This window comes from Melospiza georgiana, chromosome 6, assembly GCF_028018845.1.
Source record: "Melospiza georgiana isolate bMelGeo1 chromosome 6, bMelGeo1.pri, whole genome shotgun sequence".
Lineage (NCBI taxonomy): Eukaryota > Metazoa > Chordata > Aves > Passeriformes > Passerellidae > Melospiza > Melospiza georgiana.
This window is the reverse complement of record NC_080435.1, coordinates 41,086,968-41,366,751: the sequence shown is the minus strand read 5'-3', so window position 1 is coordinate 41,366,751 and position 279,784 is coordinate 41,086,968. Positions and strand designations below refer to the sequence as shown.

The 279,784-nt window shown below is 47.2% G+C and overlaps 14 protein-coding genes across 23 annotated transcripts; 8 read left to right on the top strand and 6 right to left on the bottom strand.

Moving 5' to 3' along the window:
* Positions 1-17,474: 17,474 nt before the first annotated feature.
* FOS (Fos proto-oncogene, AP-1 transcription factor subunit) lies at positions 17,475-20,136 on the bottom strand. Its single transcript, XM_058026323.1, has 4 exons — positions 19,858-20,136; positions 19,214-19,462; positions 19,002-19,109; positions 17,475-18,881 (listed from the first exon to the last, which is right to left on the bottom strand). The coding sequence occupies exons 1-4, from the start codon at positions 19,996-19,998 to the stop codon at positions 18,267-18,269; spliced, it is 1,113 nt and encodes a 370-aa protein (XP_057882306.1). The 5' UTR covers positions 19,999-20,136; the 3' UTR covers positions 17,475-18,266.
* Positions 20,137-43,819: 23,683 nt separating this feature from the next.
* TMED10 (transmembrane p24 trafficking protein 10) lies at positions 43,820-60,165 on the top strand. Its single transcript, XM_058026882.1, has 5 exons — positions 43,820-44,054; positions 48,668-48,788; positions 53,140-53,213; positions 57,372-57,498; positions 57,941-60,165. Exons 1-5 carry the CDS (start codon positions 43,827-43,829, stop codon positions 58,060-58,062), a joined length of 672 nt encoding a protein of 223 aa, XP_057882865.1. The 5' UTR covers positions 43,820-43,826; the 3' UTR covers positions 58,063-60,165.
* A 4,376-nt stretch (positions 60,166-64,541) lies between these two features.
* NEK9 (NIMA related kinase 9) lies at positions 64,542-91,437 on the top strand. 2 transcript variants are annotated; one of them, XM_058026278.1, is made up of 23 exons: positions 64,542-64,787; positions 65,199-65,228; positions 66,009-66,186; positions 69,038-69,093; positions 69,955-70,025; positions 73,741-73,846; positions 76,789-76,920; positions 77,882-77,992; positions 78,555-78,619; positions 79,594-79,644; positions 80,298-80,490; positions 81,692-81,836; positions 82,807-83,007; positions 83,391-83,437; positions 84,272-84,427; positions 84,846-84,954; positions 85,481-85,642; positions 86,019-86,189; positions 86,402-86,461; positions 87,042-87,232; positions 87,458-87,622; positions 88,298-88,510; positions 88,902-91,437. In XM_058026278.1, the coding sequence occupies exons 1-23, from the start codon at positions 64,599-64,601 to the stop codon at positions 89,022-89,024; spliced, it is 2,925 nt and encodes a 974-aa protein (XP_057882261.1). In that variant the 5' UTR covers positions 64,542-64,598; the 3' UTR covers positions 89,025-91,437. The 2 variants fall into 2 exon arrangements, with proteins under 2 accessions (XP_057882261.1, XP_057882262.1); XM_058026279.1 differs by lacking the exon at positions 65,199-65,228.
* Positions 91,438-93,160: 1,723 nt separating this feature from the next.
* On the bottom strand, positions 93,161-96,346 carry ZC2HC1C (zinc finger C2HC-type containing 1C). The gene is made up of 3 exons (XM_058026200.1): positions 96,291-96,346; positions 94,570-95,815; positions 93,161-93,922 (listed from the first exon to the last, which is right to left on the bottom strand). Exons 2-3 carry the CDS (start codon positions 95,806-95,808, stop codon positions 93,656-93,658), a joined length of 1,506 nt encoding a protein of 501 aa, XP_057882183.1. The 5' UTR covers positions 95,809-95,815; positions 96,291-96,346; the 3' UTR covers positions 93,161-93,655.
* A 331-nt stretch (positions 96,347-96,677) lies between these two features.
* ACYP1 (acylphosphatase 1) lies at positions 96,678-97,924 on the top strand. Its single transcript, XM_058026201.1, is given in 3 exon segments — positions 96,678-96,798; positions 96,801-96,910; positions 97,277-97,924. Coding segments are annotated over 3 exon segments (447 nt in total). The 3' UTR covers positions 97,493-97,924.
* A 269-nt stretch (positions 97,925-98,193) lies between these two features.
* On the top strand, positions 98,194-118,780 carry MLH3 (mutL homolog 3). 3 transcript variants are annotated; one of them, XM_058025596.1, is made up of 13 exons: positions 98,194-98,250; positions 99,028-102,363; positions 105,870-105,968; positions 106,627-106,697; positions 107,672-107,776; positions 109,766-109,838; positions 110,481-110,552; positions 111,523-111,631; positions 114,722-114,881; positions 115,542-115,565; positions 115,765-115,846; positions 117,130-117,281; positions 118,014-118,780. In XM_058025596.1, exons 2-13 carry the CDS (start codon positions 99,087-99,089, stop codon positions 118,101-118,103), a joined length of 4,314 nt encoding a protein of 1,437 aa, XP_057881579.1. In that variant the 5' UTR covers positions 98,194-98,250; positions 99,028-99,086; the 3' UTR covers positions 118,104-118,780. The 3 variants fall into 3 exon arrangements, with proteins under 3 accessions (XP_057881579.1, XP_057881581.1, XP_057881580.1); XM_058025597.1 differs by lacking the exon at positions 98,194-98,250 and adding an exon at positions 98,404-98,515; XM_058025598.1 differs by lacking the exon at positions 105,870-105,968.
* Positions 118,781-118,878: 98 nt separating this feature from the next.
* Positions 118,879-124,677, bottom strand: EIF2B2 (eukaryotic translation initiation factor 2B subunit beta). Its single transcript, XM_058025599.1, has 8 exons — positions 124,515-124,677; positions 123,846-123,966; positions 123,169-123,317; positions 122,289-122,452; positions 121,920-122,015; positions 120,950-121,087; positions 120,241-120,307; positions 118,879-119,361 (listed from the first exon to the last, which is right to left on the bottom strand). Exons 1-8 carry the CDS (start codon positions 124,675-124,677, stop codon positions 119,204-119,206), a joined length of 1,056 nt encoding a protein of 351 aa, XP_057881582.1. The 3' UTR covers positions 118,879-119,203.
* A 9,449-nt stretch (positions 124,678-134,126) lies between these two features.
* Positions 134,127-140,803, top strand: PGF (placental growth factor). 2 transcript variants are annotated; one of them, XM_058026551.1, is made up of 7 exons: positions 134,127-134,156; positions 134,647-134,686; positions 135,304-135,500; positions 136,608-136,684; positions 138,318-138,347; positions 138,438-138,500; positions 139,185-140,803. In XM_058026551.1, the coding sequence occupies exons 1-7, from the start codon at positions 134,136-134,138 to the stop codon at positions 139,204-139,206; spliced, it is 450 nt and encodes a 149-aa protein (XP_057882534.1). In that variant the 5' UTR covers positions 134,127-134,135; the 3' UTR covers positions 139,207-140,803. The 2 variants fall into 2 exon arrangements, with proteins under 2 accessions (XP_057882534.1, XP_057882533.1); XM_058026550.1 differs by lacking the exon at positions 134,127-134,156 and adding an exon at positions 134,430-134,495.
* Positions 140,804-144,623: 3,820 nt separating this feature from the next.
* On the top strand, positions 144,624-151,929 carry RPS6KL1 (ribosomal protein S6 kinase like 1). The gene is made up of 10 exons (XM_058027045.1): positions 144,624-144,861; positions 145,150-145,274; positions 146,117-146,209; positions 146,987-147,034; positions 147,746-147,878; positions 149,228-150,124; positions 150,931-151,020; positions 151,172-151,254; positions 151,533-151,628; positions 151,754-151,929. The coding sequence occupies exons 1-10, from the start codon at positions 144,624-144,626 to the stop codon at positions 151,862-151,864; spliced, it is 1,914 nt and encodes a 637-aa protein (XP_057883028.1). The 3' UTR covers positions 151,865-151,929.
* A 1,563-nt stretch (positions 151,930-153,492) lies between these two features.
* On the bottom strand, positions 153,493-170,659 carry DLST (dihydrolipoamide S-succinyltransferase). Its single transcript, XM_058026766.1, has 15 exons — positions 170,583-170,659; positions 166,166-166,199; positions 164,947-164,995; positions 163,840-163,895; positions 163,412-163,486; positions 162,965-163,020; positions 162,159-162,270; positions 161,522-161,677; positions 161,155-161,240; positions 160,397-160,494; positions 158,400-158,530; positions 157,761-157,834; positions 156,790-156,873; positions 156,099-156,266; positions 153,493-155,642 (listed from the first exon to the last, which is right to left on the bottom strand). Exons 1-15 carry the CDS (start codon positions 170,649-170,651, stop codon positions 155,508-155,510), a joined length of 1,383 nt encoding a protein of 460 aa, XP_057882749.1. The 5' UTR covers positions 170,652-170,659; the 3' UTR covers positions 153,493-155,507.
* A 4,680-nt stretch (positions 170,660-175,339) lies between these two features.
* Positions 175,340-178,720, top strand: PROX2 (prospero homeobox 2). Its single transcript, XM_058026714.1, has 5 exons — positions 175,340-175,354; positions 175,594-177,165; positions 177,680-177,784; positions 178,241-178,435; positions 178,535-178,720. Exons 1-5 carry the CDS (start codon positions 175,340-175,342, stop codon positions 178,718-178,720), a joined length of 2,073 nt encoding a protein of 690 aa, XP_057882697.1.
* Positions 178,721-184,932: 6,212 nt separating this feature from the next.
* Positions 184,933-230,343, bottom strand: YLPM1 (YLP motif containing 1). Of its 5 annotated transcripts, XM_058027340.1 has the most exons (22): positions 229,315-230,343; positions 223,967-224,203; positions 222,873-223,067; positions 220,948-221,690; positions 216,548-218,854; positions 214,083-214,188; positions 211,504-211,582; positions 211,339-211,392; positions 210,081-210,173; positions 209,547-209,721; positions 209,242-209,387; positions 208,670-208,857; positions 207,986-208,048; positions 207,582-207,701; positions 207,106-207,282; positions 206,808-206,891; positions 206,497-206,580; positions 204,973-205,059; positions 201,948-201,999; positions 197,033-197,163; positions 195,429-195,608; positions 184,933-195,077 (listed from the first exon to the last, which is right to left on the bottom strand). In XM_058027340.1, the coding sequence occupies exons 1-21, from the start codon at positions 230,341-230,343 to the stop codon at positions 195,462-195,464; spliced, it is 6,297 nt and encodes a 2,098-aa protein (XP_057883323.1). In that variant the 3' UTR covers positions 184,933-195,077; positions 195,429-195,461. The 5 variants fall into 5 exon arrangements, 4 of the variants coding, with proteins under 4 accessions (XP_057883323.1, XP_057883321.1, XP_057883322.1 ...); XM_058027338.1 differs by having other exon boundaries at positions 211,339-211,582; XM_058027339.1 differs by having other exon boundaries at positions 208,670-208,824; positions 211,339-211,582.
* A 2,663-nt stretch (positions 230,344-233,006) lies between these two features.
* Positions 233,007-239,746, bottom strand: FCF1 (FCF1 rRNA-processing protein). Its single transcript, XM_058027133.1, has 8 exons — positions 239,706-239,746; positions 239,556-239,623; positions 239,347-239,418; positions 238,938-239,086; positions 238,458-238,530; positions 238,026-238,113; positions 237,481-237,575; positions 233,007-235,370 (listed from the first exon to the last, which is right to left on the bottom strand). The coding sequence occupies exons 1-8, from the start codon at positions 239,706-239,708 to the stop codon at positions 235,322-235,324; spliced, it is 597 nt and encodes a 198-aa protein (XP_057883116.1). The 5' UTR covers positions 239,709-239,746; the 3' UTR covers positions 233,007-235,321.
* A 40-nt stretch (positions 239,747-239,786) lies between these two features.
* On the top strand, positions 239,787-262,619 carry AREL1 (apoptosis resistant E3 ubiquitin protein ligase 1). 2 transcript variants are annotated; one of them, XM_058026397.1, is made up of 20 exons: positions 239,787-239,856; positions 244,661-244,922; positions 246,063-246,122; positions 246,783-246,979; positions 248,591-248,828; positions 249,812-249,981; positions 250,060-250,240; positions 250,932-251,179; positions 252,875-252,952; positions 253,459-253,600; positions 254,007-254,128; positions 255,850-255,925; positions 256,334-256,443; positions 256,951-257,130; positions 257,286-257,411; positions 257,606-257,735; positions 257,812-257,870; positions 258,061-258,150; positions 259,119-259,294; positions 259,472-262,619. In XM_058026397.1, exons 2-20 carry the CDS (start codon positions 244,832-244,834, stop codon positions 259,572-259,574), a joined length of 2,577 nt encoding a protein of 858 aa, XP_057882380.1. In that variant the 5' UTR covers positions 239,787-239,856; positions 244,661-244,831; the 3' UTR covers positions 259,575-262,619. The 2 variants fall into 2 exon arrangements, with proteins under 2 accessions (XP_057882380.1, XP_057882379.1); XM_058026396.1 differs by having other exon boundaries at positions 246,783-247,009.
* The last annotated feature ends 17,165 nt before the right edge of the window (positions 262,620-279,784 follow it).

Here is a 279,784-nt window from a genome sequence, read left to right as displayed (position 1 = left end):
TGGGTAGTCCTGTTATGTATCAACAACAACCATTTGGGAAGTAAAAGCTCCACACAGCTATACTACAAGCAACCAGAGATCCTACATTGCATCCATGCAAAACTTGGGGAGCAGCAATTGTTGCTCTCATTACAAACATCACAAGAGCTGATCCACAATCTGGAAACAGCTGCCTATCTGCGGGCTTGGGGCTGCACTGCCTTGACCTGTGCCACTGCTCTGGCCAAATCACTCAACTCAACAGATTATCCGCAACAGCCACACAGCTGGCAAGTCTTACCAAGCGATGGCACAGCACCAGGGTGACAGGCTGCATGGGAGATGAAGCCAGGTAAATATGTAACAGCTCACACTGGGGATAACTTGGAAAAGAAAGTCTACCTCAGCACCACCATGATGAGAAGCTGCTGAAAATCTAGGAAAAAAACATCCTCCTGACTTGCCTAAAACCCCCTAAATCTTCCTTCTCTGCTGAAGCCTAAAATAAAGAAGAACAGGAAAGTGGGTTCCTTATAGCAGAAAGCAAGAGGCAAAATTCCCCTCAAAGAAGTGCAGAATTTTCCACACTGGTGACTGTCTTATCATGGAAAGACATCTGAGACACTTCATTAGTCACTGCCTGCAGTTTGCCTCCTTAAACCTGTCCCCAAACCAGTAGAGACCAAAAATAAAATTAGAAAAGAGGAATCTCTCTACCTCCTCAAAAATGTGGAATTAATTGGAGTGGCAGTTTAGATACCATGTAAAGCATTTTCTTTGTATATCTTACAAGATTTCCATCTGCTATTTTCATCTGCAAATAACTACTTTAGAACAGGAGCCAGGTCCAGAACTGCACTGCTAAAAAGGCCCAGAAGTCGTTTTCTTCAAATAGGTATCTTCACTAGTCCAAATCCTGAAGATAATTTAAAGCTGCCAGTTCTCACTGGAGCTTCTCTGACAAGTTTGGAGATGTTGGTCAAGAAGCACACATGCTGAAAGCTGTGTGCTGGATGTGAGTACTCAAGGTCCTACCAACTGTGCCCCTAAAGGGGACTGCAAGTCTTCACTGGTAGGGTCAACAGAGACCACTGGGAGGAGCCAGAAGAATGGAGAAAGGAGGGATGGAAGAAGGTACTGCAATGCCTAAAATATTTCTTTGCAAATCTGACGTGCATTTAATTAAAATGTTAAGAATCAATAAGGTACAGGACAGGTATTGCCCTTTTAAATCTCTCCTAGACCCTAGGCTGCACATGCAGCATCAACCCCTATATGAGATAAACAAAAATGCCAAGAGAAGTATGGAAAAAGACTCCGTATCTTTTCTGAGTTCTGACAAAGGGCCAAATCACGATGTGAGAGTCTTCTCACATGGCATTCTGGCATGTGGTTCTTATCACTAGCATTCTGTGGTTCTTATCTGTCACACTTTAAAATCAAGGAATAAAATTGGACCTGGCCTTCCAGCTCTGGCAAAAACTGCATGTGAGAATCAGAATTATTCAGGCTGGAAAAGATCCTTAAGATCATTGATTCCAACTATAAACCCAAGACTGCCAAGTCCACCACTAAGCCGTGTCTCTAAAAACTGCATCTACACATCTTATAAATACCTCCAGGGATGGTGACTAACATTTCCCTAAGCAGCCTGTTCCAATGCTTGACAACCTTTTCAGTGAAGAAATTTTCCCAATACTCAATGTAAATCTCCCATGGTGTAACTTGAGGTTGTTTCCTCTTGTCCTATTGCCTGTTACTTGGGAGAAGAGACTGACCCCCCAGCTCACTATGACCTCCCTTCAGGTTGTTGTAGAGAGTAAAAAGGTCTGCCTTGAGCCTCCTTTTCTCCAGGCTAAACAACCCCAGCTCCTTCAGGTGCTCCTCACAGGACTTGTGCTCCAGATCCTTCCCCAGCTCTGTTGTCTGTCCTTCTCTGGGTACAAGCACCTCGATGTCTTTCCTGTGGTGAGCGGTCCAAATCTGACACAGGACTCGAGGTGTGGCCTTACCAGTGCCAAGTACAGGGAGTCCATCCCTGCCCTGGTCCTGCTGGTCACACTATTGCTGACACAAGTCAGGGTGCCACTGGCCCTCTTGCCCACCTGGGCACACACTGGCTCATGTTCAGCTGCTGATGACCAGCACACCCAGGTCCTTCTCTGCTGGGCAGCTTTCCAGTCATTCTGCCCCCAGCCTGTAGCACTGCAGGGGTTGTGACACAAGAGCAGGATCTGGCACTTGACCTTGTCAAACCTCATACCACTGGCCTCAGCCCATCAATCCAGCCTGTTCAGATCCCCTTGCAGCACCTTCCTAACCTCCAGCAAACCAACACTCCCCCAGCCTGCTGCCATCTGCAAACAGAGGGAAGGGGTCTCCAAACCAGTCACACCTATCAGAGCGGCCACATCGTTTGGCAAGGGAGAGCAAGGTTGATTCACCTGTCCTGGCAATGACCCACGGCCAGCTCTTGCTCCAACATCCCTCCCTGCGACTGATGGAAGGAGAGCTCGAGCCAAGGCAGGCCGCAGAGCACGCTGGCGGAGCTGAGGCGGCTGCCCGCCCCTGGCTTCCCCGGCTGGCGGGAGCGCAGGGCCGGAGCGGCTGTCTGTCCGTGCCGGGGCCCGCAGGCCGTGCCCAGCAGCTGCAGCTCCCGGGACGCCCGCAGCAGCCCAGCCCGGGCCGGGCCGGCGCTCCCGGGCCTGACCAAGCCGGGCCGGCGCTCCCGGGCCGCCGCCTGCGCCCTCTGCCGGCCACGCTCGCCGGCAGCCCGTACCGCCCTCGCCGCCTCGTCCCGGGACGGCGCCGCGGCACTCAGACACCGGAACGGGATGGGACCGCCTCAGTTCAGGCGCCACGAGTGTACCCACGGCCTGGACGCGGCCCAGCAGTGACCTGCTAACGCCTCCCTGCCTCTTCTCACTTCTCCCTGGGCCAGGAGCACTCTGCCTGCAGACAAATCCCTCCCCTGCCAGAAGAGCAGCAGCCCCAGCTGTATCAGAGCAAAGGGCTCTGTTCTCGCAGCTGCTGCAGGTTCCCGGCTTTTGTCATGAAATCCTCATTGTGGGTACTCATCAAGCCCCAAACCAGTGTGATTTGCTAAACCGCAAGGCCCAGAGTTCACTTAAGAGCAAACATTCTTTCATCGCACCAAATGCATTCACTTTTGTGCGACAGCCTCCACCAGCACAAAGACTAAACCTCTGCTTAGGCACCTACAATGCCCTCAGTGCTCTGCAGCCTCAAAAGAGGATCTAAGGAGCGTCCAGAAAGGAAAGAGGGCAACAAACATTGCAAAGAGGGCAAGGGAAACAGTGATGAATCATTTTCATGGTAAGGGAGACCCATTAATTGATCAACTACAAATTTCTGGGTGGCAGGAACCTGTACAGGTGCACAGCACTCCCCACAGTTGGCAAGTCACGGTCTCTGCAGGACAGCAAGCTGTGAGACACATTATCAGCCTCAACACAAAAAGATTTGCTGTTTTCCTCACCACCCTTCTCTCACAGGGCAGCCTGTAATTCCCAGATGCAGCTAAAAGCAGTCAGTTAGCTGGAAATGACTAGTTGTGGTTTCAGGCTGTGAAAGATGGCACTCACTAGTAACCCTTCCCTCCCTCTCTCCGTTAATAATCCTCCTCCCTCCAGTTACCAGAAAATACAGCAGTGCCTGCCCCTCTCTCCTCCCTCCAGGCTACTCCTTTGGAGAATTGGCTCCACAGCTGGATTGTAAAATAATCCAGCTGTTCCTATGACAACATGCTGGCAATGGGCAGAGATGACGCCAGCACACAGTGTTGGCCCATTCACTACCAACACCCAACTCTGTTTTGGTTTGGGAAGCATTTGTTTTTCTATGTGGGCAGCTCTGCCAAGTACATTTCTGAAGGCTGGAGGGGCAGGAGGAGCCACAATCCCAGAGATGCCAAGAAAGTTGCTGGGTCTGTGATTTCCCCTTGTTTTGGTTTGGCTTTTTTTTTTTTTTTTTTTGCCCCAGCTCTATCTGATATGAGAATAAAAACCCCTCCAGCAATCTTGCAGCTGCACACAATCTTTGCAAGACTTGATCCAGAGCCTGATTTAAAAAGCCCAGTGCAAGACTTTGCATGTCAGGCTTGCACAGGAAAAAAAATTAAAAGCCTTGAGTAGAATCAATAAGGGCCACACAGTCTTTATTTTAATATCTTGCCTGTCAGCAGAAGGTTTGCAGGGTAGAGGGAAGCAAAGGAAAGGCTTGCTCCATATAAAGCATTATCCAAACACCTGGCTGGACTCACCCAGGCTCTCCAGCTCTGACAGGAGCTAGCTCATGTACGGAGGGATTTGGGCAGAGGCCATCAGCAGGAGCAGAAGGACCTTCCTGACAGGGCCAGCAAACAGAGGAGGCTCCTTAGGTACTGCAGCCATTGAACCTGCTCAGCAAAGCCAGCTCTTCCAGAGTCACTGGGGTAATTCTACTAATTCTTACATAGCTTGGCAACTCCAATGACAGGGCTCCCAAAGGGAAGGTCAGGAATATGCCTGACATTCCTCAGGAGAGGAAGGCAATTTCTCAAGGACTATTACCCTCACAAGAAAACTCAGCACAGCAAAATGCCCCTGCTGCCAGCATCAACAGAACAAGAGGCAGCATTTGTTACTGCCTGTACTTTCCACTGTGCCTCCATTTTTATTCTGAAGGACTTGAGAACAGAGCAGAGTGTAAGACAGGTGAGACTCTGTAGCTCAATAAGTGCTCGGGTATTTACTCACCACTACAAGTGCAACAGTGGCAATTTCTATTGCATGGCTACAACCACTGCAAAGGTTATCTTATTGCAATGACCAGAGCTCACACTGCTCTGCCATCAACAGGTGTCAGCAGGTAGGGGTGAAGAAAGATGGTCCTTGCAAGAAAATAAAATAATTAAAGTGGTTATGTTGTTTTGAAGAGGGACCTCCATGGGCCTCTCTGGAGACAGGACACAAATGGCCAATCAACCCAAACAAGTGCAACAAAGGGATTGTATCTCAAACTTCTCAGGGTTAGTGCTCTGATCTAGCATGGTGAGCAGCTGGACATGGCAGATTGTTAGGTACAAGGGAAGCTGAGAGATCAGATTAGCTTAAACCTATACATGTTTCCTAGATGAGAACAAGAAAAGAAAAACAACTAGAAGCATGACGATTTCTGGAACTGCCTTAGAAATTGCAGACCCAACAGCCTCCTGTGAATCCTTCAGCCTCAGTGCCACCTGAACATCCAGCACAATAATCGCAGCAAGACACCCCTTCCAGGATCTAGTCCCTGTCAGCTGTTCAGTATTGGGCTCTCTCACTGGCCCAAGACAGGCTTAACCCATAACCGAAGCTCTTCCTGCAGAACACAGCTCAAAGAGTCAAAAACACCAGTAAAATAAACAAAAGCAAGGCTCCTCCCCTGACTAGCACAGCCTGCACTGTCCAAGCCCCTTGTGTGGTGTGCTTTAATCTTCAGCACTTCCCACAAGATCCCAGCCCCACAGCCTGTGCCAGATCCCACTTTACAGTCCCTCTGACTTTTTACTATTTCCTAGGGCAAAACTCCGATAAGAGGTTGCCAGGCCCCTGGTCTGAATGGTGTTTACAGGAACAGACCACTCTATCCAAAGCTTCATTAGATAAACTGCACTCAGTAGCAGCACATGTACATATTTGAGAGGATTAAGAACAAGATTCATCAAAAGGCATTGCAATTATCCGACTGCACAGCAGATACACAGCAAGGCAAAGGATTCTGAGAGCAAGCCTGGCCATGTATCAACCACCTGTCCATCCTATGAAAAGTCTACCTGCCTACTTGTCCCGCCCCAGGTCCCTTGTGAGGCTTGGCAGTCATGGGAAAGCAGGTTGGTGAGAGAAGGAGGACAGCCTGAGAGCACTGTCAGTGCAGATGGGAGATGGGATCAGGTGAGTGACCAGGAAAGGGGTTTTGTGGAGAGGACTAGAGGGTCCTGGCAAAGCACACTGCTGCACTGGAGATGGAGCATCAGCTCTTCGCTTCTCATGGAGCCAAAACTGACTTTAGTTAAGCTTACAATGCCATCTACCCCTACAACTAAGCTTAGAGACAAATTAGCGAGGTACGTATTTGCCTCATGAACAATGAGGTGGGTTGGAAGCTGTCTGGATCACCACACTCAACATCAGTCAGCAGTATAAAGCCCAAGTGATAACCAGTGGACTCTAGTGGCATCTCTTGAGGATCAGTACTCTGTGATGCCCTTAATAACATCCTGAATGGTGTGACAAAGCTTACAAACAGCAAATTAGTGCACAACACCAAATCAGGGGCAGTATCTAACATGCTTAGAGAGCAGTGCTACCACTTGGAGGAGCCCAAATAGGCTGGAGGAATGGCTGATAACTGTTGTCATTATATCACAAAGGTTCCATATTATTGTCTCCTTAGTGCAAGAGTTTCATACCTCCTCGATGTTTCTCGTAGGCAGCTCCTCTAAGCACTGACTCCTCCTTCTTCTCACAGCAACCAACTGATACCAGCTTCCCTCAACCAACCAATCCAGTCTTTTATAGCACTCTTCTTATTGGCTACAGGTGTGGCCTGTTAAAGTCAGGCCTGCTCCTAATCTTTAATAATTAACCCAGCTGCAACTCTTTAGGGGGTAAGATTACTTTCTATACTACCTTTATTTACTTATATTCTATCCCCCTACAGATAACAATTTCATATCAAATAATCAAATGCAACTCCCTCACCTGGGAGAAAATAACTCCATAAAACAGTACTGAGTGCCACCTGGCTGAGGAACCACTTCACTGAAAAAGTGTTTGGCATTTGAAAAAAAGTTTGGGAAAGCAGCAAGGAAATACTAACTCTTCAATACAAGTTCCTAAGATCCTGACTATTTACCGTAAGACCGATCAAACACTAGACCAAGTCGCCCAGAAATGTTGTAGAAACCCCATTCCCAGGGATATCCGAAATCCAACTGGACAACACAGTGAGCAACACTCTCGTTGGACCTACTTCCAGCCGGTGGCTGCAGTAGAGACCTCCGGGGTCAGAGCACCCTGATTCAATACCCCCCAGCTGCCGCTGGCCGCCTCCGCTTTCCTCCCCCGGTGCTCAGCTTCCCGGAGACCAGCAGGGAGCAGTGAAAGGCGAGGAATGAAGACTTACCCACCGGACCAGCAGCATTCCTGCGAGGCTGCAGACACATGCCGGGACCGCCCAGCGCTGAAGAATGCCCAGCCCAGGGAAGCGGGAAAGGGCCCCGGGCAGCCACCGGCCAAGAAAGGGCATTGCGGGATGCGCCCCCCGGGCACGGGCACGGACAGGGCCGGGACACCGGCGGGGAGCGGGGACGGAGAGCCGGGCGGGTGGCGACTGTCCCGGGGACCTGGCCAGGGGACGCAGAGTCCGGGGGTGCTTCCTACAGCCGGGGGGTCGGGAGGAGGGGCTGCCCAGCCGGCTGCACCCACGGTGCCAGCCCACGAGCCTGAGCCCCAGAACTGCGGTGAGCTTCCCGATATTGCTGCTGTCAGCGTTGGACGGTGCTTGTTGCTTCAAGCGTCTGGGGCTACAAGGTTCGTATTGCCCAACTGTCCCCTTTGATCTCGAGATATAAACACATGCTTAACAAAAACCGAAATTTAAATTCTTACATAACCACATGACTCCAGGCACTGGGATGATGAAATCCCAAGAAGCATCCAGGCTCTTCCACTGACAACAGACATGCCAATACCCAGGAGACACTGGCCATTTTGCTGGTCAGCTTTGCTGCAGGTCGGGATAATGCTCTCACATTCATTGTGCAAATGAGCACCAAGGCCACAAAGACATTTGCATGCTGCTCTCAGTTCCAGGATAAATTTTAAATTACATTTAAATTATATATAATTTATATTACATTTAAATTATAAATTATAAGTTATAAATTACAGCATGTTGATTTAAACTATAGAACTTTATCCACAAATGACACCTACAGAAAATCAGACACAGGACAAAAAGAAGCCCCAGCAAATGGATGTCCTGGGACCCCAAAAATCTGGATTTAGTGGTGGCTGAGCTTAGAAGTGCTGCCTCAGGGGTTTAACTCTGGGGTGAATGATTATGACTGGGGTGGTTGCAGGCATTCCCATCTAAGTCTCTCCACCCTGCTCTCCTGTCCTGGGCTAACACACCTGTTCCAGGGGAGGCAAAAGAAGAATGGGAACATCAGTCCTTGTCACTGGGCATCAGGGAGCTCTGCACAAGCCCCTTTCCTCAGTCACTTGATAAGCTAATAGCTCTGGGCATGGGCAAGGGTACAGCACAGGCTGTCACCCAGGAGAGCTAGCAACACACTGTAGACAGCAAAGATAGTATTTTAAATTGCTAGTTAGATCTGTCAGAGCATGACATCCAGATCTTAGAGATTCTCATACATAAACATAGAGATATTTCATACATCTGGAGTAGTTCCTTGCCACAAACCTGAGTGTTACCACTCAGCTGCTTTCACACACACCACCAGGGCATTACTCGGCTCTCTGTGATACAACTGATCCAGCCATTCACACACTCAGTGCATCAACAGAAGTTGGAAGGGGTCTCTGAAGGCCACCCTTCCCCTCGAAGCAGGGTCAGTTACAGAGGGTGGCTCAGGGCCTCAGCCAGCCCAGTTTTGATCACCTCCAAGGCTGGAGGTTCTACAGCCTCTCCACACAACCTGCTCCAGTTTGGCCACTTTCATGGTAAAACATAAGGATTTTAGCACATGCTCTGAAGACTGAACACTCCAAACTGAGCTTAGGCAAATCACTTAGGTCCTGGATATGCAGTTTATACAGTTCTGTCAGCTACAGCACTTGACTGGTTCTGCAGTAACTTTGGTCAGGGATTCAGTGCAGCCTAACTCTCCCACATAAATACATTCATTGTGCCAGTGTAACTTCCTGGACCATTTAATTGAGAGGTCAGGCTAGTAACTGTGTACAAGCCAGGAATAAAACAGAATGAAATGAATTAAGGTCTCCTGAAACTGTAGCTTCTCTGCAGTAATGTAATATTGGCCTTTGAAAGGGACACAATTTTCCAAAATGTGGAGAATGAGTTCCCCAAGGACCAAGGACCCTTCAGTACCTGTCCATTCAGACTGCAAGCTCTGCTGCTTACACCTGTAGCACAAACACAATGCAACACAAAATCCGCTGCGGGGAGGAGAGGGGAACAAACCACACATCTGTGTATTAGTCACTTTTGAGGTTAATGGGAAAGTGTTGAGATGCTGCTTTGAATGGTTCATGGTAAGCTGCAAACTAGAACAGAACCCTTCAATCATCAGTGCCCATAAGGAGTTCCAAGATCCTCAGGTGGAAATCATTATATAATAAATACTTCATTCTCTTAAACACAGATGATTATTTCAGTGCATAATGTATCTTAAAAGGAAATACAAACCTTTGCTTAGAAGTCAGAGCCTGTCCTTACCACATTCTGTGCCTTCTCACCTGCAGGGCACAAGCTGTCATGCAATATCCAGTAATTAAGCTATATTTATTATAAGATTGGAAGCTGTGAAGTCATTCCCTGTGCTAGTACACGTGCCTTAAGCTAGCTATGATAATCATTTTCACATGCACCCAACCCATGTTTAGGCCTTCAGCCACAGTTACACTCTGATGATACAACAGCAAGTGACAAAGTGGCACAGAGTGGAAAAATATTGCCAACTTTGGTCATAGAGTGATTTGGAAAAGAGAGAATTTGCTCGGTTTGACTGCATGGAGTTACACTCTATTCCTTATATCCAGCAAATGGAATAGGTTGGCACTTTTACTGCAAACACAGAAGTATCACCATTCCAGAACCATCTCATTGGTTCTAGAATCATCCTTACCTAGTCTATAAGGAATAAGCAAATAAGCTGAATTTATTTTGGCATGAAAATACTTGCACAGTAAAATCCTTCTCAAATTATACATTCTAAAAGATATTAAAAGAACCCCCTCAATTCTGAAGTCCTAAAGCTTTCTTGGCAAATCTTGATTTATGTAAATGACATATAACTATATGGCAGGTTTATGAAGAAGCCATGTTAATACTATTCTGGTGTAATGAGCAAGAGTCTTGCATTCCTGTAGTGCCTTTCTGCAATAAGGAGTAAAACAACAACAAAAAGAATTTCATTAGGTCTTAACTAAATGTGTCAGGACTAAGATCCAGTGAAGCATTTGCCCTTGGAACCTAAAAGTTTGTAGAATATAGATAAAACTTTTCTCAAATAAATATTTCTCATCAGCATCATCCCTTCTGAGGGATGCAGCTCATGTGACTATTATTTCATGGTTCTTAAAGGGTGGAAACCATCCCATCAGCTTGCCATGCCCCTTGGCTTAGGTCCCAGACAGAAACAAAGATCTTGAAAATATGCATCCAGGTAGAATAATATGTTTCCATGTTGTGTTATTTCACCATGTTTCCCACCAGTTAGAGCTACGTGTCTGCCATTCAGTGAAAAACATCAGTTCATGTTTCCCTTTAATCCCACTCCATATTTACGATGATGTGGAGATAATTTATCAAACACTGCAGTCATCGGGATTCCTTCTGGAGCACTGAACATGTTACACAACTCCTACAACAAGGTAAATCCTCTAACCTGCCAGAGCTTGTTTATAGCCTGGCACAGGCAGCATCTACAGTGCCAAGTGAAGCTGGGCCAGGAACTGTTCTGTGCTGGAAGGGCTGGGCAGTCACTCACCCATCCACACCACACAGCACCTGGCTGGGGGTCACCTCCAAACTACACATGGTCTTAAATAGGTATTGTTTCAGGAGTGTTATTTCAAACAGGCAGATTTTAATAAAAGAGAGCTTGTGCCATAGCCCAGAGGGATGATTTACAACATGAAGCTAAAGGACTTGTCATGTGCCACAGCACAGAGGGGTGTTTGACAGTATGAAACCTGCTGGGATGTTGCTGATCACCCAGAAGAGTGGAGGGGGTCCAGTCTCAGAGTCTTGTTCAAGGCTCACTGGACACATGCTACCCTCTGAGCTACCCCCAACCATCATCTTGGAGATTGCTGCTTGACACATGCCAAGACTGTTTCAGAAACCAGAATCATTACTGTGTAGCAGAGCACAAGCAGGAGTCAAATGCCCAAGCTTGATTCCTCCCCTCTTTGATTCGGCAGCACAGGCATAGCCAAGGGAACCAGGCTGGTGGCACCTGGAAATTTCTGACAAATAGCAGCAAAAAACCACAGCCATGGGGGGAGGGGGGGGAGAATGAAGAGGATGGGAGGATCTGAGAGGCCCGTGCATAGTTAAAGCTTTGAAAAGCTGAATTCTTTGAAAGTCTTGGAGTGGAATCCTTATCTGTGCCGAAACCCCATTCTTGGCTTTGTACTCAGTTCTTATGTAATGACAGCAAATTACTTTGTTTTATCTCCCCTGGTGTCCTCGAGGTTAGTGACACATCACCATTAGGTTACATTGCTATTTTGATTCAACTGCCATACCACATGCCTAAGTGATGCAACAGAGCTTGTCCTTCTCCCTGTGCTACTGGCAACTGCTATTTTTCCTACAATTAGAATTCAAATGCTTCATATCAGGAATTTCATCACCCTCATGCTGAAGCACCCAATATACTTCAAAGCAGTGTCAAAATAATGTTTTATTTAAAAACTGAAATACCCTCACAATATCTGAATTCCATGTACCTTTCAGATTATATGCTTTAAGATTAACACTGCTACTGTACTTTATGGCCTTTGCAATACCATTACCTATTCAGGGAAAATATTTAATTTTGCAAAAAAAACCAGATAAATACTATATTATGAGTTGCTTTCTCTTCCCTTCTTCCCGAGCATGAGAAGATTCAAGACGGGCTATTTAAAAAGCACTCAATCCTTACCAAGTGGAAGATGCAATGCAATCAGAATTAAAATTACTCCTTTAATGCTGCAGCTGGTTGTCCATAGCCAACAGAGCAAGACACAAAACATTTGTATAAAAACAGAGCTCAAATCTAATCAGTGAAGAAGAGCTGAAAATCTGTTGTTGTGCAGACTAAAGATGCCAGGGGGTGGCAGGGGACAGGACAGCACTCCACAGAACAAGAGCTCCATAATTGGAAATGATAAAGCTACATTGTCCACATGCTAGTTCCAGCCTTCTTTTGTTTTCCCGTGATATCCTGTTGATATAATTCCAGGTCCCTTGTGAACATCCGCTGGTTCCAAATGAGAAGAATGGGTGGTGTTGGTTTCACTTCAGCACCTCACTGGGTCACCAGCCCACCTCTGCCTGGAAAGGCTCCCGGATGCAGCTCCAAAGAACAACCTTATCAGCAAAAGATCTGAACAGATAAGGCGCACGGATATATGAGATCACATCTTCTGGTAATTTAAACAATTCAAACGCCATTATCATATGGAAGCACAGGAAAAAGCAGGAGTTCAGCTAAATCCCTACAACTCCACATGGAAATAGTCATATTTGATGAAATCAAGCACAGCTTTTGCCCCTCTCTGTTATCAACCACAGTGTTTTGACACTACCTGGTAGCAACCACTTGAAGAAAGTAGTGAGGACAAAGTCAGTGGTCAGTGTGCAGTGCTGCCTCACCACTAAGGTCCCAGAAATTTCAAAATCAGGACTTGCACAGCCAAAGGGTATATTTGTGTATTTAATAGCCCTCACCAACTTTTATTTGTGTTCATTTTCTGGAGTTTCAATCTCAAAAAGAACCCCACAAAAAACAAAAAACCTTGTCGTATAACCAAACTCAGGCAAAAAGGTTTTCTACAAGTACCCACAGACTGAGCAACCTTGTCAAATCTGGCTTTATTCCACGTTTCCCCAGGTTTTGCTTGTTTACATCATTCTTACACTGAAAGAAACCTCCCCTAACTTGTGTCTGTGTAGCTGAAGAGCCCTAGTTACCTTACCTGCTTCTGACCTAGAAGCTGTCCCACACTTCCTAACACTTATCTGAACCTCTCAGAATGCTCTCTGTGCTTCTAAAGATCAGAACTGTACACAACATTCAAAGCACTGGCACACCATGGATTTATCCCGTGCCATAATGACACTCCCTGCTTTTATTCTCTTGCTCTAAGTCCTTATCTCCACATACTGGATTTGCTCATTTACCAAGCCTTGAACTGGGGTTTTCACAGAGCTATTATTTTGCCAAGAGCTTGTTCCCAAGTGATAAATCAGCTTCTAAACAGGCCGTTTCTGCATGATTGAAACGGACTGTTTATCTCCCATTTAAAACACTTTACATGTATGTACATCAAATTGTACCACCCACTCACTTTGTATTGTGATGTTTTACTACATTTGCTCTCAGTCCACAGGCTCCAAATCAGATCCTTGTGGAGCTTTGAATGTTGGCTCAATCCATGGAGAAATAGTTTTGTTCTGTCTTACAGAGACCTGTCTTTGATGCAGTGTCATCTATCCACATGAAAACTTCTCTTATTCTTCAGTTCCTTCAGAAGGTTTTGCTCACAGATTTTGTTGAATACCTTTTAGAAACCCAAGTAGGAAACACCAGCTGAATGTCTCTTGTCCACATGCTTTGCTGACTCCTCACAGGACTCCAAACAATCTGTGAGGCCAGGAGTTCTCATTAGAAAGGCTCTGCCATCTTTCACAGTACCTCATTTTCTCCCTGCATCCACTAGTTCAACTTTTAAAGTTTTCACTAACTTGGCTGGTACAGAGAACAGGCTCATTGCTCAGCAGCTCTACAGAACTTTTCAGGCTGCTGGGGTTTTTTTGTTCTGTTGGGGTTTTTTTTGGGTTTTTTTTTTTTTTTAATTGGGATATTAACTAACTTCCCTGTTTCTGTTATCAAATCCCTTCTAAATGCAATGTTACACAAAAACCATTAGCAAGCAGCTCAGCTATTTCAGTCTTGACTTCTCTTAAAACTCTTGGATGAATATAATGCAATCCAGTTGTTCAACGCTTTTTATTTTAGCCATTTGTTTCACTACCTTTCCTACAAACCTTCAGTTTTAAACAGATCCTCTGATAAATCTTTCATAAAATCAAGTATAAGTACGGGAATATTCTTAGGTTCCTCTACAATGAGCACAGAGCAAAATATTAATTTAATTTTTCTCCAGAACCTTATCTCCTCTGAATAATCTATTTTTATTTTGACTGTCCACTGGTTCTGATACCTCTTTTGGCAAACTTTCTGTTCTATTTTGACGGAAAGCAGTTGAGTCGGATTTTTGTAACAAAATAGTAACAAAAAGTAACAAAAAGACAAATGGCAGGAGGACTAGCGGAGCGAATGTTCAAGGATGTGGGTGTCCGGTCACCCGGTATACTGCAGCCGCGTTCATAGGGCAGCTCTTGTGCTGCAACTGTAGGTAAGAAAAAAAAAATTAAAAAAAAAAAGTAATAGGTAATTCTTTTCTTCCACCTACTGGAGATAAAAGCCAGTTGTCAGCTATGGGGGAGGTTGGGGTGGTTAGTTCCATTTTGTTTTCCCACCATCACGGATCAATTCTTGATGGCTGTGGAGGTTTCCGGGTGGGGGTGATGCCACGGAAGCCAAGTTAGGGACAGCGAGAGCGGCGAACCGCCGCGTGTGAGCTCGCCCGGGACTCAGCACCCAGCTCCTTGGAATGCCCACGGCTTCTCCTGACGCCTCACCCCGCAAGGGCAACGGGAGCGCCGGAGCCGGCGGAACGGAGACCGGGCTGCCTGCTCAGCCCACCCGGGGGCTCCACCTGCGAGGAGCCGAGTGGGGCAAGGCAGGGAGCGGTGTCGCGGGCCGCGGGAGCACGGCTGGGGAGCACGGCCGCCCGTCCCGGTGCCCGTGCCCCTGCGGGCTCCTTCCCGCCGCCCGGGAAGCGCGGCGCCGCCGCCCTGCCATATATGGGCACGGCCGGAAGCGCGCGCGTCACGGCGCTGGCTCGCGGCGTCCCCGCGGGGAGCGCGACGTCACGTCACGTCCCCGGCGCGCCCGCGCGCGGCGCCCCGGCAACCAAACAGTAAACACGGGGGCGCGCAGGCGCAGAGCGGCGCGGCGGGGCGGGCCCGGTGCGAGGCGGGAGCCCCGCGCTGAGGGCAGGGACCGGCCCCGGGGCGCGGGCCGCAGGCGGGGTGCGGGCCGTGCGCTCAGCAGCGGGTCGGGACTGCCGCTGCTGTCCGCACCGGAGCTGCCCTGGAGCCGCAGCACCCTCCTGCGGCCGGACAGGACGTGCTGCTGGGCTCGGCAGCCCTGCTGTGTTCTGCCGTAAACGCGTCTAAGGATCTTCCCGTTGTTTTACAGCTCTGCTTTCTGCTATTCGTAACAACAGTTCCACTCTGCCTTGCGTTGCGTTGCAGTTGCATTTCTAAGAATTAATTACACGACCGCCCTCAGAGGGATCAGGAGCACAGGAGGCGTCAGAAATAACACGAGAGTTCCCTACGTGTCTTATCTCGTTCCATTGTTGTGTTTCACAAAGCGTTGTGCTGGTATCTGAGTGATGGATCAGATACAGCTTGTAATTGAAGCACATGCTTATAACACATTGCAGGCAGAGATTGCTGCATTATTCCCCAGCTGAAGATAGTGGCAAGATTCTCCCTGTTTTAAGTGTGACTTCACTACATAATTCTCAAATGCTAGGAAACAGATAAATCACGTTCATAACACAGCATAAATTTTATGTAGCATATCCTGAATTCTGGATTGTTTATGGCTGAAGGCAAGGAATAAGGCTGGAGCCTGGGGTTAGACATAAAGTGTCTCATGTAGTGCCACTCCTGAATCTGACATCTTTGCGTAACAAATGCAAAAGCTGATGCTTAGACTTGGCACTTGCTATCATTTCTGTTAAAAAGAGAAGCCTTGGTTAGGCTGCAGAACTGATCTCTGAATTTAGCTCTAGATTTTGCTTTAGCCTGTCCGATGATCATGAGATGATGGGGCCAGGATCAGTCCACCTAATTTGAGGTAGAAGCCACTTTTGAACCATGTGGTATTTTTGGACTTTGTGGACCCATTCGCTTTCGGCCTCTGCTGAATATCTGGTGATTTCAGCAGCACGCATGGGCTCCCAGAGACCTGAATCCTGAATTGTTCAGCTCTGAACTTGATGGTGTTTCAGCAAGACAGCACATTGTCATTCCAGATTTGCTGACTTCACAGGGTTACCTGTCACATAAGTCTGACTGCCCTATAGCATCACCCACCACCTACATGACTGCTTCATGGTTCAGTGCCTCTGTGCATTTGCTGCAGCTGGGTGTTGCCCGTGTAAACTCAAGTGGCTATGTGAAAGTAGCTGCTGCTTAGTAGCAAATGGGATTAGTCTTCATCACTTGTCAGCTCTGCCTACAGATTAATGTTGAAAGATGGGGAACTGCACTTGTAATATTTGCTTTTACACAGGGCAGGCCTTGTTGAGCAAGTCATGGAGCTGCAATACTCCGTGCTGAGATGAGATAGATCCTGTGTGTGTTCTGATTAGGGAAGGGGTGGAAAAAGGCAGAGCCTGCTGCAGTGACCAGGAGATGTGGACTTATAGAAACCTGACCCTGAATGCCAGCCTACAGAGACTCCCTGAGACCATGGTGTCAGGATGGCCTTCAGCTGGACACACATGGATGCACAGGTGACATCTTTGCTTTCACCTTGAGAAAGGAGTTCTCAAACTGGAGTGGCAGGGCTGGAGGCTGTCAGAGAGGCCCTGCCACTCTCAGGGGACCCTTCATGTGCAGCCTTTAGGAAGGGAGCAGACCACTGCTCTGCAAGCAGGGATAACCTGGCCCAGCTGCTGTCCTGCCAGCAGAGCACATTTCAGTGCACAAGCAGCAGGACTTACAGAGGGTAGCAGCCTTTCTCAACTGACTCAGCAGGAGAGACCACATTTCCAGAGACTCCAAGGAGGCAGCACATTCCTAGAATGCGTGTGCCATTTGCTATAACTCGTTCATTCAAGGACTGGGGTGGCTTTAATAGAAACTGAAGAGCCAGTGGTTTGCCTTTATACCACTCACCCCAAAGTAAGGAGTGCACAAGCCTTTCTCATCCCCTTATGTCCAAAGAAGATAGGCCATAGCTGCTCCTAGAGGAACCAGACCACATCCAGGGACAAGGAAGTTGAGCTGTTAGGCACATGGAAATGATCATGTGGGGCCCAGCCTAGAGATGCCCTTTCAGCACTTTCCAGCAAGACCTTGAGCTAGCTGGTGAAAGGGCACAGCAGGTGACACACAGACACAGAAGGGGACCAGACCCAGACAGGTAAGCTGGGAAAGGCCATGGGGAGTGACCTTGGTGCCTGCTGGAATGGGTGTAACCACAGCCAGCCCTGACTAGCACCAGGACAAGGACAGGGCTGGCCTGAATGGTATTACCACCCTTATGCACCCTTAGTCTCAGGCAGATTGCAGGTGTCTGCAGTTTATAAAGCCCAGACAAAATTAGAGGCTAGAGAACCCCTTTGAGGTCATAAGGAAGCAAGTGCGAAAGGTAACACAAGGACAGCTCCAGCAGTCAACTTAAATGCTTTTATTGACAATGTCTCTGAACAATAATAAGCAAACAATGCTTAAGTTTCATCCAAATTCACTTTCCACATGTCAAAAAAGACCTCAAGGTAGAAAAAAATAAAATAAAAATATAAATATCTGAGAATCCGTCTTAATAAATAAATTAAAAACACAATAAAAACGTTTTCATGGAAAACTTATGTCAGAACATTCAGACCACCTCAACAATGCATGATCAGTAAAGTTACAATGAACATCAATGTAGAACTACAGTACATGGATATAGCTATTTATCTACCTACTAGAAAATAAAATAGAGTCTCTTTCCCCCCACATAAGATGGGTCATTGCTAAGTCATCAGAACACGATATTGCCAGGAACACAGTAGTTATTGTTAATCAGCTGCACTAGATACGAGTTGGAGATACCCAGCACCAGGTTAAATTCCAATCATTTAAAACCAAGAGATTAATTAGTTAATGCTAGTGATACTAAGGAGGGGAGGGAGTCACCTACCCAGCCATGTGGGACATGCTACAGACTACCAGCTCTCATGGATGGGCCACTGGGGACAAGACAAACTCCATGCGATTTGCTACATCTCTGGAAGAGGTAAGAGACCTCGGTGCATGACGCTCTGCCAGGCCCCGGGGCGCCAGGCCAGACAGGGGGTGGCGGTGGCAGGGCCCTCCCCAGGCCTGGGGAGCCCCATGGGGCACAGCTGCAAGTCCGTGGGGGTGCGTGGGCAGGGGAGGGGGCCCAGCAGGTCAGTCAGTGCTGGAGCCCTTCACAAAGCCAGCAGGGTGGGGGAGCTGAGGGAGTCGGACGAGGGCTCGTTGCTGCTGCTGCCCTTCCGGTGCGCGGCAGCGCAGCTGGGGAAGGCCTCTGCCTCGGGGTAGGTGAAGACGAAGGTGGAGGTGTAGGTGCTGGGGCACGGGGTGCAGGTCACCACAGGGGTGCAGAGGGGCTCCAGTTCACCGCTGGTCCCGGCAGTCAGCGACTCCCAGTCCGACGGGTAGAAGGAGGCCCCAGGCAGGTCCATGTCGGGCACAGAGCGGGAGGCCTCCCGCGGCCCCGTGGAGAAGAGCAGCTCGTCGAAGGGCTCAGCCTTGAGCTCCAGCCCGCTGCTGCCGGTCTCCTTGGGCGGCACCGCCGGCGGCGCTTCAGGCATCAGCGGCAGAGCAAAGGCAGCCTCCTCGGTCATGGGGGGGCTGGGGGTGCCCAGGTCCAGCGCGGTAGCGGCGCTGGCAGCTGCCAGCTCCTCGGAGAAGCACAACTCCTCGGGCATCTTGCATGCGGGCCGGTGAGCCGCCAGGATAAACTCCAGCTTCTCCTTCTCCTTCAGCAGGTTAGCAATCTCCGCCTGCAGCGCGGACTTCTCCTCCTCCAGCTGGTCGGTCTCCTGCAGAGAGCGCAGGCTGTCAGCCAGGGCCGGCATCACTCCCAGCTGGAGTCCCCTTCCTCCTGTCATCCCCGCCCCCGGTACTCCCTCTTCCCCCGCCACCTCCCGGGCAGCACTTACCGCCTGCAGCGTGTCGGTGAGCTCCCGCCGCCGGTTGCGGCACTTGGCCGCTGCCATCTTGTTCCGTTCCCGGCGGATCCTTCTCTTTTCCTCCTCCTCCGGGGACAGCTGCGGGCAGAGAGAGACAGCTCAGTCCCGGTGCCCCCCGGCCAGAGCAGCCCGCCGGCGGCGCGTATCCCCAGTCCCCCGCAACAACTCCGATCCGCACTCACCTGTTCGACTTTGCCCCGGCGGCCGATGCTCTGTCCGCGGCCGCCCGGCGCCTTCAGCAGTGCGGGGCGGGAGTAGGAGGTGGTGGGGGCGGCCGCCGAGACGCCGTAAGGGTGCCCGCGGCTCTGGGAGGGGGCCACTGAAGAGATGAGAGTGGGCTGCACCAGCCACTGTAGGTCGGGGCTGGTGGAGATAGCCGTCACCGTAGGCACAAAGCTGGCGCTGGAGGCGGCCAGGTCGGTGCAGAAGTCCTGTAGGTCAGAAGAAGGGGGGCTGCCGTCAGCGGAGCGCCCGGGCCGCTCCCCGCCGTCCCCGGGGCCGCGGCGCCGCGCTGCCAGCGCCGGCTCCACACGAGAGCGGCCTGTTATAAATATCTCTGACGTCCGCGCTGACGCAGACGCTGCTCCGGAGTCTCCTCAATGAACTCGCGTTTTATCAATGAAGCCGCTTTACACACCCGCCGCAGAGCGCGGCCCGGGCTACGGCACCCCCCAACCGCCCCACCTCGGCACCGGGGCCGCTCCCCATGCCAGTCCCCAGCCTGACCTCCTCCGCGGACACGGCCAGCCCCGCGCCACCCGCTCCCGTCCCGTCCCGTCCCCTCCTGCCCTGGCCAAGAGCGCAGCCGGCACGCTCGGCAACTCACCTGCGGGTTGACAGGCGAGCCCATGCTCGAGAAGGAGTCCGCCGGAGAGGGGTAGTAGGTGAGGCTGTCCCCGGCCGGGGAAGCGCTGCTGCAGCGGGAGGACGAAGCCTCGTACTCTCCGGCGAAGCCCTGATACATCATGTCGGCTCGGTGCGCGCAAGCCGAAAGTGAGAGGTGATGCGACGGTAGCGAAGCGTCCTTGGGGATGAAGCGAGGAGGGGTCGGCTGCGTGCGTCCCTGTGCCGGTCCGCGCCGCGCGTCTCTCCGCTCCACCGCCGGGGCTGCCTGAGCTGCTGGAGTACCGCGCCGTGCCTCCCTTTTATACCCCCTGCCGCCGACGTCACAGGGAACGCGCCACCCGCGCCTTTGGGGGGGGCCGCCCGCCCCGCGCTCGCCCCGCGCCTCCCCGGGGCCGCCCCGCGCGCCGTCTGCCCCCGCCCCCCCCGGGAGAGACCCAAGGCACGGGGCGGGGGGTGACAGCAGGGGCGGAGGGGCCCCAGGGCAGAACAGGAGGGAGCGGCCATGGAGCTTCCCCCCCGCGCGGAGTGGTACGGCCGGGCTCGGGAACCCACTGACGCAGATATCCTTATATGGGATACATCCTGTGCGAGGGGGCGTGACTGACGGGAAGCGCTCCAGGCTGCAGCCAAGTGCGGCGGGCGGGCGGGCGGCGCGCGGGACGGGACGGGACGGTTCGGGACGCGACGGCCCCTCCCCCTCCCCCCCCTCCCCCCCTCGCCTGGCGAGACCCTGTGGGGGCACTGCCGTGGGGGCACTGCCATGGGGGCACTGCCATGGGGGCACTGCCATGGGGGATGCCGTCCCGTAGCAGGTGACCCCCTCCCCGGGGGCGCCGTCCCGCCCTCAAGTGATCCCCTGCCTCAGCGGGGCCCCGCACAGCCTTGCAGCCTTGGAGCAAGGTGCTCCAAGGAAGGCGGCGAAAAAGGGGCGCGGCGGGCCGGGGGTGCGCTTTGCGCTGCAAGTCAAGCCCCATCGTCAGCACTGAGCGGGGTCTGCCCGTAGCTGGGCACAGGTACTCGGCGGGCCTCAGGCAGGGAAAGCTCAGCTTAACACCCGTCCCTGCAGCGAGGAGCGCGTTATGCTCATGTGTCACTATTGACTTCCCTATTATGTGTATTTGTAATTATCGAGAGTGAGGGTAATGGCACAGGGAAGCCCTGCCAGGGAAGCCTGAGGGGCCGCAGCCCTCCGAGAAGGTTGGGAGAGCTTGGGATGGCGGGGGGGGGGGGGGGGGGGACTGGGATAGCCGCCAAGAGCATGGGCAAAAGGCCACCGGGAAACCACCGACGAGGAGAGAAAGGGGCGAGGCTCGTCCTTTCCTCCAGTTTGGGTTTTGTTTTGATCCTTGTTGCAGCGAAGCCCGGAGACACCCACCCACGACGGGGATGTCGGCAGCCCTGGCTCAGGTCAGGCTAAGGTGGGAGCCAGACCGCAGACTCGCCTTGCACGGGAGCCAAGAGATCGCGGCTATAGATAGTAACAGGGAAGCTGCAGCAGGGAGCGTGTTTACAGCAACAAACAGAGCCTGCAGCGCAGTCTCCAGGCAGGAGCGTCACCCAGCCAGGCTGGGATCCTGCTGGCAGCCGCTCCCTCTGTTTGAGCTCATGGGCTAAATGCAGCGCTTGATGCTGCTGCTGTTGCTGTTGCTGCGCGAGCAACCTCCGTTCTTAGAGATCTGGGCCACGGGGGCGGGAGAACTGGGCCAGCTGCTATTTCTGAACTGCCCGTCAGAGCAGAGGGGACAGCCAAGGACTGCCGCAGCTCACGGCCCCTGCCGCTCCCTGGGAAAGGACCTGCGGGGGCCCGTGCTGCTCTCAGCAGCTCAGCGCTGGCCCGCGGGCCAGTCCGTCCCGGGGCAGGCATCTGCCACCCTAGGTTCCTGTACTGCCACCGGCTCCTTGCCCCGGCCAGCACTTCCCTCACGCCAGTTACTGAAATAATGGGGCAAACATGGTCTCTTTGGCAGCCCCAGGCTGCAGGTGAGGAGACCCTCAGCAATGCCCAGAGGAGGCATTGCCAGCAAATTAGCAAAGCCACAACCCTGCCATCTCTGCCAGCAGTGAGCAAAGGGCCAAACCTCTGCAGCCACAGGGCCTAGGTTGACACATCGGTGCCCAGCATGGGCAAGAGCCTCTGACACAGTTTCCAGTCTCAGACATTTGCCAGGCACATTTAGAAAAACACAGTTTAGCCCTTCTCTCTATAAACTGCCCCAGAGTTCTTCTACCCAAAATACTTTCCCCAAAAGAAGTGTCTGGAAATCAGGAGGGGAATCCACCTCACCAAAGCCCACAATATTTTTGTGGTGCCCATGCAAACCACCTGTTGCCATCTCCACTGGTGACCAAGCATGATCTGTTTGTACCAAACGGAAAGTGCACGGACGCCGCACAGCTCTAACACGTGGAGGCAACGAAACAGAGAAAGCGAAAACACATGACGTGGGTTTGTTGTTTGCTCCAAACACAGGGTGCACACGTTTTACCACAGTATGTGTGAGAACAAAAAAAGGAAGCAGGCGGTACCACAGCGACAAAACAGAGTCAGAGCATGAACCCTCCTGCCTGGGCGAGAGGGTTGCCCTCACCAGCATGCCAGGCAGATGGAGGTTCCTCACCTCCCCTGCCAGCTGGGAATGGGAAGAGGCATTAGACCCTCATAAACTACTGCGATCTGTGGAGTGGACCATGAGTTCGGTGAACACTACAATATTATTAAACCTGTACAACCAGGGCCAGCAGGGTTTTGCCAGACTCTGGTGGTGCTTGACAGGGTCTCATCTGCAGGGACATGAGGGACTATTCCCTTGCTTCAGACAAGTCCACTGCACCTCCGGGTCCCATGCTGGTGAGGTGGAAGTGGCTGCTGACTGTGACCAGCAGGGAGATGGCTCTTCCCAGATGCCTGGCCAGATAGAAGAGGCCATTCCCACTGCCCTTCTTGGGCATCACAATGGTGCCGGCAGGGCAGAAGGACAGCATCCATCCAATGAGGATCTTGTCCTGCATACCAACAGAACCCCTCCACTTTACTGGCCTTCACTTTTCCTCCTAATGAGCAGGGAGATGGGAAAGCTTGCAGCTCTGAGGCTTACAACAGAACAGTGAGGTCCTAAACCTCAGAGTGCAACACTGGAACTTGGCCCTACTTTCACAGCCCTCCTTCATCTACGCTTGCAACTCAGGTTGGCCTTGCAAAACCACCGCAGAAAAGCACCTGAAGTGTGGGGGCCAGTGCAACTGCACAGCCAAAACCCACTTCAGGGGCAAGAGATGGCTGTGCCTAAATCTGGCCATGCACCAGGGGAAAGTTCATGCCAGCAACATGGCCCTTTGGCAGTCACATGACTGCCTCAACCCACTCTCTTTCAGCAGCACTGACTGCAGCATGGTTCCATATTCCCTCTCTAGACACACAACGTGATGGACATCTGCTTCCAGCTAAACAGGGACTGTTGGGGTCATTGGGAAGGAGACCAGACAGCCAGAGTTCAGCAGCAGAACTGGCATGCATGGGGCACTGCTGTGACACCTTTAATAGCTCCCTGCACTGAGAAGTCATCACTGCTTGGCGAAGCATCCTGCCTAGACTAACAGAGGATCAATAACCTGAGCACCTGTTGCAGTACAGATTTTATGGGCAAGATCCAGAGGCATTTGTGAAATTCTCCCCACACACACCTGCACACCCACTGCTCCTGGTGTCCCACAATGCATTCACTCCCAGCACAAGGAATCCCATCCTTCCCCTTGGCCCCAGAGAGGCTTTTAAAGCCAGGCAAAGGCTGCAGGACTTAAAAGTAAACAGGACGGAAAAGCAGAAAAGGGTATTGAAAAACCAATGGTGGGAGCCTGGCCCCTCTGTTGATGTGGCTGGGGAGCAAAGGGTGGAGGAAGGGCTCATGGTATGTTATCCAAGTGTCCTGAACTCCCCCCAAGACTCACTGCACCTGTGACCCTCCCACCCAGCCTGGGAGCCTCCAGGAGGGCAGGGTTCCCACCTCTGCTGGTCTTAAAGGTACAGCGCATACCCAAAGCAAAGTATAAATAGTAATTAATAATCACAGCAGCTGGGTGTGTGACGGGGACATCCTAAAGAATAAACACCACGAGCAGAGACATCCCGGCATCTCGTGGTCGCACAGCCGCGTGCCATGGGCCACCAATTACTGTGAATGATGCTGTTGTGCCATCCCACTCATTGTCACCGCTCTTTGCCTGCACTGTGCTGGATACAAACTCACCAGGCACAGCTGGACCTTGCTGCCCACGCTGAGGAACCCATGCACTGCTCACAGCCAGCAGGTGTGAAAGAGCTTCGCCCATCGCAGCATTTCCTCTGCGCCCTCTTGCCCAAGGCCAGGCTGGCAGCCGTCACCCCACGAGCCAGGGTTCATAACCCTGAGTAATTTGAGCACAAAGTTCTCCAGATAAAACTCCAAAACTCCTGCTGCTGCCGCCACCAATGTGCCGTGTGTGTTATGGCAGTGCGACAAAGCCAGAACACCATGGCCAAGCTGGCCTCTTCCCAGCTGCAGCACCATAGGACCATCCCAGGGCATTGTGCATGCTCACAGGTACGGTTCCTGGGCACTGATCAGCTGGGAGGAGAGGAGAGGAGAGGAGAGGAGAGGAGAGGAGAGGAGAGGAGAGGAGAGGAGAGGAGAGGAGAGGAGAGGAGAGGAGAGGAGAGGAGAGGAGAGGAGAGGAGAGGAGAGGAGAGGAGAGGAGAGGAGAGGAGAGGAGAGGAGAGGAGAGGAGAGGAGAGGAGAGGAGAGGAGAGGAGAGGAGAGGAGAGGAGAGGAGAGGAGAGGAGAGGAGAGGAGAGGAGAGGAGAGGAGAGGAGAGGAGAGGAGAGGAGAGGAGAGGAGAGGAGAGGAGAGGAGAGGAGAATGCACTCAGTGAAAGGCAGCATGTTCAAACCCAGTGACAGACAGGATGATGCAGGACTTTTCTGATTATCAGACAAGATCCAAACAAGGCAAGCACAACTGTGATTTATTTCCTTGATGGAACCCCACGAGATGCCTGCAATAAAAACCCACACAATCAAGAGAAAGCTTGGGCTTCCTGTTGTGTCCAAGAGCCTTCTGGAGGTGGGAGCTGAATGGCCACATTACACAAGCTATCTCTTTCCTGTGTGGCTGGGCAGCAATACTGATGCTTGTGCTGGGGCCGGGGTGCAGGGGTCCTGCTCCTCTATTGGTCTAGTGGCTCTTGAGTAAAAATGGGTCAAAGGTAGCAAAGGAGGAAGTGCTGAGAAGAAGGAGGAAAATGCCACTGTGCTTAGCTAAGGAGATTTTGTTACAGATGGAGAACAAAGCAGCTGAAGTGAAGGGGCAGGATGTTGAAGATTGTTTAGCACAGGACCAAAAGAAACCTTTTAGTTGTTGTGACTGGGGAATGCTCTGGGGGAAAAAAAGGCTCAAGGCAACTCAGGATAGACAAAGGATCGCAAAGGATAGTCTGGGAGGAAGAAAGACACACTGAGCCTTTGTCACTGCCTGGAGAAACAACCCTGCTTCACTGGAGATAGTCCCCAGGTCACCTTTCTCCTGTGCCATTGAGTGTCAGACGCCAGCATGCCAGGTGGGCTGGCTGCCCTGGAGGACAGTCATGAACACAAGTAAGATCTCCCTCTTTGAGTCCTTAACTCTTGTAGTGACGGGGCTGTCACAGGGACTCACAGAGACTCAGCCTGCCCTGGCCCACCGGCAAGTCACATTCAGTTGCTGCTGCTGAAAGGAAATGGCAAGACTTGAAGCGAGGTGTTTGCACCCTTCTCCAACTGAGCCGTGCCTCTGGCTGAACAGGCAGAGCCAAAGGGAGCAGTCAGCTCAGTGCAAAGATGCTGTCACTGCAGGAACGGAGACCCCAGGAATGGAGAAAGAGAATAAATAATAAGGTATGGCTACGTGGTGAGTTGGCCTTCTCTGCCCTAGGAACAAACATTGGGAATACCCCAGGAAGCTGAGGTTCCTTAGATGGTATTTAAGAAATGTAACAAATACAAAATTCAGTATTATTAAATCGTCTGGGGTTAACAGTGCCATGAATACATAAACATGTAAACAGTGCAGAGCACTGCCAGCCCAGCCCCGAGGCTTTGATCTTCCCCATGCATTCAGATCTGCCAAGCAATTTGGTTTGGCAGGGGATAGCTGCTGGAAGAGGAAACATCTTTTGTGTTAACTCGTTCCTAAGTATCTGCACAGCCAGAATTAAGCATATGCCTGTGCAGAGAGACCTGGGCGTAGGGCATTGACAGATCATCTGTGTGCTCTGCTCCACCTCTGCACAGTGAACAGGGTCTGGAGGAGAGTCTCTTGTGCTCATTGCTAGCAGCTCACAGCTCGTCCCGAGCTGAGAAAAGCTCTTGCCATCATCCAGGCCCATACCAGACTCTGAAGAGATTGTCCATTTTCTTCGCTGTCAAGGTCACATATTAAACATGTAGACAATAATAAACATTCCAGAGAATCTAGGCCTGGAAACTCAAGGACCTTTCACAGAAGAGGCACAGCAGTCCAGTTTGGGACTGTTTGACTTGGTGATTGCACATGGAGAACCTGTCCTCTGTACTTTCCTGCCAGGAGCCTGGCTGCCAGGGGCACAACTGCCAAGCCAGTGGGGTCAGGTTAACTTGCTTTGTCACTGTTTGCTTTAGGATCTCAGTAGAGCTCAGCGGGCTGCAAAACTGGCACCTCTCGCCCATGTGAGATACCACTGGACAGTGCTGGCCTCCCTGGGCACCGAGTGCCAGTGCAGATGTGGGCAGGCACCAGCCTGGAGAGAAAGGCGCCCTGTGCTCCCCAGTAAGGTAGCCTGGAGGGGTCTCTGTCCCTGGTTCCTCTAGTCAGGGGCTCCCTCCTGCCTTCTCCAAGCAAACCCAGCATTTCCCAGGGAGCTGGAGATGGCCTGGTGCTGGAGAGGAACTGGAGTACGGAGCTGTGAGTTTGGGCTCTTGCGGCTGAAATGGGGCACCGTGGGCCCCACCCAGCACATAGCACCCCCACAGGGCCCAGTGTCTCCCTCCTGCCATGCACAGCTGTGCAGGACTCCTCCAGGCTGCCAGGCCCACCTGGACTAGACACTGGAGTTTTGGGGTGCTTGCTGAAGTCAACATCCCAGCCAGGCTCCCAGATCTCCCCACCCGGACAGCCGGCAGGTTCAGAATGGCAGCAGTGGGCGTGGGACTGTATGAGCAAGTACACAGGGCAGTGGACACACCAAATGCGTTTGCACCTTACCCCCAGACAAGTGCGGAATCCAGAAAAACCAGTAAAATATTGTAAAAAGCAGTGGTGCCAACCTGGCAACCCCAGAGAGACACAAAACACTGTTATGTGCTGGGGTCTGGCACTGGCCAGCGGGTGCTGAGCATTCATATTGTGTATCATTTGTTTGGTTTTACCTCCTTTCCCTTTTACTATCATTGTTTGGCATGATTATAGCATGTAACTTTGTTTTCAATTATTATACTGTTCTTATCTCAACCTACAAGTTTGCCTCCTCCCCCTTTCACATCCATAGGATGGCAGGGAGAGAGGGGAGCTGAGCGGGAGGCCGTGGTGCCTGATTTCCACCCCGGTTTGAGCCCCGGCAGTCCGCTCTCTGGCCGGGGGCCCCCCGCTCCCGGGCCCACCCCAGGCGCGGCCCGGTCCCAGGCGCGGCCCGGCGAGGGGGCGGTCTCGGCTCGCGCGGGCCCCGCCCCGCGTCCCTCCGGCCAATCGCGGCGCTGTTGCCGGGGCCGGGCCCGGCGCCTGACGTTGCCCGGGAGACGGCGGGACGTTGACAACACACAAACCCGTGACGTCGGCGCGTGGTTCCCGTGGAAACGGAATGGCGACGTCATCGCCTCCCCCTCCCACCCCCCCGCCGGAGCGCGCGTCAGCCGCGCGGGAGGGGCGGGGCCGGGCGGCGGGCGGGGCGCGGTCGCCACGGCAGCGGGAGCGGCTGTTGTTTGTTTGGGAGGCGGCGGCCCGGCCGGGCGGGGCCTGCGGCGGCCCCGGCCCCCCCGCCGGCTCCTGCCCACGCGGCTGCCGCCGGGGCACCTCGGCCCGGCCGGGCCCGGGCAGCCCCGCAGGCCGGGGTTCCCCGCGGGCAGGAGGCAGCGGTGTGGGCTGTGGGTTAGCACAGGTCCCTCCAGCCGGCAGCCCCACGGGCGGCTGGGCGCCCCTCCTCCGTGCGCCGGGAGGGAGCGGGCTGGTAACCTGAGCAGGGAGATGGGCCCGGGATTAAAAATAATGCCGCTGAGAAGGTGGGTTTATTTTTAACTGGGAACAGCGGTGCAGCCCTCTGCACTGAGGAGCCTGGCTGGCAATGCGAACAGCCCAGCTGCAGGAAGAGCCCGGAGCTGGGAGAGTCGGATGGATGGATGGATGGATGGATGGATGGATGGATGGATGGATGGATGGATGGATGGATGGATGGATGGATGGATGTGCACATGAGCTCCTGCCCTGCTGCAGGTACTGGCTGAGCACCCCCAGCACATGTGAACAGGTCTGCTGTGCCCATCATCCAGCTTGCTGAGTGCAGTGTGGATGTAAAGTGAATGTCCAGCAAACCTGAGAAATCTAGCCTTGGAACAAGTGGAAAGAAACTAAGAAGTGAATCACAGACGTTGCAGTGTTTTCTGGTCCATCTCTTGAAGAGTGGCCTGATCCCTCAGCATCCTTTGCCAGCAGCATCGTCTGAAAAGCCTGCTCTGCCAAAGTTGCTCAGCAGACTGCCCAGTGCCATCTACACTCTTGTCACCAGCAGCGGGGGTGCCCGGCAGAGGCGAAACAGAGCAAATGCTCTCCCTGCATTCCGGGGCAGCAGGGGCTGCTCCAGAGAGCCCTGTTCCCGGTGCATTGTTTCCTCCCCGGCAGCCGGCCTTTGGGTGCTCCTTTGGGCGTCTTTCTCTCTGACATCAGCTTCCTCCCTTACAACGCGTGGTGGCCAGAGCCCTGCTAGGTGAAACACCCCATGGAGAGGCCGCTGGCGGAGGGACCCACCCACCGGCATCCCCGGTTTCCCCTGCCAGGGCCGGCTGGGTTGCTCCTTGAAATCCCAAAAGCTGTCTTTGCGCTGGGGGTTGCGCAGGAGCTGCTGGCAGACGGGAGAGGCGGGAACCTCGGGGCCGCCCCGGCCTCGGCCGCTGAGCCGGGTGCCTGCGGGGTGGGAACTCCCAGCGACTGTTCCCGCCGCCGCCATCTGCTGAGGCCAGCAAACTGGAAACCAGCTGCTTGCCCAACCCTCGCCAGCAGCCAGGCTCTTGTCATTGCTCTTGGCTTTACATCAGCTCTGTTTAGTTTGGCAGGCTGAGGGCAGCAGGTTCAATCCGGGCGATTTTACGAGGGCTGGTTCCTGTCCCACACCCCTCGGTGGGGAACACGGCGTACGCTGAGGATACCCTCGCCCTGCAGCCCCGGGGCAGGAAAGGGCGCGGCTGAAATTAGTGTTTGCTTCTCAAGGGCAAGCCTGAAGTGCCGGTGTTTGGGAAGGTAATCAGCGGGCGTGAGAAAAGGCTTTCCGCACGGTCACGGCAGCGTTCCGCATTCCGGGGGGAGCCGGTCACCTGCTCCCGGAGACCGCTGGCCGTGTGGGAAAGTGTGGGTAGGTGGCCAAAGGCAGGGATCACGCCTGGGGTTCGGGGCCGCAGTGCAGAGCATGTCCAAAGTCACCGGTCGCCAGGGCTGGAGGGATGTCCCGCCAGGACACGTCCCACAGACTTTGCCGCGGGCGCTGCCTGCCACTGACACACAGGGGGGATGCGTCTGATGCATCCAGGCAGCTGGTGCCTATGGCATGAGGGCTTCTCCTCCGTGTTTCACGTTAACACGAGAAAGGAGAGATGCCACTAATTACACCAATTATTCTTGCTGCTCCCCTTGTCCCAAAACAGGCTGTCAGCCCTCTGGCCCCATCCCATCCCAGGGCACACGCAGCAGTGCTGCTAGCACAGGCACTCGCAGCTCCTGGGCTGCAGGGAGTCACAGACACCAATTAGCCCAGTGTTCTCCTCATTTGCACATGCCTCATCTCAATCAACTGGCCAACTGGGCTATTTTCAGTGTGCCCTGTCCTGCCAGCCAGGGCTGCTACTGGGTTGCCACCCTGTCTGCTATGGGGCCTCACCTGCAGAAAGGGAGGGAGCAGTGGGGCAGAGGACAGGGAAGGACCGGCAGTGCAGAGGACAGAGTTCAACATCCAGAAGTGCGTCTGCCCAACCCTGTTCCTGCTGCTCCATCCCAAATCTCTCCTGTCCTGTGTCACGCAGGCCCAGCTGAGTGATGCTGTGGGACAAGAGCAAGCAAACCAGAGATGGAAGGTAGGGGAGGGGGGTGGGCAATGTAGCCCTGCGGTGCTCCTAGTCCCCTCCTGCTCAAGTCACATGTTTCATTTCTTTGCAGTAGACATAGGAGCATGTAGACCTGTGGCAAGCCAGTTCAGAGAGCTGACCTGGATGGAAACAGAACACTTTATTTCAGCAGGTTGAAGGTCAGCTCACGCTGCTTGCTGCTCGGGCTTGCCATGGGCTGAACTCTCAGGGTACCTTCACCACTGGGGGACCTCATTCCCATTCCTTGCCAGGTCCAGTTCTCAGCTGTGGTGTGGTAAGTTGCCCTCTTTTGCTAGCCCAAGAGAAAACTCTTTGCTGTTTTTTGTCAATCTGTCCTCTGCCATTTTACCATGGTGAAGTGATTGAGAGCAGAGTCAAGAGTCAGCCAGTGCATGGAGAAGGCTCCCATGGTCCCATGCCAGGAAGAGTGGGAAAAGCCAGCCCACGACAGCTCGGTGTGCATTGCTGCAGAGCTGCAACTTGGGTGGATGGGCACTCGCCTGTGCTGGCACGACACAGGGTGTGGTGCTGGCAGCCACCCCACTCCCTCCATATCAGCTGATTCAAATCTGGGAGGCACAGCCAGCACCTTCCGACCCAAGCCGGGGTGCCCGGTGCTGCTCAGGAGCCTCACAGTGAGCTGTGCTGGAAGACAACTAACCCCAGAAAGACAAAAGATGATGGCTTCTCTGCCAGAACAGCTCCTGGGTCTGGTTTGCCAGGCAGTTGTGTATAGTGTTGTGCTGGCACAACAGGGAGGATCTGAGTGAGCTCTGTGGAATTGGTATTGCTTACACCACTTCAAACAGCCTCAGCGCCAAAAAAGGGTAAGCATGGACACAGAGGCAACTTCAAGCTAACAGGGCTCCAGCTCAGCAGAGTCTCTGAGTCCAAGCCTGAGACACATCTTTACTGAATTGCTGCACTAGGAAAGGAGAGATGGATCTGAGCTCCTGCAGGAGGACTTGTCCTTTCACACAATATTTGAATATATTTGCACTTCTCTGCAGAACTCATAGGAGTCTAGTTGGCTGCTCTCCCATTTCAGTATATTCCAAGTCTGCAATATTTTCACTCCCTGAAGTATTTTAGTTTCTTCGTGCATTTCTTGTTTGCTCTGGTGCCAGTTCTGGCAGGTTTAGTGACCTCTGCCCCCGGGCAGCATTCCACATCAGTATTGAGGGGGCTGCATTACTGCATTACTGTGCAACAGCATTACTCCTCTCCTGTGTCCGCACCCCGTGTGTAGGGGCTTACAGGGCTGCTGCTCTCTCCACACAAATACTCTCCCTCCACACACACTCACATAATCTTTGGGATGCTCCCCCGCATCCTACACTCCTCCTCTCGGCTCTGATTATCCTCTCCCTCCCTAGCAAGAAGGAGCACTCTGGAGTGAACTACTCACTGCGATCGTGACTGTTGTGAAACAGTTTATCTTCCTACGGGAGCGGCAGCCCTTGCCTGTCAGCCTGTGCCTGGCGCTCACAACGCCTCCAGCGCTCACAACCCCGCTTCCTTCTCCCTGACGTGCACAAATGCACGCTCCTGCACGCACACCCGGCCCTCCTCCGGCATGCCTTTTGCGCCCGCCGCTTTCCCCGGGGATCATGCCAGCACAGGGGATGCGGTGGTGTGCTGAGGGGGCTGGGGCTCCTGGCGCCAGTGGGGGATGCATGAGGAAGACAGATATGGGTCCTGTTGGGAACACCCCAAGGACGTAGTTCTCCCACCCCAGCCTGTTGCAGATTGGGCGGGTGGGTGGTGGTTGCACATGGACCACAGCCCCCTTGTCCTGCGGGTTATCCCTGGCCCAGCAGTGCCTCGGGAGCGGCCAGACAGAAGGTATGGGCATTCAGGCAGGCACATGCCCGGAGGGGGAGGGAGTCGGATGCCGTGGCTACCGCAGAGGCTCGGCGGTGTTCCCAGGAGGTGACTCTTTAGGAAGTGGGTGCGTCCTGCCGGTGCCACGGCGGGAGGCCCAGCGGGAACTGCGTGGGAGCGAGGAGAGCCACGGAGCAGGCTGGGTCCTAGCCTGACCCCTGGTCATTAGGGAGAAGGCGGCTTTGACATGAGTCAGCAGGAGAGCTGAGCACAGGGTAAGCAGCACCCAGGGACCGGAGAAGCAGGGAGGTGCCAATCAACATCGTGACACGTCCTAATTACTTTAGCTTGCGCTATTAAATTTGCTTGCTTGTACAAGAAACAAAAGCAAGAGACATTCCTCAAAACTCCCTCCAGGCAGTGGGCTCTAGCACCTTGCCCATATGTTGGCAGACTCTTCCAATGTCAGACGCAGAAAGGAGTCCTGGTCATGCCGCCTCTTGCCAAAAATTCCCAAGCCGGCAAGCCCAAAGCTTGCTGCCCTGCCTCACTAGCCTGGGACCAGGCACCGGAGCATCTCTGACGAATGCACCACCCGCGAGGGTCCGGCGTGAAGGAGCCACAGCCCACAGGGGCGAGCAGCCCTGCCTAAAGCCTCCGCTCGCTGCGGTTGGGGAATGGCCATCGCGCCGGGGCTGGGCGCTGTGCTCAGCTAGCACGGGGCCGCGTCCAGCGGCTGCTCACCGCGTAGTGCCTTACGTGCGGGAGGGCAGCCCCGGGAGCGGCCCCCGGGCGGCACAGCGCCTCGGCCAGAGTCAGACAGAGGTATCCCCGAGTACCAGGAACCACAGGTAGCTAGGGCAAGAGCCGCCCACATCTCCTGCATCCCATGGTAACAAGCTGCCCAGCTCCCAGTGCCAGTGCTTGCCTGGCTGTGCCAGGCACCTCTGCGGCCCCGTGGGCCTCCTGCACACCCGCACAGGTTCCACGGGGAGAGCAGCTTCCTCCTGCTGTGGCTGCTGCAGCTGCTGCCACCTAATGGAGCCGCTCCTCTTGCCCGGGAGAGATGAGAGCGGCGGTGCTCTGCGGCCAGAGCGTGCCCACCGCGGGCAGCCCGCAGCCGCTTGTGCCCGCTGCGCTGCCGGGGGAGCACGTGTGATGTGCTGGCGCTGGAACGGTGAAAGCCCTGGGTGTGTGCCACACCGCACGGCAAGGAGGAGAGCCAGGCTCTCCCTATAGATGGTCGCCCCTGAATCTCGTTGTCACTCTCTCCGTCTCCGTACGCACTCACACACGGCACACACGGCACACGCTCGGCACACCTGGCCCACGCAGCCGCACGCAGGTCTCGGCTGCCGGCAGCGAGCCTCCGAGCCTCGGGTTTGAAAGCAAAGCAGCTCCCAAGCGACGCGGGTCATGGCAAGATGCTTTATATAACCCACCGCCACAGAGAAAACCAAAATAGCTGCCTCCCTGCTGCTCAGTTCGTCTCTTCCATCAAACACGGATAAAATTAGAGCAGGCCGTGACGTGCACCTACGTCTGCGCAGGGACTCCAGGGAGACGGAGGGAGCCGGCTCAGGGCTCTGCCATTAGTGGCACAGCCTGCCAGAGCTTTCAAGTAAGATCTGTCAGCAAGGCTGGTGTATGGCCGCAGGGGATGGATGTGTGGAAGAGGAGGCGGCAGGGGGGAGCACGGCTGCCGAAGGCTCACGGGGACGGCTCCATGCCTCATCGCTGCCTTTGGGGAACGCAGGCTGAGCGCTCTCACGCAAGCTGGCCTTCAGCGCTGCGCTGACCCCCGCTTTTCCAGCGGGGACACCACCGGGGGCGGAGCAGGGCTTCTCTGGAGGCTCTGGATTCACCGTGTCTGAGGCCAAACTCCCGAGCAGAGGAGTACTGGAATAGGAATACTTCTGCCAGAACTTTCTAGCAAACTTGTTTCTGTGGGCTGGAACGTGGAGCTGCTGCTGTCCCCTGGGAGGTGACCTGCATAGCCGGCCAGGTCCCCTTGTCTGCTGACTTTGCAACCTGGTAGAGCCATAGGCTGTGTAGTACTGAAAGGAGGGGAAAAGCTGACTCTGAAAACACTGTGTGGAGACTCAGAACCTTTTAAGAAAGAAAAAAGAACAGGGAAATAAAGCCAGGGGAAAAGCCTAGAAAGAAGCTGGAAAACAGTCACTCACACTCCTGTACAGACACATAGATTAGGTCTGAGACTTTCCCTGCTGACATGAGAAATCTCAGTTGCTCAAAGCTCCTGATTACTAGGTAAAAGTAATAGTGTCATTGTCCAAAGCACACATAGATGAAGGTGTCTAATTTCTCTTTTGGATGTATTGGCTTTGATATTCTTTGCCTGGTTTACCAGTCTGAACAGAGGAATGTGGTAATCTGTTATTCTGTGACATTGCTCTTGTCTGTGACTTTGGGCACGACTTTACCTGATGTCTGTGTGTCTGTATGGGGGCTTTAGTGTCCCATCCTGAATTCTGGGGCTAATATTCTCCATCCTCATTTAACTGACATGTTGAAGACTTGTGAAGGGGAGCAAGTTAATGCAATGTCATACACTAAAGATGAGAAGAGCCCTGGAAAAAATGGCTGTGTTTTTCATTATTTATGGAAAAACAACAGCAACAACAAAAGACAAAAACTGTTCTCCTACCCTGAGGGGCATGTGCCTACTTGTGAAGGTAATATATGCTGTGTCCCCTGGACCCGTGCCACCTTCTCCCTCCACCTCTGTCATATGACAGTGCTGAATAAATCTCCTTTTGGAGAGATGGCTCGGATCCCAGACAGATCCTGGAGACAGGAATCACTGATATATATATATATATAGCAGCATAGCAAGAGGTGAGTAGGGCAGCCACAGGAGCAGTTCCTCATGCTGGGCTCAAAAAATCCCAAACCCCAAACCACTCAGAACAAATGAAGTCTGTTCATCTTCTCCATGAGTTCCTGGAGGTGAAAGCTCAACAGGAATGAAGTGGCTGGATAAGAGAAGGAATATCCGTGTCACATGGTGATGTCCCTGCTCACTCAGTCCTGCCCTCAGCCTGGCAAGGCCAGCTGGAAGTTGCTTGTGTATCCTTGGGGAAATTGTTTGCTGAGTGTCCACTGATGACTGTTATCTCTGGTTTCTGAGGAATTGCCTTGCTGCAATCCAAATGTCAACCATGAAGTGCAGAACACCTGGTGTGTCCCTCATGTCTTCTGTTATCTTTTTCTCCTTTGGCCCATGACAATGCAATGGGGTATGGAGTGGCTGGAGTGGCACAGACTGGTGTTGTGTATTCAGTGAGGCAGTTCAGAAAGTGTGTTTGGCAATCAAAGGGCTGTACAGCAAAATCCAGCTTCCCTGGGTTGGTACCAAGGTCTGGGTGACTCTCCCAGCCACAAACTCCTCAATGCACAACTCAGTGCAGCCTCACACCCCTGTGATGCTAATCCTACTGCCCATCCCACGTGCAGGCAGAGCTCCTGGTGCTTCCTGCCAGGGGCATGGGGCATTCATTCATCTTCTGGCTGCCCAGGTTGCCAGGTTCTTTGACTCCACTTAATTGTGGATTTGTAGCAGAAAGCCTCTGAGAGAGCAGAGTATACAGAAGTGGAAAGGATGGGACAGGCCAGAAGGGGCCACAAAACCTGTCCTTTCCCCACAAGCCACAAGTCAGCCCTGCTCAGGCCAGGCTGGCTGTTGCTGAAGAGTTATGAGACACCTAAGGCAGGTGAGGCAGCCAGGGACCAGCTGCTGGAAAAGGGAGAGAGGGTCACACATCTCCATGGCCCAGAATATTGTAAATCTTTTGTGCTTCCACTGCACTCACACCTTGCCTGTGCCTTCTCTTACAAAGCAGCTCTTGAGGATTGGAAGATGTAACACATGCACATGAAATATCAGGGTGTATTTGCTGCAGGAAAAGGCAGGAGAGCATTGTGATATGGTCTGGGATTTCCCCGAGGCTGTTGGAGGACTGGTTTTACTAGCGGGATCTCTGCTGGGATGAGATGAATGGGAAGCAGGATTCATTTGCAATCCCTCTTACGTCAACACTTGACAGAAGACTTAATGACTGGGATTTCCCTCTGATTATCCTGGGGGAAATGGAGATCATTCTACAGCTCTCGCCCAGTGTCAGGCAAAGAGCCATTCTCAGGCTGTTAAAGTCTCTTTAGATGTCAGGAATAAAAATTGTTTCCTGTGAGTAGCAGCGATGAGTATCCTGGCACAACTGTGGTCTGAAAAGGATACTTATAACAGGAGCATCTTTTTCCTCAAACTCTCAGCATATTCCTCTTTCATAACTGTTCTGTAGCTCAAAATAACCTGTCCTGGCAGCTGGTGTTACTTGCATAAAGAGGAAGCTGAGGCCCTCAATGAGGTCAAAGGGAAGAGCACTCTGTCTAGACCAACATCCCTGGGGATTTCAGCCCCTGCCTCCTGGAAAACCCCCTGCTCCAGAATTGCCCTGGTGAGTCAGAGCACAAAGCCAGCACTGAGACAAACTTCAGAGCTGTCCCAGCACTCTGACACCTCCGGGGAAGGCTTCTGCAGGGCAAAGGAAATTTCCACTTTGCTCTTACCAATTGATCCTCATCAGTCTTCATAGCCATGCTGCAGCATGGATGAGAACCTGTGATTACACATCCTATCCATCTTCACTGTGTGTTTTTCCATTCCCTCCAGCCAGAATGCCCTCCTTGTGCAGCTCTCCAAAGGGCCTGTCACCTGATACTGTCTGTATCAGACATTGCAATGGCCAGCCAGGGCTTTGGTGCTCGCTGAGACAGCCACGCTGGCAAGGCTCCCATGGCCCAGCGGCCTTGGGTACAGTGCTTAGGGGTGACTCAGTGCCTTGTTCAACAGTGAGCAAAGCACTATCTCCAAAGTACCTCTTCCCTGGGTTTTGGGGTGCCTCCTGCCCCCTCTCCCAGCCCAGCAGCTCACTCTGCCTTTGCAGAAGGAACTCCTCAATGCAGAAGTTGCCCATCTGCACCAAGTGGCCACGGAGGCTGTGGTTTGGGTGAGCCATCCTGCCCCCAGAAATCTTGCTCTAGAGGAGTTATTAATATTCCTATTGCCCATGTGCCATGCTGACTAGCTTCCAGAGATAGTGCTCTGCTCATGTGCCTCTGGAGAGAGGGGACTTCCCAGGCCTAATTCGATGCTTCCCATTCCTGCTTTCTTACACACCAATCTCTGTCGAGGCTATGAATATGTCCTGCTGAATCAGTGTTCATCCAGCCAACTTCCCTTTTTCACAAGGGGAAATATTTATAATCCAACAGTCAAGCCACCACGCAGTGCAGCTGGTGGAAGACATCCAATAAACATCCCATCTAACTGCTGCCTTTGCTGCCAAGCCTCCTCCCAAGAACTGGTGACTTGAGCAGCATTCAGCTGCACTGCTGTCGATATACAAGAACTCATATTCATCATGGCTTTTGCTAGGTGCTGGCCATTCTGATGAGCTGCAGGAAGGAATGTTCTTCATGCTAATCTTCAAATAATCAGCAAGGTTGTTCTGAGCTGAAAAAAATATGTGAGTCTGGAAGAATTCACTAAGCATTCTCTTCAGTGGGGAACATAGCTTGATACTCTCCATTAAATCTAGCATGAAGATATCTTTGAAATAGATATCATTACTGTGCATAGATGTCCTTTTTCTATTCTTATCAGGTGATATGAGGATAATATAATTCAGAAATCACGGCTCCATAGCTACAGCTGAGATTAGTCTTGTATTTCAAATTAGAAATTCCAACTCTCTATTGTCTTGGTATTTTCTCCCCAGTGTTCTTGCACTTACTCTCTATGTATAAGAAGGAAAGATCTAGGAAGAGACAGATAAAAATGTTAAATATCTGAAAAGTTAAAAAATAATTAAAATTAGGCCTTGAAGAAATACATCCTCCAGTAACAAAACGTTTCAACATTTAATCATTACTGTCATAGAATAATAAAAAGACTTCAGGCTTCCTACACAATAAAAGCTTCTTGGTATCATGTGCAAAGCCTACACAAGAGTATTTACTTTTTTAATTCCTGAATATTTTTCACATTACTTTTGACATGTGAAAGTCTCTCTGGATGGTTACATTAAGAATTCAGTTCAGAATTTTTCTTTTAAAAATACCACTGAAGTCACAGCTTGTCTTAGCTGGGAATCATTTGGAAGAGTTGCCCTTAGACACACTGATACTCAAGCCTTTCCTGGTAGCTAATCTGGTACTTTTCCTCATCTATTTCCCTCAGTTGCTGTCTCCTCGCAGCTTAGGCAGACACCTTTCTTGAGAGTGAAATCAACCATGTTCCCATCAGGTACAGCTGGAGGATAGGTTCTGTGACAGGATCGCAGTCATCAAAATCTGAAACTGATTCTAAGGAAATACCTTTACAGACATTGGCCAGCACCTCAGGAAAGCATCTGATTAAAGAGTTCAGCAATATTAAAAAGCATTGAAATTTATATGGCTGGCAGAAAGATCCAGATTTATAAAAATGAGTGTATGTTTTAAAAAGGATAGTAAGTCTTCTTCTGAGAGCCTAGGTCTAGCTCAGAGTTGTTTGATGCTGGAGCAAATATATCCTGTCCTTCTGCTGTGGACTTCTCCATTGCCCTATGCCATATCCACCTGCAGCCTTTATCAGAGAGAGGACAGTGGAGGAGCTGGTCTGAGTGGCCTGGGGATCCCCATCAGTTGGTAAGGAGGAGGTGAGTGAGGGCTGGAGCTGAACTGCATGGAGGTGGACCTGGCCAAGCAGCTGTTATTTAAGATGCTGTACACTGGGCAAGGACAGCTGTGTGCCTGACAGCACAGTCAGACTCATGCAGAGCATCACTACACAAGGTAACTGCTGATTAGACCTTGATTTCAGCATAAATTCAGTTTGAAGAAACCTGGAGTGTGATTTATCTAACCAGATTTAGATGTCTGGTTCAGGATGAGGAGACCTCTCTAGAATAACTTATTTCTCCCCATTGCTTGGAAAGGGAATGCAGCCCCCACCGCCCATGAGATGCAGAGATATGCATTTAATCAGATGGATCTCAGCTATGGTCTTTTAAGAAAAAGTAACTATAAAGTCACGCCTCAAACATAAAACGTAATCTCTTGTGCCTTGTTTTGAGCCTGCACTGTGATTCACAACTGAAAGAAAAATAATGGTATGACTTAACACTGGAGAATTTGCCTATTGAGACAAGACAATACCTCAAGCTTCTATTTTTTTACAGTTGTGGCTTAGGTAACAAAACCTCTTTTGTAGAGATTCTTGAAAGCCTGTGCAAACAGTAATTTGTTACCCTCCCTGAGCAGAGGCATGTTTATCACAAAGGTCAGAGGAGGACAGGGCTGGCACTTGAGAGGAGGTAACAAGCCAGCTGCTTCTTGCAGAGGTTGGGCGTTTCTAGGTGAACTCTGTATTGGTGTTTGCTGGAAAAGTTAATCCCAACAGTGTTGCTGGTGAGTAGGAAAGGCCAGCAGGCCTCTGCTGGACATGGTTCAAGCTGCTGGGGCTGTGGGAGAAGCAGGGCTTTGCCTGGAGCCATCCATTGGGAATGGAAGGGGATATGGGCCTCCCTTGAACTCCAGGAGGGCAGTAGGTGAAAGTTGCTGGGAAGTGAAGTGGGAGGTTTCCTCAAAAAGATGGGAGGGCTGTCAGGCTATTGCTTAAAAGTTGAAAACCTGTCTGGCAGCAGGAAATGCTCTGGGGAAAGATGAGAGAAGAATCATGAATGCTCACTTCCTCAAAGTGGTTTGTTTGTGATTGAATCTGGGCTGTCTTTGATGAAGGACATTTTGTTTCCCTAAATGAACTCATCATTTAGGTTGAGCCTCATACAGTTGATTTCAAGCAATTCACATCCATGAAGGATTTTGAAGTACTTTGTAGGAGTAACTTTAGTCACTTGGTGAAATGGAAGCAGATACATATAAATATACTGTAACAGTAGTTCATCTCCTCAAAGGATTCAACTCTGAATGATTCTGGCTATCTAAAGTTGTTTTGTTCCATGCCTCTTACCCAAATGCTATATATTTTAGCTATATGGCCAGCACACAGTACATGTCATCTCTGGACAGATTACAGGAGAGACAAAGCAGTGCAATGCTGTTCTATGGCTGTTTAGCCACTGATTTATTTTTAGTTGGTTGAATAGCATCTCTATCTGGATTTTGATCACAATGATGACTGTGAGAGTTATATCCCAGCAATGAGTTCAAATATAGACCCTTAAAAGGAATGGCCTTGCACTTTCTAGAAGTGGTGGATGGATAATTTTGCATGGTTAGTAAAAACACTGATTAGCATCGTAAAGCATTTGTAATTTTTATAGCATTTTCTCAGTAGCTTGTAGTGGATTGCCAGGTGCAAGGCAGAATGCTAAAGGATTTGAACATAAAAGTAAGTCTAGAATAGTTTTTAAGAGGAACATTGTTTCAACATTTTATTGTCCAAAAGAAGAAAATGCAAAAATGCCACAGCAGCTGACGCAAAAGCAGTAAAAAAAAGGTCTAATTACGTAATTCATACACATTCATACACATTGTTTCATGGAGAAAGCAAATTAGTGTTGCTTTCTGCCATTTACCATAGATAAAAGATACATTTTTGTGTGGCAGGAATTGACTTCTGCTAACACTCTGTGAACTTTGTCAGTTGGGAAAAAATTAGAAATTTGGTGAGAAAAGGCATATTTTCTTCAATGGCCTTTGCTGTCTCAGACTATTTAGAAATCCAAAGGTTTCTATTGCTCTTTTGCTGAAACAGATCTGAAAGCCGAATAATTCATTGCTCTTTTCATCACTTTCAAGACAGTGATAAAACTGCATTAGGGATATTTGGAAATATAGAAGATATCTTTTATCACATGAATAAAATGGTTTGAATTTTGTCAGTGTGTCACAATTGGCAGCTGATATTAATGTTTATTTTGGGGATACATCATTTGTCGATGGGTTGGTGGTAGAGAGAAGGAATACCTGCCTCCAGCTGATGCTGAGCTCCCACAGTGCTTAACACAGCAGATTAAGCTAAAATAGGTCATGGCTTCATCTGGAAAATTGTGTAACAAGTTATCAATCTCTCCTTCACCTCTGTTAAGGGTTTTTGAATTACAGGAAGCATTTAATTTTGTTAGCCTCCACTATGTGGAAATATTAAGGCATGTCCCTGCAAGACTGTTATTTCCTAACCTGCAGCTGAAAGGATCTCCAAATGCTTTCCCTCTGCTCTAAGTTTCTTTGCACACTCAAGGGAAATTGCCCCATTGCATGTTTAAGTGCTTTTAAAAAAAGCTGGGGATTGTGAAGATACTCACAGCAGCTCTGTACCATTTTATTTCATAACACACTGAAGCACTAAGGGATCTCTGAGGGGGTTTTATAATTAGATCTGAACTTGCCTGTGTGGCAGTTTCTAGAATAATGCATCCACAGGAGGAGACTACAACAGAAAGCAGGGGATAAATTTGTTGGTCATAAATGTAACTCATCTAAAAATGTACTGTGACAAAATGGCCACAGTAGAAAGGGATTGTAGTCAGTCATATATTTGCTTTTTGATGACTGAGTTCACACTTTGATTCTAGAAAATGAGGCTGCTTTAACATGGATGAGACACTTCCTCTGGAAAATAAGGCAATATTGAATGTTATAGACATGTTAGACGGCTGGATACATATCACTGGTTTGAGGGATGTCCTGCATGAAGAAATTTGTCATGCTGTGCCAGCTTTGTGAGGAATTTTATGGTAGAACATTTCATATCTTCATATCCTAGTAATCTGTGTTTCTTAAAGTTTGTGAAATAGTTCTTTCTGCCTTAAGTGCTGCAATGGAAAGAATGTTTTCATTTGCAAATATACTTTGACATATTGCAGAAAGAGCCAAATATTTATTTTATTATGGTTACATTTCCAAATAATTTAATTGTCCAAGTAAGGGAAGGTTTGTGAACTGATAAGAGATTTAAAAATGTATTGAAATGTCCATCAAATGACTGAAAATCTCACTTCAAACAATAAACTGGAGTTTAAAGTAAGGGCAAAGGTCTAATGCTAGGAGGTTTTTGTTGTTTAGGCGGCTTTTTAGTGAATTATTTTTTTGTGAAAGTTTTTTTATTTCCCTCCAAGTAATGAGGTCACTCCACCACTGTACATTTGGGCTTAGTGCCTGTTTCTTCAGGAGACCTTCACCATACTTTCTCAGTAAGTGTGAGCACAAGCAGGCAAAAAGCGCTGAACTGTTCTTTAAAATGCTCTGTAGGTGAACATCCAAGCATAAAATTTGCTGCTTAAAGCCTCTTTAGATTAAAGTTTGTACCAACTCCTTGTTATTGCTTGTCATTAAAGACATGTTTTGACCAGAGAGAGAACACAGCTGGTGAGGTTCAAGGAATAAAAGTGGAACAATGGTGTAATATTTTTTTACTCAAGCGAACAGAAATAAAAAAGATATTTTACTGTCTAGCAATATTACTATCCATTTATTTCTTCCTGCTTTTCCTTACACCTTAGCACACCCAAATATTTGCAGCTGATCTCAGGAGCTGACTGCAACCGATCATAAGCACACACCAGTGCAATTTTCCTCCTCGCTGTTCGCAGGTTATGCCACAGAGCAGTCACTGCTCCCAGCTGTGCCTGTTCTTCCTGGCAGCTGCACTGCGGGCCAGGAGGCTGGGAATGGAGGGGATGCGGTGCCAGGGGAAGCAGAGGCCCAAAGCTGGCCAGGGTCTTGGGGCACAAGCCATATGAAGAACGACTGAGGGAGCTGGGGTTGTTCAGCCTGGAGAAAGAGACTAAGGGGTGACCTCATCACTCTCTACAACTTCCTGAAGGGTGGCTGTGGTGAGCTGGGGGTCGGCCTCTTTCTCGGGGCGACAACAGATAGAACAAGAGGACACAGTCTCAAGCTGCATCAAGGGAGATGCAAGTTAGAATTAAGAAGGAAGTATTTTACAGAAAGAGTGGTCAGATACTGGAATCATCTACCCAGTGAGGTGGTGAAGTCATCATCCCTCGAAGAGTTCAAAAAAGACTGGATGTGGCACTTGCTGCCATGATCTAGTTGAATTGTTAGAACATGGGTTGGACTTGATGGTCTTACAGGTCTCTTCCAGCCTTGAATTTCTGTGATTCTGTCTTCTTAATGCTACCTGCCTAAAGAGTAAAATGTATCAAGAGGGGAAAAAAAAGAAAAACTAGATCTGAGTGTATGCTGGAAAAGGAGAGAAAAAAGTAATGCTCTGTCTTCCAAATTCATCATAATTTTATTTGCTTTTAAAAACACTGGGATACTCCTACTGAATGGTATTTACAAGGCATTGATACAAAGAAGAGAGATATCTGATAAAACCGAAATTTCTTGTGTGAAGAAGTCAAGAGGGAAGTTACTCTTCAAAAAATGAAAAAAAAACCCCACACAATAAACAGCAAGCGTCTCTCCCAGGGAAGGACCTCAGAGATGCGAGCCGCTGGTCCGTCCCCAGAATGCTCCTGCGCCTCAGAGCACGGCTCGGTTTTGCTCTAATTTTCCAATTCTCTAACGAGGGAGATAATTATTACTCGCTCCCCTCCGTTATTACTGGATGAAGTTCATTACTCATTTGTTTCATAACGAAACAGCCCCCTCAGAGGCTCACACCGCGGCCCGGGCCCCTCACCCCGCGCCCGTCAGGCGGCCCCGCCCTGGCCCCGCCCCGCGGTGACGCACGGCGGCGGCGGCGGCGCGGTCACGTGCGGCGGAGGCAGGCCCGGCCCGCCGCACTCGGAGCCGCCGCCATGCCGCTGCCGCCGCTGCCCGGCCGCCCCCGCCTCGGGCGGGCCCCGCTCCTGCCGCTGCTCCTGCTGCTCCTGCTGGTGGGCCCGGCGCGGCCCATCTCCTTCCAGCTGCCGGGCAAGGCGCGGAAGTGCCTGCGGGAGGAGATCCACCGCGACACGCTGGTCACGGGCGAGTACGAGATCAGCGCCCCGCCGGGCTCCTCCAGCGGACCCTCCGCCAACCTCAAGGTGCGGCCCCGGCCGGCCGGGGGCGCGGGGGTGGCCGGGGCGGGCGGCGCGGCCCCGCCTCCCCTCGCCGGCCGTGCGGGGCGGGGATGGATGGATGGATGGATGAAAGGAAGGAAGGAAGGGGTGACGTGTTCCACGCGTGACACCGGCCCACGCGTGAGCCGACAGCCGCCCGGCCCCGGCCTGCACCGCACCGTGCCGCGGGACTCGCCCGGTGCGAGGGGCCCCCAGCCCGCCCAGGAGCTCCGGGTGCTGGGCAGCGAGGGACCAGGGCGGCGTTTTAGCCTGAGCCAAACAGGAGCTTTTTCTCCCCAGAGATGGGGCTGCAGCGGCCCGTCCCGCAGCCTGCCATTTAATCCGCACAGATGCAGATTATCCGGCGCCTGGCGAGATGGGCCGCTGCGATAAAGCTGTAGCCAGGCTGCTGACACCGTGTGAGCAGGAAAGAGTTCTGGTGACGTGGCTTTCCCAGGGCTCCCTCCATGCGGAGGGCCTGGCACAGCCGGATCCTGGCACAGTGCAATGGGTGCTGGGAACATTTTGCTGTACCAGATTCTGGTACCCAAAATGGCTGTTCTCATCTTGCTGTGTCGTGACTTGCAAGGATTTTAGGTAGGCAGATATTTGCTGCAGGGAAGAAAATGATCCTGAAGGATCTTCAGGAGGTTCAGAATTGGCAGAGTATTCATGACACATGTGTGACATGCTGCTATAAAACTTCAACATCTTCACTTTGATTCAACAAATTCACTTAAATTCTGCCCACAATCTGCCTTTCCTAGGCTTTTTTCAAAATTCCAGCCTAGCTGAATAAGGTCTGTTGCTACATAGTCAGTTCATTACAAGCTTTCTGCCCCCTTTTTTATTTCTGTCTGCATTCCCAAAGGTTTCAATACTAAGCACACAAACAGAGACAGAATGGTCTGCTCAGGAGTTTCTGAACTTGATGTTCTTGAGTATTTCAGACCTCCTGGACCCATGTTGCTTTTCCAGCATCTGCCTACCAGTGTCTGAAGGCCCTGGCATTATGGACAGTTGTACTTGCTTATGGCTGGGGAAGGCTTCTTTTTTACTTTTTAAAAAATCATGTTTTTCTGTTCTTGCTTCATTTGTTAGAGGAAACTCATCTGTATATAGGCAGGGCCAAGCAGCATTAAGGCTTTAAAATATGGATGTGTCTGGTAAGGCACATGTATTTGAGACAGTGCCGTGTTCTCACCTGTCTCTTACTGCTTGGTGACCAACCCTCCTAGTTCTCAGGTTCCCCACTCTTAGGTCAGTTGACCCCAAGGTCTCTTCTAAAACTCAATTTTATGACGCAGAACTTATCTAGGAAGGTGATGGTGAACTAATGTATCCCATGTTTGAGTCTTAGTTGGCTTTGCTGATGAAGCTAGTATCTGGGTGGTGCTATTTAGAGAAGTTCTTTTTTGTTCAAACCATAAAATGAAATAGTTTGAAAAGCCGCAAAGGAGAAAAAATAATGAATGCAGTTCTTGCTTTCCTTCTTATTGTTCAGGTATGCTGTGTCGTCCCGGTATGCTGGGCTTGTTCTAAGTGCTGAAACCTCTCTGCTAGCGCCTGCTTTCTCTGTGGTCTGTGCGGGAAGGGTCAGTTGAGGGCATGATGCCTGCAGGTGCTCTCTGTTCTGCTCTGGATGGTCTGCTCTGGCCCCTTGGATTGGGCCAGCGAGCAGAGGAGGGTGGTGGTCAGCGGTGTCCCGGCTCAGTGGGATCCTGCCGGTGAGCGGGGGTCTGTGTGTGTGTGTGCTGGCCCGGCGCTGACAGTGCCCCTCTGTTGTGGGGGGCCCGCGGCGCTGCCAGCTGCGGGGGGCGTGGGGCGCTGCCTGGCAGCCGCCTGCCTCTGCCCCATTGTGCAGCCCGACCCTGTCGCGCTGTGTGTCAAGGGCGAACAATGCCCTGTCTGTAGGGGATTGCCTTACCGTAAATAACGTTAGAATAGCATGAAAAATTCCTTTCAGGTCGACTCCCCCACAAGCGTTCTGGCCGGGCTATTAGCAGCCTCTCCCGCCCTCGCACCCCGGCTGAATGGGCAGTGTGTGTGGCTGATTTGGGTCATGCTATTCAGTTTTGATGGAAGCGGATAGCAGAGCCTTTACTGTCCACAATGCTGTTCACGAGCTGCAAAGGGCAAAAGTGGATCAGGCTGTATAAAGATTAGCTCTGGTGCCTACAAAGGCATACGAAAATAGTGCTCAGAATAATAGGGGCATATGAGAGCTAAGTTGTTCTAACTCGTTTTTGTGATGGAGAACCTGGTGTACAGAATGTGTGATGTCATGCTGATGAGGCATCTTGGTTAATTATGACCCCTGCACTAAAACAGCACATGCCACGTTGTGAAACATACACAGTCCTTTACTGCAGAATGGCCTGCTCACTTGGGCCCAGTGCTTCCCAGTGCCTCCCAGTGCCTGGTGCCTTCCAGACAGGAGGTTGTGGGAACTCAGCACATCACCCTGGATGTCCAGAGTTACTGAGACAACCCTTGGGGGCTCGGAAATCCTGGAATGTTGCCAGAAGCACCTGGTGGTTGGATTTTGACCCTGCAAGAGATGTGCCACCTGTTTGAGGACAAGAGAGTCACTTGGGGATGAATGGTATAAGAATTAAGTATTTACAGGGTGGAAATACAGATTTTAGGATTTTGGTACAGGGAGGTTATGGAGACAAGATGGAGGGATCAGGGCGTGTCTTGTCCTTCTTCTTTCTTCGTCTTGTCATGCACTTTCTGTGGTGATGTTGGCACTTTGGGATTGGTTCTTGGTGAAGGTACACTTGCTAATATGGGTGAAAGGTATTGGGAAATAAAGGTAAATATGATGTACGTAGTTCGTAGTATAAAAATAGACGACCGCCCAGTGGGAGGTCAGAGTGCCCTTGGCTGCCTTGCTGGTCAGACCTCTGTCGGGCTGGAAGAAAATTTTGTAGATAAGAAATAATAAGCAATATCAAAGACTGAAAATCTGAAGAGTCCAGACTCGTCCTTTGAAGCGCGGGCTGTCCCAAGGCCATCCTACGCGTGACCGTGCAGAGACGAGCAGCCGGAGCGGTCCGGAGGTGGCTGCTGGCTTGTGGCAAGGGGATGGCAGCACAGCTGCCTGCACCTGGCTGTGCAGGCGTGCTTTCATCTGCTTGCCACTGGAAAACAGGTACAGCTCTGAGCTGCTGCATGGGGAACAGTGCTCCTCTTTGTTCTCAGACACTTGACAGCATATGGTGCAGGGGCAGCTACAACAAATCCCTTAACAGGCCATTGTGGGATAATCTGTATATAGAGGAAGCTTGTTCCTGAAGTCCTGCCTGCTATGGTTTATACCATAAAGTATGAGGGTTTATATAGTTGATTGTTTTTCCTGTCTAGTGCAGCAGCTCCCATCCATGAGTAGGGCCACACTTGTTTCAAATCCAGAGAGTGCCAGAGAGTTAATTAAGTGATCTAATAAGAATAAAGAGTGTTTCTGTAGAATAGTTCTGGGTATGTAGCCCTTTTGCATGGTGTTTGTACAGGGAAAAGGGCTGGAATAAAAGAGAATGTCTGACTTAGCTTTTCCTTGCCACAAATTATATTGTGTGCTTTGGTCTTATTATTAAAATTATTCCCAAGCTTTTTACTTTCTTTATCTCTTAAGAGTTTCAAAGACCCCTAGTAACTTTAGTGTCCATGCTGTTTCAGACATACCTGTTATAAATTAGCATTGAGGGAAAATGGGGAGCACTCCAGTGGATTGCACACTGTTCGTTTTCATGCAGTGTTGTAACACCTTCCGTTTTTTTCACCCCTCTCCCCAGTCAGAGTTTCGGCTGGATGGAGCCTTTAATTGAGCACAATTATTCTCAAGTTTGCGTCATGAAATTCGTGTCCTTTCTTTTTATACTCTTTGTTGAAGCATTTTTGTAGACCTTCCACAGTTTTTGCCTATTCTTAGTAGTTTTATGGACTTAGTGCAAAGCAGTCATTATTCTGTCTGTGTAGTCTGAATTGTCCTCTGAAGTGGCCACTTTTATGGATCTTGGCACCCAAACCTTGTGTAATTCAGGGCCACACTCATAGTTCCTTTCTAGAGCAACAGATGTACCCTTCTCCATTTCACCTTCTGGGGAATGTGACTCTTGTCCCATAAGTCTTCTCCCTATCTCTGTTGCCATGGGAATTCATGAATTTTGCTTGCAAAATAAAGGCAATGAATGACAGTTTGGTTCAGCTACAATTCTTACATGTAGTATATGGGATTCATAGGAGGAAGAGAAATTAGTGGGGTTCAGTTTGGGATTTTTTTGATTCTTTGGACAATAGATTTTTGTTGTTTTTTTGTTGGGGTTTTTTTTTTTGGGAGGGGGAGTGTTGTTTTTTGGTTGATTGGTGGTTTTTGGATCTAAGAGTCAATAATTACTTCTTAGTCACTCTTTGTCACCTCCTGGTGTGTGGATAAGGAGGGGAGGAATTGATGTAGTCACAAAGAAGGAGGGAAACTGTTGAAAGGAGAAAGCAGCAGATCCAAACGGGAGGCTAGGATTACTCTTGCTGCACAGGCAGCATGAGCTCACAGCAGCAAAGTACTCTGTTTCTTACCTGCATTTTCCCTTTCACAGATAACTGACTCAGCTGGGCACATCCTGTATGCCAAGGAGGATGCCAGCAAGGGCAAGTTTGCCTTCACCACTGAGGACTATGATATGTTTGAGGCCTGCTTTGAGAGCAAGCTTCCTGTGGGTAAGTGAAACGAAATGCTGGCTGTTTCTACCTTCTGATGAAGTTTGTGTAGCTGTGTGGATTAGGAATATGAGTAAAGTGGTCCACAGAGCACTTTTTGACTTTTAAAGCTGATTTTCAGGAGGTTGTGGCCAATCTCACTGCAGAACATCTGCTCTGGGTGTTGCATTTGAAGTAATCCCCTGTGGTTGTTGTGTAGAGCACTTGGGTTTCCTCTGAAAGGGGAATTGGGCAATTCTCCTGCAGAGGTCACCACAGTTGCAGTGAGTGGCAGTACCAGTGAGCAAACCACACTTCTTTTGCCAGTTCATGCTTCTCCCTGTCTTGCAGTTGAGCCAGGGCAGAGCTGGGTGCTATCATCTCCAGGACCTCTTTTTCACCCCAGCAGGCCATTTCTTCCCCTTTTGTTAGAATGTGATCTATGCACAATGTGTTCTTGGTAGCTATCCTGCTACCAGGTTGACAACTGTTTAATGAGTTTGGATTTGTGTGTGTAGGGAATGTGTCCTTGATTTGCACCCACAGCTGCTCTTGAAGAGGTCAGTAAAGGGAAGGGGAAATGAACAGGGACGTCAGCTTTGCATATGGTTGCCTAACGAGGGCTGAGGCTTGTTTCCTGTGAGTGTGACGCATGTATTGCCTGAGCTCAGCTTCAGGGCAAACGTGCTAAAAGTGGCCAACGTGTGGGCAAAAGTCTCATCAGTGGTGCTGTGAGTGCATGCAAGTTTGGAGGTGCTCCATATTTTCATGGCTACTGTCAGAGTTCTGCTCCTTGGGCCTGGTTTTTCTTAGGTCATATCCTAAAAGATCCCAGAGTGTTTCACAGAGCTTTCACTAGCAGCATTCCTCAACTCAGTTGAAAGGCAGCTGCTGTTTTGCTATTTCTGCTCCATATATAAGATGTAAATAGTTTGCAAGTTGAAGAGGACTTTATATAAAGAGAAGGCTATATTCTTTGCTGGGATTGGGAGGGATCTGGCTTGTAACACCTCTTCTATGGTATTTTACAGATAAAATAGTGATTCGAAATGCTCAGGATTATGTTTTTATTTTACTCCAAAGGTAGGACTTCCAAATGTTCCCTAACACATTGAGACATGCAGGCACTTGTGACTCATCTGGGAGTCACTCATGCTATTTACTTTCCAACACCTGGGTATTTGAGAAGTCTCCAGACAGTCCTGTAGACCTTTTCATAGCTTCCATGTGATCACACACTGAAGTGGGAAAGGTTTCTTTCTTTAGTTGTGTCTAGACTCTTAGTTCGATGCTTTTGAGTAGAGGTTTCTTGCCTAGACCAAGCCCCTTACAACTGTTTTGATTGTAGCAAATGTTTGATCCCTGACTGCCTTGTTGCAAGTTTGTTTTAAAGCTTTCAATATGGTTGAGGAGTAAGTATTTCTAAATGCAGTTTCTACCTTGATGACCTGTGGGGCACTGAGCTGCCAAAATATAGAGCTCATCAACTGAGCAACTGGATCCTCTTCTGGAGGCTTTGTTTTTGGACCCAGGTGCCCCAAATTCCACCTGGAATATCTCCAGACCTCCCATATCTGTGCTGGAAGTCAAGGAAGTATTAAAGTAAAGGACATGACACTGTGAGGCTTGGTCATCTGCAGGACTTGGTGAAGGTACTTGGAAAGAAGTGACCACGACACAAGGAAGTACCTTGTTTCCTCTGTAAGGTCAGCGTGGGAGTGGGGAAACTTAGCAAGTCTGTTTAATTCCCATGTTTCTCTTTAAAGATTAGGGTCTTTTTTCCCAGTCTCATCAAGTAAGTAATCAGGACTTAGGGCAGCAGCCAAGGAGGATGTTTGTGGAGTATTGAAAGAGACAAACTGTTGGTAGAGGAAACCTAGAGCAGTTGGATCTTAAGGGTCCAAGCAACTGAGATTTCTCAATCCCTAACCACAGAAATGAGGAAGAGGAAGTGAAAAAGAGATCCTATATCGAAGGTTCACCTTATCAGAGTGGAGGAGTTCTTAGGGTGCTTCTTGGAGCTGTGGGTATTTGCATGATGGGCTTTTTACCCTCTTCCAGGCAGTATAGTCCTGTCTTCCCGACCAGTGCTCTGCTCCCAGGCACATTTACTCTCCCATGACATGCTGATCTCAGGTGAACCACCTGGCCTCACTGCATTCTCCCTTTGGGGCTCTTCTGTGTGCTAATCTTTAGCTGTATGCTCCCTCTCTAATCCTTCTCTTCCCAAACTTTAAGAGTGTTAGGACTCATTTCTTCTGGAATTCCTGTGGGAAAACTTTTTGATATTCAGTTCAACCATCCTGCTTTTCCACTGACTTTGCAAATTAAGAGCTCCCCTAATTTCCCAGGAAACAGTTCAGTGCTCATGTGAGATGACCACTTGAAGACTTGAGGAGTGTAGGTATCAGGAATGTAGGCATCAGTTTAGTTCATGATCTCTGAATCTGGACTGTTTTCCTCTTTGCTGCTGATGCAGCTTGCTCTGGTGAGCCTTGGCTGCCACAGAAGCAAGGGGTTTCTGAGGATTTGATGACTGTGAAGGGAGCTGCCTTGAGCTTTGTAAACTTATAGGAGAGCAGCTTGAGTTTTTCCCTGCCAGTCCCTGACAATGTCAACTTCTTGCAAAATGTCTGCTCTCCATCCCTTTGCACCTGGCAGATTTAAGGTTTCTGGTTTCTTACTTCATCTTGGCAGCTCTCCCTTTCAGTCTAAGAAATTAATTCTTCTAGCTCTGTTCTTCTGCTCACTGGTCTTTTCATCTTTCTCATCTCGTCCTGCAAACTTGAGCTCTCAAGTCAAGTTGCTATAATTTGAGCGCCATTAAAAAAACCTCTCATTGAACTGTGTGCTGTGAGTTTTTTTCTACAGCTGCTGTTGTCTGTCCTACCTGCCTGTCTCCATGCATGCCAGTAACGTGTGTGGCATAAGCAGTCAAAACTTGTGGTTGGGGAAAAGAGTGCTGGGGGTTGTATACAGCCTGTCTGTTAAAGAACAGTGCTGGGACTTCAGGAGTTTCTTACAGTAACCAGTCTTTTATAAGGAAACAACAAAATCCCATCCTAATAATAATTTATCTGTTGGGCTCTTATTAGTGCATTCCCATAAAGAAACTTAGGAAGCGGTTTGGTAGCTGATAATCCATTTTATCGGTGGATTATTCATTGTCCTGCTAGGAGTAGAAGGTGATTCTGCTCTGGTGTTGAAGAGCTGTTCAGTGAATGGGTAGAAAAAAAATTTGGGGATGTTGTATCAAAGGTCTGGAATATCTTCCTAGCTCCAACTGGAGTGATCCAGCATAACCTGTACATTGAATTTGTTTGTGGACTGAGGGAATGCCCACCTGGCAGCCTTCTGAGACAACATGTGAGTATTGGACATGCTCCTGGATAGAGACTCTGAAATTCATAGTTTAAGTAAATTCAGACGTTGTGTTTTGCTGGCAGCCGGTTGAGGACAGCTGTATGTCCCAACATGCTGGGATTTGGAAATGTGTTACATACAGATGTATTTTCTTGGTGGGTGGCAGAGAATGATTCTCAGATAAGCTGATGTGCAGCATTTTTGAGAGTGTCTGATATGACTGTCTTATAATTTTTTTCCCTCTTGTGAATGTTCTCAGATGTGACAGTTTGTAGCAGTTGAAAGAAGCTATAAGCCACAGGTTTCCCTAGCCTGGGGATATCAGCCTTGAAAGATACCTGCTCTGCTGGTGACTGCAGCCTTATGTGCTGTTATTGTGGCTCCAGCTGGCAGCTCTCTGGGGCAGTGTTTTCCCAGCTTCAGAAGCCTCTTGCTCTCTCAGGGTTTGCATCAGCAGTGTGGTTCTTGGCTATCTGAGGTGGTTGGTGAAGGGATTGCCTTGGCTTCTGCAGATATTCCAGTATGTAAGGCCTCATAGGCCATGTTCCTCAGTTGGAGCAGTTTATCAGTTGCTCCTTTGAATGCCATTTACAGCCATTTCAAGCCATTTACAGCCCCAGTAACCTTGACAAGTTGCTTGTTCACTTCCTGTGAACGTGGGCCTCCCACTTGAATATTTGTCCCTCCGGTGACTTGTCTTTCACTAGGCTGTCTCATAGCAGCTGGTGCTCATGTTCTAATCCTCTGCAGTTTTTACAGTGATTTGCATCTTGTAGACACTCAGTGCTTTTGGTTACAGCTTGTTCTCATTATATTTGGGAGGCTCTCCTTCAGCCAGGATTTATTGTGAAGTCTCTGTATTTTTAGGCTGGACTGCGCTGCCTCCGCAGTTAGCTGCAGACATGGAGGGAGGGGAGGGATTTGAGTTCTTCCTCACTGGTGGGAAGAGCTGGTGATTTCCTGGCAGGCTGACTGTTTCACACAAGGAATCCTTTCATTATGCTTCCAGGAACAGGGAGGATGCCGGACCAGCTCGTGACTCTGGATATGAAGCATGGCGTTGAAGCAAAGAACTACGAGGAGGTATGTCCCCTGGCTGCCTGCACTGCAGGCTTCCCTTTCCCAGCACTCACGTGATGCTTTTGTAGATCTGGGCTCGTGATGGGAAGCTGTTTTCCCAGTGGTGATGAAAGCCTGTCTGCAAACTACAATTGCAGTGAAGCTTTGTCTGTTACAGGAGAAAAAGAAAAAAAAGACAAACATCAACTAGAATTAATTCTGTACTCTGGGAACTGAAGCCTAATGTGTGAATTTCTTCACTAGGACAGCATGAGCCAGCTTCTGGGCATAGGTATTTAGAGGCAACAAGACACTGAGAGGTGAAGTTTCCCCAGCCCCTGCAGCAGAGGTCATCTGAATTTAATATCAGACCCTCTCTTGAAGGTCAAGTTTCAGTGTTACTAATTCTTACCTTCCTGCCCGTAAGATGTACTGGCTCAGCAGGCCTGAAGTGGCTCTTGTGTGTTTCCAAGAACTGGCAGTGTATCAGTGTAAAGGTGCTTGGCAGAGTAGTAGCTGCTGTGAAATGGGTATTTGGTTTGAAGGCGTGACATTGGAAATAGGCATAAAAGCCTCAACATTTCCATCTTAGGAGGACATGGCTTGCTTAGGCCCAACAGCTGGCTGTAGGGTAGCAGTTATTTTGTGGCTGAGACAGTCCTGACTGGTTTGGATGCTGAATTTTTATGGCAGCTATCATGCTTTTGTCTCACTAGAATTTGGGATCAGTCATCCCCCAGTACAGAGTCTGTGCCTGAGAAAATGAGAATTATTGATGGAGAAAGAGTCCCACAGATGATTGCTGTGTCCACTCTGCATAAGGGCATGGGAGATGCCATAGAGGGGAGAGTGGGTAGCAGAGGAGGCTGTGCATGGTTCCAGATAGAAAATTAACAAAAATCTGAGATGGTAATGCAGGTGTTTTTATATCCTTTCAAACTTTGGGCTGTCTGGTCTTGTGTGGTTTAAGTTGGCTGGGAGCACTTCCTATGTGGACTGTAAGGAGGTGCTTGGGGTCAGGGAAGAGCAAAGCAATCATAGCTTAAGTCAGTCGGGAGTGCATCCTACATGGAGAGTAAAAAATGTGCTGAGGGTCAGGGAAGAATGGAGCACTCACAGGGCCAGCTGTTTGTCAACCTGCTGCTGAGGGATTGCAAGATGTTGAAATTTTATGGGGTGAATCCCTGAGAGCATAGCTGGGAGGATTATGTTTGCTGTATTTACAAAATCCCTTTAAATACCACCCCAAAGCATACTCTGGAGTTACTTTACTGTAGTGCTACCAGAAGCACAATTGCTGTGCAGAAAGGTTCTCTTATGGCTGTGTATCTACATACTCACTGGCTGTACTGATAAAACTGTCTGGGAATGCATCTCTTATGCTCATTGAGGGAAAAGGTCCATGGACAAATACAAGAAAAGAAGAATTTACACTTGCAGTCCCGCTTGATACCAAATGCGGATCTTGGCAGCCCTGGCAATCATCCTTGACTTGTGAGGACCTCTCAAAGTTGTAGACTGTATTGAGCCTTGTTGAACAGATGCCTACAAAGGACTCAAACTGACTTATTATTTGTACAACTGCTGTTTAACCACACTGCTTTGCAATGTGGTTTTTTTTTTCACTATCTCTCTTCTCAGTTTGCTGTAGTAGTTGTGAGTTTTGACTTGACAGGTTGCTGTAGGGTCTCAAAGGGCAGGAATGTTGCTTGGGTTTCTCTTGTGGAATTGCAGCTTTTTTGAGCCTTTTGCTTGTGATGTTCATGTGTTGTTGGGTAACAGTGACCTGTTGTACAGCCCTAGTCCTTGTTGAATTGCTGCAAGGACACTTGATTCAGGGAGTTTAATGAGGATCACTGATACTGTCCAAGTCTGGCTTCATAAACTTTCATAGATCCAGACATTCTTGGAGCAAAGCAGCTGGAATAGTGAGCCAGATTAGAGAATCTAACTGCAATGTCATATCTTAATTTTCTGGGTTTGGGAGGAATAACTTTATCCCTTCAATAAGTAGAAATGAAGATTTATAAAAGTGACAATATTTCTGGTGGCACTAAGCATGCTTGATGATCTAGGTTTTTTTCCACATTGACTACTTCTTATTAATTCTTGGCTATAGTGTATCTCTTTCTATGCTAGAAGAGAGTTAGGCTTTGACAAATCTTTTAGTGACCACTGGGAAGCTCATTGGGGTTGTTATCCTGGTGCTGGTACTCCAGATGTTCTTTCTAGGATGATGATGTTGCACCATTACAGATGGTTAGTGGGGTTTTTTACAAAATCTCTTGGAGCAGCTGTGCATATTGGGTTCATTAGGGGTAAAAGGTTCCAGAACTGCCTGGGAAAGTTGTGCTTAAGGAAAGACTGGACATGGTACTTAGTGCCATGGCCTAGTTGTCATGTGGTGTTAGGTCTTAGGTTGGACTTGATCTAACATGTCTTTTCCACTCTAATTGATTCCATGATGCAGGATACACATCTTAGAATAATGTAGGACTAAAAGTAGCTACTAGATTGTAGCTACAACTATTAAGAGCAGCTGAAGGGGTGCAGATGGAGCAGATAAACCTTGTTTTTTCCCAGTGGAACCCTTGTAGCCTTATGTGAAGGAGGAAATGAGGCCTCGAGGAAGATAAGGGAGCTAGTCAGTGCAAGGCAAGTGTAGCAGTGTCAGCAGAGTCTGGGCTGTAGGCATGCAAACTCTGGTGCTAGTTTTTCAGCAAAGGTCTCTGCTGGCAGATACTTGGCCAGGCTGCAGGATTTTGTCATTTCAATCTACTGGCTAGAAAGCAGGAGGGGGTTAACTTCTCCTTCCTACCCCTCCTCTCAAACACTCCAAACTGACACTGCTGTGCTGGCAGAGCTATAATATACAGCTTGCCTCAGCATAAACCCCTCAGATGATTGTTTGATGGCTTGCTGCTTGCCAGGATATGTGTCATGTGGAGACCCTTCAGTGGAAGGGCTGATTAGCTAGCACTGGCTTGGTCATGAGCATCTCTTCAGCTCTGGCTCTGATCCCCAGGCAGCTGCATCTGAAGTGGCAGTTTGGGGATACCTTCGTGCTGGGTGCCCTCCTGCCTGCCTGTCAGCATGGATCGCTGAGAGATGGCCATCATGCAGCTTGTATCTGAATAATCCTGTGAGGCTGAGGCTGGTGCTGAACTGCAGGTGCTTTGTGTGTTTTCTCTAACTCATTTTTCCTCTGCTGCATTACTTGAGGGCACAGCATCCGGCCTTCATGGCGGGGACCTGTCACTTCTTGGTAATCGTGACAAATTCTGTTCAAGAACCGCAGTTACCCAAACCCTGGAGAAGTGTCAGGAATTGCATTTAGCTTCCTTTGAGTGTCCTTGTGTCGCGCGTTTTAAGTAACACGTGTGTCAGGTTATAGCCGCAGCTGGGGCAGAGATACATGTCTACACGTTCAACTTGAACACTTGCTGTTGTGTGCTGTGCTTTCTAATTGAATTTGCGGCGGATTTTTGGTTTTGGATGCCGAGCGTGTGAGGCGCGGGCCGGGCGCTGTGCGCAGCAGCGCTGTCCCGCCTGGCCCGGCGCTCCGGGGCAAGCGCGTTGTTCCCGACGGGAGCCGGGCCCCGCAGCGGCCCCGCAGCGCCACCCGGCGGCTCGGCGTCCCTGCCAGGAGCCTAGAGGCTCTGTCAGGGATAAAACCCCGAGCTCTTGTGGGATAATGAGGCCGCTGCTGCTGGGACCGGGCTGCCTGGGCTCTCCGGGGCACTAGCGGTGGGAGTATCGGTGCTAATGGGTTGTGTGCCTACGGAACTGTATCGAATACATATATGTGAGTTAGTCACCTGTATCTCAGTGTGTGCCTTACACTCACTGGAGGTTTTGTCATGTGGCAAGAGCCTCTACCCACTCCTCAGAAGCCAACTGTGAATTAGCTAACATGAAGCCGAATAAGGAAGAAGTGTGCTTGCATGCATGCTGTGCTCCTCCATTGTGTAGGAGGAGTAGTAGGAAAGTGTGTTTCAGAAAACAGGTGGGAGAAGTGATAGTGTTTTATGCAATGGTAGTTTCTGGCTCGTAGAGGTATTTCCCGAGGGGAAGGATGCCCCAGATCTGTAGCGCGTGGGGAGGAGTGGCTCAAACTGGCAGTAAAAACCCATGTGGGAGCTTTTGGTTTTGGTTCAGTGATTTGACTCTCCTGTTTTCTAGATTGCTAAAGTGGAGAAGTTGAAACCCCTGGAAGTAGAATTGAGACGTTTGGAAGATCTTTCAGAGTCCATCGTTAACGACTTCGCCTATATGAAGAAACGAGAAGAGGAGATGAGGGACACAAATGGTGAGAGACTGTGTGCCCCTTCAGAGGGACGGAACTCTAAAACCCCTAATTTCTGTTAAATGTGTTATTAGGGCAGCATTTGGAGATCAAGCAATTATGGTGGTCTCTGCCTGTTCTGTTCCTAGTAAGGGAAACATGGAGCAGTCACTGAGTCTTGTTGTTCTGCCTCTAGAAATCATTTCTTTCTGTCTCCATTCCTAATGGGAATTACGCTGTTCCATTCAGTGCTGCCCATTAACCACAGCTTCACCTTGTTCCCTCTTTTTATCCTTCTTGTTGTTCCCTCTGCTTTTATTCTCAAGTGCTGCTGGTTCTCAGGTGCCCTTGCCTTCATGCTATCTTGCTTTTGCACGGGGGAGGAGAAAAAGTCCTGGGAATTTTACCGTCTTGGGTGCATCCTGTGATGCCAGACTCAGGTGCAATGGTTTGTTTTCTGTTTCAGAGTCGACAAACACACGGGTTCTGTACTTCAGCATCTTCTCCATGTGCTGTCTCATCGGCCTGGCCACCTGGCAAGTTTTCTACCTGCGTCGCTTCTTCAAGGCCAAGAAGCTGATTGAGTAAAGGAGCAAATCTTCTTCCCCCTCCTCTCAGACCCAGCTGGACACCGCTGGGACCTAGCCATGGCCTTCTGGAGCCATCTCACAGAGGATACCCACTGACTGGAGCTTTTCTGGAGGAACTTGGACCTTAAAGGGGGAGGGGAGCCTGAACATCCAAGGCAATGGGGGACTTGTGAAATCCTGGTGGATGTTGAGGGTGGGGGAGGTCATGCTGGGTTTGGGTATTCCTAGGGCAGCGATTAAATAAAAAAAGATGTTTCCATGACAGCTGCAGCAAGTTTTTGCGCTGTCTGTTCTCCTTCTATAATCATGGCTTGATGATGTCTCCCATCTGTCTGTGACTGCAGTGTTACTCAGAACCACCTGACCCCGCTGCGCTCTTTAGGTGGCATGCAAGTCACTCTGGGGCAGAGCAGGGCAATTCCCTGTCCTCACCAGCTGGGATCTAAGCCTCGAGCAAATGGAGATGAGTGCAAAGCAATAGGATTCATCATTCCAGCAGGGCCTGAGAATAGAGGGTCATCCAAGGTTTGGTCCCTGTCGTGGACCTCTGTGTTTCTCCCTGTGGGAGCTGGTGTCTTTGTGCTGACAGGTCAGGGCACTTGAGCATATGGTGATTCAGCCTGGAGGAAGGGGAGCCTTCTAAGGCAGGCTTGGAAGTGTATTTGAGCTTGGAAAGAAGCCTGCTTTGCTCAAATAACCTATCCAGCCTTAGTCCCACCCTTCCCCCACATGTTTGTCTTGGATTTGCCTCTCTTGTTTTGAAATGGTGCAGCAGCTTTCCTGAAAACCTTGGTCAGGAACAGGCTTTTGTGCTGGAGGCCTCGGTCAGATGTAGTCACAGAGCAGATGGGAGCAGGTCATGCTAGGAAGTTTGCTCTTACATTGAGCAGGAGACTTCTCATCTATCCAGGCAGCTGGCTGAATGTCATTTCATGAGACCTCAAAGCAGGGTAAGCTGATGGTAACATGAGGTATGAGGGTCTGTACCCTGCATTGAGGTCCGAGGGTACAGTAGTTCTGTGCAGGGTAGCAGAGGAGTTGGAAGAATGTGGATGAGCTGAAAAAAGGCAGTACAGGGTGGGAATAGGCTAATTCTACATCTGAGGGGGCAGTCTGTACTGTGCCCTCAACAGACCTGTTATTTTCCTGTGCAGTACTAAATAGTAAGAGCCAGCAGCTTCTCACCATTTCTCAGCTGTCCATTGGGCACTATGTTAAAAAAGCCAGGCTGGGAAAAAGCAGGCAGGTTAACTTCCTGGACCTAATGCAGTTTTTAGGCTGTGATTACAATTCTGTCATCGTCTCTGCATTCCTTCAGAGCAAGTGGTTCAGCAGCACAGCATTCTGGTGTCCTGTGTCTGGATTCTTCTGGGTAGGGATGGGGTTGTCATGGCCCTGGGCCCAGCTTAGCAGTTTCAAAAAAAGCATAGTTTTATAATTTCTCACCTGAGTCTGATCTATTGCTAGGAAGGAAACAGTTGTCCAGGGTGAGGCAGTGGAAAAGAGGATGTAAAGATGATCTCCTGTTGTCTAAATACATTAGTTCTTTGCCATTTCCCAGTTCCTGGAGTTGTTAATTCCACTGCAAGTACTTTGATTGCTTTTAATTTGTTTGGTTTTTGATAAGGCCATATTAGGATCCTAAGTCCATTCCTTTGCCCTTGTAACCATTTTATCCTTTATATTCTTGAAAGCTGTTACAGTGCAGAACAGCAGCAGTGCCACAGGACTGAATTACAGAAGTCATTTGAAGGTAGTTTTAGGTCCTACAGTTTGAAGCCTGTAGATCTGTTAAGGTTTTGCTTTTGTTTTTATATAACTTGAAAAGACAGTACAAAAAAGGGTCTTTTCTGGTCTTATCTGTTTTGATATCCTCTCCCCATCCTTATCTGAGTACAAAGTTACCTTAAAAATGATGGTGAGGCCTTAAGTTCCCCAGGTGACTTACACTCTAATTGTTCTGGTGTTAATGTTTTGATGTTCACTGTACTGGAGTAGTTACTGGGGAGCAGGTGTGGGGGACTGGTGTGGATTTACCTGTAATGACTGGTTGGGAGACTTTTGTCAGCTTTCTCAAATAAAAATTTTTGGGGAAAAACAACCCACCTCACCTTGTTGCCGTGAGTCTTGTCCTCTCTGTGCATGTTCCTACGGGCAGCTGTTCCCTGAAAGTTGACCTGTTGCAGGAAGTAGCAAGTAAACAGAGTCTCCACAAGCCTTAGGCTTCTCTAGTAACAATTAATTCTAGACTTGGGAATGGTGCACAGGCTTCTCTGTGGAGTGGGACCAGCGCAGCAAGTGAGGTGTCCCAATACAGATTACCATTTTTTGCCTTTCTCCCTCCCCCCTTCCTAATTATATTGCTCTGTGGGGAGAAATTTTAAGGCTGGTAGTGAAACAAGGGCTGGTGCTCTGGGGTACAAGATCCAATTTTTCACCAGCAGCTCTCACGTAAAATTTTGTTCATTAAGACAAACAGAAGTACTTTCAGTTTTGTACTTTAGAGGAGATTGAAAACTCTTGCAAAGATGAGTTGGTACTATGTGAGTGGCAGATACTGAAGAGGGTGGTTAGGCATTTACTGAAATGCTTCAGATCTCCTCTGCTGGCCCTGCAAGCCTTTTGCTATGCAGTAGACGAGTGAAATATGCCACATAACAAGACTGGGGACATAAAAATGCTAGATAACTAGTTAATACTATCAGGGAGGATTTCAGGAAGGGGAATTCCCAGATCCCTCGATAAGGATTAGCCTCTGCAAGTTCTTTCCCCGGATGAATATTTTCAGTATGTGAAATCATACAGCTGCTTGCATGCGGTAGGTTGGTAATGGGTCTGGGTGGTTTTACAGCACTGGGGGTACAGGGCTGGTGTCTTCGTTCCATTTCTCTTCTGGGAAATAGCCTCGAGTTGAGCTGCTGCAGATGCTTGGGTGTGAGCCCATCTTTGTGTGTGACAGATGCATCAGTGGTAAATCTGTGATTGCCTGTAGCAAACTGCATCAGACGTTTGCAGCCTCTTCCACCCACTTCTCAATGTGACTAACGATTTAATTATCACAGTACTTAACTCAGCACGTGAGCATTCCCAAGTAAGGTTTATCTTTGTGTGCTCTGCCAGCGTGGGCTGCACCCCGTACAGGGTGCCCACTGCAGCTGCTGTTTGCCTACATGTGGGAGGGGATGAGCATTTTACACACTTGCTCATTTTTTAGATGCTGCTCAGGTATGTGAGAAGTAACCCAAGTGTACAACATCTGTGTTATCTTCTGACTGGCAGATGAGAGACATTTGACTCAAACTGGTTTGGCAACTGGTTGTCAAGATCATGAGGGGATTCCTACCCATACATTTTGGCGGGTCCTGAGGCAGAGGTTTGGGAAAGTAGCTCGGCCTCTCTTTACCTCTGTCAATTCATGTGGTATATTTTTGCCTCCCATACCTTTAGTTGTGTCCTTGTGCTGTACTTGTCTTTCAGGTGCCTGAGATGGCCATGATTGTAGTGAAGAAAGTCTTTGGGAAATAAACTCTTTAAGTTGAAGGTGTCTTATTGGGAAAGAGAGACCACAAACGTGAAATGGATAAATCTTTCAGAGAAGAAAAAAAAAGGTTAGGTCTGTTGAAGACTACAGGAGTTCAGTGTTGATAGGTTTTTTCTGCTGCCCCTTATCCACCTAGAAAAATTGTCAGACTTGTGCTTGGTTTTTCTTTCCCCAAATCACTGCATGTGATGGTGTGGTAGCTCGGCAGACCAGAGCCAGGTAACCTTTCTCTGAGGAGGCTGGAAAGAGCAGAGGATTTAGAAAAACTGCGAGCTGGCTTTTCTTGGACCTTTTTGTTAACCTGAAACAACTGACCCCAAGCCTTTGCCATTGCACTAAAGCATTTGTATTTGCTTAGTAACGTTTGTAGAAATCCTATTTTGCTTTGCACTAGAAGGATTGTCAGGAGGTAGAAATTCCTCTGTTCAGCTGCAGCTGAAGTGCCTTGAACTTTCTGCAAAACTGTAGTAACAGATTCCTATTCTGTTCTCTTATTGCCAGAGGTCCATCACCTCAAACTCAATGCATTAGCATCTGTATTTCAGCTCACTGGCACAGCCTGCCAGAGGAGCAGTGATCTCTTGGTGTCCATCCCAGTGATCTTTGCTGTGAGGATCATTGGTTTAGCTCTTGGTTGGAGAAAGCTGCTATCTCCTAAAGGACTAATTTGTTTAGTACTTCAGTTTCTGCAATAAAATGCACATGTTGAATAACTTCCTTTGGGGGCACATAACCCCCAAAAAAGCAATGACATGACCATGTTCACATTGCTTTCTCTCACTTCCGTGGTTTCCTGTCACTTAAATTCCTTTCACAACTGGTATTCCTGAGGTAGCTTTCCCCTTAGCTTTTAAATTGATTGCATTATGTGATCTTTGCATAAACTGCACCAAGAGGTTCTGTTGGAACTGTACTGGTAAGAACTTGTTTTTCCTTGATTATTTGGTGGATGCTGTTCCTACAGCTGCCAATAGATGAGGCAAGCAGAGGAGACAAGGTGCTTGTGTTTTCCTGCTCTGTCCCATGGCAGCTCTGGTTTGACCTGCTGCAGAGTTTTACCCTCTTGCATTTTCTCACCCATACCAGCTGCTTGGGCTTTTCTTTGCCCCCACGTACTTTGTTTGGATAATCTTCCTTCACACATAAAGTATTTGCTATCTATATGCAACAGGATTTTCATGGTGTTGTCTCCTTAACTGTAATTAACTATGTAGATGCCTTGTCACTTCTTTCTCAGCATGGGCTGATTTTCCTTGTAATATGTGAGCTGTTATTTCCTTAGTAATATAACCAATGTACTGCCTTGACTCTGAAAACCATGAATGAGATCTTTGAAGTAAGGCAGAAGCTTGCTATGGTTTGGTTTAAATGACAGTTTTCCTACCCTTACCCAAATTCATCCTTCAATACTCATTTTGCAAGAGAGAAAATGACACATGGCCCCTTGATGGGGCTTGATGGTCTGATTTCTGTAAATGCTTGAGTGAAAAATGCAGTGTAAAGTCAGGTAGGCTTTCTTCAATCATATTCCAATAAACCTAAGAGCACAGTGACTGCTACTTACCTTAGGGGCATTTTGCTGTGAGAATTATTGCCTGCTTCTTAAAGGGCAGTAAAGGCAGTGCTGTGGGGTGGCTAAACCTGATTGTAGCTACTACTGTAAGCATTTTGTGGAAGAATTTGTAAGACACTGTAGATAATAATGGTCAAGATGGCTCTACTTTTCAAATAGGAAAAATGCAGATTGACTTTTTCAATTAGTCTTCTGATTTTCTACAACCGTTCAAAATTCCTTAATCCCATTTTCATGAGATTTTTGTCATGTAGATTAAAAAAAAATAAAAAATTACTATTTGCCAGGTGACATTTTCCCAAGTACTCTCCTTCCAAGGGAGGGAGCAAATGATCTTTAGCAAGGCGCATCTAAGCTTTTTCATCTATTACTGCAAGCTTCCTTATCTTAAAACTGACACGCTGTCTTTGCTGCTCCTGAGGACATCATCTTTGTATGGAAATAGTTTCAGTGCACAACAAATAGATGTTGATGTATAACTTACAAATAGGTGTATACAATGCCAACCAGCTCTTTAACCTTCAGCACCTTGCAAGGAGCATTGCTCATTCCTTCAAGCATCTTCCCAAGGTAGTGAAATAAGAGCTGACTGGGCTCTGTTGTGCTTGGGTTTAGGGCTTTGTGCTTCAGCTCCTGAGGTCTCTTGTAAGCACTGGATCACCTGTCTTGGAGTGAACGTTCTCCATCATTCAACTCCGCTTTCTCACCCGTAGTTGTGACTGCAGAACCTTGAAAATAAAACATTGAAATGATGATGGTGTGCATCATTTGTGAAGAAAATGAGTCAAGGCTAAGAGTAGGATTGCAAATACTTCTTCATGACAGAGAAGTCATTGCAGCTTCAGCTCTAAAGTTTATGAAGCTTTTAGTTTATTTGTTCGGTAGAGAAAGAATCCATGAACTGTGAGTGGCACTGAGAGGGAGAGGGCTATGCTTTATTAACAGTGTGAAATGTGTATCCACTGCAAGTGCTCTCACTACTCCGGCAGATCTTTGTGCTTGGGGTACAGTCGTGGTGTTTATTTATGTGTGTGTTCTCCCTTGTGTCAATTATTTTTCAATAATGCATATTATGTGTAGCACGGCTAAGCAAAAAGAAACAATAACATCGGTACAATAAGAAGAGTAATTACTTTTTTATATAAATCAGTTACTTCAGACAGTTTTTTATTTCCAAAAGCTTCCTAGGAAGCTAACGCTGGAGGTTTTCTCCTCGGGCAGTGAAGCGGCGCGCAGCGGCGGCTCGGCGCGCCCCGGGCCCGGCGGCGGGCGGGGCGGGGGCCGGGCCCGGCGGGGCGGGAGCGCGGAGGTCGCGGCGGCGGCAGCGGCGGGAAGCGGTTCCGGGTCGCCGTCGGGAGCCGACATGGAGCCCGCGGGGCCGCGCTGAGGGAGCGCCGGGCCGAGCGGGGCCGCCGTCGCCATGTCGCTGGGCGAGTACGAGCGGCACTGCGACTCCATCAGCTCCGACTTCGGCAACGAGTCCTCGGGCAGGGGCGGCTCCCGCGGCGGCGGCGGCGTGCCCGGCGAGCAGGAGGAGCTGCACTACATCCCCATCCGCACCCTGGGCCGCGGCGCCTTCGGCGAGGCCACCCTGTACCGCCGCACCGAGGTAGGTGGGCGGCCCCGGCGGCGGCAGAAGGGCTCCGTGCCGCCGCCCCCGCCCAGGGCCCCGGCGCCGCTCCCAGAGGGGCGGGGGCCGCTGCCGGGGCCGGAGGGGCGGTCGGCAGGGCCGGTGCTCCAAGGCGCCGGTGCCCGACGAGCCGCAGCTGGGCTCGGCCCCTGGGGTGACTGACAGCCCCCAGGATGACACTGACAGCCCCCAGGGTGACATCCCCCGGCCCCGCTCTGGGAACAGCCCTGATACCAAGTGACAGCTTCAGCCCTGTGTCCGGGGGTGCAGGGTCTGGGCTTTGTAGCGTTTGGGTACTGCCAGTCCCCTGGGTCCCCTGACGTTTGGCAGGGAGATGTGGAGGTTCTTCCCACGCTAGTAGACTACTCATTTTTCTGTGTTTTGTTCCAGTTACAGAGGACATGGGGTCATCTCATACAGGTAACTCTCTCACATGCTTAGCATTTCAGTGTAATCAGGGGAGACTGGATGAGAAGCCAGTCCTCCCGTTGCTCCCAACTCGTTTAATACCATACAGTTCAATTGTAGTTGTGGTTTTAGTGGCTGTCAAGGAAAAATGCTTTGATTTAGTTCCAAAGGAAAGTTCTTCAGTTTTTTTCTGGCCACCTTGAGGTGCCCTGGCTTGCACAAGTATAAGTGAACACTGTTCACTTAAGAGATCACTCTAGCATGCCTGACAACATGTGTGGGCCTAACAAGGGCAAACTAAATCTAAATTCATTCTGGTTTCCTTATTGGCTTGTTTTGGAGAGTTTTTTTTGGTTTGGGTTTTTTTCTGTTTTTTTTTTTTTTCTTTAGGCTTTTTCCTTTGAATATTTGTAACAGCTTATGCTCTTGTACAACATCCTACAGTTACAGCACTAAAAATACAATGTTCTCCCTTTACTGAACAGGAGTAAGTTTAGTCTTTATTGAAATAAAACAAACCCCGTGTCTTTCCCTTGGTTTGGTGTTTTGGTTTTGGTTTTTTTTCCCCCAGAGTGAGTGTTGGCCAGCTAGCAAGATGGCTTCAGGCCATGACTGTTTCTAATGACAAACTGCAAACCTCAAAACTTAAGTTGTGAGGAATATTTTTCTGAAATATCTAAGAGACAGGAAAGTCTTTTACTTTTCCTGGTATTTTAATTCCCTCCTACAAAGGCACATACTGTTCTCTTCATAAGAGTGTGTTTTTGATTGAAAGATGTTTTTGTGTCTCAGGATGACTCGCTTGTAGTGTGGAAGGAGGTGGACCTGACCCGGCTGTCAGAAAAGGAGCGTCGTGATGCTCTGAACGAAATCGTCATCCTGGCCCTGCTGCAGCATGAGAACATCATCGCATACTACAATCACTTCATGGATAACACCACGCTCCTGATTGAGCTGGAGTACTGCAATGGTGAGGTCCCTACTCCCATCTGTGAACAGGCAGCTGCCATGTGTGTGGGTCACCCTCCTGCAGAACCCGCAGCAAGTGTTTCTGGGGTCTGGAGAGCAAAGGAGTGGTGGTGAATGCTGCTGCATAGCTCCTGAAGAAGAGACTGAGAACCCTTCTGATTTGTGTCTCAGGTGCTAAAAAAGAAGCCCAGTAGTTAGTGGAGGCAGTCTATGCAGTTGATGATTTCTTGAGTTTTCTGAATGGCTGGTGCGCTGAAAGGAGTGGATTATTGGTGATAAACACTTCCAATGCATCTTGCTGTGTTCTTTTAGGAGGACAATGGGAAAAGACTGGGAGACTCTCTGGCCATCTCTAGCAGTGCAGAGCGGGGCTGTTTTTTCAGTGCTGTCACTTAAATAGGTTTATAATTTGGCATTTATAAATCACAGCTTAAAAATGTTGTGGAACGCTGCAGTCAGGTTTTTTTTCCCTGATTTCTGCTTTTGGCTTTTACATTTACTATTGAAAAACCCCAAACAACAAACCTGGTCCTTCTGGTGGTGGAGAAAGTTTTGAAATTCTGTCCAAGAGTAGTTCAGATGATGGTGTTTGGAGTTGGTAGGGAAGGCAGTCCTAGCTCGGATGGAGCGAGAGCAGGATTTGCAATGAGGCTGTGACCAGCAGCTGCTCTTAGATGGCAGGAAGAGCAGCCCATAGACAGTTTACACTGCTGGAACAGGATGCATGCCTAGAACTGCAGTGTGGCTTCTGTTTGGGTGAGTGGGACGGCTCCCCAGGCAGGGTATCTGGTGTTTGTATAGGGCTTGCATTAAGCCTTGGCTCAGTGGTAAAACATTTTTTGCTGGAAAAGGGTATAGTCGTGTTGTGATCACCTTATACAACAGATTGCTTTCACTGGAACAGGTTGGAGAGCACAACAGAGTTGTGCAACGTCCTTTAGAAGGGTGTCAGATACCATGGTTGGCAGCTTGGCCAAAGCTGGTTTTTCTTCTCTGCTTTTTGTTCTTATGGAGGATGGAGTCCAGTGCAAGCATAGGGGAGTGTTAGCTCTTTGAGGCACCTTTTATTTTAGGCATTCTCTCTCTGTGTCAGTCGCTTACTTGCCGTGGAAAGACTGCATGCTTGAGGCCATGATAAATTTGTTGGAGGACATAGAGAAAAGCTGTGTAGTCTTGATGCCTGTGCACATTTGTAAATGCCTCTGTTGGCTTTGGGATAATAACCAAGAGATGAGTGTATAGCTGGTGTTGCCTGAGTGTGTCTGAATGGCAGAGAACAAGGGACATGAGAAAGAGGAAATATTGTTTGGACTTCCACGTAGTGGTTGTGCCAAAGCATAAATATTTGTTTCTTTGGCTTTTTTTTTTACCGTGTACAAGCCCAAGGTAATTTGTGAGTAACTTTTAAAGTAAATCTGGACTAGTCACTTTCAGACTTCTTCTTCTCAGAATCCAAAGGTTTTACTGTTTAATTGGCTTGTCTCTTCTGAAGATCTAGAAAAGAATTTCAAATTTCAGTAAATGTTGCCCCTATTTTAGAGAGGAGGAAGGCGAGTTATTGATTTATTTGCCTTTAGTTCCATGTGTACATTGTGGTACCGTAAGACTTGGATTTACCATGGGATAACATCAGTGAATACAAATGAAATACATTTGGAAAGAAATATCCTATAAAATACAGTAATTGGAAAGAGAATAACCTGTGTTGGAAGGTTAGATGTGAGTAGATGAAACAAATACAAAATTAATTTGGTTTTTGTATGTGTGCATAGAGGTATTGGTTGTATGAGTCAAGAGCTAACTTGTCTCCTTGGGTAGGATTTTGGCAATGTAGTACCTATCGTGCTGCTCTTTTGTTCCAAAAAGCTGCCAAAAAAATGGGAGAAAAAAAGAGAGATGAAAAACACAATTTACTAAAAACCTGCAAAGTTTGAGTGGTTAGAAAAGACATTCATAAGAAGAGGCAGAAGTGAATACTTTGGTTAAATTGTGAGTGTGAAAGTAGTTTGTAGCTAATTTGTAAATGTGAACATAAGGAAGAAAAAAGAAATGCTGAGAAGTTACAGCAAGGCTGAATGAGAAGAAATATATATAATATATGATAATTGGGATTTGGAATAACAACAGGAGGTGATCAGAGTTTTGGGATTTACTGTTTGGGTGCTGATCTGACAGGGAGTTTAAATACCTGCAGCCCTCAGCATAATTTCTTTTACCTCTCCTTAATTTTCAGTCTGCTCTCTTGAAGTCATGGGGTGCACCAAAGATTTCTGCTGATTTCAGGCTTCTGTTAGTGGTATAGCTGTTGTCAGTGCTTTGTGAATTCTGCACCAGTGTATTTGGCAAGGCAGATAAAGAAGAGGCCAATCCAGAGGGAGTAGGTAGGGAAAGACAGTAAATTGTGCTTTCAGGGACTACTCTGACTTAAAAATTGTTTTCTTTCTCTTTTTTAATGTGTTATTTGTATATACAATGCTGAGCAGGACAATCTCATGTGATTTGGTGTACACCTGATACATGTTTACATACCCCAAGAAACACTTAAAAAGATAAATAAAAAAGTAAGGACTGCTGGCTGAGCTTACTGGTTTGCTTTTCAGAGAGTATTAAAGGGTGGTGTTAGAGAATTGTCTCTGCTTAGGCTTAAACACACCACTGAAGTTCTTAGATGGAAGAAGAACTTAATTTTGTGAGTGCCTGATGAGTTTAAGTGAAGAATGCTGTGAGAGAGCTGTAGTGATTGATCAGATCTCTTAGGGGGGTTGAGTATTCCCAGCAGCACTTGAGCAGAGTAACTGCTGCCATTAACTAAGATGAACATCTCTGTCTTTCTCACTCACTTATAATTACAGGAGGGAACCTCTACGATAAGATTCTGCGACAGAAAGACAAGTTATTTGAAGAAGAGGTAATTTGGAATGGTTTGAGGGAGCAGTGGGGCTGGCCTAATGTTCTGGCAAATACACAAATAATCTGTAGGATTATTTGTGTATTTTTTCAATTTTTTTCATTGTGATGGTGGGGAATTTCTGTGTTTATCTGGGGGCTGGTATCCTCCTTGTTCAATATTGCAAGCATTTGTGGACCGTCTGAAACTTATTTTCCTTTTAAACTGTCTATAAGCAGTATATAGTTCCAAGGGAGGATAATGAAAGAGAGCTGGCTTTCTTCACCTTATCATCTTGGCAAATATTTAACTTTTAAACTTTTCTGTGTTTCTTCCTAGTGGGCCCTCTGTTTCTGTCCCTTCTTAATAATTTTGTATGTGTTTTTTTTTCAAGTAATTTCGTTGAATCTGTCTTCTCATTTTCTGTCTTTATTTTATTTAAAACTTACTTTTTGCCATCTGCTTTCACTGCATGCTGAGCTGATTAGTTTTAGATTACACTTACTTGTCTTATTTAATAACTTCTAAGGCTTTCTGGCTCATGGAGAGTATTTAGTGGTCCCAATTCATATTTTGGAGAGCACAACTGTAGGTGTTTCCCAAGTGGTCATTAGTTGTCATTCTGAAGTCTTGTCACTTATTGGATCTCTAATGCTTGTCAGGACAGACACTATGAATGGAAGTAGAACAATCTACCTATGGAAATATCTGTTTTAGAGATTTCCAAACTAGAAAATTCTAAAATTTTCATACTTCTGAAAGGGCATCTAAATGTATGGCCAGGCCATCTTGCTGTGCCTCAGTGTGACAGGGATGTGTAGGGTTTTGTGTTTTTGAATTTTTTTCAAGCCTCACATTATGCTTATATTCCTTCCTGTGCAGATGGTGGTCTGGTATCTCTTTCAAATTGCATCAGCTGTGAGCTGCATTCATCGAGCTGGAATTCTTCACAGGTCAGTGTGGCATGCAGAAAGCTGAGGTAACCAGTGCACTTCATGGGGGTCAGTGAAGAACTTCTTTGCTCTTTTGTTTGAAGCAAGCACCAAGCTTCTCTCCACAGTGTAATAGCATCTCCTAGATGTCAAGAATCCCTTTTTATTGGGCTAGAAACTGTCTTGTGATAAATGTGCAGGAAATCTCATATTTGAAATTGGAACTGCAGCTGTGTGAACAAAGAGTTTATCCACAGAGGAAGGAAGTAAATTTGCCCTTTATTGCGATAGCACATGAATGATGTTTGTTAAAGTGGGTAGGAAGAGCATTTACCACAGGCCAAAGGTACTTCTGAGCTGTTCCAGAGTTAATAGCTGCAAGCCAATGTGTACATCATTCTGTAATTCCTGGAGCCTAATGGTGATGAAGACTCTGCATTTGTCCATTGCTCTAATATAACCCATGTGAAGATTTGTCCTGCATTTGTCTGAATCTTATTTCTGTGGCCTGTTACTTAAGGAGCTAGTACAGTCTGTTAGCTTGTAGTGGTGATTTTGACAGTTATTCTGAGATTTTAATGTGTAGTTAATTATGTTTTTCTGTTGCCCTTTTCTGTTTGGGAGCAGTAAATTTCACATCTTATGTGTGTTTCAAGGAGGCCATGATGTTCTGGGGGGTACTGCACATGTAGACAGCCACTTTCAGCACAGTTGGATCATGTGCTGCACTAACTTATGGGGATAGCTGTGTGAGGATGTTTTCTGTAGGATAGCATTCTGGCTGCTGCCATTCTGAATCTTTAGTAATTGGCAAGCCTTGCTAATGAGGGGTTGGTAGCCTACACTCAGCAAATAGTGCCTAAGTTTTTGGCCTGAGGCAAATGCTATGTCTGTCCTGCTTTGCAGTGATTTCCTGCTTACCACCTCTGAACATGTGTGGCCCCAAATCCTTCCATAATAACGAATTGAACAATTGTTTAAATGTTTGCAGTGATTTCTTTCTGCTCCAGACATTGTCAGAGTGACCCAGGGCTTTGTGATGCCCCAATGGATGAATGCAAAGTGCTGCTTTACTTGATGTTTTCCTGACCTACACTGGGAAGTTGTTGATGGTGCATTAGGAAAAGTGGGTGTTAAGAAGTGTTGGCCATGAAAAGCATATCATGCTGCCAGGGCTTCCTCTCTATTTCCAGCCTCTTGTGTTGATTTGTGAAACTATACACAGATTACTCTGTCTGAGAGAATGTTTTCTATCAGTTTTGGCCATCAGCCTTTTGATCTCTTGGGCATAATACGTGGAATCATGGTATCATTAAGGCTGAAAAAGACCTCCAAGATCTCAAGAGTCAAACTGAACATCGCCATGTCAACTAAGCCATAGCACTAAGTGCCATATCTAGTTGTTTCTTGAATGCTTCCAGAGATGGTTCTACCACTTCCCTGGACAGCCCATTCAATGCTTAACAACCCTTTCAGTGAAGAAATTCTTCTGATAGCCAACCTGAACCTCTCCCAGCGTGTCCTGAGGCAATTTCCTCTTGTGACAACAGTCACCAGTTACCTCGGAAAAGAGACTGACCCCCATCTTGCTGCAACTTCCTTTCAGGCAGTGGTAGAGAGTGGAAAGTTCTCCCCTGAGCCTCCTTTTCTCCAGGCTGAAGACCCCCAGCTCCCTCAGTTGCTTCTCATCAGACTTGTGCTCCAGAGCCTTCATCAGCTGTGTTGCCCTTCTCAGGACATGCTCCAGCCCCTCAATGTCTTTCATGCAGTGAGGGGCCCAAAACTGGACTTGAAGTGTGGCCTTGCCAGTGCCGAGTATAGGGGAACAATCCTATTTGTTTTAAACAAGAAGACACACTTCTTCTGATACTAGTCAGGGTGCCACTGGCCTTCTTGGTGACCTGGGCACACACTGGCTCGTGTTCAGCTGCTGTCAGCGAGCATCCCCAGGTCCTTTTCTGCTTGGCAGCTTTCCAGCCGTTCTGCCCCCAGCCTGTAGCACTGCAGAGGTTGTTGTGGCCCAAGTGCAGGACCTGACGTTTCACCTTACTGAACCTCTACAATTGGCCTCAGCCCATGGATCTAGCCTGTCTAGATCCCACTCTAGAGCCTACCCTACCATCCAACCCATCTGCACTCCTGCCCAGCTTGGTGTTGTCTGCAAACTGACTGAGGGTGCACTTAATCATCTTGTCCAAAATATTGATAAAGGTATTAAGCAGGACTGGCCCAACACTGTGCCCTGGGGAACCCCACTGGTTATTGACTGACACCTGGATGTGGCACCCATCACCACCATGCTCTGTGCCCAGGCCACCCAGAGTTTTTAACCCAGCAAAGAGTGCACTTACACAAGCCAGCTTCTCCAACAGCCTGCTCCTGCATCTCTAAAATTTCCTTCCTAAACTGTGTCCAGCCTTCCTAGACCCCTTTGTTTTTAAGAGCAGTTTCCCAAGGGTCTGTCTGAACCAGTGTCCCAAAAAGACCAAAGTCTGCCCTCCAGAACTCCAAGGTGTAGAGGTTTTGTTGATCTCCTTCCTTACTTCACCAAGAATTGAAAACTAATTTTGTGATCACTACCAAAGATGGCCTCTGGCCACCACATCTCCCACCGGCCCTTCTCTGTTCAGAAACAGCAGGCACTGCCCCAGTAGGCTTTCTGACCAGATGTGTCAGGAAGTTATCTCCACATCTGTCCTCCAGGAACCTCCTAGACTGCCTCGTCTCTACTGTGCTGAGTTTCCAGCAGACATGCAGCAGGGTAAAATCTCCCACCAAAACTGGTGATCATGAAACATCAGCCCTTCATCCTGGCTGGGTGATCCTTCCGCCTGATTCTCACCCACAGGCACCAAGCCATATTGTCCCTGACCCTGGGCTCTGTGCAGTTGAAACGCTCCCCAGCGTTCAAAGCCACCCCACTGCCTGTCCTTGCTCTGCTGTCCCTTATGAAGAGCTGCTCTGCAGCCCTCCAGTGGTGCACACAGCACATTTCCATGGTGGCAGCTGTGTCACAGCTTCCTTGCTGCATGGTGGCTTCCAGGACCTCCTGTTTGTTACCGATGCTGTGTGTGTTGGTGCAGATGCACTTCACCTGGGCTATGGATTTCACCCCCAACACTGGCATGCAGCCCACAGGCTCCTGTCTAACCAGCCTGCTCTGGTCTCCTTCCCCCTTCAAATGTAGACTTTGCCTTCTCAGTCAGCCCAGCCAACTCATGGGCTGGAATCTGTGTCATGTTATAAAGAGTTCTTCTTGAGGAGTAAAGACATTATGCTGAAGTTATAGAGTGGCATCTGTTTCGCACCCTCTGTGTGTGTGTTTATATTTGCATACATACATATTCATACTTATGTTTTTAGTGAGCTCAGCATCTCCTGGCTTGGGTCTATTTATAAAACTAGAAAAATAAGACCTGCTCAATGACCTTCATTCTTAGTAACTGAGAGGGGAGAAAGAACTATCTTTGATCTGTGGCCTTTACATAGGTGTCTGAGCCTGAGCTTCTGCAGCTGTGTTGTGTTTGTGTGGGAATGTGATAAAACATGGACAACTACAGTTACTGCCCTGATACTTGGGGCAAAATTGCTTTTGGAGAACTCTGTGTACATATGTGTGACAGAGTGCTGGCAGAGTAGCAAGTAGCTCATTTTAGGGGGAAAATACAGTAATCTGTGAAAAACTGTGAAATCTGTAAGCGTATTCAAGTGTTTGAATTTCTTTTTCTCGTTTCAGAGACATAAAGACATTAAATATCTTTCTAACCAAGGCAAACCTGATTAAATTGGGAGACTATGGGTTGGCAAAGAAGCTGAACTCTGAGTACTCTATGGCTGAGACTGTGAGTATCTGCCATCTTTGTGTGCAAACTGAGTTGTGTTTTTCTTTCATCTTTGCATGCCTTGCAGAAGACCAGGGATGCTGTACATTCTTGCTGCTTGTTTTCTTTTACTTTCCTTTCCCTCACCCCTCAGTTTCCCTCAGTGTTATGGTATCATAGAATTAAGGCTGGAAAAGACCTCTTAGATCATTTAGTCCAACTGTTAACCCAGCACTGCTGTGTTCATCACTAAACCATGTCCCCAAGTGCTGCATCCACAGGTTTTTTTTTAACACTTCCAGAGATGGTGACTCAACTACTTTTTTGGGCATCTTGTTCCAATGCTTGACCCTTTCAGTGAAGAAATTTTTCCTAGAATTTTGTGTAAACCTCCTCTGGTGCAACTTGGGGCCATTTCTTCTTGTCCTGTCACTTATTACTTGGAGACTGGCACCCACCTCGCTAGAACTTTACTTCCTAACTTTGTCTCACTAACTTTGCCATATTTGCTGATGCGTTGCAGCCTCCAGTTATCCTTGCTCCCAGGTTACCTTTTGGAGGTCTGTCTCTCTGGAAAGCAGCAGCAGACTAAAGATAGGTGCCACTATGGGAATAGAATTGTACCAGAGCTGGTGTAGCCATGCTAGAGAGCACTGCTCTTCTTTCCCCTAGGCATGATACTTCTAAAGGTGAGTCTGTGTAACAGGAAGGCAGTGCTAGCTGAAGGACAGAGACAGCACTATGGTCACATCACAGCAACACTCTCCTCTGGGCTAGTTAAGGCCAGCTTAACAAATTACAGTAATTTTGTCATGCTGCTGTGCTAACAGGTAAATTTTGCCTCAGGTGGATCTGAGATCGCTTGGATGTGTGTGCCTGACATTGGCACTGTGCCACAGGCATGTCTCAAATCTCTTTAATATTCAGGCTCTGAACTGGATTGTGAAGAAGCAAGAAAGGCACTTGTGTTTCTTATGGTAACCAGATGTATGGCTTATTGGTAATGTTCCTGAAAGGGGACAAAGCTTTATAGGAGAGATTAATTCTGCCAGAAGGTTGTCAAACTTGGCCTTGTTCCAGACCCTGCCAGAAAGCATTTTTGCAGCCAGTTATGACGCAGGGTAAGCTGTATTGCAGGCACTTACAAGGTTCAGCTTGGATTTCTCAGCTCCATTAATTTCTGTGGTGAGTGTTAGGCTTGGAAAGGGAGACATTGTCTGAAGTTCCTGTCTGCTAAAGCCTTTATTATAGTTTGGGACACAAGCCAGCTCACACTTCCTCTTACCAGCCTGTATCATTCAATTCAAGGCCAGGCGTTGGTGTTCTGTTAGGATGTGTAGTTAAATACTTGCCAGTCTCCTTCCAGAACATGAGCACTATTGTGCAGTTCCACTGTAAATGGGAACTCAAGGCTTCTGCATAAAGCCTTCACTAGGCTGGGCTGCAGTAGAGCCACTTCTGTTTTGTCACACTTTTCATGGCCTTCTGACTTTCAGAGGCAGTTCAGTCTGTGCTGTGAATTTCCAGGTTTGTTTTTGCCTGTGTTTTCTGTATTCATCTATACCTACTAGACCTTGCAAACATTGTTTTTTCCTTTTTCACATATGAAACATTTTGAACTACACACCTTCAACCATATTTTGACTTTTACATGCTGGCTATCCCCTGGTCTACTTGCTCAATTTGTAACCTAATGACCAGTGGCAGACTGGAAGTAATTTTCTGGGAAATGAGTTATTAAACATGTTATTATCAGTATTTGTAATTGTAGCAGTCAAGTTGTGATTTTGTAGAATGTTCACATCTTTCTTACTAAACGCTGATTTCTTAATTTATCATTTTCTACCATTTACCAAAGATGCAGAAAATACATCTGTCTTACAGAAAGCTTACATTATCCTTTGTTTAGAAAAGGTTTATGTGCAGTGTCCTAGTTCTCTATGTGATACTCAGAATCTCAGGGCTCCTGAACCCTCCCATGGCAGGGACTCATGTAGCTCTGCAGTGGTCAGGCTCTGTGACAGGAAATGGGAGGGAGATGGCACACTCTCAATGTGCCCATTAGGTATCCAGTGTACTTGCAGAGCCTCATGAAGGGCAGGCTTTGTAAAGCTCCTTGGAGCTTTGCTGAGAGAGTTGAAAAGAGGTCGTCTATAAATATTTCTCCTTTTTCTAAATTCTCTCTTACTTTGTTTTGCTGTCTAGTTTCTTTCTAAGGAGTGAGCTCCATTCATCTGGAAGCTTCATTCTTACATCTTTTATCACGTTTGTTCTGTGTCTCCTTGTTGTGACTTTGAGCTAAGCCACTGCTTCTGCAGTACCTTGGAGACCTTTGTGTTTATATGCAGGGGTTTGAATTTTTGTGTGGTGGGGGTGTTTATTCTACACAAAAGAATTGTTCAGGAAAGTCCACTTCTGAAGTGAAGGCCTTTTGGGTGGGACTCAAGCCAGCTTTCTGCATACTGACCCAAAAGGAAGCCTTCTTTTTGTTCGAGACAGAGCAGCCTTTGTCCTGGCACTATCCTGTGATCAGCATGGCTCCACAGCCAAGGTCTGGCATCTGTATTTGGAAGCTTTGCTAGATCCTTTATCTTCAGCCTCGTGTGATGGTTTCCATATGCCTGGTCAGTACATAAGCCCTGATTACCCCTAAATGATATATATTTAAGAGAGGGGAAAGTCCTTGCTGTGTTTTTGTGACTATTACTTTAGTGAGAAGTCTGTACCACATCAGGTACATGAGAAGAGAGGTGTCTAGGATCTCTTAGGAAGCTCAGGGCCAGACAGGTTTGTGGTTGACAGGAGAAAAAGTGTGCTTGTTGTTCCCATTCCTCCAGGACATTAGGGAGGTGTATCACCAGTGCTGTGTGTGGCTCTGTCCTGTGTGAACAGAATGGATACAGAGTTCCTGAATTGAAAGCTGCTGGATCATTCCTGATTTTTAAATGTTTTTTTTTTCCTAGCTGGTGGGAACTCCATATTACATGTCCCCAGAACTCTGCCAGGGTGTGAAATACAACTTCAAATCAGATATTTGGGCTGTGGGCTGTGTCATCTTTGAGCTGCTTACTCTGAAGAGGACCTTTGATGCTACTGTAAGTCTTCAAACCAATATGGACTGAATAACCTTATTTTTTATTGTCCTAAGATTCACACTCAGCTCATAGTTTTCTTCAGTCATTTTTTTTCTTTTGTTTTTGTTTAAATCTACTAATTAAAAAAACAGTGGCCTGAGAGTGACAGCTATAGCCAGAGAAAATATCTGCATGATTCCCCTTACCCTTCATGCAGCAGCCTCCCTGGCTTCTGCCAAACCCACCCTTGTCTGCAGCTCATGTTTGTTAGATGCAGAATAATAACTGTGCTAATTTGTATCATGGTTGTGAAGGAAGTGTCCTTTTCACTACAAGGAGGAGGTTTGTGACTGTGTAGTCTTCTTGCTCTTTTGGCATTACTAGCTGTGAATTTTCTGTGTAGCATTCTGTAGCAAAAGGTTCTGGCCTTCACATTTCATGAGATTAGATCCTGTTACTCTTTCTCAAAACTTGGCTGCAAGAGAAGTCTGGTCAAGTTGGCTTAGGGGAGGGTGAAAGGAGCGTTGCTGGCTGACACATGTGATTTGCTAGTTTGTGCCATATGATGGGAGAAGCTGCTAGTTGTTGTAGGCAAGATTTTGTAACCCTGAAAGAAAAGATGTGAAAATACCACCCTTTCCTGACTTTCTCCAGTGATGGCTCTCAAGTCCAGGCTTTGCTGCTGTGCTGTGTTTAAGGGCAGTGTACCACAGAGGAGATTTCATGCACAGAGAAGCCTGATCTCCCTGCACTGTTAGGGAATTTGGTGAAAAGCTGGATGTTGCCAAGTCCTACCTATCAGAGGTACCATTTCTGCAGGAATTGTTATTAGATTTCTGGAGAACTTGCTAGGCAGGGAAGAAGAGGGATTTGTCCTGATCAGAGATGGAGGTAGAAAGTAGTGGTGGCCTATAGCATCTCTCCCCATTGGACACATTGTCCAGTTTGGTTCCATTAGGACTGGTTTCTGGTTTCTGCCTAGAATCCCTTGAACCTTTGTGTGAAGATTGTACAGGGAAATCGTGCCATGGAGGTGGATTCCACTGTCTACTCCTGGGAGCTGATCCAGATGGTGAACTCCTGCCTTGATCAGGTTGGTGAAATACTTTATAACTTTCAGATACCCATTCCCAGCTGTCTCAGCCATGGAATTCATGGGTGAAAGGGAATGACATGCCTGTTTCAGTATGTGAGCTCTTGATGCAGGGTAATTTTTGTGAGGCCTGAGGCATCACTAAGGTTGGGCTTTCTCCAGTCCTCTGAAAGCTTTGTCTCAGTCCTGCAGGATCTGGAGGTGTGCTGGGTTTACTGTGATCACAAGTATTTAATGGGCTGGCAGAAGCAATTATTTTTTAATGCAGTGCTGTGAATGTAGGAGCATCATCTCAGTACAGTCTCTTAGGGCTCTGGCATTCTGTAGGGAATTAATTTATTGAGAGCAAACATAGTATTAATACCTTTGGAGCATGCAAGTCCCTCCTGCACATCTGTAGTATTTATCCCTATTCACTCTAAATGTTTGAATTGATTCCTTTCCCTTCTGAAGGGAGTGAAGGAAGGAAGTCCAGGCAGGCTTGAATGAGTCTTCTGGCCCAAGATTTTGTTGTAGATGATGAATATTTCCCAGAGAATTACTTGTTGCTTCCTTCTTTCAGGACCCAGAAAAGAGACCCACTGCAGATGAATTGCTCGAACATCCCCTCCTCAGCAAACGCAGGAGGTAACCTCAGATGGTCTTCCTGAAAACCTGGATGGCTGACAGGGAACACAGGAGGGGTTGTGCAGACTGGTGGTGTTTATGCTTTCATAGCAACCTTCTGAAGTGAATTTAGACTGATGTGGGGCAGATATTTAAATACTTCATTTTTTGCAGTCTTGTCTTCTGATCTGATGTTCTGTTGGTGCATGGGAAAGGTCTCTGCATCCTTAGAAGCTTTTGTATTGAGAACCTTGAGGTATTCCATTCTGAGACTCTTTGAGGAGTGCTTCTTTTTACTCTTCAAATTTCTGTGAACGAAGGGTCGCAGAGATCCTCTTGCAGTCATTGGAAAAAGCCATTTTGAATATATATATTCAAAATATATGGATCATTCAGTATAGAGAATGATCATTCAGTATAGAGAATGATATACTTTCAATATAGAGACTCCCACTTTTTCCTTTTGTTGTCTCCCTCTTTGAGAGAGACTTGCATTGAAAGTGGCCCCTGTTAGCTTAGTTTAGACCATCAGCTTGCACACACTATCTTGTCATGAACAAGACAGTAATTCTGGGCTGTTTTTATTCCACATTGGTTTATTTGGGAACAGCAGACTTAGTCCTTTACAGCAATACTCTTTTGCTTGGTGATCAGCAGAGCTTGAGTTTTGTCTCACTATAGGCATTGGTAAAAGGCCAAATCCTGATAGTATTTAGCCTTTTAAGGTTATTCTTGTGCAATATGGGTATTGGTTGGCTGCATTTTCATGCAGACATAGTTTGTTGTCCTCAGCTCTCTAGAAGTTTGTTAGCTGTGTGCTACATTACTTCTGCCCTACTTACTGTGTATTGCTGCGAGCTGGTAAACAGCCGCCATGCTTCCTCCAAGAGGCAGCAGCATTTTATTGGAAAGGAAAACAGTCTGTGTGTGCTGCTTGTCAGTAAATTGCATAGACTATGTTGCTGTTTCCTAAAATCCTTTTTCTCCCTTGGCAGGGAGATGGAAGAGAAAGTCACGCTGCTTAATGGGCCAAATAAGCGACCAAGGTAATTATTTAGACATGTGTTTGAAAGGAAGTATGGAGAGAACAGCTCCCCAGAGAGGAACTGAGAGTGTTAGCCTGTGACATCCTTAATGGAACAGTGTGGTTTAGAAGATCCCTGAATGCTAGAAGTTTGACACAGCAGTTGTATGCTTATTGTCCTGTGTTTTACTCTGCCTTTTATATCCTACTTATTTGTATGGCTGGAGCTGTACCTCAGCAGGTCCCATCCAGCTCTAATCTGTCCTACTGAGGATGTCATCTTTGCAGCCTACATATCTGAGTTGTAATGTAAATCTCTCCTTTCACACAGAATCCTTTCATCAGGAGGAACATGATTGCCTAAATGATGAATATTACATTAATATAAATAAATATCTTCTATAAAACCTGATATAGCATAGCTTCAGCATAGTTCCCAGCAATCCTGTAAGCAGGGCTGCTCTGTGAAGCAGTTAGCTTCTGTGACATGTATAGCTGGTTGTCTGTTATTTATCAAAAAGAATTTGGTTTTTATTTTGAATTTTATTTTTGAAAATAAAAACCATGAATGGTTGTGAAGAGCAAAGTGCTTAGACAACAGCAGGAAGATGGATGATGACAGGGAATGCAAACTCATGAAAGCATATGTGTTTTGTTGGGGGGGGTCTTGTGCAGGTCAAGTACCGTGAACGAGGCTCCCATTGCCGTGGTGACTTCCCGCACCAGTGAGGTGTATGTTTGGGGTGGTGGCAAGTCCACTCCCCAGAAGCTGGATGCCATCAAAAGTGGCTGCAGTGCCCGCCAGGTGTGTGCTGGTAACACTCACTTTGCTGTGGTGACGGTGGAGAAGGAGCTCTACACCTGGGTGGTAAGTGAGACAAGCTGCAGGAGGCGGGTCAGGGTGGGAAAGGGGGGTTCACATCTACTGCTGACTGTTCATGAGCTTGGAAAGGGAGAATTCCAACTGCAGTGGACACTGAGGCCATCTGAGCTGGGGCTGACACAAGTCTCCCAAGGCAAGGGTTTTTCTGGGAGACATTTTCTTTTGTGACAGGAAGTGTCTTGGAGACTTGCTGTGCACTTGAGGTTTGTAGATTGTGGTCTTGCAGGCCCAAACACTGGGTCAAACATCTCTTCCTGAGGTGTTCATTCCATTCCTGACTACTTAGACGTGCAGTGGAGACTTAGGGATTCTCAGTTTTTGTATTTTCGAGGAGGTTTTTCAAGATCAGAATGGGTGGGATGAGTGACCTTTTTGTAATGCAGTTGTCATCTGCAAGGCAACTTCCATCTGAAAGCAGAGGGATCTCATGCTAAACAGCTCTGCCTTTTATGATGAGTGGAAATTCTGGAATAGTTTAAAGTGAATAAAAATGTTGGCATATAATGCATTTTAAACAATTGAATTCAGTCTTCTCATGTTGAGATGGTCTCTGACATGGAGGTCATTTCCTGGCTTCCATGGGTTTTTATATTGATGATACAGAATCTGTTAAAACAGGTTAGAAGTCAGTAGGAAAGGAAAGAGATCCAAATAGGAGGAGTCCAGCTTGGAGTAATTTGCTGCATGTTCCTGCAAGAACAACCACAAAAAACTTTCAGCTGGCTTTTAGTAGTTTTTGTTTCAACAGTACTTATTTTGTATAATTTTCCTGTACAGTTACTATGATGGGCCATGTCAATGACATTTGTTTCAGGTTGTGCGTTTCTTTGCAGCCATTAGGATTTAGAAAAGTAGTTCAAAAAGCTGAAGGATGAATTTCAGTCCTGCAGCAGGGACTAGATTCTGTAGCCTGGCAGATGAGGACGGAGCAGGGACTTCTCACCAGGTGCTGACCTGAGACTGGATCCCTCCTTGTTAGTGCATCACTGCACTAAAGTCTGTGCTGCCACTGAGATTGTTGCCTGCTGTATGTTCAGAGATGTCAGTCTCTTCCCAAGAGCAGACAGAACATTTTCTCTTGCTCCTTGCTGTCTTCTGTTGTTTGCTTCTGTTGTTTACTGTTAGCTATTGACAGCATCTGTGGGATTCTGGGAATGTAACCTCACCAGGGGTTTCTGTCTTGCAGAATATGCAGGGGGGCACCAAGCTGCACGGGCAGCTGGGACATGGAGACCGAGCTTCCTACCGGCAGCCAAAGCACGTGGAGAAGCTTCAGGGCAAAGCCATTCGCCAGGTGTCCTGTGGAGATGATTTCACAGTGTGCATCACGGGTGAGAGCTGGATCTCCTTTAGCTCAGACTCTTAAGGATATGTAGGCATTGACAAATCCTGTCACTTTGCTGAGCTGTTGGAGGTGTTTGCCTTCACCATGAGATTAGCAAAGCAGCTTCATGCACAAAGGAGAGAGCCCCATATGCTACTCATCCCTCAATTTGGAGGACAGTACCAACATTATTGCATTTGGGATAGATTGTATCTCAACATTTGAGATGGGTCAACATTATTTTGACTCCCAAGAAGGATGGGATTTTGCTAAGGATGTGCTACTTTTTGGTGATAAAGCTGGGTGTTGACCACAAATCTATGTGTGTACAGAGTTTCTGCTTTTACCTGTGGTTGTGTTGCCTCCATTCATGCTCACACTAAAGATAGTGAAGCCTGAAATCAAGAATGTGGGTATATTTGGAACTCTCTTTGGACTGTGTGGGGAAGGAATCACCCAGTGATGAAAAAGAATGTGTATTGAGGATTTACTGTTTAATTCAGAATGCTTGACATCTGCTTGCTGTCTCTAGTTCTAACCCTGATCATACTTTAAAAGGATGTGTTAGGTGTGGTATTGTCTATTATAGAAGAATCTGACTCTGCTTTACCCATGGAAATTATTCTCAAAAAGCTTATTTTTCCAGTGCTGAAAAGGCAGAAATTTGACAGAGATAAGCTCAGGTGGTCATTTTGCGGGAGGAGTTACTTAGATGGCCACAGAATCAATTTGTGGGTTACTGTTAAAGAAATTGGCAGGTTCAGACAAAAGTTTTTTGGCACTGAGGTAGCTACAGGTTGTCATGTAAGATCCATCTTAACATGAACAAGAAAGGACTCCATAGTCTCCTGATGACATTCTTCTGCACTAAGGAAGAATATTGCAGGAAAGAAGTTGTTCTGACCATGTCCTAAGAAGTTAATATGCAGCCCAACAGGAGCCCCATGTGCTGACCAAGCTTCCCTTCTGTCCTTCAGACGAGGGCCAGGTGTATGCCTTTGGCTCAGACTATTATGGATGCATTGGCGTTGACAAGGCTTATGGCTCTGAAGTGCTTGAGCCCCTGCAGCTGGATTTCTTTCTTACCAATGCTGTGGAGCAGGTCTCATGTGGAGATAACCATGTGGCAGTGCTGACCAGGAACAGAGAAGTCTACACGTGGGGCTGTGGAGAGTACGGTAGGTAGAGTCTCCCTGATCCCTAAAGGCACTGGGACGTGCCTGCTGGAAAGGGGCCTGCTGCAGGTGTGCAGTGCAGGGCCTGGGTGAGGGCTGCCTGGTATATACCCTGGGGGCAAAAACCATTGTTTCTCTGGGACTTTCTTTCCTTGTAAAAATGGGGAACTGGAGACTGAAGCCTTAGAACTTTGGAAAGCTCTAAGGTGCCACTTGGCTTCCCAATGGTTCTGTGAGTGGGGTTGGTGGGCGATGATGGATGTAGGGGAGCAGGGAGATTCTAGTTCTGTAGGGAGATCATTTTGGGACTGTGGAGAGGCAACACCAGTTCTTAGATATGGGCACTTGGGGAGGCCATTTTAACTGCAGTATTTTCATTGATGCAGGACGCTTGGGCTTGGATTCAGAAGAAGATCACTACACCCCTCAGAAGGTAGGGCTGTGACTACTTCTTAAAATCTGCAAGGGCATAAATCCAAATGAGTTGCTGTTTGGAAATACTCTCTCTCTGAGGCTCAGGTGTTTTTTTCTGAGACATTATAGAATTTTCAAGGGTTTTAACTTTGCTGCTTCCCTTCATTTTGCTTCATTTCTCTCCTAGTGATCATGTCAGATCATCATACCACTCGCAAACCAGACAGCATCATAGCTTAGAGCTTCATTGCTCTGATTTCCATGATGGAACTGGAAATGCCAGATGTTGTAGAAATCATAGTGAGACATACCAAATGGCTTACCTTGGGTCTGTAGAGAAAACTTACAGCGGTGCAACTACTGCAAGTCTTTGAATCTAATATAATGAGTTAAAGATTAGTTGAAAGTAAAACCCTCTTGAAATACAATGCTGAGGTAACTGCAGTATTCCAGCCCTCTGTGCATTAGAAACAAATAAGGATGTGCCTGGACGCCAAATATCTGTGATCACATAGTATCACACCCACATGGTACAGACACAAACCCAGTCCTGCTCGCCTAACTGTGTTTGCTGTTTGTAGAGCCCATCTGGCCAGGTTGCCTGTGCATCATATTTCATGTTCCTGTGCTGGTCACTGATGTCTGCCTTGAATATCTGCATTGTGACCAGAGTTTCCATATGCTACAGACTTTATGGTATTCTTACAGCTTCATTCAAAGTAACTGTGTTGGCTGTTGATAATGTCCAGACTAGCTGTGCCACTGCTCTACCCTCATATGTTTTCCATGTGCCAGCTTCCATGTAATAGGTGTTGGGATTTTTATTTTCTTAGGATGTATTTCTTCCACCTAGGTGGATGTTCCGAAGACCTTAAACATTGTGTCCGTTCACTGTGGCTGTGATGGAACTTTCCTGCTTACCCAGACGGGCAAAGTCTTGGCATGTGGACTCAACGAGTTCAACAAGCTGGGCCTGAATCAGTGCACAGCAGGGATAATCAATCATGATGTGAGTGTGGTTGGATGCTTGGCTCTAGCTTCCAGCAATCAGTAGTATATGGGGAAATGGAAGTTCTCTGACAAAGTACTCATTAGCTTCATGCCAATGCTTTAATTCCAGTCAAGACAATGGATACTGGGATTGTGGGAAGGGGCAATTTGTTCCTCAGTTTTCTGTCTGCCCTGTGGGCTTATGTCAGATCTGAGGCGGTGAAACAGAGTGAGCTGCTCTGGTGACTTATCCAGTGATACAGATTCTGGCAGGTTTATATCATACTTGTTTTAGGACTGTCTTTAGGTCCTAAAACCTAGACTTTAGGTCCATTAAACCTAAACTTTAGGTTTAATATTGTGGTCAGGCATGAATAGGTCTTAGCTGATGAATGTGTGATTTTTTTCACTCTGTGCTTACCCACATCTTTTGTCAGACATACTGTGAGGTGCCATACGCCACTTCCCTTACTTTGGCCAAGCAGCTGTCCTTCTACAAGATCCGTACCATTTCTCCAGGGAAGACACACACAGCTTCTATTGATGGTGAGAGCCTTGTGCAGTAAGAACTGAATTCTGGTTGCTGAATTACATTACATCAACTTTGCCCTTTCAGCCTGGCCCTTGACACTGGGGATTTTGCTCTTGGTAGCAAGGTTCATGCCTGCTCCAGGAACTCAGGATTCCTGTTTCTCAGCAGTCTTGTTTCCTGGCCAGCTGAAGCAGCAATGTCAGCCTTCCTGTTTTTTAAAGGGGAGAAAAAAAATTTTGGGAAATATGCTCTGGGCTAGCAGAGGAATTATTTGTGATCAACTTAGGCTTTGCCCAAGCCACATCAGTCAGAGAACTGTGAGGAGTCCCAACCCCCAGCATCAGAAAAGGGAAGCAGTGGGAAAAGGAACTGGGGAGGTGTTTGTTTTCAGGCTAAACCCATTCCTTTTAGTTGGCACTGTCCCCTTCCAGCCTGGCTGGCCACTCAGCAGAGCCATTCCTGTTGCTGCCTGTGCTCTGTCTCGTGGCTGCTTGCAGAGCTGGGCCCTCACTGTGACTGTCTCCTCCTTCCTCCTGGCAGAGCGAGGCCGCCTGCTGACCTTTGGCTCCAACAAGTGTGGACAGCTTGGTGTCGGGGACTATAAGAAGCACCTGGGAATAAACCTGCTGGGAGGCCCCTTGGGGGGCAAGCAGGTGATCAGGGTTTCCTGTGGAGATGAATTCACCATAGCTGCTACTGATGGTGAGTGGCTCTTTGCCAAGTTGTGGTGGGTTACTTTAAACTTAATCTGCAGAGGGGTTAACTGGCTCTCACTGATCGTTTCATTTACCAGCCCTGCAGCACAGCCCTAAAATAAAGAAATCCTCCTGGCCTGGGGCTGTCTTGCCCTGTTAATCACCCCTGTGCACCTCCAAGTGTTTGCTGTCCCTAAGGCTGCAGAGTACTGACTTGGTGGCTCCCTGTTAGGTTTGTTACTGGTTTGTTCTCCCACTGTCAAAACTGAGCTGGTGGATTAGGTACTTTGGGATAGCAGCTACAGCAGAAAGACTGATCCTTACAGCAACTGCAGGCTGAGAAGGAGGGAGGGACCTGAGCCCCTGAATTTCTCTCTCCTCAGACAACCATATCTTTGCTTGGGGTAATGGCGGGAACGGGCGGCTGGCAATGACCTCGACTGAGAGAACTCATGGCTCAGATATTTGTACCTCGTGGCCTCGGCCAATATTTGGATCATTGCATCATGTTCCAGACCTGTCATGCCGTGGCTGGCACACCATCATCATTGTTGGTAAGTGTAAATTTAGGATGTAGTTTTGGGATCTTGTTTATGATGATATATTCTTTTGCCAGGAGAGTATAAATCTTGCCTGAGAACAGGCCAAATTTCTGGGGGAAATGTGGCAAGCTGCTCTGAGCCATAGGCCTGCACCACTGGCTTTGTAGGAGTTATCCTGCTTTCTGTGTGGCACTCTGACTGAAAGCATGCTTCTCTCCTTGCAGAAAAGGTGTTGAACTCCAAAACAATACGATCCAACAGCAGTGGTCTGTCCATTGGTACTGGTAAGTAACATGCCCTGAGGAGCTCTGGTTTAAGTCCACTCAGTGGTTAGTTTGAGTGGAGGAAGTTTGGTCCTGCAGCACGGTTTCTCTGTGTTTGAAAGGCCTGACAGAAGAGCTCAAAAGGAAGAAATCTAGTTGGTGCCATGCACAGGAAGGGATGGCCCAAACCCAAGGAAGCAACACCTGAAACAGGAGAAACAACATGGGTGCAGAGAGGCCTTTGTTGTTGAGGAACTTCAATTTGACAAGGAAAAGCTGAGAGGAATTCACTGAAGGGGACTGATGTGAGAAGGGGCTATAGTTGCTGGAGAGGTGAAGTCCAGTTTCTTGGACCTGTGGGAGGGCTGGGGCCAAGAAACTGCAAAAGACTGCTGCACACAAGCCCTTGTGGAGAGGCCTGCAGGGAACGTTAGGAGCTAAACTGCCAAGGGGAATAATGTTAGCATGTGCTCTCACCATGGGCATACAGTACACATTTATGCATCTTCTCTGCTCCATCTGGTGGGGTTTGCAACAGGAATAGCAGAGGTGCACAAACCTCTCTGGTGCACAAACAAAAGTTTTCCCTTTTGTTTGCTAGTGCCTCAGAGCTGCACAACTGGGGGAGGAGAGGAAGAGGATCGTGAACAGGAAGCAGAAACCCCCAATCCCAGTGGGGGCTTTCGGGGAACCATGGAAGCAGATCGTGAGCTGGGGGGCTGGATCAGCACTGCAGAAGCTACAGGAGGCAACAGTGCTGACAGCAGCTCCTGCCCTGGCTGGCTGCGGAAGGTAACGTGGCTTCTCAGAAATGCCTTAAAGGGCATCTAGGCTGGGAGGGCTGGGTGGCCCCTTCCACCTTTGAGGGATACTTTGATAGGTTCTTAGAGCTGTGTTGCACAGAGCCCTTAAAGCCTCGCTGCCTGTTTAACCACAAGAGGGTGTTGGTGCATTGATTGAGATGAAATGACCTGCAGGAAGTTGGCAGGCCTGAGAGAGCTTCTTTTGTGTATCCAGGAGCTGGAGAATGCTGAATTCATCCCCATGCCTGACAGCCCCTTTCCTCTGAGCATGGCATCTTCAGAGCCTGAGAAGGAGACTCTTCCTTACCAGAAACTTCAAGGACTCAAAGTGGCCTCTGAGGAACCCGTTGGATTAAACAAGCCCAAAACAGAGCCCTGGGTAATGTTATCAAAGTGAATGCTTGGCTAAAAGCTCTTGGGGACCATAAATGGCAATATTTGAATTATGGGGAGAGCTGAGAAGAGACTGTTGGATAGGCCTAATTCATCTGGATGAGGACGAGAGGGCTGGTGATAATCAGAGATGATGCTGCAAAGAGAAAAAATCTCAAGGATTTTTTGGGAGTACAAAGCTGATTCTTGGTCAGATTTAAAGTAATGAGATCAGTTCTGTGGGAAAATGTGTATAATGCAATTGGAAAAAAGAGAAGCTGAGGTCTCAGAAGCCTAGCAGAAAACAGAAATTTAGAAAGCAGAGATAGGAAGATGAATTGATACAGAAAATCAATGAGAAATTGCAACCTGTGAGACTACCTAACTTCAGGAGTTTTCTGTCCCAAGGGAGGCATGGATCCTACACTTAGGGAATTGGGGGTAAACTGTATGGATTTTGGTGCTAGGAGGATAGGAACAGGCTTCCCAGGAAAAGAAGGAAGCTAGTGGCTTTGTACAGAGGACAGAAGGAGAAGTATCTTGTTGACCCTGCCTACTAGAAATTTGGCAAGTCAGGGAACAAGCTGGGATAACACTCTGGGCGTGGTTTTTTTTCTTGTGGCATATACAGCTCCTGGCCTTGCACTCAAACCTGGCCTGCCTTCCTTCCATGTCTCTGCAGCCTACTTGCCTGAGTCCAGCCTTACCATGTGGTGAAGGGAAGGATGCATCTCCCAGTGCAGGCTGCATGTGCAGTGCTCTGCAAGTGGAGGTGACACACCTGCGAGGCCTGGTTTTACAGTGTCTGGATGATCAGAAGAAGCTGCAGCAGGAAACCCTTCGTCTGAGTGCCCAACTCCAGCGGTTCTGCAGGAGGATGGAGGAAATGCAGCAGGTGAGAACCCGTCATCCGGGTGCACATCCGTGCTCAGGGCTCACCATGCTCCTCCAGATTGTGGAGGCTGTGCAGAAGAGAACAACTCTTAACAGCCATCTCCATCAGAACAGAATTTGGTGGGACTAAGAAAGATGCCTGTTTCTTTTATAAGCTGCTGATGCAGGCTCTGGTAGTAGCAAAACAAGAATGAAGAGTTTCCTCTGAGGACAGCCCACCCTTTGAGGACTTGGGATTTCCCTTTATTTCTCTTGATGATAAGTGATGGTCAGTCATATGTTGCAAAGAGTAACTAATGGCTGTGGAGAACACAAACTGGGCCTTGTGCAGCTTCTAGCTTTTGTGCAACTTGTCCTGGTGCTGTTTGGGTAACTGCTGTGTGTTTTGGCAGGTGAAGGTTCATTCCAAAGGAACACAGACAACCAAAGAGGAGATGGAAGTGGATCCAAAACCTGATGTGGATTCAGATTCCTGGTGTCTCCTGGGAACGGACTCGTGCCGCTCCAACCTCTAGTCTCCTGAGCCCACTGGGATCCATGTAACTTCACAGCACACTAACCGAATGCAGAGAGCGGCTTTTCTGGCGTCAGGTCACTCGCAGACAAGGAGCGAGGCCGGAGGCTCCAGAGCAGCACCCATGTACGTTTGATATGAACTGGGAGTGAGTTTGACAGGGGGAGGGCCCTTGAGCTCTAGGCCAGCTCAGTGATTGAAGCAGCAGCAGCTCCTCTTTGTACCTTACCTGTCAGTTCTGCATGTGAGGCAGAACGGCCCCATTATGGCAATGGCTCCAGTAGCAGCTTGTGGCCCTTTCATTGTTTCACTGTTTCCTGGGAGCTGCCTTTGGGACCCCAGTATTCATCACTGCATCTCTAGATGAGAGGAGGAAACATGTTCTGTACTGAACCTGGCTGAGCCCTAAGACTTGCCACCTTCACTTCAGAGGGGTGAAGGACTAGGATCCTCTCCTTAACACGTGGTAAGGCCCCGGCAGTGAGGCTGCTTCCCTCTGCTCAGGTGCAGAGGGACCAGCGAATGTGTCATTCTGGAGGCAGTGGAGATGTTCCTCTTAGAGAGATCATGGTAGACAGCATGTCCCTGGCCTCGAGGCATAGCTTCTGGCCATATGGCTGAGTCCACTGGTCTGTATAGACAGAGTTTGAAGGCTTTATTCTGGGTGCTGAGGGCTTTCCAACTTCCAGGCAATGCACCAAGATGAGTGAATCGGGTGTTTCCCGTAGCAGTAGTGGGGACTGTCTGAGATTGGATCTGTAGTTCCTGGTTTCAGACCACATGTCTCCCAACCAGATGCCAAGCATCTGGGCCTCAGACTAAGTTACCCATTTCTTGCTCCAGCTGTTCAACTTGGTTTGAGTGCCAGAGTTTCTGGTTTCTTGGCATAAGCCTGTAGCTGCTCCCTGCTTGGCTTCTCTTCTGCTCAGTCCCTGTGCCTACACTCTGTGTGGGTGTGAGAAAAATCCGTGTTTTTCCACTCAGTGTTCTGATGAAGCTGGAATGCCATTTCCTACCCAGAATACGTCACTACTGCTGTGATCTCAGGATGCAGCCTTCCCCAAAGACCACGAATGATCAAATCTTAGTCCAGAATTCACCTTCTTTCAAGAAGTGAGACGTTTTCCCAAGAAAATTGGAGATGGGAAGAGGCATGGTCTGATGCTCAAGATTTATTCATTTTCTAGAGAAAATGAATAAATGAGGTTAGAGAATGAGGTTAATTTTATTCCCCTTAAATTTATTAGCAAACTGACTTTGAAGTAAAGCTAATGGGATTGGTAGGATCCCTGGGAGCAGCTAGCCTCCCCTGCCTTACTTGGTGCCGCCAAGGAGTCCTAAGTTCCTCTCACCTTTGCTGTGAGAGTGGGGTTATGATTTCATCAGGTTTAAATGATCCCCATCGATGGCATGTTACTAGAATTGCCTTAGGTCTACTGGAGGTGAATATCACATCACCTCTGACAGGCTTCTTTTGAGAGACTATTCCGGGGAATCCAGCATTCTCCATTTGTCTCTAGAAGTGGATGCCAAACCATTTGCTCGTAACATAATGCTCCTTAAATACTTCTTTGGTGCCTATTGCTAGTATCTGGGAGCTCAATCAAGTGCTGTCTTCCCAATGCAGTGTCCAGGGCAAGAGTCGTTCCAGAGTGCCTGTCCACTGCTGCCAGAAGCAGGGCAGGAGGAGAGCCCTCCTGGGAGGCAGTGAGAACCAGGTGCCCTGGTACAGCCAGGCTTGTTTGCCCTTGTGGCTCTGCTCTCCTTTCCCCCCCGTGCGTTGGAGCCAGTTCTCAGGTCAGGGTCCCGGCTTGAGGGTCGTTGGTTAAGTGCAACAGTGCCTTTGAGGACTGAAACGTTGAGCCTGAGCCATGTCCAAAAAGCAAGCACCAAGCTGATGAGAGTCGCTCTCCTGCAGTGCACTGCTATCCTCATTTCTCAATGCTCTGCAGTTGGGAAGCTAGGTGCACAGACTGGATTCCCCTTGGATCTAGTGGAGGATTAGGGCTCCTGACAGAGGATGCCCTGTGCTCCACAATCTCATATGTGCCTTAGAGGATTCACGCTATCCAGGTTGTGCCTGTTACAGACCACAGATTTCACACCAGCCAGCTATGCAACAAAAAAAAAAACAGTTTAAAGGTAGCACCTTTGTCTTGGGCTGAAAACGGAAAGGCAGGCAGGCAGAAGTGCCTTTGAGCAGTTTTAAACCCTTTTTACTTCTCCCCTTCTTGCAGTGCTAGCTCCATATGTGTTGGTCTCCTGCTAGTATTGCTACTGAGTTGTTGTAGTGGAACACAACTTATGCCTGCTCTGACACTCTGGCTGAAAACTAGTTTGTCGTTGTCTTTCTTTGAAAGGTTAAAGGGTGGAGTGGTTTGGAATTTCTGTTTAAATAAATGTTTAAACTCATACTCCCGTGTTTGAACTCCTTTTCTTGTCTTTTTTTTTTCCAAGAAAGGAAAGGGAAATATGCATACAGTCATCTGTTTTTTTGGCATTCTGGTTTTGGTTATTTTCTTTTGCTTATAGAAAGAGGGTGAAAGGGCTTTTAGATTCTTTGCTCTGGTTAAAAAAAAAAAGTCAGTTTCTGTGTCCCTTCATTAAAAGAAACCAACAACAACCAAACAAAAAACCCATTCTTTTCTCATACTGCTAAGTCTCCTCCTAGTGACGTCAGGAGCTTGTGTGTGTATGTTTATTTCCACGGTTTGAATGCCAAGTGGGGAAATGAGTAATGGGAAGAGAGGCTTAAAGGGAAGAAGTACCTGTTTTTCTCAGAATATTTTCACTGATCATTAAGGCCTACAGAAGGGAAAACCTGCCTGACACCTGCTCATCCAACTGTTCCTGCACTGTCACTTTCATCAGAAATGGTATTAAATTGTGAAATATCTTGACAGGCAGAGCAGAGTTAAAGATTTAAAATCCACTAGGGATTTGGATGCTGAAAATGCAGCATGTCTCTGAGAGGGGGATTGTACTGCAGGAGCAAAAGAGGAAGCTGAGCTGTCATGAGTAACACAGCTTGAGGAGTGTCAGGGTAACTAACCATGATAGCAAAGCAGCACCCTAAATCTCTGTGCTGACCCTGATACTTGGTCTGACATGTTACTAAGTTTTAAACCAGTTATCAGAGACTTTCTGGATACTGAAACAATAGCAAGGAGGGGTGAACTGCCTATCTTAGCTCCAAAACATGTAACAATGAAGCCTGGTGATTTAATTTTAATAACTTTTATTTAATCTACAGTGTCAATCTTTTCAATCTCAGCTATTTGCCTGTCAGTTATGAGAAGTCCCATGGGTTTATTTTACAGCATCAATGCTTTTTAGTGTGTATCCATGTGTCACTATTTACACTGCTGACCTTTAGGGTCCACTAAATATAGTCAATAAAACATAGTGCAAGGAAAACAGAGTTAATATTAGAAGACAGGCAGTGGTGCTGAATTTTTAAACTAGTGTGTCCAAATCACTTGTTCCTTTCATGAATTCAAGGAGGCATAAAGGTTTCAATTTACCCCTTTCCTACCTTTTGCTATCCTGTTTTTCAAAACTCTCAAGTTAAAGCATTGGTCTTGCTTCTCCAATCAGTTTGGATACAGTAAATTATTTTCCCTTCTTTTGAGTCTGCTTTTTGTCTCAGGTTTGTACATGGGTCGTTGGCTGGCACAGTGCAGCAATGATCCTTTCTGGGACCTTCATGCTTTTCCAGGGTGTGCCAAGGGACTGAGATTTCTGCTCATGTATCCATAGGACAGAAGCTCTCCAACCTTTTTCAGGAGTCAGGTTCAGTCATTGTGGCTGGTTCACTCATTGAAAGCTGGAGTATTTCTTCATATTCAGCTTCTGACTATTCCAGCTTAATCTAGTTGCTTTAGATCTTTCTCTAGGTTCCCATGAGCTGCTGCTGTTGCTACCAGGGACTTGCAAAAGGAGCTTCTGGAGCTTCTTTATTCCTTGTTCGTTTCTGTTGCAACTTTCTCATACAAAGTAGTCATTCTTACTGTGAGAACACAGACCACTCTGTGACCATTTAAAAGAAGTTTTACACAAGAGAACTAGTTTAATATATTTAATAATCAGAATCTAGAAAAATAGCATCTCGAGAAGAAAACAAGGGATATATTTTTGTCATAATTCCCTCCCATTGCAGCAACCAAGACGAAATAAGCAGATGACTTCAGGAAGGGTGAAAGCTTTGCTTTTAGAGGTTCCTAGCAACTTGGCCTGCAGGAAGAAAACTCCATTTTTAAAAATCTGTTTGTTACGGTTGTTCTGTTGCCTCAAGGGCCTGGCTGATTCAGAGTATCCTTGTTCTATGCACATGAATTGACTTAAGGATTTAAACAGCAAGTGCCTGCTATTGCTAGCTTTTCTAACCCCTGGAATTTCTGATCCTGAGCTTCTTATGCTGAGGAAAGGGACATCTTTTGTGGGGCAACCTAGGGTGCAGGTCAAAGTATACAATTTCTGTTTTTCAGCTGATTCATCCTGAGCTGTTCACTGGCTTTTCATAGAAGCTTGCAGCCAGTATTGAGACTACAGAAAACACAAATGTGCATAACTGTGGATCTGGCAAAAACCAGGCAGGGAATCACAGCAGCAGATACAGCTGGCACTGCCTCATCAGAGCCTCCTCTGTGGTGGAGGTGGGGGCCTATTCCTTATGTTTTTGCATTTGGGAATGTGCCTCTCAGCTGCTCGGGGAGCAAACTTTCGTCCGCAGTAGGTGCAGGCAACGTAGTCTGGGTTGTCGATGGGAGGCAGGGGGGGCAGGCCAGAGACCTTGCTCCCCTTAGCGAGGGTTTGCTCCACCTGGCGGGCCTGTGACATGATGTGCATGAGAGCCTCGTGCTTCTGTTTCCAGTTGTTCTTTCTGGGTGGTGTTTTACTCTGTGGAAGGGAAAGGCAGTCAGGGCAACTGGGACCACCATCAGCCTCTGTCCTCAAACTTACACTCAGAGCCCAACCCATGTCACCTGTCCTGTGCATTCCCTGTTGACATAAAACCCAGCCTGAGAGGGAGTCAGAAAGACCAGCACAAAGGAGGATGTAAAGGAAATACTGATGGAAACATCAGTATTTAGGAAGAGCTTCAGGATAACCAGAAAAGCAAGCAGTAGGGCCAAGGAACTAAAGAGGGTTGCTACATCTCCTTTTCAGGAAGGCCCGTTTCCACTGCCTTCATTAACAGATTGTGCTATTATCTGGATTTTCAGTCAGCTCACTGCAGTCCCTGATGTCACAGAGCTTTACTGCAGCAGAACCACTCTGCATCCTAACTACAGCAAGGAAGTGAGCTTTCTCCAGTGGTACACCCTTGACACGTTACAAAGCCAAGTCAGGACTCCTGCCTCCATCTATGAGATTTTAAATGGATCTATTTATCCATTTGGCAAGAACCTTTCAGAGACAATAGCTGCATTGTATCCCTTGGCCCCATGTACATGGGAAGGTGCTTGCACCTCAGTCAGAGGTTGAAGTGGAAGGAGTGGGAACAGTAGATGTGGATCCAGGGAGGCAAAGGGACTGCACTTTACCTGAGGACTCCTTGAGCTCTGCTGCTGCTGCTGCTGATACTGTTCCAGTTCTGTTCCCCTAGCTCTGGCCTTGCTAGAGTCAAACACTTTCCTCTTGGAGTCTTGGTTCTTGCCACAGATACTCATGTGTTTCTCAAGCCTTTCGCAGAGAAACTTACGTTTGCAGAAGCTGCACTGTCCAAAGCCCTCTGGCTCCACAGCACTGGCAGCCTGCATGTGAGGCATCTCTGCAGATGGGTGGGCGTCAGAATCTCGGTCTGAGAGGGCAGAGAGTGAAGGGCTCTGTTTGGGGACCAGTTTTGAACTAGAAGCTAAATGCTCCATGGGGATGTTGTCTTGTATTTTGCTGTTGTTTGTTTTGTTGTGTTTTGCGACCACCAGCCACTCCTTGAGGTTCCCCACAGCCAGTTCTTGGGGGTGGGGAGTGGTGCCAGGCTTGGGGATGGAGTCCTCTGCAGACTGTGCCTCGCTGAAGGTCCCAACACCTGGTGTGTCTGCAGCTCTGAAAGTTTTCTCTTCAGGGTGCCTCGTGGCCTTTTGCTCATGGGTCCTCTCCACTTCACTTTCTCTTCTCTTCTCTACCTTGATAAGCTCCTTCTCTCTTTGAATCCTCCTAAGTGTCTCCTCTGTCCTCTTTAGCTTCTCTCCAAGAAGGGCCTTTTTCTTTTGAATTGCCTCTTCTAGGTTCCTTCTATCTTCCTCTAGCTTTAGGATGTAGGCCAGCTCTCTCCTGCAGAGATGGAGAGCTGATGGTTCAGGCTGTCGTGTCCAAGGGCAGAGCACTGCAGCTAACTGAGATCTCCCAGCTGGAACCATCTCTTTGCTTATTGAGCTTGATTTACTATTTGGAGCTTCCTGCACGTGGGGGGAACTTCCAGTGCTGAGCAGTGGATCGCTTGCACTCTTGTGGTGAGAAATTGGTTGCAGGGGATATGCACGGTCCACTCCTTCTTTATGTCTGCCTAAGGATTTAGCTGACAGAGTGCAGGTCTGGTTGATGAGATACTTGCTCTCTAGTCCACCTGACTGAAAGCCTCCATGCCTGGGCTTGTCCTGAGTGCTTTCTGCAGACATAGAGTAGGAATATCTTTGGTTCTTTTGTGCATAGAGATATTTTAAACTTTCCTCTTTGTCAAGTATGAGTCTACGCTGAAAGTTGTCCTTCTGGTATTTCAGTTGGGAACCAGGAGAAAACTTAGTAGCTTCCACCACAGGAGCCCCCGGTGGAAAAAAATCCATTCAGTGCCTGAGAAAGAGCCTGAGATTAGAAGCTAAGCCATTACAAACAATTTTATCCAAAACTGGACAAATCTTTTCCTAACAGTTTATGCATGGACGCTGCAGACAGAGGTTATAAGTATTAGTAAAGGTTTTGTAACTTTCCTGCTTTCTATAAATCTTTACATTCCTTCCATCTAGGGAGTTTCCATGCTGCCTCTTCCAGTCCCAACCGTTTATGCAGACAGAAATAAGACATACTTTTATTTCTCTTTCTGTCTGAGCATTTCCTTACCATGGTAGCAGCAGAAATATACTGCAATGACAGAGGAATTGTTATAGTACCCGGCCAGTTCCCCATAACGTGTCCCTTCACTTTGTCACACACATCTGACATGCAGGAGTCCGACCAAGCTCGGCACGATCTTCCTGTGGCTCGTTCCACCACATCCCCCGAGGCGCGGCGGGGCGAGCGGGGTTACCTGCGGGGCGAGCGGGGTTACCTGCGGGGCTGCGCCCGGCGCTCCGCCGGCCTCCTTCCTCTGCAAGCTGCGCGCCGCACGCTGCGCTCACGGCCCGAGAGACCCGACCCGTCCTGCCGCTGCCCGCGGCTCCCGGGGCCCGGCGCGGAGCTGTGCCCGCCGCGCCGCCCCCGCGCTGCCGGCGGCTGTTGCCGGGAGACCGGCGCCGCTCCGGCCGGCGCGCGCCCCTGGATCGCTCCCGGCCGCGCGGCCGTTCCACCGCGGCACGAGCGCGGCGCCCGTGGGCGGCCCTGATGCATTATTCATGAGGCGGTCCGAGATGCACTACTCGTGAGGAGACCCGATATGCATTATTCATGAGGCGGTCCCATATGCATTATTCGCGAGGCCGTCGGATGGGCATTATTCATGAGGCGGCGAATGAGGGACCGGCCCGACCCCGCTACGGCTCTTCATTGGCCACGGGAGGGAGGCCACGCCCCCGGCGGCCGGTGCGGGGCGCAGGCGCAGCAGGTCGCGCGGCGGCTGCGGCAGCCGGCGAAGCGGGCGCTGCCGCCATGGCGGACGGCGAGGGCTTGGTGTCCGTGGACTACGAGGTGCACGGCAAGGTGCAAGGCGTGTTCTTCCGCAAGTACACTCAGGTGCGTGCCGCGGTCCCGGGGGCGTGCCTGCTGTCAGCCCGCTGCGGGCGCCTTGGAGGGGCCGAGCCCGCGGCTGAGGGCTGAGCTCCGGCTGCTGCTAAAGGGGGCCGGCATCGCGGTGCTGCTGGCAGCCCGGCCGGGTTATGTAAGCATGACTGAAGAGAGAGTTTCAGCTCCTGTATTTCGTGTGAAAGAATATATTGAGTAGTGGAGTGAATCCTCCGCTGCTTTCCTGTTGCCTGAGCCACAGGAACTTCCTTGGAGGTCTGTGTCTTGCCCACAAAATTGTCTCCTGTATGCGAATGCTGTTCTGTTGCTCTCTTACAGTTTGGATTAACCTCATTTTGCTCTGCATTGTCTTCTCAGGCAGAGGCTAAGAAGCTGGGGCTTGTTGGCTGGGTCCAGAATACCAGCCACGGCACTGTGCAAGGACAAATCCAGGGTCCGGCTGTCAGGGTGCGGGAGCTGCAGGAATGGCTCAAGAAGATAGGAAGTCCCCAGTCCCGTATCAGCCGAGCAGAGTTCAGCAATGAGAAGAAGATCAAGGCGCTGGAGCACAAGGAATTCCAGATTTTGAAGTGACTTTGTCCAGGAAGAAGCAAATTCTGAAGCGTGAGCTGCGCTCATGGAACATTGTCCCTCTTCCTCACTCGTTCAGTCAGCCAATGTTCTGCTTTAGAGAACTTTATTTTATTAAATTTCTAATTTATTGTTTTGTTAGTTTGATGCTCAGCTTTTCACAGAATTCCTGTGGATAGTGGAAGGGCTGTGTTGTCTCTGTTAAAGGGGCTGTTCAGGGCCAGAACCTCTGTTTCCAAGTGTATGTGGTTTCGGGAGTTGTACATGAGATAAAACTGAAATTTGTAGTGTGGTGCTCATGTGAAGAAAATCACAGGGTTAGTGCCGCTAGAAAACATCACTAAAATATTATTTCTATGTACTGAATGTCTCAGAAACAATTTATTTTATCCCAGAACTTCATATTTTCTGTAGAATAAAATTGCTTGGATTTCACCTTCTCTGTGGAATGGCTGTCGGATGGAGGGGCTGAGTGGATGACGGCCCTCGGAGCGGGGTCTGGTTGCCAAATCTGCCCCTCAGTCTCCCCGCTCGGTGCCGCTGTGCGGGAATGGCCAGGGGGGAGCCGGGCCGAGCTCTCTCCTTCCCCGGCCTCCTTGGGCCCAGTGGAGGGGGGGAGGGGGGAACTACAACTCCCGGCGTGCTCTTCGCCGGGCCCCGCCCGCTCGCGGCTGCGCACGGGCTGTCGGCCCGCGCGAGGGACGCGGAGGCCCGGCCCCGGCGGTCTCGCGCTGCGGCCGTTGCGGGCCCGCCCCTGTCCGGTGGGTGCTGAGGGGCCGGCGCGGGACGCGGGAGCGGGGCCCAGGGCGGCCGGGGAGAGGGAGCAGAGGGCGCTCCGCCCGTGAGGGGGGGCACGAACAGCGTGTGCTGGCGAGCTGAGCCGCGGGTCCGCGCTGCCCTCCTCAGCCCCCGCGGCCAGGGAGCCTCGGCAGACCTGTCCCAGCGGCGGCACCGGGTCCCCGGGCACGGCTAGCAGGCCCCTTGAATGCCACTAGGAAACCACTAGGCGCCAAGGACTTGAAAACAGTGGGTTCCCTTTTGCATAAACAGCTTGCTCTTTGTGCCTGACACCCATTGCTAAGCGTGCTTTGCTCCTTTCCTGCGTAAGTAGCAGCAGATGCTATTTGACCAGGACTGTCAGTTTTTGTGGGGATGTAAAAACAGGAGAAAAGCATCTTTCTGCCCACTTCTTGGTGATATTTACTCTATAATTCTGATGAAAATTGCAGTAGAAACCTTTTGCTTACAGGTTCTTTGAGTTTTGCCTCCCACGGTAGGAGTGTGATTTGGGTATGGTAAGTTTGAGAGCACAGCATGTTAGTAAGGAGCTTAGGCTCAGGCTCTGGCTGTCTACCCTGAAGGCGCTGACAATGTGTAGTCAGAGCATGAGCATGAAAATAATCACAGAAAAAGCCTCTGAATGCCAAGAAAACTAAGAGAAGTGTATCTATGAGGATGAATGAAATAAATCAAAGTCTTTTCAGGTCTTTAATTTGTATTTATTTAATTTTTCCCCCTTTATCTCTCCGTGTTTTAAGGAATATGGAGCAGTGAGCTCCCTGCGGTTTCTTGTGGCTCTCATCTATCAGATTTTGACATGATCAAACGTTTGGTGGAAGATGTGCGAGCCAGGCTGCGTTCTGGAGTCACTGTCAACTCACTCGGGCAGTGTGTCGAGGAGCTTGTCCTCAATAGCATCGATGCCAAAGCAACATGTGTAGCTATCAGGGTGGATTTGGAAGCTTTTAAGATCCAGGTGGTGGACAATGGCTCTGGGATTGGGAAGGAGGACCTAAAGGCTGTTGGAAAGCGCTACTTCACCAGCAAGTGCAGCTCAGTGAGAGACTTGGAGAACCTGACTTTCTATGGCTTCAGAGGAGAGGCTTTGGCAAGTATAGCCAACATGGCCAGTGTAGTGGAAATCTCATCTAAGACCAGCAGGACAGCAAAAACATTTTTGAAACTGTTTCACAATGGGCAAGCACTGGAAGTGTGTGAAGCTGAGTTGAACAGACCAAGTGGCGGAACTACAGTCACCGTGTGCAATCTGTTCCATCAGGTACCAGTGAGGAGAAAGTGTATGGATCCTGTGCTGGAAATTGAGAGAGTGAGACAGAAGGTAGAGGCTGTTTCCCTAATGCATCCTTCTGTTTCTCTTTCCTTAAGAAACGATGTTTCTTGTTCCATGGTGCTTCAGCTCCCTAAGACAAGAGATGTGTACTCGCGTTTTTGTCAAATTTATGGACTGGGCAGATCCCAGAAGTTACGAGAAATAAATCACAAGTCTGGGGGATTTGAGATAAATGGTTTTATCAGTACTGAGGGACATTACAATAAGAATATGCAGTTCTTGTATGTGAATAGGAGGCTGGTTTTAAAGACAAGACTACATAAACTAATTGATTTTTTATTAAGAAAAGAAAGCCTAATTTGCAAGGCAAAGAGTGTCCCTGCAAGCCGACAGGCTAATTCAAGTCCTGGTCGCCATCGCTGTGGGCCAGAGTTGTATGGGATCTTTATTCTCAATGTAACCTGTGCATACAGTGACTATGATGTGTGCCTGGAGCCTGCAAAGACTCTGATTGAGTTCCAGAACTGGGATGTTCTTCTAACTTGCATAGAGGAAGGAGTGAAAAAATTTTTGAAACGAGAGCATTTATTTATTGAACCTTGTAGTGAGGACATCAGAGAATTTAATGAACACAATGACTTTTGTTTACATAATGCTCCAGTTCTGAAGCCTTCAATTCTTGATGAGAAGAGCATCCAGGAAAATTTTAAGAAAACATGTAATGAAATTGTGGATTCTTATGAAATATGTAGCTTGCAATCAAAAGATGTCAAGAGGAAATCCATTACTGGGAAAAAAAGTTCAAGTCTTATAGAGTCAAGTAAAAATGTACAGGAAACTAAAAATGCCCCAGTTCAGAACACTGCTGAATCATCTGATCCATGTAGAAACAGTAAAGCAGAGATTCCGTTGCCAAGCAAAGATGACACAGTTTCTGATTTAATTAAATCAAATACCTCAGAACAGAAGCCAAAATACACTAGCGGTTCCCAAAAAGTATCTGATACTCGTCTGAAACCTTCAGAACATCTTTGTTCCTCTTTCAGTGGAGGAGTCAGATCAGAAATAAGGGAAATAGATGGTTGTGGTGACCTAGAGGATTGTGCAGAGAATAATATAAAAGATGTGGGCAGCCAGCAAGGTCAAGTAATGCAGGAAAGCAATAAGGTTCTTGTCTTAAATAAGGATGTTATTCAATCACTGCTTGAGAGAGAAGACCCCACTGAAACAGCAGTGGGACCTGAAACTGTCTCTAGAAGTTCATTAATAACACTGTGTAATGCAAGAAGAAACAGGGGAGCAGCTGAAGTGATAGATGATGCCAGAAGAGGGGCTGTTAGTTCAATACCATTAAAGTCGCGCCTTACAGACCTTATAAAAAGTGTTGTGCAAAATGAGTCCCCACATGACTGTGAACAGACAGAAACAAATCTTGCATCAAACTCACAGTGTAGGCCTGCCCGTGTCAGTGCCAAGGATATTTTTGACCATAAAGTAAATGTTGTGATTCAGTCTTCAAATGCTAAGGGTATTTCCAGTAATGCTAATAAAGAATATACAGCTTCTCTTACCAGAGAAGTATGCAAGACTGATGGTCATGAGAACAAAGCTTTGTCACATGGGGTGAGGGAGGAGACAGCTCTGCCTGCTGCTGCCAATAAACGACCTTATGAAACATCGAACAGTGCGGAATTGCCACTGGCAACTTCTTCAGGTATTCCTCGCAAGAGAATTGTTATCAAAAACACTAGAAGGCAGATAGCTGTGCCAAGATTGCAGCCCTCTAAGAAACTGAGCTTGTCCACACAGCTGGGATCATTAGAGAAATTCAGGAGATATTATGGAAAAGTTAAGTCTACACTACCAACACCCACATCAGAGCAAAATGAATGTGGTCTCCCAGTTCTTAATTCAGAAACTAACTCTGACTTTTCAAAGGATGGGAATGGCAATCATGATAACTTTGGCAGTTGTGAAACTCCACCTGCGGCAGAAGATAAAGATTCTAATAATATTAGCCAAGGTTTTGGTTCCTTGGAAAAGACTTTATTTTGCAGTGGAGAAATGTCACAGGACAAACGAGCCCTTTGTCAGAGTCCTTTGACATTGTCTGATTACTCTCTGGTTAGTAACAAAACCACAAGTTGTAGAAGATCTCCAGGATCGTTATCATCGAAACTATCCAGAATGAAAACGGATCACAAAGAAGTAGAACAACTTGGTGAACAGTTCCAAACAGACTCAAATAGAAAAGATGTCCATTCTTTTGATTGTGAATCCTCAAATAATGATTTTTTGTATAATGTTTGTCAAACATACAAATCCTCAGTGGAAAAAATGAGGGAGTGTAAGTCCAGCATTTCTAAGGAAGCTGTGTGCTCGCAATCAGATGGTGTGATAGCAGAGTCTGTGAAGAGTCCTGTCAGCTCATCACCACTCAGCAGCATAGAAGGAGAGTACACAGTCTCTTCAGTTTTAGCATCACCTGCTAAAAATGATTGTACTGACATCATCTGTAAAGTCAAAAGTACATTAGGTGAATCCTCAGAACAAAATATGAAAGATACTGAGGTTCCCCACGTGACCTTGCAAAGGCACTTGTTCTCTGATGACAACATGAGCACAGGCAATCTGAGGAATGATTCTGTCTGGCTCCAAGATTTCGATGCTTTATCGGGTAAGACAGTGTACATCAATAAAGCAACTGGACTCAGCACCTATGGCACTCCTCCTTGTGAAGGATTTCAAACTGCCTGCATTCAAGATATAACAACAATGGCTGTGAATGTTGTTTCAGAAAATGGTAAGAGGGGTGGTGGTTGTAAAAATGGAATGAGGAAAACTCTTCTTCTAGGTGCATGAAATAAACTTGCTGGCAGTACCTGAGAGCTTTTACTGCATTAGTTACTACCTTATAGTTAATAGCTGCATGGAAAACAAGAAAGTGTTGGGAACTGTGGAGACAGTAAAACATTAACAGTAAAGATATTAAAAGATCTTTTTAAATAAAATGATAAAAAGAAATGTCAGCAGCATGACAATTAACTGATAGCTGCCTATTTTTCGCTGGGCATCATGACATTCTCTGTGATAACAGTTACATATAGCTGTTGTCACATGTAAAATGAGGAATATACTTCAAAAGAGGTGTACCAGAAAAGTACTGTGTTTTTTACCATTTTGTCCTAAATAGTTATGTTTCTAAGAATGTGTAGTTAAAGAGAACCTTATATTAAAATGATCTTTTTTCAAACTGCATACAAAATTTAAAGCAATCCGTGAAAGATAAAGAAAACATCTAACTTCATTGAGAAAGTGTAGTCTCCTGTCCATGGATTTTAGAAGGGCTGTTCTTTCTCACTTTGTAGCAGATGTTGTGCAGCATTGTTGCTTTTTTGATGGTGGGCTTTTTCCACTAGTGAAAGAATCCTGCATAGTATTATTTTTTCATGGGCACAGTGTTCATGAGTCTTGTAGATCTGTCTAGGAATATCTCTATATTCCTGATCTAGTTTGTCTGTCTAGTACTGTCTTTGATAATTTTCCCTTTAAGGGAAAAAATATCTGTGTTCTTGTTTTGCATTCTGTCTGTAGGCAGATTGTATGAGTGAAGATGCAGCCATTCTTGGTGTAGACTTTATTTTCTACTACATAAATTATTTTGAAAAAGTAGTTTGGACTTCTTTCTAGCTATCATATTAAAAATTTGTCTAATCAATTGTCATGGCCTTTGGTTTGTTCCATTTTTGTCTGTTACTTCCTTGTTTGTCACCAGTCACAGAAACACTGGTGCAGTAGGTGTTTCAGTTGTTGAGCTATTCCCCTTTATGTATAATAATTGATGCCAAAAGCTTTTAATATCTATCTAATTATCTGAAGAAAATGTGATGCAAGTTTTTATTAAGCAAAACTACTTGCAAGTGCAAAGATACACTTTTTGACTAATATTTTTGTTTCTGTGGTATACCAGTTTTGTTGCTCACAGTACTCTTTAGTAACCAGCCAAAGCCCTGAGATGCAGAACTTGACCTTCTATCCAAAATGTTGGATAGTGCATTCATGTTTATAGAGATATGTACTCTTATGCTTTCAGATGATGTACAGTGTGTAGGCTTTGAAGACACGTGTTGTATTGCATCTTTTTACCTCCCATGGCACTGTCCTTAGCCTTAGCATTGGTGTTACTCTTTGTTGTATCAGTGGTGCCAGTCTTTCTACCTCTGCCAGTTCCTTGGCAATATGTCTGATTTTATTCTTTACTTGGATTAAGAGCTGGACCTTGCAATTGTTCACAAGGTGTTTGAACTGTGGCTAGATCCTGTAGGTCTTAGGTTTTCAAAGTTCAACAAACACATTCTTTCATATGTTTTTGAAGCAAAGGATGGTTGCTCCTTTCAGCCATAGGAATAAATATAACTGTGTCCTAACACAGCATTCATGTCTCTTAATGTTGAGCACTGTTTTAGACTGCTGTTAAGGCCCAGGAGCAGAATCATTTCCTCACTTGTATGCTTTCATTTTGGTTTTTAGAGTAGTGTCAGTAACCCCATGTTGTGTTAGAATTTGACTTAGAATTTCATAGCCCCTAAGAATAGCATCTTTACACAATTCTAGGGAAGTTACACTGCTTAGCAATAGGTGGAAGTAGGTAAGAACAATCCATACCCTCCTTTTCATGACAGCAGTGGCTGTCTGACATCTTTTCCAGCCACAAGCCACATGCTCAACAGAGATGTTGGATTTTGTAGGCCAGACCCAGGCAGCTTCATACTGATTAAACTGATTGCTACAGGAAAATTCATCAAACTTCATTTCACCATTGGGTGCCTTCTTTAACAATGCATTTGTGGGGTAGGAAACTATCCTAGCTCAACCTGGTCTTTATTGTTACGCCAGCTATATTTGCAATTTTTGTTCCTTACATTATGTTGTGTCATTACATGGAAATATCTTCATGATCTAACTGAGGCAAGTGAAAATGAATGCTCAAGCATGGTAGTTGTATGGGGCTTGCCTGCATGAAGTATATACCTTACTATCCTCTCCACCTTTTCTGATGCTACTTGTCAGAAGAATCATATTAATAATATCTCTGCCAAGTCTAAGTCTCACCAGCCTTGGAGCAAGTAAATCCTAACTTTCTGAGCAATATATATCTTGAACAAGGATTTTTCCTTCAAAAAAAAAACCCAGGGAGATGACTCTTTGTCTATCACATGTATAAAATACTGGACTTGTTTTATTACAGATGGTAGATTCTTCCCTGAACTTTGATATTGTCTTTTCATGACAATAGTTATAAAAGTTATGCCAGAGTCTGAATTAGGCAGCACTCTTCAATTTGCCACAGTTTAGCAGGAACTACATCAGGCCATTTTGTCCTTTCCTCTGGGTTTTGTGACAATGGGATGCTGAGTTACTCTCCAGTGCTGGGCTGCCCATTTGGATTCTTGAAAGGATTCTCAGTCCCCAGGGTCACTAGTCCTCACTGGAATGGAGCCAACAGTCAGGAGTCTATGGACTGGCCCAAGATTTTATAGAGCCTTTTCACACTGAGCTTATCAGCACACAGCTCGTTTTCTTTGGCATTATCACTCTGCCTCTTTTCCTGAATGCACACCCTTAATTTCTTGGTAGAAAGGAACTTTATTAATTCATTATTATTTCACAAAGAATAGAAGACTGAATTGTACCAAAGGAAGGGTGAAATGTTTACCAACGTGCTGGAAATCTGAGCCACTTTTCTTAATACTCTTGATAACAATACAAGTTTGTAATATTAAATCATTTCTGGGTGGGTGAGAACATATTGTTGGACTAACTCTTTTACCTCATGTGGGCTCACTGACTTGTAGTTTTCAGTTTTACAAATTCCTGATAACTGTATTAAATATTGATAGGAATGGTGATAGACTGACAGTTTTGCTGCTCCTTAACAGAGGGAATTCAACAATGTTTTGATCTTTGATAGACTACTATGTGCATCCTTTCTCTTTGGGGAAAACACTTCTGGTTGCACTAATTCTGGAAATAATTATTACAAGTTTAAGGCATCAGCCAATTTTTACATACAGTCCTGCAGAAACCATGGTAATATTTTTACATTTCCTAAGGTGTGTATGTCTGATAATTCTCAGCTTTTTACGTATGTGTTGTTATTTCTCAATGTTAGGTTGCAGAATCTGTGTGATACTTGAAATTTTACAGGGCTAAGCACATGCTCTTTTATAAGAATATGGTAGATGTATAGCTTTTAGTAATTTTGCTTGCTGCTTATTAAGCAGCAACAAATAATTATTATTTGTTTAGGGTTTCAGTTCAGATGCCATCCCTTTAGAAGTGAGATTGTGCTTCCCTTCCTTCCTAGACCTCAGAAAGAGAAGACTCAGACAAGCCAGAATCTGAGAGGTAGGGCCAGCTTTCCAGGACACAGTGTTCTGTGGTAAAAACAAATAAAAAAATTCTCCCAGATGTCCCAACAGGAACCAGAATTACTCAAGGTCTGTTAACAATGGGACTGTGTGAGTCATCTCAGATCTAGAACTGGAAAAAAAATTTTTGGGTTGAAGGCAGGTTAAAGAATACTTATTTACAGGATGAAATACCCAGTTCTTTGTTGAATTATGTCATGAATTTAAAGAATAATTACCTACTCACTTCTTTGTACTCATTCCAGCCTTGGAATGTGAAAAATAGCTTCAATCCTCACACTTTTTTTTTTTGCAGTGGAAAGGATGAAATAATCTTTTTGGTATGTAACTTTGTCCTGAGGGAGTGGGTAGCTAAACAGGTCTTTCTTTCCCTACAATCCCTCCACCCCTTTTCCAGGCCTGTTGAATTGTGCTGTAGCATTTTCAGGAGTCAGAAGGATGCACACTGCCCTTCCTAGTTAAAGCAGACAGTACAGAAGCCTAGTGCCATGTTCCATTATTTATTTGTACACTCTCCCCTTTTTGTGAAGGAAAAAAAAGAAATAATATTTGAGTGAGGTTGAGGTCCCCAGTGAACATTCTATTCTATTGACAGGTGGTGGTAGTTCCTCTATTATCTGTGTGTTCTTTCCTAGATGCTGAAGGGGAATCCCTCCAGTCATTGCTTTTGGAATGGGATAATCCTGTTTTTGTTCCCTGCCCAGAGGTAAGTATTGCCTTGCATCTCATGCTGAAATAGGAATAATTTTAGATTTTTGTTATTTTCTGACATTGGGTCCAAAATTGCAAATGTAATGATTGTTGCCTATAAGTTATCCACGGATATATTACACTGTGGACCTGGAAGTTTTGGTTTTTACAGACTGTTTAGATGCAAGTCATTGTTGTGGGTTTATTCAAAGAGAGGCAGGTATCAGGCTAATCTTTCATTTTACATAATTCCAAAACCAGAACATTGTAAACTGTCTTTCCCTGTACAGAGACAGTCATCTCAAAATTAGAAGTTATCGAATGGCAAAATTGTAATATAGTGTTTGTCTGCTTTGTGGACAGAGATAAAATAACCCAGGTTTGAACAGGTCTTAAAAGTGTATTTTAACATAGCTGTTTTTAAAGCCTGGCAGGGTTACAGCATGTGAGAGGGAAACAATGTTGGAGCTTTTATAAAAACTTCCTTTGCTGTCATGAGGTAGCATTATCTTTAATCCTCATGTTGTGTGTGTGTAAACATATGTATGTAACCATTTCCACCTGCAAACAATAGGCACGGAGTGCAAACCACCTGCTGGTGAGTTTCTGGAAGGGAACACTTCTGTTCAGCCTTGCAGTGACGTGTGCTCTGACTCATTCCGGGGTAATGCATCCTTTGTAATGCCATCCCCTGAGAGCTCACGTAGGCTGATCATTAACTTCAGCTTTTGATACCTACTTGGAATCAGCTGGATGCATTGAAATTAGCAGGTAATAGCCAGATGGGAAAGATACGTGGTGGTAGAAGCAAAGGTATTGCCAGATGGTTTTTTAGTTGCTGTTATTCTTGTATAGAAACCTTGGTTTGTGAAATGCAGAGTTATTTCTAGTTTTTGTTAAAATGGTTCATTGGGAGTATCTGCTCTGTGTATTTGGGGTTTTTTGCCACACTGTTGAGCTTTTCCTTGATGTGGAATCCTGTTTTTACAGATTGCAGTTGATGTGACCAGTGGTCAGGCTGACAGTCTGGCTGTGAAAATTCACAATATCTTGTATCCTTATCGTTTCACCAAAGACATGGTTCGTTCAATGCAGGTACAATATAATCTATTACTTGCTTTCATCCCCAAAATCCTGCTCAGCACATGGGATTTGCTGATGTTTCTACCTGCTAGGAAAGAAATATCCAGGAAAACAGTTCACATTCCTAATTTTCACAAGCACTAACAGAATTCTTGGTCATATGTGATACCAGCAGACATGTGTGTCATGCCATATCCTGGTATCATCTCATGGTTAACCAGCTATCTGCAAGTGACTCTAAAGCTACTTGACTAGTATGATTAGATCAAAATCAAGAGATAGCCCTGTTACTGCTGCTTAGAAACATTATTAACTAAATAATAGTTCAAAGTACAGTTTTTATATTTGTTGTTTAGCATTTTCTTAGTTCTTATTTCTATTAAATCTGTGCCCTGTATCTTCCTTTTTTATTTACCTTAGAAATGTAATTCCTTAGTAGAGGGATTTCAAAATCAAATCCAAATTTTAATGGAAAAACTTGAAATTTCACCCTAAAATTTATGTCTGCACTTAAAAGTGATCTTTAATAGTGGCATAATAACATCAAGTTTTATTATTTTGGTGTTTTTTTAATCAAATGTTTTGAGTGTTAAAAGCTAATGTAAATATAAGTCTTCAGCTTACATATGCGATGGTTTGCTTGGGTAGGAATGCCAGAGTGGATTCTCTCCCTCTCTTGCATCCCAGTGACAAAAGACCCAAAGGTCCAGCTGACACTTCTCTTATGCAGTCAGGCTGCTGACTTTGAGATTGCAGGTTCTGACTCTGTGAGGCATGGTAATGTTCATCTCCAGGGTGGAGATGATTCAAATGATTCCCTTACTTATGTTGTGAGTGCATGAACAATAGGAATAAATAAAGTTACTGTAGTGAACAGGTTATGTTTCACAAAGACAAGAGAGGAAAGATGGAGAATAGAAGGTACCATTTGTCTGTTTTCTCATAATAAGAACCGTTCTTTGAAACTTACTGAATGTTTCTGTGTTTACCTGTATTGTGTTTTCCTTTCTACGTTTTCAAGAAGGCAAAACTAGAGGAAGTTACTACTTTCTGTCTCTGAAAAAACAAAATACTACTTCCAGTACCCTACAGCAATTTTGAGAATCTCTCTACAAAGATTAAAAGCAGAAAATGTTGCATCATGCAACAAGAAAAGAATAAAAAGAATCATTAGTGTTGTGTCCCTTCAAAGAAATAGAGTCATCCATTAATTTTTACCTACCAGGTGAACGTGTTGTGAAACAGAGAATTCAGGGTGAGCTGTCTATGTAACATTGGGAGAAATTCCTCCATAACACCATATCTGTATATTTGAAATCTAACAATAAGATACTGAAAGCATTGTGCACCTCATCTCAGTATTGCATGTTGCTCTGGTGGATTTCTGATCCTTGAGGGGAAAGTCGAATCAAGTCACAGAGGCAAATTCTGCATCAAAAATGAAGGGAAAAACTCTTCCTTTCTTCTGCAGATGATTATCAAGTTTAAAAAAAGTTGTTTACATTCTCTTCTGGTGATAGCAACAGATCAATTACTCAGAGTCACTGTGCACAGCTTTCATTCCCAACTCAAGGAGGTTTCTACCTGGCCATTTCATTCACCTTAGAACAGTTAGTACTCATGCCCTTATTATTATCTTTGAAAAAGTTTATCCAGATTTTTTTAAATATATTTTGAAACTTTCTCTTAGATCCATTTAGATAAACTGTTTCATGACCATTTAATGGTGATTTGACCTTCTGCCAATATTATCTTTTAGCTTAAATAATGTCTGCTTTTTCCATATTTAGTTCCCCAATGTATTGATAAAGAATAACTATGTAGCTTCTCAGTCCAGTTTTGCTAGGCCTTTTGGGTTAGGAAAGATGTGGCTTCCAGTCCTCTAGTCATCATACTAGCTATTTGTTGGTCTTGATCCATTTTGATTGTTGTTTCTTTTGTTTGCCTTCATTTTAAAAAGAATTGTACTGCCCTATAATGAGTTTTTTGAGTATCTTACAGGTTCTTCAGCAAGTGGACAATAAATTTATCGCTTGTTTAATTAACACTAGGAATGGAATGGAAAAAAAGGCAGGTAAGACTGGTTAATAGCATGAAGTTGAGGTGGCTGTCAAGTGGACTGCAGAGGGAGCACTGTCCTATTTGTAATCTCTTCTTGCCTTGGGCTGATGTTGTTAGTAGAGGAAAACCTTAGTCTGCTTGAAATTTCTTGGATCTTCTTTATCTTTATTTTGGACATTGTTGAGTGTTCCTACTGCCTTCAGATTAATGTTATAAAAATAGATGTACTCAAATTGCTAATATCTTTCAGTCTCTGTTCACAGTGTCTGGACATATTCATTGTTGAAGCTTTCTGAAGCTGTACAAAAAAGGCATTCAAAATCAGTAGGTTTTGTAATGTTTTAAAAGATAGTGTCAAACAGAACAGTTTATAGGTGATCTCAGCTCTCATTCTGAAGTTAGATGAACATGTCAATAGACAAGAGTTTCTGACTCAATTTAGTTACCTAATTTAACCACCATTTTGGATCACTAAATTTCTGTTCTATGGTAACTTTATGTTCTGCCAACACAGTCTCCTCCTCACTTTGTTTCTGTGAAACAAGCTGATACTTATCTTCTAAATGTGGCTTCTGGGAAGTGGTTATTCTTTCTGACCCCTGCAGTTGCCTGGTACAAAGTTGCCTATTTCTCATCTGTTGTGGTACATTTTTAGATGGAAACCTCCTGATTTTGGTGGACCAACATGCAGCTCATGAACGGATCCGCTTGGAGCAGCTGATTGCAGGTGAGGATTCAGGTGGTCTAAGAAACAGATAATCAGTGCACAGAAAAGTACAAATGAGCTCTCTGGCATGTACAGAACCAATAGGATATCTATCCATTTAACATCTTTATCCTGATCCCTAGAAGAGTGCAGGCATTCAGTATCTGTAGCAATCATAATATTGGCAGCTGAAAATTCTTACAGCCTTTCCAAAAATAAAAGATATGATCCCTACCCACAGAACTATTGAACTAAAATAGTCCTGACATAATGAAAGAGCAGGAAGACTGATAGGAAAAACAATGAAGAGGAAATAAAACAACATCAATAAGTTTGTGTGGTTACACTGTGAAGAATAAGACATGGGATGCTGAATAAAGAGTCTAGTTCATTTGGTTCCTTTTTAGCTGAATACTGTGCTTAAAGCCTAAAATTTCCACAGTCTGACTGTTTGCAAAGGGATAATAGTCTTCTGTGTAAGCTCATTAGCCATTGGTTTCAGTGCTAAAAAGCACAATAGCCATCCATCAAGCACTTAAAAATCATTGACCTTCTCTTACATCAACAAACACTGTGCAGTTCCTGCCGAGTGTTCCAGGAACTCTGCTCCTTTTGGTCAGGTACTGAAAAAAGGTAAAGACTGAAGGGAGAAATGCTTAATGAATAGTATTTTAACTCCATTTATATCTGACTTTCTGTGGAAAAATTGTTCTCTCTGAGTTGAACCAAATATATCAGTAGGTTGTTTTGCTATTTAGGGTGACTCTTTTTTGGAACTGGTGGGAAAAAACAAAGTGGCATTAACCAACCCTTCCCCAGAGACTGAATGTCTGGTTTGTGACATTCCCAGTCTTCCACAAGTTTCAAGAGAAGGCATTCTGTGGTCATTTTTTAATCCAAGCAGAGGATTACATGCCAAACCAGAGGGTCATTAAGGGTAATGCCTCCGTAAATATTTTAAGAGGGATACTTCTAAATGTTTCATTCACAGATTCCTATGAGAAGGAAGCTGCAGCATGTGGCAAGAAGAAAATACTGTCATCCTCCATCTCTCCCCCTTTGGAGATTGAAGTTACTGAAGAACAAAGAAGATTTCTACGGTTAGTAGTGACAAATAGCTCTCAATTTTGGGGGATGGCTCTGTTGATCAGGAAGATATCTATATATTGTGACCATGAAACTCAGGAGAAAAATTGTTGATTCTTTCCTGAGCAGAGCCCAGTTGGCTCTCTCTGTACTGAGGGAAATGGATACGCTTCTTAGGCACGTTGTTACAACATCTCAAGACAAAACCCTGGGGTGTGCCATTTTTGTGCCTTGCAATGTGCTCTGATTTCCCTGGGAAAGTAAACCTTCATGTGTGGGCCAGAAGACTGCCAAAGCAGCTTCCAGCAGTTCCTCCTGTCTGGGGCTCAGGACCTGGGAGTGCTCAAAGGACTGCAGTGCCCAGACTGTCGACCTAGGTACTGACTTTACAGGCACTTTCTGAGAAGAGGAGGATGGGATATGGAAAATCTGTATTGTGAATCCTTCAAAAACACATTCCTTTTTCCTAGGTGACTGCCAAGAGTAACTAATGAACACTGTTTCCCAAATGTTTCAGAATGGTGACCTAGGTACAATTAGGATATCTAACTTTTGTTCTTCAAGAGTTTAGATACAGATTTCTTGTTGGACTATTGCAGACCTATTGGACACGCATCGAAATTTCTTTTCCCCCACATCCTTGCCTGTCGCCTGCCACATCCATTTGTGAGGTTTTCTCAGTGCATTGTTCTGAATTTTTAGATGAAGTTCTGTCAGTATTACCTCATTACTTTTCTTTTTTGTGATTCCTGTGGCAAGCTCAACAGCTGCTGATTCAGTCCTTATTAAGATTGTTGCCTACTACAGGGATACACTTGCTTAGTGTTGATCATATTTCAGTAATATTTGGATTTTTTTTTTGTTCCCACCTCTCAATGATGTTGTTGCTAACATCACAATATTTGTAATGCCTCTTCTTCAACTTTGATTTATTTTTGCTCTGATCTATGAATGTCTCTCATTTCTAATAGATCTACTTTAGAGAATGGATGGCTAAAACTGAATACAGTATTCCAAGTGGGAGAATCCCATTGATTTGTACAGTAGCTTTGCAGCTGTGCTCATGTTTTCTGTTTATTATATCCACACCTGATATTTTGTCTCCTTTTTTGTCTATTGCTGCTTGCATGAGCTGCTTCTGTGTGGATGGTCAAGGCAAAGAAACAGAGTAGGGGAGGTTATTTTTTGAATTTCTGTTGTTTATGTAGAAGCCAGCCAAAAGTAGAAATAGATTAAATTACTTCTGATAATTTGTATTTATTTATCTTTAGGTGGAGTAAATTCTGGTTTTCTGCCCATTTTTCATTCATCCTACTGATTTCTATTCTATTTTTCTACTTGTTTTAAATTCTGGTTGAGTTCAACTTTGTCTCTATCTAGTCTCAGCTGACCGAAATAATTTTGTGCTTTCTACAAATTTGCTTGCTTGACTGTGCTTCTTCTTTTCCACATCATTAATAAACAATCATGAAGATACAGATGAGGACTCGTGTTGAACACTGACCATCTGTTGCCAGCACACCTTGCTTCCGTAGTCTCTAAATCATAATAGGTGTTCCTTCTCTATCCATGACAACCTTTTGCATTTCCTTTTTTATCTACTTTTAAGTGGTGACATGAAAGACTTTTGGAAAGAGCTAATAAATTATGAGAGCTACTATTTTCATCAGGTAAATCACAAACATGCTACAAAACTGAGTAAGGAAGTAACTCAAAAAGGCATGTGTTTCTTCTAAGGACATTGGTTGAATATTCAGCACAGAGGGATGCCAGTTGTGATTTTCAGCAAGAAGCTTACTGGTGCTAGCTTACTAGTACTTTTATTGTGTGACTTAATAATTTTTCAGTATGTATTAGCAGTTCATCCCTTGCTCTCTGAGACTATCATTACGAAAAAGTTAGGAATTAAAAGTATTATGTGAAAGTCTAAATTCTATTGTTATTGTTACTCTCAGATTGTGACTGTATTCTGAGGTAAAGTTTGGTGTAATAAAATAAAATAACCTGTCTCAAAGACCTTTCACTTGAGCTGTGCTTGCAATTTAATCGTTCAGCTGGACCTCTGGTTCACCTGCAGCTTTGGTTCTGTTATTTATCTACTAGGCATTGTAGTAATGCATTGTTCTGTTGACTCTCTTGAACTTCCTTCTTTATTTTTTCTTTTAATAATAATAAAAAAAATAGAAAAGCCCAGTTGACTTCAATAGCTGCTTGGATTTTGTAATTTCATTCACAATAGGCTTTTTGTCTTTCTTTCTGTATAGCCTGCTGAAGGCTATACATGTCTTCTTGTTTTTTAAATAGAATTTCACAAGCCACGTTCATATGGAGGCTAATAATTGTACTATTCTCATTATTGATTTAGGTAAGTTTAGATTTGCTTCTTTCTATTTTTTGCTCAAGGAATTTCTTTTCTAGAACTAACCTTTACCACCTTTGTTTTAAGTGAATACTCCCTGAATTAATAAAGTGTATATTGTTACAATTGTTTTCATTTTGGAGATAAGCTCTCATCTGTCTTTGAAGTCTCATTTTTGTGTGTATTTTTCCATCCACAGGCTGACATATGTCATAATTAACTGGAGGTTGTTCTTTCCTGTATTCTCTTTGCTTAACAGGATATAAAGTTCATTAAACCATCATAAATTTCTTAAAATACTTTTTCCATTTTAAAAATTTGCTCATATGTGTTAATTGAAATCACAGTTCTTTTAGATTAGACTTAAAGTAGTCTTAATGCTGTGTAATTTCAATATTTGGAATGTTTTTATGTTGAACCAGACATCTCGCGCACCTTCAGAAAAGGCAGATTTATAGATTTAGAAACAAAGCCTCTCTTCACATAACACAGGAACTCTTAGATCTTGTAGTTGTGGAACATGAAAAATGCACGGTTATTGGAGCAAAAAAACATGTCTGAATGTAAGCTGAAAAGGCAAAATTACTTGGAATCTCATGAGGCATGGATTTCGAGATGGGAAACTGTTACAGGAAGTGATATGAGAAACCATGTATGTGGACAGAAATACAGAAATATTTACATGTGCTATGGAATCATAGACACAGTGGTTGATGTCTTATTTCTCTTGGTTTTTCTTCCTCAGATGCTGCTACAAAGATTTGGAGGACTTGGGTCTTGAATTATCATTTCCTGAGACAAACAACTCCTTGATTCTTGTGAGGAAAGTGCCAATGTGTTTTATAGAAAGAGAAGCCAATGAATTACGGCGGAAAAGACAACCTATCACTAAAAGTATTGTGGAGGTCAGCTGTGTATATGGTGAAGTTATGATAGTGGGTCTTGTTCTGTATTCATGGCCCAGGAAATTACAGGATCTCTGTTATGAAGGAGACAATGAAGTCCCCTGGCAAATGTGAATGCCATCCCTTTTTCGTAGCTAAATAGTCCCCAAACTGAAACCACTGAACTATAACTGAAATGATAGAAGACTGTTTCAGACTTGGACTAGTGGAGAAGCTAAGAAAAACTGTGTATAGCAAAGATATTTTAACTGATTACTGCACATGGATGCTTGAATGGACAGTAAATGCTTCTTGCAGGAACAGAAAAATTATTAAATGAAGGAACAGTAAAATGAATAAGTAATAACAATATTTATGTATCAGCAATATTAAAGTTGCTTCCATGAAATCTCTATATCAGTAGGGTCAGTGAGGCTTTCTAAAAACCACTGTTTCAGATGTTCTGCAGTTTTAGGGTGAGAAATTTCTGAAGTGATTACTTGCAGTGGGAGGTCAGGATTTTCACCTAGGTCTTCTACACCGTGGTCAGTACAGACAAACAGTATCACTTTTTCTTATTCTGGCAGTCACACAGTAAGTTATACACAGATATGAACAAAATAGGATAGGGGGATGGAAGGGAAAAATAGCAACTGATGACATTACCTTTTTTCTTTCTAGGAGCTTATTCAAGAACAAGTTGAGGTGAGTTGCTCTCTACTTCTAGAGTTGACTATAACATCCAGTGCTTACTGCGTGAATCAAAGGGAGCCTGTTGAGCTTCAAATGAGAGAGTGGGCTAAATAATCCCCTAGCTTTTCTTCATTTTTAATTTCCTTTGTGTTACAGTTCTTTTTTGTCATATTAGAAGGAAAGTAACCTGATGTTCCCTTACTGCTTTTAGCTATTGCAGACCACAAGAGGAGGAGCGCGAGGGACACTGCCTCTGACGTTTCTGAAGGTGTTAGCTTCCCAGGCCTGTCATGGTAGGGAAACTCTGCTTTTCTTTCATTCTTTCTTTTGGCTTTTTTTTCCCCCCAAACCTTTGTCTCTACACATCATCCTCCCTGGGACAGTGTTTGGATGTGTTTGCAGCTATTGTAGGGTTAAAGACTATATCTTAGGGATGAGGAGGTAATGCTCATGGACAGCACTAACGGATAAACAATACTCCCCCAATTCATTAATGTACGGGCCTAACATACTTCCCTTCATGTGAAACATACAGTTCTGAGATGCATTTATCTCTGTGTGCTCTAAACCATTCAAATAACAGCTCTATGATGGGCCAAGGGGAAGGTGCTACAATCTGCTTGTAAGCATGCAGGAAAGAACACTTAACCACTCTTTCCAAATTTTTTATTTCCTTTAAGTATCCCAAGTGGTAGTTTAAGTGTGCCCGCAACATTTCAAGTACTTTTGGAAGGAGTGTGGTAAAAATTTACATCTTCTCAGGGAACTGTTGCTTTCCAGCACCTGGCAATGAGCAGGCCTTCTTGGTCTTGACTGCAGTAGCTCCAGCATCTTGTTGCAATTCCTGTGCCATATACAGTATCAATGAGATCACGCTGAAAGGGCAAATGTGAACCAGAAGTATCTGTTTTCTCAACAGTGTCTCAGTTTTCAATTGGCAGTCAATAGGTTTTGGGTTTTTGTGTCTAAAAAAGTCTCAAGGCTGAAAGCATATTGCAGATGGTCTTTTGCATCTGTGCAGGCTGAAGTTTGCAAACACCTCTGGAATAACTCCCTAATGTTGTGCTTGAATGTCCTCTGGATGCCTTTAAGTGCTCACTTGTGAGAATGGACCCAGTGGCAGGGCTAGCACTTGGTTTCAGAAGTGACACCTGTCCGTGGCAGCCACAGAGAGCCACTCAAGCCTGTGAAACTGTTACTAACTGTTGTCTTGGTTTAATACTTCTTGATTTGTGAACTGTTTCCAATTTCAGCTGTAACACACACACACACACACACACACAAAAAGCCCATTTGCCTCTTGCAACATTACCTGAAATGCCAAATGTAATAATCTTACTGTCCATCAGACTTGGACTACCTTAAAGTTTAAGCCATGAAAAGCTGATCTCCTTGTACAGCAGACTCTTTAACTGAGCCAAGCCTCAAGTCTGCCACACTGCAGCCTTTGGGTTGCCTTTGCAGCCTCTCAGCTAATCTCTGGGAGATGCCCCCAAAGTTTTCACTGAAAATCACAGCTGTAGAAGAAAGTGGAGTCCTCTTTGGCAGCAGGGGCAAGAATGTGTCTCTTTTTCAGGAGCTATTAAGTTTAATGAGCATTTGACTTTGGAGGAGAGCTGCAGGCTTATTGAAGCTTTGTCATCTTGTAAGCTACCCTTCCAGTGTGCTCATGGAAGACCTTCAATGCTGCCTCTTGCAGACATAGACCATCTACAGCAGGAAAAACAGGTACTGTGGGGGACACACCTCTGGTAATCCGTGCTCTGGGTTATCAGAGGCGCATCACGTATGTGTGCTAGAGCTAAGATCATACTGTTGGAAACCACCACCACTGGCCTTATATTACTTGACTTGTTACATATTGTTACCAATAAAATGAAACTTTAGGACAAAAGCCTCTGTCCTGTAAACACTTAAGCAAGGATGTTATCATACATTATTTGAATAGTCACACTGACTTGAAGAGTGTCCTTAAGGTTAAGCATACATTTAAAGTGCTTGCAGTTTTGAAGTGTAAAATTTGGAAAGCATGGAAATTCTGAAATTCTGCTAGTGGCAAAGATGCTAATTAAACTAATGCTTACTTTCCCAAAGTTTTAGATGCTATAAAATGGGGATAAAGCACAGGAATAGCAACATTTATTATAAAATCATAGAATGGTTTGGGTTGAAAGGGACCTCAAAGATCATCTTGTTGCCATGACTACGAACACCTTCCACTAGACAAGGTTATATTTAAATTATATTTAAATCAGGTTACATTTAAATTTAAAACAAAATCATTACTCCTCCCTTTTGCTGTTACTGTGCTTTATTGTTATTAAATTGGATTCTGTTGAAAGTCAGGTGGGACTTTGAATTAGATATTAACTTAGGAAGGACTGTATTAGGGCAAAGAGTATGGAAACACTGAAACTTATTTACTTAGTTATGACTTGTGCTTAATTTTTCTTCCTCCAGCCTAAACCTAATTTAACTAGACTTAGGAAGATGGCAAGAGCTTGGCAGCTATTTGGAAAAAAAAAAAGAACCTATTTTAAAAAAAGTTAAAACTGTAAACTGCAACCAGTAGAAGCATTGGTATGATCCATGATCCTGTGGATAGACTACCCCTGTGTGAAGCCAAGTTCTGAGCCAGTGCAGTCACCAGAGCTCTCCTCTGACTACTGATTGAAGGAGCAGAGACCAGCCAGGAGAACATGGCAGGAGGAGCCCACCCTTGGAGCCTGGAGAAGCATCTTCAACCTTAAGGAATAGCACTGGAAGTCTGGGCACTATGTCACTGCTGCACTGCTGGGTGTAAGGAGTTGCAGCCACTTGCAGCTACTGAAGCAAAGCACTTCTTTTCTGCAAGCACAGCATAATTCTGCATAATAGAGAGGGGAATTTTAATTAGTGTATTTTGTAGTACTTTGAAAATTGGAAGGTATTTTTTAATAAAGTTCACATTCAACTCACTCCTTGGGCTCATGGCAGTGGTTGGAATGAGGATTAACCAGCTTAATAGTATATATAGGCCAACTTAGAATCAAGAAACACTTCACTTGGCAACGAATGACACACACAGCTGCCTTCTCCAACTCCTTGCAGTTTGTGTTCTTGAGTGAGAGATTCTAAATCCCCACCTATCCCCACTGAAATAACTCAATAGCTAAATTATTTAGCTATTTTGAAGACAACTGTTGATGGGTTCCTAGTCCCACCATATTTACATGTGAAAGCACACTGTAAAGCCGACCACAGCATCATGCAGTGAGTGCAGGGAACTGACTACACTGGTAAAACTCCTGCTAGTTAAATAAACAAAACAACTGCATATGGAAAATGTGCTTAACAGTGAGATCACTGTCAACAGCCTTTATTGCAGCACACTTTGAAGTAACAGCTTAGCTGCCCCAGAGTTACACATATGCCTTGCTATTTCAAAATCAAAGTGGGTTAGCAGCTCCACATGGTTTCTCACACAGCATGTGATTTAAACCTGTACAAGAGCTCTGCCTTCTTTTGCTTTTGGGTAGAAAAGACATTACTGAGCAAATTCCCACTGGCTCCCCACAGCAACTTGCCTTTGCAACATACACTTTAATTAGCTGTTGTATCTTTCTAAAGAGAAAGGTAAAAGAGTCTGAACAGTGATGTGCTTCACAGTATTAGAGTTCATAGTCATCAGGATGGTAGAGCTCGCTCATCAGGCGGTAGATGTAGGAAGGTGCGTTACCCCCAATGTTAGAAATGAAGAGAGTAATGAGCTCCGGAGGGACGTAGTCAAACACTGGGCAGTGAACATTGATTTTTGCCAGGATCTCCCCTGTGAAGTGAGTAGCAGCAATATCAGTCAAAGCAACTCAAAGTACAGTTAGTCTTTTGCACAGCTTCTGGAGTCCCTAAACAAACTGGCTATGCACATGCCACCCCGAAGTCAGTACCTGAACATCCTGAATACTTTCTGACTTCTTCACTGATGTCATCAAATTACAGCTATACAGCAATCTTCAATGAATGGCAATACTTTGTTTCTGGTCATTTTTGCTGGTAGAAACCCCAGATCCCCTCTGATGTAGACTGACTAATTGCTAAAAAAACCCTACCAATATGTAAGACAGTCCTGATACTGCCAAAGTTATTATTTAAAGAAATGCTCAGAAGGCCAAAAGTAAAATCTGCTGCCAAGCTGCTATCTTCATTTCAAAACCCTTTGTCACATAGAAATGGGGCTTTGAAAGAGACTTTGCTAACTGAAAATGGGCTTGGGCACTGAGGCCTTTCTGAAGATGGTGCTTGTGTGGGAAGCCCACGGCAGAGACACTGTTTGTTTCAATGGCTGTATCATGTAACAAAGTTTCAAAAAGTTACAGGAAAGAACGGAAGGTGCCCTTGGTGCTGGGCATCGGCCCTGTCCCACAGAAAACTGCTACCTACCTGGCATCATTATCACCATCCTATAATAAAACAGTTTCAGAGCAGAAGCAAAACTGCCAAGACAGTGTTTAAAAGAAATCCTTTTTCTCTACGTAATATACAGTTACAAACTGGATGGTTCACAGCACTCTTTTCTGTCAAAGACAGTAAAAAAGGATTTTCTCTCTAAGGTTATAACATGCTCTGATGTTTAATTTTTTGTATGAGTTACAAAAAAAAAAAATAAATCTGAACCAGCTTGACCAGATGTATAAAGAATAACCAGTACCTTCTGTGAATGGCAGCACTTCCTGTGGTGACACAAACTTGTGGAATGAATCTTCTTCATTAGGGAACTAAATGAGAAAGAGGACAGGAAGATGAGGAAAAAAGTCCTACCTGATTATCCTTGTGAAAACAGATCCTGGCACTGGAAGGAATTAATGCAGAGGAAGATGACTTGCCAGGTGATATTAAGTCTGTTTACAATAATGACATAGTGCCTGTGTCTACAACCTCTCTAACATTTACAGGTGAAAGGTTTTTCCTCAAAGCTTTTAGAGCCTTCTATGACATGGCTGCCCTTACCAAAGCCTAGTGAACTGGAGGAGTGACTTCCTCAGTCTGCAACTTCATATTGACAATATTGAAAAAGTACTGAGTGTAAGAAAGAGTCTCATTCTGCATTCTCTGCCTTTCAACACTAATGGCATAAACTGAAATCTGTCATGGTTGAGGAAAAATAAGTGTGGCAATGCCAGTCTCATCAGTCCAGGCAGTGGTTTACATCCTGATATCCAATGTACTGCTTTGCACATGTGGCAGAGGTGCTTCAAGGAGATCCTGAGGTGTGCCAGATTTGGGCAAGGATCTCCTCTCTGAAGTAACAAAGCTAGATGGGGGAGATGGCCCATTTACTGACAGATGGTGCTCTCCCCCCTAAGCTCCTACAAGCAAAAGCCCCTGCAGGCACAGTCCTGAAGAGCTGCTGTACTTACCTGTGGTGAAAGCTTGAACATGGGGGCACACACGATGAGTGGTGTGGAGTGGTGTTTAGCTGCCAGTGCCAGAGTGTGAGTCCCACTCACAGCAATCAGGGCACCATTGGCCAGGATTGTCTTTGTACCAATGATGACCTTAAAAGGGCAAATCAGAATTAGATAGCATGTTCCACAGCAAACTGGGGAAGGAACACTTCCTGGCTCAGACCCTGACAGATGAGCTGGAGGAGGACTGTGTCGGTAGAGCCAGCCAGCAGCTGGAGTTCTAGGGCAGCTGAATGCCTGATCTGTTTCATCTGGCACTGGCTCTGCACTGAGTTCCTCGCTAACAAGAGCATGACTCCAGCCCAGAGAACTTCAGGAGACAAATGTATGTTCCACTGCAGGGAACACCAAGCAGAAACTGGGCTGTGGTCCCTTTTCTACAAGCTTTGTACAAGTAACTTGACTACTCACTGCAAAAATTCCCTTGCATTATGCTTGAGGGAGTAATATAAAACAGCTCAAAATATATAGATAAGAACTGATGTGGCTGCATTTTAGTATGTTACAAGTACTTTTTATTCTCCCCATTTTGGGGTGCCAAGTTTTCATCTCTAAAAGTACAGAACATGTCTGTTTAACAAGACAAACCTTAATGATTCCCTTCATCAGTCATCTTCTGTTTCAGGCAAAGGGGTGTTTCTTCCCTTTAGAAATGCTGCTTTTTGTTCCATCTCCTTTGAAAACTGAGGCTAATCCTTTGAGGCTCTCTTGTAAGTGTAGCCACTAAGCCAGAAAAACCTGTCACCATTCAGTCAGTCATCATACTGACTCTGAATCTCCACTCCAGCAGTGAACAGGGACTATTACAATTCTGAGTCTTCATTAAAGAGACACATCATCACTACTAGGACCTGCAGCTGATTTGAGAGGCCTAAGCACCCAATCTGCCATGAAATCCCTCCCCCAGTGGAGCCCTCCTTACCTTGTTGACTCGAGACATGACAGCAAAAATAGCTGCATCACTCATGACAGTAGTTTCAATACCCTCTTTAGACAGTCGGACAGCCATTTCATGACCCTAAAAAGAGGGAGAATCCAATTGGTTCCCTATGACATAGCTCCTGCAGTGTAACTGTAAAGGTATCAGCACTCAATTCTTGTCTGAACTGCAAAACTACCAAGTGATGAAACCTGAACACGGCCCTTCAACTGAAGGATGCTGGGGTAGGATAATGAGCTATCTCCAATCTCTCAACTACAGAGGAATTTCCATAATGTTCACCCTGATTCCAGACACAAGACTTCAGTAAGAACATGCGGGACAACAGGGTCCAGCCAGCGTGAGCCTTACCTGGCAGAAGGGCGCGCACTCTGCCACGATGACCTGGAACTTGCGCTTGCGAGCGGCTTCCTTCAGGAAGGCCTCGACCGTGCGCGAGTAGCTAATGGTCATGATCACCTCATTGGAGTGGATGTGCTCCAGGGCCTGCATTGCAATGTTATCAGTCGTGCCCTCTGGAACACAAGGAACGCGTGGGTGTAAAGGCAGCCAGCAAAAGCAACACTTGTGCTGCTAGGACTGTCCTACAACAAGAGATTTTTCACTAAAGCAATGTTATTAGCACTGGGAGAGCAGGAGCAGTGTTTCTCTCTGTTCTTTTTGCCAGTGGAGTGGAACCAAGAAGCTGGCCCTTGAATGCCCCATGCTCCCTAGCTATACCCTCATTATATATAACAACAGCTGTACTGAAAACTCCATTGTGAGGAGAGGGGATTATGTCAGCACTGCTCCAGATAACCATGAGACCCACAAAACTTCAACACTTTTGTAGTTCGATAGGGGGGCAACTTGGGCCTCAGAAGGTGGGTCGGGTGCCTGATTTGTCACAAGAATCACAGAAAAAGAAAACTGTATCATGGTTCTTTGTGACAAGGGTCAGGTTATATGTGCACAGGGACTTTACACTCTTCTTTACAGGACTCAAGACTTCCCAGAAGACCAAGAGCACAGCCTACAGCCCCCCATATTGCTCCTTCCACAATGTACCCATCTCCCCATAAGCCAAAGAGGACTTAAAACTAATTCATGGGAGCAGCAGGGCTTCAGTCCCTTGGTTCCTTCAGATTAAGACTCCCAGATCCTTATTGTTTTATTTCACCTAAAGAAGGGGGAACCATCAGTCCCATCCCATAAGAATTTTCACTCAGGAGCAATTCAGACCCATCCGTACCTAGCTCAATTAGCATCTCATTAATAGCTTCAATAACATTAGCTCTGAGGGAGGGATAAGGGGTTCTGAAATCTTCGCTCAGTCCTCCAGAAGTCAGGAGTTTGTGCAGGGATTCTTGCTGGTCGCTTTCCTCACTGCGCCCGTGAAGCCTGTGGAGAGAAGTGGCCTCTTCAGCCTCAGGAAAGAGCACAGGGCCACAGCCAGGCTGAGCTGGCACACCTGGATGTGAAGAGACAGGAAGGAAAACCACCCACAGGAGGCACACCATGCCACACCAAAGAGCCTCCCATAGCTGTCTTGGCAGAAAAACATCCAAATCTCTGCCAGAAAGTGCCTTCTTAAGACATGTGCAAACACTGCTGTCTACAGACAAGGAGCAGGCTCGAGTCTACTGCTCCAGTGGGATGGACCCCCCTAGGCACAGAGAGAGAGCAACCCAAGGCCAGGGCACAGACTTGTCATGCACTCACAACACATACACCAAGGGGTTTCTAAAGAGGAAATGTCACCATCCATAGTGGAAACAACAACGTTTCCTTTGGTGTTAAACTCCCTGAATCCCTCTCTAGGAGAGATGGGAAAAGGGGCTGATGGAAACTTAAGGGGTTTTACAGAAGCAGCTTAAAAGGGCAGTTCTGGGTTTTCAGAGAGATACAGGGAGCAAGAGGGCGCTTTACCGGCCATATTCCTCACGAATGACCTTCAATACCCGTCGCACCATGTTGCCCACTGTTGTCTCCGACGGCTGAGCTGCTGTCATCCTCTGGCCCTCTGTCCGGATCAGATCCATGAGCTCCCCTAAAAGAGGGGAGGGCCTTGGTTAGCGCTGCCCAGAGCAAGCCCATGTGAGCATCAAACCAGCGCACCCCTTCATATATCCCAGGGCCAGCAGCTGCTCCAGCACAAGGACCACAGCACCAAGAAACACCAGCAAGGGGCGAGCAGAGAGCCCTCACGAAGCAGCCGGTTCCACTAGTGGGTTTTGTAGTCGGAAACGCTTGGACACAACACAGACCTAAGAGAAGGCCATCAGCAGTGCATCTGGCCTTTCCTTTGAAAGAGAAAACGGCGTGCTGCTGGAAAGGCCCGTGCTCGGACTGCCGCCGCGGAGGGGAGAGCACGGCTGGAGCAGGGCAGCTCCGCAGTACCGCGGCCGTGAGCGCGGCAGGCCGCGCCGGGGCAGCCACTGCGAACGCGGGGGGCGCTGATTCCTCCGCGCCCGACAGCCACCACTGGGCCGCAGCTGCCCTCCCGCGGCTCGCCCCGCCGCCGCCTCCTCCCGGCGCTGGGGGAGCCGCAACCGCCCGGGAAAGCCCTGCGTCCGCCCGCCGCCGCCCGGCCCTCACCGGCCCGGCTCCATCGCCCGTGCCCCACGATCTTCCGCAGCAGCGAGAGCGTCTGCCGCGCCGTGTCCTCGGAGCGCGGCCGCTCCCCGCCGCGCCGCAGCCGCGCCGCGAAGGCCTCGATCTGCTCGGAGAGCTCCGAGCCGCGCTCCGCGGCGCCCGGCATAGCGGCGGCACTTCCGCTTCCTCCGCCCCCCCCGGTCCATTGGTGGAGGTCGCGGAGTTGTGCCCGCCCCCCCGCGGCGGCTCGGCCAATGAGAGGCGCGTCCGGCGGTGGGCGGTGCCGCGGCCGGGGCCGGGCGGTGCCCGGGGCTGTGGGAGCGCCGGGAGCGCGCACGGGCGGGTTTGCTTTGCTTTGCTTTGGAGCGCGCACGGGAGGGTTTGGTTTGCTTTGCTTTGGAGCGCGCACGGGAGGGTTTGGTTTGGTTTGCTTTGCTTTGGAGCGCGCACGGGAGGGTTTGGTTTGCTTTGCTTTGGAGCGCGCACGGGAGGGTTTGGTTTGCTTTGCTTTGGAGCGCGCACGGGAGGGTTTGCTTTGGTTTGGTTTGGAGAGCGTAGTGCCGGCCTCTGAAGGGCCAAATCAAACGGGCTGGGAAAGGCGCAGTTCCTGGCAGCCCAATTGTTCTTGCTGGCAGAGCCAGAACCGGCCCTGGATAAGGCAGGAATGTAGCTCCTTTGTGTCTAGTTCCTGGAGCCATGGAATAATTCTCATTGCTCTGCTGCTTTACTCTATCGCTCTGGTCTGTGTCCTGTTGTTTGAGATTAGGAAATAAAAGCAAGCAGGTTTATGTTGGAAGCTTTCAGTGATTGCTTCATGGTGAGGCCGGTAGGGCCTTGGATGTTCATGACACCTTTGTGTTCATCTGGTTAGTTTAGGACTCACCCTACAGCCAGCTCCTGTCCAGGGGCTCCTGGGTCCCCAGCAAAACACCAACAGCTGGTGTGCTGGCTCTGAGCACTTAATGCAGGTGATTTGTCACCCAAAGCCTGCAGGGGACTGAGAGTCCTTCCATACCTCTCTTTTCCTCCTGCTTGCTCAATGCCCCTGCCTGCCTGGCAGCCAGAGAGCCCAGCAGCCTGGGGCAGGGAGCTCGCTGTATGCCTCCCATGCCTGGCAAAGGGCCACACATCTGAGTTTGGCTGGATGTGCTCGGGGAGTGCAGCCCTGGGTAGAAGTCAGAGCTTCACTCCATGATGAGCTTGTGCCATCCTTTGCCCCTGGAGAGAGTCAGTAGAGGGTGACAGGGTTTGCCCAGCTGTTGGCTCCACTGTGCTGGGCCCCACTGTCCCAGCTGGACCTGTCCTGGTTCCCGCTGCCTTGTCTCCTCCTTCCCAGATTTAGGTGTGTGTTTTCTTCCACAGTGCGTAAATCAGAGGCTCCCTGGAGCAAGGTCTGCCCAGCTCTGCATTTGTGCAGGGAAACCCCATTCCCCTTTGCCCCTGTGCACAGCCACTTGCTGGCATGCACTGTGCCCATCAGTTGCCTGCTGCTGGTCCTGCAGGGCTGTGTGCCAGCTGCCTTGGTGTGCAGAAACAGCTCCCACATGTGCACCCAGAGACTGGGACCTGCAGATTGGCCAGAAAAATAAAAATCACTGCGTTGGAGCTTTCCTTTGTTTGTTTACTTATCTTGCTAGTAAACAGAGCAGCTCTTGAAGATTAGGCAGGGTGGAGAAGAGGAAGGGAAACAGGGCTCTGAGGTTATGACCTCCTTGTGGATGCTGGGCTGTTTACATTCCCTGCTTTGGTCCCAGCAACTACTGCAGGACAGTTTTTTTTCCCAGTGCTTTGCCAGGCTGCAGAGCTTTTCCCATTTGTGCTGTTTCTGTTCTTTCCCCTGTGGCACTTTCTGCTGGGCACTGCTGCCACGGCCAGTTTAGGCAGCTGGCAGTCTGGTGTCCCTTGAGGGACAGAGTCCTGTGCTTGGTCTGCTGGCCCTGTGTTTCATGAATGAAAGCCTCTGAATGGGGATTTCGGAGCCGTTAGCTCTGCAGAGCTGAGCTGGGCCAAGGCCTGGGGCTCTCTGGAGAGCTGCAGGCAAACCCCAGGCTGCTCACAGGGACCATGGCTGCGAGACATCCAACTGTCAGCAGCCAGCTGCTGCTGGCAGCACCCAAGGAGTCAGACAGGAACTGTCCAACAGGACTGAAAAGGAGGCATTGAGGAGGAGGATGGGCAGCAAAGACAGCACAGGGACTGTAGGGCAAGTGGGGAAGGAAAGATGCATGTTGGTGCCCTGGTGTAGTCTGCTAAAATCCCACTGCCTTGAGGCTGTGGCAGGGTGCAGAAGGGATGGGGGTGGGGAGGTGCAGCCCTGTACAGCTGGAAGGAGACTCACCTGCTGCTCCACAGCTGCTGGGTGTAATGGAGCAGGACCCCCCTCTGCTGCCACAGCCACAGGGAGATGTCTCATGCACAGCCCACCCCCCTTCCCTTCCCTTCCCTTCCCTTCCCTTCCCTTCCCTTCCCTTCCCGGGTGTACCCCGGGCAGAGCTGGTGCCTGCAGCTCCCCAGCTGGTGCACGAGCAAGCGAGGAGGCTGGCACAGTGCAGACAGTGCTGGTCGTGCACAAAAGAGCTGAGCAGGGAATGAGCTGGCCAGCCGAGCATGGCAGCACGTTTTATGGGCCTGCAGGGGAGCTGAAAACTGTCTCACCTCCTTGGAGAGCTGCCAGCCTAGCCAGGATGGCATCCTGCTCTGTACCATCGGGGCTGACTGCTGGAGACACTGCTTCCCTCCAGCCAGGGAATTCTGCATCCCTGGGGGCTGAATGTCATCCCACAAGTGCTCATGTGAGGGAGGACAAGGCAGGACAGAGGCTGGGTAGAGCCTGGGAGCACTGGAACATCGTGTGCTGGGAGGCTGTTTGGATTAGAAACTCTCAGTGGATAAGTGGGCTGGATAAAATGCCAGGGAGGAGAATCGGTTTGCTGAACTCCAGTAATTGGACTCATCTGCAAGAGTTGGGTAAGCAAAGTGAGCTGCTCACGCTCAGCACAGGCAAAGAGAAGGAGCCAGCAGAGCAGAGCCAGCTGAGCCACGGCCCAGCAGGAGCAGCAGGGCAGGCTCTCAGCTCAGCATGGACTGTGAAGGCTGGGTGGGTGACATGGGCAGAAGCAGTATACTGCTGGGTGCCTAAGCCACTTGCTGAGCACAAGTGACTGAATTAAGGACATCACAGTGCATGGGTGTGGAGAGAACACAAAGCACAGTCTAAAGGGAAGGATGCACTAAGGTATCTTTGGTGTGATTTGATTGCTCTTTAGAAAACCTGTGCTCAAAGGCCTGGGACAAAAACAAGGCAAGACCAAATGAATCTGCTGAAGGGAGCCCAAACCAGTGTCTTCTGTGTGCTAGAGGGGAGAAACCAGGCCACTTAGTAAGTGAAGGGGATGGAAATGGTGAGCTGAACTGAGTGTGGAATGCATGTTTAAAACTCAAGCTTCCAGGGAAAGAAGACAAAAAGCCCAAACAAACAGCTGCTGATCCAGTGCAGGTACGTGAGCAGCTGGAAGGCTGAGCTCTGTGGCTGTTCAGGCGCACGCACGTTGTCTGAGTCATCGGCAGCTTTGGCATGCTTGAAATTCAGGCTGACACTGCAGGTACCAGGACACGTGTTCTGCTGGTCCTCGCTGATCACTCTGTAACAGCTGTCTCTAACTGGTCATGCTCAGGAAAGCCTGGCTGCTGTGGCTGCCTGGGTGGCCAAGGGGAGACAGGCAGGGATTGCTGAGGGGAATGACAGGATGGATTCAGTACCTCAGGTTAGCAAAGGATTTGGTGCAGCTCCTGGCTTGGCCGCCTGCGTGTACGTGTGCTTGTCGCTGCCTGGAAAATGGCTGCTGTCTCATCCTCACGTCAGCACAGCGCACACAGGCAGGCCAAGCCCATAGCCAGACCCTTGTGGTACCAATGGAGTCCACAATCCCTATGGAAAATGAGTAGGCGGTTCTGAATCCGGCCCAGGGACCGTCTCTCCTGCCAGCAAGTTTGTAATTTGCGCCCCCCTCCTTTTAGGAGCCTTAAAAATAGAGACCAAGGCTGGGAAGCATGAAGGTTTTTCTAGGGCTTGTTGTGGAAGCAGAGCAGGCTGGGCTGCCTCTTGCTCTTCCCAGCCCCTGGGAGAGGCATGGGAAGCTGGCGTCCAAATGCCTGCCCTGGATGTGGAGCCTCACTCGTCGGCTCATTCATCTATGGCAGTAGCCCAGGTCTCCCCTCGTGATAAAGGCAGCTGGAGGCAGCTGGTTCAAAGGCCAGGCTGGTCAGGAAGAGGTGAGGGAAGTGTGGGAAGTCACTGCATGTCATGTAGGAAAACAAGCTCTAGCGAGGGATGAGAGAGCACGCTACAGAGCTGGGTGGGAGCTGTTGTCCTCAGCATTGCTATTAGTGTCCTGGACCTTCACACCCTGAAAAGGCATTTGCTTTTTTCCCTGCCACCAAAGGCACAAGTGCTCAGAAAACCCAGTGGCACCATGCAGGTGTTGGCTGTGGCCTTGCCACCACTTTGAGGGTGCATGGCACATGGCACTCTGCCTGGGCCATAGAGGAGGTGCTGCTGGGGGCTCATCCCTCCGGGCTGGCTTCAGAGGAGCCCCGGAGCAAACCTGGTGTGGCTGCAGGAAGCCAGGCCCTTGGAGCGAGACAAAGTGCAGCCCGGACGCCGTGTGGTCACCAAGGGGTCCGTGACACCAGCAGTCTGGGCTGCTTCCTGGTCACCAGCCAGCTCCCCGCAGTTCCTCTGCTCCTGCGCTGCAGCTGGCCCCGGGCTCGCTCTGCTCATTGTCTGCTGCGGGTGATGGCAGCTATTCAGCGGCTGCCAGATTTCAGGGAAAGGGAGAGATGAGCCACACCTCCACCCACATTCTAGGAAAGCCTCTGGGATGAAGCCCTGCCGATACACACGTCCACTCTCCTCATCAGGGAGGGTGTGCTGTGGAGCTTATATTCCCCCTCCGCCCGCATCCCACATCCCCTCTTATCAGCAGGAGTGATGCTGAGGAGCAGAGCTGGGAAGCAGCCCTGGCTGCTGCCCTGTCCCACACAATAGCGGAGTCTGCTACTCCCCGTCTCCTTGCCTGTTTGCCTTCCAGAGCCAGGCAGAGTCTCGCCATCGCTATTATTTTGCTTTGTGTCAATATTATGACAACTAAAAGCAGGAGAACTGCATCCACATGATAAGCGGCCAGAGGCTCTGGGCTGGGTGTGGATTGGGTTCCAGTTTGGCAGGGGAGAGAAGCGCCTGGCAGCCCCTGCCCACCGACAGGCTGGGCTGGGAAAGCTGGAGAGCAGGGGCAGCAGCGGCAGAGCAGCAGCCAGTTTGTGCCTGTGTGCCGCTCCTCTTGTTCAGTGCTCACTGCCCTTTCCCCAGGGTAGGTGAAATGTGATTAATCTGCAGAATATGCTTGATTCTCTGGTGGAAAAGTAACCTCTGTGTCTTTCCTGAGGAGAGGGCTGCTCAGCTCCTGCTGGGAGAATCTCACCCCTCCCACTGTTGCCATTCCCTGTGCCTTCATCTGCTGCGGGCCCAGGCTGTTCTGTCTCTGCCCGTGGCAGAAGGCCATGCACACTGCTGCACCAGTCCGTCCTGCTCTCAGCCTTGTTTTTCCCAAGCACAGCACTCTACAGCTACTGGAGAGAAATTCCTGCAAGCTTTCTGGGACTTGAAGCTGCAGCTCCCACCCAGGGCTTCAGGAGAGGAGCTTGGGCAGAGCAGGGTGAGCTGTGCTGTGATTTCTGTCTCTGCCTCCTGCTCTGGTCTCTCAGGCACTTGGTGTGCATGGGGCTGCTGTTTTGGCGTGGTAGCTGTGCTCACTGTCGGGGCTGCTGACTGAACGCTTACCTGTAGGTGCCCACGTATGCTTGGGGCTGTGGTGTGGCTCTCCAGTGCGTCACCCTGCCCTAGGCCTGTGCTTTTCTGCAAACACCCGTGGCCTGGCCAGTCCCCACAGCGTGGGGCTGCCCAGGCACTGCCACTGAGCACGGAGCAAGTGGCACTATGTCTGCCAACGCTAATGTGTTCCTGGAACGCTGGCTGGATGAGGGCCGCACGCACCCAAACCAGGGCTTGGGTCTGGCACTCTCAGGGACACCCTTCTTGGTAGCATCGTCCCTGCCCCCACGAGGGATTAGTGTCTGAAAGCAGCACCCAGGCTTGCCAAGGATTCCCCTTGCCTGGGTTCTTCACCTGGAGTGCTCTCAGGCAGTCCTGGTGCTCATTCCATGTCCCTCCAAAGCTCACGTCTGACCTAGGCCAGCCTGCAGTGCCCGTGACCAGCGGGGAACAGCCCCTGATGTCCCCAGGCGTGGAGCTGGAGTGTCAGGTGCCTGCAGGTTTGGCTGTGGGTCCCCAGGGAGGCTGAGCTCCCCTCCCCAGGAGCCCAAACAAACAGCAGAGTTCCTGCCACGTGCGGCCGGCGCTGACTAAGGCCGGACGCTTCCGCCTGCCGCGGGCCGGGGCTGCAGGCCGCCGCCATCGGGACGCACAGCCCGGCCCATTTCCCCCTATTGTCAGCCTCCCCCTCAGCAAACACATCCCCTGCACACCTGGGCTGGGACAGGCGCTGACGCCACCGCAGCAGCCGCCAGGGACAGGGGATGTGCTGCCGAGGGCATCTCGGAGTTGGAGCTGCTGCAGCACAGCTCTGAGAAGTCCTTCGGGGCCCAGGTGCCCAGGCAGCTTGTTTGCAAGCTGTTTCCTTGAGGAGCAGCCCTGACTGTTCGGGGGTCATTGGTGCAGCTCTGCTTGCCTGCAAGGGCATTGGAGATCCCTGCATTTCTCAGAAGTCAGCAGCAGTGTCCTGAGAGAGGCCTGGGTTACCTGTGCCAAGAGGCTGGAGCTGGGGATGCCCCAGCCAGCCCATTCCCGTCCTCATTCTCACTGCGGAGATACAAACTGCAGGTGATTGACCTGGTTTATCCCAGTGCTAGCATGGACTGACTCTCTGGTAGTGGAGCTTAGGAGACTCTCAGAGAAGAGATCACAGAAGCAGAGAAAGCAATCAAATGAAACAGTGAGGGTGAGACCTGGGGGCTCTGGGATGATGGCAGGTGTGAGGAGCCCAGTGCCCTACATCCTCATGCTGCTCTGACCTCAGGAGTCCCGTCACAATGCAGGATATAGGGAGCTGCTGGTGGGGTTCTTGCCTACTGGGGTCAAACACAAGAGGGTGACTGTGCTGGGCACTGGATCATGGATAGACTGGCCCTTCCCTTGGTAGAAGCCTATAGCTTTGATGAGACTGAGTTATCTGTCCTAAATAGCATCAGAACAAAAATAATGCCCTGAGGATTTCAGAGGTGTTCTCCGAGGGCTTCAGGGGTGACACAGGAGGCCCTGGCTGCAGACAGTTTAAGAATGATGCAGGGACAAGTTTTTATTGGGTTCTTCCACGTGAGATGCCAAAGGTGGGATTTTGCAGAGTATAAGATGCCCGTGAGAGAACTCTGATGCTGACATGGGGCTGTTTTATGGAAAAGATTACTTAGGAGGGACCTTGCCTGCAGTGAGCAGGGTGGGGTTTGCAGGGAAGAGCCGCTGCTTGCTCTGGGCTCCTTCAGTGCCCCTGGGCAGCCAGGGCCCCTGCTCTTCCCCCTCACCCTGAAGGAGGCATGGAGGTGACCCTGTTCCCTGGCAGGGCTGTGCCATGGCATGCTTGCAGCGGAGTGCCAGGGCTGGCCTTCCCCACCTGACAGCCAGGGCTCGCCCACAGCAAGGATGCTCCGTCATTCCCCACCCACCTCGGTGAGCAGGGCGGGGAGGTGGCACAGGCAGCAGTGCCATATTCGAGGGGATGCTCCCAGTCAGCAGCCACTGCGTGGGGCTCACTGCAGGGAGGCATTTGCTCTTTAAGGAAATGTCTCTGTTTGCCTCATGTCCCTGGCTGGTTCCTTGAGCTTCCTCTGTCCCTTCTCCCTAATGCGTAACTCCGGTCCCCAGAGCCGAGTGGGGGCGGCGCGAGGGACATGCTGGTGCATTTATAGCATCGACCTCCAGCCCTGTCCTGCAGCTGGGGAAGGGCACATTTGGCCCCCCAGGGAGGAGCATGGCACAATGCTCCAGCAGCTGTGACCCCAGCCGGCTTGATATTTCTCCCACATGCAGGAGGATGTTGCTGATCACAGGTGACTGGTGTCCAAATATTATTCCTCTTCTCCTGTCTCTGCTCCACACTGCCTAGAAAGTGGATGCTCATCCCAGGAATGTAAACTCTGCCCAAGGCCTCTGAGGAAATAGCTTCAGACCAGGCACAGGACTGCACTCAGCAATTAAGGGCTGGTCTCCCAAGCCACACAGCTCCTGGGGGAGAGCCCTTTGCTCCAGCGCCAGAGGCTGGCCTTGTGTCTGAGAGGTGGCCCCAAGGGACCTTCCTGCAAGGACAGGCATGAGGCCCCGTGTGGTCACGGTCTTTGCAATAACAGGATTCTGTCTGTCCAGTGAGTTGGCAGCAGCTGCTGCTCAGGGCAGCCTCTGTTCTCGGGTGGGAGGAAATGCTCTCTCCTCACCCCATCTCACAACCAGCCCTGGGGAAGTGGGAAAGGGGTCCCCTTGGCCCAGGAGGGTCTGTAGGGTGGCAGAGGGGGACCACAAGCATGCTCCAGTCACCACTTTAAGGATGTTACCTGCTTTTTGCTGCCCAGCCAGGAGAAGGAGCATGAACAGGCACTGACACTGCCACAGCAGCCCCAGCAGCTGCTGAGTTGGTGCTGAGTGATGAACTGCAGCACACCCTCCCCGCGGTGGGGCTGGGAGTTCTCTGTGCTTATCTCTGCAGCATCTCCATGCTAATTTGCCAGGCCTTGCTCCAGCAGCTTTGTGACACACTCAGTGGTACCAATGCCTAGAAGCTGCCGACTGAGCCCAGCTCCTGCTGGTGCCTGAGTCACTGCCACTTGCATGGCCCAGCAGGGCTGAGGACAGGCAGCTGGCATGCCCTGCATCCCCTGGGGACAGATCCCACAGGCTGGGAGCGGATCACTGGCATCCTCATGCTGCAGGGACAGACCTCACATGGTGTTGGGTAGGGAAGCCCTGAAGCAGCCTCCCCACTCTCCCAGGAGGACGTGAATCCTGGCACGGACACAGAGCTCGTTATTTCCCTGGGACCTGCAGCCCACGGGGGATCGTGTTGCCTGTCGGCATCTCATCACACCTCTCATAGTTCCAGCTTCCCTGGCCTCTGGGGCTTAAAAATAGAACAGAAAAGGCCAACAGAGCTCCTTTGGGTTGGCAGCAGGGTTTGACCCAAGACCTGCTGTGCCCCCTTCCCTTCCAAGCTGTAGACCAGAACCAGGATGCTGTACCTGAGGCTGAGGGGACTGGAAACCCTTTGGCAGGGGTCCAGCGGCAGGGGCTGATGGAACAGCCACGGGGCAGCTTGAGGGGGAAGGGGATGGGTGGACAGGCACGGGAAGTTTGGGTGGGAACAGGGCATCAGTAGAGGAATTAAGAGGATGGTGGGAAAAGGGCTGTTGTATGGGGGCAGGAGGCAGGTGGGCGCAGAACGGGTGGATGGGCATGGGGCAGCGAAAACAGCAAGCCGAGAAGCCCAGCAGAGCTCCGGTGGTTCCCGCCGGCCGGGGATTCACCGGGCACGGGGCGGTGAGTGGAAGCGCCGGGACAGCCCGATGGAGCGGTGCCCGGAGGCGGTGCGGGGGCGCTGGAGGAGAGGGCTCCGCCGCGTCCGGGAGCACCGGCCGTGCCCGCGGCCCCCGGGGCCAGCACCTGCTCCCGCCCCGCGGCGGGGCCGGGGCGGGGCAGCGGCGGGGCGGTGGCGGTGAAATACGGCGGCGGAGCGGGGCGCGCTCCCATGGCCCGGCGGCGGCGGAGGCGGCACGGCGGGGCCGGTGGCCCGGCGGCGGGGCGGCATGCCGGGGGCGGCGGGGCGGTAGTGGCGGCGCCGAGTCTGTACCGGGGCGGCGATGCGGCTGCTCGGCGCCTTCCTGCGGCTGCTGGTGGCCGGGACGCTGGGGGCACCGCCCGCCCCGGTGAGAGCCGAGGGGCGGGAGGGGGCTCGGAGCGCGGTGCGGCTGCTCGGGGCGGCCGCGGGGGCCGGGACGGCTCCTCCCGGCGCTGGGCGGGGGGCGGCAGCGGGTCACCCCGTGCTGCCCCCCCAGAGCTCGGCTTTCTCTCCTGTAGGCCCCGGAGGAACGGGGGACCGCCAGCACGGAGTCTCCCGGTGAGTTGGAAATGGGCGGCCGCCGGTGCCGCGGCTGGGAGGGGGCAGCAACCCAGGGAAGGCTTCGCGCAAGGCCGGGGCGCGTTGGGTGCTACCCGGGGCTTTGTTACCTCTGGAGCCCCGTGGTGACAGCCGGGGAGGTGGCCGGGAGCTGTGCCGAGGCTCGGAGCAAGCTGACGCCCCCAGCCGTCCTCGGGCACCGGGTACCGCCGCGGGCCGGAGCGGAGCGCAGCCCGGTCCCGAGAGTGCCGCCCCTCCGGTGCCGGCGCGCGGGGTGCCGGGTGAGAGAGCTCCGCTCGGCTCTCCCTGCCCAGGGCACGGCTGTCCGGCCGGGCGAGGTGCGGGGGAGCCCCTTGGCGGCGGAGCTCGGGGGTGAGCAGAGAGCCGGGGCAGGAGACCCAGCTGGCGGATAGAAGGAGAAAGAGCCGTCGGGGCGGCCGTGTGAGCCCCCGCGCAGTGATGTGCACAGTACAGTGACGGACTTACTGGGAGCACAGAGTGGTCCTTTGCTTCCCTGCGCTCCGCTTCCCTGGCTGCAGGACCCCCCCGCGGCTGCTGCACCTGCCCGGCTGGGCTCTGCCGCCCTGGGCGCCCCTGACAGTCCCTGTCTCTTGCAGTCCTTACCTTTCGGGAGATCTGGAATCGTAGCTTCTGCCGGCCTCTGGAGCAGCTGGTGGACGTCATTACCGAATTCCCCAACGAGGTGGAGTACATTTTCAGACCCTCCTGCGTCTCTCTGCAGCGCTGCGGAGGCTGTTGTGGGGACGAGGGTCTCCGCTGCGTGCCCGTGGAGACGAGCACGGTCACCATGCAGGTACGAGCTGCTGCTGCTGTGGGGCTGGGGCTGGGGCTGCCGCACGGCTGGAGGGGGGCTCACCAGCGCCGGGAAGTGAGCTAGCAGCTTTGCATCCTCTAGGCATTGTAGCAGTGTGGCTAGCGAGGGAGAGGACTTACAACTGCTGAAATGCGAGCCAAGCCAGTCGGGTCCCTCTGCCTGCTCTTTGGGCTTGGCCCTGAGGTCAGGTGTCACCCCACGTACCAGGCAGCAGCTGTCCTCACACTGCAGCCCCTGCACTGAGCTGCCAGAGATCAACCTGCTGATCCTGCAGGGACCAGGGAAGTGCTCTGCTTTGCCATGGATGATGGACTAGGGAATGCCGGCAATAAACCACCTGTGATTTTGGTCTCTGAGGTTGAAAGTGTGTTGGAAGGCAGGATGGCAAAAAGCTCTTGGCTGGGATGGATCAAAAGCCTGGTGTGAGCAGAAGGCAGCTCCCCGAGCACAGGTCTCCCTCTATGGGAGGGATCCTGCTGCTGTGTGCAGGGTGGAAATGCCAGACGCATCTGAAGGGGCTAGTGGGGATCACAGAATGATGAATGTATCCTGTAAGGCCCTTGGATGTCCAACCTGAACTTCAAGCTGGGCTGTGACATGTGACACTGCAAATCCTGTACCCCTGGGCTGGGGAGGCACTGTGGTACTGACTCCACTCAATTCCAACTCAGTGCTGTAGGAAGTGTCCAGGAGGAGGCAGCAGCAGTGGGATTGGCCTGAAAAACACGACTGGAAGGATATTTCTGTCAGAGAAGGGAGGTGTGCAAAGGGGTCAGAAACGTGAAAATTGTGCAGAAAGGTAGAGACTGAAAAATCTTTTCTAAGGCAGGGAACTCCCAAGGCCATGGGACTTAAATTAAAGCCCTGAAGACAAGGGGTGGCACTGGCAGAGCCTCCCAAGCTGCCGGGGCAGCTGGGCCTGGCCAGTGCTGCCTACGTGTGGAGGTGGACTCTGTTGTTGGAGGTCCCGAGGAACAGGTTAGACATGCATCTTCCCAAGAGCCTGGGGTGGCAAGGCAGTGGCTCGGGAGTCTTTCCAGCCCCCTCCTGCCACTGCCTGAGAAGTAACCTTTGCTCTTCTTTCAGCTCCTGAAGATAAAGCCGAACGGGGAGGCACCCTATGTGGAGATGGCGTTCACCGAGCACAAGCAGTGCGAGTGCAGGTAGGGACTCCTGGGGTCCAGCACGAGCAAGCCTGCCAGCTCTCCCTGTGTGCGGAGCAGGGGCACCCTCTGGGCACCCTGGCTGGGCTGGCACCCCTCTTGCTGTCTTTGCACTGGGGCTTGCAGGTTCTTGTGGCCCTTGTCCAGCTGCAGGCTGCAGCACAGCCCTGCACCTGCTCCCCGCAGACAATGGGGTGCGTGCCATTGTGAGCACAGGTCAGGCACCATGCACTGTCTGCAGGCTGCGCGCCCCACCCCTGCAGCTGCCTTGGCATGCCTGGTCTATGCTCTTTAGCCAGGGGATCTGCCTGTGGGTAATGGAGCAAGGCTGGTGGCTCTGTGGCAGCAGTTTGGTGTGTGATAGCACGTCCAAGGTGGTGGCTCTGCAGGGAGCTCCGTGGCTTGGCGTGCCTAGATGTGACTGTGGCCCAAAGAGAAAGCTCAACAGCTGAGTCTTGGGCCACCATTTAAGGGAGGCTACCCCATACAGACCTGGGGGCACAGCAGAGGTTTACATACAAGCCAACAAATGAAAGCCTAAAACACACACTGGATATGCAGTGCTGGCCTGGAATGGATGCACAGCACCTGCCTGCCGCAGACTGCTGGCACCTGTCAACCCTTGGGGTATTCACTGTGTCCCAAAAGTGGTGAAAGCCTGGGCAGGATGGGGCCTCTGCAGTGCTGTGGGAGCAGCTCTGGTGCTGCCTGCAGCTGGTCCTTGCCATAGAGACTCCAGCACTGCCTGCATGGGGGGCCCTGGTCATCACTCTTCATCATGATCCCAGGGTGATTTAGTATTGTGAAAACTGGGGGATGAGTGTCCTGCTGGGCAGCCATTAGACATGATCCTTTCCTGGAAGAAGATCCTGAGGATTCCCAGACTGGTATTCCCCTGCAGTTTTACGAGCAGCTGTACTGGAGCAGACCCAGCTCCACACGGTCTCTGTCTGTCAGTAGATGCAGAAGACAGAGTGGGAAGAAGCAGATATATTACTTGCCTCCTTCTCTGCTTCCAGCTATTTCCCATGCAGGGAATTTCCTAAGCCTTTTGTGCTTTTCCTCCCTAGGGTAACTTTCAGGGGGATCTCCTATGAGCACTTGTGCAGGCTGCCCTCTGTAGCAGTTTTTGGCTTCTTCCTAATGTGCTCTCCACACCTGTACATCACTGCCTTCTGTAGTTAGTGTAGGAATGGCAGATGTCCTGGCTGTGACGCCCACAGGCAAGGTAGGTCATGGCTGAGAACCCACCACCAGGACTTTGCAGCAAATCCCCCATGTTTGTCACTCAGGATGTTGCACCTTGTTTCACTATGGGATGTGCAAGCTGCCACTGGGAGCAGCTAAGGCTGAGCTTGCCCTCTCCAGCCTCACGGGCAAAATGTCACAGCCCCAGGGTAGTCACCCAAGCCAACCAGCCCCTGTGCTGTCTCTGCCTGCTCTCTGCCTGCTGCAATCAGCTCCTGACTGAGGGCTTGATGAGGTCAAGAGAAGAGCTATTTTGTCTGTTTTAAACATGAATGATGACAGGTAGATTGTGCAGTGTATTGGGCATGTCCCGGGGCCAGCTCCTGCAGCTCAACATGCAGCACTGCCCAATAACCACTTCTCTCTGTCATTTTCCCATCTGCAGGCCCCGGCAGGACCTGATGAGGTTGGGAAGGTGAGTGACACCAGGGGCTTTGTTACTGGCTGGGATTGTGGGTCTCATCTGCCACTCATCAGCCCTTCTTGTGGTACTTTCCTTCTGAAGGAGGAGGTCCAAGGGCCGAGGTAAGAGAAGACAAGACAAGAAGGGACGGAAAGACTGTGAACTGTAAGTGAGCAGGGGCAGGTATGGATGGTGTCTTCTGGGTTAATTTTCTTGGGATGTGTCTTCATTAAGCATTTAGATCTTTACTGACACTGTGAGCAGTGAAGGGTTTGTGCAGAGCAGACACAGAAGTAAGCAGGAGGGGACAGTGGCTGTGGGGAAACAGGCCTCCTGCCGAAGACTCGGGAGGTACCTTGTAGTCCCCAGGCTCAGCAGCTCAAAGCTGGGCAGAATGGGGATGGATGGGCTTGGTGACTTGATGGTGTTTTGCTCTATTGCCATCACAGACCATGGTGGATTTCATGGATCCATGAATTTCCAGTTTCAGCCTCATCTTGCTGCCAGTTGTGTCCTTACTGCTGTCCTTGACTGATTGTTGTTTGGGTTACTCTACTCTTTCCATCCTTTATCTCACTTTCTCAAACTCCTTGCTGTCACAGCACAGGCTGGACACACTTTTGAGGTGTGACACCTGTGGCCAGCAGTTTGCTCTGGCATTCCCCCCTTTTGTGTGGAGGCTGCTGTTGGGGCTCAGCAGTGGCAGCCCCACCACCCTCACTGCTCCCCCTGAGGAGGCTGCCTGCCGGCCCTGCCCCTGCACGCCTGTGTCCCAGGCACAAAGGGGGCCCCAGGGCAGAGCAGGTCCCGTGCTGGCGGTGCTCACCCCGTGCCCTGCTCTCTTTGCAGGTGTGGCACACCCCGCAGGTAGCCCCTGCCCTGCCCCAGCCTCGCTCCCACCATGGGCCGAGCCAGCTGCCCCTGTCCCCAGCACGGGGCACTGTGGAGCCGTGTCCCTCCAGGACTCCAGCACGGAAGAGCTGACTGTTACTCCTGCTTGGCCCTGCTGGGAGCACCGCCTGGCACCAAGGACTCCCTTGCCCATCTGCCCCACTGGCAGCAAGAGAAAAGGACTTGAGACCAAGCCTGGGGCTGAAGATGAGGAGCTCAAGCAGTGTGCTGCTGTTTGAGGACATTCTAGGGACAATGAGGAGCCAAGCTGGTGCATGTGCTGCTGGAACTGGCTGGGGAGGGGACAGCATGATGTGGCAGTGAGTGGAGATGGCTCACAGGGCTGCACCTGCAGAACTTCTCTGTCCTGCCAGCGCTCTGCAGCTGGGGAGGAAGGAAACCTGGGGCAGGCAAGGCTGTAGGGCTGCATCCGTCCCAGTTTTGGCACGGGGCAGGTGCCAGGGATCTTGCCTGGGAAGCTGTTCTGCTTGGGAACAGAAGGGAACTGGGCTCCTCATGTTTTTACAGCTGCATCTCAGCTTTGCCCTGCTCAATAAAAGCTGGTCAGACATGGGAGCTGGCAGCTCCTGTCTGCAAGGCAGGGAACTTCTCCATGGTCACCCACTCGGGCTGGAATAGGGCTGTGACCCAGGGTTTGTCCCCATCACCAATCCTGCAGCACCAAGGGACTGCCCTTGCTGTGATGCTGGAGATGGGCAACCAGCAGGTTGCTCCCTGGGCTGGGGGCTATCCTTGTGCTGGAGTTCAACTGGGTGCTGGGAGACCCTTGGGTGAGCTGCCCTTCCCCTCCACAGCACAGTGTGGGACTGGTACCTCTCCCTGTTCACCCTGCCCATCCTGTGCTCACCCATTCTCTTTTTTTGTTTGAAAGCTTCAAACAAAAGACCGGAGGGCAAGATCTGCAAAGGTTTCAAGGTTACCCCTAAATGATGGGACCTGTGGTTTATCCTGCTCTGAGGAACAAGAGTGGAGCCCAACCCAGCAAGAACTGGGGTCCAAGGTGGCTCCTTGCCACACCTGACAGAGCTGCCTGCGGTAGGGGTTACGTTATGACTCTCCAAGCCGTAATGCTGGTGTTGCCTGAGGCTGGGGACATGGGGACAGGGCAGATCCCTGCCAGGGGAAGCTGGAGGTGGGTGTTGAGGTTACGTGAACCTGCATACTGCCATCATATAGCAGGGAATTGACTGTGTGAGTTGTAATTGTGCAGCTGGGCATTTCGTTCAGGAGCTTGCTGGATCCCTTTTGGATCCCATTTCCAGGCATCCACAGTGTCCTGGAGCACAGCCTACATGGCCTTTGCCTCAAAAATAGCCCATGAAGTTCCTCCTTCACTACCTCACAGATGAGGGGAACTCGCTGCTCCCCTTCCCACATCACTCAAAGTCCGTGTGGACCATGTGCTGGCCTGGTCCACACAGGCTTTCCCTGTCACTGTGTGTCATTTCTGCCTGGCTGGCTCTGCTCTGAGGCCAAGGAGAACCAAGTGCAGCACTTGAGGATGTATGTGATGGTTTCTGTATTGTCTTTAATACCCTGGTAGTATTATGTGTTTAAAAAAGGAAGATACATAAATCAAGTATGTTAATTAATAAAAATAAGTTTATCAAGACTCATGATTAGGATTAAAACAAATTCAAGCACACTAACACACAGTGGCTTTTCCTGTACACAGTTCCTGGTGTCTCTTTGGCCACTGCCTGGCACTGAGGTGTTCCAGGCAGCTCTGCCCATCAGACGTGGCAGGGCCAGACCCCTGCCTTGCTTCTCTCCCTCCATCACCTGGGTGCAGTGTGTGGCCTTGTCCCCAGCTGCTCCTGTGGCATGGGATGTTGGAGAGCAAGAATGTGAGTGCTGGGAGGGATGTGGCTGTCCCACTGCAGCCATGATGAGCAGAATAGCTGGGGCAGGTCTGGAGCAAGGGGAAACATCACTTACACAAGAGGTTTGGGAGCTGCAGCTCCAGCTGTCAGGGCTCCCTCCAGCTCCATGGAGGTAACAGGAACCGAATGAGCCCTAGCCCATGAAGTTCCTGTGATTGCTGCAGGCATCACATGCCCAGGGCAGTGCTAGCTCCTTTCCCTGTCCCTGCCAGAGGGGAGAGTCCTCAGACCCTCCTCACTCCAGGGTGGCAGGGACTGCCAGCAGGACCTCCCACCCAATGGAAGGATGAGGATCAGGGTGAGGGACTGCTGCTCTGAGGGGCAGAGGCTTCCTGGCTTCAGGGCTTGTGTCCAATGCCTGTGTTTCCTCTCAAGGGGACCCACCACTGTCTGCCTGTCCCTCTGTGTGGTCCCTGTTGTAGCTCTTTTTATACCACAAGCTCCTGGGAGCTCTCCTTGGCCACAGCAGATGTGTGAGCACTCTGACAAGATCAGCTACATCTACAGAACCCCATGTTTCCAGGTACTACAGTGCAGGGCTGTAGGTGCCCTTGTGAAGGGACCCTGACATACCCCAGCCCCAAAGACAGCAGCATCCACCATGGACAGGCAGAAAACCTGTTCCAGCCCCAGTGCTCCCAAATCCCTCACCCTTTCTTTGCCTGAGTACCCCTTGCAGCTGTCCCACAGAGCCCAGGAACAACACACCACTGGGTTATCAGCGTCCCTGGGCTCCCTGTGCCTTCCAGCTTTACAGGGCAAAGGTTTGTTTAATAAGGCTTTAGGAGCAGCAGCAAGATGGTTTAGGAGGATAGTTATAGGGAGACAAAACATAAGGCAGCCTCATGCACCAGGAAAAATATCTTACATTTTTTGGGAAGTAACTGTAAAGGTGATGTGGGCATTGGCCCAGAGATGTAGCATTGTATCTGGTGAAGCCGTGATGTTGAAGCTTCCCTGTCACCTCTGGTGTCCCTGAGCACAGGCTGCCATCAGAGCTCTGCCACCCAGCAGTGTCTCCCAGCCATGCCCAGGCAGGTCTCCCGCATGTCTCCATGCAAATAAAGAAACACTGAGGTCCTAACTTCACGATTGTGACTTATAAGTGTTTTGCACCCTCACAAAATTTGGCATAATCCTGCCTGTTGAAGCCAATGATGTTTGCAGTCTCAGCATATTTTAAGCTTTTGCCAGCTCTCATGTGTCAGTTTTAGCTTGTGAGAAAAGAGGCAGCTCTCACTCCTCTCCCTGCTCTTGGTCTGTGCTGGTTCTGCTTTGGCAGTTCCCACTTCCCAACAAGGAGCACAAGCTCTTCAACAGGTTAATCTAAAAGTAATCCCCTAAGTTCAAGGGACTCTGTCCAGCACTGACATGCAAACCTGGAAGCCCACAGGTAAAGGCAGTTGTGTCTCAGGGCTGGTACTAATCTTCTTCCCCTGCAAGGCTTTTCCTCACAGGAGCATCCTTGAGGCACTTCCTGCTGATGCCTTTGACTCACTCTCTTCTGGCCACTCCAGAGATGTTTAATGAAGAACTTAACTGAGTTTTGTACCCTCTTGGTGACTCCTTTTCCCACATCTCCCTGCCACCATCACCTCAATATCCAAACCACTCTACAGATAGATTGTGCTGGATTTTGTGGTTTTCCTGTGCTCTGTCCTCTCCAGGCCCACACAGATCTGCTGAAGCCAGGCAGGTGAGTTGTGCCAGCAGCACCCCTGCTCTCATCCTTGACTCTCCTTCACTTCTTGCCTACTCGGACTTTTCACTTCAAGGAGGAGCCTCCAGTCTCTGGTGGGAATTAAAAGACCACCAAGACTGTGGGGTGTAAATAGGCTGGGCAGAAAAAATTGGTCTCTGTTAGGCAGAGGCTGGAAAAGGAACCTGGAAGTGTTTTGAGAAGAAACCAAAGAACCAAGCACATCAATTGTGTTTGGACAGCAAGTTGTCTTACAAAGCAGATGACTTTGCATCCTCCTAGACCTGCCCTCTGAGGCACAACTAGTACTTTCATACTCCCAAAGAAATGGTCTTTGTAAGAGAGGCAGTGTTTGGTGCTGGATGCTGAGCAGTGGGCACAGGCTTTACTGCCCTGTGCTGTTGTTAACAGGCTGGGCTGTGCACAGGAGCTGCCCAGGGCACCTGAGCCCAGGGACATCCCCTACAAGTGTGTGCAGGGTAACCACAGGCCTGGCACAAAGGGGGGCCCCCTCTGCCAGCCCCACAACAAGTACCAGGTCCAGCAGGGGCTGGACACAGTGCCTGGCCGGGCTGGTGTGGCTGTGATGGCACAGCACAGGGCCAGCTTCCCAGAATGAAAACCCCCATCCTAGGATCATTTCCTGCTGTAGTGGGACATGCACATAGGTTAGCAAGGGATGGACAAAGATGCAGGGGCCTCCCTTTTCCCAGGCAATCTTAGCACAGTTTTCCCAAGGGTGTCCCTTAGCTTTCATTCCAGCCCTTCTCCCTTTGCAGATCCCCTGCCATGCCAGTGGTAAGGAAGTTATCTGGTCTGGGACCAACCATCCCACAGACACAGCAAACCAGCTGGCCAGTCAGTAGTAACCACTTGAGCACTCCTGGTTCAGCAAATCTCCTTCACTAAGAAGTGCAGTGATCTAGCAGACCCTGCAAGGCCTCCTGGCCTTCCATGAAAAAGCCAGGCCAGGAGGGCAGGAATACATGTTTCTAGGATAAGCCAAAGACTGGTATTTTTCACACACAAGGCATTTGTTTACCACCAGCTGGGATATCGATTACGCTGTCACTTTGCTGCACCTGAATGCACTTGTGCTGATCTTCCCTGTGCTGTACATTTAGAATAAGTTGGTAAAACCCAAAGAGTCTGCAAGAGCTGGTAGAAGGTCAGGCTGAGATCTCAGTGTCAGGGCCAACGGCACTCACCTGAAAGAGGAAATCGGGAAGGGCCAGGGTACCCTGGGCTGGCCGTGATAAGTGGCAAGATATCACCATCGTAACTGGCAGTGGGGAGCTGCTGGAATGGGTGGACGGCAGCAACAAAGGCTAATTAAAACACAGCTAATTAAGCTTTATGGGAGGAAGGAAACACGGCTGCGAAGGCACAATTTAATGAACGGGAGCTTGGTTAATTAAGGACAATTAATGGTGAATAAGGATGATAATAAAGCAAGTGGAGCGGCGCTTACCGCGCGTTAACGGGGAGGAGGAGGGCCTGCTTCGGGCGGGGGCGGGACCCGGGCGCGGACCCCGCGGGGGGCGATGATGATGATGATGATGATGATGATGATGATGATGATGACGATGATCTCATCCGCGGCCAATCAGCACGGCCCGCCCCTGCCGCGCCCCCGCCGCTCCGCCCGGCGGCGCCGGGGGATGCAGGCGGCGGCGCTGCCCGGGCGCGGCACGGCGGGGCTGGGGGAGCGGGGCCCGTGCCGGGGGGGCCCCGCGGGTGAGCGGAGGGGCCGGGGCGGGCGTCGCTGCCCGCTGGCGGTGTCGCGGCGGCGCCATGAGCCGCGCGGAGGCCGAGGCCTGCTCCCGGGCGCTGGCGCAGGCCCGCGTCTACCTGGGGCAGCTGCGGGGCCGCGTGGGGCCGGCGGGGCCCGAGGGCGGCGGGCGCCGGGATTACCTGGTGGAGGCGGCGCGGCAGCTGCGGCTGGCGCTGGAGCGCGACGTCAGCGAGGACTACGAGGAGGCCTTCAACCACTACCAGAACGGCGTGGACGTGCTGCTCCGCGGCGTGCAGGGTGTGTGCGGCCTCCCGGGGGCGGCGGACCGGGGCATCCCTCCGGGGACACCAGCCGGGGCTCCGGGGCATTCATACCTGTGAGAGGGCCAAGGTATCCCTGCAGGGAGAACGACGAGGGGACGGGAAAATCCCGCTAAGGGGTGTGTTGAGGGCGCTGGGGCATCTCTGCAGGGAGTGCATCCCTAGCGGGAGGAGGGCGAGAGGGCCGGGGCATCACCTGGCGACTGTGGCCAGTCCTTCGGGGCCGAGCCAGGCCCCTCACAGCCACCCTTTGCCCCGGCCGCAGTTGACCCCAACAAGGAGCGGCGGGAGGCCGTGAAGCGGAAGATCACGCAGTACCTGCGGCGCGCCGAGGAAATCTTCAATTGCCACCTGCAGCGGGCGGCGGGGGGCGGCAGCACCGCGGCCACGGTGAGGGCTGGCGTGGGGCCGCGCGGGGGGACGGCAGCGGTGCTGTGGCACCGGGACACGGGGTGGGGATGGGGACACGCACATAAAGCAGCCCCAGTGGTCCTCCACGTCTGCCTCTGCCAGATACCACGCTAAGATGTGTGGAGAAAACGGCAGGCAGGTGGAGCTGCCGAGGGTCCTGGCCTGCCAGGGGCTGCAAGGGAGCTGGCAGCTCTTCGCCCTGCCTGCATCAAGGAGCCGAGGTGGGCTCAGGCTGCCCAGGGTGCTCCCAGGACCCCACCCTCCAAAGTGTGTGTGCTTAGCTTGCTGCCCCCATAGTGGGTATGGACATTTTTGTGGAGACTGAAGCCACTGCAGGGAACCACCCTGTCAAATGTTAGAAATGTGCTCTTCCCATCTGTCATCGTTTCCATCTGTATGGAAACCAAAGGCAGTGGCTGCTTTCTGCGTTGCGGGAAGGAGGTGGTTAAAGAAGGGAGAGGGGAGTGAGGCAGGGCAAGGTCAGAGCCTAGTGGGAAGAATGCAGGGAGAAAGACAACTACCTTTCACACAGATCCCCTTAATGTTGAAACAGTCCAGGTCTAGCTTCAAATTTTGGTGTGATTTTTAAATCTGCTGCAAGTGCAAGCTTTCCCTAGAAAATATAGAAATCCAGGGGTTGGCCAAGAAAATGGTTTAGCTGATGTTAGAAATGAATCATGGATATTGGAGTGTTTTCTTTGCATGTTGACCAGCTGAGCAGTATTTCTGTGTACTCTGGAAAATGCAGGGGCCTTTTTCACCCACTGTAATGAACAACAGCATTTCTAGGTCCTACCTCCTCTTCCCTTACCACCCTGCAGGGCTACAGCAGCCTGCGCTTCCGGCCCATCAGAACGCTGAGCTCGGCAGTGGAGAACCTGAGACGGTGCAAGGTTGTGGGAGTGATTGATAAGGTAATGACTTCACCTGGAGGGAGGGTGAGGCTGGGGCTGGACCAGAGGGAGCATAAGCTGGAGGGTCCTAGCAGCTGGAATGGGGGTGCACATCCATCAAGTGATGTTGGGGTACCCATCCACACCATTCCCACCCAGAAAAATTCATAGAAGAGGACTCAAGACCTCTTAAGGAGTTGATTGGGAAATCTGTTAATGTTCTATCACTTTTGCTTACCATATCTCCCAAGATATTGACAGGAAGGTTTATGCACCTCGTTCTTTCCCACATATGGAATTGTGTTTTATGCCCAGGTGCCGCAATGGTGGACTCCTGTGGGTAATCTAGACTTCAGCAAAAGCTGAACTGTCTGGAAATAAGCTAATTAGCAGTTCATTATCTTGGAGTGAAGGTGCCAGGCTTACTATATCCACACACACATGGCACATTGCTCTCCACTGCTGTTCACACACCTCAGTTTGTCAGGACTGATGGGATCCTCCTGTCCTGCCAAGGCCCAGTTTGAGCCCAAAAAGAGCACTGTGAAACCCTTCAGTGTGAAGGAAGTAAAACTGGCATGGGAGCCTCCTCCTGGTTTAGTTCCTGCTTCTTGGCTGCATGGCTATTTCCTTGCCCATTACCTGTGTTTTGCCTTTCAGAAATAGGGGTCTGAGCCTCACAAAACTCTTCCAGTTGGGTGGGAGTTTGTAACAGTTCCAGAGATGAGACCCTTGGGTCATTCCTGTAGGCTATGTGTTGGGTCACCACTTCTGACCATTCTGTATGTACTGTCCCAGGTGCAGATTGTCCAGGATCCAGCCACTGGTGAGACCTTTATACTCAAGGTGGGTGTTTTCAGTTCCATCTGCCTGCTTCTCCCTCTCAGCCTGGGGCCACCTTGTCCAAGCTGATGGCTGGGGCAGATGAGAGGATGACAAATAGCTGCTCTCAGAGGCTGGATGAAGTTCATGGTTCAAAAACCTTCTTTTGGCTGCCTCAACCACCCTCTGTGATCAGAAGGGAAATGGTTCTCCTTGGTCATCCATTTCTCTGACTTTTAACACTTCAAGTCTGTGTGGAACTGAGTCAGCCCCTGAAACAGGTTGTGAGAGGTGCTCAGTACAAGTCCTAGAGTATTTTTCAGTGTCCTTGGAACTAACAATGAAGTACTTCATTAACTGGACAAGGAGGATCTGGCACGAGAGGGAGAAGCATCATTTCCAGGGGAGGAGGAGAAAGGGTTGGGATGGCAGGTTCCTCCCTGCAGGTGGTTGCAGAGGAGTCAGTGCTGTGGAGCAGCTGTGCCCTGTGGGTCCCACAGTGCAGATGGGGAGTGCCCTACCTTGGCAGAGCTCTGCAGAGCCCTGCCTTCTCACAGCTGGGTGCTGGGCACTGACAGAGCTGTATGAGCCACAGGTTTGTGCAGATGGGGGAGCTCCATCATGGGTGACCTGGGAGCAGCCATGGGGCTTGGCAGAAGGCACATTCTGCCTGTGCTAGGCTGCAGAGAGGCCAAGTCCCTGCCATGCTGTACCCATCTGCCTGTCCCTCCTCAGAGCCTCCCCAAGTCCCACGTTGAGACCCGTGCGCGGCAGACCATCATCCCTCACGGGGTCCCCTTCATGGTCAAGCTGTTGTGCTACTATGTGAGCGAGGACTCCATCTTCCTCCATCTGGAGCACGTGCAGGGTGAGTGAGGACATCCATCTGTGAAGCATCCTGGTTTATCCCAAACTGCCCTTTCTTTAAAGGCCAAACTATGTTTCTCCTCTTGTTTTGGGACTGTTTTTTATGGTGATAATGTATGCTGTCTTCTTCACAGAAGGGTGGTGAAGGTACCAGGGCTTGGGGACAGTGAACAGAGGAGTTCAGCTGTGAATTGCAGAGGTTTGATAAGAACTGGCTGGGGCTGTGACCTAGAAATGGGCCTATGGAGACCCATATGGAGAAAGAAGTTGTGTGTGTATGTGGGTGTGTTATACAGAAACCAGCCTCAGTCTTTAGAGAGATGAGCCACTGTGCCTCATGGGAGGAGCAGTCATGCCTTTGGGTAATGAAGTTGATGTGATTCAGCATCTTGGAAAGAAAAACCTCTCCATTTTACTGGCATTGTCTGACCATAACAGGAAGGTGATGGAGAAGGAAAACGAAGTGAGGTAGTTCACCTGAATGTTGTAGAACAAAACTATCTTTTGACAAGACCTTTATGAAACACTTTTTTTTTGGTTACAAAACGTGAGACTAGATTTTGAGATCACACCAAAGAGAGGGAATGGAAAATTAGGGCTTAAAGGGCAGTGAGCATACTGGGGTTTGGTACATTGAGGAGGCTTACTTGAGGCTGTCCCAGATCCTGGTGAAGAAGTATGACAAGGTGGAGGCTTGTCCATGGAGCTCATTTACTCTGCTGGTTAAATGGATGTGTAGGGAGCAGCAGCTGGAGTCCAGTAATGACAAATAGAGGCTGATGTGGAGAACAGGCTCAACTCCTTGTGCACTGCTATAGGCTGAGTTTGCAGAAAGAAGCCAGCACTGAATGTAGTAAGGCTGGGAAGCCCTGGCAACAGGCGGTGGGCACCAGGCTCTGCTGCTCTGGCTCCTTGCTGACCCATGGCCTCGTGCCATGCTGTGGGAGCTTTCTGGCATTTCTGTCACACAGGAAGGAAAGGCTTTCAGGGGGAAGCGGGGATGGCAGTGGCGTCACGAGCATTTGTGAACATGTTGCTTGTCTGTGACATGGAAGTGACAGAGGTGGGATCAAAGAGACTCTGTAGAATGGGGAGAGGGCTGCTAAAGGAGGAGAGAATGGGACTTAGGTGTGCCAGGTCCTAGGGAAGCTGTGGCATTGGGCATGGTGTGCTTGTAGGGCAGGGATGCATTCTGCATGGACTTGAGCTTTGCTGCTGGGGACATTTATGATACTCCATCATGACCCCACTATGTGGGCTTTGGCCTGGGCCCCTGAATGGGCCATGTCAGCAGTGGGGGAACCAGGGATACTTTCTGCCTCATCACTTGTTCTCCTTTCTGCTTTCCAGGGGGGACACTGTGGTCTCACCTCCGCTCCCAGTACGGTGTCCAGCAGGACTGTGCCGATTCAAACACCATTCAAGCCCTCCAGCACCACAGCACAGAGGATGGTGTGGGAAACTCCCAGGGTGGCAGCCAAGTATCCATCCTCCCCGTTTGGACAGGCAGTGGCCTCCCAGGCTCTGTGAACTGCCAAGCACTGGCAAACACTGATGCCTCACTCCCTCAGGAGCAGTCCCCCGGCCCCACAGACTCTGGCTCAGGGAACCACTGCCAGCTTCTCCTGGCTCCTGCTGGTGGCAGTGGGGCTGCACCTGGAGGACAGGATCTGAGTGTGACACAGACTGTGTCTAGTGGTGTGGACCATTTTCCAGCAGTGTCAGCCAAATGCCCTGGCCAGGGCCTGGTTGTCTACCCATGGAATGATCTAACCAGCAGCACAGGCTGCATATCGGAGAGAACACCCTCCCAAAAAGGCCTCAGGCTTCCCCAGGGGCTTGTCCCTGTACCAAAGACTTTGAGAGGGGGCCAGCCAGGGGCAGGGCAACTGCCGACTCAGAAAGTGTCTGAGGCCTCCCAGGCTCAGCCCCTCCTGACCCTGGGTGAGAGGCAGCTTCCTGCAGGAGTTGCCCTGTCCAGCTCTGGCAAACCCAGTGTGCCTGACCCAGCCGTGTGGGAGCCCTCTTGGGGAGCAAGCCTGAAGTGTGGCTGGCTCAGCAAACAGCCACCATCAGGACAATGCAGAGCTTTGGCTTCCCATGGGCACAGCCGGAGAGCGTGGGCTGTGAAGGAAGAGCAGGTGCAGCTGTGGGCAGCAGAAATCCTCCTGGCCTTGGAGGGACTTCACCAACAGGGTGTATTGTGCCGGGACCTCAACCCCAGGAACCTGCTGCTTGATACAGCTGGTAGGTAATACCCCAAGGAGGAGGAAACTGGTCTCCCAGCTGGGAGACTGCTGCTTAACCCATTTCCAGAAGATGTGGACTTTCTTGTGTTTGCTTTGGAGGAGGGTGGGAGTCTGGGAAGGTTTAGTATTTCTGAAATTGAAAGTGTGATCTCACTTAGGTTTTCCAAGTAATTATTACAAGAGATGGCTCTGCAGCAGGAGTCAAGGGCCATAGCCACAGAAATGCATTGCCCCTGCTCCCACATGGGGATTGGCTGCCTGGGAAATCCCAGTCTGGGGAAGCTGAGACCAGCTGAACTGTGCCTGTGGTTAGTGGGACTAGTGGGTTAGATTTCCCCTGCTTATAGTAACTGCCTGCTGGGGACGTTCTGGAGCTGTCCCATCCCTCTGAGCCATGTCTTGCTGTCAGTGCAAGTCCCTGCTCAGCTGGCAGCATCTGGGACAAATTGGAGAGCTACAAATTGCTTAAGAAAAATGCAGAGAGTTGCGCAAGGAGAAAGCTAACCTTCTCCTCCCCTTCCCCTTTAAAACCTTCTTCTTCCCTTACCCCAGCCTGCACTGAGATCTGGGAGCTTGGAGCCTGCCCCAGCAGTCTCACCTGTTGTGCACCTGGGGCAAGCACTGGGAGCCAGCAGAGGGGTGTGTGGTGCCAGGGGATGCTCAGTTCCTCTGGGCTCAGGGCATGACAGGGCCCCTGTGCCCTGGCTGCTCCCAGGGGCAGGGATATGGCTTGGCTTTGTGCTATGACCAGAGTCCCCAGTCTTTCCTAAGCTTCCTGCCTTTGACTCTGGTGCTGCTCTGCAGGTCATGTCCGTCTCACCTTCTTTGGCCAGTGGACAGAGGTGGAGCCCCAGTACTGCAGCCAGGCACGGGAAGAGCTGTACAGTGCTCCAGGTAAGGGATGTGTCCCCTGGCTTCTCCAGCTTGCTGCACAGTGGCTCCAATTAGACAGAGGGGGCTTCTGCAGGCAGTGAGATGTGCCCAGCACAGTGTGGTCACTAGTGCTCCCTGCCTCCAGCTCTAACCCCTCTGTCTCTTTCTGCAGAAGTGGGGGGGATCGTGGAGCCCACTGAAGCAGCTGACTGCTGGAGCTTTGGCTCTCTCCTGTATGAGTTGCTGACAGGAGTGGTAAGAGGCTGAGGAGCTCTGTAAGGAGGACAGGGGAGGAGGAAGCTTAAGGGCTGCCTGCTGTGTGGGGCTGGGAGGGTGCCTTGCCCTGCTGGCACCTCAGTTCTTGGCCAGGTTCCTTTAGACATGTGATTCCCAGTGCCTGTGCATGGTCTCTGGGTGTTAAGGGCTTTTAAATGCTGCTGTGTAGGACTGGGGTTGTGTGGCAATGAAGATTCAACAGGGTGCTCCAACCCTCCTTGGTGCCTCTGCTTACCATCACCCTCTGCCTCCTGCAGCCACTCTCCCAAAACCATCCATCAGGGATTCAGCCTCACACCCAGCTGTATCTGCCAGAGGGCCTCAGCCTGGCTGCTACATCGCTGCTCACTGAGGTGAGGGGCTCGGGTGGGTGTGGGGGAGAATGGGAATAGATGTTGGGGGAAGGCAGGGTCCAGCCTGGTACCATTTCCAGTGTCCCCCTCTCCCCATCCTCCTGTCCCATTGCTTATCTCTGCAGCTCCTGCAGTACAATCCCAAACGACGCTTGGGCTCTGGAGGAGGCGGCATAACAAAGCTGAAGTCTCACTCCTTCTTCAGCACAGTCCCCTGGAACAAGCTGGTGGGCTAGGCAGGCTCTCCTTCCCCCAGGGAGCTGGGCCCTGGGCTGCTTCCCTGGCACTTGTGGCACTGGCAGCAGAGGCTTGCCTCGAGGGCTGCCCTGAGCTGGGGCACACGAGGTTCTGCAGCCTTACCTGTCCTTCTGTCTCTGCTTCTGTTTGCTCCATCTCCAAAGAGGAGGCGTCAGGCTGGGCCTGTCTTCTCCAGGTCCTCCCTGGGGGGAACAGGAACCTGGGTGCACCTCCAGGAAGTGGTGGTGTTCCCCCTCTTGGGGCATCTCTTCTTCAGCTCAGCACCCTGCCCTGGAACTCCCTCCCTGTGTTTTTTATCTCTGCTGCTACCAGTGACCCCCCTGCTCTGCTATGTTTTGTGGCTTTCAAGTGCAGCCCCCCTGGGCCCTGCTGGCTGGAGCCCAAGCCTGTGGTCTCTGCCCCTCCCTGACTGCATGTGTGTGTGTGTGTATGTGTGTGTGGGTCATCCCTGCTGCAGGGGTGGCACAAGGAGCCCTCTGCTCTTCTCCCCCTGGCCCTCTGAAAAAAATAAACTACTCAGTATCACTTAGAGAACTGTCCTTTTCTTTCTGAGCTGCATCAGCCAGGTGTAGGCCAAGCCTGCTGAGTGACAGAGAGCCCCAGCTGTGTTTCTGAAACCTGCCTGGGAGCCCTGGGTTGGTGTCACCCCCAGCCATGAGCACCCTGCAGCCAAACCCCAGAAGATGGTGGAGTGCCTGGCCTTCTGTCCTTGTGCTGCTGCCTGCCTCACAGCCTGCCAGGTCTGCACAGCTGTTTGGCTGCAGCTCAGATGTGGGAGAAATGCCTGGGTTCTCTTCCAGCCCTTTGTCAGTGTTAGGTGTTGTGGCTCCAGCCTTCCATGCTGGGTGCTCCTTTCACCTGGCAGGACAGCAGCCCTGCCAACCATGCTTTGAGCACCCTCATCCCTGGTGGACCACACAGTGAGGGTTTAAAGGGGGGGAACTCTGAGAGCCACCACAGAGGGAAAGAGGCCACATGTACAAAGATTGTGGATTAAAGAAAAAGCACATACAGCCCAAGGCGGAGGCTGCTGTGCTCAGTGGTGCAAGTAAAAGCCACAGGCCCAAGGATGAGCTGGCAATGGCAGCAGTTCAGTTCTGGCCCTCCTCTCCCAGCACCCCTCACGCTGCTCACTGATCTCCCATAGCAAGGAGTGACAGACACGTCTCTGTGGCTGCTGGTTCCGGCTCCTGCTTGCCCACAGCAGCAAAGACACCCTCCCAGGCAGCAGCAGGAGTGCTCGTCCACCAGAGGGAAGCAGAGCTCTGGAGAAACTCATCTACACCAGCAAAGGCGGACACCTCCATTGCAGTGCAGAAACTGGAGGACTGAGCAGGAGCAGCTGAGCCTGGGGCTTTTCCTCGCCATGGCAGCCCGCGCTGCACCCTTACACTCCTGCCCATCAGCCTCCTAGTCCTGTGACTCAGGGGAGGTTCAGGAGGATCGACCCTGTGTCCAAAGCCACAGCATGGCATCTTGCAATGCAGTGCAATGAGTGTCACCCAAAGAGTCAAAAGGAAGTTTCAAGCACTACTCTCTTACAGCAAGCCTTGACAGGGCAGATTAAATAAAGCAGTTTGCATAATTTTAAGAGTTTGACTGTATATTCCCTTCCTGATTGGATTGAAGGCTTCATTTATTGCAGCTCCAGACAGAATAAAGGCATCCCCAGGCTCATGTACAAAGTCAAGGTGGACCCTCTGTATCCTAAACCAGCACAGAGGCTGAGTGCAAGCAGCATTTTTTAATCAAAACCTTCTCTTTCATTCAACTGATTTGTGCAAGAATTAGACTCTCTACTCTTCCCAGAACAAGGAAGGGCTTTTTCCTCTTCCCCTAACCTACCTTAGCCAGGGCCAGGCAAAAAAAGCTGACTCTGCACTCAGTTTTTGTCCCTAGCTGCCAGGAAAATGAAGGCACCAGTATCAGGAACTGCCCTCCCTTTCCTCTGCTTGGCAGCTGTGAGTGCAATCATTTTCTGTTAGAAGGGGCTGCCCTCTTCAGCTGTAGCTGGGAAGGGTAAACTATCTCTGAAGTTGATGTCAGAGATGGGAAAACCCTGCCATGATCCAGAAATGATTTTGTGTTGTCCCAATGACGACATCTTGTTAGGGAAACACCCAGCACCACAGACAGCTTCCACTGTCCCTTGTTCTTGCTTCCTTTCTCCCTTTGCAACAGCCTTTCCACACTTGCATGAATTCCAACTCTTCCATTGCAGCAGTAAAAATTCAACTTCTGAAAAACTTTATGAGCCTGTCTCAGGTCTCCCTCTTGGCCATCATGCCCTTTAGCTAACACTGGGAATTCCTCACCATCTATTACAGTTCTGTTGCTAAAAAAGGATTACTTCCAGCCCTAAATCCCTCCTCTTTGCTGGGAAGAGCCAATTCTTTGGTTGAGGGTTTGAGGCCAGCAGTGTTCACAGGCAGAGAATACTCAATTTAGTACCACCAGCAATGGGCTCAGTTCCCATTGCCTCTTTTCTCTCACCACCAGGTAACAGGACTCGCACTACACTCAGGATGCTGCTGATGCCAGAGTCCTCACCCACTTGAACACACCCCACCTTGCAGTCGTTGCACAGTTTTATTTCATTTAAAATCCGCTGTGTTAAATATTTTTGTTACAAGTTCTGTGTAGGGGGTAAGAGTAATAGACTCTGCAGGCACTAGCAACCCCCTCACCCCTCAATTCATGTGTGCGCTATCGGATTCAGAACTGCCCCCCTCCCCCCAAACCAGCACCCGTGGGCTGGGATGTACATTGAAAGGCCTGGCCCCCCAGCTGGGTGTGGGCTGGGGGCACGCAGGAAGCCAGCAGTCACACCCAGTGAGCTGTGTGCCAAGGACAGCTGCTGGGGGCTGGTTCTCAGCCCCCTGTCGGGCATGTAATGGTGAAAGGGCTGTCCCCAGGAACAGCGCTGCCTCCACAGAGGTCACGGGCTCTGCCCACCCCAACACGAACATTCACACCACCGTGACTGGGCTGGTGAGAGACAATCACCAAGGGAAAGTAGGGGAGCTGCCACCCCGTGTTACTGTCTGTGGAGGGAGTGTAACCAGGGCACTGCCAGAAGCATGACACCTACCTCAAGCCCTGCTCTGACCAAAACTTTTCCTGCAAGTGGCCTCGGGGTCAGACCACCCTTGCAAGGCTGATGAGTGTGAAATATTTTCAAGCAAAACATGGACAGGACAGTAGCCTTTCCTCTCCTCTCCCTCCCAGGAACCTCAGTGCTAGGCAGTAAAGCTGAACCTGCCATGGAGGGGCAGGGAAGGGTACCCTAGCACAGCAGCAGCAAGCAGTTTCCAGTGGTATAGGACAAGCTAGAGGTGAGAGTTTGGTGCTGTGAGGGAGAGGATGCCACGCAGATGGCTCTGGAAAGGCAGTGCCATTCAGTGGCTGGCCCACTGCACGGCAAGTTCTCGTGAGATACTAAACCTTCATTAAACAAAATAGGAAAGGAGGTAGGAGCTATTCCCGTAATTCCCTTTGGGACAGCTCCAATCACAGCGGAGGGAGAAAGACTGGAATGACCCCTGCCAGTTCCTGAATGCCCTGCATCGTCCCTGCTGGTGCTGCCCTGTCCTGGGTGGGTTGTGTGGGGGTGTGGCTGCCCTACAGGTCGAGCAGCAGCACGCGGGGATCCTCCACCGCTGCCTTGATCTTGCGCAGGAAGGTGACGGCCTCTCTGCCGTCGATGAGCCGGTGGTCGTAGGTCAGCGCCACGAACATCATCGGCCGCACCTCGATCTGGGCAGGGACAGCGTTTGTCAGCTCAGTGCTCCTGCCTGCATGCTCCCCTCCTGTGAACCCAGGGAAGACCTGGCTTTTTCCCACCCCAAATCCTGTGTTCAGGCCCTCCTGGATTTGTCCTGCATGGCAAAATTATCTACCCCCCACCCAGGCTGGGTCCATGCCACATACAAGATAAGGGCCCTTCCTGGAACCGCTCCCTATCACAAAGGCTACAAGCTCCTCCTTCCCACACCTAAGATTATAACCAGTTTGCCCACTCACAGATAGGACAAAGTCCCCTGCACAGCTCAGGCAAGTACCAGAGCCAGCAAAGGTGCCCTATACCCATTAGTCTCTGCTCCTTCTTCACACTGAAGTGTTTCAGAAGTGACACCAATTCCTTAGAGAAAGGTCCTCAGTCTGCTGAGCCCTGTCCTTTGTTCCCAAAAACTCCTGTGCAGGTCCACCTACCTTGCCTCCCACAGCCACAGGCCTGTCAAAGATGGCATGCATGCCTAAGATGGCAGACTGGGGTGGGTTAATGATAGGTGTTCCAAAGAGTGACCCAAAAACCCCACCATTGCTGATTGTGAAAGTGCCACCGTCCATGTCTTCAATGGCCAGTTCATTCTTCCGTGCCTAGAAGTAAAAAATAAGGTCTTAGGAAGTCAAACAGAGCACACAGAGCAAAGAACGAGGGTTTGGACATCCACTCTTTCCAGGAATACTGATTGCAAGAGCTTTGCTTATTGACTTGTTCAGCTGAAAACCAACACAAATTGCTCAAAAATGCATCCTGTCTTTAGAGTGAGCATCTAGTGGCTTTGGGGAAGGATTCTCTCGCCTTTGCTTCCAACTCCTGCTTTTGCCGGAGACAGACACAGGGACTTCTACCCCAGGGCAGTTCAGCCTTGGCCTCTAAAGACAAAGGTGAAGATACACCATGCCCCTAATGCAGACTGCAGTCTTCTGGATGGGCAACAAGTAGAGCTGTCCTAGAAGGCAAAGGCACAGCCAGCCATGTAACTGGATCACTCCCCACAGCACAACTCAGTGTGTTAGACGTCAGAGATGACGACACAGAGACCAAATCAATACATGCCGATCCAGCATTTCCAGTTCTTTCCATTCCTCCCAACCCTTTTCAGAAAACTTTCCTTACCTTCTCCCCCAGCTCGTAGATAGCACGCTCTATGTCAGCAAAGTTCATGTTTTCTACATTCCTAACCACAGGGACCACCAGACCCTGGGGAGAAGCAAAGTCCATGAATAGCAAATTCAGTGCAGCAACACACAGATAGCTGTCATGCAGCAGGAATCTGGACACAGCCCCAGAGAGCTCCTGCCTCCTCCTTGGCCCACAGCAGCCGGTTGGCGGAGCTGCCTCACACCCTGGTAGCCTGACAGGAAACCTGGCAAGACACACATCAAAGGCTGACAGCTTAAAATGAACCATTGTCTTTGCCTTTGCTAGCCTATCTCATAAATCAACCAGGTCTGTCTGGAGCCAGCTCCACATTGATAAATTCTCAGGTAAGGCATTGGGAGATTTCAGCTGGCACCTCTTTCTCTCGCCTCTTTTTGCTGGGCCTCCCATAGACTTCGGGAAAAGACAGTGACAGAACTTCAGTCCTTGTCAAACCCCTGCTTCATAGCAGAACCTTCTAATCAAGAAAGTAATTGACTAATTCAACATCTGTAACTACATCCCATACTCTCCCTGGACAGAAACATCTCTGTGGAACAGCACAGCAAAGTTAGCCAGAGGACAGGACGTTCAAAGCTTTTACTGCCTATGTCATAGATTCATGACAACAAAGGGGTTCCCTAATCTGGCCCTACTCATTAACAACTGAGATCTATATTGACCCTGTTACTTATTAAGATGAATATAGTGGTACAATAATTATTATTCTCTTATTAAGAGGAATATAGTGGTAGAATATTCTTGGTCCTCCACCTTCTCTCAAAATTCATCTAGTAGTCCCTAATGCAGCAGGTGTCTCATTTATAGAATCAGTCTTATCAGTTAATTTCTGCTGCAGCAGAGCACAAAGCTGAGCTGGCTCAAAGTATATGATCATCCCATATGAAAGGCTGCAGGAAGCACGGACAAAGCTCCAAGGTACCTACCCGGGGGGTTGCTACAGCAACACTGATGTCCACATAGTCCCTGTACACAATCTCTTTGGTCGTGTCATCAATCACTAGAAAGAGAAACAACTTGTGTTACATATGCAGAACCTAAGATCAAAGGTTTGACTAGCTAAAAAATCCTAACAACTTGCTCACATCTAGCTTAAACATAACTCCAGACAAGAATGATTCCTTGCTGTACCTGTGGGAGAGGCACCACGACAGACAGAAAGAAAACAGTCCACACTGCTCAGTCCTCCTCAGTTATTGTCCCCTTGGTTATTCTGTTCTTCTGTTTCAGCAAGCACCTCTGACACGCCCAGGAACTGCACTGTGCCTACAGCAGTCACCTGTACACAACCAGCAGGCTCTGCCCTCTGCAGGCTGCATATGCACGGCCCCAGCCCCACTCCTGGTCACCCCTTCCTAATCGAGCCCCTCTTGGCAAGCTGAACGTCTACCTATGTAAATGGCTTTAGCAAAATCAGCAGCAGCATGCAGGACTGTCCCCATGCTTTCTGTGCATTTGGCTTGCTTCTCCAAGCTACTGCTCCTGCCATGGACTTGGCCATTGCCTTTCCCCCGTTTTGCAGCGCTCCCTAGATATGCAAGTCACCAGCAAGGGTCACCACTCACCCGCATTCACAACAGGCTGGTCCTGCAGAGCAAAGGCCGCAGCTTTCACAAAAGCTGACATGAAACCTAGCTTCAGGTTGTGCTTTTTCAGAAAGGTATCCTTGTGTACAGCTCTCATCTCCCGGATGTTGCTGTGAAACACACAATAACAATGGTAAACCAGGAGTCCAAGAAAACACCATTCCCTTTGAGTAACAGATTTCAGTGCCAGCCCCAAGGATGCAAATCTGCACCACCAAATGGGAAACCTCCAGTCTGCTGCAAAAGCCTTCACATGTGACATAAACATGGATCTAAGGTTCCTGCCAAAGGATCAAACAGAAACTGGTCCTGGACCACGTGGACCACGAGCTCCACAGCCAGGGTAAACCTGCAAGGCCCACACTGCCGAACAGAAGTAAGGTGTGGCATGGTATATTTTCTGCTTAGGCCTGATGCTGCCACCTATTCTCTGAAGACAACGGTGCTCATACCAGTGTGGCACCACAGACAGCAAATGCAGGTGTGGCTGGACTGACACAGAAGAGTGAAAAACCAGAATGTGGCAAAAGCAGTAAACATGCAGGAAATAAAATCAAAGCGATCAAAGGAAAAGACCTCAACCACTCTGCAAATTCAGCACCACACAGCACAACACCACTTTTGTACCCAACTCTCTGGCATTGGGAGTTGACCGAATATTAAAGGAATTTTCCCAGGAGCTATAGTAGTGGGTGCGAGTCCACCCATAGCTCTTGACCAGACAAATCATGTTTTCCCACTGTTTCTATTAATCAAAATTGAGGCCATTTACAAAACATCAACCAAGCTGTGGCTACAAGCTCTGCCTATTCTAGCCTAACATCAGATGCTGTGGAATTGCATAGTTCATCCCTTCTCCCTTCAGAGACCTTCACACTTTGAAGAGACAGTTTCACCAAGGAGCAGGATTTTCCATGGTTTAGAGTGTTTGTTTTCCTGTGTCTAACCTTGTTTAGAGTTAGGATTACTGCCCAAAGACATTAGTGCCTCCCAAGATACAAGGGCTGCAGCAATGAGGATACAACCTGCTATGGAACTGCCTCATTAAGGCCACCTCCTTTCAGACACTGACCCCCGTGGGAAGCAAGAGGCCCCAGCACAGGTCTTCACAAATCAACTTCACAGTAATCAATCCAAACCACATTACCAGATGCAATGAGAGCCCCAGGCTGGCGTAAAGCGACACCTCAATGAGCCTCTGAGAGGAGATAAAGCTGCAGCACTTCCCTCCAATCAAGACTATTTTGCCAGCCTTATTGTTCTGAGACCCAAATATTTACATGTTTTGTCTTAAGGAGTAGCATAGGATTTCACAAGACAATTTGATTTGGGCACAATTTCCCCTTAATGCACTGTAACATAAGCTGCCCACCCTCCAAAGACATTAGAGTGCTCAGTCCATGCAAGCACTTGAGTCAGGAGCCCCCCACCTGCTTGAGAGGATGGGGAAGGATGCTGCTCTGTCTCTAGAAAGCTGTACCATCTGACAGCAAAGGCCTTAGGCCTAAACAATGCTCACCTGAAAGGCTGATGAGCCCTGGAGAAGCAACTCACTGCAAGTTAAACACCTCCAAAAGCAGTAACCTGGTGGAGTGGCAGAAAGCAGATGCTACATCTTGCTGTCTTCTAACAGCCACTATATGCAAGTGATACTAGCCCCTTCTGGTCTTCTGCTCAACATTTACCAGTCCTCCACCAAAAAGCCCACAGAAGAGGAATCAGAGACTACCCCTATTACAAGTAGCAGGTGACTCCCAAGGAACAACAGGCCATTAGGAAGCTCTGCAGCCCCTCATACCACAACACCAATGTGGTTCTGAAGAAGCTGCACACTGTGGTACATACCTAAGAAAGAGGGCCCAAAAGACATGCTGCCAGTCTCTCCAAAGAAAACCTGCAAGGTTTTGACTGCCATTTAAAGATTACTGCCTTAATCTGTTTCTACTCATAAAGGGAAAAAGAGGTTTACTCCTCACCTCATGTCAATCTCATTGAAAGTGGTCAGCATGGCACAAGTATTCTGAGCCTCTTTCAGCCGCTGAGCAATACGCTGACGCATCCTATTCATTTTCACCTGCAAATTAAAAAGGTATAAGCAGAAGCTGCCTATAGCTCATCCTAGGGCAAAATGAACAAGAAACTCAAAAGGCTCTCCTCTTGCCATCTGATTGACTAGATTCCTAGGGCCAAGGTTTTCACTCTAGGTCAGGAGCACAATAGGCTGAGGAGTTAATTTCACTGCTCAGCTCAATGCACAGTTCACTTGAAAAGCAGTGCTGAAATCACAGTACAGCTACTTCTGGCCTCTGCATTCCTCAAGACCTCCAAGCATGCATAGCTGTCCATGTGGCTAACGTGAGAAGGGCAAGACTGCTAAGAAAGCAGGCTGCTCAACCATGCTCTCTTAAGAATGCACAAGGCGGTTTCAGCAGCCTCAACCCTTTGCTGAGGGCTTGTGGACAAACCAAGCAGATCACACAGAGTCCTTCTGTCCCGAGTCAGCAGAGCTCAAGACAAGACTTTTGCCTAGAAGAGACCTGTGCCAGAGAGGTCCAGGCTCTTCCTCCACACCACCTGTAAGTGATTCCTGCATGTAGAGAATTTTCCCACCTGTCACAGCCCTACTGAGCTGGGTGTGTACAGGTGGATATGGACACATCCGGCAAGCTCCAGCCAGAACAGATTATCACCTAGCAACAGAAGTGCTGGCAAGGTCCCTGCTCCCACAGCTTACCCTATGCTCTGATCTGGCACCTTTGGTGGGCACTGCCTCCCCAGGAGGGGCTGCCGCTGGGGCTGCAGCCGGCTTCACAGCAGACACTGAGGGGAAAAACACATCAGTCAAAAACAGAAGCCAGGTAGGAAAAGCCCTGAGATAGAAAGCATATTTGAGCTCCTTGCTTAAGTGACAGAGTATGGAAGCAGCCTTGAATTAGGCTGGGAAGGTTCTAGGCATAGCTGAGCAGTCCAGTCTGGAGCAAGCAGGGCAATACTGCAGGAGGCCTTCACCACCAAATGCCTCTGTTTGAGGTCTTTAGCCTTATACAGTGTCCCTCAAAGCAGAGAGACTCGAGAACAGGAACAAATGGCTGTGGCCTCACCTGGTTTGCTGTCGATGGGCTGAGTTGACACAGGCGGCACTGGTGGCATTGTAGTGGGAATTGGTGCTGCAGCAGGGGGAGGAGCAGGCGCAGCTGCAGGTTCAGGGGCTGCAGGAGGAGGAGGGGCTGCTGCTGGTGTAGCCTTGGCAGGAGCAGCTGAAAGACAAGGAAGAACCATGGTAAAGGCATCAGCTTCCACTGGCAGAGATCTGTGAGTCCAACCAACCTAACAAAAGTAAACCCTCAGGCAGAGTGCCTTTATGTTCTCAGCACTACTGAGCTGACAGAAGTCACCACAAGAGAAAGCCATTGTGAAAGTGTTTTACTCATCAACATCCTTGACCTCCTCACTGGAGGAGGCTGGATGCTACAGAGAAGAGGGCACAGAAGGGAGTTAGGGGAATTCTCAACTAGTTATAGCTAACAGTTTAGTCTCCTCCAGAGGGAACAAAAGAGAAGATCCCCCTCAGAAGGACTAAAATTATGCTTCTCTAATGGACAACAGAACAGTATTTTCTCAGGATCCCTCTAAATGCTTTATTGAATGCTAAAAAGCATTTTATTCTAAATGCGTAAATCCTCAGAAAAAACCTGGTGGCAGCACAAGGCCTATGCAAGTTATACATGCCTGACTTACCTCCAGTTTTCCTGAGTTTGAATAGAGGTGTCCCCCCTTCCACTTTGCCACCATCGGGTACCAGAAGGGCTTCAATCACACCAGCTGCTGGGGCTGGAACTTGCACTGATGTCTGAAAAAAAAGAAAGTCAGTGAAATTCTCCCAAACATCAGCTGGAGACCAAGTGCCCAAGAGAAGATGCCAATATGTGCAGATACACATTGCAATTTGGCACAGAACAGCAGTTGTGTCTCACACTATTTGCACCAGTTTTCACACCCTCCACCAGGATTTTGCGCCAATAGTTAGAAGCTTTAGGAGATGCTGGCAGTGTAATGTATAGCCTTATCTCCAGGGTACAGTCAAGAACTGACCCACTGCCAGCATCTTCTTGACAGCAAAGCTGAAAACAGAACGCAGCAGAGAATTCAGCAAGAACTTCAAGGCTTAACAGTCCTTTCAGGGGTGGATGAATGTAAAGCCTAAATTTTAAATGATCTGAAGACAACTTATGGCTGGCAGATTTCTCCTTTGTTTAAGCACAAACAGGTTTCAAAACTCAAAGCACTCAAATCGGAAGGAGAAGTAAAATTACAGCTCCAATAAACACCACCAGTGATGATTAATCAAATGGATGAATAAGGGTTATCAAGAATTCTCACCTAAGGCACAGCAAGTTTTATATTAGATGAGAAAAGCTTTTCTCCATGAAGAGAGCAGGAGACACAGTCAGGGCCCTGCAGGCTCTAGGAGCTCTTAGCTGGAGAGAAGCCATATAGGGTACCTGCTACAAAACTAGAAGAAGTTTTGGTCCAGAAACTCCTACCTTGTCTGTTTCAATCTCACACACCACTTCATCTTCCGCCACTGTGTCTCCAACAGCTGAATGACAGATATGAAGACCACTGTGAGGAGGGAGGTGTGCTCTGGCCTCCCCTCTTTACCCACAGCAGTTTCCCACACTAACCCATAACTTCTTCATCCCACTTCTCCACAAGCTCTAAATAAAAGACTAGCTCAAGCAATCTACTGCAGTTAAGAATCTGATTCCGGCTTAGACATCTCCCTTCATCCATCATTACCCCTGACAGAGAGGTGATGAGGCAGTAACTGCAATTCTTAACCCCTTAGGAGAAGTGCAATTAAATGCCTCATTTGTCACAGACCGAAAGGCACAGAGCAGGATGTCAGCCAGTGAACTGTAATGCATCCCCAAGGTGTCCAACACAGCAGTAACAGCGATGAGAATTTCAGGGAAGAGGCAATTGCTTACCTTTCTCCCACCTGACATCTCCTTCTGTGACTGACTCTGCAAAGGCTGGTGTGTTCACCGTAACCACGTCATCCCCTGTGAGAGAGACAAACAGACTTGACTGCTTTCCGAGCTAAAAATTTATGGTATTGCTTCATTCTTGTCATCACAACTCTGCTAAAGGGGGTAGGCCATCAGACATCAATTGCTGTCTGTCTCCTTTCTTCAACACTAATCAACATTTAAACACCAGAGAAATTCATATCTGACTGAAAGCCACATTGTGACAGGAATCCAGACAATATCTTTAGGACCCTGGGATATAAACCCTGAGTCATCCATGAAGGCAGGACAGCAGAGAGCCTTGACCAAGGATGGAAGGTGGCTGCTGGCAGGACAGCAAGAGGTGGCAAAAGAAGCATCACACTGATTCCTGCCTTTTTACTTACTATGTACCGCAGTGGTTCTGAAGTAGCGGACAGTGAAGACACTGGAGCTGTTCACTCTGCACAAAGAGAGAAGAGTGTGAACACAGCAGAACATTCCTCTGCAGGCTGCCAGCACCAAGCTCAAGTACAGAATTTACACTTGCTTAACTGAAGTGAAAGGCTGCTCAGCTGTTCTGATGTATTTGTTGCAAAGGACTCCTATTTACTGCTCAAGCTGCAACAATCCAGCCAGAAAGGAAGCATTGCATCCTACCATCACTAGTGCTCTCAGAAACTCAGTGAGAACTGACACTTATGGAATTTCCATTTAGACACACAACCCAACAGAACCCTCTTAGTTTAAATACCGATTAAACGGTGACCTGGCCAGCCCATACAATGCCCAAGACTAGTGCAGCAACAATTTTTTTACCTCCAGATTAGGACTGTCATCTCTACAGAAGTTGTTAGATTGCTCCAAAATAAAAGAAAAGCACGATAAATTGCCTATGGCAATGCATCCAAAAACCAGCTATTTCTCTCCACCATGTTTCTTCACAGGCAGCTGGCAATCCCAGTCCTAAGGATGATTTTTATATCTACTCACATCATATTTGGAAAACTGAAAAGAATGTGCTTTAGCATTTCCTCTAGCACAAGGTACTTTGTACAAACAAAGGATTTCAGAGTATTTCAGGCTTTTATGCATGTACTCTTATGGTTATTTCCCCAAATACATTTTTATAAGACCACCCCACTAGTGCAAACCCTTACATATGAACAACAATGCTGTGAATGACCCCACTTCTCCCAACAGAAAATCTACCAGGAGACCATCATAGAGCAAACAACACCTCTAGTCAGATAATCAGAGTAGAAATCCACTTTTCGCTGGTTTCCTCACTCCTGTCCCTTCCCTGTCCCAGTATCTGGTTGCAGAGAGAGCCTGTTTTCAGTTCTCAACCTGCAAAACCTAGATTTCTTTTTAGGGCTAACTCCATACTGCTACAAAGTGCACAAGGATTTCATGACAGCCAACCATATTCTGTTCCTCAGACCTCAAATCTTATCATGGCTAGAGCAAGAGCAACCCCAGTCTCTCCCCACAGCTTTCCTGTGGATACTTACATAAGCTTCCTGCTGTTTGTGTAAGCCAGGCCTTGGCTCCCAGACACACCTGTGAATGAGAAAGGAGTTATATTATCCAGCTGTCCAACCCTCAAGTATCCCCATCAGACAAAAGAAGGCAGAGGACACTGCTGCCCACCCTGAAAGAAGGTTGGGACCAAATGGGGAATATATCCATGCAGAGACACCTCAGTGCCATCAAACCTGCCCAGAGCTTGCCAAGAACAGTGGTTTGTCTTCATCTAAATTTGTAGGGATGAGGAAAACAGTTATAGCTTGACAACAAAGTTAATAAGGATAACATTGAAATGGGCAAATGAAGCAGAGCATTCAGAGCAAAATCAGGAAAGAGCTATGAGGAACCACCTCCAGAACTGCTGCGTTATCCACACCCATACGAAATATGGAGCAAGGTATCAGCCCTGCAAGAGGCACCCCCAAAAGCCTCGCAGCCCCAGAGACAGCTAAGGAGGAATAAAAGGACTGAAAAGAGAGTGTAGGGCAGAGAATTGAGCCGCCATCATCCCTCTTCTCTGCCCACTCCCTGTCCAGAGAAAATTAGTTTCCAAAACTCACAATAGGGAAATACTTGCACAGCTTCCCAGTTTCACATACCCTACTGTCCCCTTCCCACACTGCTCATATGCCCTGACACTGCATTTTTTACTATGAACTGGACTCCTGTCCTTTGTCACTTACAGGGCACTGGGCAGCTTTCCAGACTGATCTTAAAGAGAGTCAGCGTAGTAACTGGAGAACATAATTATCTCAAATTACACAATGCCAGAGGGAAGAACCATTTCCCCACTTGATTTTTTTAAAAAAGCAGCACAATTTCTACAGCACAGCTAGAAAAAACCAGAGCTCTAAGAAAAAACAGTTTAGGCATTGCAGTGGAGTTCACAGGCACACCAGATCTGACATGTCACTTAATATTCATCCATCATTTTCAAAGGAGCTTATTAGAGAGCTAGGGCTCTGCAACAGCATGTGCTTTGAGCACTGCAATGCCTGAAATACACTGTGCTGCTGCTGTGAAACCTTCACCAGAGCCAAATGGATCAGGCAGCATGTACCTCAGGCAAGGGAGGCACTGCTATGGAAACTTAGCTCATTCCACTGCTTCTTCACTACAGACTGACAGAAACAAACCCCAATCAGACCTATTACCAACCTCCATCATCAGCTCTGTTCTTTCTAGGTAAAGCGTAAGACTCACCAGACAGAGGGGATCTTGCCAGAGTACAGTTCCCCTGTCAGAGAGAAAAGGATGTATCAGTAATGCAAGAAGAAGAAGACAAATCCATCCTAGAAGGACTTTGGTTTTTTTCCTGAGATCTGAATCAGACACAGGATCCACCATTCCCATGCTCCAGTCTGCAGGCATGCCACTTTCCCCCAGTGTGCTAGAGCAGGAGAACACCTATGCCCTTCTTTATCCTTTCTCTCCTCCCAGGGTGCTTTATGATGCAGTGATGTTAAATTTGGTGCTTGCATCTTCCAGTTCCCGATCCAGAAGTTTTGACCTTCTCATGCACTTTCCTCTTTAAGAAGGAACAGATTTCCAATAGAATTTGCTATGAATGAGAAGATAAAGGACACCTACTGGATATGATGATAAAACATCCCATGATGTTTACTCCTACAGTCATGAATGCAGCATCTAGGGGTTTTAAAATTTTTTTCTAAAGCTGTGGAGCCTTTAAACTCCCGAAGACCAGAACTCCTCTCAGTGGCAAAATTTCTACTGCTGTCAGTTAGTCAGGAATTCCACATTCTTTGATGTTTCACTTCATACCTGTGTAATCATTGACTGCACTCCTAGATCAGCATAACAGAGCTCAAAAGTAGAACACATTTCAAAATATTCAATTTCAAAAAATTCAATTACCTCCCTCTACTGTTATTACATATTTCTCTCACATCAAACCTGCAGGATTGGAGAAGATAAGCACTCTTTAAAAGCAATTGGAAAATAGCACTGTAGCCATGATGGAAATGCACTTTACTGGCTTAGAATGACAGCAACTCAAGAGCTCAAAGCATCCTTATCCAGCAGCTAAGTTAAAAGTTAGATTTCCTTCACACCTTCAGGATCTGAAGTTTGCATACAAGCCCTGATTGCAGCTTCAGCAAAGCAAGCAGGATGAGATATAACTGACCTTAAATATCAAAATAATTTGAGGAGCTGTGCGGCAAGACAACAGAGACCAAAGACGAACAATATACTTAAGCTTGGCACACCATCTACAGGACTGAGTGCTGCAGCATACAAAACCAGATTCAATGAACACTTTGTATCAAAACTAACAGGCCTGGAATCAAGCCCTCGGTAGTTTAATTATCCAAGCTTATAAATGGATTTGACTTGTTGGATATTAACACAGAGACAACTCAATGATCAATGGGCAATTCAACAGGGTTACAATTAGCTGAGCTGAGGATGCAGGCAGCCAGTCTGACTTACTGCTAAGCTCCAGCACAACACCATGCAGCCACCCTGCTTGCCACTTCGCTGCAGGGATCAGTGATCCTGAACCAACAGTGCTGCAAAACCAGCTTGTGGCAGGGCCTGCTGAGCCCCTGCCCCAGGTCTGGCTGGGTAAGGGAAAGCAGGGAGCACTGTGCAGACTTGGTAGAGTCATCTTGAATGCTACAATGCCTCATCTCGGTGCAGCACTGACCCTGCTGATTCAGATCTGGTTTGTGTAAAGCCAGCTCTAAGCCAGGATCAGCAAGACAAACTCCAGTTTATCTCCACTGGGTCAGCTCTCTAGAGCACCACAATCCTCAGCACTCTGTATTGATCATATTTTTCCCACTTTCTGCAGTGTCCCAGATAGCATGGAGTCAATCACAAATTGAGTATCAAGCAACCTGAGTTCCCTTTATCCATTAATGTTTCCCTGGGTGCTTTAAGTGGTTAAAGGCATTCCTAGCACGCCAGACAATAAATTGTTAAGAAAGGAACAGCCTCAGACTGATGCAAAACCAGACAATTTTATTTGCTCAGGACCAGTTTACCGTGGAGTTGAAACAAAAATAAAAGTTTAGAAGGTCTGTCCTAAAAATAATCACTGTGAGAAAACATCTGCAGCTCTCTTCCACCAGTGGTGTCAAGTTTGTGTTCTACAACTGCAGCAAAATTAAGGAAAAAACTGGTATCACTCTACCCTTTGCCTTTAAGATTAAGAAATTAGGGCAAGAGCTTAATGTGAGGAGGAAGCCAGTAATAAAAGATACTGTGATTTCTCTGGCTAACATTCTGCAGAACTGTGTCTGTATCTTAACCACAGTACCTCAGATGAACACGCAGCTTCAGGAGACACTGGACAGGGCTGCTTCCTGTTCCCTTTTTCCCCTGAAGGAATCCTTCTGACTGCACCTCTTCCTGGATCACTTGGCTAAATTTGCCCTCTGCCTTCTATTGGAGCTTTTTCAGCAAGAATGGAAATGTTTCAGTTTTGCCACGTGGCATTAGCACTTTGGGTCAGTTTAAAAAGACAGCCTTCACTTGGGGAAAAAAGTCTTGGTCTAATTAGCCAGTGACTCATGTACCAAGTGATTAATATTTCCCTCTCATTTCACATGACTTCTCAGAATTGTTTTTATAACTGTTATGTCAAAGTGACCCTGGCATGCACCGCCCAGGCCACACCTTTCAAGGAGCCATCACCTTGCAGCAGGTCACTAGACACTGAAATAAAGGATGGAATACATCAGCTACAGCAACAGCCTGTATACCAACAGCAGGGACCAGCTCAGGCAAGGAATCTGATGAACTTGACAGTGCAGCTCATTCCAACAGAGGCACACCAGAAGGCCAGTGCTGTGCAGCTCCAACAACAGGCACAGCAGCAATTGGTTCTCCAGCCATGGCTGCTTGAGAGCAAAGCAGCTGCTGCTTCGACAAGGATGAGCACAAAGCCCTGCTACACACAAAACCCCCCTGCACGGCTTTCATGGGTATCAAAACATTATACACAGCACGGGAGGGCAGATGCCGAGAGGGGATGGGGATAGCAACGCTGAGTGGTGGATACTGTTACTAACAGGCTCAGAACTCTTCCAGCATGAGGGGAGGATCAAATAGGGAAGAAGAAGTTTTTTACCAACTCCTGCCCACACAAACGGAAGGATTTGATTCTCAAAGCATTTTACACAGCTCCTGATCAAATCTATCCTTTCCAGACTAGCTTTTCTCTGGACTTTTTCACGTAGCCTTCAAGGTCTGCCTACCCCTGCCCTGACTCTCACGTGCTACGTTGATGCACATTCATGGTTTCTACTTGATATAAATTCAGGACCTCTTCTTTTACAGACAGCCAAAACCCAGCCAACCTTTCCTCATCCTCAGTGACTCCACTCTTCTCCAATTCAATCCTCCACTTCTGAATTTTGTACATGTCTACTGTTCTCACGTCTGCCATCAGAGGTTTGCCAAGTTCTGGAATTTCTTTCCATCTCTCCAAAAAGCCTGCATTACATCATAATCAAAATTTACTTCTCATATCACTGTTCAAATGGAGATCAAACTACTACTATAACTCTTCCAGTACATCTAACAGGTTAACTAGCATTCAGCCTAAAACCTCCTGATTTTCAGACTAGTTTTGTAAAAGGCTTGAATACTCCACCTGACTTCTTTCTGTTCTTTACAATTACACAGCACCACTGAGAGCTGACAAAGGTCAAATATCACTAAAATGCCACTTTAATAAGCTTGTTTAAACTGATTATAATCAATTTGTCTCTACATTTCAAACTGTAGCTTATACAGTTACTTGTAAGTTGCAGTTTGACGTGCATACACACACATTTATAACACAACGGCGTCTTTACATTACGATCGGTTGTCAACACTTGCTCGCCTACATTTGCAGGATGTCTAAAATCAAGACTCATGCTCAAAGGCTCCAGCTGGTCAGGGGAAGAGAAGCGATGCTCCCCATGCCGTAGGTATGCACACATGTGTGCGTGCACATGGAGCTGGGCATGTTTGCTGTTCAAACGGAAGATGCGTGCGGCAGGACACAGGACCCAGCTGGCCAAGGGCAGCGCCAGGGTTAAGCAGCTACCGGGCTCTGTCAGCCCCCGCTGCAGCCAGCAGAGGTTACCACCCTTTGCCGCGCTTCAATTACTGCCCTGAGAACCGAGCGCTGGATTTACACAACAAACCGCACACCGGTTTGTGGCCGATCCTGCACCGGGCGCACCCCGGCCGGGGGGGTCTCTGCCGGCGCAGGCCGGCGGCTGCCAGCAGCGAGGGCCCCGAACGTGACAGCCACTGACAGGCGGGGACGGCGGAGCCCGAGAGCGGCGGCGCTCGGAAGCCCTTCCCGCGGGTCAGCCCTGCCCGGTGCCGGGCGCCGCCGCCCTTCCCGCGGAGCCGGGCCTGGCAGCGGGGCAGCGGCACCCGCGGGGAAGGGGCAGCGCCGCGCTCGCCGCGGCCCCTGCTGCGGGACAGCCTCGCCGCCCCTTCCCGTGCCCTGCCCCGCCGTGTCCCCGGGGCGGCGGCGCCCAGCGCCAGGCGGCAGGGGACGCGTCCCGGTGCCCTTGGCGCCGCCGACCTCGCCCGCCCGGCCGCCGCCCTCCCTCGCTGCCCCGCTCCCCGCGGCCGGTGCCGCGGGCCGTACCTGTCGGAGGGCGCGCAGCGAGCGGCCCAGCGCGCGGCCGAGGCAGCGGGACCGCCACAGCGGCACCATCGCGGCGGCGGCGGCGGCGGCGGGAGGGGCCGCAGGGCGGACACCGGAACCAGGCCCGGCGCGAGGCGGAAGCGCGGGGGGCCGGACCAAGCGCCCAGAGCGGGGGGAGCAGCCGGGGCGGGACCATCGCGGCGGGGCCGGGCTGCGGAGCTGTGGGGCACGGCCGGACTGCCGGGCACGGCCGGACTGCGGGGCAGGGCCAGGCGGGACGGGGCCTGCTCATAATATTGCTGTGTGTTACCGTATACGTAATAATGTAGGTATTAACACATCCTGTATAATATGTGTGATATTGAATACTATTACTTATAGATGACATACATATATCTATGTATTACATATGCTTATATAAACACGTATGCGTGCATATAGATGTTATGATACGTAATGGCATATATATATGTGTATAAATAACCCCGTGCATTACGAGGAGTGCCGTTTCATGAGCTGTGCTCTGAAGCAGCCCTGGGTTGCTGCAGGGCGGCTGTGGCCGTGTTTTCCCTGCTCGCCTTGGCAAACCGCGGCGCTGAGCCGGTGTGAGATGACATTGCCGCAGGCATCACCCCGTGGGATGCTGCATGGTTAGAAACGGGCAATAAGGTCATTCACCATGGCAAACAGGAAAATGAGCCCACAAGTAAGCCCTGTTCCTCAGCAGCACACAGTATGTTGAAAACATTTGAGAATTCCCCAGCCAGCATCTGTTTTCTGCCTGCTTCCAGGCAGGGAACCACAGGTGGAGGAAAACCCAAGGAACTTATTTACAGATTCTGAGAATCAGCCGAGGACAGTTACAAAGGGCTGTCTGGCAGCCAGGCATCTCTCAAGGAGCCAAGTCTGGGTTATGCACATGTACTTAATTTAGCCACTGCTTAATAATATATGAATGGTTAACTGCAATCTTCAAAATATGAGACCATTTTCAATGGAAAGAGGTTGAATAAAAATCAGCAGGGGATAGTCTCCGAGGCTTTGAGGATGAGCTGACTGCTCTAATAAAAGGTAACTGAGCCAGAAAGGCTCTCTGCCAGGGATATCTCTGTGATCTGTCTCTCGAAGGCTAATGTCCTTGCCTTGAACAATATTGACCACCTGATGTCAACTGCCTTTAAGCACAGCCTCCTGCCTCCCCAGTGAATACACCAGGCATTGCCATGCTCAGTTAGCCTGTGGAAGCACAGCAGATGAAGCCCCAGGAGTGGCATGCATGGCTAGGCTTTGCCCACCCACCCACAGCTCCTGCATGAGGATAAGTGTCTGACAACCACGTGTGCTGCTGGGGCAGGTGGGTTTGTCCTGGGGCTGGGGTCAGGACGTGCTCAGCTGGGAGTGATGCCAGCTCTGCTGGTGCTGTCTGTAAAGCACCCTGTGACAAACAAGGGACTCTGTGCTGCTGCTTCTCCTGTGTGGTCCCATTTTTTGCCCATGTCCTGTGCTGCAGACCTCCAGGACAGCCAAATTGCCTCCGTGCCCCCACGGTACGGGATGTGGGAAATGCCTGGCCACCTTCCATGGAAGATGGGTAGCTGCTGGGATCTGGGCCAGCTCCTTCCTTGCCGGTGGCACGGCTTGTCAGCCTGCTGTGTTTGCATTATCTCACCAATAATTCACTATCCTGAGTCCTGAATGGGGCTTGCGGCCAAATTCCAGGCCAAAATTGCTCCTCTGGGCCTCTGCCCACCTGGGCAGCCAGCAGCTCGGCACCTGATAGCCCTTGCCTGACTGGCTCCAGGGGCTACGAGTGCGGCACACAGCAGGGAAGGTGGCCGGACGCTGGTGTTGGACCTGACCTCCTGGCTGTCCATCTGCATATTCAGAAGTCCTTTCCAGCTGGTTGGCTGCCTCCGGCCTCCCCACTCCCTCTTTAAAGGCCCTGAGCGCGGAGGGAGGACGCGCCGGCACTGCCTCTGCGACTGCCCGCGCTCCCGGGGCTGCCCTCGGGCACCGAGCTCCCGGGGCCAGCCTGCGGGCACCGCGCTCCCGGGGCTGCCCGCGGGCACCGCGCTCCCGGGGCTGCCTGCGGGCACCGCGCTCCCGGGCTGCCCTCGGGCACCGCGCTCCCGGGGCCAGCCTGCGGGCACCGCGCTCCCGGGGCTGCCCGCGGGCACCGCGCTCCCGGGGCTGCCCGCGGCTCGGCTCGGGCACCGGTGCCCCCGCCCAGAGTCATGCGGCGTGCGGGGAAGGCTCTGCGGGGAATTGCCGTCCGCAGGGACAGCCCGCCGCTCCGGGCACGGCTGTCCCACCGAGGAGCACCCAGGGAGCCCACGAGGGGCGGCTTGAGTTTTGGAGAAGGCACACTGCCCTCGTCTTCTGAGCATCTTCGTTCCGTTCCTGTCTTTTTCTTCAGGTAGGAGAAGTCTCGGCTGCTTTTTAGTGTTCTGGAGGGTGGCACTAGTGAAAGCTGCCAGTAAGAGTGGGAACCAAAGCACGCACCCGCTAACTTCGGGGGCAAAGAGCTGCAGCAGCAGGAGGAGTTTGCTTAGGGCAGCACCTGCTGGTCCTGGGGATGCTGCGAGCGGGAGCCAGGGCCACCCACAGCGGGCTGCCGTGGCCTGGGACGGGAGGCTCTGCTCCCTCCCTCCAAATCTCCAGAAGAAAGACGGTGATGCTGGAAACCTCAAGCAGGTGGAGGTCACCTTGCCAGCTCTGAGTTGATCTGTTTAAAAGGAATGTATCACAGGTTCCTGGGGACTGGGAAACAGCCCAGGGGACAGGCAAGTTCCTGATTGACCCTGCTGTTGAGCACAGCAGATGAGAGAAATTGTGAGCAAGAGTCAAAATAAGGTGTTTCTGTAGAAAAACAAGTGAGGTTACAGGACCACACCACTGAGGAAGGATTAAGGCTGGATGGCATCTGTGACTGCAGTGTGTTTGCTGTGTGACTGTGCTGGGAGCAGAGGGCAGGCTGAGAGGCAGCTGCAGGCAATGCTCCAGCTTGTAACACAAGGGCAAGGCAGGATGGTCAGAGCTGCTGGCACCCCGGCCTTGTGCTGGCTGAGGATAAACTGAGCACTTTGAAAGGCCCTACACCAGACTCTTGTGAAAATGAAACCCTAATCGTCAGGATGGGTGGGGAGGCAACACAGATCAACATGTGGTGTCAGATAACCCAGAAAATACTTGGTTTGTCAAGACTATGGCTCTGCAAAAGGTAGAGCCTCCCAGGCACCTGCCTGGAATTCAGGGTGTTTGAAGAAAGGCAATCGCTAAAAACCCTGAGAAGAGGCCCATTTTCTACACTGCCTGGAGGACTCGGCCTGGAGCAGCTACAGGGCCAGGAGACTGATGGTGTTGAAAATGATCAGGTATTTCTGGGAACAGCAAAAGAATCTCAGACTTTAAAGGCGTCGGAAAAGACAAGAGCTGTCCTAATTTAGCGGTGCAAAGCTGCTGCTAATTAATGCGGATAAGGAAGAAACATCCCTCAGGGATGGTTACTGTGTAATCGCCCAGGATACAATGTTTTACACTTTTGCAAAGCTGTGCAAGCGGGGAGTGAGCGGAGGGGGTGAATCCCTGCTCGGAGCCAGCATGACAATTTTAAGCCTGGGGCTGCTGGCTCAGTATTTTTTCTCTTCCCTGATAATCCCCATCCTCACTTCTTTTATTCAGTGTTTTGCCAAGCCCTTAGGAACCCCATGTTGCATTAGCCTGACCATCTCGATGCATCCTGCTCACAGCAGGTGACATTGCACTTTTACCCTCTCGTGCTCTTTGTGCTGGCCCAGCCCGCAGGTGCTGCCCCCCATGCCCGAGCCCCGGGGGCTCTGGGGGGTGCTGGGGCCAGCAGAGCCGGCAGCACCCATGGCCCAGGTGCCCGTGTGAGTACCTTCACCAGGGTGCAGCGGCTCCTCTGCGCTCTGCCAGCACCCAGGAGCGCCAAACCCACCCTTTGCCCGGGTGTACGTGGCAGAGGGCTCTGCCTGCTGCTCCCTGCCCTCACAGCAGAGTCCACAAGCCCAGAGGGCAGTCTCCCCAATGCCTCTGGTGCAGATGCAGCTGGTGATGCATGAGGTTTGTGCTGCCAGGCACTGCCGGGCCCAAAGCAGGTTGTGAAAAACGCCAATCACTTGTTTTTAAAATTTTAAAAGTTTAAGAGTAATAAAATGGTTATAAAAATAGTAATACAATTAGAGTAATAATAATTTGGACAATTTGGATTAGGACAATATGAGACAATAGTAACAAAGCGTTACGGACATCCGGGTACCTTTTTCTGGGCAGCACAAGCCCAAAAAAGGACCCTCGTTAACAAAGGATTAACCCTTTAAAACAAAAACCTGTTGCACATTCATACACCCCATACATGATGCATAAATTCCATTCAAATACAGGATTCTGTCTGGTCATCCTCAACTTCTTCCTCTGAATCCTAACAGTGTCTTCGAGGTGCGAAGAAGTTCGCTTCTTCTGATAATAGGGCAATAAATTCTTTTTCTCTGAAAGATTTAGGTGTCTTGTGGCTGCTATCTTGCTGTGAGTCCTTACTTAAAAAAAAAGTATCCTACATAGCATAGTTTCTATTCCAACATTCTTTTCATAACCTAAAACTATATTTAACACACTACTTAAGAGAATTAATACAGCATTACTTTCTAACACAACACATATAATATTCATTTTAGTATTTGTGAAAAGCCAATCATAAAATACCCATTTTTCACAAGGTGAAATGTACTTTAGGCATGATGAATGCCTGGCTGGTAGGTGGATGGTGGGGTGGTGCCCAGGGCATTGCTGCTGTCATGTGACATCTGACAGTCTGCTCACAGGTTTTGCAGGGCCTGAAGGTTTCTGTCTAGGTCATTCCCTGGTAAAATAGTTTTTGCAGGGGAGCAGGGATGCCATGAAAATCTGGGAGAAAAAAATCTCTGGCCCTGTGCTTGGAAAACTGCTGTATGAGGTCCTGTTTCTTGCTCTTTCTCCAGTTCCACAGCACTAGCAGGCTGAAACATCAAACCTCTGGAAGGCTGCCAGTCTGTCCAGGCAGGAAGAAGATACGATGGACAGCAGGACTGGCTTTGAGCGGGATAGAGACCGTGCTGCTTCAGGGCATGGCCAGGGGCTGAAATTGGAGCCCTGTTTCCAGACTGACTCTCTCTTGCCTTCCCCCAGTGCATCCCTGATTCCACAGCTCCTCAGCCACACAATGGTTGGCAGGAACCTGGATCCCACTGTTCTCTTCCCTTCCTCTCAGGCAGTGGCCCTGCCTCATGACTACAAACGTGGTGCAAGCCTTGGAGAAGAAGCACAAGCCCTGGCTTTCCCCAGGAGCCGCGCCCCAGCTCCCCTGCCCTGTGCTGGTGGTGGGGACCAGCTCTCCAACCAGCACCCACGGGAGCAGCTCTGTGACCAGCACCTACGAGCCAAGCGGGCCAGGGTGGAGAGTATCATCCAGGGCATGAGCCTCCCACCAACCCCGCAGGCGTCTGACACGAGCCTGGGGGCAGCTTTTGGGCATGAGAGGGAAAGGGGTGGGCAGATGCCCCAGGAGAGCAAGAGGAAGCCAAGAGTGCCCCAGCAGGGCATGGGGGCAGCTGGAAGAGTGGCTCCCACAGGGGGCAGCTCCCATGCCAAGGGCTGCCAGCAGCTGAAAGAGCAGCTCTGCTTCTTAGAGCAGCAGCTGAGGTGGCTTCAGGAGAAGTTCTACCAAGTCTGTGACACTGAGGATGCTGCCCAAACACAGGAAGATTCAGAGATAGTGCAGCCACTGCCTGGAAAGCCCCAAGACAGACTGAACAAGGACAGTGGCACTGCCACCAGCAACACACGGCGAGTGCCTCTCAGGAGGAGTGTCCTGGAGGAGTGTGGGCTGAAGGAGGCTGAGGACACAGGTGACACAGGTGGCCTGCCCTCGGCAGTGAGGGTACTCTCACAGGCACTGAAGCATGAGCTGTCTGTGGTGACATGCCACGTAGTGGACTCTGTCCTGAAGACTCTCTGGCCAAAGGCAGACAGCCACATCCAGAAGCAGCACCACAGCCCTCCAATGCTGGGGCCAGATGCCAGGAGAGAGTATTCTGCTGGTGGGAAATGCAGAAAGCCACTTGCTAAGCCATCTGCCATGAATGCACCAGGCTCCCTGGGCTCACCCGAGGCTGAGGCCCTGACAGGATCTTTGGGGAAGAGCCTGGGCTCTTATGCTGCCTCCTTCAGCTCAAAGGGGGTCAGAAAATCCACTCGGCTACCCAGCATGGGTTATTCCCTGTGCTCAGCCATGCCTGTCCAGAACAACCAGCTGCTGAGCCAGCTGTTGGGCCATGGCCAGCACAGCCCCTGCGGCAGTGACTCTGGTGAGAGCCCATCTGCTCTGGAGAGGGGTTGTCCAGAGCCCCTCAAGCTGCCCTGGGGATCTGTTAAACTGAGGTCATCGATTGCGAGACAGCGGCAGCACCATCCCCTGCCCCTGAGCCCTGCCAGCATGGAGAGCCTGGCACTGCTGCCAGCTGGCAGGGATGGCCACGGTGAGCTGCCAGCTGCAAATGATGGAGCACCCTTTGCCTTGACCCACATATCCTTTGGGGGCAGCTAGAGGTCCCTGGGGAATGCGCTCCCCTTGTCCTCTGGAGCCACAGCTTGGCACTGCCCCACTGGTCTCCACAGGGCCAAGGTCCCTGTTCCTCCATAGGGGCTAAAGAGGTGTGGGCAGGAAAGGAGCCCTAAGCCATGGAGGGGCACTGCCACTCCTCAGGGCTGGCCAGATGCTGTAGCATAGCTGTGGGTACAAGCCAGGAGCTACCAAGCCTCCTCTTGGGCTGTACTGGGGGTCCTGTCATCCTAAACCACGAGCAGGAGTCTCATAGAAATTCTGGCTCTCACAAGATTGTGAAGGGGAGCATTAGCTTCCTCAGGGATTCTTAAGGGAAAAACCAGTGGCTGTCCAGCCAAGGATGAACCCCCTCTGCCCCCCTGACAGGCCAGGAGGGGCTATGGAGGGCACTGGGCATGGTGTGCCAGGGGTGGTGCTCAGGGACATGCCGAGCTCGGGGTTGGCTACGTGCAGGCTTTCCTTGACCCCAGGGCAGATGCAGGAGGCGCTGACCCCCGGGCACCTGAAGAAGGCCAAGCTGATGTTTTTCTTCACCCGCTACCCCAGCTCCACTCTGCTGAAGACCTACTTCCTTGATGTGCAGGTAAAAGAGCAGCAGCCAGAACTGCTGCTGGGCAGGGCTCCCACGTGGTGTGGCACCTAGCCTGCCTCCCTGGGAACCATGAGGAAAGGACTGCTCTTGTGTCCTCCTGCCTTGCTGGCAGGAGATGGGGGACAATAAATAAACCCATTTATTTCAGCACGGGCTGCCCAGGAGCAGGTGCACAGGGTGGTGGCAGACATGGGCTGTCATCTCTTCACTCTGTGCAATGGAGTTATTCAGACTAAAGCACCCCGTGGATGTGCCTTCTCACTGCAGGGCAGCTGGGATCCAAATCTCAGCGTGGAGAGCACCTGGGACACGCTGATGTCACTGCCCCAGCTCGGGGCAGGGCTGGGTTTGGGCCAGCCCAGCAGCACGTGGCTGGGTGTGCAGGGGCTCGTGGGGAGGGAGGATCCAAGCTGGCCTAACACCACCCCCTGGCTGTCCCCCCACCAGTTCAGCCGCTGCATCACCTCCCAGCTCATCAAGTGGTTCAGCAACTTCCGTGAGTTTTACTACATCCAGGTGGAGAAGTTTGCCCGGCAGGCCCTGCTGGAGGGTGTGGTGGATGCTTGCACTCTCCAGGTCTCCCGGGACTCGGAGCTCTTCCGTGCCCTCAACATGCACTACAACAAGGGGAATGACTTCGAGGTGAGGAGGGGGATGGGGGAAAGGGGGTGGCGGTGTTTGTGGGGGTCAGGAGGCACCATGGCATGGTGGTGTCACTGGCTGGTGCCTGTCTTGCTGCAGGTGCCAGGGCGCTTCCTGGAGGTGGCCAGCCTGACACTGCAGGAGTTCTTCAGTGCCGTCAGGGCAGGCAAGGATGCCGACCCCTCCTGGAAGAAACCCATTTACAAAATCATTTCCAAACTGGACAGTGACATCCCAGAGGGGTTCAAAGCTGCTGGCTGCTCCCAGGAACTGCTCCACAGCTGAGTGTCTGTGAAAGCAGCTCTGGGATGTGTGTGCAGCCACCATGGGCACCTCATGGGCACTCTGTACAGTACCTGTTATTTGGGGTATTCTCTCTCTGAGAGCCATGCACTCTCTGTAAGACAGCTTCTTAGGTGAGGCCTATCACTTCCCTCATGTGCTGGGATTTTATGCTGCATTGCATATGCTGCATTATGTGCATTTTATTCGGCTGCTCAGAACCGGTGAGGACTTCCAGAAGGGAGGGACAGAGATGAAGCCATCAGATTGGAGCCTGAGAAGTTGCCCTGTTCCAGCTCTCCCTATGATCCTGACTGAGCTGCCTTCATTCTCTCTTCCAGAGGGTCAAAAACCAGGGCAAATAGCCTTGCTGTTTATAAAACAGGAAGAGGTCCTAGTAGTGGGCAAAGTTTCCTTGGCACAGCAGACTAGTGGATGTACCGAGTCCAAAAGCATGACTCAGTTTCTGTCCAGATACAACACACCAGTGTCCAAAGAAAACAGCTGGTGAATTCCAGCGCTTCAAGCACTCCATGGGGATAGCGGTTCCTGTCTGGGATATGTAAAAACTATGCTTGTTGTAGCCAACAAGAATAACAGTCTCCTCCACCTCCCCCGTGCTGTTAGACCAGATCCCCCCGTGCAGCTCTGTGCTGTGGCCAAGCAGTGTGTGCTCTCCAGCAGTGTTCTCTGGCATGCTGGAGGAGAGCAGGGTGCACAGCCAGCTCTGCTTGGCACTCCAAAGAGTCCCCATCAGCCCATCACCCGGGAGGAAACCCCCATATTAAACACCCATCCACATTCCCTCACACCGTGCTCCTGCTGGCAAAACTGCCCCAAGCATCTCTGTACTGTACTCTGTCCCTGCTGAAAGAGGAGAATGTGACTTGAGATCCATTAGTCCCTGTGGGTTTAACACAAGCTGGGGAAGAACTGGGCCTTGACATCCATAACCCCATTGCTGTAAGGGCTGTAAACTCAAGGAAGTTTCTTTACCCTGTGGCCAAGGTTTAGTGACCACTTTTCTACCTGATGGAGAAGTGTTTTGTGTTAAGAGCTCTCTAATCCTGACAGAGGTGGCAGTGGAGAGGAAAAGGCTGTGAAGAGGAGGGAGTCCTGACAGAGGCATGGCACAAGGGCACTGGGAGGGCGGTGATGAGCCACAAGATACTCACATAAAACCCTCAGGGAGAAGAAGACTGGGAAAAGGCCAAGGTAATTTTGGGTGTGCTGTAAGGTGTCAGCTGGTACTAGAGTGCAGCAAGTGACTCTTGAGAGGAGAATCACAGCTCCAGCATCAGTCTAGTGCATGGGGTGATCCACAGGCAATGCATCTACAGGAGTAAAGAAGTGGAAACATCAGGACATAACGGGGAGCTCTGAAATAGGGGCAGTTTGACAATGGGTCCCCCCATTACGAGTGTGGCCACCCAGATTTCCTGCTTCTTTTTGTATATTTATTTCTCCAAGTTTGTATATTTTACACCACCAACACAAAATTTACATGATTCCTTTTTAAATAAACACATTGTTTAAGTTACCACTTTACATTCCTGATGACCTATTTGATGATATCTGTTCTAAAGAGTTCTCCTAGAAATTTCTGGCCTTTTGTTGGGAAAAATAACGCTGCAGAAAAAGGGCAGACCTTCTGCCAGCACTTCTGTGGGGTCAAGCAGGCCCCACTAACCAACACCAGCTCCTTTAAACCTGCCCCCTCACCCCAGTGCCTCACGGTTAGTCTGCTCTGAAGTGCAACTTGTGAGGATCAGGAAGGGGGCTGGAGGTACAAAGAGCCATATCCCAAAGCTTAAGGGTGCTGGACTCAAATGTACAACATCAGATAAATGCTGCTGCTGGTACCATGAATGTGCCATTCCTGCAGGCAATAATGACCCCAGAGCTTAAGTAATGCTTTGGATAGGCAAAACCAAAGCTGCTGGAAAGGGGAATGATGGGCTGGCTCAGGGAAGGGTCAGCAAATTCATCTGTTGTAGCTAAATAATTAGGGAACATAAGGTACAAGTTTACTGGAGGCATCCTGCTGAAACAAAGCCTTTCACACACCGTTTTTGGTGGGGGTACCAGCTTCTTGCTTCCTGTGGTAACATGCAAGTCTATGAGTGTCAGTAAAACAGCAGATGGGGGACTGAGGACAAGACAGTGCCCCAAATCGCAGTCACACAGTGGCTGGGTTGTAGGAGATGTCTGGGGGTCATCCTGTCAAGCCCCCTGCTCTAGCAGGGCCACTGAGATGGCTGCCCAGGACCATGTCAGAGGGGTTTTAAGTGTCTCCAAGGAGGGAATGTTCGTGAAAGGGTCCTTCCCTCAAACACACATTAATGAAGACATTTAACAGGACTGGACTATTTGCAGCAGTATTTTTGCTCCAGTGGTTGCCCTATAATTACAAGTGGGAACTAGAGAGCTGTGTATTACACTGGTTTTTGGGAAATGTGGGCCAGTATGACCACGACAAACAGCATCTGGCACCAGTTATCCTTTGCCTGTGCTGAGGTCTCACTACTTGTATCCATGGGTTCAATTCTTACCATGTAGATTTCCCATCCCCCAAAGATGTTAAAAAAAACCCCAAGAAACCCCAAAATAGACAAACAAAAAACCTCCACAATATCCCCCCCAAAACAATAACAACAAAACCAAAACAAACTCCCAGAAAACAAAACAAAAGGCCCCCAGCACGGCTAGAGAGACTGCAAAGGACTCAAGATTACAGGCCACTTGAGCCATTGGCTGGCATCTTCTTTGGCAGCTTTTTAACCTCTGTCTACCTTCAGCCAAGTGCGACAGAGACCACAGAAGTGTCAGAGGTGCAGAGGTAGAATCTGCCCACCTTTTTGTCACCCTGTGGTCCTCCCACAAGTAGAGATCCTGCCTGGGGAGCCTGGTGTGCAGCTGCCTCCTCCAGGGCCACTTGTCTGTTTGGAAGCAAGGGGGTTGCACTCAGACAGACACAGCTCTGCTGCTGAAGCTGAGTGAGCTGAATCAAAAAGCCTTGTGCTCCTATGAGAGCCTGGGAGAGCAGCAGGCAGCTGAGAAAGAAGGAGCTCACACTGCCTTCCCTCCTACCCAAGTCACAAAGTACTGATATGGAGAAGGCAGTACCTCTGCTGGGAGGTGGGGAAAGCTGGAGTTACTCCAGGGGCAATGGAGCCTGAAGAGTGAGGGAAACAGGGAATGAATTCCAACACTGTCCAGTTACTGGTGGGGTTCTGCAGGGCTCCAGTTCTCTTCAACATCTCAATGACTCAGGATCAAAGGAATACTCAGAATACTAAGTTTGCCAATGTTAACTCCCTTGAGGGCAGAGAGGTCCTGCAGAGAGACCTCAAAAAATCAGACAGATGGGCACCAATTGTAAGAAGCTGAACAAGGGCAAGTGCTGGACTCTGCACCTGGGATGGGGTAAGCCTGGCTGTGTGTCTCCACCATCCTCAGAAGGTGAAGCAGAGGGGCAGGCACTGCTCACCAGATTTCTTCTCTCTGGTGACCAGTGACAGGACTTGAGGAAATGGCATGAGGCTGAGTCAGTTTAGGTTAGATATCAGGAAAAGGTGTTTTACCCCGGGGGTGGTTGGAAACTGACACAGACTCCCCAGGGAAGAGGTCACAGCCCCAGGCTTGACAGAGTTCAAGAATTATTTGAACAATGCTCTCAGACACATGGTGTAACTCTTGGGGTGTCCTGTGCAGAGAGGGGAGTTGAATTGGATGATCCTGATGAGACCTTTCCAACTCAGCATATTCTATGCTTCCATGAAATGAAGGTTTCACTACCTGTGCTGTGCAGGGTATGCTGTGAAACATCATTTATGTTCTAGTTGTACCCAAGACATAGAAGCTAGTTTTCAAACAAAGCCTAATGGGTGCCACCACAGAGAGAGTCCTACTGAAAAAGTGAGTCTGCTTGGAGGGCTGAGGGGAGAAGGGAGAGCTGCTGCCCACACAGAGACTATGGGCATCAGTCCCAGGCTTGGCTGGGCTCTTGCTTCACCATTTCCCACTAATTAGCCAAGGAAGTAATTTGGGTAGTGCAGTCACTACTGCTGAGCTTCATCTTTAAATAAAAAAGTCCTTTCCTTCCCTCTATCCGCATTTCTGTGGTACATGCAGAAAGCCCACAGGCACTCGTAACTATCTCCTCTGGGAACAATTCCTCAGGGCTATCCTTTAACATTTCCAATTGCATTCCCAGCCCATCCATAACAGCACACAGAGTCCACACAGCTATACAGCAGCAAAGGCTGCTAAATATTTAAAATCACTGATTTCTGCCTCCAGGCTATGGCTGCTGAAAGAGGGAGGTGTGACCACACTGACTAAGCTGGCAAGGGCCTGAGAGCCCTGAGAGCCCTCTATGTTAATACCTACTATAAGAGCCCTTATTACTCATGTGTAGCTAATTAGAACTTGAAGAAGTTCCTACTGAGTGTTTGCCCTGTATGCCAAAATAGTTTGGGGGAAATTGACAATAAAATATATCTGTTTTTTCATTTATTTTATTTAATGACTTGCACCTGTCTACAGTGACTGAACCAGCCCTAGAAGGTCTCAGCTCAAAAAATGTTTGTGAAAGGGTCCTTCCCTCGAACATGCATCTTAGATTCTTATTTGACATCAGGGCAGCTCTCCACAAAAGTATCCCTTAGTGAGCCATGTTCATGAAAACTTGGTATTTGCTGTCCCATTATAAGCACTGGAAGGACAGATTAATCCAGTGTACAATTATCACATTTGAGAGATGTGACTTTTCACTGGAGAAGACAGCCCTTCCTCTGCCTCTTGAGCACAGTGCTGCCTGTGCTGCAGACCAAGCACCGCCTGGGGAGAAGGTGAAGCAATGCATAGAGAGACTGTGGAGAGCAGTCTTGAGAATAAAACAGGCTGTGGGTCACTCAGGACAGACTGGTATGTCTAGCTGATAGCAAAAGCTTTTTCCTTTTGCACACCAAGAAATAATGTATGACTTGAACCACGGACCAGGACACGTGAACTGGGGCTCTGCCAGGCGCCACTGCAGAGCAGCAGCCAGGTGAGCTGTTCTCTCTTGACTTACTCAATGAAAGTCCTGTTTTGCCAGTGGGAAAGGAGTCACACAGCCATGTCTGCCCTGGCTCACCAGCCTGCTGTAGCAGCTCAGGTGGAGAGATGAGGATGCTGGAGAAGGGAGATTGGAGCTTTGCCCAGACATGACACCACAGACTTGACACCGTGACAGGGAGGCCATCCTGTAACCCAGGGCCTTTTGAGGGAGATACTCTGATCAAGGGCACACAAAGGAGTGAGCACAGCCAGCCTCTGCTGGAAGCTATCTCCACCACCCAAACCCCACAGGCTGGTGCTTGTCTTGGAGGGGGGTGGCTGGGGTGGGAGAAGAGGACAGACAGGCTGCGAGAGAAAAAGCACACATGTCCATGCATACATATACACCAAACCAAGAAATTAGTTTTTAAAAGCAGGCCTGGTAGAGAAGGATTGAGAATGGCTATTCAAGTAAAACCAGGGAGAGCTGTGCACAGATCTGAAGAAAAAGCAGATTTAAGTCAGCACTCAACACTTGTGAGGACAGAGTTCATATTCATATACTAATTCCTTCTTATCTAATGACACTGGCTCTGAGTGGCAGGTGAAGTCTCATGTTCAACATTTTCCTTTTTCCGGTAACATACAAACATTAGACCTAAAATTTGAGAAAATTTCTGTTTTTCTTTCCTTTAGATAGCTTTTAGCATCTTTACAGCAAGCAATCCCACCTGTCATCATCTTCTGCAATATTTCTACAGGCTTTCCAAATTTAGTCATGTTATTTGGCACTAGGCTTTTGATTAAAAGTTTAAAGGGTAATTTTCACTTTATGTACAGGGGTTAAACACTGTTCTTGTTTTTGCTAATCCAGTAGAACAGGCACTACAGATGACCTACTAAGCAACTCTTAATGACACAGCATAAAGTCCAACTAGCATGAACTGAAGTGGCAGCTTCCCTCCTGGTGTTTATTGCCTTCAGATTAGTTGTTTTACTAGATTTAAAAGGATAATTTAAAAATGTGCCAGTCTGTACCCAACAGTTCAATCTTACTACAATCATAGAAAATAACCAGCTAAAACTAAGTGGTGAAGTGAAAAGGTGAGTATATGAAAACTACAAATGGAGGAAAAAAAACATGACACTTCAAGGAAGATATTTTACTGGATTTCCCAAAGCACATTAGTGTCACCCACAGCTTTACACAAAGAAATGATAAAAAATACTTTGCATTATTTAAAAAATACCTAACATGTACACATATAAACATGTACCTATACATCTCAATAGAAAACCTCTCCTCATTTGGTTCTCAGAGAGCAAACACAGAATATACCACAACTTAAGTAATTGTTTTTTATGTCTACTTTCCAGATTATTAAGAAAATGTAACCATAAAGAGAATAATAAAAGCCACAAAGAGTTCATGCTCAAGGGAAAAGTGAGGCCAGCCCTATAGATCTGTGCATGTACTGAATCCCTATTATTGGCATTGCAACCTGTTGAAATAAAAACAATTACAAAGGTTTGTTTTGGATAAAATGCTTTAGGGATAGTACCTACAGTTACAAAGAGGTAGTGCTGTAAAATGGTGTTTTTCAAACCCAGAGTGCTTGCCCCTCTTGCACAATCATTATAAAGCTGAACTATCACCTGTTCATGTTTCCCAATGTCCGAGGCTGCAGCTGTGAGCCCACAGAGCTTCAGTTTGTTGGAAGGCTGTGCCCATAAAAAGGCATTTCCTTCTGAGCACAGAACACCAGGTGCTTTTTACTTGGCAGTGCTCTTCAAATAACCTCTTGGGAAAGCACAAGCTCCAGTGTAGCACCCAGAGTCACTGCTGCTGTCAGAGCTCCACTGCTCTGTGACTTCAAACAAAACATTTTTTCTTTGACTTCAAACAAACCACTTATTCTGCAGCTATCTAACCCCCGAGCTTCACAGCAATCACCTTCATTTCTGATTAAACTTCTAGTAAGCAATGTTATCCAAAAGACCAGGGCAATTCTTACAGGAACTGGAAGCATCAGGAAGTAAGAAACATCATCTTGGTAATGGTCTTGTCAGTGACAGCATTCATGGCACAGTTCTTGGCTGTAATGAAGTTGTAGCAGACCAGGCCAAGGAGGGAGTGTGTGATCTGGTGAGAAATGTTCTGCTTCAAAAACTTCACGTAGCTTTGATTATTTATTGAAATGTACAGGAGTGACAATACTATACTCACCCATGCATCAGCACGCAACTGGAGACATGTCCATTAACACTGTATGACTTGCTTGTGTAAGCATCTTCCAAACTGCAGTGTAACCAGGATGCTGCTGGCAACGTTTTCTGCATTTGAATAGTCATACTGACCAGGGAAACAAAATCCTTGCAGGTCCTGGGCTTACTCATAAAGATGAGTGCACGCCATTTTTTAGAAAGGGCCACCTCATGCTAGGAGGAATTACCTTTGGATTGGTGTTACTTGACAAGCTACACTGGAGAAGATTGCAGTGGCACAGAGCATCTGTTTGGTGCAGAACCAATTGTTGTTGTGTGAACTCTTGAGTAGCTAAGACAAAACTACAGAATCATCTTTCTCTTGAGCTCCTGTAAGGCTGTTTCTGTAAAACTGCTTTGGGTACGTCAAGGAAGAAAAACAAGCAATTTCTTTCCTTTACACCCTCAGCAACACCAATGACTATCCCATTTCCTGGTATCTAGTGGTATTGATACACTCCAAACACCACATCACCTTTGGTGATGATTTGCCTCCAAATTTATTGCCAATGAAAAGCAAGTTTAGCTCTTCACTGTGTCATGAATCACAGGCCAACACTTATGTGGGAATACTCTAACTTGACAAATAATGAGTATGAAGGCCTCAGTCAGTAACCACAGTTATCAATACAAGATCTTACCTCTCTTAATATTACTGTGTGGCCTGTTATGTCAGCCACAGTCAACCATCCACCTCAGGGCCATCCAACTGCTTTTTTCTGCAGAGGCTGTTCTCTGGCAAATAGTGGCAGTAGCAGTCCTTTGCAGAGCAGCTTCTTATTGTAAACGATGCTGGAACCAGTGTGGGAGATGTTCTTTGGGAGCATTGCACTGACATCTCCTGAAAGCAATATGTAGTGCCCCGAAGGCCCTTTTAGAAAAGTTTACTGTGCCTTGCATCATCCCTGAGACATAGTCATGATCCAAAGATCTTGCTGCTTCAGCAGTTCACAAAACAGCTCACCATTTGTCAAAGCGGCTCCTATAAGCCTTTTGTGCCAATTCAATTGTCTTTATTCAGTCTATTATTGAATGGAATTCAGTCTATTATTGAATATGTTTGCAACCATTCAGTGACTTTTTCCACGGGAAATAAACCATAGAATTGCAAGTCCACACCCAAAACATAACATCTCTAGCACACTGAAAGCTAAAGCCGAGAAAGGATTCTCAGACTTAGGAAATAATAATTAAGACATCTGGGGGAGAAGAAGGTAGAGAGGATAGAGAAATGCAAGCACTGTTGATGTAACTCAGATATCATGCAGGTGTAAAACAGAAATCTGTAGAAGTAATGAAGTAATGACAAGGTAAGTATGGCGTTCCCAAAAATCCGGTCCTACCTGGGAAAGATCTACACGTGATAGCTCTAAATCCTGTTACAAATAAAGGAGCACTGAGAATTAACAGGGAGGAAGGTTTTGTGCAGATGCCTCTCCAATGTCTGTTTTTCCCCATAAGATATTTAAACACAGCTGTAGCACTGGGAAAGTGTCCTGCCATGATAACTGATTTCTGCACTGATAAGACTGAGCACACAGTTATGTTATCAATACACTTGACCATAGCATGCCTTCAGACATTGGGCATGCCTCAGCACATGAATCCACATCCCACACAATTCCAAATGACAAGACACTCATCCGCCATCCTGCATGAAGATGGAGCATTCCCCCAAATGCAAAATGGAAGAGGGAGATCCAAAACATCAGTAAAATAATTGCTTTAAAGGCATCTGAACATTCTTCTCAAGCTACATTTGAACCACATACACTGCAACAAGACTACAACAGGTAGGCTTTGGAGTAAAAATGAGGCTGTTTATGCCCAAGTTAACTTCAGGGTCATCTCTTCAGCCTTACAGCAGACTTTTCTCTGGCTATTGAGAGAAGGGAAAGGACATACAAATAGTTATATTCTTAATAAAGCAACATGTAGATTGCCAACTTCTTGGAAAAGAATATTCATGTTCCTTCCTAACTGTAAAGCACCTCCTGCCAACTGTGCAGCACTCATACTGCACATTGTGCAAACCTATTTGAACAGTTGGCGTTACAGCTGCAAGTTTGTTCCATTGTGACAGATCTCCGTAGTGCCTCTGGATCCAGCTGAAGTTCTGAGTCTTCTTAGCAGAGAAAAGTTAGCAGGTTCTTCTACAAGAAGTATCCTTGGTGTTTTGGCTTGGATATTTATCCTTATTTTTCTTCACTCCAAGAAGAAAAAATCCAAAACCAAAACCCACAAAAGATGCAATAAGAAACTCTGGAAGGCTTCAGAAGCATTATTTCTTACTACAATATATTTAAAGACTTAACACTCCAAAAGCAGGTATTAGAAAGTTAAAATCTATTTTCCATTAGAAGTCAAGCATTGTAAAGGTTTCTAGGAGGATATATATGACCGTTCAATTTTGATGCCTCTCATTATAGCAGAAGAAAGATCTTTTTCCATGTTTATACTCAGCAGGTTCAATGAAGCACAAAATCTTGACTGTGACCTGCAAGTGGTACTCTACACAATAGTACAATGTTAATCACTGATTTTTTTTTCATAGAAAAGCAGCCTTTCCTTCATGAAGTAGAAGTTACTGGTTTATAACTGTATCAGGCAATATGAAACCAGAGAAATCAAATTATTCTGTAATCATAGCATGTTTTTTTCCCCTGATTTAATCCTAACGCGAATTCAATGCTTTAGTGCCATCTCATTGTCATTACCTGAAAAATCTTGATTTCTGGGTGACTAATTGAGGAGATCTGGTATCAGACTAGTTGATCTGTCCACGCCTTCAAAGAAAAGAATTTGGCAACTGTAGTTCAAGGGAAATTGGACCTCAAAGCATAGCAGTAAAGACTCATTACTTGCACAAGTTTTGAGCATCCACAGATGAATACATTGAAACAATGTGGGTGTTTGTCTGCAAGGTTTTCTGGCCTTCAAACAGTGATATGGTCTTCTCAAAAAACCAGAAGCCACATACATACAAAGGCTTGTACATGGGTCAGTAACAGCAGTCAAATAAAACTTTTATTACTATTTGCATCAAACTTACCAAAACAGAAAATAAAACACCAACCCTGAACTGCTGTTTAAGATATCTTGTCATCCACATATAGTGTATGTCACCACTGAAGTAATTTTCAATAGAAATATTTAGAGTTTCTGCAATTAAAGGCTATTTACACTCTGACACGGAAGACTTGCTGCTCTGTTCCCTTCCTGTGCTAATCCCAGAGAATTAACATCCTACAAGATTTAAACACAAAACATTTTAGATTTCAAAGACTTTTTTCTTTCCTTTGGTAATGTTTCAGTTTACATGTAACCCTTCAAAAGCTTCTTCAAGACAAACTGCTTTCTAAATCTGCTTGCTCAACTATACTCTTGACCTGTAGGCAAAAAAATGGCAGGGATTAATTTAAGATTCTCCTCCATAAACACATATGCAGCCAGTAGCTAAATCAGACATCTCAGACAGTGGAGCTGCTAGCACATTCTACCCACACAAGACAGATTCCAGCTCTGATAATTAGAGTAAAAGTACATGAACTCCTTTTCCTTCTTTGGGTTTGGTTTTCCCCCCCCAAGGACCACTGCAGTTATAATTTCTTTCCAAAGACAGCAACATCACAGGAATTGATGATGACAACCTTGCAGTCTTCAGGTATTTTTAAGAGTACTAACTGTTAAAACAGTAACTTCATATAGGAATATACTGGTCCCAGCAGACAGTTCAGATGCCCTCCTAAAGCATAGCATGAGGAATTTTTGGTGTAAAGCTGAACATCCATTCATACAGGTGTACATTGACCAGTTATGGAAACAAAAGTTGTCCCTGTACACACATACAAGGGAAACAGTATAGAGAAACACTTGACTGACAGACACTCCAGAGACAAGCTGTAGGGAGAGGTCTCCCCCTGCAAAAAGATTCAATCCGAGAGTTCCATGAGGTAGAAAAATCTTAGGAAAAAATGAAACTGTGACATTTCCACCAAGACAACTTTACATCTTTGGTTTTGCATATTGAAATACTAAATCCTACAATTCAAAGAGACTAGAGCCTTCTGTCAAGAAACCTGACACAGAATAGAAAATATAAGCAACTTCAAAACACTTTTGCCTCTCCATTTGCACTAACTTGCTGTGCCTTTGTTTGGTAACAGTACTTCAGCTTACCTGATTTAAGCAAAATTGTGAATAAAAATACATTCTTCTTCCAAAGAGTATTAATCAGCTAGAAGGTGATAATTTACCTGAATGGAATATTGTTGTTACTAATTTTCCAATTTACATTCAAGAGGAAGACGTAAGGCTCCAGGCTACAGATTCAGTACCATGCAAATTTGGAAGAGAAATCACAGTTGCTGGAACACTCCAGAGGTAAGAATAAAACAAAGCAGTTTCATAATGAAGAAGTAAGTGATTAATCCTGAGCAGAAATAGTAAGTGTTCCTTGGAGTAAAAAGCCCTTTAGTTTGTTGAAGGATTATGACTCACGCATGTAGAAATAGATGAACAGAAGAGAAAACAATTCTGATTTAAGTTTTACAAGAGAATAAAGATGATTGTCCTAGAGGCACAAAACCAGAAATGTGCCATTCATATTTTAAATTCTATGAAACTTTTGTTCTTTGTCTTCTCATTTCTCTTATGACAAGAAAACTAAGTATAACCACAGTTTAAGAATAGCTGATGCTGCAAGTGCACAGATCTCAAGTGAGATGGCCACCTCTGCTCCTCAAATTTTACCTCATAGTATGCAAGCTGTCCTGCTGCAGTTTCATCACAAATTGTCAGTGGACCTAAGATCAGAATTTAGAACTCATTTTCCAGAAGTTATCTGGGAAACATTAAACAGTGAAGAGAGACATAACAGAAAGAAACCATGTATCTATTATTATTTAGCTTCCTGAGGATGCATGCCATGCGAACATTCCATAAGCAAAGAAAACGCAGTACTGTTTCTCCTTTCCAGTCCTTGAATGCTGAATTACAATACTCCCAGGAGAGTTCCAGGCCTTCAGTTCAGTCAGCTCAAAGCTACCTAGCTGCATGCTGCCAGAGACAGCATGAACTTCATAGTAAAAAAGCATCTTTTGCTTCCAAACCCAGCTCAACTACATTTCTTCAAATCCCAAGGTCTGTCCAGTATTGCATGGGTGGCAACAACATGAGATGGCACAGTCTGCTAAGGGAAATTGTCTCCTAAGGGCTCAAAAAATGATTCACCATGACAGCTGCATTTATATAAATGAACAAAATATTTTTTCTTCTGGTAATAATAAATTTGTTTAGATGACAGCAAGGTGTCCCACAAGCAAAATTACTTTATTCCTTTCAAAAGGATTCTCAAAGTGTCCTGATGATGTTGAAATCTCAAACTGGGAAAAACTGATTTTGGCTGGTGAGGTCATGCTCTTCTCTCTCATTTGAAAGCACACTACCAACAGACTATACTTCTGTAGGAATCACACTTTCTAATGTGACTTGCAACTTACAGTTCTATGATAATATTTAACTATTCAACTGCATTAGACATGGGCTTTTTGGGGATAGGTTCATATTTGCTTCAGTGTAATGTCACAACTCTATTTTTCCGATTCAATCCTTTCAGAAAAGATTCTACTGAAATCTTCTCAGTATCCCCATGGTTACCTGAACAGTTGCTCAGAGATTAAAAGGCTTTTGAAAATATTTAAAACAACGCCTTACAAAGAGAAAAGAGCAGTGATGAATTCTATGTATCAACAGACAGGCAAGGAAAAACTAATGGGCAGGGTTAACAAAGATGACTGAAGCAAAGTCCAAAAAATGCCAAACTCAACTTGATGAGTGAAAAGTAAAACTAACTTGTACCAATACCAATTCTTCCCTTCAAAAGACTCAGAACTAATAATGCAAAGTAAGTTATTTATCTTTGTTGATGTAAAAATTCAAGGAAAACAGAAAAACAAATTTCTAGAACTGACCTAATACTCTCGGCTATTATTTCACTCTTTCTTACCATAATCAGACCATAACACTTAAAAAGCAATCCTACAGTAAAACACAAGGAGACTGAGGATGACAACTGTGCTCTATTCACATAGCACAGCATGTTGCACATTCCCTTGCAAAAAACCACATGTACTTATCTCATGAGACAGGTAGCTTCAATATTAAAAAGGCAAACTGACTTGAAAAAAACCTGAAGTGTCATAAGAAACTATAATTCACAGAAAATACTGTTTTAACAGTCAACTTTGCTGAGAAGGTAGCAACTCCATTCTGCAGTAGCAGATATATTTTTTCAGAGCTGAATTTTTCAATATGATGCACAGAAACAGCTCAACTTAGAGTTAGCACAAATGCATGCATGGTCAAAGATTGATCATTACATGAGAGTGCTAGATGCATATCTTCCTTAGATACCAATGAAAGCGGAAATTCATTCTGCTCAGTGCTGTGAAAGGTTCTACTGACAATTTCAGCAAGCATAAGAGTAAGAGCTAAATCAGGATCAGGACAATGTATTCTGTACTTAAGGACTTCCCAGACAAAAGCAAAATCACTAATTACCAAACTCTGGTTAGAAGCCAAGCAAGGGATTAGCTAGCTATTCTCAATTCTGCCAGCATCAATGATGAATTTTTCCTTTTTGCTTGTTTTCTTCAGTCACTGAATGTCTGGAGTATGTAGAATCTGCTATAGGTTGTAGTTCTGGCATAAGTTATTTTCTTTCAGAGCCACTTCCCATCAAGAAGTTGAAGAGTGGTCTGCTAAGCATTCAAACCAACTGAAACAAATGGCAAAGATTATGGATACATTGATATTTTTGTGCTAAAGAAGGGGAAAACAACTGAACTTCAGGAAAACAACAAAACCCAAGCCTTTCGGCCTTTTCTGGTCAAACAGTCTGACAACAGTCTACAATGGTATGTTTTCGTAAGTGAATTTTGCTTTAAACTTCAACACTGATATATTTCCTGCCAGTTCTTATCAGAGTAAAATATAATTTTATGAATATTCTCTGCTCATTTTTCTTTAGTTCTACATGCACCACAGAATAAACAGCATGACATAACCTCTCAGTATTATCTGCTAAAATAATATAAAAATTTGTAAAACCAGTAAACACTATAACTTCTGACAGACACTATCCATTTGAATGCTCCAGAAGTACTCTTTAGTCTGAAAAGAAAAATGTTAGAAAAGGATCTAGTACAGTTGTATTACCAAAAATACAGGCAAAATCACTATCAGTTCTTAAGAGTCAAGAAGCAGCATCAACTCATGGTGTGCCACGAGAACTTCAGTTTTGTTATGAAAAACTGAGTATAGACTGAAATCCATTTTACACATACCTGAGAGTAACTTCTCCAAAGTGAAGCTCACCTGATTTCCACAGCAATACACAGTACTCATTTCTTGTTAGCTATTAGTTTTCCTTTGCCGACAATTCTCCGTCACAATTCAAAGAGTACTTACTGAGCAACATTTTAGAAGCATATATGCTATGTAAAGTAAGTGTATGCAGAAGATGTACATTTAATACCTTCTATTTTAAAAATACTGCATTCAGGGAGCTCAATTTTCTTGTATTAAACATATTCGGGGCATAATACAAGTTCAGCTATTCCCCTTGTTTACTGAAGAACTTTTAATCATGCACCACAGAGAAGGCTGAGAAGCAGCCAATAAACCAAAACATTAGAATGGCAAACAAACCCATCTATTACAACCATGCTCTCCTTTAACAACCTAAACTACACCATCACACCAGAACAAGCTGATTTACCAACCTAGATGCAAAGCACAATGTAATCACACAACAGAGAAGGAAAATTCAGGACTTCATTTTCTTTCCTCAGAAAGATCAGGAGGAAAATTCAATTCAATATTAAAACAGCAATCATTTTCAAATTTAAACATCCTTCCTGATATGACATCGTAAATGCAAAGCATTTGCTTTGAAACCTGTGAGGACATAAGAAAGTTTTCACCAGCAAACTCAATGCTCTGCAGAAGTGATATCCCAGCATCTATGAAGAATCTGTACCACTTTTAGTAGTGTGGACTGTTACTCACTCATCTTTTTTTTTCATCAAGCTTAACACATTTATCAAAGGTAAAGAAGGGTATAACTTCTGGTCTTTGTCACTTCTTTTAATGATGTATCTCTATGACTCAGTAGACTTATGAATGGAATTAAATACACTGATAGGGATTAGTGTTGAATAAAAGACATAAGAAGACCAAAACAAATTTTCTAGGCTGCCCCTCAGAAAACTCTATAGTACCTGTTTTCATATTGAGCATTAAAGACAAGTTTTTCATACACTGCTACCTTGAACATTACAAAACCACCCAACAGAATTCATACTCACGTAGTAACGAAAATTTGACATAACTGAGAAACTAGGATCCAAACATAATGATATTCCTGCTTTCCAGGAACATGAACTCCTAAAGGCCAGCAAGACCTGGGGTCTTAATGGATCTGTCTATGAGAAAAGAGCAGGTGAAAAACCTAGAAGACAGGACACATTCCAGAGTATCAGCACAGTATGTCTTCCAGGTAAGGATGGTTCTGAGCACTAACATGTGAACACAGACCACATTCAAAATGTCAAACAAAAACCATACTACATGGTCCACCAAGAACACTGAGTTTATAGTGAAATTTATTGTTCTGCTTCCTAATACAATAAGCTACAAGGTACATACAGTATAAAACGAGAACATCCACAGAGCAAAGGTGATAAACATTCTGTGATGGTACAGTGGAGGTAACATCTGTCTAATCCTTCCACTTCATCCCACAAAGAGCAGCTAAAACTACTGACCCTCCCCCTCCCTCCCCTCCAAAAATATTAAGAAGTAAACTTTCTCTCTCACTTAGGAGTAGTGGGATTCATTGAGTTTTTTGAGGGCACTGCCAGTTATCTGCCAGTATCTCAAGAAAATTGCTGAAATTAAAGTAACAAAGAAAAACTGTGAAGGTGGGAGTGACATGACCCATGCAAGATGCTCATGACACCTTGGTTCACTTCTCCGCAGAGCAAATGGCCTGTAAAGAAAGGAAAAGTTTGTTATGTCATGTAAACCAGCAATTAACATGGTTAGAATTAAGATATAATAAACAACATCTGAACTCAACAGGACTAATAGGCACACAGCTAAACTACTCTAAATGGAACCACAAGCTTCCTGTAATAAGGCTGGGAGATCTGAGAGCTGATAATCCTTCCCCCTTTATTGTCAGGTGATGTACAGAAGGGTGCATGTCAACACAGGCACAGCTGACACCTACTATACAAAGTTCCAAATCAAATAACCTTGTCTGGGAGAACTCAGCCTCAACTCTTGAAAAACAGCAAGGCTACAAACATTGATGGAACAATGGAAGATGAATATTTACCTCAAAGGCACGAAAATCCACTTAACCACTTTTTCAGATATACTTGGTGCGGTTGAGGGCTCTCTCGGCAAGGTGACCACTTTCATCTGTTATCTTCTCCCAGTCAGTCTGTCCAACAACAAAACCGATGGCCCTTTTCCTGTCAGCATCTTTTTTTTCTTCTAGATCTGCCCATCGCACCTATGGAGAACATCCTATCAGTACAATAATCTTCTAAGAAATCCTGATATGAATCTAGGCTTTCCACTGCAAGTAAGAATAAAAGAATGCTAATTTCTACTCTTTTTCCTTAGAACAGGTAAGTATTATTTTTTTCTGATAGGTAAAGAGGGAAATTATTTTTAACTGAATGGACCAGGTGTTCTACGGAGCAGACAAAAGGTATAGATGATAAGCTTTTTCCATTTCAGTGCTATAGCTCTGAGACTTGAAGTGTAACTACTACAATTATTTCTCTGTTCAAAGCAACACTTTCTGCAGGAAGAATTATCCAAGACTCATTTACTGTTTTATTTTTATGGAAAATCTGTCTTTCAATTGCACAATGGAAACATCTAGAAGATGACTATGAAACTACAGAAAGACAGTGTTAAAGAGCAAGTCAGCAATGAGTAAATGAATGAAGGAGTTTTCTTCTCTAGCTTTCATGATATATTTCTGTTTAAAATTCTCCACTATTTCTTTACACTAAGTAACTTTTTCATACGTATGTTATTTCCCCATCTTTACATCTCCTTATCTGCACTGCACCTCTTCGTGGCAATGCAGATCCCTTTAATTTATCCTGTTTAACATACACAGTGACACTCCCAAAACAAGACACCAATGGGAGGGAGCAACAGGAAGGAGGGAGGAAGAGGTGCAATGGAGAAACGCTCCAGGCCAGAAACTCAGCTGAAACACACCATTGCAGGACAATGAAAAACAGTAAGTGAAAAGCTCTTCTCTGCACACTGATTAGTCTCACTCAGGCCTCTGTGCTACTGGGAAACGTAGCCTTATCAATTATCTGCCAGCACCTCCCTATCCTCAATCTACTTGGATTTCCCCTGACATTCCTGCTGATAAGCAATGTCAGTTTTCTTCCACCATCATCTCCTCTGCTAGTGCCTTAAGTACCTCCATTTCTCTCAGACACACTATCCAGTACTACCAGTTTTCTATTTGACATTACAGAGCAAATTAATACCCAAACACTGATAGCTAATTCAAATTACTGCTAGTGGCAAAAGCTGGCCTTTCTATTTTACAGAGAAGAAAAAAAAAACATTACCTCCTTCTATTACATCTGTCATCTCCCTCTATGATTTTTCCCTTTTTTCACAACAGAATTTAAACATGCAGCACTTGGTATTCAGATCATGTCACCCATAGTTAATCTGTATTATCTACAATTCCTAGCTCTGTTATAACTAATATGTTTACCTCTGGAAGACCCTACTTGCAGGCATAATTTCTTACAGAATCCAATGGAACAGCAAAATGAAAAGGGAGTCAATGAAATTCCCATATTCACAGACAATGAATGACTTGATATAACCTCTTTTTCACAGAGACCATTAAAGGGTTATATACAGACAGTAAGTCATTTGAAAATTTATTACCCTTTTCTTTCCAGGTTCAGAAGCACGTGTATCATAGTCATCTGGAAGCTGCAGATAATCTTCTATTCTGCTGGCAATTGCTTCCCAGTCACGTTTTCTTTTAGCGCCAGTCCGCAATCCGTCCAGCTTGTCTGAGAACAAACACAGAGCCTCAGCGTTAAGGGAGATTATTTTTTCTATTATTCACACAAACAAGACAAGAGTGGAAAAGTTTTCAAAAGAATGAGCAGCAGAATTTGTACATCCAGCTTGTCTTGACAGGTGTAATGATGAGAGTTGAAATAAACTAAAGAAGACTCAACACAGTTTTCAAGTTTTATTGATCTTTCATGTTAACTGTGTGGCAATAACACCCAGTGTTGTTTTCCATATGAGGGAGAAAAGGTTTGCTCTTCCGGATCTACATGGAGTCTGCCCTTACAGGTACAATATAGCCAACAATAGCTGGGAACCACAGATCCATCTTTCTGTATTTGAACACAATACTAAAGCTGTAGCATTTTTTCCCAAATTTGGGGATCAATACTGTGTCATACATGGCGTACATGCAGTTTCAGGGAACAAGTGGCAATTATATAACTTAATGCATCAAAGTCAAGTTTTTGAGATACTGTTTCTGCTAAACAAAACACTCCTTGGAAAGCCTGATTCTCCCCTTTCTTTTTCTCTCCCCATAAGGCAAACCACTTAAAAAGTCTTCCAGGACTGGGAGAAAAATATCTCAGAATCTTTTCTTTCATGGTGTAAGAGGTCAGTCATGAATATTTGAACAGTACATTTGTCCAACAGTCCTCTTTTTCTTCTTTTTCTTATTGAACCGATACATGAGGAGAAACAATTCCATTACTAGGTTCTAAAATTTTGTTCCACTTTAGACACTTATTCTCAGTAAAGAAAACAACACCTTCTTGAAATTATGTGGCAAACTGTCTTTGGAAAGGAGATGAAACATTCATTATAAGATTATGAACAACAAAGCATGAAAAGGAAAACCGGCTCTACAAGTCAAAGGAAATTCTGTTACTTCTGTCCATGTAAACTACCAATTTATAAGCCAACAATTCAAGTATGTGTAGAAGGAACACTAAGCTTGGCAATTACATTCATTAAACAATTACCAGTGATGTTAGAAATACTGTTTCAAAAGTCACTGTTGTAATTAAATTCACCCACAAAAGGCCTCAGAAATAGACCAGATACAAGGCAGCATTATTTTCTGGATAGCAGAAGATGATATTCAAAGGTATGTACTTAAAGAAACTCAGTTCAGAGATGAGTTTTTTACTTAATATGGGAGAGAGAAGAGTAACAATGGAGATAATGTGAGGCAATGGTACTGTAGACATGCTAGTATAATTTAAAGTCCATAAAGTTATTTCTCCCTCACATACCTCAAAACCTTTTAAAGACTCCACCTCTGCCCCATTTCCCTGAAACAGATACAGAACTTCTTCTAAAAATACATTATAATCCCCCTGCTTCTTAAAATAGCCAACATTTAAGAAAAATGTTTGGAATATTTGTATCTATTACATTATTTAGTTAAGGTTCTTCTTTTGCTCTAAGTTAAATCTGCCAAATTTGATGTTCAATCTCCATAGAAAGGCGACACTCCCTCTAGAAGACAAAATTTATTTATACAATATTCCTCTATTACTCCAGCTACATTCAATCAGTGTAGGTCATTTGCGGCATTAAGCATTTTCCAGAAAAAAATAACATTGAAGAGGAGATCAACAAACTCATCGAGGAGCATTTAGGAACATGAAAAAGTGAAAATGTAGGAGTTTTCTGTTGGCAAGTACCTGTAGACAGACATATTCCTGTTGGAAGGAAGCTATGATGCAAGCTCAGCTCATTACCAATGTGAAAGTAAGTTAAGTCTCCCACTCCCTGCTGCACACCAAACAACTGAAAACATTGCCAAGAAATGTGTAATGCCCAAATGTCAGTAGAAAGCTCAGAAGCTGTTCTGAATATGCAGTTCCTCTCTGTCCCTTTTTGTTACTGCTACACAGGATTTATTTTAAAAAGATATGTCCTTCCATGTTTGAAGCTGGATTGCTTTTCCAGAGAGGTCTGCTTCCATCCATACTATTGCAGTTCAAGGTACATGTGTCATGCAGCAGATACTACACAAATGTCAAAAACCTGCCACAAAGGATTATTTCAGAACGTTCTTTTCTGAAAATGAGACAAGGTGTCATTTTGTAACACTGGTGCTTGTGATTATTTATGGCTGATGATTACTTAGTGTTAAACTACTGAACATAATTTTATCATTTCATGTTTAAAAACAACAAAGCAGAAGCATTTCTGAAAACCCGCAAAACTTAAAAACTCACCTGTAAAATTTTTAAAGTAACATCTGAAAGCAACTAATTTAATTAGCTCCTTCAAAACCTAAATAAATCAATCAGTTAAATTTTGCCCTTCTTACACAAAAGTCACAAAGTTTTATGTAGAATCCCATTTGTATTCTAAAGCAAATTTTACAACGGTATCAAAGTTTCAGGTACACCGGAGCCCATTTCTCCATTCCTGAAAGTTTGTAGAATTTGCCACTAAGCCACACCTTGAAACAGAGTATTGCACTAAACACTACAGTCAAATTTTTAAAATTAGAGCCCATTACTTTAAATTTCAATAAAAGAACCTTTGTGCACTATGCACTGAGAAGACCCATGAATAGACTTTCAGAATGAAATTGTGGCTGTGCACAGCATATAGGAAAGGATAAATCACACACATACCCAAGAGGAATATAAGAATAAAGTAAGTCTGCGCTAAAGCAAGAGCTCTGGGTCATATGTTTGGCAATTATCCCAAGTCAGTGTTTGCAGTTAGAACTCAAAACTTTTCAGACATTTTCTGAGGTTTATTACAATCAGCAAGATCTTACTGTGCTCTTACTAGATGTAAACAACAGCTACTCAAAAAGAAAACAAAAAAGGAAAACAAGACTCAGAGCATCATTTTTGGAGTCTGCACTTACGTCATTCTGCAAATGTTCACCCTCTGGGACTAAAGAAATAAACCTAATGGCCAGCTCCCAGGAAATAACTCAGTCTTGCAGTAACTAATGCACACCACAGCTCACATGCCTTTCCAGAAATAATTATAATTGATCATCTACAATGAAGCCTTATTGTGAACTAAATATAGTAACTCTTACTCACAGACTGCAAGTGCTTCTAATGTACACCTTAAGCTAAATATTCACTGTCCTGGCAGAGTAATTTTCCAAAGAAACTGTATTTTTTACAAAGGAATGCCTGGCTTTTTTAAAACCTAAGTTCTGTCAGAATTTATTTTTAATCCATAGACTTACATATATATGAAACCGAATCTAAAGGGTAGTTATAAAAGTAAAATTGTAAATGTGGATTTAATAGAAAGCCCTTCTCAGCACCTGGATCTGTCTTGCAGTATGCTAACATCCAGTTTGTTAATGAAGTTTGTCTGTTAAAGGATTATTTCAACAGCCTTGCAAGTAACTTACTTCAGTATAAAAGTGACCCTGCTGCTTGCTCCCCATTTTACATTTAAGTGGAAACTGTATAAAAATCATGTTTTTTACATGATGAAGTTTTCATTACGGAAGGAAAGAACACAGTTCTTAGCATGAATTTCAGAAATAATTGTACATTATTAAACAAATCACTGCTTATAACAAAAATGCAGACCAATCCTAGCTTAATTGTCTAGCTGCCTAGCTGCTTGGTATGCCAAAACCATAGAGTACAAGGTGCCTCTGCTTGTACTGCAGGTGCCACATCATCAATATAATCCACAACTATTTCTATGACTTAAAAGAGAGCACAGCAGGAGAAGAGATGGTGTAGCTAAGTCCTTAACAGCAAAAGGTGAAAGGCTGCTGTATGCAAACCAGACCTCCTAACTCTATTTCTATAGTGCAGTTGTGATTTTGGTTATTGGAAAGTTATGTACAGGGCTGTACCACACATTAAGAAGCAAACCACAAATGTTAAGAAATATGTGTCCCATTAGCTATTTGTGACTTCTCAGGGACATGACACAAAAACAGCAGTTCTGAGCAGACTGCCTAGATAAAACCTTCATTTAGAACTTATACTGTTCAGTAAAAAAAAACCCATAACAAAACTGATCATAATGACCAGAAATCCCTTTCCATGAATAATCCTTTCACCATAGCTGTGGTGCATGCATTTCTGCCTGAAAGTTGCTTTTGACTTTGCTAGAATCCTAATATCAGCACTATGAGAACAAAAAAGTACAGCAAAAATTGTGCCCTTATGCTCCTGGAAAGTCCATTTTACATACTACTAAGAAGAATTCTATTACTCTCCTGGAACTGCAAAGCATAATGAACTTTAAACTTTTCAATGCCTAAGATGCTGAAAAGATGTACTGACACCTAATAATTCAGAACCAACTACAAAGCATGCCACTAATTTGTCCTCACAGACATCAATTTTGAAAAGTGAGAAGCATCTTCAATACAGTTCAGCTATGAGGCATGTCTCCAAGAATGCAAGAAGTTACTGATGACACTTAGGAAAAAAGGTATGCAATATGAAAAAGTACAGTGCGATGTGAGTTGATCGTTGCTTATATAAAAACAATAAACACAGAAAGATGAAGAATATAAATACTGTTTTTTTCAAATTTGAAGACAAAATACTTTCCTTGACCAGATGGAACAACAATTAATGAATATATAAAACAGTGATGATTATAAAGTAGTAAAGTCTCCTGCCTCCGGCAGAAGATGAATTCCTGTTCTGTACAGACGCTTTTGCAGTTTCAGACACATGTATGAAATCAACGCATTTATTTGTCTTTGCGAGGAGGCACAGTAAAAACAAAAATTAAAGTCTTGCAAACATCATTAGATACCAACTATAAGAAACAGGAAAAAATAAATACCCACCTAGCTTTGCCTCAGAAGTGTCCATCTCCCATTTGCTTTTCGGAATGTAACCCTAAATCATACACAGAAAGAAGCTCGGAGGATTAGAGAGAGACACACATGCATATCACTTAGGAACTGGAAACAGAATTACAACGGGAGTTCAAGGAATTTCTTTTTGTAAGGCACAATTCCCATTATCAGATGGAGACCAATTACTTGGTATTTCAGAACTTCTGCATCCACTTGCCATTCAGTGATTTCAGTAGCCCTTGCAAATCATTACATGAGTGCTGCCCTCTGCAAACAGAGAACTCCAGAATGAGTCTGACAGACAGCAAAGGCACACAAAAGTGTGCAGTTACTGTATTGTATTATTCCAGGTGGCAAAGTCACACAACTTTCAGGCATAAGGAATATTCAAAGCTTTACAAACACAAATGAAAAAGTTACCGTAAGTTTTTATGAACACATTCCCAGATTTAGTACACACAAGCTTCACTTACTCCTTTTGAAGGGACATACTAAATTAATGTATGAGTGGTTAATCCACAATTAAACATTTTTTTTTTGTTTAAATGAGAGAATCTGCTGAGTCGCTAGGATTTAAGTATTACTTTTAATTTTAAAATGGTACTCTTAGTGCAATGATTCTTATAAAACAATTTTGCCCTACAAATAACATCACCATGTGTAATGATCTTTAGCCAGTTTATTCTTTGTAAATGAGCATAATGAAAATGAATTTGGCAAAAAGGTATTTATTTAAGTTAGCCTCTTGTTGTATTTTCTTTTTATATTCTTTGACAAATAAATTGTTACTAAGCAACCCTCATTTCAGCTGTTCAGTTTAGGTATAAAAGTACTTATGTTCCTCTGCAACCACTTAAAAAAGCTCAAGGTAGTGAATGGAAGCCCTCCGAGAGAATTTAATTATTTTTTAGAATGTTTTTTAATAGAGAGGGAAAAGAACTACTCTAGAAGATTTCAAGAAGAAAACAAACAATCCACAAACCAGTTTCATTACACTAACTTCTTTCCTGCTTTATTTATCGGTTGCTTCCACTGTGGTAAAAATATATGTGTATTTGTTAATACTATGTGTTACTAAATTTGTGTATTGCAGTAAATTCCAGAGAGCCACACTGCATTTGATTATATTCAGCACTGCCCTTAAAAAATCCTTGAATGACCTTTTTCTATCAAACATATATCAGTGACTTGAGGTTATCAGATCTCTGGATTTTCTTGGTTTTAATCAAATCTGGAATTAATGCAAACCAAAACAGTTTGTGCTGCAATGTTTCCTTGTAACAAATAAATAAACTTCATGTATATACATATGTTTATACATTTAAATCAAGTTGCACTTTAAAGCTTGCTCAGAGAGTTTACACCACAGCTAAAAGCCTGCATTAAATAAAGTGATGTGGGAAACACTGGTGAGAACACTAAGTTAAATGTATCAATAATTCATATCATCAAGCACAGAAAAGCAGGAATTGTCTGAATGCTACAAACAATCCTATGGGAGTTGATAATAGCAAGAAGAGTGACTTTGATGGTGTGAAATGGCCTATTGTGTGCTGAATCTATACAATATCCTGGTCCTCAAATAGGATAAGCAAAGATTCAGACTTTATCCTTTGGTACAAGACAGTTGGATATTTAAAAGATATCTGCCAGATGGCAGGAGCTTCAGACCTCCCTTTTCTTACAGGATTAAATGCAGCAAAATGAATTGCATAACCCTTATCAAATGCTCTCAAAAGGGCAAGAGATACCAAATACAGTGTCCTGTTCCACTTTCTGTCTGACATAATTCTCTGAGATTAGCCATCTGACTGAATTCAAGAGATTACCCAGAGCAGATAATGCTCTTTTTCACATCTTGTGCATCTGAATAGAACACATTCTTATATGCAGATTACTTTTTGCTTTCTCTTTGTCTCAAAGAAAAGGCCTATTGTCATAAGTGCTGTACATTAGGACACTCCCCAGAACCCATAAACACACACATACACACACAGATTTATGCACAGATGTCTCAAAAGCTAAAGAAAACTTTCTCTTTTAACTATAGCTCATAGAAATGGGACTAGCAGCCATATTCTTGTAAACATGGATGCATCTTTGAAATGTTCTAACCACACTTTATGCAGTCTCATATTCTGCACCAAAGAATAATTTAGTAAAGAGAATAAATCAGTCATGTTGAAAAAAACAGATGTTTATTAGAATCCACATTTCCTAAGCTTTTTAAAATTCTGATTTCAACTGCTTTCTGACCTGCCACTCCTGACGAATAGTAAATTTCCATCCAGGAAAAACACTCTGTTCAACTCAGACATTTTTGGTTACTTCCTGTTTATTGAACTTTAACTGCTTGGTTGTGGGCACCAAGATTTGAGACATTCAGCTCGTCAAGCACAGACCAGTTGCAGCTCCAACACATACCAAGAAGTTACAGCAGGAAGCCTTTCGTAGCCTTTTAAATACATACCTAAAAAAGCCAGCCCTCAGGGCAATTCTGTAACCTTTATTTATCCAAGAGACCTAATGCCTCACCTTGGAAATACCACCTGACAAACAAAGTCAGTCAACCGTGGCAGAAAAAGCAGTCTTCATAACTGTTATCATGTACTGTGACAGCAGAGGAGAGTTCTTTAGACACGTGAAAGGAAATAAGCTAAATTAATCTTTGCCCATTGTTCCCATCCCTCCACTTTGTGTCATTCTTAGATTATCTGGAAGACAGCACTATTATGTATTGCAATTTAAAATATCTCTATGAGGCATGTTAACATGCTCTGCAGACAATACTGTTTGTAGCACATACTCACATATTCTTAGAAATAAATTAGGAAGAAATAATAGGGTTTATCATTAAAGTTCTCCTAGAAACGTTTAAGTAAAAAACTGATAGAAACATGTGTGTTAAGACTGCACTGCTAAGAACGGCAATGGGTTGGCATTTGTAAGTCTGAGATTCTCTCTCAAACACATTAATGAACAATTTGTTAGGGATGGCTGATGTGTCTCCTACCAGTTCACTTTCTTCCTCCTCTGCTGTGTCCTTCTTTGCTTCTTCTTTCTGGTCTTCAATATTTGCATCAAAATCCTCCATCTCCACCTGTTCCAAAGCACATGCACAGACTTACAAGGCTCTGTCTGGATTTGAATTATCATCTTTATAACACAGAAAGTAGAGATGTCCAAATTCAAATAGAAAAGAAAGGATTCAGCTTTGAAAGTATGATGATGCAATATATAAGAATCCTGTGTCCATTCTGGCTTTCCTAAGAAGCATGTTCTCTTCTAGCAACAGTGACAAAGAATATTCTTTACAAAGATTTTCTGGGGAAAAGCAAAAATTGTTCATTCCTTCCTTCACACGCATTCCTTGCATTACCACTATCTGTGACACCAAGATACTTTCCTTGCTTCTCACACAATCACATTTAAAAACTTGCAATCTCAGAAAAAGTTCTTAAACTTGCCATCTATATATACCTGGAATGGCTGCCTCTGCATAGAACATCTCTACTGAGCCTTTATCTTTTATGGTTTTTTTTAATCACAGAAAAGAATAATAGTAACCACAGAGTTCAGCATAACAAAATAGAAGAATGATGACATAACATCTAACTCTGCTCATCTAATGCAATACTTTCTGGGCTCCACAGCTGTACTGGGGACCCATGCATATACTCTGGAATATGTAGAACTCCTCACGTCTGTACAGTCCTTTACATAATTTGCAAAACCTTGTAAATCCCAGTCTGTCGTTCTCTGAACCTACTTTATTGTGGAACCTTTTGCTGTCCTCTTAAAGATTACTATTTTCCAGTACAAAGAATTTGGAGATGCAATAATAACTTGCTAACATTGTGACAGCCTGCAAAGACTGTCTGTCTACTTCAGCAGTTCATCAGTTTCTATGGCTGTGTTAAGAGATGTTCTGACAGCAACAAGTGGTTCATTCAAAAAGACCACAAAACTGAAACACTAATCTATCCCCACAGCTCCTGACAAAACTGCTAAAAAAGAATGCAACAATACAGTAGGCTGACACACCAAAGATGCATGTCAAACTGCAAATGAAGTGAAAAGGCAATTTTAGCCTTCTGCTACATGTGATTTATTTCTCCATTCTCTGCTAAACATCTGTATTTCTCAAAACAAGGACCGAGTTCAAATTTGTTTATTTCCTTATCTTACTTTCTCAAAATATTATCTAAATGATTCAGTAACCTGTAAAAAGTGCTGAGCTTCATCTAAGAGTGCAAAGTTTCTCTTTAATCTTCTTAATTGGTATTCAATAGTTGCTAAGAGCAAAGTGACTTCAACTCTTGCTCAAAGATGCCCAAGTCTGAGCTTCAAAAAGGTGATAAAAGGTAAAAATATACATTTATGTTTGGGGTAATTCATAATAACAAAATACACTTTCCTGACAGTAATTTTGGCTTTCTAAAGTGCCTTGCTGTGATCACATCTTTGTCAGCTTCATATTTTCAGTACAGTGACATTGACCTAATCTGCAGTTTTAACAAGCACAGAGATTCCTCACCTCTTCGATAGCAGCATCCTGCAGCAGAGAACGAATGTCCAGGCGCATCATGTGGCGTGGTGCTGCCTCCCAGTGATCAGACATCTAACAAAACACACAAAAATGAAGCACCTGTAAAAATCTAATAGATTCATTGGAAAATTTCGTTCCTGATTGCTAACAGGATGTATCTGTACTTCAGTAATTTTAATCAATCCCATTAAATAACTACCAGTACTTCTTAGAGGAAAAGTGCAAGCATTATGTAGTCTATAGTTTTCAAACAGCAGCCCCCCCAAAAGCAGAATATGACTCCAGATGTATATAGTTACCCTGCTGATATCCTTTAGCTTGCGCCCATGAATATTCCTCTTGGAACACGTCTGGTTATCTGCACTCATTTCAGCTAAGTACACCTAGAAATAAAAAGACTGTTAAGTACTGTAAACCAATTTTTAGAGTTCTTTTCTACCTTGCAATACACTCTGCAGTTATACACTTTAAGAAAGGTCAATTTGTAACTGTAAACCACAGCATTTTTCCTGAATGTGGGAGACTTTTCCATTCAAAAGTTTAGAAACATCAGCATATGGCTGTCAGCAAGTTCAAATGCTATTCAGGCTCCATTACCTCAAACCCCTTTGTTTTTGCAGCACTCCAAAACTGTTCAAAGTGTCGCACTCTGTCATTGATAGCATCAAGGATAATGAAGGGAAAGAAGCCATCGTCCAAGGTCTTTTTGAAAGTTTTAAACATGCTGGTACGATAGGTCTCCTCCATATCAGCCTCATATTCGTACTCCATCACCTTTACCAAGGACAAAAAGCATTAAGAAAGAGGACATCTATAAAATGGCTAATATTCAACACCTGAATGGCATGACCACAAAGCACACTGGTGTGGGAAAAACACCTTTCAGATCAGTTTTTAAGAATTTGCTCATACCACCCTAATATACCACCCAATATAAGTTATATTGGCTTGTTTTGAAAAACAGCCCAGAGACTTCTGCACTCTTCCCAACCCACAGACTGGAATTCTGATTGCCACTGTTTTTTCAGAATGTCTTGTTTCTTTGTCAAGAAAAATAACAGAATTAAGATTACCTTCTTTTTAACTTTTTTCCCTGTATCTGGGTCTCTCTCCTCTTTCTCCACTTCAGTGATAAAGTAGTCGTCCAGGCTGAGCACTCTTGGTGCAGGTCCTCCACATTCTACTTCCTTATCCTGGGAAGAAAGCAAAAAGAAAGTATATACCTTTGCTGTAAAAATTCCATTCTGCTACACTTCAAAATACTTTTGGTCAACAGCAGTTCCCTGCTCAATAGTAAAAACAAAAAGAGAGTAGTATCCCTCCTGCTTGCTAACACTGTTGGAGATTCACATAGCACATGAAGACATGGAACACAAAATAACACCAGACTTGAATTCTAGGCAAACACAAAGTAAACAGTAGAGGAAGCACATGTAAAAGACAAGCAACACTACACAGTGAGTGCCTGTTTACATACCCTGATGAGTTTTGCTACATGTGTCTTTCCACTGCCAGGTAACCCTCTCATGATGATCACAATCTGAAACAAAGATCATGTAAGCAGGTATGATACTGTACTAAATTTAACAGACTCTTTTGCAAATATTTTCTTCTGGATAATTATGTGCTGTGGGCTCACACTTTTGCATATCATCAAGCACTCACTGTCTGTTTTAGAAACCAGGCTGTGAGAAATGGTAGTAGTTCCACATAATTCAGAGTTTTTGATGTTAATCATGACAGCAGTTTAGGCTGCTTGCTATAGATCTGGCTCAGTTTCACTAACTTCTTTCATTCGACTGAATGAAACTTACCTAAATGTTTTATAGCCTAAATTGTGTTCTTTCTTATATAATACGTGCATTGCCAAATCTCTGGGTAAAGACAAGTCTTTCCCCTGATACATCAAAAACCAAAGTGAAGACCTCAGAAGAGCCCAAAACACCTTAATATTACACACAAATTTGCTTTGAGAGTTCCAATGAAGTTTACCTCTCCTGTGGACTCCTAATAGCTGTGCTACAACACTTTGCAAAGGAACCAAGCTATTTCCAGAGCCTCCTCAAATGTACACTTGTTCCCAACATATTACACCCACCAGCACTTTATCTGAATACAGACCTTGTTCAAACTGATTGCTGCTTTCAGAATGTACACTCACCCTCTCTGGCCTGCTATCCCGTCCTGGTGGCTTTAAGATATCATCTACATTTTTAGATTCTGGCTTCCTTTCTACTCGTGGAGCAGGTGGTGGCTGACGAGGCATTGATGGAGCAGAAATAGGAATCCTTTCCTCAGGGTAATTTCTACGATCACCTTCAAATTCCAGTATTTGGACAGAAGAATTTTCTTAGTTCAGTAAAATAAAAAAATTAAGATGTTCTGAGCTGATTTAAACAGACCTTCATTATTTTAAGTTAAATTCACAGATATGTCCTCATAAATAATTAAAATTTCTATTCTTAAACCTATTGCAATCAAAGACAGTTTTTAGCAGAGTATATAACGGTTTCATTCATGATCTCAACACCACTGAGAACCAAACCTAAATATCACCACCTAAAGAGATTTTCCTGCATTATATATTTTGAAAAAACAAATACTGCAAATCAATCTTCTACCAAAGATTTTTTTAATAATTTTTAAAATTATTTTTAATAATATTCTTTTTAATAATATTCAATTATTTTTTAATAATATTCTAGCAAGACTTTTAAGATAGAGAAACTGTACCTCCAAACATGGAAGGCCCATGATCATATGCTGGACGATCTGTCTTTCGTTCATATGGTGGTCTGTCAAAACCACCTCGCCTGGAGGATGGATGGTCTTTCTTGTCACGGTAAGACTGAGTCCTTGAAGGTGTGGTAGGAAGAACCCTGCCAAAAAAGTATTTTGTGTTTTGTGCATTTTTGTGGATTTTCACTGTGGATTCCAGAGTGAAAGGAACATGTACCTCACAGGCAAAATGGACAGCCTGATACACAATACAGCCGCCTCATCTGTATCAATGTCCATAGTGCTCCAAAGCCACGTACCTGTCGTCTCGGGGGTGCCGCTCCTTGTCAAACCTCTCTCGTTCGTAGTCCACAGAGCCTCGGTCTCTGTGCAATTCCCGCTCCCTCTTGAAATCCCGGTGATCTGTGCTGGAATTACCCTGACGCTCAAAATAAGGCTCACGGTCTCTTTCTCTATTGTAGCGACCTGGATGCTCTGGAGGGAGAAACCCATAGAAATCCAAACTACTGTTTTGGGAAAAGAAGGCAACAGGTAAGAGTGCAAGAAAAGCATATGTTATGTGAGCTAGGATGCACTTTATCAGACACTCTTTTCCAAACTGTACAAGAGACAACCATACCACGCAGTCCTACTTAAAGTTACAAACTGAGTTTTTAAAGTGGCTAGGTTATTGACTCCTCTTGAAAATATAAACTGTTATTCTTATGGACCTCCGAAGAAAATAAAGTAGTTGAAGCGTAAACAAGAATTACTCAGTCTGAACAAGCTTTTAGCATTTTACAACTTTTCTAAGAGCTAACTAACTCTTTGAAAGCCAGCCAAGCACCTCCTACCTTTTTGAAATGTTTGCCTGTCTGGTAGAGGTTCTGGACGAAGGGTTACCCTCTCCCCATATGGAATCTGTTCCACTTTACTCGTGGTTATATCTGGTTGAAAATAAACAAAAGAATCCTAAAGTTTTAAAACACACGCTTGTATTTTCTTTCCTCTTCTTGAAAAGTAATCAGTTAATGGCACTAAAAGTGACTAGAACAAACTACCATAATTTCTTCTAATGGAAAATGCAAAAAGAGCTTTATATAAATAAACAGCACCATGGTTTTTAAAGGCTGAGTTTGTGTGTGTGTATGTAAACCACTCATCTTAACAATGGGACTGCCTTTTCAGGTGAGTTCAGGTAGCATGCAGTGTCAGAAAATTCTAAACATTAAAATGCTCTGTAAGTTTTAATAACTCACAGAGTTACTCTAATGTCAAGAATAGTATCTGAAAGTCTCACAACAATGACATTTTTTCAAACAGCTTTTAGTAAAACATCTACTTAACGGAACAGATACAGCTTTCAGTCCTGTTATGGTACTTTAGAGAGGGGGAAAAACAGTCTTTAAATGACAACACACAATTTAGGAACTTCTTTATGACATGATTTCACTCCTGTTAAAGGAGGGAGATAAATTCTATTAAAAAGTAGTGTTGAATTTTAGCTTTGGTAAGTTCAGTAGTAAAAAACAGAGCCTCCAGTATTTACTTATGTGTTAAACAAGTGTATAGGGTGCATGCCCTTCAGAACCAGACTCTGCCTCCTCCTCTGGGTAGAGGGTACCTCACACCCATTATGCAGTATATAAATAATGCAAACACCAGCCACATTCTGTTTTAAATCACTAGTCACACCTAAGAACTCTAACCATCAGAAGTACCTTCTAGTCCAGTTATTTCCATACTCACCTACAAAGGGATTAAGGGAAAGTTACACTATCAACCTAAAAACAGCACATCATTTTGTACTTATTAGAAGCACCCATGGCTATACACCATTCATGGAATAGTAACCATAGAAAATACACTGTTCACCAACGTGAAATAGTTCTTTCTAAAAGCATCAAGAAAAACACTAAACTTAAGAGTCATAACTGGTTAAAGGTTAGAGACTCCTTATAACTGCACTGATCAGCATTACATCATTAATGCACACAAGCCTACACATCAACTGCAGAACATGAATACTTTGCATGGCACACTCCTTTAAAAAAAAAGGTCAGGAAGACTAATTAGCTCTTTGACACATATGAAATGCACTGTGATACCCACCTCGCCCGTGGCCATAATCCACCGTTTGCTGAATGATGGGTGCTTTGGGAACTGCTGGAATAACAGGAGAAAGGGACACTGGTACAGCTGGTGGCATGGAGGTATGGACAGCAGGTACCTTCACAGGTGAGGAGACAGGGGGAGGCATCATGGACTCCTGCTTACACAGCTCGTACTCCATGTTGGCACCTTTATCTTCATTTGTGTCCCAGAGTCCGTGGAAAGAGTCCTCATCCCAGCGTTCCTGTTCCACAGTAGAAGGTGATGGTTTTAAAGACTGACCATGACTTGGGGTTGTAGTTGGAGTAGAAAGTGGAGCATGTGGCCTTGTCATGGGTGTAGTAGGCCTTGCCAGTGGGGCACTTGGTCTTGTCACAGGGGTGGGCTGTCTGAACAACACAGGAGGCTTTATAATAACAGCAGGAGAAGGTTTAATAGCTTGGGCTTCTACTGGTGCCTCTGAAGATTGCTGAGAAGAGATCTAGATGCAGAAAGCACTTTTAATGTAGATCTGCAAACTAACCTTCTCTCATCCTCAGTATGTGCAATGGCAATTGGTAGTCAAACCATACACGTTTTCTAGTACCTCCATCAAGGTGCTACAGGTAGGAGGACTATTTTTAAAAACTGGTGGCCTGATTTAATTTTGCGTATGCTCACTATGTGAAGGCTTAAGCACTGCTGATTTTCTTCAAAATAACTGTACCAATTTTAGCTCCAGTAGGCCTATCTCAGTTCAAAAGTGTCTACTGTTTATTTGCAAAGACTCCTGCTGTCTGCAAAGATTCCTGCCGTCTGTGTGAAGGCTGAAAATCTGAAAGTAGGGCAGCTTGGTGAGATGCAAAAGGATTGATAAGGCCAGTTTCTTTGTGGAAACCACTGGAAAAATTCAGAGAGCAGAAATACCTGGAAAACCTTAATAAAATAAAAATCAGAAGAACATAAGAAATTGGAAGGTCTTGCCTAGTCGAAAACCAAACCAAACCAAATCCTTAATGAACCAAACATCCACAAGAAACCCCACACATTACAAGACTTTTCAGCATCAGAGCAGATGCCAAGTTACAGGCAGCCTTATTAGCAACATACAACAAAAATTGCAGGATGGTTGTAGATACAAAGCTGAGCTCTGTAATAACAACTCAAAGTCATGGCAGAAATATCTGGAAGTAAGAATTCCAAGAAAGACAAAAGTTGTTTGAAAACCTCTAGACAAGTGAAGTAGTCTGAGATACAAAATATCAAAATAGAGCAAAGTAACTTCCTAAAGGCATCAACATATCTGCAGTTCTTGGGAGCTAACCAGCTCCATTATTTTACTTTACAGACACTGTAAACAAGGAAGAGGACACCTAAGCAAAAAGAAAACTTGCAGTGCCTCATTCACTGCATAACACTTCCCTGGACGGAGGGACAAAAAAAGGTTGGTCTGGCTAAATGTCAGAGCCAGAAGACCTTACGGCTAAATTTATTGGTGTGAGTAACTTTGGGGTTAAGGTGTGATGAAGAACAAAGACGGTGCATCAACTCAGACGTCTCATCCAATACACATTTAACAAAACTGTTTACTCATTCTAGGAAGGATTTATAAACCTGAGTTAGCACGACTGCAGAAGTTCAGTTGATTTCTGAATTACCAAAAAACCCCAAATATAAGCATCTGAGAACAGTTCCCAGAACTGCACAGGAAATTAAGCAGTACAGGAGTAGTTGCATCACAACAGGATGGAGATACACAAACATGAGTTTCCAGGCACTTCATGATATTCTAGAAGGTAATAAAAATTTCCAATTAAAACAGCAAACAGAAGGCTAATGCCCATGCTACATTGAAATATCTCAATTTTTGATGGATGTATCCTCAAGTTTTCCCGACTTCAAAGAGGAGATAGCTCCTGAAGCAGGAAAAGCAGTGTAAATTGAAAGAATTTAAGCAAGGAAAATCAGGGTCTTCTTGTGAATCTTACATCCCTGTTTTGGGAGAGCTCGCCTCTTTTTGCACATTATCCTACAGCAATCTAGACTGTTTTATGTGCAACCATCCCTAACGGGTCATACTCAGACGACATGGTGGATTTTTAGGTGGAGAAGAAGGGATTACAAGGGTCCTCGCCCTTGATAAGTCACAGTTGTACTAATTACCAAAGAAGAATAGCCTTGCCTTTAATGGGCTCTGATTAATAAAGGTGTGATAGAAGGGATGGGTTGGCCAGTCAGGGAGAGCCTTGAGGAAGAGGATCTTGGAAAGGTAGAGGAGGCCTGAGGAAGAAGGAATGATCCAGAGAGACACAAAGAAGAACAAAACAAGGAAGAGAGTTGCTGCTGCAAAAGATCTGCTGCAAGGTCAGTCTGGGTCTGATAGAGTTAGAGCCTGCTGTTGGAGCCTGCAGTCAGAGCAGTCACTCTGTCAGAGAAGCCAACAGCAGGAGTTTGCTGCAGTCAGTCAGGATGGCTAAGCTGTAAAGAAGAATAAACCAGGACCCTTTTCAGGTTTTAAATGAGAGTCTGTGTCTTGGCTCATTTCCAACCCTAATGAGAGATCTGCTGCAACAGACCGAGCAGAAAATGCTTTGGAAAATTTAAAGAAATGAAGAAGTTGTTTTGCCTCAACAGAAGATAGCTAAGGTTGTAAGATAGCTGGGGAAGCACTCCAGAGAGAAATTTGACCATCAGTGTGTAGAACTGGCTCAACATACATAAACAGTAACTGCTACCAATATCTTATCAGTGTAAGATGAATTTACCTGAAAGGCACCTGGCCTTGTGCTTGTGTTCTGTGATCTTGGAGACTCTTGGGTGGAAATGTCAGGTTTGAACTCCTTCAACTTCTGTAGCTGTTCTTTTTGCTCCCTGCACATGCATCATAAGAAAATGTTATCAGTCTATAGCTTAAATGAAAAATAAAAGAAATCAATGCTCATGGTGAGAACACATATTACACTAGTACCAGAGACAAAACCAAAAGAAGAAAAGGACACAGCAGGGTTTATATGGGCAATGCTGTCATTCAGAAATCCCTGTTTCACATCTACCTAACCATGGAGGCATTTAGTGCATTAGCTGCATGCTTTTTGATCACAAGTTTCCTGAGACATGTAGTTATGTTTTTGTGCTTTGCCAGAGCCACTCCATTTGAACAGTAAAGAGAAAAGCTGGATTTTGGTTTCTGTCAACACCTTCTGCAAGCAAGAAACCCCTTGGAAACACATACCTAAGTGCTCTCAGTTACTTGCTCTGGTTCACATGGTAACAGGATTAAGGCCAACAAAGCACAAGAGATTCCAATATATTAAAAACCAAACAATGAGTCTAACTTTTGCTTCTTTGGTTTATATATCAAAATGCTATTTAATACACAACCAATACATAGTCTACAGAGCAGAGACCAGGTTCAGCTGTGAGTACTATAATCACTGGATTACAAAGTTTTAGTGAATATAATTTCCTTTCCCTTCAGTTTTTGTTAGCATTTTTAATCTAGGTTTTTCAATTGCTAATAACTCTGCATTGAAGCAGTTTTTAAATGACAACTAGGAATGGGATCCTTCTGTAGCAAGACGTAACAGAAACCACCCTACTCAGTAATGCATCAATTGAGTGTTCAGCAGAAGGGGAACTTGGCTCAAAGAAAAGAATCCTCAGTGGTTTGTAAATACAAAAGAGTAAACTGAGCACTACACTAAATCACAAATACAGAACAGGCTACAGCTGAGACCATGCTGTTTTAAACACAATAAAAGCAAAGCCAGATGAAGGCTTTAGTTTTGGAGACGAAAGCAGTTATGTACCACACTACTGGTATAACTCTTCACTCAAAAAATCCCCATAAAAATTAATAAGTAATATCCATAAAGTTGTTCCTACTGTTCAGACTTAAATCATCTGTCTATAAGAACCAAATGAGAAGTACCAGTGTAACTAATTTGAAGATCACCCTCATATTCTATTAAGAATCAGTATCATGTTTATATTTCCACTTTTTACTGGCTTTGAAAGATGTATATGTAACTACTTTTTACATAAAATATTTTAGTGACTATGTTTAAATTATTTAAGCCCTAATAAATTTCTCTCGTAGTGATTCCCAGACTATGTTCCTTAGCCTAAGCGACTGGCTTGCAGCAAGTCACAATAAACAGCAAAACACATGCTGGGCAACTGAGGCAATGGGATAGACAGGAAGCTGAAAATAATGTAACTCCAAACTTTCAGCAAATACTGCTTTACAACATGGATTTCACAGTTAATAACACCATTGAAGTAATCTGATTGCAGTAAATTATTAAATTATTCAGAATAAAAGTTCTCCCTTTAAAAAACAATTTTTTCTTGCATTTTGGCATGCATCCAAGGCCTTCTGTATGGGACAGGTGTTCAGCAATCTTACAAATATGAAAACAAAACAGTCTGAAGAAAAGTGCAAAACATCTCTCTCATGAAATGGAACATCTCTCTCATGAAATGGCTTGGGTTGGAAGGGACTTCAAAAATCATCTAGTTCCAGCCTTCCTTTCACTAGATCAGGTTGTTGAAAGCCTCATACAGCCCCATCTCTCCTATTACTAATTTCATAATAAACACTTATTAAAGCCTTAGGAATGCTAGTAGCTGCTTTCTAAAAATGCAGTCCTGATAAACTCTGGCATTCATATCTTCCTAACTGTTAGATCACTCCTTTTATGCTGATTCCCAGAACTTAAGATCAACCAAATTTGACAAAACTTTTCACCAACAATATCTGGTTTCAAATGAGGAGGTTCTGTAAAAAAAACAAACAAACAAGCAAAACCTATGTTTTAACTTAAAAGTGAGCAATATAAAAAAATAGGTCTTAAGAACCACATTAATGTATGTCTTGAGGGGTAAGTACTAAAAAGCAATTATCACTAAGCTCATCTGGTACCACCAATAATACTGAAAAGCAATTATCCACAAGTTTGTTTGAAGGTAACAAAAAGATTGGTCAGATGATGGGACACATTTCTCCCTGGAAAGGGACAATCACTTATTTAAGAAAAAAAATCCATCTACAAAAACTGTGGTAAAGGCACTCCAAATAACTTCTTCCACATGAGCTCCTGCTATCATGCTGCAGGTCAAAGAAATGAAGCCATTACTTTTACTACTTTACTTATTGATTGATCCATTGATTCAAATGGATCCCACAGAACGGGATTCCTATTCAAAATCATAGAACCAGACAACTCACCGAAGCATTTTGAGCTCCTGGGCAGCCTTCAGAATTATCTCATGCTGTCTTTGGCTTAGGACCATCACTCCTCCCAAGGACTGGTCAGAGTCCAGGTTTGAATCTGCTCCCAGCATATCAGAGGAATGTGAAGGGGGAGGAAGGGATGTATCTGAGTGGTCATCCAGAGACCTCAGTCTCTCTCCATCATCTGGATACCACCTATCTGACAAGCGTTCTCTCTCCCAGTCAGTCCTTTCAGGAAGGTAGTCCTGCTTCTCCCGCCACGTGTCGTATCTCTCCGGATATTCTCGAATCCTAAGCTCGCCCCTGTCTCGGAGATCTCTGTCATAATGATCTCTGTTCCTATCGTCCCTCCACCTATCTTCACGATACCTGTCCAGAGGTGGAAGGGGTGGTAATGGTGGTAGAGGGGGGATATCCAGGTCACGATTCCCCATTTCTCTGTCATCCATATGTCTCATGTCCCAGTCTCTATCCCATTCTTTGTCTAAATCTTGATCATAAATATCTGAGGATCTTCCAATTCTATCTAGATCTCTCTCCAGTTCCCTTTCTCTTGGCCTTTTCCAGTCATCCCACCACGAATCTCGTCTGTCGTGATCAGATGATAAAGGAGGTAGTGGTGGTAGGGGAGACAATGGAGGCAGTGAATGGTGGGATTGCAACCTGTCATCTCTGTCATACACATGTACAGAATCATCCTGATAATCAGAGTTGTGATCTCTCCAGTATTGTTCTCTTTCCCACTCATCCAACTGCTCATGCTCCAAAGATGGGTCATCTTGACTATCTAAAGGAAATTCCTCCTGCATTGTATCATCTTCATGACCCCAAGAACCCCTGAATGTTTCATCTCGATGATATGGAGGCAATTTGTCAGGGTCATCTCCTAGGTGAATGGGTTTACCCATACTGCCTGTTTCAGATCTTCCTGCTTCCCTCTCATGGCTATCTCCCCTTCTGATGGGACACCTCTCCCGGCTACCTGCCCGCCTGCCCAGGTCCCTCTCCCGGCTCCCTGCCCGCCTGATGGGGACCCTCTCCCGGCTCCCTGCCCGCCTGACGGGGACCCTCTCGCGGCTACCCGCCCGCCGCATGGGCTCCCTCTCGCGGCTACCTGCCCGCCGCACGGGCTCTCTGTCCCGGCTAGAGGCGCGTCTCACCGGGCCTCTCTCCCGGCTTCCTGCCCGGCCCCTGTCCCAGCTGCCTGTCCGTCCAGGTGGCTCTCTGTCTCGGTTAGAGAATACCCTCTCATGGCTATCTGACCGTCCACCCGGCCCCCTCTCCCGGCTGCCTGACTGTCCATCTGGCATCCTCTCCCTGCTGCCTGACCGTCTATCTGGCATCCTCTCCCTGTTGTCTGCACTCCTGAATGCTCCCCTGCCACGGATGGATGGCTGCCTAGCCTGTCCTCTGCCTCTGTATACATATCCTCTACCACGGCCATCATCCATCCTGCCCATTCCCCGGCCATGGCCATCATCCATCCTGCCCATTCCCCAACCACCGTCCACCCTTCCCATTCCCCGGCCACCATCCATCCTTCCCATTCCCCGGCCACGGCTCATTCCCCAGCCACGGCCATCCCCTTGCCCTCTGCCACGGCCCCTTCCTCTGCTTCCTGGTCCCTTTCCTCTATCTTCATGCATGAATGGCCCTTTTCCTCTGCCTTCTGGTCCAGGTAGGCCCTGGGTGCTATCTGGAGCAGTCAACTGGATATCTGGTGTATCCAAATCCTCATTTCCTTCTGCAGAGGGTACTGTATTCTGGTTCTGAATAGGTGGGGTGGGTGCCTTGGACTCTTCTACTTGCTGGTTGGGATCATGTGAACTCCATGTCCACTTTTTAGGAGGGTCTGAAGTAGGTTCTTTGACTTCAGGTTTGGGTGCTTCCTGTTGAGTGTCTGTCAGGTCCTCATTTGGCTCAATGGGACCTGCACTCTGTGCGTCAGGAGTAGACTCAGTTCTGCTCACAGACTGCTGATCGCCAGCTGTGTCTGTAAAAGGCTCTTTGCTTTCTGACTGTGAGTCTATCTGCGTCTGCTGCTGCTGTCCCAAGTGAGGCCTGGGCCCCATCCACCGTGGACCACTAGGTCGGGAACCGTGTCCATGTGATGCATTTGCTGTATAAAATTGTCCTGCTGGTCCTCGTGGGATAGAGCCCCATCTGCTTGAAGACTGTCCATCTGTATTCTGTCGGTCAAAACGTGACCTGTATCCTTCTGAGCGCTGGGAGTCAAAACGAGGTCCTCTCTGCCTTGAGCCTTCAAACTTGTCATATCCTCTTCCTCGAGGCCCGTCAAATCTACAGATGATGCAACAGAAATTTTATTCAAATGAAGATGTCATATTAAAGTCCTGTAGAATAATTTCACACAAAATAGAGAACTCATGTCTAAAGTCAAATTGCTTAGATGTCTGGGATTCACAGTTGTACATCACCAGATGAATCAGGAAGGCCAAAGGCAAGGCCATCAGCCAGAAAAGAAAGGTCATAGAAAGTGTACCCCTTGGACAAACACAACTGGCAAACTGGTAAAAATGCATGAGGAAAAGACTCGGATACTCAACAACTTTTTTGCCTTAGTCTTCACTGACAACTCTACGCCTCCTGAGTGGATGGACTGCAAAACAGGGACTAGGGGTGCAAAGTCACTCCCACAAGAAGAGATCAGGTGATGACCTGAATATATGTAAGTCTATGTGACCTGATGAGATACATCCCAGAATACTCAGGGAATTTGCTACCATACTTGCCAAGCCATGATATCTAGAAATGGTCACAGTCAGTGAAGTACCTGGTGACTGTGAGAAGGAAAACACTGCACCTATTCTAAAAGAGGCTAGAAAGAAGGACCCTGGAAACTAACCTGTGAGTCTCACCTCTGTGCCTGGGAAGACCATCCCAGAAGCTAGGCCAAGGCACATGGAGGACAGGAAGGTCATTGGAGACAACCAGCACAGATTCATCAAGGGCAAGTTCTGCCTGATCAACCCAGTGGCCTTCTATGATGGAGTGACTAATGGATAAGGAAGGCATATTGATGTCATCTGCCTGGACTTTTTTAAGGCCTTTTCCATGAACCCCCAAAACATCCTTCTTTCTAAATTGGAGAGAGGTGGATTTGATGGATGGGACTATTTGGTGGATGAGGAACTGGCAGGATGGTGACATCTAGAGGATAGGGGACAATGGCTCAATGTCCAGACGGAGATCAGTGACAGTGACAAGTGGTGTCCCTCAGATGAATGGGCACTGTTTTTTATCTCCATCAATGACATAGACAGTGGCACTGAGTGCACCTTCAGCAAGTTTGCAGGGGACACCAAGCTGAGTGGTGTGGGTGACATGCCTGATGGACAGAATGCCATCCAAAAGTGCCTAGAAAAGGTTGAGAAGTAGGCCCATGGGAATCTCATGTGGCCAAGTACAAGGTCCTGCAGCTGGGTCAGGGCAGCCCCTGGTCTCAGTATAGGCTGGGTGATGATGGGATCAAGAGCAGCCCTGCCAAGAAGGACTTGGGATTACTGTGGATGAAAAGCTGGACATGAACCAGAAATGTCTGCTCACAGCCCAGAAAGACAACCTGGGCCTATCATTGCATATCACTGAGCTCTAAACCAACACACATAAAAGACATGCACTAGAAAGTCATGAAAACACTCTGCTCAGGACTGTACATCCAACAAATCCACAGGAACTGAAACACTTTTTAAAAACTACCAGGAGGTAAAATTGATTCATTTGTATAAAGCTCATGTACATTGCTAGCAATTCACAAATTATTATTCATGATTGATCACTTTGGAAGCAAAGAGAAGGGGAATAACCATGAAGATATTACTGTAAAGTCTAGCAGAGTGCACAAGGATAGAAACAATTGAGCAGAACATCACTGCCCTTTGATTCAGCAAACATCACCCATTAGTTCAACCCATCTTGAACTAATCAGCAGATAGAACAGATGTTGTTTTTGCACCCTGGTATCATGTATTAAAGAAAAACATTCAGAAAAACAAGATCTTGGATTAAATTATATAGCAGGTATAAAATCAGCAAAGACATATAAAATATTTACAAAAGCTTTCCTATTTTCAAAGAAGGAGCATTGTGTCTTTGTGACTAAAAAGGGGCAGCATCCTCAAGCACTTTACCAAAAAAAATAGCAAACTACTACTCTAGATTATGCTCAGGTGAAAGCCATCTATGTATCCTTGCTTTAAAAATATTAATACAGAGAGTATGGTCTACATACATTAAAAACAAAACCTCCACTGAAATACACACTTCCCACAACCTCAAAAAGATTTGAGAAAAAGATATATATTTCATTTCTTAATAAATCTCTGAAAATCTTGTAGCCTGGAATATGTATAGATCAACAAAAACTTTCTTACCTAGGGCCTCTAGGGCCTTCAAAACGTGCTGATCTGGGAGGATCTGGAAGCAATCCACCTGACCTCACCGGTTTATCCTGCACAACAGGCGTGTGTGTCGAAGACACTGCAGAAGTGCCTTTCAGTTCCCCACACTGCTGTTCAGATGAAATATTTACAGTTTGTTTACTAAGATGACCTTGAGATTTTCCATGGTCAGATGAGCCAAAGGATGAACCTACTTGAGAATGGTAAGGTGAATAGCTAGTTGAACTAGCTATTTTTGATGCATAGGTACCAGGGGTGGGAAGGAGAGCTGGCCTTGGTGCGTCAGCAGCTTGACTGCTTTGAGAACCGGATCCTGAAGGGACAGAGGAATTGGATAACTGAGAAACAGAAGAGAGAGGTGGGGGAGCCAGTGGAGGTGTAGTTGAAGGTAAAGTTGGAGGCATAACAGGAATGCCACCTTGACCAGTTTGGGAATATGGAATAAATGGAGGTGGCAGTGACACATTTGCAGGATACTGATTCTTCAGATTTTGGAGTGAGGTCACTTTTTCCTGCAGATGTGACTGAGTAACCTTCATCTGTTCATCCCATGCTTTCCACTGCTTCTCATACTCTTGAAGCTGGTCTTTGTGAGGGTAGGTTTGAAGCTGATGCTGCCACTGCTGGTTCATTGATCGCTCCCAATCTTTATGAAGCTGCTGGAACTGTTTTTGCTGTGCCTCATAATGTCGCAGCTGCATGTCCACTGACATTGTCTGCAATGAGATGACAAGAATAGGTTCAAAATACCTTAGACAGTCAGTTACTCTCAGAGCCATGTATTTCAGTATCACTTGTACTATCACAATTTCTGATGACTTGGGTGCAAGGCTGAGGAAGAACTACACTGTAACAAAAACAAACACTAACAGTGACATCTAAAGGCATTGTGAAAACTTATATATTTTGTGACCATATACTATATCTATGTATAGAAGACTCCAACAGGACAGCTGAAGAAACCTATAATCTGTATAAACTGTTTTATTACTGCATCCTAACAATGGCTAAAGCTCAAATCAAACTTCACATATATACATTACGTGACTATTTCTCAAGGCTTCAGTTTTTGCTATTAACCTGCTCAGAATTCCCTCAGCTGTCTGCCATTATTTTTCTCTAAGCCTTTGCCAGATCTTATTTGCACAAATGAAGCTTCTTTCAAATTCTGTCCTTCATTATGTGAAGATATCAGGCTTCATTTTGCCTGAGATTTTTAAGGTTTACCCAAAGAGATTTAAAAGAAAAAACAAACCAACTTTGTAGGTTGGGCAGACAGCCCAACCTACAAAGAAATGTTTAATGTATGAACTCTACCAACTCAATAAGAGTTGACTCAACCCTCTAATACAATAATCAACTTCTACTTAAAAGCTTAAAGGTTACAATATTGGTTTCAACTGATTACTTGAGTTAAAAATAATGTGAGATACTGATTCTTAAAACTACGTTTCCTGTATATTTTTGTCATGTACATTTATAATTGTACATATTTATTTCTGTAAAAAAGAGCAGCTTCCAAATTGCTCTGTGCAATCATCTGTTTACATGACTTTTCTGAATTGTTTCTCCAGTAACAAAACACTCAAAGCTGAGTAGATTCAATATTTTGTTCAGCTTTGCTCCTCTATCACCTAGGTACATCCAAAAAAATCTCACAAGAAGTGTAAAATATTGTATTTCTCATCTGACTGAAGCTTCATCACCATCTGCCAATATTTTTTTCATTCGGAAGTTGAGTGACAGTAGGGAAAATGGATATAAACTTCTACCCAAGCAGAAAAAGTAGCCAGACAAATGAGCCAACCATTACAAATTATTCAACTATGCATTTTTCAGCAGACTGTGAGTGCTGGGTCACCTAGGATGTATATCAAACCACCTCCTTAGTGTCTCACCTCTAAGTGTGGAGGCTGTTGCATGATCTGTTGATACTGCTGTACTATCTGCTGCAGCTGAGCGTGCTTCTGCATTATTCTCTGATATTGGAACCCAACCCGCTGATGGGGGTGCTGCTGCCATTGAGCTGCTGCTGCTTGCAATTGCTGCAATCTCAAATCCTCCTCAGGGTCATCAGGAGGTTCAATATTGAGCTACAGAAAAAGGTAAATACTATAAACAAAGGAAAGTTGCATCTGTCAGAAAAAAATACACTTGGTCACTACACATCTTACAGGAACTTTCTCACTGTTCCTACTTTATCAATTTATTTCAGCCACCCACAGCTCTTGGAAGGCTGATTTTTACCCCACCTTTTCTAGATGTGAACACATATTTTCTTAATGTGAACAGTCTAATCTGAAGGTTAGGCTGATGGCAATTAAGTTATTCATACATAAAGAAACTACCTACAGGAAAGGGCTTAATGAAAATCTGTTATCTGCTACTCACAGTAAATGTAATGAGAAACAGGTTTCTCACAATGAGGTAAAGTAACTCCAAGTGCATTATTTCTGCCACTTTATAGGAACCTGCATGCTGTAATTTAAAGTGGAGCACATACTGTTCAAACATCAATCATGACCTCCATCTAATATGCAGTAACTGTTACTGAGCATGCTGACTAAAAAAAAACTCTGTGCAAAATTCTTGGCTTTCAGACCAATTCTAACACACAGAGAGAAGGGGAGCCAGAATTCACCAAGTGCCAGTGAGAGATTATGAAATAGTGTCTTAAACATAGCATTCCTCAAGAACTGAGTACCTACCTGGTTTTGCACTTCAATATCATGAGGTGTTCTCACAGACAACGCTGTGGATGGTGCGGGGGACTCAGCTCAGACTTGTTTGGGGCACGTGTGGGTGAATATGTAATTTTATACACAAAAAGCGTATTTTCTAATTGGTGCAGCTTTAGCAAATGTTTTTTTTAAGACTGCTTCACAACATTTAGTTGTTACAAAGTATACAAGAGAATTTGATGGCATTAATTTTCCTGGGGTTTTGGCTCATCTAGGACACAAATGGAGTGGCATCACTTTACAAAGCCTACCTGAGGTTCAGTGGATGTAAGAGAAGACTCCTCTTCTTTGGATGCTGGAGGCAGGGATTCATTAAGAGCAGGAGGTTCAGACTGCTGATTTGAAGCACTCATTTTCTCTTCTTCAGACTTTGCTCTCTGCTCATCCTTCACTACGGGGCTTTTCATCTGCTGCTGTCCCTGAGCATGGGCCTTTGCCCTTTGCTGCAGGCTAAGCAGGTGCTGCTGGTACCAGTATTGCTGCTGTTCCTGTAATAGATACACATTTTCTAAGTTTCACAAGAAAAACAATAGAAAATCATTAATGTTAGCCATTAGAATCATACTGTAGAAAAGTTTTTAAAACTGTTGTGAGGAAAAACTCACTTCTTCAGGAACAGTATTGCAATGGATGTCAGAAAATTAAATCAAAATTCATAAACCATTGTGTGATGCACAGAACCCACAATAGAATTTATTTTTACCCCAACAAGCTTACTATTCTCTAACTATAGCAAACAATACTAACAAAAATCTGGAGCACAGGCAATAATAAGCAAAATTACTACAGACATGCTATAAGTACCATGTCTATTTGTTTTAGAGCTTTTTATAACTAAGAACTACAGTAAAGAGAAAAAGAAGGAAATGTACAGAAGAGATTAAGAGGATGAACAGGGAACACAGCTATCAAGTAGACTGAAAATAGCAGCTGAGAAATTGTGGTGAAGATGTCTGAACAAAGCTATGGAAAGAAAAAGAAGAATCAGAACCAGTATATAGTGAAGATTATGTATAATCTGAATTCTCATTAATTCTGACTCATTCAACAGCTGAAGAGAGAAGTGGATATGGTTCCATCCAAAAAAAATGATCCATTTAATAAATAATAAGCTTTCAGTCTTAAATATTTCAGGGTAGAATTAAGAGTACTCAAGCCAGATGACAGAAGCTTCAAAAAGGAAGCTGCCACTAACATAAAGAACAAAAGACTAGAGATAAGTATCTCAACACTTAAGCAGTAGTGTCTTCAAGAGGCATGAATAAGAACCAACAGTTCTGTATCTCTTCCAATATGAGAAATATCAGTCATCAAATTAATAGAAAGACATCTGTGGGAGGCTACTCTTTACCTGACATGGTCTTGTGCCACCAGAGTCCCTACTAGAGATCTCTCTGAGGGCTAAAATTTTGTGGATTCAAGTCATAGCTCAGAAAAATCTACATATTTTGAAAATAAATACACCATTTACAGCTAAGGCAGCTCCTGTATCCTAGGAAAGTATTACTATACCCTTGATTTTTAAGTTGTTCTCTTAACATCTGCTTTTAGTCACCATCAAAGACAGAATGATAAAGTACTCTAATTTTTGGTCTAACCTAGTGCAACCATTCTTGTGCTCTCAATTTCATTACCTCTGAGAATCTGTGACTGATCTCCATCCTTTATACCTTCTGTTCTTCCTTTCCACCCAAGCATGCACAGTTAAGAAAAAAAACCTATATCAAGCCCAGTCAGAAAAGAATCCAAAAGATGCAGGCACTTCAAAATAAAAGCGTGACAACATCAAAGCAGCAAGTGCTGTCTGTTGAGATTTCTCAAAAGTGAATCAGTCCGCCCATCTTAAACAGGTTTAGAAGAAGAGTAACTTTCTGCTAGAAACCTACCTCATGCTCAGATCAGAAATGATGTTTTCTCTTGGTAGGAAACACAAATATGGAGCTGCATTTTTAAAAAAATACTTCTGTAACTTGGAAATGAGGTCAATGAAATGAGAGACTATGCTTCACAGACTTTAAATTGATCATGCAATTATTCCTGCCATGAATCTATTTAACAAGAATATGTCTCAGAAGAGTTCCATAGTTTTGGGTGGAAGATATGCATTCACACTGCAGCACAGACTGTCAGAAACATTCAACAACCTGCTGAAATAAGTGCAGCTCAAGGGAGGAACATACTTTGCCAGCTATACAAAGCCTGATTCAATTATCCATCTCAAAAGGCACTCACTATAAGGTGATTTGTCATCATGGTGCTAGATGCTATGATGGGTGAGCACATGTTCTACTGCCACAAAATTGCTGTCTCCACAGATCCATCTTGTTTCCTCCTCATTCCACCAACTGGACATAGGGCTAGAACTCATAACATGACATGGGCTTTCCAGAGCTATGGTAATATAACTATCTATTATTTTCAGCAGATGAGTCTGGGACAGCTATTACTGTGCTATCTGGAAAGTATAAGAAAAACAGAAAAGTAGATCTTTACAGCTTATTTGTAGCAGAACAGAAGTGCTAGTGTAGAAAATTTTTCATTGATGAAGAATTCAGTTATTGAGTGCTCACCTCCTCACAATGACTTGTCATTCAACTGGACTTGTCATCTTTCAAGTCCAATTATAATCCTTTAGCCCAAGGAAAACACGAGCATCAACAGAGGCCTTTTCCCATCTCTGGCTGACCAAGAGACAATGCCTGTTGCATTTTACAGGAACATGAAACCAGCACTATCAGCTCCTGGCCACAGGACATAGCACCAAATACGTTAATGTGAAGTCCACACCAAAGGACTACTCCAAAGCTAATACAGGTGACCCTAGGCCATAACATAATACCTGTTTTGGGGGACGCTATGTCCTTTCCAGGTGAAAACTGCAAAAGAATGGTTCAGCACCCTCTGCAAAACAAAGGGGCTGTTTAAAGAGAGCAGCAGTCTGTTAAATGGCGAGGTGGTAAAGCTGAGGTAGCTTTAACAGATGTAGATAAATGCATATTTATGGGAACAGATGTACCCATGCATCCTTGGAGTAGGAAAAGCATTGCCAGCAGGTTGACGAAGGTGATCCTGCCCCTCTGCTCAGTCCTAGTGAGGCCACAGCTGGAGAGTTGTGTCCAGTTCTGGGCTCCTCAACACAAGAAGACTTGGAGCTCCTGGAAGAAGTCCAGTGGAGGGCAATGAAGATGCCAAGAGAGTGGAGCATCTCTCTCTAATAAGAACAGGCTGAGGGAGCTGGGACTGTTGAGCCATGAGAAGACAACTGAGAGGGGACCTTGTCAATGTGCAGAAGTATCTGAAGGGAGGGTGGCTAGAGGAAGGATCCAGACTCTTCTTGGTGGTACCAAGGAACAAGGAAAAGAGGCAATGGGCAGAAACTGATGCAGAGGAAGTTCCACCTGAATATGAGAAAGAACTTTTTTACATGCAGGTGACTGAGCACTGTAACAGATTGCCCTGAGAGACTGTGGAGTCTCTCACTGAAGATATTCAAGAACTGTTTGGAATACACAACTCGGTGCCATGTGCTCTGGGATGAACCTCCTAGAGCAGGGAGGTTGAACCAGATGACCCCCTGTGCTCCCTTCCAACTTTACCCAGTCTGTGATGTGATAAACAAATAGCAGAACACATTACCCAAGTCTCAGATGGAACATTAGGGAAATACCACAGTTATTTTAACCAGATTTGATAAGAATCCAGCAATTTAATCCAACTATATACCCATGGAAGAAACTACACTAAGCTCATGATACTGTCAAGGCAAAGAACAGTATCTTAGACTGGAAAGGTAAATAATAAAACACCAACTCATGGCAAATTGTGTAACATCTTCTGAGTTAAGAGAAAAATACTGATATATTTGTTTGCAGCCACTGTTACTGTGGGATGAGGAACAGAAATAATTGCTCTCAATTGCCAGTTTAAACAACAGCTTAATAGGATACTACAAATGACAAATTACAGTTTCTTCACGTGGCTTTTCAGAATACTAAAAGGCATGAAAGCCTTAGCTTTTCCTATTCCTTATAGTGTAAAAACTTGTTACTCCAAATCCTGTCCCATTTTACAGCCTAAGATAGCCAAAAATGTATCAGTCTGTTATAACAAAGTTATGACCAGGAAAATATCATATTCCTTTTGAATTAACACTGAACTTGAATGAGAGCAAGCAAACTACTCAAGATAGAAGCTGTTTGTATAAACACTCATAAATCAGACAACATAAATTTCAGCAGTATTCTGCTGCTTCCATGTGTGCATACAATAAAGCATTATTTGCAACTCTTCTGGAGATATTTTATCAATATTTTATGATTGAGCTCAATAATTTAAGAAGTCAACAAGCTGACTCAATGCCATATAAGCACCACTTTCTACACATGACTTTTTGAGGTTTTGGTTTTGTCATTAAAAAATTAAATCTTGTTGTTATCACTGTAAAAGATCAATTAGTACTGTCCAAAACCTTCACAAAAGTGAGTGAAATGAACTGAAAGCACTATTTTGCCAGGCAGTAATTAGTTATATGGTACAAATGTAAAAATGGCATATCCCAGCAATCAGCAAATTCAAAGTGCCAGTGACTTCAATATGACACAATAGGACTTTTGCAAACCTAGCTTTAAATAGATTTAAATAAAGGAATTTCAAAGAATGCAGCTCAATTTTGTTCTTGCAGGTGGATGCCAATAAGATAACTCTAAACCCACGCAAAAGCCTCAGTGAATCTGCCTGACCATGTACACAGCTGAGGGCCTCACATCACTCTGCCTTGCTGTGCACGCTGAACTTCAAGCTTGGATTGTCCCCGACAGTGCAGATGAACGGTCCCATCAAGTTCACTGGAACTGGTCTCATTTAGGAAGTGAAGCACACAAACATTTTGCAGCATTTTGGCCCTAGTGTACACATCAAAATCACACAGCTATAACATTTTTCACTTAAAGGCATTTCAGAGCATTTCCCTCCAATGCCCTATGCAATTTTGTACTGGAAGATCAAGCACGTGTAGCACAAAATGCGGATTAAGTGTAAGTAGAGGGAAAGTACGTACTGCAACAGAAACATTTTTGCAGCTTTAACTGTGTGTGATAAGACTAAAACAGTCACCATTCTACACTGATCAGGCAGATAACTGCAACTCAACACCTTAAAAAAAACTATAATAAAGAAATCACTGAAGACAAGTGACATCCCGCAATGTGCAACAGGGAAACCGACTGCTGCATCTCACAAGTGGCCAGACAAAGCCAACCGGGGTTAGGGGCGGGTCACACACATGCTGTACTCTGGAATACATGCTCCAGAGACCAAAGCACGCTCAAGAAAATTAAAGCCAACCAGGATTTACATTTTTCCCTAAACAATTTTTCTCAGGAAATGACAATTTGTTACATCCCTACCAACCTATCAACACCACTGGACAAATCAGCCTTTATGAAGGTTCCCCTGAGCTGTGCCATTGCCACACTTCCACGGATTGCGTCCAACTCCTTTCAATAGTATGCAAATACGGTGTGTTTATTAACTGCCCTTACTCGGGGACCTTTACAACACAGTACCCAGCGGCTCCTCGCCACCCGCCGGGCGGCCTTACCTGGGGAGTCATGGTGGAGGGGTCCGGCTGCTCCGCGCCGCCGCCCTCCTTGGCGGCACCTGGCGCTGCCTCCGGCGGGGCAGCGGCGGGCGGGGGCAGGGACGTCTGGGGCGGGGGGAAATGAGCCTGCGATGGCTTCACCGGGGGAGGGACGGAGGGGGCCAGGGCGGGCTGGGAAGGAGAGGCCTGGGAGGAGAGCAGGTAGGGCTGGGCATGTGCCATGTAGCCCTGGGCAGGAGGCGGCAGGTAGGGCTGGGAGGCGGTGGCCGTCGGGGGCTCCAGGTAGGAGGGCGGGGGCTCGGAGAAGGAGGGGGGCGGCTGGGAGGGCTGCGCCCGGGGCAGGTAGGGCTGGAGCGGCGGGGACTGCGCGGGGGGCGGCTGGGCGGGGGGCAGGTAAGGCTCGCCCTGGGGCGGCGGCAGGTAGGGCTGGGCGGGGGGCAGGTACGGCTGGGCGCCGGGCTGCGGGGACTGCGGCGGCGAGGACAGCTCCATGTCCATGGGCACCGGCTCGGCGGGCACCGGCTCGCCCCAGTCGCCGTGCCCGCCCGGCGGCTCCTGCCCGTCGCGGTCCCGGGCCGCGGGGGGCGGCTTGCGCGGCGGCGGCTCACGGTGGCCGTACTGCTTCTGGTAGCTGCGGACCGGCGGCGGCACCGGCGGCACCGGCGGCTGCTGCTGCCAGTCGGTGAAGGAGCCGGGCAGCGGCGGCGGCGGCAGCCCCGGCGGGGGCGGGCCCGGCGGCGGCGGGGGACCCAAGAGTACGGACTGCAGCTGCTTCTGGTGCATCTGCTGGAGCTGCTGCAGCTGGGCCAGGTGCTGCTCCTGCAGGCTCAGGAACCCCGAGGAACCGGCGGGCGGCGGCGCGGCGGCGGGGGGCGCGGGCCCCGGCGGCGGGTAGCTGGGGAGCGGCATCGGTGGAACGGCGGGAGGCGGCACGCTGGGGGGAGGGATGGGCAGCGGCGGGGGCGGGATGGAGGTGGGGGGCGGCGGGTAGTGCCCGGCCGCCCCGTACAAGCCCCAGGCCGGGTACATGGCGGAGCGCGGAGCGGACACAGGCCGCGGCGGCGGGCGGCGCACGGCGCCTGCGCGGGGAGGCCCCACCCCCGCCGGGCAGTCGAGCGTGAGCGCCGCGCCAGAGCGCCCCGCGGGGCGGGTGGCAGCGCCGCCTCGCGGACAGCTGCCCGCAGCGCGGGTGAGGCGAGCTCGGAGCGACAGACAGACAGACTGACAGATCGCGCCAGCCCCGCTCCCCGGGGCAGGAGGCGGGACGGAGCTGGCCACACACGGGAGCCGCTACGGGCCCGGCGCCGGGGCTTCCGATGTGTGTAGGGTGCCGCCAGGCGCTCCGCAAGCTAGGCTGTGTATAGCGGTCCCGGCGCTCCCGAGGGCCGTGGTGTCCCTGGGGCGGCGGCATCGGTGCCCTCGGTTACCCGCGCTGAAGCACGATTTAAACGTACAAATACGTTCTGCAGGCACTTAGCAATGACTTATGGCAAGTGCTGAACGCCTGTGGCAGGGCAGAGGTGTGTGTGTGTGAATTCCAGCAGCTGGGCCTGGTGGAGCCTGGCAGCTCCAGGTCCGCAGCACAGCACCCCGGCGGTGCCCCCGCTCCGTGTCCTCTGCAAGCACAGGAACCCTGGGCAATTTTTGTTATGTTCACTCTCTAGTTCATATCTGCTGAATTAAGGATCCCTTGCCAGTGGAGAAAAGCGTGGAGGAAAGGTCCTAAGACTTTTCAGTCAGGAGAAATATCAAGAAAATCACATTGTTAGGTAGAGAAGAAACTTTATCCTCTCTGGTGGAAAAGCTGGACTTTATGTTCATTTCTTGCTAAATTTCAGGAAATCCACAGAAGAGATACATTATGAATCTGTAAGAAAATATTTGACTAATTCAACTGAGATGCAAAACTTTAAGAAAACTATCTTAATACTTCTAGAACTGCCTTTTCTATTCTTTAGTATCCCTTCTTTTCATTTAGAGGTGATTATTGATCCTTTTCTGTTTAGGATGGTCTGTTTAGATTTCTCTTGCGGTGAATATGACTTTCAGATAGCATTTGTATTTTTAACATCTACTGTTCATTATATATCTATACTTAGCATTTATATACCTGAGTTCTATGGGCCAGTTTACTCACTAAGCTTTTGAAACCCTGTCCTTCCAATATAGGGAATTCCTGTTGCAAACACTTTAAATTATCCTCCTGATCTATTCACTCCACGTGAGTTCTCTTGTGATCAGCTTACTAACAGTTATTTCCTGCAGGCAGGTCTCTCCTACTATTTTTGCTGTTTGTTGTAGTTACTCAATATTGTCAAGAGATTTGTTACTTCCCTTATGAGGGAATATGTGTACCTAAACACTTTCAGGGCAATTGCTTTCCAGCCTACATTGTGGAAGCCAAAATGTAACTTCCAAATAACTTTACAGATACTTACTCAATATTCAAATTGGTTTATGTTGCAGTACAGTTGACTCCCACCAGACAAGATAAACTACCCAATCTACCAAAAAAGCAACCCTCTTAAGTTCACATTATGCCCTCTGATTCTTCCATTCAGAATATTTTTACTCTTTTATTCTGTTCAGTCTGTAACATTAATGGGTGTCATCATGTTGCTTTGGGTTATTTTTTTTAAATAGCTCATGTTCTTCCTGCTTCTAAACACTATTATACCACATTTAGTTACCCCTCAATTAAGCAGTGTCACATCTTGGATCAGCAGCTTAAATTTCTTCACCTGGTAAGGCTGCAGTAATCTTAAACCTGGTGGCTCCAGAAAGGAGTAGAAATTATTTTCTACCATTCTTTGCATATATTCATATTTTCTTTATGTGGTGCTCCTGTATGTTCTCTGTCTTCTGAAGCTATGGAAACCTGCTACAGCAGGAGACAGGATGTTAGCAGGGAGGCTGAATTCTCTAATTACACTGCAAGCATCTGATATCTAAGTCCTGTGAGGTTTAAACCTACTGCCAGAGTTGAGTCAGGGAGGAATTTCTCTTCTGGTTTGGACTGACAGAGTTCTCCATATGTGGGAACATCAAAATATTCTAGTTTACCAACCTCTTTCCTGTGATAATGGTCTTTCCTCCTCTGACACACTGTAAATTGGATCAGATGCTGGGATGCCATTGTGTGTGTGGAGTAAACATTTTCCTCTGAACCTGTTTGGTAAACAGGTTGTCTGACATTGCAGGAGAAGTACCTGATCATTCAGGTGGTCCTCTCCTGTCTAATTTATCTTCTGACCAGGCTCTTTGAGATAATAGCCAAGTTTTTTGTCTTACCAATTATACTCAATTAATGAAAATTTCCTAATGGGTGTGCTCACTGCCAATACTTTCTTCTGCTCGTCCTCCAACCCTCCTAACACATCTCTAGCAATTGCCTTACACCTATTCCAGATTCCTCCTCCTTTTACTAAAACAAGGCAGAGTAAAAGGAATAAAAGATTTCAGTAAATGAGCACATTTAGTTTGATCCCTACCCACCGTTTGTGCTAAATACATATATTTTCATGAAGTCTCTGCAAAAGGCATTCTGCTGGCAGGTATATGTTTCCCAAATTCATCAGGCTGCTATGCCTTTGACCTCTTCTGTGCCAGAAAGACTATTTTCAAATGTTACCCTAAGTGCCCATGCCTTTCTTCTTTCTTCTCCAGTCCCCTTCCATTTAGGTTAATTCAAGTGAAGTTATTTGCACTGGAACAATTCTAGTTAACTACTGACTGAAAGAAGTCTTTCAGAACTAGAATTATTCTGAAAAGCAATTTACAGAGATGTAATACTACAACTGTTTCTCAGTCCTCACTTGACTAAACATGGGCTTCAATTGTTCATGACAATACTTGATCATTAGCTTAAAGAAATATGGATTGGATTGAGAGAACAAAACTAAGGATATCATTTTTGAAACGTATGTATTATATACTAACTGTAAAATCTCTCCATTGTTAGTACTTTCTTCCTGGCTAGAGGTGGGGAAAATTAATTTTGATTGTGATAGCCTGGGAGGGGCTAAATTTTCAAAGTGTCAGTATGCTGTTATTTCAGGGACGTTTTAATAGAAGAGCCTGCAAGAAGCACAGGGATAGCACAAGAGGAAGGTCTGATGTGTTCCCCAAGTTTCCTGCAGTATGGAGCAGTCAAGGAAGTTACCAGGATGTCAGAGCATTTCCCAGAGATAGGAAATTATCTTCGCTGCATGCTGTCCAGCATACACACAGCTAAGTTTAGCTATTATAGAGTTGTTAAGGTTGGAGGAGACCTCCAAGGTCATTGAGTCCAACCATCAACACAGCACTGCCAAATCCACCACTAAACCACGTCTCTAAGCACCACATCCACACTTTAACACTTCCAGGCCCAGTGATTCTAGCATTTCCCTAGGCAATCTGCTCCAATGCTTGACCACCTTTTCAGTGAAGCATTTTTTCCCAATATCCAATCTTCTCATGGCACAACTTGAGGCCATATCCTCTCATCCTGTTATCAGGGAGAAGAGACTGATGCCCACCTGATTACACCCTCCTTTCTGGTAGTTGAAGAGTGATAAGGCCTCCCCTGAGCCTTCCTTTCTCTATACTAAACGCCAGCTCCCTCAGTTGCTTCTCATCAGACTTGTGCTCCAGGCCCTTCCCCAGCTCCACTGACCTTCTCTGGACATGCTCCAGCACATCACTGTCCTGTCTTGTAATGAGGGAACTAGGAACAGGACTCAAGGTGCAGCCTCACCAGCACCAAGTACAGGGGGAGGATTTCTTCCCTAGTCCTGCTGGCCACACTCTGATACAGGCAAGGATGCTCTTGGCCTTTGTGGCCACCTCTGCAGCCAAACCAGTGTAAGGGACTACAGGATAAAGCTCTTAAGATTTGGAAATTTTCTTAATTATACCAAGAATATAAATTTTCAGTCTTCTCCTGTACTACAGATCCAGCATTTTGGCCAGGAAGTGTGCTTTGGCATGTTGGCTCCTGGTGACCCTCTCCTCACCACACAGCAGATATTGAAGAGCAAATTATATTGCTAAGAATGAAGGAACTGTGGAGGAGATATGAGAATGCTGAGTTATGGCTTTGAAATACTTTCCCCCTACATTTCTTCATGTGGTTTAATAATTTTTTTTCCCTCCCTCCCTGACCACTTCCTTCCCTATAGCAAATTCTGCAGATCTCTGGAAGACTCTTTATCTGCAACTATTGTTCTTATTCCTCCACAACGACTGTGCTCCCAGCCCACATTAATACTTTTGCCCATCAGACACTTTCCTTCTTGCCCCTGATATATAACGAAAGTGATAAAGCTTTGAGGTGCATAGGACCCAAACAAACAGGAGTGAAAGACTTGTCCCAACCCAACCCTGCCCTGCACCACTCTAAATGTAAGGAAAGGACTGGGCTGCCAGCTAACCAAGGACAGAAAGAGCAGTCTGAGAGAACACTTAAACTTCATTCACTGTGCAGTTGAATAAAAGCCTATTAATTCTGAATTAAAATCTAGACTGCTTTTCCAGAGAAAGCCACCAACTGGTGCAGATCTGATGTCTTTTTTGCAGAATGCAGATGCTGATTTGACTGAACAGGTGTGAGGTAGCTTCCCAAAGGAATACCTGTCTCAGGTATACTCCAGGTGCAGCAGTAAGAAACTTAAAATCTCTTGTGGTTTCATTCTCAGAGTTGCATCATCAATATTTAATTCAGAATGCTGAAATCAAGTTTTCCAATGGTCCTGATGCAGAGCTAGGCACATTCTTGGTCCTGCTGCCCTCTCTTTCCCATATGCCTCTCCCAGCTGTAGGCAATCAGACCAAGGCAGAGAATGGATGAATAAAACCAGACTCTTCAAAATAGCTTTTTCTTAGAAAAACAAGGTTAAGAAGTTGGTTTTGTGTCATCCACAGTCCTATGAGCAGAGTTCCAACAAAAGAAGAAAGGAGGAGGGTAGAATCAGAAGGACCCTTGTCCTGGCTCACAGTCCGGGCATTGATGGCTTGACTGGACAGGTTAGAATCGGGGAGCTCCATAATCATCTGGCATCCTCTCAATATTGTACCTGAGAAAGAAGCAAAACTTATGAAGACAGCCTGCTCCACATCACTCCCCTCCCCACTGTGGTGGTGAATCTACTCCCTCTTCCTCCTCAGGGCTGCACTGCCACCTCAGGGATCCCTGCTAGGCCTTGGCCTTTGTGCAGTGAGTTACCTGGTGAAGCATCCCTTGAGCATACCAGGAAGCCTTGCATGACTAAGGTCAGAGAACAGCACTGACTGTACTGGGAACTCCTGTTGCTGGTCTATGGTGAAGGATGAGATTGCCAGTCATCCTCTGACAATCCTATCTAAGTCATGGCCTGAGTGGAATGGTACCAATGCTACCAGAGTTTTGGAAATTCTAGTAGTTACCAATCTGGATTATGGCCAAGGTGTAAAATTTATGCCTGACTAAAAGCAATCATCTTGTGACCCTATAAGCAGTGGTCTTAAGTGAGGCCCTTAGAGCTTTCCTGGACTGCTATGGGCTGCACCAGCACCTCTTTCTGAGCAGGAAGCTGCAAGGTCTCAAGGCTGAGATGGCTGAAGGACCATCACTCAAGCCCTGCCAGTTGAGAAATGCAGAAACATTCCATGTTTTTCACTGAAGCTGGGAGGAATTTTTAACTGGTACCTTTATACATTTACCTACATGTCTATGTCAGTGTGCAAGCATGTGAATTAGTTGAAATACTTTTTACTGAGTATAGTATGAATATTGCTTCCTGAAAATATAATTAAGTCACTGTTATAATTGTAGTAAACCCTACTGAATCACTTTATAAATGTTAAATTAGTCAATGATTAAGTGCTTTCAAAATCTAATTAAGACAGAGACTGTTGACCAAGTCTGGGAACAGAGACTGTTGACCAAGTCTGGGACTAGCTGCACCGGGACTCCATCAGGAGTTTGGAAAGCAATCCAAACGACTGGGAGGGTCGTCCTTTGCACTTCTTGTCTCCATGCACAACATTCTAAAGTGATTTTAAGTCAATTTTCCTCTGTATGTTTCATCAGTAATAGAAGGAACGTTGCCATTAAACTCTGTTAAAGTCACAGTGCTACAGTCTTATATTAGAAGCTGCTTTTGCTAGTGTACCTTTGACAGTGATTCTTCAAGTGGACTAAAGCATTTATTTGTGACACCCATGCAACTACAGGCTTACAGGTAAACTGAATAGTCAGTTGTTGCATTTCTATCTGCAGCTCAGATCCCCAGCAAGAAAAATATTACTTCTGAAAGTAAAAAGTCTTCAAAAGGTTGCTGTTATTCTTCACTGTAAACTCAGCATCAGGCATCTCAAAAACTCACCATCTCCAGAGAAAGGAAAAACCCTGCAGTTTTGTAAGATCTGATTTAGGATTTAAGAGCAGATCACCACAGAAAATAAATTTTTTAGACACTCAACTTATAATTCACAGAATCATTTAGATTGGAAAAGACCTCCAAGATCACTGAGTCCAGCCTTTGGCAGAATATCACCTTGAGAATTAGACCATGGCACTAAGTGCCATGTACAGTTATTTCTTGAACACCCCCAGGGATGGTGACTCCATCACCATCCTTGGTAGCATTTTCCAAAATGGCCACAGTGAATAAGGAGAAAAGGTGTTTTGAGAGAAAAATCTTTTGAGCCACATTTTCTAATTATAGATCAGTTAAAACTTTACATATCTATAGCAGTCAAGCTCCTAATTTCCAACATGCTGCACTAGTACCCTTCTGAGTTGGTTTGGTTTTTAGTTAAGAAGCAAATTCAGTCTCTTAGCTGAGGGTACACAAAGCTACCAAATAAAATAGGGAACAGGAATGGTTCTTTTCTTCAAGAACCTGTAGAATACGTTTGCCTGGTAGTCCTGCTATTGCTGGTGAGCAAAACTGATCTATGGAAACACTGGCCTCAAGGGAACCACTTCTTCAGGTAAAGACAAGTGAACATGTGGACTGCAATAAAAATGGGTCTGTGACCAGCCTCTTCCCAGCAGTAGCTGTACTTCAACTTCTCTGTAAACACCAGGTCTTTACTGCAGCCTGCACTATAGACAGTGAAGGAGAGAAGTATGTGGTGACAAAGTCCCTGTCAGACAAGGACTTCACTGGGCAGCATTCCTCCCTGTCAGGGGGCCCTTACCTGTGCCTGGAAATATACATTATGGGCACTCCAGGGATTTTTCGTATTCTCCGCTTGAGCTCTTTATCCACTGTGGCCACAATGTAACATTTGTGCTGCAAAAAACCAGAAGGCAAGTCAGATTCAACACCAGTGAACCCCAGAAAGGAGTCATGGCTGACCAAACGTTCCTATTCAGTGAGCTCACTGAACAAAAGGAGGCTGAGAGTCCTTAGCAAGGCATTACCAGGACTTGTACAGAATTCCACAGCAGACTAATAACATCCTTCTGCCCATCAAAATAGACTCAAGAAATCTCTGAAACTTGTCCAGCCTTTCAAGCTGACAGCTTTCCCATCCTAACTGCTTCCTGATGCTCTCCTATACAACAAGAATGCTCAGGGAAGATAATACCTTGCATCAAATAAAGTTGTTTCAGAACTAAAAATGCCCCTTGCTGAGATTTTATAGTTACTCTGTGGGAAATGTAAGTCAGTCAGTAATTAAGAGGGTTCAGGAATTTTTAGTTTGTTAGCACAGTACAGAAAATGTCAGGAGGGGAATACCTGAGTGACCCTCTGCACCAAGCAGTCGTCGGCGTAGGTTCCTTTGTGCATACATGGCAAGCGTTCAAAGCGAGGGTCCTTGGCAATTCTGTGGGGACATAAAAAGCAGCATCACAGCAATCAGACCAGAGCACAGTAGCACAGCATAGAGGAACAAGAACACCCCTTTCTGTGATATACAGAACACTGTTCTCAAAATAAGGGATGAAGGGATGGAGTAAATGGTAGACAAAGGTCAAGTGAAATGACCTGCAAAAAAAATAATGCAATTTGTCTAGTTATTATAAGTTAAGTATTTCTTAGTACCAAGTTCAGGACCCTGCAACAGCCTAACCACCCTCTAGTGCAGGAGCACCAGTCACACCATGTGTTTTTATTTATTTATATTAGAGCATTAAATTCTAGAAACAGAGAAGAACACCCTGCACCTACCTTAATGCCACACGGTACTTCTGTCCTAACTTTTCGATTTCACCCATTACACAATCTGTGATACATGGAATACCTAAATGCAAAAAAAGCCCGCATTAAAACAAAGCAGTATTTATTCCCACACCCCTACGTACTGCCCCACATGCCCTAGAAACATCATGGAACTCTATAATGTATTACTTACAGGGACAACTGATAATGTTGCAAGGTGATAAAATGTAGAGCCACCAAGTTTAACCATGCCATGGTAATTTTAGATTTTTAAGCTAACTCTACCTTTGCTGAGATTAGAATTTTAAAACTGTTACTTGACTGAAACCAGAGGCATTGCCAGGGTTACCACATCTCCATGACTATAGCACATATTCTTTCTGCAAGATTTCTGTTATTCTCAGTCAGGGGCATGAGGCTGACAAAGCACATTACGAGCAGACTGGCACTGTGTGGTCTGAAGAAGCTGTGAGTGGTGCAGAAACTCACACTTGGCATAGAGACAGTCCATCATCGACTGCACTAGGTCCAGTTTGGCCTTGATGGAGAAGTTGATGAAGTTAGTGTCAACCAGGATGTGGTAAGGGGGGCCCAGCTGCGTATTATATTGGAAGAACAAGCAAGAGGGATGCTGGGGCCTGCCAGGAAGACAAAGAATTCATATCAGTTAATTGCACTTAACATCACATCCCACCCTACAACTTGCATAGAATGGAAGAAGGGTAATGAGCAGAAAAACCCATCAGGCCTCCTGCTGCCTTCCAAGTACAATCCTTCGTTTTGGGGCACCACTTTTTCTTCTGACAGTATCGCTCAGAAACACCCTCAGCTCCAGCCTGCAGGGTGGCCGCCCTCCCTCCTTCCTCCTCTCCGTCCCCAGCGCCTCAGCAGCACTTACACCTCCCGCTCTTTGATGGCACTCGGGTCCTCCTTCTTCTTCACAGGGGCTTTTACGCGGTCCTTCTCTTTACTGCAAAGAAACACAGGCATTACTGGGGTACAGCGATAGGGAAGAGCTACCGGCGGCCGAGGGACCTGGGCCGGGACCTCCTCCCGAGCGGGACACGAGGGCGCTCCGGGCCCGGGCCCAGCCGCAGCCGCACTCACAGGCGCTCGTCCCGGAGGCTGATCATGCGCTTCATGACCGCGTACTTCCGCGCCTTCTTCTGCTTCCCCTGCAAGGACACGGACACACAGCCGCGATCAGCTAAGGAGAGATTCGATCCCAGCCCCAGCCCGACCCCGCTCCCGGCTCACCATGCTGACCCGGCCGGTCCCGCCGCCGCCGCGTCCCTGGTGCGTCACCGGCCCCGCCCCGGAGCGCGTCACCTCCGGCTGCCGGCGCCGGGCAGCGGCGGCGCGGGGCGGCGACAGCGGCAGCGGGCTCGCGGCCGCCGGCGGAGAGCAGGTAACAGCGGTGTCGCGTTCCCTCCCCTCCGCCTCGGCTCCCGGCGCGGGGAACGGGCCCCCGGAGCGGGGAGCTGCAGCCGCAGCCCTGCCGCCCGCCGTGACGGGCGTCCCCCGGGGCGACGGCCCCGCTGCCGGCCCGGAGCACCCGCGGTCGGCCTGGTACAGCCGCGGCGGGGTCCCGGCTCGGGATGGCTCCGGGGGGGACGCGGCGGGGCCGGGCAGGGCCGGGGCTCCCGGCGAGCGGGAAGGGCCGGCTCTGCCTGCCCGGCGGCTCCTCGCTTCGGCTCAGCCCGGCCGGCTGCGCGGCGCTGCGGGTGCCGGGGCACGCCGGGAGGTGCGGGAGAGCTGGCGCCCGTGGAGGGGCCGTGGGGATCGGTGGCCCCGCCGAGCCCGCCGCTGCTGCGGGCTGGACGGGGAACCGCAGCACACCAATCGCCCTCCTACCCCTGGTGTTCTCTGTTCAGCAGAGCCGGGACGGTACGGAGGTCTTCAGCCCACCCACCTGAGCTTGCTGGACTGTTTTGGTTGTTTAAGAGTTAATGTAGTAGTGGTGTTGTCACGTTCCAGCTCATGAACTTCTTCAGTATCTTTAGACCTTACCTATATTTCTGATCAGAGGTCTTAGCTAATGAGCATAATTTTAGCTGTACTTTGTGCAGCTATAATGGTGTAGTGTGCAAAATGTCTTTTCTGCACACGAGTGGAAATGGTCTCCAAGTTCTCGGACTGGTCTGGGGCACTTGGTTTCTTGTGCCCTGTGCAGGGAAGAGAGAAAGAAAGGCCTTTCTCCCGAAAGCTTCTGGGATTAGTGAGATCTTGTAGCTGTTGGTGTCTTCCAAATACAATCGGTTTTATCTGGTGTGCTGGTCAGAAAAAGCAGCCAATGAGGAATCACTCAGGATTTTTTTATCTCAGGAGTGGTGACCTCTGTAGAACTGCGACTGATGGTCTGACAATGAGAAAGAAAACGAGACTGAAATAAAAACTATATTTATTAGGAAAACCACAGCTGAGCTTTCCACCTGAGTGATCATACCTAGCTTAACTGTTGGTTGAAGAATTGCAGTTGGTAGAGCTCACATGATGCTGTTCAAGTGACCCTCACTGGTTTGGGAAGAGAAATAATTGAGGAAGAAGGGGGTGATCTGCTTTCCCCACTGATGTGCAGCATGGCAAGTGGCTGAATTTTGTCCTGGCTCAGGAAGCAGATTTGGTGTCAGGATGAGACTGGCCTGAAAGTTGCCATCTGGCTGGCTTGCTGTGTTTGAGGAGGACAGGAGGAGCTGACAGTGCTGCTGTTGGCTCATTTGCAATGAAAAGGCCTTAGACTTAAGCAGTTGACAGAAGACTCTTTTTTGTTTGTTTGTTTTCCTGTTGTTACTGTTTTATATAGCTTGTATGTAAATGCATATGACAAACTCCATCCCTAATTAGAGAATGACTGTTTTGTGTAGACACTGACCATTGATGCAGCTTTTGTCCTTGACAGCTGATACCAGATCCTGCTTAGTGCTTTTTGTGCTGACTTTTCAGTTTCCTGTGAATGTATTTTAAAGTTAGGCATTCCTGTTTGTTGGTTTGTGCCTGCTTTACTTAGTATAAGAAAATACAGTCTCTTTCACTGGAGAGTAGTCCTCTGTGCCTGGCATGAGACAGACATGCCATTTGTGGTAGACATTTGTGCAAATGGATTGAGAGAGATTCTGCACAGAGATAAATGGTTCTCTTATCTTGATTGGATGAGGTAGTATTAACCTGAAAAAAGGCTTTAAAATTAAAGGTTTGTTGTTAAGAGAAGAATGGCAATTTATCAGTGCACCAAATAAAATCGAGGCAGATTTCCTAGGAACTCAGTACATCTGTTCTGTGTATCATGTGCCTAGCTGGTTTTGTAGCTGTAGCCACATGAAAGTGCCATTACTGGGTCACAGTTCCTTTTGTGTGTGTTACACTTGTTCTTCCTTCTGGAGCTCTGCACTGTGTTCCTCTGGTCTCAACAGCAGCAGTAACACAAACTAAATATATTCCCATTACTGAATTCCTTTCCTTGCTGACCTGAGGCAGCAATGGCCCTAATGCACTTTGTTTTATGATTCCACGCTGTCTACCCTGATTATGCCAGTACCTCTCCTTGAGTCAAACGAAGGTGAAGCTTTCAAATCCCCATTTTCCCTGTAGGTGGCAGGAGACCATCACTTGCTCTGTCCTTGGATCAAGATTACTAAGACCTGTTGGATAATTCAGCACATTTTTTCCAGCCTAGCTGTGATGGCACCTTACATTGCCACTTTTCAGAATTTATTTCCCGATTTTTACCCGGCAGTTCTTAGCACAGATACTGTTTTAATTCACATCTGCATTCTGTTGAGTGAGTGGCAGTGTATCTTGGATACCACCCACTTGCAGCTAGGTTCTTTACCTCAATGAATTCCAGCTGCAAGAGCACCCTTAGAGCTGCTGGCAGTGAGTGAGCTGGAGGGAAGGTGATTGTATAACAGCCACTTCAGCTCTGGTGACCCCCGAGATGGTGTCTTGTTTACCACGTCATGTAGGGATAATGAAATGACAAATTGCTGTGCTGATTAATTAACATAACTGAGATAACTGATGTGTCCAGCAAGTTCAGAAATTCTGCAGACCAGATCAAGAGTTCAGGTTCCAATAGACTTTAAAAACTGTGAATATTCATGATGGATCTTTCTATGCTTGAGAGAGAGGCTGTGTGACACAGAAGGCAAGGAGTTGTGGAGTGAAGCAGAAATAGCTTGCGTAAATGAACCCACAGAGGCAGCTTTGTGGGGTGTTTGTGGTGTGAAGAGACTGGTTCTGGAAGATGCTGGAGGGAGATCTTGTAGATTCCTAATACTGATAAGTTGCTGTGAAATTCCCCAGCTGTGTGGGGAGCTGTCACACACCTTCCACAGACAGGCCAAGCTGGAGCAGAGTTTCACCCAGTCATTTGTAGCACATCTTGGATATGTACTGTGAAATAACTAAAATACCAAGGAAATCATTAGGTCTGTGGTCCTTAACACACAGAAATTTATGAGTTTATAAAACTGATGCTTTACCAAGGAGGAGAATGAGAATTTATGCCCCGGGGACTGCAACACTGTTGCAGTGAGGAAAAGTAGAGGAAGGAGGAAAATAGATGAGTGGGTGGGACTTTCCTTGAGATGTGGGTGAGGAAAAGATGTGAAAATCTGGCTGTTTCTGCAGTGCAAGGAAAAAGCTCTGCTCAGGTTTGCTGGTTGATTTTCATGTGCATTAGAAAGGTTAGTAGTAGAAGTGTGTAAAGGCAGCCAGATCTGTATGATTATTGGCATGGAGGGAAATAACAGCCTTCTGAAGAGGAAGGCAGAGGAGGGGGAACTAAGGAAGAAGTGACAGCTGAGGTGGTGGCATGGCAGGCAGGAGGAGCACATCACATCCCCAAAAGAGGTGACTATCTTAGCAGACAGCTGCCTTGGTGAGCCTGGCTCTGTTTTTTCCATTCCCATTCCTTTAGGTAATCTGTGTTCTGAATGAGCAGATACTGATTGTGTAGGCTCTGTGGTGTTTCTGCTGGCATGTGTCCTGGTTTTTGTGGGCTGCGTCAATCCTTGCTGTTAAATTTTAATTTCTTTTATCTCAATCCTGACAGTAAACTGTAATTTAGTGGATAGTGCTGCTGAAGCTGAAATCCCTTAGAAGGATTTCAATTTCCTGAATATCTAAAACAACAGTACCAAACCCAAAATCTAGTTTGCTTCATGGTTCAAGAATTCTGAAAATCTTTCTTTTCTTTTATTTTGAGGCTTGACTATAAATAGCCCTTTAAATCTGGGCAAAATTGATTTGAGAATAGTATATAGCATTTTGTTGGGTATGAAGACTTGAAGGGCTACCTGATTGTAGAATGGTTTGGCTTGGAGGAGACCTTAAAGGTCATTTGATTCCAACTCCCCTGACATGGACAGGGATTCCTTCCACTAGACCAGGTTGTTCAAAGCCCCATGCAACTTGGTCATGAACACTTCCAAGGAGGAGGCAGCCACAACTTCTGTAGGCAACCTGATCTGGTTCTTCACTACTCATATTGAAGAATTTCTTCCATTTATCTAATCTAAACCTACCCTCTTTCAGTTTGAAGTCCTTCCCTTTGTCCTATCACTACATGCCCTTGTAAAAAATCCCTCTGGTCTTCTAGTACAGGGGGCAGTTCTTCATTCTCTCAGTCCCTGCATTTGTCTTCTGTGACTTGGTTGATATGCTGGAGCAGTTGCTGGTGAAGACTAAGGGGGAAAAGTTGTTGAGTACCTCATTCTTCTCATTGTCCTGGGTAACCAGGTCTCCTGTTTCCTTCTGGAGAGGGTACATGTTTTTCCTAGTCTTTCTTTATCACTAATGTACCTATAGAAAGTTTTCATGGTGCCCTTGATATCCCTGGCAAGGTTTAGTTCTATCAGGGCTTTAGCTCTTCTAACCTGATCCTTGGCTGCTGAGATAGTCTCTCTGTATTCCTTCTAGGCTATCAGTTCTTGCTTCCATCTCCATGAAACCTATGGAGGCAAGGATGTGTTTTGTTCCATCTTGAATGTGCTAGTTTTAGGGGGTCATGTAACGAAATGAGATTGTGACAGATAGAGGTTAAGGATGTGATAAAGCTTTGCACCTCATCTACAGTGGTGCTTTTATATCACCTCTCATGAATTTGATGTCTAGTGATGCTCTTGCATCTTGCACCTCTCATGTTTCTGCTTGCTAGATTTAGCCACAATGTAGACATCTAACATTTCTCTCTCCTTTTTTTGCTTTTTCAGGAAACCTAGCAAACTGCAGGCTAAAGGAAACAGCACTGCAGGACAACGCTTTTTCCACAAAGAGGAAGAAACTGCTGTGCTCAAGTCCTTATTTTGCAGGAGTGATTCTGTGATGCCAGTTCCAAGAGTTACCCTTTCTGTGAAAATCTTCTCTATGGCCTCTTCTTGTTGATGTCTGTCCCAGTTCTGGGCACAAAGCGGAAGGATGCTGAAGAATGGGTACCTTCTTTATGGCTTTTAGAACATGGACACTTGTGTAAAGGTATGTGGTTGCTCTGTGGTTGGAGGGCTGGACTATGTGCCAAGGCCAGCAAAGGGGATTTGCTGGGCTAGAAAGTTGTGGCTATTGTTGGGGGGAAATACCTGGTTTAAGCTTTCTGCATGCTGATGTCAGTTATTGCTGCTGTCGAGATGACTGATGAATAACTCCCCTTTTGTGTTTGTTTAAAAAGAAAAAAAAAAGGCAGCTTGAATGCACAATGTAGCGTCTCACTAACTGAATGGTGACATGGTGAGCTATGTTGTATGCATTACTGTATGCCAAATCCTTTGTCTAATTGTCACACGCGTTCCTTGCTGCTGCTCTTGTTCCATCTGTCAGCTATGTCTTATCAACCCTACAGCATGATGTTCTGGGTGTGATATTTTTACTACATGTTTGTTTAGCAGTCCCCTCAGTGAAAACTTGAGTCTAGATTGGTGTGAACTTAATAGTGTACAAATAGAAGGTTTTAGCTTTTGTGTTGATCAGTCAGAGTTTCAGCAGAGAGGCTCCACTTCACAGAAGTGAGAAGGGGACTCTTTTCCAGTTGCATTCATATGTTCTGTAGTAGACTTGCAGGGCAAAAATAGGTTCACTGCTGCCCTAGAAGGATTTTATTTGTTCTGAACAAATGGGGATGGTCTTGTCTGCAACTCTTTTATTCCATAGCTTTTTCTTCCAAGGTTGCTGGCTAAGGTTCAGCTTCTGTCCATTTTGGTGGTGGCTCGTAATGTGTGCTTCTGTATCAGAGCAGAAAATAACTTCATGGCTTGCGAGTAGGTGTGACAGTTTGGATGAGTGGCTTTGGCCACTGTTGTTGGAGTTGGTGATCCTGCAAAAAATATCTCCATCCTGCAGGCCTTACCCAGAGCCTCCTTGCACTGTTTTTAGAGGAATGATATGTTGTCCTTCTTACAGATCCCTGAATCTGAATGGGAATCTGTGATGGAGGGAGAACTGTTAATTGTAGCACGTTGTGCTGTTCACATATTTCAATCTTATGGAATAATGCTTTAGGGATGTCCTTGGAGAGGAAGACGAGTGATCAATAGGCATTTTTTCTGAGGAACCATAGATGAAATATAGTCCAGTGTGTGTGAGAAAGTCACTGGACTGGACTTGGCCTATTTTGTGTTCTAGATGCAGCTGTGATCCTCGGCTGTGTGTCTCACCGAAGGGACCTGATGTTTTACATTATTGGTAAGTGAAGGAAAGGCTGCCACTGTATTCGATGACCTCTCCATAGGCTTTAGAAGGGTTTCTTGAAAGCCTTTGATTTAATTTTAGTTCAGAGTTTACCTAACAAACATGAAGTTACTGTCACCCCACACTGTGCCCTCCACCTGGCAGATTTGCCTCTCGACCATTCTTCTTGATCCAAAAGTCCTTTCATTGGCCTAATTCCTAAGCCATCCCCTTACTTTTTCTTTCGAGAACTAGTGGAGGATTGTTGCCTCTGTGATGCTGCTTAATCCAGCCATAATGTGATGTGCAGAAGTTGTCTGCTTATCTGTTTCCCTTAAAGGAATCTCTGTAGTTCTAACTTGCAACTTGAAGGGAATTCCATGTCTCTGTTGGGATGTCTGCAGGCCTTACCTGAAACTCTCTACCACCTTTAACTATTTCCTTTGTTTGCAGTCATTTGCAGAGTTTTAAGAGACTTGATATTTTCTAACCTTACTTGTATCATAACACAAACCATAAATGTTCACACAATAGCATCTGCCTTAAATACCTAATTTGCATTTGAATAGAATACCATTAACAGAAAGGCATTTTTGGCTGATGCAGAGGGGATTTTAGAGCCTGACTCAGCCACCTTGGCTTCTGCAACCACCCTTTGTTGTCTCCCTGCTGCAGGTGGGATCACAGTGTCTGTTGTAGCTTTCTTCTTCACCATTAAGTTCCTCTTTGAGCTTGCCGCACGTATCGTCAGCTTCCTTCAGCATGAGGACCGGGAGCGCCGAGGGGAGCGGACCATTTATGACTACGTGCGAGGCAACTACCTGGATCCCCGGTCCTGCAAGATCTCCTGGGATTGGAAGGACCCCTATGAGGTGGGCCATAGCATGGCCTTCCGAGTGCATGTAAGGCAATATTTTTGTTTCCATGCGGCTTTGGGGGCAGGAACAGAGGTCTGAGTTAGGGGTGGGCTCTTTAAATGTATTTTGTTGTTGTTGTTGTTGGGGCTAAGCCAGATATAACTGAGGAGTAACTGGCAAGCTATCTGTTTATGCCTTCTGCTCTGTTACAATGTTGCAAATCTCTGTAAGTGTATATTTGAGGTTTGCACTTCTTAAAGTCTAATCTCCCTCTCTTCAGAATCCTCTGAAGAGCCAGAGGAGACCAGGTTTGTCCTGACTGCTACTTCCTTTACTGGGAAGTGAGTAGGCTGAGCCTTGCCTTCAACAAACGTGGCGCTGTCTTTTGGCTGTGCAGCTGAAGTTGAGGGTGTGGGAATGGGCATTTTACCAACCCAAGAGCTGTAAAGCTTCATGGCCACTCCCCATTAACTGCAAAATGGATGTTATTCTGTCAGACCTGGAAAAACCTGCAAGGACTCTTGTCTAATCCCAAAAGGCCAAGTCTAGGGGAAGTAAGCTGAGTGAACACAGAGAGTTTGGAGCTATGTGGAGAAAGTCTGAGCAACTTGAAAGGTTTTGCTGGGCTTATGTGCCTATCTTTCTATCCCACCTTCCCACCCAGGAGGCTATTAAAATAAGAAGAAAGGTTCAGCTAGGTTGCCATACCCATCCCTTTGGGAAGGTCTAACTCCAGGGTGGAGGCAGTGAAAAAAGCTAGGGGGAAAGGGACTTTACTATTATTTAAATTTATTTCCTTCACCTTGCTGACACTCATGAGCCTTTCCACTTCATGCTTGTGTGCCATTTGCTTGGCCCTTTATTCATCAACAGTAGCTTTGCATACACTAGTTTCTCCTGATGTCAGTCAAGATGCAAACGACTTCAGGCCCCACACCCTCCCTTACTTGGAAACAGGGAATAATAATAACTTTTTCCTGACTGCATTCTGCTGATTGCAGATGCTAGGCAGGCTCTGGCCAACAAGCTGCTGGCTCTTGAAGAGCCATACATATAGAGTTTCAAGGTGTAATTCTTTCCTTGTAAGGAACTAGTGGTTGAGGTATATTACCTTCTGAAATTGTCCAGAAGATCACTTTGGTGATTGAGCTGCCTGTGATTTTATCTAATTGTTTTCATTACGATGCTTCTTAGCAGTAAAGACTGGGTCAGCATCTTCATCACACTGTTTCCTGTAACAAATTGGTAAGAGTTTTTTCAGAGCTTAGCTGTACAAATGAACAAGATCTGCTTGTTTCTCTGAAAGGGTATGGCTTTACGTTTTTCCTTTTGCTAGTGAGTTCTCATGATTTCTGCTCTAATATTGCACTACAAGTGCAGATGGGAAATGCCTAGAGGCATGTTCCTTTCAGGGCATGCATGTGAACCCCAGCACAAAAGAGAATTGGGCTGTTCAATGCCCACTTGTCCTTGTTCATTTTGGAGAACACTGTGTGACAGAGCTGTCTATTAATTATTTTTCCTTTTCTGAGCTGAGGTACTTGCCCTTTCCTAAGGCAACTTGTTTTCTCTTCCTCTGTGTGCTGTATGTCCTTGCTGACCTGGACTTCTCTGTTTCCCATGCAGTTATTCTATAAAAATGGGCAACCCTTCCCTGCTCACCGGCCTGTGGGGCTGCAAGTTCACATCTGCCATGTGGAGTTAGCAATTGATATTCCTGTAACCCAGGAAGTTCTTCAAGAGCCCAATTCCAATGTGGTGAAAGTGGCTTTCACTGTGCGCAGGGCTGGGAGATACAAAATCACTGTAAAACTCGGTGGCTTGAATGTGGCCTACAGCCCCTACTACAAGGTTTTTCAGCCAGGTAAGATCTAAGTGGCCCTGTAATGATTCAAAGTAGATTTGGAGGTATTGGAGGCCCTTAGGTAAATATGTTTCCAGCTAAAATAGGTAGGTGGCAGGGAAAGGGTTACCCTTCACCATTTTCTTCCTGCCATGTGTGGATTCCAGCAACAGACTCATGAGTAAAACATACTTGTGACTACCAGTGCATAACAAAACAGAAACTGCTTTACAGAACTAGTCATTAGTGCTACTTCAAGTCCCTATCCCTATTCTGTCACATTCTCCATTTTGCAGTAACTTCTTCATAATCCATCTAGTAGTCAGAGAGTGCTTTTGTGAAAGTATTGAGTTATTTGTATCTGAATTGGAGATGCTGTCATAATTTGCCTGTTCTTTTTCTGAACACCCTACTCTATTCTTGTAAGCTTCTGGAGCAGCTGATACCTTTGATTATACACTTAAAAACATTTCCTTTTTATCCATCTAAAATTTGTTTTCTTCTACTTCTGATTTTTTGACCCCACTTGGCTTCTTTTATGTTTCATGTACATGTCATTGAAAGGACCTCTATTCATTGCTTTGTGAATAGATACAAAGCTTGCTAAAATGTCCCTTCAGAAAGAAGAAGCTTAGGTTTAAACCAAATAAAGTTTTTTTGGTAAGCTGCATTTTCAGGCTTTCTTAGGTGTCAGATAGTTTATATTTTGTATGTACAGTGGGAGCAAGTTCCTGAGCAGAAAGCTGGAAAATGGAAAAGCATTTTTTAGAGGACTAGTAACTTAGGTTGCTTTATTTGTATTAAGTCTCTGATCCAAGGCACCACTCTGTGCACTACAACATATACTTCAGTGCTCAGATACTTTGCTTTTTTAATGTAGGGGCATAGAATGTGTTTAGATTTGATCCATTTTCAAGGGTATTGTGCCCCTAGTGCTTTTTTTTTGCTTTTTGTAGCTTTACCTTGGAATTTATTTGACTCTAAATTATTGTTGTCTGCTTCAGGAATGGTTGTTCCCTCCAAAACCAAAATTGTCTGCCATTTCTCCACTCTGGTGCTGACCTGTGGGCAGCAGCACACTCTGCAGATAGCTCCCAGAGATGAGTATGACAATCCCACCAGCAATTCTGTGTCCTTGATAGATGAGCACAATTATAGCCTCTCCATCCATGAGGTGAGTTCAACCTCACCCCTTGCTGCTTGTCTTCAGGTGAGCTGGAGAGCTCCTTTTATTAGTTTGTTTTCTGTTTAGCTGGGGCCTCAAGAAGAAGAGAGCTCTGATGTGGTGTTTGAGAAGTCTGTGGTGTCCAATCGGCAGACCTGTGAGGTGTTCTTCCGACTCACCTTGCACTCCAGGGGCTGTTTCCATGCCTGCATCTCCTACCAGAGCCAGCCCATCAGCAATGGTGATTTTGACATCATTGTTCTAAGTGGTGAGTCAAGACCTAATCAGTATTGCTTCTCCAGGTGTCCTCTTGCAATGTGCTTTGCACACTCATGTCGCAGAGAATCTGTGGCTTCCCTGCAGGCTGGCCATGCTTACTTGCTAAAGGAAAGCCTATTCATTTAAAAATGTTAAGGTAAATGAATTTGCTTCTAACAAGGGAGGTCTCTGGGAGCTGATACTCTCTGATGCATCAGCAGATAAAAAAAGTGGTTTTCCCCTATTTCAGGAGGTTTCCCTCTGAAATTAGGCAATTTTTATTGCTTGCTAGTAGCTGGTATCTCAGCCAGTCATGTATTCTATGTTAAGTTATATGGAGGAGGAACACCACATGTAACCTATGTGGTTTTTGGGTTTCTTTACAATGCTATAATTCCTGGTTTCTTCAGGGGTCAGCCAGACTTCAGTGTGGCTGTCAAGTGGCTGTACCTTCAGCCTGGTGCTCTGGAAGGGAGGTGTTCTATGCCTTTTTTCTTCAACCAGTCACTAACAGACAAACAGCCATCTTTCATCCTACTCCTGGGTTCTCTTTATCAAAATTTCACTTGACCACGTTTTCCTTTGGATATATAACCTTTTCTTTAACATTAAAGTCACTGATTTGATGGTGGCCTGTGCATTCTTTTTCATTCTTGTCTCCATTAGGATTTACACAACTCTTTCATGTCTATTTCCCTCAGAGAATGAAAAGAACATTGTAGAACGCAATGTGTCCACCTCAGGTGTCAGTATTTATTTTGAAGCTTACCTTTACGATGCTCCTAGTTACACCAACACTCAGTGGCAACTCCCACCAGTGCACCTGAGCTCCTCCCAGCGCCGTCCCTCCACTGCCATCGAGGATGAGGATGAAGATTCTCCTTCTGACAGCCAGACCCCCGAGAAAGTGAAGAAGCCTAAAAAAGTCTACTGCTATGTGTCACCTAAGGTAGATATCAGAAAGTTGCCACACTTGAGTGCATGTTTAAAGTATGCTGAAACTGAAGAGCTCTATATTTTAGCTCCAGATTCAGGTGCCTCAGATGTGGTTAAATAAAAGTTTGCTTATGGCAAACATAGAGCTTGTGACTGAGAATAATGTTAAAATAAGCCTTGGAAGTTTTAGGAGCGTGTTTTAGAACTTGAAGCTTTAGGATCGTGTTTTCAGATTTTAGGATCTTTCTAGGTCTGATCCAAATCCTACTGGGAATTTTCTCGCTGATTGTTCAATAGATATTCTGTTTCCTTTGCTTTTCTCAGGTCACACCTGCAATTCCTATTCTCAATTTCTGATACCTGTGAATTTCAACTTAAGAGAATCTTGCCTTCTCAGATTTTTCTGTCTTTGTCCTGTTTCTGGAATGTTTTGCTGAAAAGGGAAAAAATGGTCAGAGAACAAACAGCAAATTCATAAGTAGAAGAAACAGGAGAAACTGAGGGTTGTTTTATAATAAGAATATGTTAACAGTAACTATTTTCCATTATTATTGCCTAAAAGCATTCGGAAACTGGAAAGAAAATTCATCTAAATCTAATAATGCATTTGAATTCATTTTGTTCATCTATCTCTTCAAATGCATTCTGAAAAATGCAGTGATAAATACCAAAGTGAAAGACTAATCCAGGAATTGCTTTCTTGCCAAAGGGAGAAAGAGGGCTGGGAAACAGTTGCAGGATGGAGGGAGCTGCTAGAGATTTCCAAATCTGTGCTGCACAAAGAACTGACTTTGAGTGCTATGTCCTTGTGAGCTCAGCATCCTTTCACCCTTGGTGTATTGTTTTGGGCTTCCATACTCTATTCTATTGCATTATCTGGTAAAGTAGATCACCAGAAGCATGTGCTGTTAGAAGCTCCCTTTAGGTGCCAAAGTTGTTAATGTGATTCTTAGCCTTGCATGATTGTATCCCTGGATGTCTATATGTATAGAAATAGAAACAGCAGAAAACGGTTACCATGCTGCTATTTTAAAGAGTTGCTGCTCATATTTGGCTTGTTTGTGGACAAATGCTCATGGTCAGCTTTTCCAGTCATTGCAGTTAGGAAGGATTTGTGCAGGAAATGGTTTTCTTTTGTCTAAAGATGCTAAAATTTCATCTTAACTTGCTCTACAGAAGACAGGAGTTGTGCAGTTAGTCAGTTGTTCTGGCAGAAATACACTGACAGTAAATTACTGCAAATCTCATGGATTTAGCAATTGCAAGTGCTTTTTAAAAGATGTTTAAAATGATAATGAAAATTGGGGAGTGGTAGGAGTAGTCCGTTGGTGTGACTTTTGGTAAGACCTTTTTGGCAGTGCGTTACAATCTTGTCCTGAATTCAGCTTCCCAATGTACTTAAGATTACTTTCCAGTGAGGCTGGTGACGTTCTGCTGAGCACAGTGGCTTACTGCTGTGAAATCTGTGTCGTGCTGGCATCCCACACATGTCATAAATGCACGCAGTCAAGTCTTACTGACAAGTTCCTTACACGTCTGTGGAGCTTTAAAGCTTTTCTCAAGTATTGTTCCAAATGCTGCAGAAGCCTGTTCCTGGAGTTAAAGGGAGGGCTAGCCTTATAGATCTGTCCTCTGCTTCATGTGTTTCAGGGACAACCCTTAACAGATGTGTGACATTTAACATTTTCTTTTCCTTGTGGTTACTCAGCAATTCTCAGTGAAAGAATTTTACCTGAAGATCATTCCATGGCGCCTTTTCACCTTTAGAGTGTGCCCTGGCACAAAGGTGAGACTCTTTCCATGTACCTGTCACTGCACCTCCATGCTCTTAGCTTGTCATCCTTGTGAATCACAGTCTGTTTTTTCCTTTTGAATAGAAGGGCTTCCACCCACAGAACAACATTGTGTGGCATAAATTTCAACTCTGCAATTCCCTCTCAGTGCATAAGTTTTGCTAATATTTGTGACTAGGTGCCAGTCTTATCACTCTTTCCTGCCTCTGTCCCAATGCTAGGCAGAAATCTTCATTTCTTTGCATTTTTCTTGGTTATTTTCCTCATAACCTTCCTAAAATGCTGTGAATGTGTCCATTGAAGCCCTCAGAATTGTGTGTGAAGTTTAAAGCAGCTTCCTAAATGGAGTTGGGATGCTTAAAATAGTTTTCCTGTTAACTGCATACATGTGAGAGAGCAGAGAAAGTCTTAAAAGCACAGGTGGTGTTGCTCTGTCTATTGAACATAATGTGCCTTCTCCATGATGGGTTTACCCTTTCTTGCATCTTTTTGCTGCTAGTTTTCATACCTTGGTCCTGATCCTGTGCACAAATTACTGACACTGGTGGTGGATGATGGAATCCAACCCCCTGTGGAGCTCAGCTGCAAGGAGAGGAACATCTTGGCAGCCACTTTCATTCGCTCTCTGCATAAAAACATAGGTAAAGGGACAGTGAGGTGGGTACAGTAGTCAGGAAGTTAGCACTTGGGTCTGCTGGTTTCCCTGGGGAATAAAGATTGCTGGCACTGAATGACTTCTGATGAGAACTCTGGTTCCTGGAGTATCATGCTCTGTTCCTATTGGTGCTTCCAGTGAATGTACTTCATCACAGCAGCTGTTCCTTTTCAGCCTGGCTTCTCTGTCAGGCTCTTTGAAAGTGCACCTGTGAGTATGAATACCAGCAAGATTAATTGCAAAACTACCTTGAGAGTTCTGTTTCCAAACCTTGCCGTGGTAAATGCACTTTTGGGCTGTGAAGCTGATCTGTGCAGTTAATCTTAGAAGTGCTCTGCAGATGTTTGAGGTGTTGACATCTCAGGCCTCACCCAAATTGTCACTCTTCTCAGGAGGCTCTGAAACCTTCCAAGACAAAGTGAACTTCTTTCAGCGAGAGCTACGCCAGGTGCACATGAAGAGACCTCACTCGAAGGTCACGCTGAAGGTCAGCCGCCACTGCCTGCTGGAGTCGGTGAGTGAACGGGTCCTTTTACCTTAGCCAGGGCTTCCTCCATCCTTATTCTGCTCAGGGCATAAAGAAGTCCAGACTGGAATGTGCTAGGGCAGCCATGCTGAAAATGGTTAGTCCCTCTGTTTCAAGGCAGATGCCAGCAGGCAGCTCTAGAAGGAGTTGTTAAACATAGAAAAGGACTGCTCAGGGAGGCTGGGGAGTCACCATCCTTGGAAGTGTTCAAGAAATGCCTGCATGTAGCACTTAGTGCCATGATCTAGTTGACAATGCAGGGACCAGTCAAAGGTTAGAATTGATGATCTTAGAGGTTTTTTCCCAACTTGAGTGATTCTGTAAAAGGATTCATAGCCTGCAAAAGCAGGAAATCTACTGATGCTACTCTGTCTCTACTTTACATTGGAACTCGAGGCCTGGAGAGGGACTGTCTACCTGGACTAGAAATGGGAGCAGAACACAGAGCTCCTGAGTCTTTATCTACTGTTTTTCTGGCACACAGCCATTCAGCAGGATAAGCTGTCAAGTCAGATGTTCCTGAGCTGCATGCAATGAAACTTGCATCAGCAGGCTACTAGTAGTGGTTCACAGTGATGATAAAATATTCTGTAGAGTCCCTTAATAAAATCTTCACCATGTCTGACCTGAAGTGTTGTGTTTCCAAAATAGAGCTGTCATTCATATAATGTAGTTCTTAAGTGACATTCTAAATACGTTGTATGCTGGGGAAGCAGTTATCCTGACTTATTGTTTCCCCCTGTGTCTCACAACAGTAATGTTGCAAAGATGGAAAGAACATTTCTGAGGACAACAGGAGTGGCTGGGATTTCCCTTGTTTTATACTCAGCAAATTTGTGTTTCAGAATATTTTCTGCATGTACCAGTTTGCAGTGTTTATGAGATTATGTTTCAGTTAATAGCTTGGACAAAATTACTTCATTTCTAAACAGTATTTCCATGACTACTTTTTCCTGTTATTTTGGAAATTCCTGCCCTGTCTTGAGCATTGTTACAGTCTAGTAAGACAAAATAAATCTAGTGCCATAATAATGGTGATGATAATAACAGTAAAAATAAATATAAGCTCTAGTGACCAAGGTTGATAGGCACAATGGATGTGTTTAGTCCAGAGATGTGAGTAGCGTGATGCTCTAACCTGTTTGACGATAAACTAAGCCAAAACTATCTGTGTGACTGAATACTACCATGTAGCTTTTTCAATTTTCTCTAACTGGAGTCCAAAATCAGGGCACTGGAAATATTAGGCACTTGGGGTATTTTATTACTTTTTGCATCGTGACTTGCTGTAAGTATGAACTCAGTAATTCTCTTCAAGCTATTTTGTAGTGCTCTTTGAAACATTCCTATTTTAAATCTAATTCGTGGGCTGAAAGTGCTTTACAGAAATTGCTCCTTCCCACAGGCATTTTAATACTTCAAACAATACTTTACTGCAGCCTTGAGAGTGATATTTCTGTGCTAAGACCTCACACTGGTTTTAAGATGAGCTGTATTTTATGTGGGGAATGTCTCATAACAGAAAATGAGGAGTTGGTTTTGTGGCTTTGTCAGATAAGAATTGGACCTTAGGTGTCTCTAATTTTTACTTTTTATACTTTCAAGTGCTAGGCTATTGGGGTTTTGTGTTTGCCCATTCAATGTACAGGACTGCATATTGGGTATGGGGTGCCAAGCAGTAACAGTTGCTATTGTCTTCTGTTTTTCAGTCATTTAAAGCAACACGAAATTTTTCTGTTTCTGACTGGAGCAAAAACTTTGAAGTGGTTTTTCAGGATGAAGAAGGTGAGTTATCCTGTGAATAGAAATGCAGAGGAAGCAAAAGGAATGATGGCAGAGTAGTTTTAGTCTGAAATTCTGGTTTCTTGTAGTATGTCCATTCTTATGTGGCTTTCCAGTCCTTTGATTTTCTCACAGATGTTAGTGAATTATCCTGCTGGTGCTATTCTAGAGCTACTTCACATGGGGACCTGAAGCCTTATGTAAATCCTGTCCCTCTAGCCCTAAAAAAAACCAACCAAACAAAAATCCAACTAGGAATAGGTCTGTAGTTTTGCAGTCCCTGCTTATTGCCACGTTGCTACAGAGCTATTCATTGTGATGAACTCTTGTATTGGGTAATACTGAACAGCATGCATGAAACTCTTGAACTGATGACCCAGTTTGGATGACCAAGCTTGTTTTATTTTGTAGCTCTGGACTGGGGAGGTCCACGCAGAGAGTGGTTTGAGCTCATTTGTAAGGCATTATTTGATACCACCAATCAACTGTTTACTCGCTTTAGTGATAACAACCAGGCCTTGGTGAGTCTGTAGTTCCTATGCTCAATGCACAGAGATGTGGCCACTGATGGTTAAACAATGCTGCTGTTAAGTGCTGTGCTACCTTACTCTTCTTTAGATTGCTTCCATAATCACTTCCAGTGCCTTTCTCAAAGCTTTGCTTAAGGATCTTAACCCACTGAAGCGTCAAAGAACTGGCTGGATGAGCAGTAAAGAGTGGCAAATCAGCAGGGAAGGCTGGATTTTTGGGCAAGAGGAGGTGACATCAAAGTGTTTAGAGGTTTTGTTGGGTCTGAATATTTCAGAATCCATTTTTGCTCTCATACAGCTTCTTTCCCGTGCATGTGAAGCATTTCACATTCCTCCTACACCGGCTTAGGCATTTTATTTCTAATGCTTGGCTTAGAGGACATTACACTAAAGCTCCCTGGCCAGCTTGAGAGATGTAGTGAGTTGAAATGATCCCATATTTGCTATTTGTGCTGGTCAGTCTGGCAGCTGGATATTTCATTTGCTGTTTCTTTGCAGGTGCATCCGAACCCGGGGCGCCCCACGTATTTACGGCTCAAAGTGTACGAGTTCGCGGGCCGCCTGGTGGGCAAGTGTCTGTACGAGTCATCTCTGGGCGGGGCTTACAAACAGCTGGTCCGGGCTCGCTTCACCCGCTCCTTCCTGGCCCAGATCATCGGACTTCGCATGCATTACAAGGTAAAGCTGCCCCGCCCTGTCAGCTGAAGCCTGTGCTGCTTTGGGGAGAAGTTGAATGAATGTTGGTGTAGTAGCAGACCCAGAATTCTGGCTGACAATGTCAGGGGTGTTTTGTTCTTCCTTCTATGACCTTGCTTTCTTACTCTTTCACACAGTATTTTGAAACGGATGACCCAGAATTCTATAAATCCAAAGTGTGCTTCATACTGAACAATGATGTGAGTGAGATGGACTTGGTCTTTGCTGAAGAGAAGTATAGCAAAACAGGACAGCTTGAGAAGGTGAGGGAAGCAATTCCTGAAAGTGGGAAGGTATAACCCCTAATACCTGCAGCAGTGGGGACCAAGAACTCTGCTGTGCCCCAGAAAATTGAGCTTACTCTGGGAAGTAACTCCTTTCTTGTTTTTTTTGTGGATGGGAGTTCAGGTTTGGGGAATGCTGCTGGTCACACTCATGTCAAGTTTTCTGTTTTCAGGTGGTAGAACTGGTGGCAGGCGGGGCTCAAATACCAGTGACCAATGAAAACAAAATCTTGTACCTAAATCTGCTTGCACAGTACAGGCTGGCGAATCAGGTTAGAGAGGAGGTGGATCACTTCCTGAAAGGTAACATGCTGCCTGCTCCCTGCTTCTCTCTGCCTTTGTGTCCCAGGCCATACCACATGCTGCTCTTCTCTTCCAGGTCTTAATGAATTAGTTCCTGAGAACCTCCTGGCTATTTTTGATGAGAATGAGCTTGAGGTAATTCCTGCCTCCCTAAGCAGCTCTACATTTACTTCCCCTCCTCTCTGACAAATTGAGTGCTTTCTGGATCTGGGAAAAAACCGAAATGTTTCTTGTCTGAGCACTTTAAACATCTGCAATTTGCACAGTAGCTGTTGCCTTGTTTCCTGGGCTCCTGACTTTCTGACTGCAGTCTCTTGCCTTTCAGCTGCTTATGTGTGGTACTGGAGATATCAGTGTCTGTGACTTCAAGGCACATGCTGTAGTGGTAGGAGGATCTTGGCACTTCCGTGAGAAGGTAAATGAAAGGCTTTCTCCTTTCTGCTTGTTGAAACTAGTTATTCCAAATACATCAGAATTGGTTGGTATTTAATTTTTCAGAAGGACAAACTGAAAAATTTAGGGGTCAGGTAGGACTGTACACACTATGATATAATGTTTCCCCCTAGAGAGATCCCTTCTGACTGACTAGAACTGGTGCTTAATCAGATACCAGCAAGTAAAAATTGTCAGCAGTGGTCTCTTTAAAAACATCCAGCGCAGCTCTAATGAAGAGCAGTTCATCAGGAAGTCAGGAGGAGTTGGTGGGAATTACTGCTACTGAAGATGTTCATGGTGATATACTTATCTCTAAGAGATGCTTGAAAAACATGCTTGCAGCCCACATGTAGTGTTTGGAGTTCAGTGCTGTGGTACTACTGATGTAGTAGCCTAAATTTGTACCTCCTAATGGTTCTCATCCCTTTCTGCATTTCCCAGTGGGAGGGGTATGGGAATAGTAGCAGCTTTGTTTAGAAAAATAATGGAAGCTGCCAAAACACCCCAGACAAAAACAGATAGAAACTTGTGTTTTCAATCTGTAAACACTGGGATGGTTCCACTTGCCTGCAGAAGTACCAGATGATGTGAAAAACTAAAAAATTAACATAGTGCAAGAAAGAAGTGCGCTTTCTGCATTGTAAACCTACCTCATTGCCTATGCAGGTATTTCTGAAAATAAAATCTCTGTGGGGAGAGCAGAAGCAGAAGAAGCCTTTCTGCTTTAAGGGAAAGGATTGGTGGGAGATAGTAGTGTGGGATGCCTCTTAACTGATTAGGAGCTATGTAATACTTGCCTCTGTGTGTCACCCTGGTAAAACAAATCAAGTCTAACTGTTAATAGAACACTTGCTTGTGACTGCAATTGACTGATATTCTTGTAAGTTGCTGATGTGCTTGCTTGATTTCCTTGGCTGACCTGTCTTTACCTTTCCTGGTTTGGAACAGGTCATGAGGTGGTTTTGGACTGTGGTCTCCAGTTTCACACAGGAAGAGCTGGCCAGGCTTTTGCAGTTCACTACTGGTTCCTCCCAGCTGCCCCCAGGAGGGTTTGCTGCACTCTGTCCATCTTTCCAGATCATTGCAGCTCCAACTCACAGTACTTTGCCGACAGCCCACACTTGGCAAGTATCCTGGGGTGGTAGGACTTCCTTCCTTGTGCTTTTGGGAATGTTGTGGTGGGCAAACAGTGTAACGTGTGTGATGCTCGTGTCGATCCATCTAAAGGCAGCTAATGGGGGTGGTTCCCTCTCAGCTCTCAGACCTAGTTTGAATGGAATTTTTCTTTTTTTTTTTTACAGTTTTAACCAGCTGTGCCTCCCTACTTACGACTCCTATGAAGAAGTGCACAAGATGCTGCAGCTAGCTATCAGCGAGGGTTGTGAGGGATTTGGCATGCTGTGATTGCCCCTCCCCAGGGGACCATTTAGCCTCTCAGCTCTTTGTGGCAAGACCCAAGTTCAATCCTCTGCTTGTTCTCCTTCCCTTCACTTGGGCAGTGGAGGCAGAGCAAAGACTCCATGTAAAGGAATTTGTCATCCAGAAGATGTCATGTGGCCTTTCTGTATCCCAAATATGTCATCAAGAGCTCATTTTTTCCCTTTTCCTCATTCTCCCTTTGGTTCAATGTGAAAAAGCAAAAGGACTGGTGTGTTTGTCAAGGAGATACTGCACTTGATTTCCATGCACCCTGTGTGCCCATCCTTCTGTGAGAAGATGAAGTTCATAAGCAGAAGTCACACTGAGGTGCAGGAGATCTGCTGAGCTGCCTTTACTGTAGCTCTCTAGGAGGAAGAGGGAAGACCAGCATGGAGCTCTGCTGGAAGCCTTGGCTCATAGGAAGTCTTAGTAGCTTCCTTTACCCTGGCTCAACTCCCCCAGTGATGCTCCCTGATATCTCACTATGACTCGTGAGGGGAATAGGGTTGTCCATCCTTTCAGCACCTGACCCAGAAGGGTTTCTGGTTCTCCTTCTCCATCTTGCTCTGGATGCTGTTGTTGCCTGTGCCCCAGAGAAGAAAGGGCAGTATCCACTGGAGGGAGTAACCCAAAGAGGAGAACAATCTAATTGGAGCACAAGTGCTGGCCCTGACAGTGATCCTGTACTACCTCGGCCAGGGTCCGGCAGCAGAGGCGCCCTTCTCCAGCAGTGGCTGGTAATTAGCTTCTGCAAACTAACTGGAAGAGGAGTTTCTCCTCCACTGAATGTTTCTGACAGTTGATGTTGCACAGGAAGCTATTCCATGCCCTTGCCTTCTTTTCCCTTCCTCAGGAGAGAGCGTATGGGCATGAGTGTGATCCCTCAATGCTGAGCACCAATGCCTATCCCCCCATTCACCTTCAGGGTATGTATGTTACGTGCTAACAGTGACAGATCAATAAGCAGCTACAGTGTGCACTGTGCTTGCATTTGTTGTTGGGATGATGGTACTGTGCAGAACACGGTACCCTCACCCCAGCATCCCATAGGATCTTGGCTTCTACCTCTATCATGCAGCAGCCTGAGGCTTCTCTTTCTCTACTGCATTTCAGGCAGAGTGTCTGGGGAGTTGCTGGTGCCTGGAGAGCAGCTAGATTTCTGCCCTTCCAACCTTCTTACCATCTTTCTTCATCTTTCCTTTCCACACGTTCCATTCAGTGCTGTTAGCTTTCCAGCACAAAACGTTAACTAGAATTTCACTTAAGTGGTCACTCAACAGCTTGCATCTGCCATTGTCTGGCTTGTGGGGAAAGGAGTGGATAGACCAGGATGAGAAGTAAGTTTATGACTGGGGTCTGTTATATTTAGCAATCCATTCAGCCCTTCCCAGGGAAGTAAAGGGAAGGGGAATCTGGGAGCCTTGATGAGTAATTCAGTGAAGCAAAATTCAAGATCTTTGCTTTCTACAGTCTACAAGTAAGTCAAAGGCATGCAGGAGTCATAGTGGGAGAAATGCATTGCTACTATCTGCAATGTAAGCTTTCAGTGGATTATGGAATTGCTGGATGTCTTCCAGAATGGATTCTCAGACTGGCATCCCTGAGCTAATTTTAGAACCCTGTATTGGATAAAATGTCACATCATCCTCTTCAGTCCCCTTCTGCTGTCCTCAGGCTGATCCGGTCAGACTTGAGCACAGTATGGATATTTTAAGTTAACTGTGTGTGCTTTTCAAATCTAGCTTAGTTGAATTGACTGGGAATTTGTGGGAAATATTCTACATCTATAAAATGTTTTTAAGGAAGCACCTTAGTCATTCTTGGGCTGAGTGTGTTACTTCTGTACAGAAAAAAACAAAAAGCCATTTTGGTGCCAAAAAGCAGTCAGCTGAACTTTGAGACTACTCAGGGGGATTTCTTTGCCTTGTGAATTCATCCCTCACTGGCACCGAGGTGCTGCCAGGCTGCCGGCTTGATAGTTGCCACTGTTGTGCTCTGACAGATCACATTAGTAGTGGCTGTTCTCCCTTTTTTAGTGCAGGCTGCATTCTGCAAGGTTCTGACCTTCTTTGGGTGGAGAGTATGGTACCATTTTATTTATACTGCAGGTGGCTTCCATGGTGAGTAGAGTTACAGCTCCTGTGTTCACCATGCCACTGCTTCAGTGCTTTCCCAGGGGACCGAGAGGAGGTGGTGGTGCTCAGCTTAACTCCACTTTGTTGGGAGGCATGGCTTGGTGGTTTTCCCATATTGTAGCCTCACCTCATTGAGGATGTTTTCAGTCCTGTAGCTGTGGGCCAGCTCTGACAGTGACATCTCCCTCAGGAATCTTCTCCCTTCTTCTCTTGAACTGGCCTTTTTTTATTCTGAGGATGCTGACCACTGAGTGGACTTCTGCTGGAAAAAGCTCCTAATGCTTCTCATTCCATTGCAGCTGGCACCCAACACTTCCCAGCAGCTGTGAAGATGCCAAGGACTTCCTTCTTAACACAAGTGCAGTCAGAACTGGGATGGGTACTCTTAGTCAACTAAACCCATCCCCTCTGTGTGCACAGGCCCCTAGGCTGCCCCATGTTCCTGAGTTCCACCACAATATTTCTAAACTTTTCTCTAGCTTTACACCCTTTCCCAGTACAGTCACTTTGAATGCTGCCCTTAGCTCTGGCAATGGGGATGTGCTTCTGTCACCTATACTGTATGTTCCTTCTGGCTCATTACTTCCCTTTTTTACTCCTTATTTATTGCCACTTAATAGAGGCTCTTCTGTAGAAATCATTAGGATCCTGATACCATCTTAGACAGGTTCTCTGCTTCCTGAAGCTGCTTTGAGGTGCAGGGGGCCTGGCTTCAGCCTGCACCTGCAGGCCATGTTGCATGTTTATAAAAACCAGGAGCTGTTGATGATACAGGTCAAATCCTACTTCCCTCTGGTGAATTTCTGGCAGAGTTCAGCCAAAATTTGGAAGCCTGTGGTTGTAGTAGCTGATTTTGTAAATAGTTTGTATAATAAATAAAATATTTTAAAAATTATGTCTTCTCAGCTCAGCATTCTTTTTGGGCTTTACAGAGGGAATCAAACTGGTGCTGTCTGTTGTCAAGGGGCCTCTCCAGGTCTTCAGATGTCTAGCAGAAGTCTGTGCAGGGGGGAGGGTATGGTTCTCCACCTGCTGCCTTTCAGGATGACTGACTGAAGCCAGGGCCTATGAGCTTTTGGGAAGAGGCAGGACTCTGGGCTGGGGCTTGCAGACCTCTGTGAGGCCTCACTGCAGGTAGGCTGGAAAATGCTGTGAAGCAGCTAATAATGCTAGAAAGAATTTTAAAGCCTCTTTAGTGTAAATTAATAGTGCAGTTGGTGCAATCACTTTTTTGTCTCATTGTATATTACCTGCCTCTGAGCTTCAGGTACTTGAGAAGCTTGTGCTTCACAGTAGTATCAAGATTAGGTGAAGCCAGCAGAAGAGGGGGCTTTTGAGTCCTTTATACCTTAAGGATTAAAATCATAACTTTAAAACTTGAGATGATTCTGCCAGATGATTCTGTGTCTATTAGGATTTCTGCCTGTGAAATGATGAAACACTATTTCCTGGGCTGTACACGATTTAGCCTGTCCTCAGCCAGCAGAGCACTGGCTGGCTGTGTGTGTTCCACCACGTAATTAGGTGGATGTTCTCACATGTAAAACCATCTAGTGCTGATTCTGGCTTTCAGGCCACAAGCACTGGCTAAAGAAGAGAGAGAGGTGCATGCAATCCTTAGCGATTGCCTGTAACACTGTGTGGGGTCATAGTATTACTTAAAAAGCTCCTGTGGCAACAGAATTGTCTAATGCTGTACTCAAATGAGGGAGGATTCATAGAACAGTGCTGGCATTACAAATATAGAAACTGAAGTTCCAGTGTGCCCTGAAAATTGCAGAGGTTGTTAGTGGATCTGCTGGAATTGGCCAGCAAACTGATATACAGCAAGCCATGTGGACATGCCTTTACATGCCATGACCAGTGCAATTCATAAGAAGGGGGCCAAGTTGAGCCTGGAGTTTTCAGAAACTGTCTGTTTGGGTGTGAAGGAGAGAGCCCAGCATGCTGGATTACTTCAGCATGAAGTAAGTTCTAAAGTTTCAGCTTCTCTTTACAGGATGCATGATATCATCTGGGTGCTCACATTGTCCATCCTGATCTCCAGTTTCTTGTGATTTCTTGGACTGGTGACAGTGCCCTGTTGCTGACTCCACAGCCTCCATTTATCCTGGCACTTGGCATGGAGTTGGGGCTCTGAGAGAAATCATGCCCATGCGCTTCATGCTGGAATCCTACGTGCCCCAGCTTGTGTATTCAGCAATAGCAAAGAGTTGATGTCTTTGGATCCTTGATTCCATACACAGCCACTTGCCCTGAGGTGTATCATGATGTGCTGCTTGGAAAAATGCATTTTTGTACATTCAGTTCCTCTGTTCAACTTCCTTTGCTTCAGTTGTGGAACTACAAAAAATGAATTTCTTCAGACACCTAAATAAGAAAATGGGGAAATGATGCTTGATTTGGATAAGATCTGTTCTTCCTTTCATAGTGTAATGGCTGAGTTGGTCAGTTGAACCAAGCTGTAATTCCTGGTTCCCATAGTGAATTACTACATTTTGTATGGTTTGAGCTGTTCTGCTACCATCTTGTGTCTGGCTGACCTGACACGTGAGCACAGAAAGAGTTTGAATGTTTGATTAGAGGACCTCTAAAAGGGAAACACTTATGGAAAACAGCTAAGCTGATCAGAACCTCAGCTTGTCTTGGCATCAGTTGTACCGTGCAGAATCTAAGATTTAGAATCTTCCTCTTAAACTCTTTGGTTTTCTCTTTGAATGTGTGAGAGACACTAATCTCTGCTTTCCAGGGCATGAAACTTGATTGTAGGAGAGGAGGTGTTGCTGCATGAACGTGTTCATTTTTAGACATATTTTGCTGTAACTTCTTTGCAGTAAAACAAAACAGCTGTAGCTGAAGTTCACCCAAAATTCCCGAGGAGCCATTTCCAGCTACCCTTCTGCAGGAATGGAGTGCTACAAAGTGTGTTGAGGCGTGGGCAGTTGCACACAGGATTGGAAGTGGGGAGTGAGGCTGAGCGCCAAGCCTCTCCACCTTGGTACAAAGCTGCAATGAGTACAGGCAAAGGAAGTGGAGCTCTTGCAATGTGTGGAGAAACTAGAACGGAGAAACTGGAATTGGCCTAAGATTGTTCTAGAGTTTTCTCTGAAGCACATGAAGGCCAGAGTGAGTTTAGGTGGTTTTGCGGGGAGTGACTGCATGGCCAAAACCAAATTCTTCTCATCCTCTTGAGGCAATTTTCTGCTAAGCTGCATGTTGGCCCATACCAGCCCCTTATTTTGGCGATTTGTGATAACATAATACTGAAGGCCTGTAAACCCATGCAATTTTCTGAGTAATTTTAGAAATCTCATCTCTTCCCAGAAGGAACAGCTGTTTGGGGCTTTCTTGTGCTCCAGTAGCTGAAGTGTGAGGTTGCCTTGAGATAAGATAGTGCTGCTTTTACAGCAGTGGGTGAAGAAATGCAAGGATATAAAATTCCCTGCCGTCCTCTTGGAGGAGGATGAAAGTAGCTGTGGGGGTTTCAGGTTTGTCTGAAGAAGTGGCTTGCTGAATAGAAGCTAGCTCAGATTTGCAGAGGACTTTATTGTTGGTGTGGAAAAGACTCAGACCATCACTTACGGAAAATTGGCAACCTCTTCTTGTCTGTGACTAGAGCAGTCAGCAGGGATATTCAGCCTTCTCCTAGGCCCTTTTATATGGGGAACAACACTCAATACATTGGCAGCAATTGTCTACATAGTTGAAACTGAAAATTACAGGCCAAAAATGTTGCCCTGGTATCTTCTAGTAAGACATTGAATGGTTGCCTTTGTGCTCACACATTGAGAGCATCTCTCTGACTGCTGTCTTCTGTGCTGACCACTGCTGTCCTATTTCCTTCTGCTCTCTCATTTCCTGTCCATCTTCTATTCTTTCTCTCCATCTTATTCCCCATCCTAAACAGCCTGTAGACTCTCTGTGTCCAGATGCTGCATAGCCCCATGCACAATGGGGCCCTGTTTCAAGATGGGAGCTCCTGGTGCTACACAGAACTGCTGTTAAAAACCAAAGGCTTACTTAGAGACAGGGCTGTCAGGGTGGAGGGACTGGGCAGCTCCTGGCTGTTCTTCCAATGAATCTTTTCAGATTTAGAAGGCTCCCATGCCATGCTGGTGTGCCCCTGCCTCAGCCCCGTGCTCTGAAGCCTTGCTGCCCGGCAGCTCTCCTGGCCGAGCCGTGCTGCCGGCCCTGGGATGCTCGGGTGCCCCGTCGGTGCGGGACAGTCACCTGGGCAGCTCCGGTGTCCCGGCAGAGCCCGACTGCGGCTCACGGCCACCAGAGGGGGACCGGCGGCTCCCTGTAACAGTGGCCAACTCCAGCGCTCTTGAAACCGTGCGGTTTGACTCACACTTGTCTGGGTTTGTTGTTTTGGTTTTGTTTTGTCTTTTTTTTTTTTTTTTGTTCAGCAGACCTCTTAATCTAGCAAACAAGTTGGCTGGTAGAGTCTCTTGCTGTGCTTCTAATCCCCAAACTGGGGTGTGTGGGAAGTGATCATCTAGAGAGCGTCTGCTGGTTCTGCACATGTCCCTGTTGCACCATCCCCCTTGGCCTTTTGTTTTCCAACAGGCAACACGTTAAAAATGCATGAAATGAAGCTGGAATTACATATGTATTATTAACCTGCAGCATTCTCTCAGGAGACTCAGTACAAATAGCTTAGTAAGAGTAATGTGCTTAATATGAATAAACAACAGCAGTAACACTAACCAGATTAGATGTGCTCCCTCAGGCTTTGAGACACAGGTTAGTCATCAGTATGTGAGGAGAGAGGGAGTTTTAATGTGGGGACCAGGAAAGCAGAATTGAGCTGGTGCACAGAAAGAGCTGATATTCTCTTTTTAGGACTCATTATAGCATAATGGACTTTTTAAAATTAACTGTAGGCACCTCTAGCCTTTCCAGAGAACCTGGGAGAGTGGAAGCTGACATGAGTTTGGATGAGTTGCAGCAAGTGACTGGAACAGTGCAGTAGCTCCAGGGACAGGAGGGAAAAAGGACCCTGCTGCCACCCTCAGGGGGCAACTGTCCTGAAGTGGCCCCTGCACAGGCCAGTGCCTTCCTTGGATACTCTTTGCATCAGGTTGTTTTTGGGTAGAGGTGGCTTGGGCCAGCTGACCTTACACTCAGCAGTCAGTGGTGTCAGTAGCCTGTTGGCAGTGCCTTTGGGAAGTGCTCCAAGAATGTCTTTCTAAAAGATGGCTCTGCTGTGCTCATCTCCCGTGGTTCCTCCTCCTGGGCAGGGCTGAGCTTCGTTTCAGGTGTGAAGGGGCAGAGTGTCAGAGGAGCTGTGTAACAAAGACATGACTGAGGTGTAAGGCACTTGATGCTGTGGAGCCAATTCAGGCCTGAAGCCCTGCCCTGGGCAGGGCTGCTCCCAGCAGTGCAAAGAGCAGAGGGAAAGGCACCAGGTCAACAACAGCACCGGGCTGGAAGGTGGTAAAGAGTCATGGCACTGGTCATGCTGGACTCAAGAGGCATCTTTGGATTCTAGTGCAGAAATGCTTCTGGGCCAGAAGGCACCCCGACCTTCTAACTGCATTTCTCAGCAGGATCCCTGATTCTTAAGTGCTCCGTTTAGTGCTGGAGGTTTAGGATTGCATGAGCAGGTAGCCCATGGAGATGGGGAGAAGAGCAGAGTTTGATATGAGGTTGTGGTGTTGAAGTTTATAAGAGACTGAAGGAAACACACCACTTCTCATGCCTTTGTCTTGTTGAACAAGGTCAAAGTGACAGCCAGCAGGGATTGAAAGGCAAAAAGCACGTGGCTAATCAAAACTGTCTGCTCCACATATGGACTGAGGAGAGCATGAGTTTTCTTGCCTATCCTCCTAAGGGCAGATAAAAGAGTGTGACATGCATGTGGATAATGAAAACATCCATGTCTAAATAAGATTTAAAGCAAATAAACATTCCTGCTTCAGGGCCAAAGCCTGTCTCTGACAGACAGAAGTCAGAAAGGAGGTATTTTTCTGCTTTTCTTGAAGCTGTCCATTGTCCTGTGCTGGATGCTGATCAGGAGGAGTGTTTGGTAGCTGGTGGCCCTAGGCAGGAAGAAGAAGGTAGAATCTGCTTTAATCCTGTCATATATATTGTGCTAGTTAGGCTTCAGTCAATTTAATACAGGAGTAAGGAGCAGGCATATCCTTCACAAAACTGGGTGTTAATTTCTTTCCAGAAAACCCCTCCCATCTAGGGGAGGGCCACCCTCAGCATCCTGCTGTGTCTCTAAGAGGGACTTCATGGAGAACTGGCTTTTCCTCCTGCCCTGTGGCCCCAGTGCAGCACTCACCATGTTCCTAGTGGATGTATCACCAAATATGGTGAGAAGTCTTTGACATGTTTCCAGAGTGTCTAGGAGTCTGCTGTTAGTCAAATTTCAGTATTGTTGCTCTGTTTGCTGCATAGCTTATTTCCTTTTCACTCTCTGAATTGTTGTATGGGTGTGGGGTGATGACAGAGCCTGAGCCTGGAAGAGAGCTGTGCTGTGGCACTGCATCAGGGAGCCCCACACTGTGCTCTTACATGTCCTGGAGCTGGCAGATTCATGGCAGGCAGTGTGCACTGCTCCATGAGGCCAGCACCTGCCCCATGCCCTTCTTGAGCTGTGAAGCCTGCTTGCACATAAAAGAGTACCTCTGGTCCTCTGTGCCCTCAGCCCAGCGCACGTGTGAGGAGAAGGAGGGTTGTCTCCTGAAGCTCATCCCGGGTGACCCCCATGGAGAGGTGGATGCAGCTGTAGTTCTTTGCCTCCTCACCTCCATGCCTCTCCCTGCATCTCATCCTCTGCCTTTTTCTCTTCCACTATTGCCCCTTCCACTCTGTTTGCCAATATGGCAGTGGAGAAGACGAAGTACCCTGATGAACTCTGGCTTGGCCTTCTCCCATCTGCCCAGGGAGAGCACTCTCCCCAGCCTTCTCTGCCTTTTGCCTTTCTAATCAGTCATGGTCATTTACCCTGGCACTCTTTGGCAGGGGCTGTACCTTGGCATCATGAGCAGCCAGGGTCAGCTGTCAGCCTCTGAGCCATGAGTCTAATGCAACAGAACAGATGTAGGTATTTTTTCCAAGTTTTTCCTGGGCAGCAAGATTAAAGTCTCTGTTCTCAGCTGGGGTCCCCGGTGTAGTCACTTCCCTCTGTGTTACACAACACCCTATTAAGAACAGCACAAACATATTCATTGGGATCCCTTCCCCCAACCCTACAGGGTCAAGGAACAAAGGCAAGGGAGGTTTCCAAAGGCTGAGGAGCAGTCTGGTCCAGGAGCCCTGGGATAATCTTGCCCACTCCTGTGAGAGGGCCCTGCCTCTCTCTGCTGTTCTCCATCCTTGTGGTGCCAGAGGTAAGAGGGAACACACAGCGTGGTGGTGGTGGTAAAAGAGCAGTGGGTCATGTTCCTACGTGCATCTGGCTGTAGGCAAACTCGAGTGAGCATCAATCCAGGGAGAAACTATTGTGGCAGCAGCATCCCTGCCAGGCTGGTGTCTGCCCATCCCACTGAACTGGAGGCTTCTGTGAGTGTGTGTGTGTGCATGAGCACCAAGCAAACAACAGCACATGTTGAGAAACCCCAAGGGATTTCTTGGTGCTAGCAAGGCAGAAGGGGAAGGTGCAGTCCATGGTCTAGACTGGCTTGAGTTCAAAGGTGTCATGTCCTGAGACAATCTGTGTCTTCTGATTGCAAAAGTACTGAGAGAGATTGCTGGAAATGGAGGCAGTGTTCTCCATAGATGATCCTGAAGTGTCTGGCCACAGAGAGGGGCTGCAGACAGCCTTGGTGAGCAGGAGAGGGCTTCCCTAGCAGCCCAAAGGGAGCAGTCAGGTCCATGTGAGCACACGAGGATCTGCTGCTTGTGTGCACCAATTACTTGTTTTAGTGACAAAAGACCATAAATGAACAAGAGAGTTAATTAGGTCTGCAGCAGGCAAGGTCTGGAAGCCTGCAGAGCTGAGAAATTCGGAAAGGGTTCAAAGGCTCAGGGGGAAGAGAAGGCCCTGGAGCTCTGGGTAGCAAAGGTTCTGCTGGTTTTTCCCCTCAGAGAGCACCAAGAAAAAACATCTCTGATCTGAAGGATGGTCCCCAGGAGGGGAAGAGGCCAGCTCCTGGCAGCATCTGTTTCTTCAGCCTCCAATGAAGGCCTTAAACAGCTTGTTAATTCACTGCTTTGTACAGCTGCAGACCCTTCGTCATTGCAAGCAAGCCTCCAGGCAGCGTGTGCAGTTGTGAGCCAGCTCCTTCACCGTGGTACTCTGTGCACTGGGGGATCCAGTGAGCTGTCAGCAGGCTGGGGGGCACACTGCAGCTGTCTGGCCCATGTCTAGTAAAATACTCACAGCAGGTCCTTTCCATCTGCCTTGGCCCAGGAGTGACCCTTGCAAACCTCCTCTCCCTTGCAGCCGCCTCAGCAGATGGTGGGAAGGCAGATGGGAAGAGAAATCTCTGAAGATTTAGCAACAGAAAAGTCTGACCTTGTGATACCTCTCATCCCACCACCCACAGGTACTGGGTTCTTGCAGTGCCACCTTAACCCCCTCTGTGTCCCTTCTCCCACCCCCTTGGAGCACCTCCTGCTCCCTTCTCTGGACCTCAGTGGAGGTCTGGATGGCATCCAGTTGGAAGAACGCCTGCCCTAGCTCTGCAAGCAGGGTGGGAAGGGGCAGCCGTGTTATGAGGGAAGCTCACAGCATGAAGGGATCTGATGTGCTCTACGTGATGTCCCTTTGGGGTCTCAGGGTTTATGATTTGGGGCTGAGGGTGTTCAGCTGTGGTGAATCTCTGCAAACCACTTTGAGCAGCTGGTCTTGACTACCCCCTGTTGTACCCTGAAAGCATAAAATTTGCTTTGGGAGTGGGGCAGAGGGTCCTTTCTCTATCTGCAGTTGTGGGGAGTGCAGCAGTTCGAGGAGGTGAAAGGGGACACTTGGCCTGTGGGAGCAGTGGAGGAAGTTCCAGCTCAGCAAGGGTGCTGGGGACAGCTGAGTCGAGTATTGCCTGCCAGACTGCACCAGCTGCTCTGGAGTCAGGACTCAAACGCAGGCTTGGTCACTGTTCCAGACTTTTCCTTCACCTCATTTGTTAGTGGCTTCAGATGCAAATCCAGTGGCCGGTATGTGGAGCCTTGGTTGGTTTGCAGGGCTCCTGTCCAGCTGCCCTCACTCAATCTGCCTGCCTGGTGGGCCTGGCTGGATGTGAGCACTGCAAAGGTCCTGGAGGGAATGTGTGGGGCATCCAGGCTGTAGCACTGTCACCTTTCTCTCTGGGTGGTGGCAGTGGCTGGCTTGGACAGAGGACAGGCCCTTCCCATAACACCAGCGGTGTTGATCCAAGTACAACACAGAGGTGGAAGGTTTGCTCTGCAGAGGCTGTTCACCCCACCTCACATCAGTACACACAGACAGCTCATGAGAGATGACCCTTCTTCCTGCAAAATAGCTTGTGCAGGCAGTGTGGACAAGGAGCAAGAAACAGACTGAAAAGAAATAGCAGGATAATGGAGAAAAGCTTGGAAAGGTCTCCAGGCCTGCAAGTACAAAGATGTCCAGGGGCCATGTAGAGGGGCTCCACTGTAGGGTTTGGTACCATGCCCAGCCTGAAGCTCTAGCACCATTTAGCAGGCTGGACCAGCCTTGGCCTCAGTCTTGTTTGGCTGGATGAAGCAGTTGTCATCATGTCCCAAGTACAGTATCATCATTGCTTTTTAATTCCTCCAATGAGGTGTTGCAAACAGATATACATGTGCTGTAACTGTAGTTTGGAATTAGACTTGTCTCTGGGGGCAGGCAGTGATAAGTGATAAGAGCTGTTTGGTTCCCAAACTCTTGTGTTTCTGGACTGGTTTCTAACAAGAGCAGAAGGCACAAAGCTGGGAAGAGGCTGAGCTCCCCACCAGCACAGCCCTATGGTTGGGGAAGGGATGCTAAGCTGGTGGTGCCCCTCCAGCAGCTGGGGTTAATAACCACTCTAAGGTCACTGGAAGTGTTACCTGACAGCTGCTAATTGGGTTTGCCCTTTTCAGTGCCTGCCCCTGGGGTTTCCTTGGCAGCTGCATGGGCAGGTCTGGGTCTGTGGACATGGGACCCCTGTGGGAGGAGGCTGCTGTGATAAATGACCATTGGTGGATAAGAGGATAAGGGGTAGGAGGAGAAAGTTGCCAAAGCTGTAACTCCAGTGAGTGCAGAGGTTCAGCCTGGTTCAGGTCTGCTGGCAGGCAGGGAAGGGTCCTTGGCCAGCCAGGGTGTTAACCAGCCAGAGGTGAGCTTGGGTGAACAGGACACCAGGACATGTTGCATAAGTCAGACTTAAAGTTCCAGAGAAAGCCTCCAGGGAGATAAAATGTCTTAAGTGTCATCAGCTCTGCAGGGATAATGAGAACCAGAGAACAGCAGGAGGTGAAATGGCACAGACCTGTGAAACCAGACTTGTGGGCCTGGGATCATCATGGCTCTGTGCTGGCTGTAAGGGCTGGAAGGGACAGTGGCCATGGGGTACTCTGGTGTTTATGGAGGGGCTGAAGAGTTAATCCTCCTAAATCTTAGAGGCAATCAACTCTGAAAGAAGAAAGTCCTTCTCCCAAGCGATGTCCCCTGCTCCTCACCCCTGCTTCTTCAGTTGTCTTGAACAGAAAGCAAGAAACCAGGGAAACAGCAAGGGCTGGATCTGCTGTCACCGTGTTTGCATGGTCAGGGAGACATTCTCAGGCTCCAGGCTCAGCCTCTGGGCCAGCCTGGGGGCTGAGGGAGCCCCTTGGCACTGGAGCCAGCAAGTGCAGCTAAAAGCATGGGTGGGTCCAGTGTCACAGCCCCAAGAGGGGCACCTCCACCTCCTCTGATGGTGACAAAACCCATTACAGCAAAGTTGGTGGATAAGCACCTGTGTTAGAGGTCAGAAAAGACTTAACAATGCTGGAGCAAGTTGCCCAGGGGTCTGTGGAGCCTCCATCCTTAGAAGGGTTCAAAACCTCAATCGAATGTGACTCCAGCATCCTGGCCTGAGCAGGGGACTGGGCCCTTCTCTAGAGGTCACATCCCACCTCAGCAGCCTGTGAGTGTGTGGGAATGATCTCCACTGCCAGGACAACCTCTTGCTTGGCTGTGGCTGAGAGGTTCACAGCTGGCTGAGGCAAGGACAGTAGGAACTTTTTTCTCCTTACCTGCACTGTGAAACCAGAGTGATGGAGTCCTTCACCTCTCCCTTACCTGTGCCAGTCCTTGCAGGGCTGTGGTGAGACCTGCAGGGCAGGAGCACTCCAGGGCACAGCAGAGTGCTTTTGGAAGCCATCTCAGCTGGGCCCCAGGGTGTAAAACTGACTTGGTTCCACGCTCCCAGGGGGAGGCAGGGCTGTAAGGCAGCTGTGGAAGTTGGGCACCATCTGGCTGTCTTTGGCATCAGGCCTGAGCTGATGAGGATGAGGGCAGGCTTATTTCACAGAATAGTGATGAGGTATCTGCAGGGGGTTTGTCTTCCTAGCTGGCTCCCTCCTGGTGCCCTGAAGGCCTGTGGTGAAGGACAGATGTTTGCACTTACACCTGTGCCTCAGGTGTGTGCCTCCCTCTGCCCACAGAGTGTTCCCAGGCTGGAGAGAAGCTCTGTGTTGGCTGTGAGATCTCAGGCTGGATTAAGTGGCAAAGGCAGATCCTCAGCTTTGGGAAGAGCACACTTGACCTTTGCCTCTAGAGGGTTATGCTCTCCCTTGGGAGGAAGTGTTGGCTCAGCTGCTAAACAAAGCACTGGCTGTCATGAGCAGGACCTGCTGCCTCAGGGAGGGCCGGCCTGGGCTGGGGGTCACATTTATAGTCCAGGGGGGAGGAGGAGACAACACACTCATTGACCTGTAAGCTTAGAGGTGACCAGCTCAATTTAATGAGAAATGAGAAGTTATGCTGCCTCCTCTCTCAGTAAAAATACACCATCTGGAATGGTCTGGGCAGATGGGCCCACTGGCACATGCAAAAGCAAAAGGGAATTTTGCTTGGCAAGATCCAAATGATATTTTGAATCCCATTCCATTATTTTCCAACCTGTTCTTCTCTGTTATGTCTTGCAGTGCCTCTTAACCTGAATTCCTTCTAGCAACTTTGTAGGTTCTCAAGTCCCATGGAAGAAGAATCCAGCAGTAGAACTGGGCCCTGGCATGGACTGCAGACAATGTTATATGTGCTCAGTGGAAGGAGCAGCTAAACAAGGTGCTTCCCCCTACGCAGTGACCTGTGTACAGCTCTCACACTCATTCAGGTGTTTTCTCCTGCCCTTTGTTCTGTGCAGTGTGGCTCACTCTAGACCAGAGGGCCTAGCAAGGTATGTGGGCAAACACAGAGTGGGTGTGTGGGGTGGTCTCTTTTCCACTTTTCCCTCAAGTTTTTAAAACAAACAAGTAAAGACATAGAAATTGACTGAGTGCAAAGCACCATAGAAATGTATTTGTATCTTCATCACTACAGGTACACTGTTTGAAGGTTTGGGGTTACCCCTGACCTTCACATCTTTCCCTATCTCCAGGCTCCTCCATTAAATCCTCTTGAATTTGGAACCTCTTTGAATTAGTGACTCTAAAGAGGTAGTTCAATATTACTGAGAGCATATGAGTTTGGGAGGGAAGATATTCCCTGGGGTGGAGGTCATGGAAGAATTTATGTTTGCCCCAGTCTCCAAATGGCTTAATGGTCTCCAACAGTGCTCAGCCACTATGTTGGCAGAGTGGTTTCTGTCAGGGGTGATGGAAGCATAGAGTGGTTGACAGCACTGCAGGACAGGAATGTTGCCTTCACCTGCAGGTGGACTGTCAAATTGGAAGCAGATGAGACGATTGTTAATCAGTCACTGATTAACTTTGGCCCAGACCATCTGAAGATCTCGTGGGAAACAGCCACCACACTACCAAAGCTCTCCTGCATGCTGGGGCTGCAGCTACCTCCTGCCCTCTCTTTACAAGTTGTGTGTGTCTCCTGCCTCTGTCACCCACACATCCCAAAGTATCAGCTGTGTTTCTGTTGGTGTGGGATGACTGGATAGAGACCAAAATCTGTAGAGTGTGTTACTGAACACTAATGTGGGAGGTCTGTTGTTAGCACCAGTGTGAGTGCTGCACATCTGAGAAACAAATACGATGAGAGGGGCTGCACACATGAAACACTCAGGGCAGTGGGGCCTGCTCCTCCTTTAGATCTGCTTGGTGCTGACAAACCCATTAGTGGCAGCTTGGTGCTGCTGCTGAGCAGGACTTTGCTGGGAGAAGCAGCCCTGGAGCCTGTTGGCAGCTGAGCTTTGCACAGGACCAGGCTGGTGGAGCCAGTTACCCCTCCCAACCCATATGGTGCAGATTCACAATCAATTTTCTGAGCACGTGGAGTTTCTGGGAGACATTTGGCTGAGGTCTAGGCTTTGTGCAGCTGTGTCAGCGGGTTCTGGGGTGGGAAGGGCACTGGATTTCACTTCCCTGTTTCCTTCCTAGTGCCTTGCTGACACAGCTTCCTGGACCACTAGTGTCAGGAAGGGGCAGTTCACTTTCTAGAGGAAGGTGGGAGGGAGGAGAGGCTCAGCCCAACCTGCATGAGCTGTGAGAAGGGCACCAAACCATCCTTGTAGCCCAGCTGCTTCCTCCACTAAAGCGACCAGACGGAGTTTCTGCCATACTCAGACTGTTTGGAAACATGTTGATAAACTTCCAAATGTCTATTTTACAATCCAGATGTGCTGGTCTTGGCTGTAAACCCTCATCTGAAGAACAGGTGTGCTATAATGTTTCTAGCAGTGGCTCTAAAGCCAGCTGGAGGCTTGAACTGAGCAGGGGCCAAGGGGCTGGTGCCATATAGGATATGGATACTAGGGCAGGGACAGGTGAGGCAGAGAGCTGTAGGTCAGCTGTAGTTCACATCAACTCAGAGTCACACTGTGCAGGAAGAAAGGGACAAGCCAGAATATCCCTCAGCCCCCAGGCTCTGCTCAGCAGCACTGGAACTGTCACTGAAGAGTCTGCCCTGCTTGTATGCATCCCTGGGCTGCATTGGCCTTGCTTGGATCTGTCCTGGTGAGGAGGCACAGGGCTGGAGCTGGCCACCAGCCTCTGTGATTTCTCTTGACATCCCCAGGAGCTCTATGGTCTGGGAGGCACTGCAGGTCAGAGGCCCTGCCTGCTGGCATTGCCTTGGGAGCTGAAATAAGTGGGGCAGTTGCTTCCTTGGGCCAAACTCCGCATGCACCTTTGTCCTGAAAAGCAGGTGTTCCTTCTGGACTGGGAAAGGTGTCTTGCTGGACCTGGATCTGGTTTCTGCAAGCTGTGCTGAGGAGAAGCACAGTCCCAGTGGAAGGGCTGGTGGCAGCAGTGGGATGTCAAAGAGGAGCAGCAGTTCTCTGGGGTGGGAAGGACAGCCAGCCTGAGGTGCAGGCTGACAGGAGGAGGCAGGGCACAAGGTGCTGATACCAAATCACTCAGTTACACATGGTGCCTGTCAACTCAGACACGAGGTGTGTGCTCACAGCCTATTGTTCTCCCCAGGTCCCCAAACTTGCTCTCACATGGGATTTTAGCTCCCCTGTTACCTCTCGGTGATTTGTGTAGCCTAAAGCTTTTGTCAGTGGTGTTCATACCCTGCATAGCTCCCACGGATCCAGCCAAACCTGCAGGGAAGCAGAGCCTGATTGAGAGCAACCTGCCATAGGAGCAGCTGCCTTTGCTGACAGCGGGCAGCAAGGTTGGCATGACTCACGCCAGGGGCCACATGGGTCCCATCTCCTGGTGGAACAAGAAACCAAAGTGGCATTGAGAGGGATCCTCAGAGACAGGACTTCTCCTGCCACCTGGGGTGGCCCTGGCCATGCTCTGTGCCCAGCCAGGAGCATCCAGCATCCCAATGTCCCTTACAGTGGGCATAAGGCTGGCTAGTGCTGTTGCTTCATTTTCATCTGCTCCCAGATTGCACTCTTGGCTGGGGAAGAACTTTCCTGCCTTGTAGCCCTGCCTTCCTTCCTTCCTCCTGATGCTCTGCAGCAGGAGCTGCCCAGAGAGCAGCCCAGCTTGCACGGCCTCAAAGCAGGCAGTTCCGACCTGATGCTGTTGATGCAGGGATGTGCCCCAGAAATACCAGGAGCTCCCCATCTCCTTCAGTCCTGCCACCCTCCTGGAGCTTCCCTTGGCTCAGGGGTGCAGGGGGCCTGGCTGTGGCAGGGAGGAAGGAGAGGGGCTCTCCCTCCTGCCTTCCTCAGCTGCCACCTCTGCTGTCAGGGCCTGCCAGCCTACAGAGAAAGCAGGAGGCCCCTGGGCTCTTGGCACTGCCTTGGGCTTGAGCTGTGCAGCTCTTCCTTGCCTGCTCAGAGGGGCTGAAATGGGGAAAGTGAGAGGGTGGGAAGGCAGAGGCACAGCCTGAAAATGCAGGCCAGAGCTGAGCACAGAGGTAATCATCATCATCAGAGAACACTGTCCCTGCTTTTGTCTTTAGCTCCAAACTCCTCTGGGGGAGGTAGGACAATCATGAATGCCATCCCTTTAATCATGTTATGGACTGCTGTGCCTGGCATGGCCCCTGTCTGGGTGGGAAGTGGATGCTTCCTCATCTGAAGTTCCTTGCATTTCTCAGAAGATTATGACCTGATGTGGTAAGAAAGGAGGCTTTGCTCATCTTCTCTGCAGATGACCTGCATTTATCTCTTTGTTAGACTCCCAGTCATCATTATTCTTATTTCCTGTAAGAGTGTGGGTCCTTGCTTGAGGCTCTGTGCCACACCTCCATGTAGCCACCACCTGACAGTAGTCAGCATGGCAACTCGAGGGAGACTCGTGGAGCTGTGATGTCACCAGAGAGCTGGATTCCCAGCCTGTGAAGTCATAGCTGGGAAATTGGGTACCCAGCCTAATCCCAAAGATTACCCAATGGGACTGTAAAGTGTCAATGCGTTAGTCTCCTGCATGATGACTATTTAAGCTCTAACACATGCCACCTAGTAATTGCCACTTTTTTCAGTTCCCTAAGATTCACTTATTAATAAGCTATTAAACATCCCCTTGAAATCATTGCATTGTAATGAACTGAGATCACAGCTCACAGTGATTGCAGCGCCCAAACTGGTAGGAAAGCACCTAAAATCCTGTGATGGGTGTGAGCCCACAATCTCAGGATGGCAGAGTAATCAAATTAATATGCAGATATAACATCACTCCTGCCAATCATTCTTATTTCAGGATCTACCATCGTCAGTTTTACTCTGTAATGCAAAGTTGAAGAGCTTGAAGTCCAAGGTCCCCATGCCCTGGGCAGCCACAATGAGGTTCTTAGGGAAGGAACAGCAACCTGAAAGAAACTAATTGCTTTTTAGGAAGATTGCTTTGGAATCAGAAGTAGTAATGAAGCCACTTTAATCACAAACACTGTAGAATTCAAAGTTTGATTCAGGTTTGTTTTTTCTGATCTCTTTGTTGTTAAGATCAGCATGGGAGGAATTTCTCAGGAAGAGCTTCTTCATCACAATCTGGGCATTGCCTGGTTTCTTCTGTCTTCACTGCTGGATCAGCTGGCTTGCATCTCTTATATTTTCTACAGGTTGTGGTTTTGTTCAGAGGTGCTGCCTGTGAAGTTGTACCAGACACCAGGAAGGGAGACTTTTCCCTTAGGAGAGCACCTCAGGCTCCCTGCATCCCCTCAAGCTGCAGTTCCTGCTTCCCTGATCCCTTCCAGTCTGTGACAGGCTGATGTTCAATAGCTGCCACAGGAACAGCCTCCTGGCATTGAGACCCCAGGGAAAAGGGGAGAAGAAGGTTATGGCAATTCACTATCAGAGCCCTTTCCACTGTTTTCAGCAGTGCCCTGGCCTCCCAAGAAGAGGGTCACAACCCATAAAAATGGGAAGATGTTCTGCTTCCTTCTTCCCTTTCCCTTTCCCTTTCCCTTCACCTTTCCCTTTCCCTTTCCCTTTCCTTCCTTAGTGAGGACAGCTGACAAATGAGTGGAGCAGCTGAAGTCCCCCATCTGGCTGATGTCCTGAGCAGGCTTGTTCCACAGGGAACATGTGATGGGATGGATTTCCTGGTCAGGGCAGCCTCTGTGCTCTTAGGGCATGATCAGGCTTTCCTGATTTTCAGGCCCTGCTCACTGCCACGTGCAGTTCCAGCCACAGGTACTGAAGAAGCAGAGAGGCCAGACCAGCCTCTTGGGAAGAGGGAAGATTGCAGTCAGATCATTTCAAACAGGACTTCATTAATTATAAATGAACAGACTCCCTTGAGCTGCTGTAGCTCTGCATGAGTCACATTCGAGCTGAGCATTCTTTTTTTCCTCCAGAGGAGTTGCCAAATGGGCTCTAAACAGTGTGATGGATAAATAAGGAACCAGCTGTGCTCTGCAGCCAGCCCAACCAGGGCATTTCTACAGCAGTAGCCCACAGCAATCTCCTCTCTGCCTCACTCTGCACTCCCATCCCTTGGGCTTTGCCACCTGATCATTCTCTCCAGGTTTCATTTTCCTGGTGGCAAGTCTTTGTGTTCTCTTGTAACCTGTTTCTCAGCACGTGGTCTCAGCCCTTGGCAATGCATGGACACATGCTTAGACAGCAGCATGAGCAGCACATCCAGGTGTAGGACACCAGCTGCCTGGCCTGGGCCTCCGTCTCAGAGATTGCCCTGGTGAAATGAAAGCAGAAGGAACAATAAAACCAGCAAGTCTTGGCTTTAGACTAGGAACTGGACAATTTCTCTTCTGTTTTCTGACAACAAATCACTGCTCACACAGCTCTCAGCTGCCTGCTGGTGGCCTCCTCCCAGGGAGAAGCCAAGATGTGCCCAAGGCTCTGAGGGATGCACCAGGAGTGCGTGGAGGTGGCTGAAGGGCCAGGCTGTGTGTCTGGCTGTGGTGCCTTGTCTGTTGGGTGGGGATGTCTACTTCCCTGGGTGCCCAGAAATATGGGTGTGCTGAGCTGTGTGTGTCTCATGGCAAAGGCAATGGGTGCAAGTGCTGTCCATGGAGGGTTTGCAGGCTGTGTTTGCAAATTCAGAAGCTGCTTTTCCTGCCTCTCTGATACCCATGGTTACAGAGATCCTCTCCAGAGATCTCTCTGTATTGCTGCCTTGAAATTG

Bases quoted from the DNA above. Each gene is read 5' to 3' on its own strand.
- MLH3 (XM_058025596.1), top strand. From the start codon at position 99,087: ATGATCAAACGTTTGGTGGAAGATGTGCGAGCCAGGCTGCGTTCTGGA. The intron at 110,553-111,522 runs GTGAGGATTCAG...TTTCATTCACAG, and splicing joins CTTGGAGCAGCTGATTGCAG to ATTCCTATGAGAAGGAAGCT. The intron at 115,566-115,764 runs GTGAGTTGCTCT...TACTGCTTTTAG, and splicing joins TTATTCAAGAACAAGTTGAG to CTATTGCAGACCACAAGAGG.
- FOS (XM_058026323.1), bottom strand. From the start codon at position 19,998: ATGATGTATCAGGGCTTCGCCGGAGAGTACGAGGCTTCGTCCTCCCGC. The intron at 19,463-19,857 runs GTGAGTTGCCGA...TCTGACCTACAG, and splicing joins GCTCGCCTGTCAACCCGCAG to GACTTCTGCACCGACCTGGC. The intron at 18,882-19,001 runs GTAAGTGCTGCC...CGCTCTCTGCAG, and splicing joins TCACCGACACGCTGCAGGCG to GAGACCGACCAGCTGGAGGA.
- AREL1 (XM_058026396.1), top strand. From the start codon at position 244,832: ATGTCTGTCCCAGTTCTGGGCACAAAGCGGAAGGATGCTGAAGAATGG. The intron at 252,953-253,458 runs GTGAGACTCTTT...TTTTGCTGCTAG, and splicing joins GAGTGTGCCCTGGCACAAAG to TTTTCATACCTTGGTCCTGA. The intron at 259,295-259,471 runs GCAAGTATCCTG...TTTTTTTTACAG, and splicing joins TTGCCGACAGCCCACACTTG to TTTTAACCAGCTGTGCCTCC.
- FCF1 (XM_058027133.1), bottom strand. The intron at 238,531-238,937 runs GTGAGTTTCTGC...TTTTGCATTTAG, and splicing joins GGACTGTCTCTATGCCAAGT to GTATTCCATGTATCACAGAT. The intron at 235,371-237,480 runs GTAAGGGCCCCC...CTTCTTTCTCAG, and splicing joins ATGTATATTTCCAGGCACAG to GTACAATATTGAGAGGATGC.
- EIF2B2 (XM_058025599.1), bottom strand. From the start codon at position 124,677: ATGCCGGGCGCCGCGGAGCGCGGCTCGGAGCTCTCCGAGCAGATCGAG. The intron at 123,318-123,845 runs GTAAAGCGCCCT...TTCTCTCCACAG, and splicing joins ATTCGTGAGGAATATGGCCG to GCTTCACGGGCGCAGTGAGG. The intron at 122,016-122,288 runs GTAAGGCTCACG...CCCTCTTTTTAG, and splicing joins AGTGCGCGCCCTTCTGCCAG to GGTCATGAAATGGCTGTCCG.
- NEK9 (XM_058026278.1), top strand. From the start codon at position 64,599: ATGTCGCTGGGCGAGTACGAGCGGCACTGCGACTCCATCAGCTCCGAC. The intron at 83,438-84,271 runs GTAGGGCTGTGA...TCTTCCACCTAG, and splicing joins ATCACTACACCCCTCAGAAG to GTGGATGTTCCGAAGACCTT. The intron at 87,623-88,297 runs GTAATGTTATCA...ATGTCTCTGCAG, and splicing joins AGCCCAAAACAGAGCCCTGG to CCTACTTGCCTGAGTCCAGC.
- TMED10 (XM_058026882.1), top strand. From the start codon at position 43,827: ATGCCGCTGCCGCCGCTGCCCGGCCGCCCCCGCCTCGGGCGGGCCCCG. The intron at 48,789-53,139 runs GTAAGTGAAACG...TTATGCTTCCAG, and splicing joins TGAGAGCAAGCTTCCTGTGG to GAACAGGGAGGATGCCGGAC. The intron at 57,499-57,940 runs GTGAGAGACTGT...TTTCTGTTTCAG, and splicing joins GGAGATGAGGGACACAAATG to AGTCGACAAACACACGGGTT.
- YLPM1 (XM_058027338.1), bottom strand. From the start codon at position 230,343: ATGTACCCGGCCTGGGGCTTGTACGGGGCGGCCGGGCACTACCCGCCG. The intron at 211,583-214,082 runs GTAAATTCATCT...ACTGTGGAACAG, and splicing joins CAAGGCCAGGTGCCTTTCAG to GAACGCTGGGATGAGGACTC. The intron at 207,702-207,985 runs GTATGTAAACAG...CTTTCTTCCCAG, and splicing joins ATGTAGCAAAACTCATCAGG to GATAAGGAAGTAGAATGTGG.
- RPS6KL1 (XM_058027045.1), top strand. From the start codon at position 144,624: ATGAGCCGCGCGGAGGCCGAGGCCTGCTCCCGGGCGCTGGCGCAGGCC. The intron at 144,862-145,149 runs GTGTGTGCGGCC...CCCCGGCCGCAG, and splicing joins GCTGCTCCGCGGCGTGCAGG to TTGACCCCAACAAGGAGCGG. The intron at 151,255-151,532 runs GTAAGAGGCTGA...TGCCTCCTGCAG, and splicing joins ATGAGTTGCTGACAGGAGTG to CCACTCTCCCAAAACCATCC.
- DLST (XM_058026766.1), bottom strand. From the start codon at position 170,651: ATGGTGCCGCTGTGGCGGTCCCGCTGCCTCGGCCGCGCGCTGGGCCGC. The intron at 166,200-170,582 runs GTACGGCCCGCG...TCTCTCTGACAG, and splicing joins CGCTGCGCGCCCTCCGACAG to GGGAACTGTACTCTGGCAAG. The intron at 161,241-161,521 runs GTGAGGCCACAG...TTTTCCCCTCAG, and splicing joins GCCCATCGACAGCAAACCAG to TGTCTGCTGTGAAGCCGGCT.
- ZC2HC1C (XM_058026200.1), bottom strand. From the start codon at position 95,808: ATGGATTTTTTTCCACCGGGGGCTCCTGTGGTGGAAGCTACTAAGTTT. The intron at 93,923-94,569 runs GTAAAGTGCAGT...TCCCTTCCACAG, and splicing joins AGAGCTCAAGGAGTCCTCAG to AGTAAAACACCACCCAGAAA.
- PGF (XM_058026550.1), top strand. From the start codon at position 134,430: ATGCGGCTGCTCGGCGCCTTCCTGCGGCTGCTGGTGGCCGGGACGCTG. The intron at 136,685-138,317 runs GTAGGGACTCCT...TCCCATCTGCAG, and splicing joins CACAAGCAGTGCGAGTGCAG to GCCCCGGCAGGACCTGATGA. The intron at 138,348-138,437 runs GTGAGTGACACC...TTCCTTCTGAAG, and splicing joins GACCTGATGAGGTTGGGAAG to GAGGAGGTCCAAGGGCCGAG.
- PROX2 (XM_058026714.1), top strand. The intron at 177,166-177,679 runs TCCTTTGGGGGC...CCAGGGCAGATG, and splicing joins CCTTTGCCTTGACCCACATA to CAGGAGGCGCTGACCCCCGG. The intron at 177,785-178,240 runs GTAAAAGAGCAG...TCCCCCCACCAG, and splicing joins CCTACTTCCTTGATGTGCAG to TTCAGCCGCTGCATCACCTC.